The 288358-nt window shown below is 40.5% G+C and overlaps 2 protein-coding genes across 5 annotated transcripts; one reads left to right on the top strand and one right to left on the bottom strand.

The window, feature by feature from the left end:
* Positions 1–41084: 41084 nt before the first annotated feature.
* On the top strand, positions 41085–167106 carry LOC134548458 (cytochrome P450 7B1). 4 transcript variants are annotated; one of them, XM_063393308.1, is made up of 7 exons: positions 41085–41329; positions 83906–83950; positions 144830–144981; positions 151297–151893; positions 152337–152543; positions 158582–158760; positions 162822–167106. In XM_063393308.1, exons 1-7 carry the CDS (start codon positions 41232–41234, stop codon positions 163116–163118), a joined length of 1575 nt encoding a protein of 524 aa, XP_063249378.1. In that variant the 5' UTR covers positions 41085–41231; the 3' UTR covers positions 163119–167106. The 4 variants fall into 4 exon arrangements, with proteins under 4 accessions (XP_063249378.1, XP_063249388.1, XP_063249397.1 ...); XM_063393318.1 differs by having other exon boundaries at positions 144830–144966; XM_063393337.1 differs by lacking the exon at positions 83906–83950 and adding an exon at positions 45064–45133 and having other exon boundaries at positions 41315–41329; positions 144830–144966.
* A 7415-nt stretch (positions 167107–174521) lies between these two features.
* Positions 174522–175673, bottom strand: BHLHE22 (basic helix-loop-helix family member e22). The gene has a single exon (XM_063419574.1). The coding sequence runs from the start codon at positions 175540–175542 to the stop codon at positions 174643–174645; it is 900 nt and encodes a 299-aa protein (XP_063275644.1). The 5' UTR covers positions 175543–175673; the 3' UTR covers positions 174522–174642.
* Between the last annotated feature and the right edge of the window lie 112685 nt (positions 175674–288358).

Consider the following 288358-nt stretch of genomic DNA (forward strand, 5'->3'; position numbering starts at 1 on the left):
CAGTTGCATTCAGTAATTGCCAGCAGGCAATGTTATTGCATGCAGAAAATTGACTAGTATACCCAATATAAATTATTGATGCAGTCATATTGACTTATTCTGACTCTGATGGATAGAAAATGTGACACTATTGTAATGTGCATATTGTATTAATAACATAACTAATCAAAGATAATTTTTAACAAACTATGACATAAGGTACTAAATTATTGATGGAGAACAGTTTAGAGATGGTTAGTGCATTAGTTGAATGTGCTCATTTCACTGACCATTTGGTCTGGTCCCATCTGCCACAAGTTAGCTTCCTCAGCTCTCTAGTACCCATTCAGGTGCATTTGGAGCAGCTGGGATATTAGTTCTCTGTGGAGAAATAAGATCTCACCATGACTCGCCAATGCTCCCTGCAGTTCCATGCTCCCCAGCAGCCTCTTCAACAATAGGACAAGGCCCTTCTCAGTTCCAGGTCTAATAATTTAATCCCATAAAACAACGTAACTTAGTCCCTCAGAGAGTCCAACCTTATTAATAAAAAATGTGGGCATATAATTTACACTGTTATAGTGACATTCCTCAATATTGCTTTTTTTTTTCATTCTGTCAAAAGCTGCTTAATAAAGAAAAGACTTATTCAAGGAACTAATGTGGCCATTTGAGGAAATTGGCCTAGGATTATGGCATGAAAATTAGGAAAAAGTGGAGGCAGTGGTGGGAGGGATGTGAGAATTAGGGGAGTTAGTCTGTGGAACAGTAACAACAACAAACAAAACAAGCCACACCCAGAATATGGATTTCAAAACAATAAATGCTCACTTTTGATCCATTTACAGTTAAATGTGGTAGTATCAAATAGGCCATATACTATTAGCATCATTTAGCAATCCATTGGACAGGTAATCAGGACAATTCCTATTGTGACTCAAAGCACTAAAACAAATGGCTCCCCATGACTTTTAAGTTTGGTGGTACAAACCAGCCATTGTATGTATGTCATGCAATATTTGCAGACTGTGTCCATTACCACAGATGTTTTAAATTAGAAGTTGTTTGGTTTTAACCCTGAAATAGCATCTCATGAGGAATGTCAAGAAGAAGCAAATGGTTGGAAACTTAAAGAAAACATTACCTGATGGCAAGAATCTTTTGAAAGAAAATACTTTTCATACCAGCATTCACCAGGGGTGGTGGGAAATGACTCTTGTTAGCACAGAGCTTTGTAAACCTTCCAGAACTCCCTTCCACCCAGCTGATTTTCTGCTGTATAATGGCTTTGAGAATGTCTATATTTTTGGAGACCAGGTTTTAGTCTAGGCAAGTTCTCTTTGTGCTAGAAGATTTGCCATGCTCCTTTGCATGTGGTCTTCTGAATCAGCTGTCCCACCTAAGCAGCTCTTTGTAATGCTCACAATGCCTCTCTGCCTTAGCTAACACCCTGAGTGCTAAATGGGCTTCAGCAATTGCTAGCAGCTACCAAAGCATGAGTCAGAGGATAAAGTCAGCCTGTGGATGAACAAAAATATATGTAAAAGCACTATTTGATTAATGTTGCCAAAAATGTCCTTATTTCTGATTTTCCATAATCAGAGAGTGCACAGTTTTACTTGTTTTTCCTTTAAGTAGGCTGCAATTTACTGCCCCCACTGAAACAGAACGAGGTAGGTCTGAAAAAGCAGGGGAATTTCAGGAAGTATTCATATAGCAAATCACTGCTTACCATAATAACACGGACCTGGCAGACAGTGATGAAACATATCTAGATTTTTCATGTGGCTGCTGAAAATCAAGGCAGTGTTTCTGTGTCTATCCTCAGCTCACTTGCCTTTTCTGTCTCTGAAAAAAAGGTAGGAAAGACTTCTCCAGAGCTAGATTTTTGGTCCTAGTCATAGGTGACATTATTAAGGGCAACTGAGAAGAATCACTTCCCTGCTTTGCTATGATTTCTCTCAAGTGACTAACATATAAAAAGGGAAGCTGTGATGAAGTTTCCAGCTCTCCAGCTCTGGTGGCACACAATGAGGATTTCTGTGGCTCTCCAGCTCAGTCATTTCCTTGGAGGGAATGCTTGGGAACTTCCAAGAACCCAAGCTAATCTATTTCCCTTTAACCCATGAAAATACCACATTTGCTTCTCCATCCTTACCAGACATGACTAACCCTCAGGACTAACCCTCAGAAAAGCACTTCTAAGCTGTTTTCTCCAAAGGATCTCAGACCTTTATAAAAAGACCTTTATTTCAGACCTATATATAAAAAGAGAAGAGAGGCTTTTTCTTTTTTTTCCTATCTTTTAAAATGATACAAGATAGTGTCCCATGAGACAGCAGTACCATCAAATTTTCTCTCAATAATGTTCTCACAGGTTGAACATGGCTGTGATACCAGTATGTGATTTTTAGGAAACATGGCACCAAGTACAGAAGGGACAAAAATGTGTTTTCCTACTGCGGCTGGCAAAAGGAGTACTTATTTTGGTATTCTAATTGCTAGAGAGCATATGATCTCCAACTGTTTCTTCCAGAAGAATTAAAAATTGTCAAGCGGCATTCTGCCTTCTTTCTGCATTTCATGGAAACAGCTGGCTAAACTTCTGCACTCCTTCATCCTTCTGCTGGAGCCTGGTTTTTAGTCACCAGCTTGCTTTTTTGCCCATCTATTTAAATATTGTTTACACCTTATTAATCTAGGCAGAGTAAGATATTCTGCAAGGTTTTGAAATGAAGCACAAAAATTGTGCGGTAGATTTATCAAAACCCACTTTAATAAAGACTGAGATCTGCCACTCCTGGTGTCTGTATTATCTATATTATCTACATTGAATCCCTGTACAATTTAATCCCTGTAAATTTTCACAAATTCATAACATGAACAGTCTAATTCAGGAAAGGAGCCATCAAATATGTTAATTTTTTTTTGTGATCTGTGTATTTTATAGTAAAATTGGTTGTTCCCATGTCAGAGAAAATTGTGCCGCTGTCTGTCTGCATGCTGCATCCTCAGTGAGAAATGCAGTCAGCTCTGTACTGAGGACAGAAAGCAGAAGTTTAGGTTGTACCATGCAACATCTCAGAGACTGCAGTGTTACAGGCCATAAAACACCAGGAAAAAAATGGTCGTGTAGGCAATGTCTCACCTATACAGAGCCAACAATGCAGAGTTAAAGATGTCCCAGGGAAGGATTTATTTACCCTCAAAGACTTTCCAAATTAAGGCACCAGAACCTAATTAGAGACAATGGCTGAAGTGCTTGCCCTGCCAGTATGGGGAATATGGGCAGTCAAAATTTCTTTGGTGGTGTCAACTGCCCTTCCCACTCACACAGTGGTGGCAAAACCAGCTTGCCCTTCAGCATCCCATTGCTTAAGGATGGTACATTAAAAAGGTATGACTAAAAATCTGATGATGTTTTATGGAGAGATTTCTAAGCCTTTCTGATATGTTTTCTGGAGGGATTTGGGTTTCATTTGCTATAGTTATATTATAATGAGCATATGGACACAAGCCCAGGCTGTGGTGTGGGCATTCATGAGCTTCAGTGGAGAGAAAGCCTGATTCCACCTCCCCCTGTACAGAGAAACCATGTCCCCCCTGCCTGCAGTGTGAAGTGCCTTTGTGCAGTTGTCCCTGTCACCAGCCTGTACACGAAATGCCTTCCAGTTACAGCACCTTGCAGAACTTGGGCAGTGAAGCTGGGCTGGGTTGTTCCAAGAGCCAATACCATAGGTAGTAAGGACTGCAGAGGCAGCCCAGGGGGCTGCAGGGAGGTGGGCAGGGTGATGTGCCCTTGGTGGTGCTCTGGCCCATGCCCTGCTGAGCAGAGCAGCCACTGCCTCTGACTCCAGTGGATGGGACACTTCACACTAAGGTTACTTGCTCCAGACTTGCAAGTTAGTGTTAATAGCAGGGGAAAATACCCTGTTTCCTCCTTTTAAATTGATAAACAGGGTGTTTTCTCCTGCTAAGTAGCATACAATTATTTAATCTTCTACTTCAAAAGCTTTCTAAAACATGGAAGTGATACCTGTTTTATTTGTCAATAGAGGTGCAAACTTAAAAGAAAGTCAAGCATTTGTTTGTGTACTATGCGCAGTTTACTCATCTAGAAAGGTGATGCATAGCTATTGAGCATTTGTCTGAAGAATGGTTTCTTTGGCACTGCGTTGTGAAATATATTGAAACAAGAATATGTACACAGTTAATGCAATCTCAAATGACTGATTTGTTTTAATGAAATTAAACTCCTCACGAGACTGCCTCAGAACTATGTAATGATTTGAAGGGCTAATACTTGCACTGTTTACATTAGCAAACAAATCTGGGAAATAAATGTATCCATTTGTCTGCCTTGCAGGGATGTTCCTGAGAAGGCAGCTGCACACTGTTTGGTTTCATTGTGTTGTTTCGGTTTTAACCAGCTTGGCTTTCTTTTCAGCCATGCTGCGGGACAGGAAGGCTCCATCTCAGTGGTAAAAATGTTTCCTCTTAGCCAAAAAAATAAACATGTCAGCTCCACCAGAGAATTTGTAAGACTACACAGTGCAGCTCTGTTTACAGTAGGACGGACTAGAACAGTTCAGAGTTGGTCTTCCCAGCTTCCCTTCTGAGCTCTGCCCTGAAAGCACCCTGTAACACCAAGGTAAGTTTTGGTGTGGTAGCCTTGCTGAAGCCACTAAAAACCCATTTGCCAAGTTTAAGCTTCCCAAAAATATTGAACATGAGACCATCATGTGGATATAAATTCTTCAGAGACAGTTGAAATTAACTGCTCAAATAAATCCTGCACTAATCTAAATGTAACTGGAAAAATCAACACTCAAAATAAACAAATAAAAACATTGGGAAGTCTTAAGCAGATGATGAGGTACATTCAGCAGATAAACTATGTATCCCGTTTAAGGATCAAGCTTCAGATTTTAGTGGGGAACAAGAAGAAAAATGTCAGAAATAACTTATATTAGGTAGAAATGAAAATTCATTTTTAAATTGAGATTATGTATTTGAAATTCAACACATTTGATGGTTAGCCTCAAGAATCCCTCCTTTAGGAATAGTTTCACTGATCAGTCATAAGCAACAAATGAAGGAAACCAGGGCTATAAGCACCTGAGAATGTTGTATCTGACTTCCTTTTGATACCTAAGGTGACTGAAACAACTTGGTTACCAAAAGAGATGCTAATAATAAATCCTACTTTCAAGTAATTGTTTGACCAACTCCACATTAGGGGAAACCGTGGAAATGAGATTCCACAGCTGCAAAGACATGTATAACTGCTATACATCTCATCTTTTGACTCTGCCAAGTGATGCACCTTTTTCTCCTTTATCAGTCTTCAGAAATGGGTGAAATTAAGTATAAAAAAAGGCAAACAAATTCTTATTTTTCAGTTGGAAATTGGAGTGCCCCCACTCTTTACTTCCATTTCTTTATATGAAGATGCACCTATGTAAAAAATGTTACATTTTTAAAGGATATCTAGGCTAGCCAGTGTTTCATCTAATTTTTATTTCAAATTTTAAGATGTTTTGAGGAGAGAAAGAGAGAGAGAGATCCTAAACCCCTTCTAAAACCACTGTCTCAACTCCCAAGATGATGAAAACAAAGAGGCATTTCTATAGAGCTAGCTTAGACATAGAATCTAACTTAGGTTAAATGCAATAAATCCCATCCCCTGCAAAACTGTGCTGCCAACTGCAGCTAAATAAACACTCTATCTAAAACCTCCACTGTGAAGATAAACTGATGTTTGGAATATATAGGTATCTTTACTGTTTCTTCTTTTTACAAATATAATCATTGTACCTGCCAACCTCAGAGATGTGTGTGTGTGTGTGTGTGTATATATTTCCCACTTTGTGTCTAACTAACATTACTGCTAGTGGGAGATGTACATGGTTACAGAGAGCAGAATATACCCGAGTTTCAAGTACCTGAATTATTTTTACTTCACATATGGAAATATGCACATTTTACATATGGAATATGATTAGTTGTAATGAGAATTCAGGATTCAATGAAGGTGAGGTAGCTTAATGGTAAGAATTTAGTGCAGTTTTACAATCTGATTAACTTAAAATATCAGAACATATGGATTTTTCAAGCAGACATAGTGGACTTTATTGAATAAGTTTGATGAATCAGGCGTTTCTTTCAGAGAAATATTACCATTCTTCTAAAAATAAAAGATTGTGTTTCTCTATGTTACTATTGGGTTTATTCCTATTCTTTCTGCAAAAGAAATTTCTGATACACCCCTGAAATTATTTTATTAATGTTTTATATTTCACTGAAATCAAAACAGCTTATAGAATTTGCTCCCTTGTGTTCAGACTTTCATATATGTATTATTATAGTAGTAACTCAGAGACATTTTAGCTTCCATTGGCATGATTTGGCAAAAATAACATAATTAACAAACAATGGCTTTGTAGGAACCAGGAAAGACATCATCTTGAGGTCTGAGGCACTGAAGAATGGACCTCCTACACCTGCTTTGTCACTAACCCATCACATTTCAAGTAGCTTGTCACTTCTCTGCCTCAGGGGTTCTATCTTTTAAAATCCAGGCAGCCACACCCGTATTGCAAGACAAGCCTTGAGTGTGGCCAGTTGCCTGCTTGAACAGGCTGTGTGAATAAACTGGGTTGGTATTGATGTTCCAGTGCATTGTCCATGCCTTTCCCTGCGTGAAGGGCGCAGCTTTGTGTGCAGAAGTGCACACAACCACTTTTGTGGTAAGTGCTTTGTTTTGTGTGCAGAAGAGAGACGAGGTTTGTGAAATTGGAATGTCTGCACAAGCGCATGTGCCGCGCCCGCTTTGCTCCTCTGGGAATGCTGCACCAAGCACAGCAAGGCACAGGCAGAGTTGGGAACACTCCATTCTGAGATCATAATAATTCAAAGCTTTGCCTAGGTGCAATTTTATGCTCAAAATGGGATTAAGCAGTCTTGAGCAACAAACCATAATCTCAGGAAGACCACTCAATTTTTTGTTGTTTGGGTGGGGTTTTTTTTCATTTTACACTTATGGTGCATATGTATACACACAGACAACTTTGAAACACCTAATAAAGAAATTATCCTTTTTCATTTCCATGTTTAAATGTCAAGACAAACTCAATACTTGCCATGTTACCAATGTAGGAGGGTATGAGGAACCAGGAAAGTGTCTTCCATATGTGATGCCTTGTGGTGGGCTGTGCTCAGCTGCATACTTATCTATCTGGGTGAACTCAAGGTGCTTAAACCCTAATTTTCCAGTCTAAGCCATCTGAACTTGAACACAGAACTTCCTTTCATCTGCAAAACATTGTTTAGGAAGGTGTAGTGTACTGTCTTTTGGAAACATTTATCTTTCCACTAAATATACAGGGGTCTAAATGACCATTTTAGTTTAAAATTAAGGTATAAGTTCCAGTAGCATTGAGAAAATGAAACCAGTTTTAGGTTGCTCAAAAATATTTAAAATGTAAAAATTATGTTTGAACTGTAAATATACAGAGTAGTTCTAAATATATAATTCATTTTCAGCTCCATAAAAAACAAGACTGTTGATGTTACGGAATAGCTATGGTTATTTTTGAGTGCCTGTTGTTTTGATAGAAAACACAGATATTGCAGGTGATGGCATGAAACACAGAGATTTCTGATGGAGGGTATGTCATGTGAGAAACCCACAATCATTGAACATACTGGTATCCTATGCAGAAATACTAGGCCAAACAAATGACTAACATGTTAGGAATGACACAAATCTGTCATCTCACTCTATCAGCATCTCACCACTCTTTTTAGTGCTGCTATTTAGTATCAAACAGAAAGCCTATGGAATTTGGAAGATAAAAACAACAAAAACTGAAAGAATAAAATTATTCAGAAAACATCAGAGCAGGGTAAAATTGTAGTGAAATTTCTACTCATGTTTCAAGCTGTGATAGAGCTACTGTAAAAAACCCCAAAAGCCACATATCTGAAAAAAAATTTGAAACATAACCCTTTTTTCCCTCTGCATTAACTGCACAAAATATCGAATTCTGTAGTCCACACTCCAAGTTTTGTCTGGGTAAGTACAAAAGATCACATCTTGACATCACTTGCCAAGCAGCACTTTTTGCTGATGAATATAGAAGGTTGGTTGTGCCATTTAAGTCTGTCAGTTCTCAGACTATGTATCAGAAAGAAAAACTCATCTGGGACTGAAATGATAAAACCACTGAAATCTAACACAGAATGAAGAAGTTTGAAAAAAGATAAGAAGAAAGTATTGTGGTAAGTGCTTTAACTGCAGCAAGTGCCAAATGGCAATATGACTGAAATAGCTTAGAGATATTCCATGACTCTTGGTGCTTGACCAAGTTTAAGGCTATTTTGGATTGTGACCCAGAAAGTCATGTCTTATTCATATCTATAGAAGTCACCAGAGCTATTCTGCCCTCACTGGTGATGTTGCTGTTACCCCCACCTTTTAATTTCCTTCACTTGATTATGTGTCTCATTGTCACATACATTGAGAATTTTATTGTTGCAAATGGTTGTCATCAAAGATTATGATTTGTGGAGCATTTGGGTGATATTCAAGGTACTGTTACATTAATGTTGTCCATTTTGGTGTCTGCCATAGCCTGTAAAGCTTCATGCACGTTCAGAGAAAGTCACTTTCCTATTTTCCCTGTGCCTTACACACATATAGATGTGTATATGTTTTTGAAAACTAGAGCTTTTAGTGATTGGCTCAGCTAACACCATCCTTAACAAGCTTGTTTTAGTCTATTACTTCAAATTAATTTTTTAAGACTAGAGCATTAGAGAGGATGTCTGCTGGGGCTACTGTTGGAAAGACAAGTCTGAGGACTAGTTTATGAAATAAAAACAGCACATAAGGGAAGAAAACTGCCTAAAGGAAACATACTGCTGTTCGAAGCAGGCAAGAGATGGGAGCCAACCTTGTTAAAAAAAAGCAGAAACAAACAAACAAGAAAAAAAACCCAAACAAAACAAGAAACAGGGAAAATGCCCGGATCCTCTTGAATATCCCAATCTAAAACTGAGATTTTGCCAATTTTAACCTACCCTACACATTTTTCTTATGGTTGGCATCTGAGAATTGTTGGTAAAAAACCCTCAAAATTTGCAAATGTTTTAGGGTTTGTATCCTGCCTGCTGACAGATATACTCTGGGGAGGTGAGGCACAGAGGGTGCTGCTGCCATCTCTTTTGTAGTTGCACCCTTTCATTTGATACAACTGGTATGGCATATGGCAGGGAAATATAATTTTGAGTACAGTTTGGTGCACCCATTAAATTTCACACGTCAAATTCCAAGTTCCTGTAACATTCTTTGAAGTTCTATTTGTAAAATAGAAAAGAATAAGAAAGCAGATAGACACTCTGAGACTGTATGGGCTGGTTCCTTTTTTTCCTTTTCCTCTCCCTCTCCCTCCTTTTCCTTTTCCTTTTCCTTTTCCTTTTCCTTTTCCTTTTCCTTTTCCTTTTCCTTTTCCTTTTCCTTTTCCTTTTCCTTTTCCTTTTCCTTTTCCTTTTCCTTTTCCTTTTCCTTTTCCTTTTCCTTTTCCTTTTCCTTTTCCTTTTCCTTTTCCTTTTCCTTTTCCTTTTCCTTTTCCTTTCCCTTTCCCTTTCCCTTTCCCTTTCCCTTTCCCTTTCCCTTTCCCTTTCCTCTTACTTTCTTATTTTGGGACTTCAAAAGCTCACCTTTTAGGTAATATCTACAAAGTAAATCATTATTTCTTAAAGAAAACAAAGATCTGTGGCTCAGAGTTCTGGAGCTTAATGGACACTGTTCAATATCATGAGGTTGTTGGGGTTTTTTAACTCTGTTGGGCACATTGCTGGTAGTTCGCCAGGATTTGTTTAGACCTGAAATCTCCAACTTTCAAATTTACACCTTCATCCTCATGCTAAATTTGTTTTCTCTCTTTAATAAGTTTCCCACTAATTTAGCTAATATGCATCATGCATGTCATTCTTAGCAGATCAAAACCACTAATTAAGACTGAACAATCATTAATATGCTCCTCCTGGATAACTCTGTTCTGGAGCAAATTACAGGCAGTTTGAACTTATATTGTCAAAAATTAGATATGAAATCAGATGCCATCAAAATGACCAAAACCTGGTAAACTTCCTATTTTACTCTGACAAAGAAACAATCCTAGAAAAACAAAGCCTGTGAAGGATGGCTACAGCCATCCTGCAGTGTGTAATCCTTTGTGGGAGAATCAGACAATCACAGGAATCCCATATCTGCTCGGTAGGTTTGTGCACCCATGTACAGTTACCTTAAATGTGTGCTACTCATTCTCCCAAAGGTAAAATGGGAATAAGTCAAACAGTTTGCTGTCAGTTGAATGATCTTTACATTTAACTCTTTCTCTGAACGTACTGTGTTCAAAAGCAGGATGGAAATATTACATTCCTAACCATATTTAAGAAAAAATTGCTGAAAATTGTCACTGTATCAATTTCTTAATTATGCTTAACAAGGAAATTGCTATCAACCATTCTCTTTCCTGACACCCCCCAAAAAGAAGTACATTTGAGGATACAAAATGTCATTGAAAGGCTGAGAACAAAAATATTTCAAACTGCTCTGTTGCTAGCATAGTATGGCTATAGCAAAACACATACCAGTGAGTTGGAATCATATCATCCTGAGCATCTGCACTACTCCTCCTTGGAGAGTGCATACTAATCATCTCTCTTCATGGTCAGTAACCACATAAGGACAACACCAGACGATGCCAGTGGTTTTGGTCCTGTAGCATTTATATGCTTTCCTGCAAAGATAGTCATGCCAGATAATATTCGTCAACCTTGTCTTTGGTCTTCTCTCTTGATTGAGGCAGATGTTTATTTTCCATCTGCACTATATGTCAGTGCAACTGCAGCCTTCATCTGGCAAAGGGTGCCTGTAATATTATGAGGCCATCGCATAAGCTGCTGGAAAGATTACTCTTGTGAATAAAATCAGTTTATGGCTAAAAACATTTATTCTTCATTTTGATAAGCCCTTAACAAATGAAAATTTGCTTCCTTACACTTTTGCCAAGCATAGGACCATGTTTATTTCTAGCTATATGGGTCACGAAGGATTCCCAGCTGTTAGATAGAGTCAGTTGTGCATTGCTGCACTCAACAACATCTGTTTCACAAAAACAGTATCCAGCTTTTAGCGCTCAAATGGAGGTTATACCATATGCCAGCAGACCACTTAGTTTTTACCTTGGGAACCAACTTTACACTAGTCAAGGTAACAGAGGAAGTACTGAGTATTTAAATGCTACCAGGCTTCAGTCACATCTTCATGTGCTCTTGTCATTTCCAACTATATATAGTAAAATTAGTTCCAAGCATATACTGCAAGCTGTTCTTCTGTTTAATTATTAACTGGAAGAAAGTTTGTTTGCAAAACAGTTGAAATGTTTTTTGTGATAGACTCTGATGTTGAAAGTGGTGCCATAAGATGCTTCTGCAAATACAGAACCTTGTTAAAACGTCAAATAATATCAGCTATCAACAAAAGCAGATCAGGCTGAATACCCTTTAACTACTGAGCAGGATGTTAAAAAGCCATACTACCATGGAACTCTTCAGAGCCTCACAAACCACTCAAAATGTCTGGCGATGTTATACTACCAGGATGTTTTCGATCATGATTTATGTTGTGCTACCAACTGTCTGCTTTCCTCTCATTTGGTTTTAATCACTTAATGACTCTCTAGAAATAAAGTTTTGAAAATATGTATTTTTGACAGCAACAGATAAATTAGGTTAAAGGAAATGTTTCTGATGGGTGAAACACTCTCTCAGGTGAATACCAAATAATTTTGTGCCCTTAATGGTACCAGGAGGACAGTTGTTCCTGGTAAAAATTGCATAACATTGTATTGCATTCAGTGATACAGTAAAGCAGATTTGTTTGCCAATTTGTTTCTATTATAAACGTTTTGTTGCAAAATGCATTCCTTAATGCCCAGTAAGATGTTTTCAACAGCACATGGATTAAATTTGGTATGTACTCCAGACTAGCTACAATACTGCCATTATAACTGATTCTACCAAATCATGACATTGAAAATGTGAATTATGCCTGTGAAATGAATGAGTTAGATTCTGTTAACACAGACCATATTTCCTTGTATGTAATTCAGTTGACTGCAGTGGAATTATTCTTTACTGAAATAATGCAAAGAGCCAGTCGTGGTGCTACAGACCAGTCTGCTCCAAGTCCCATCCTTAGTTTGTAAAACTTAAGGATAAGTGGAGTCAAGATGCACAAAGAAACTGCTTATATCTATCTCTCTGCCATAACAGAAACAAGTAAGTGACAGATTCATATCACCAAATAGATTTTGTTCTGACAGCTTTCATGAGAGTAGTAATAAATTCACTTGGTCCTTTGTAATTCTTTTGATGTACACAGTACGAGTTGTATCTGGCTTAGGCTTGTCTCCTGACCTACCTTCTGAGCTTTGCTATGGACACACCTCAAGCTCCTCTGCTTCTTTTCTATCATTCATGCCTTTATTTTGGATGAAAATGATGTGGTATTCACATGCTGAATATGGAGTTTACACCCTGATATGCAGCAAGGTGTAGACAGAAAAGCAACTACTTCCAATAACAGATGCTTCAACTTCCATAATACAGACAGTGCCAGAGCCTGACAAATCCATACTTTTGGCAAATGGGTCAATAAATCTACAAAAGAAAAAGCAAAATTCTGAAAATACCAAGTGATAAACTATACTAAGAATAATTTGGAGTTTTGTTCCCAAAGGAGACACCAACAAAAAAAGAATTCCAGGGTAGATCATGACCTTGGAGGCTGCAGATTTATGAATAGTATGATGTGACCTCATGGTTTAATTTTCATATCCTTTTGCAAAAAACCACACATTGATGCTTCAGAGAATTAGAGTTGGAAGAAAAATAAGATTGCCTAGTTTTTAAATTCAGGCTAAGTACATGATAGATTGAAAAATTTCCCAGATAGCTACATCCAAAGTGGTTCAGCAAAATTAAAATCAGAGAAGTGACATCCTTTTATACTGCATCAGGACTTGGCCTCTAACCTACATCTTCTTTGTAGTTCCTTTTTTTCTATTTTGCTCACTGTTGTCAGATATGGAACTTTAGCTGCTCCTGCAAAAACATTTGCTTAAATCATAAGTGGAAAAATTACTTTTCAAACCTGTTTTCTCTTTCCAAACCTTTAAGAAATCATCCAACTAAGAATAATTTACTCAAAGGACTGTATGAAACACTTCATGCATTATAAAACCCCAACATATCCTTGAAATTATCTGTTCTATTCATTTATGATGCAAAAAATCCTCTTTCCTTATATTTTGAATTTTCTTTTTCCTATCTTCATCACCATTTACTTCTTTGGGACACTGATGCCCTTCTGTAAGAGCATATCATGCCTGTGTTTGGCTAATTCTGTACTGCAAATAGCACCAGTTTAGTTTGTTCTTCCCCAAAGGGATAAAGTTGCTGAGGCTTTGGGTTTCCCATTTTCATCACCATTAATTGTTTAAATAGTCACATCCTCCACAAATTAAAACAAGGGTTTATTTTAAAATAAATGACCTTTGTAGAAATGAATTGTACAGTTTCATACTTTGGAGATTTCATCCTAGAATACACCTTATTTTCTAAGGAAGATGGGAAGTGCTAGTGTCTCTGGTTTTAAGTGTTCAGAAATTTATAAGTTGCTGGAAATTTTTCCTTTCTATTCATTATCATTTGGCATCCAGCTCAGTTTTGAAGTATTGGCCCTTTCTCTTGGGAAGCAAGAGGATTCCTAGGCATGAAAATGATATGGGAACATTTAGGGTGCTTTGAATATTGCTTTTTGAAATGAAACAAAAGCAAAAATTTTTCACTCCTCAATCCATGACCTTACCACAGATTTCTTTGCAATATTTCTGACCAATCATTTCTTGTATGAAATTTCTTGTAAGTATGCTGAACTTATAACAGTAACTCTGTACAGACAGTATACAGAGGTGCTCCTGCCCCCATTGATTAGACAGAAAAGCTGACTCACTCCAAATATTGAAACTTTGCTTTTCCCTCCTAGTGAATCATTGCCAGGAACAACTTTCTGTTCCTCTTTTCAGATCCCTCATTTCTACAACACATCTGTACAGCTTTGCTCCACATGAGAAGAATTTCATTGGTGCTTTGAAAGCCCATTTTTGGCCTGGAGTGTCTGTAAAGCCACGGTGTCTTCAGAGCTAGCAGCTATGAAGAGACACTTTTCATTTGTCATCAGTGGACACAAAATGTCCACGTTGAATCTGTGAGTCTCATTGAATCCTTAGTCCTAGACTGCCATATTTCAGAGTCCAGCCTACTTCCCATAGCCTCAGCAGGTTAACAGGAGGGCAGCAGGTATGTATCCTTTACAGGGCAGAGGGGTAAGACAAATTCTTGCTCAACCTTTTGGTGGTTCCACTGTCCCATTCAATGCTCTTTATACATTTCATCTACAAAATCAATGATGAGTGGCACCATCTGCTTCTGACTCCCCATTAACTCTTGGCCATCTATTCTTTTTACTGTGGTTCTTTACTTCTTCTTCATGAACCTTTCCACTCTCTACCACTTAAAACTCTACATTGGTTTTATGTAAGTCTAAGCCTACAAGTTTGGTAAGTTATCGGAACAAAACATATTTAAAAAAACAAGCTGGTTTTCCAGGTGGGTTTTCCCAAGCTCTCACAGCTCCCATTCAAGTAAAGTTTTTACAGTTACATCTGTGCAAACAGTGAAAACAAATACAGTGTAATGGCAGGGAGCTGAAGGAAGTTAAGTGCACCTCTCCACCTGCCAAGGCCCAGATGTGGGAAATAACACAGCACAAAGACCCAAATACTGGGACACTGCGAAATTATTGCTACAGAAGGCTTTGGTACTATGTTAGTTTCATTTCTTGAAGCATAATCTTTTCTGCAACCATTGTTTTCCCATTCCTGCTGCAAGCAGTTTTAGCACCAAGCATGAGGTAAGATTTATAACATCTCTAAAAACAGAAATGAGCAAAATGTTTGTGTGCAAAGAAGAATGTCCATCATTAAGAGAGACCATGAGGAGAGATGTTTGCATCTATTACCAGAGATAGGTAGGACATAACTTACAGCAGGACTTACTGCCTTACAGAGTTTGGATGTTTATTAAGAGAGCAAAAGAAAAGTCTGTTTTCCGAAATTTCTCAGATTTTCTAATCTCCCTCCAGTCCCCAAATGAGGCCAGTAACAGTCACTCTTAATATTTTTCTCTTCATAAAAAGCTCTTCTTTATTCTTACTAAGTGATCCCATGTGGCACATAAAGGCAGTGTTGTTTCTTAAAGATGTTTCTCAAATAGGAAAATCCCCAGTTAGTTCTAGACACTTGTATCTAGCAGACAGGCACCAACTGATATTAACTAGAGATGGTGAAGGTCTGGAAAGTTTCTGGGATGTACTGGACTCTGTACATCTCCTCATATAGGTCAAGACACAGTTTATTCTATCCAGTATGTGTTCTTTAATAATATATGACAATGCTAGAGCATGCACATCTCAACATTCCCCTCAAACATGCTCCCATTTTGTGCAGTTTCACAAACTTTTATGGGCTGGACATGTCAGCCACACATCTTTCCACTTAAACAGCCCTATTTTTACACCCATGTACAGAGTCAATGATATCCTTGAAATGAGGTCTACAACTTAATTACCATGTGAAAAAACCCATGTATTTTTGTTTCTCTGCCTGGTTATGCTTTTTTTCCTATAATAGAGCAAGGCAATGACTAGTTGTTCCCAGTTCTTCCTCTCTATGTTTGTAATTTTACAGGCTTGCCTTCAAACTTTCCCAGATTGAGTGGAGTTGAGTCTGTTTAATCTCTGTTCATGAAGGAAGCATTTCTCTGTTCTTCTGATCACCATTTTCCCACTTCTCTTCCACTGTATCCTTCCTGTTATGGAAAGAACCAGCAGCAGGAAGAACTCATGGGACACACAGGGATTCACAATGGCATAATGATCTTTCTGGCTTGTTTTTGATTCCTTTCTCAATATTTTCTAACAATCTATCTGGGATTTTTTTTATTGCCTCTGACTAATAAGCTTAAATCTTCATACTCACAATGAGTGAGGATCTCTTTGCTGAGCAGTAATAGCTAAATTAAAGCATCTCACTGTGTATGCCTAGTTGATGATGGTTTTCCCCTATGTGCATTATTTGATGCTTATGGATATTGAATTTCCTATATTATTCTTAGTCATTCAGTACCATGAGATCATTTTGTAACTCCTTGTAGACATTTACTACCATGAATGATTTTGAATCATCCGCAACTTTGTCACACCTCTTTCCAGATTATTTGTAATTCCAACAGAAGAGGCTCCAACCTCTTCTTCAGCCTCTAGAAGAGGCTCCCTGCAAGACTGTCATGGCATTCTCTCCTGACAGGGATTCTTGGAACTTCTTTCTACAACTTGTTCCTTGTACAGAAAAGTTCCTGTACAAGATCATGTGTGTCCTCTTCTAGAGCCATCAACACAGAGAATTCACCCACATTTTTTCCTATAGCATTTTGATTCTTGACAGCTCTATTCATATTTGAGTAATTTCTCAGCCCTCAAAAGTTGTTTCATACAAATTCTTCTATGTTATGACAAACATTCTTGCTATTGCTTTTATACTTTTATCAAACAGTTTTAAATATTTTCTTTCACTATCTTTATTAGTGTTTACGTTCATGGTGCTAGAATTTATGCTTTAATTTTGTTTTCCCTTTTCTGGACTCTTGGCCAGAAGAATGATTCTTGCAACTTCAAAAAGACCTTCTATTCCTGACTGGCTTTCCTATTATGTTCTTTTTCCCTGATTCTTTTCTGGACATTCAGGACAACTTATGTTTTGGTGCACATAAGTTTGTTTCTAAGTTAAAAATTATAAATATATAAAGAATAATTCAGAAAGGCAGGGAATCTGTAGAGTAATAGGAAACTAATCGATTTATGAAATTACAAAATTGCAGCTGTAAGTAATGCAAGAAAGAGTGTAGATGGTACTGTAATATATAGGTTCCTTTTAGAGGCTACCAACCTCTGGATGAATGGAAAACAGCAAATGAAAATATTAAAATTCCTTGTATTTACATTGTAACAACACAGGCAGTTCACATCTGCCAAATTAGGATTGATAATAAGGTCATGTATCCTTGGATTTCTGTAGGGAAAATTCTGTTTGATTTTTCCCAAATATTTACTATACTTTAAGTATTATCAAGGTGAAATAACTTGTTGGGCTAGAAAAAATTAAATCCTGTGCTTAATAGAAATAACTTAAAATCCTACATTCATTGTTTTCTTAATTTACAGTAGTTGGAAGAATTGGACACAACGGGTGTTTAGATTTCAAGTATAAGGCTTTGTTTCTGTCATGTTACTTTTTAAAAATATATATTTTTCAAGTTGTAATTGTAGGTTTCAATCATCTCTGCCAGTGGAGGATAGTGGAAATTGAGGAAATATGAACAGAAAATGTGTAGGAAAAATATAGCAAACACTTTCACATAGACACTGATGTGTCCAAGTTACTTGACTTTTCAGTTTGCCCCAACAGCTGATTTACTGTAATTTTTTTTCTCTTTGTTCCTAACCACATTTGTGAACCTTTTGTTCTTTTCATGTGACTAAAGTTTCATATATGACTGAATAGTGTTGTAATTTATCAGCAAGAAATTACTGTTCACATGGGACCATATTCCACAAATAACAAACTGATACAAGAAAGGCTAATTAATAGTGTACCATTAAAAGTGCATTAAAATATGGTCTTATGTTAGTGGTTACTGTGGAACCAGGCAAGTGTTCTCCATCTGTATTTAACTTAGAAGTTACCCATCTTTGTTTGAAAAAGCAGGATGCTTTAGAGAAAATAACTGTGTACCTAAAATCTTGTTTTCTCAGTGACTTTCCTCAATGGTGAATTTCTCAGTTACTCTGATGGGAGATATTACTGCTGCCTGCAAACCCTGACTTGTGAAAGTCTTTAAATCTCTGCAGGTAGTGATCAGCAATAATTCTGTCACTTTTCTTCTTGGCAATTTTGGAGGATGTTGGCCTTCCCACTATCAAAAGACTCAAGACTAATGATATTGTATTTGTCTTCAAGCTCTCTGGAAAATTTGAGACTGAGTTTTCCTTTCAGTCCTCATATTGCTGTTGTCATCTAAATTAACCTCTAAAGATCTTATTCAGCTGGTGAAAACTTTCTGTTTGGGTTTTTATTGCTTAGGGTTCTCCTGAATCCAGTTTCCCTGAACATTAGTGTAATAAAATATGTGGTTCTTAGTAAAGGTGTAAAGATTGTACAATCTCTAAAAATTTGGACATCTGCAGTAACTCATGGCTATATCTGGGACTGTTTTTCTTGGCTTCTTCAGTGGTCAAGAGAAAAGGAGAATGCATTTGACCAGTATTTGACATCTGCTTTATTATGGGGTGGATCGTGACTTGAAAGAGGATGTCTCTCTGTCGCTAACAAAGGGGTCAAGGCAAGTAACTCATACCCAAAGCCTCCTCTGTAGATATCTATATGGCTGAATGAATCGCACACAGTGTGGGTGCCACTTTTTCATGGTTGAAAAGTTTCAATTATTGTAAAATTTCAGATTACTGTAAATTATTGTAAAAATAATTTCAATTAAATTTCAATTATTGTAAAAAATTTAAGCAAACTGAATCCTGGGCAGCATCAACAGCAGCATGGTCAGCAGGACAAAGGAAGTGGTTCTCCCCCTCTATTCTGTTCTTGTAAGGTCTCACCTGAAGTTCTGAGCAGAGTTCCAGTGTTCCCAAGATAAGGACATGGAACTGCTGGTGCAAGTGCAGAGGAGAGCCAGAAAGTTGACCAGAGGACTGGAGCACCTCCCTTACAAAGACAGGCTGAGGAAGCTGGGGCTGTTCAGCTGGCAGAAGAGAAGGTTGGGTGGAAACCTCATTGTAACCTTTCAGTTTTTAAAGGGGCCTACTAGGGAGCCAGAGAGGGACTCTTCATCTGGAACTGGAGCAAAGGGACAAGGTGCAACGGGTACAAATTGAAAGAGGGCAAATTTAGGTTTGATATTAGGAAGAAACTTCTCACTGTGAGCATTGTTAGGCACTGGAATAGGTTGGCCTGGGAACTTATGGGTGCCCCAACCCTGGCAGTATTCAAAGCCAGGTTGGATAAGGCCTTGAGCAACCTGGTCTAGTGTGAGGTATCCACACACACGGAAGTGGGGGGACTAGACAGATCCTTAAAGTCCATTCCAATCCCTTAACATTCTATGTTTATATGATTCTACAACTAACAGAAGCAATTGAAGGAGAATATACAGCATTTGAAAATCTGTTCTCTTACCTCCAGCTCACTGATTTGAATGCAGACTGAGTGTGCTCACAGTCTAACAGCTGTTCAGTGACCTATGTGACATGCTTTGAGTCTTCAGATTTCGGTTTTGCAAAGTCCTAAAAATAACCTTCTCTTTGCCATCCACTTGCTACATTGCCACTGCCTGCATGCTTGGGGTGTTTGCTCAGGCATGTTAAACATGGTTTTTTGTACCTCCTTGAAAACAAGCTCTTTAGGTAATTATTATGTCAAATGCAAGAATAAGGGGAAGAATACAGATTTATCTGGTCATGACAGCAAACTCTATTGTCTAGAGCTATTACCAACCGGTAAAGTACCTACCAGGATAGCAGGAGACAGGAACTTCCTAAATACAGAATTGCACTTCAGCTCTCAGCTGTTCTGATAGCATTTTTCAACGCCAACTAAGACCTTTGTCCTAATTTTGAAAATAATTCATGGTTTAACCCCAATTTGCATCAGATTTGTATCTATGAATCCTGCTGACAGCTAAGCTCTTTGGAGACTACACTGACCAGAAAGTTATGAGTGAAGCTGGGGACACAGTGTTCTCTGCTCAGGGCATCTGGCTAAAGAACAACATCTCAGCGAAAAACAGCATTAGGAAATGTCTCAAAAAGCCATAGAAAAGCCTTTCAGCCTCAGAAACTAAAATATACAATTTATCTTTGTTATATTCTTATTGCACAAGAACATCTTCACTTTCTGCATGTCAAATTCTGATCTGAGAAAGCCATACCCCAACAGAGTTTTGGCTGGAGATGTTTTGGAGATTCTCTGAATACCTCTTTGCACTTTGCTACTTCAAGTGCCTTCATATATTCCAGGACTTCTGTGAGTGTTATAAAACTCTGAAACATACAGAAGAGAGAGTGTTTTCCTTCTCAGGGCTACAGCCATTGAGAGGGCAGGTGGTACAATTATACCAGGACCTGCAGGTTGAAGCAGACATGAGTGAAAGTGAAGGCAAGTGCCAGAGAAGTTAGTCAGACTTTTTTTTCCTCATGGCAAGGCACATGCCAGCCCCTTGTGCTTCAGGTTATTTGGGGAAGATAGTCATCTTGTTGTCTCTTGAAGAGGTTTACATTATCCTCTGTTCAATTTCCAGGGGATTTTACTATCTGCCTGGCAGGACTGGAAGCCAGTAAAAGGATTAAAAATGCAACTTTCGTTGAAACATTCATGCAAAATCTGTATCTGCCTAGTTGAATGCCTGAATTACTTAGAGTTTTTGAGGGTTATATAACTATACATTTTACATATACAACACTGTTTCAAGATTTCCTGAAAAAGCTGGCTATCCAGAGCCCACCACACAGAAACATCAATATATTAATAGTATTTCTTTGTCATAGTGAGAAACAAAGCTGTAGGGTGTTATTCAATCAAGTGATATTAGACAAGTCAGAAAACACTTGCAGTACTATTTTAAAATGCTTTAATTGTAAGTGTTCATAATGCAATGGCATTGCCACTAAATCCCTGGTACATACTCATACCACTGTCATACTGACAATATGGGGACCCCATGGGGGTTCAAGGGCCCTTTTCTCCAGGCAGTGAGAATTCACAGGTGCTCACATTGGTTTTGTTGTCTTGAGTCTGCAACTGATTATTAAAGGAAAGAAAAAGATCTCTTAACCCCCCCCCATTATCAGTGTTCTGCCATTCAGCACATGTTCCCAGGTCTTTCATTAGTGCAGAGACACACAAGCAGTGAATGTGGAGTTCCTAACAGCTGCAGGGGTAGATTTCACAGAGCAAAAGTAGGAAGGAGGACTCCAGAAATCTATGTAATAAAAATGTTTCCAACCATAACCTTAAAATAATAACTGTGCTGTTCATCAGGCATTACAGCCAATAGCTCATGCTCTGTCCCATTGCATCATACACTTGCATCCCACTGGTAATGACTTGTTCTTTGAATTGCAATTAACCTATTTAAGACCAATTAAGAAACAGATCTTGAATAGGCCTGCAGTATTACAGCTCAGTACTCACAGAAGATGACAATGATGTTTTAATTAAATATGGGAGCAAAAGGTCTCAAACTGAAGCTTACAGCTAACTAAGCAGCAGTCATTTGGTTACTGAACAGGCAAGGAGCTTTATGGTCTTCTTCCACATGGTTCAGCCTCCATAGCTCTCAAGTTTGCTTAAGGCTAAATAGCTTTCCTAATCTATTATTGCACAGAAGAAGTCCCTCCCGCCCCCATTTTCCAGATCACAGTTTGGTATGTTTTAACAGACTATGATAATCCCTTGGTTTTTGCAGGGCAAGAGTATTGCTGATAAAGTGATTTCATTTAGGCAAATTAACTCTGTTAGTTACATGAAAGATTGAACACTGTTATCTTATGCTGGTATGTGCAAAGTCTCATAAGTGCAAAATACACATTAAGGGCCAATTTTGCATGAAAAACTCCTGATAGTATAAGAGCTGGTTAATATTTCTGAATTATTAAGTCTGACAGCATAATCATGCTTTTTTGTTGTTTAGGCTGTTGATACCAGATGTTTAATGCACAATAAAATGTAATAGTGTAATAGAAGGCATTTTAAGGAAGTGCAATTTTGGAAAACGAAGAAACTGCTTGGGGTAATTTAAAGCATAAAAACAGATGTTGGAATTTGGAGCTGTTTTAATTTTACATAAAGTGGAAGCCTTCCTTTAGAAACCTCTAGGTATTCCCAATCATTTGCTTTTCTCTCTTGGCATTGTTGTGGCCAGCTAAGGCTGGGAAGCCAGGTCCAAGAGTTGAGGTGTTGGTTCTCACTCTTACACAGTGTTCAGCACCGTGCCTTGGCTGTGGTCACTGAGAAGGTGGTGGAGGGATTGCTCCCATGGCCACAGGGCTGATTGTTCTGCACCTGCTGGTTGTTTAGCACACGAAGACCACAGGATGAATTAAAAGCTTGATTCCAATGTTCTTCCTTCCAGTGTAGCACTGGATTATAAGAAAGTCCTGCAGGTGTTTTCAGGGACACAAAATTAAAATTTGGACATGTTACCAAGCCGGTTATAAAAGCTGGCAGAATTTAGACCACACTATGGTTTTGTTAACTACTATAAATGGAGTTTATTAAAAATACTGTGCAATAGGATAGAATACATATATTCATTTAAAATATATACTTCATTATATATATGTATATTCAATGACTTGCACATTAAATACTAACTTAATATGGAAACAACAGACAGTAATGAGTAGTGATCAGTGTTTTGGGATTGTTGAGTCTAATAACATAACCATGCTTCCCTTCTCATTGCTTCTTCTCTTGGCACCAGATGTTTTAAGCACAGTAACACAGAATCTTAATATTCTTCGTAATTAATGGGTGAAAGTGCAGAAATATATACAGGCACATTGTGTTTCTATTAAGATGTTGTCACATAATTTATGAGACAAAACAGATGTTCCTTTAAACAATTCTCACTTGGTGTGCCTGGAATTCCCCTTCAGAAATGAGAAGTTGTGGGAATTTTCCATGACATAAAGGAGTGAGTTTCATACTTAAAAAAATAATTGTTACCATACACAGGCAGAAAATTTGTCCCAGCAAGAGTCATTCCAGTTTGATTATGTATCTCCTTGCACATTTCAAGATGTCCAGATCAACTGAGGGAGTTTACTTACAGGAGATTAGGTCTGTTCTTATCTCTTACTATTTAACATCTTGTTTTGTTTTGTTTTCCCCTTTATATTTTGTTTGTTTGTTTTATTTTGTTTTTGAAAGTCACTGCTTCTTTTTGCCTCCAGTAAGCTCTGTCAGATTCGCTTTGACAACCATCTGAACACAACTGGTATTGCAACTGTCTTCAGTGGCTCTGATTTTCAGAGAACAGCTGCTGAGAGCTTTCTAATGAGTGAGTTTTTTAGGGCTTCACCACACAACCACCCAAAAGAAAGCAAGCAGATAGGCCTTCATTCAAATAGGGTTTGGGTCATTCACTTAATGGAACAGTGCATTACATCTTCAAAGACCTTGCACGTATTTTTTAGCAGAGTATCTTTCACAAGCGAAGAAATTATTTTCAACCCATGTATAAGTGTGGAGAAAATGAAACAAGGCAGTGAGAAGTTACACAAATAGAAGCTAGGCTCAAATCAGAACTCAGGGCTCAGACATTCCGTGAGATTCTTGCAGCTGTTTTATTTACCTCATATGAGCTGAAGAGCAATATTCATCTGTGAGTATATTCTTGATCCATGACAAAGGAAAGGTTTATTACCCCACCTCAGTCCATAGTGAAAGAAAAGGCTTAGATTGTGAACCACAATTTTCCTCTTGTCAATGGTCTTCAAATCCCATGTTTGGGCCTCTCAATCAGGACTTATAAAATACATAAGCAGCTAATCAATTAATTTGCTAAATTAGGATAAAGCTCCCATTGACCTGTCTTTTCATCACTGGTGTCCCCAAGCTTCAAACAACGTGACCAAAGGCTGCTGCCATGTTGTCTAGATCATTAGGCAGGACAGTAGGAGGACACCGGGCGTTACTTGGTCAGCACTGCTCCACAGCAAAGAAAAGATTCAGGGACCTAAGATTGTTGGGATCTAAGATTGCAGCACCATCTCATTTCAAATTAAAACAAGGTTCCCTAATCTTTCATTGCACAATCTGGTAATATGTTTTGTAAACAGATGTGTAGTAGACAGCTGTTTTGTTTAACAACCAACTGAGAAAACCAGACTCTGGCATGTAGTAAATAAACAGATGAAATGTTAGCTTTTGAATTGCTTCTTTCAGGAATACCAGCCCGAAAGTATTGGTGGAGCCATGTGTCTTCTCTCTCTTTTGGAAAACAGGTGAACTGCTCTGTTGCCAGCACACGTAAATGAAAAGCAGAGGTCATCCACTCTCCAGACTGTATACCCCTCGTTTACCTTATACAAATATAACTTTTAAAAGAAAAAAATCAAAACTGTGGCGTTTTGGTGCAACACTGGACAAATTTGTAAATGTGAATTTGTAAACATTAATTGCAGGCGGAAGTACAAAGAATAGTATCCTCATTTGAACCAATAACACCCACCTCTCTAAATCCTACTGACTCACCACAGGATTGCAACAGTTTGTCCTGCTTCCAGTCACTTAGCAGGGTCTGGTCAAATTTTATGAGAATTTCAGTTGATACATTTGGGAAATTTTCTTTTTGACTTTCTCTAGGGGGGGAAATGAATGAAAAATTAATTTCTGTTTGGTTTTGTGGATTTAACATTTGCTTCCTTCATTTTTAGTAATCCTGAATAGGTAGAATGTTGGAAACATCCTTCCACTATGCCTCCATATGGCCAAAATTAAAAATGAACAGCTGTCAAAAGTAACTTACTATTTAATGAGGAATCAGAAAACCAGGACAAAAAAAAATATAGTCTTTGTTCTTTTTTTACAATACAGACTTATTTCTCCTGGCAGACTGGTAAACTAAATATTGTTTACATTAAATTGCATGACTCCCAAGGTGTCAATGAATTAAATGAGATTACCAAAAGGTGGAAAGAAATATTTTTTGAAATTTGTACACATTCATATGTATATACTTATTTGCACAACAAAGTAACTATTTAGTATGTTAAAGATTCCCAGTTCAAAGTTCAGGATTGCTGGAAGTAACTCACACGGGGTTACTGTAATAAGGAAAATTCTTGAAAAGCGAGGAATTTTTTCAAGTATTTCTCTCTCTTTTTAAAAGAAAAAAATAATTAAAAGAAAAAAAATCATGCCAACAGTCATATCTAACAATAAGCTCCATGCAAATCAATGGGTTATGATAGAAACTCCCCTCAGGAGCAAAGAATACTAAAAATACTTAGCCTGAAACTGAAGCCATGATGATTCCTTTGCTTGGAGAATGTCAGTCTAACATAAGTGTTCTCTGCAGCTTCCCTAACCCCAGCTGTACTTTTCAAGGATACAGATGACTCTGATGATAAGCCAGGCTGGCTCTACAGAGCACTTTGTTCATTCCCCAAAAGATCTGCTGCTCGAGGACTTGGTGTCAAGATAACTTACCTTGCTTTGCTTGCTATGCCCCGGGAGACTGAAAGAACTCCTGCTCCCAAGAGCTTTCATAAGAGATGTGTTTTTTAAAAGTCTGTTTAAAGTCAGGTGGTTTTGTCTGTTTCCCTGCAAGAGGACTGTTCCTGACAGTATTTATTTATTTCCAGAAGGTTTAGGTCAACATGCCTACTGTATTGATCATACAAGCATATCCTGATCTCAGTTAGGCTGGAGTAAAGCAGATGAAATCATTCCAAATTTAAACTAGCACAATGATGCTTAGAACACAGCATATAGTTTTGTTCTATGTGAACTAGCCTTCTCATTTTTGCTTGGAGAGCTACGTCTGGGGGAATGTGAGGATTCTTCAGTGCTATTGTTATAATTTGTGCATTGCACATGGATTCTGCACATGGATTTCTGTTGTTGTGCTGCTCATAGAGACACGGTCACAAACCACCATGGAGAAAACCCTTCACAAAAATCAGGAGACACATTAAACTTCCACAGCTCTCTTTGATTGTAAGGGGTTTAAAAATTAGCATGCCTGAAGATCAGACATCTTAACAAGACTGTAGGCAGTGCTGGTTTAGAAACCGATAGCTAAAACACTAATCAGTTATTAAAAATTCACTTTTCTTTAACAGAACCAAAATTTAATGACAAATATTCCTCCCTTGGAAAACAAGCAAGCAAATAAACAAGCATGTTTGTACATTAAATATGAAGCTGAGGTGAGAGGATAAATGATTTGTGTCAAACTTACTGTCAGGAGGAGGAAGGCACTTTATCAGAGCGACAGTTCAACCAGGTACAAACAAAGGTTGTCTTGTTCAAGAGCAGATTTTGAACACATTGTTCCAGAACAAATGATGATATGAGACAACAAAACAAGGAATTAAATAAGACACGTAGGAGCAAGGGGAGCAGGTAAACAAGTGAAATGGAAATGCAAACAGACTGAATGACAATTTTGGGGAGAAAGGAAAAGTACTGCTGGCAATCAACCAGGATGGGATTCAGTTCCATACTTAAACACCTTGAACTTCTTTTGCAGGCATTTACATCTGCTTTTCGGTGTCCACTTGGTGCTTACTGAAGAGCTTTGATGAGTGAAGCCTAGAACTAATGATGCTAATGGCTGTCCATTCAAGGACAGTTGTCACCATTTACCATAGGGAGTTTAACTATCCACCTTATCAGTAGACACCTACTTTGTCCATTAAAACACACTTAAGTGTCCTGATCTTGAACATAATAGGCTGAAACGGCAGGTGATGATCTGGCAGGAGCCACACTGAGATCGGATACTGGAAGCCAGGCAAGCATTACATTAACCAGAGGAAAGGAGTAGGAAGCTTTAACCTTGAGAATGGCTGAAAGCATGTAGGAACTGTGTCTCCTCCTCTTACTCCCCACCCTACACTGAATAAATTGGGAGAAAAATCATATAAGGTAAAGACACTGAAAGGGATATCATAATGTGCATTTAGTGTGGTTTCAATTTATGTATGCAGATATGCTCCAGTCCATACATATAGACAAGTCAACCCTTAGAAGTATTTGTGCTGCTTGGTATTATGAAAACAAACAAAACCTCCAAATCTAATATAATTAATATAGAACAAATTAAAATAATGTGACTTTTAAATCTTAGTGTTATGCCTGCTTCTTATATCTCATCTGCAGCAGTGCCTGTGAGAATAAGGGAATGATACACATTCAGAGGCTGATGGTAAACAGAGAGGAAAGTCCTCAAGGTTCTTCATTAGTGAAGAATACATCACATTTGCAGATAGCACTTTTGCTGAACATGCTAGGCCATCTGCTCATGAGGTTTTTGGTTTCATTTCAGGCACAACTGGCTTCAGCCCATCTCTAGCAGTGAATAAAAAGAAAGTTTCTAAAAAATGAATTACTGTCCCAAAACACAAATCACTTTTTGCAAACATTGTGATAAAGTTTCCAAGCAATGCAAAGTGGGCTACCATATGTGCAAACCTCTGTGGACTGGTGAAGAGGGAGACATTCCCACTGTAGCTCTCTGTGGCCATGTAAATTTTCATTTTAATATACCACTATTAAAATCTATATTTGTTCTTCCTTTTTTTGTTAGTCACTACTGGAAAAATGCTTTTGTTCAGTTTAAATATCCAGGCTTAGCAATTGCTCTTCTTTTTCAAATCAGAATGGTAATTTCAGTAATCCTAAGAATGCAGCAAAAAGGACACACATTACATTATTTATTTAGTTATTTATGGACATTTTTAGTGTGGCTTCTCACTTGAAACAGGACCATCACCAACTCAGGATCAGGTCAGAGAGCTGCTCAAGATCTCCATGGATGGGATAAACTGATTTCTCTCTATAACCTCTACCACTACTGCTTCACTCTCCTGTTTCCTAAAAACCAACCTTAGCACCCCAAGCCACAGCTTGAGTTTATTATCTGCTTTCAATAAAATAATGTTTTGTTTTGTATTATTGAAAGCAAAGCCTGTAAGAACAATTCAAGCATCAGATCACTTGATCAGCAAAAGCAAGGTAGAACCTAAGGGACACAGACAGGTTCTGTCTGCTCATTGGAACTAAAGGCTTCTTCTGTATGCAGCACTTATGGATAATCCTGCACCACAAGCATTTCCATCCTGTGAAGGGTATCAGAAGGATTGTCAGAGAAAATAAACTATCTAGTTTTGACTTGGTGTTAGTTACTGCTTTTCAAAATGCCTTGCATCTAAAAGAGAGGCTGATTGAGGCAGTGGATATATTGGGGATCAATACTATGTCACAGAAAAGACAGCAGGGCACTGCTGGGTCTGTGCTGCTGAGTATTACCAGAAACCTGTCCCAAAAGGCATTTCCAGAGTGTTTTGTCAGACTAAGCACTCATTGCTTTATAAGTTTACACCAAAAAATTGACATAGGTGATTTAAACTTCCCATATAGTAATCTGTACATGATTAAAAACTGCATTTGTGGTTCATCAGTGGCCTCCTGATACTAGAAGAGCAGGTGTTTTGTTGACATTTTAAGATCGGGATGATCTTTGAATATGAAATCCTCTCTCAGTGCTATAGCCTGCTGACTGCCAAACTGCAGCACTGAGGAGTCTTTCAGCAAGGGAGGACAGTGCAGGCTGGGCTTAGGAAAGCTACTTGACTTGTTTGGACTGGTTTGAGTAGTCTGGAATCTAGCTCCATGTTTCCTTGAACCTGTATTACCACTTGGTCAAAACAAGCACTGTGTGTGGTAGGCAGCCTTTTATAGAGGTGTAACATCAAATAAATTAGTGGACTTGGACTGCTCAGTCTAAGCTGAAGAACTGAGGCTCTTGGGTTTTTGGATCAATCTGAACGACCCAGTGGTTAAAGCACTTTGTCAGGGAAGACAGGGCTCCCTCTGTACAGCACTGTTTGCTGAGATGTGTGAAAAGTCTAGCATTGTTATGACCCCTGGTATTGCCTTTTCATGAATGTATGGAAGAACTTCAGCCTTGGGTGACAATGACCTGGCACCTCTCCCGAGCATAATTCTGGCCCAGATCGAAATACTTAAGGTGGAGCTGAGGCACCCAGCCCTCAGGCTGGAGCAGCTCTTTGCCAAGATGTTGGAGCCATAGTACAGGTACACTTTGGACTCACATACTTGAAGCTAAGTGTGACAACAAAACCTTTCAAGGCGAAGGCCAAGGGTCATGTGTTTAGCAGGATCAGATATTTCTAACTCCAGTCACTGTTACACATAAACAGGACCTATAAATGCATATGGGGTGCTACCAATAGGGTAATAATAATAACTAAGTCCACAGTTACAATACTAAAAAATACAGTAAAATCAGGTGTTTGGGAAGGACCACACCTTCTCATTGTTCCAAGCAAAAGCACAATATCCCTTGGAAACACGAGACAGCCTTTACACAAATTATTCTGTAAACAACTTCTGCAAGGATCTAGTAGCTTACACTACTGCTTTTGATAGAAATTGGTTCCTAACAAAAGAGTGGGCCACTTTGACAGCCACTACGATGATATCTACTTTTCAGAGTTCTGGTCATAGCCCATCCTGGCAGAGCTGTACTGGAGACAAGAGAGAGAGACATTCTCATGTATATCAGAAGATGAATTAAGTGATTGTTGCCTCACTCCATTTGCTGTCATCTAGAGATGATACATTAGTCAGAAAATGGAAAAGTTATTTGCAGACAGTTTCAACACAAGTCCTTATCTTAATATCTACAATAACTAACACTGGTTGTTAAGCAATGAATGAGTGAGAAGTACCAGAGTTATTCAAAACTTCTAGGTGTAATTTCAGAGTGTCTTTTTTCCTGTCCACTTCAGGAGACAAACAGCTCACTTGAAACTCAACATGTTGCACTGACAATAAATCACAAGATAAAATGCTTTGATTTAATGCCAGTTAAATTTCTTTTTAAAATAAAAGTGAATTGACACACTAAATTTTATTTAGTAGGGTTTTTTTTTCTATTATCTCCTACATTTTTGCTTACAAAAGCAGTGTAGCAAGACGGATACCATAGTACAGAAAAAATATTTGACTAGTATTTGACTTTCTGTAGACTTTTAAGGGCAAAATTTTATGATTCAGAAAAGAAAAAAATACTTAGCAATTCCTGCACATATTTTACTGCTTTCAAAATTGTTGAGATAGAAAGTTACAAAGGTATAAATTTTAATAGGTGTTAGAATAATATGCCATTTTCTAGCAGATGAATAATTACTCTATTACACTTTTCTGCCTCATGAAGATTTAACTGACTTTGGTAGGAATTCTAGATGTGAAAGACATATAGGCTCAAATCCTTGGTGTTGTTCTCAGTACTGTAACAGTTTCTGTTACAAGAACAAAATTTCCAGCAGATGCTTTTCACTATGTCATTGAACTTCAGCAATCTCCGGAGCTCAATGAGACCATTCAGGCTTTTAGAGATAATGATAGTGATATATGGAATGAAGACCAACTTTTTTCTAAAACATATATATAATGAAAAATACAATGTAATGATTTACACAGAATGATTTTTTAGATTTTGATATATAAACAAGTAACCTGACATAAACAGATCCTTTAAGCAAACATTTTTTGTTCTCCTCCAAAGGCCAAGCACTGGGTTAGAAACCTAAATGCAAATAGAAGTAAACTCTAATTTTGAGAGAAGCTCAAGAGGCACAAAATTTATCAGTTATTCAGTACTCCAAATGAGGTATTTCCTTTACTTTTTAAAGGTAAAGTGTAATTTACTTAGGAAAAAAAAGCATGGAATTCTAAGGATAATTCAAATACAACACCATAGAAATGTAAATAGGTGTCAGCTAAATATCAGAACAGAAGTGAACAATGGATTCAACAGAAAATGATCACGGTATCATTATATTTTCAACCAGTGTCATGTAATATAAAATTTGCGATAGAAAAGAAAAGGCAATAGAAAATTCTGTAAGTTATCAGAAAAACCAGTGGGAAAGACTTGTTTTTCAATTAAATGGGACTTTTTCCAAAATAAGGACAGTTGTACGATAACGTGTATTCTGAACATATACAAGTTTGCAATTTATAAGGGCCTATTAAATAGATCTATATTAATTTAGCACTTGTGAATATAATACAAGGGCATAATGGATGTTGGGATGGCACATCTTTGAAGCTGATGCAACTGGTTACTGACCTCCACAGGTTCTCCTCCGACAAAATGCTGGAGCAGTGATGCTTTTATGTAAACTAATGGGAGAAAAAGGAAGCCACAGCCCAAAACACAGCTCACCCAGAAAGTAAAACTGGGGAAAGTGGGCAGGAAGATACCATTGGGTTCTGGGTGTTTCTGGAAGCAGAAGCCAGCTGTGATCCATCCAAGTGTTCAAGGCCAGGCTGGATGGAGCTCTAAGCAACCTGGTCTAGTGAAAGGTGTCCCTGCTCACAGCAAAGGGGTTGGAACTAGATGATCTCTGAGATTCCAACCCTTTCTATGATTCTATGACCTGCAAATGAGAATCAGGGAGAACATCAAGCAGAGAGCAAAGGCAAGGAACAGTGGACCTGGCAGAAGAAACAAAATAATGGCAAGAGGAAGGTTTGGAAATGCAAATAGTGGAAATATCCAATTTTAGTCTGAGTTGGAAATCAGGCCTTCGTTCTCTGTAGAGAAAAGGCTTGCATCAAGCAAATGTCATACCCCATTCACCACCAATTTTCCTTCCCATAAGGAAAAAAGTCAAAAAATTACAAACGTTTTTCAAGGCAAACAATTATTTTACTTTTTAAAATACTTCTTTTCTGCTTTGGGAATTTTTTGATTTATTCCCACTTGCTTATGTTTATAGAAGCCATTTATTTGACTGGTATTTGTGAACTCCATTTTGGCCTGGTTTTCCACACAATATATGAGATATTGCAATCAGAAGATTGCTGCTTTGGTTAAAACACTGACATCTGCATCTGACAATATATTATTTTGACTCCTCCAGCTTCTGTAGAATATAACTCAAAGTATGAAATCATCATTTGAATTTAAATGTGGGTAAGTCCACAAAGCAGCCATGACTGAATGAAAGTCCAGTGGATGAGACTGAGCTGTGCAGGGTTCCCCTGTTCAGGAACACCTGCACCATCTCCTAGCCTTGCCAGGATTTGGAAGCCCTCAGCAGCCAGCCAGGTGAGGACAGGGGCCAGGAGCACCCACGGGAGATTTAAATGGTTCCAGGGCACAGGAGCAACCTGGAGTGTGGCACATCAATTTGCACAGCAGTGGACACAGGAAAGGCTCCTCTGCAGCCATTTGGGTGGAGCCAATAGAGGCAGAAAATGAACTGAGTACCTGCTAAGGAAGGGCAGAGAGATCCTTTCAGCTCCAGTGTGATTAGCATAGTGGTTTAACCTTCCTTAGTTGTTGACATGCCATCAAGCTCCCTGTAGCTGGAGGGTCACTGGCCCAGCCACATCGGAGGCCTCCAGCCAGCCAGACCCGCTGATGGCAGATGTAGCTCTCCAGGCCACAGGCTGCCAGAAGTGCCTGAAGCTTTGTGAGATTGGGACTGCAAAGTGTTATTTTGCAGAAAGTCCTCTGTGTTTGAGGAGCTGTGTTGCAGGCGGAGCTACAGGAAGAAGTGAACAGGCTACGCAGTATCTGAGTGAATGAGCAAGAGACAGAATTGTTATTTTCCTCAGCGCTACAGTCTCAGATTCCCAGGAGTCTTGAACCTCCACTGTGGTGAAGAGGCAGATGGACTCAGAACCCTGTAGGGTAATTAGTCAAAGGACTGGTAGCCAAGGTCTGTTAAAGATGAAGGCTGGAGGCACGGCCCGTACCAGCAAGAAGGTTCCTCTTTGAATTTGACAAGTAGGACTGGTACCTTTTACAAGAGGTATGGGGCTCTGGGTCCAGAAGGCCAAACAACTGAGGAGGTGGGGGAAGGTCTGTCTGGAATGGTGGGGCCTCCTGAAATGACACCACCTGCACCCTGCATCAGAGCCTCCTCTGCGAACAGCAAACAAGGGAAGCTGTGACAGGAGACTCCCTTCTAAGGGGAATGGAGGGTCTGATATGCAGACCTGACCCAATTCACAGGAGGCCTGCTGTCTCCAGAGGCTCGGATAAGGGATATTACTGGAAAACCATCCAGTCTAGTGAGGCCCTCTGATTACTATCCACTATTGGATGTTCAAACTGGCAGTAATGAAATAAAAAAGTCTGAGGGCAATCAAGGGACTTCAGTAACAAGGTACACATGGCCTCAGTTTCAACTTAGCCTACAACAAACCTGGAAAGTAACTGTGGGCACAGGCTGGCTGTATACCTATTTCCCACTTCCCCTTTTAAAGGATCTGTGCTTGCTTCACTGTTTAGGGAGAAACTGAGATAAAGTGACTCCTGAGGTCCTGTATCAGACCTGCCTGAATTTAGTCTCTATCCACTCAATGGAACATTTAATTTAGCAAAAGTATCTATTTAGGATAGAGTCCAAAGTACAGGCTCTACCCCATACTCCACCCAATTTCTCTAATCACAACATCTCGCATAGGTGTGCCCCACGCACAGGGAGTCACACATTTAGCAACCCCAAGTGTTTTACCGACTTCAGGCTTTGACAGATTTGCAGCACAAGATCACAATCTGAGTAATATAATGACGGGCCATTAGCCTATGCCCCAGGCCTGCTGTGCACAAGAACATACATGCCCAGGAACAAGCTGAGCCTTGCTCATTAAATTATGTAAGGGTTTACTTTGATATGGGCAGTTGAAAATCGGGGGATCAGGTGCTGATTCATGAGCAAATCAAGAGTCTTTACTTCAAGAATGGGAGGGTCAGTCAAAAATGTTCCAGATAGGTTTAAGAAAACAACTCCAGGTGTTAATCTGCTGGTGAACTTTGAGACCAAAAAGTTTCTGTATTGGCTTCGAATGAAGCTCTTCCTGAGAAGAAACAGTAAACGTAATAAACACAGAGAATACTGGAAAAGAAAGAAGAAACATAGAAGTCATCTTGAAGTACATCTGATTTGATTTTTAAAAGTCAATCATAAAAAGTGTTGAGTAATGCCAAGCACCTTTGACTTAACTGATTGCACATTAACTCCGAGCCACCTACTGCTAAGCCAAGTTTTGGACTCTCTAGATACGTTTCAAATTTACAGTGCTACAATGTTTTTCTTTCTTGTTTTTCACAAAATTAAGCTTAATTCAAAATAATAACTACAATAAAATATAATCCCATATTTTTAAAATAGTATCTTAATTATGTGACTGATCAGCAAGATCACTACTACCATGCAATATCAGAGGAACAAGCACTGCAGGAAGTTAACAAAACCCAAAGAACACAAATTTAAAGGCATGGTTTAAAAAGCTGTAGCACCAATATATTGGTAAACTGTGGTTCAGAAATTATAAATAAGAAGAAAAACTGGTTGAACAGGAGTATAGTTAGCACTTCGGGAATCATTGTCAGCTCTAGTCTAATATAGCAGGATTTAGAAATTGTGTGACTGAGTCATGTTATTCAAGTCACATTTTAAGTCTATGTGAACTTTTTCTCCTTCAAACCTTATTTGTTAACTGCATTTCTTTGCAGTGTGAATGTTAAAACACAAACATGCATTTGAAACTGGTGCATATCTCCACTTTTGTACATAACATGTGATTTTAGTTGATAATTACCCTGTGTTTTATTGCTAATTAACTTCTATGTAAGCAGTAATTTAGCATTTGTCTTGAAACCTTTTCTACTGCACTTTGATCTGATCAGCATTGCTCCACCTTGTTTGCTCCTGCCAAGACAGCTCACAAGCTTTTGAGTGTATTACTGGTTTTATTTCTGTTTAGGAGGTCTAGTCTCCTGTTTAAACACTTACTTCTATTTTTTAAAATGTATGTATATGCCATATGTATCTGCCCTGTTTTGCAGTGGCTAGCATTCATGACATGAATGCTTACTCATTTTAGGGCAATACCCCACTCACTGACTTTCTTTGGCTTGTGATCATGTATTATTTCCTGCATTTCCCTGTGTGGGGTTTCAGAAATGTCTGTGGGTGGAATCACAGTTGTATGATCATCCTTGACAAACTTGATCTTGATGACAAACTTGTCTGGATTTTACTGTCTCCTTTTTCATGGCTTCTATGTCTAACCATTTCGCTCATATAATATTCTTACATCACAGTCCATCAATAACACACTTTTTAATAGTTCTGGGATTTTTCATCTACAATCTTCAATCATTCATTCTTTTTACTTGGGTAACTGTGTACTCTTTAGACTTTTTCTTGAACTGCTTCTGTTTGCAACAGGATATTCACCCTACTGCTGACTGATCCTTATAATGGACGGGACTTGAGAGCTGCATCTTTCATGTTTTCTTTACATTCATTCCTTTTTCTCCCCTCTCCTATCTTCCAGTTTGAGCTATAACTATGTTCAGTACTCCAGAGAAATGAAAAATGTCCAGATGTTGTTTATATACATACACCTGCCAGCTAATGAGTTAATACATGACATTTGTTTTTATAATAGTACAAACACTCTTTAGTTGTCCCAAATATTTGCTGATAGCAAAGACTGCAGTATTTCCAAGGCAAATTAACCTGAATTACATCAACGAAAAATAAAAAGTACATTTTGAAGGTTACAAACTTAGCTATTAGAAAGTTTAAAAAATCCCAGAATTATAGGCCTTTAATCAAGGTAAATATCATGTAGTTTTATTGTTTTTTTACTATAACTTTGCCAAATTCTGAATATATAATTTTGTACAGGGAATACAGCATTCTTCAAAATTTTGTTGGGTTACTCAGTGCATACAACTGAGTACCTTACTATATTGCAAATAGAAATCCTATTTATGGTATACCAGCATTAATATTTTCTTGGATGCTCATCAATAGGGAAGTTAAATGCTAGGTTTTTTTAATGCTAAGAGTGCTTTACATGTTCAAAGGGCAAGTCCTTATTACACCACTGTTTTTGCACCTAGATACTATAGATATGTATCTCTTTTGATGGGCTTAGCACTTTGGAAAGTCAGACCTAAGCTCTCATATTGACCCGCAGAAAATGAGGGTCTATCAGAAAATTAGCTGTGGCATGATGGTATAGAAATTATCCACAGAAATGGATGGAATATAATGGTGAAGAAGACTCTTTAGTTAACTCAGCCAGGGCAGCCACTGCTCTAGCAGTTATCCCCTTGCCTCAACCGGTTTCCATCTACAACAAAGAAGAAGCAGGAGTTCTCCAGTCTCTTTGACTACATAATCTAGGTTTATCTGTAAAGCTCACTTCTAAATTATTTCCTTGTAGATATATGTGTATAATAAAGTTTTCTCATTAAAAATTCAGAGTAAAAATGGGGAAATTCTTCCACGTGGCATCTGTAACACAGCTCCCTTTTTATTAAACTCCCAGAATAGGATGCCTCACTTTTCCATAGTCCACATCTTAGATTGCCAGTCTATTTTCTTGCAAAGGTAAAAACTCCGCTTCAGAATGAGTGGAATCAATGGCTTATCTGGTGGCATGCTAACTATTCCTTCTTCTCCTTCAGTGAATGAGTTTTATGCCAGATTAGGAAGTAACCAGATCTCACTGTGACCACATGACAGCTATAACAAAAGGGAAAAGATGGGCTTGCATGACTTGTGGCACAGATGGCAGTGCAGAGAAACAGGACCATGTTTTTTGAGGCTCTGCAGTTGGACAAAGTAAAATTGCAGCCAGGAAGATGCAGCATTTTCTGTTGGGCCCTTCTTATCTTGATTGTCTTGCCCAGAATCATTTTTCGACCCAAATCCCTTTCTTCCTTCCCAGTGAGACTCAATCTACAAACTGTAGGAACCACCTCAGAGCTTTTTTACCAAAGTCATCTTGGCTTCTCCACTCCCACACTGCCATTCCCACCCATTTCCTGTTCCTCCTCTGTTCTTGGATCCACGTTTGTGTCATATCACAATTTCACATCTTAATCTCTACACTGAGACAGCTGCCAGTCTGTCACGTACCTCCTCAAAATCTTTTCTATTCTGTCATCTCCTTTCCCTTAGGCCCCAGATTGTACTAGCCCATTCATCCTCAGTTTCCCCTCATATGTTCCTAATCCTCTTTCTTTCCCTTCCTGGCTCCCATTCATGATCTCTTTGTCTATTCAGTTCCTGTCCTTGTCCCTGTAGACCTCTCAGCTTCTTTTTTTTTTTTTTTTTTTTCTTTTCTGATGGGTCCATATGTTGGTGTATGTAGCAAATATGTGTTTGGCATGGCATTCCACACGATAGTGGGAAATGGGACCAAGGCTTTTGATGTGCAGGGACAGATGAATGGGACTTCTCAGCCATCTCAGCGTGGGATCTTGTTCAGAGCTCAGGCTGATCAGCTGTGATTGACACAGGAGGCCATGGGAGACAGCCTGCAGTGCTGTGTTACAAAAACATTAAATGTAGATTGGTGTGTACTTGAAGGACAGAACAAAAGTGAGAATCAAATTATTAGGCTTGAATCAAGCAAGATTTAAGAGGTCTGTAAGCCTTTTCGTCCTACACTTAAATCACTGCATTTCCCTTTGCCTGTATTCTAGCAGGAAGGGAGACGGAGAGCAGGGAACAAAAAGGCTTTTAGTTTCATTGCCCTGAATTCAGCCTGATCTCTATTAGCTCACAGCTTCACTTCCAGAGAAAACAGCTGCTGAGCTAAGAGCTGGAAGCAGACCCAGTTCCAGTGGCATCTTCACAGAATGAAGCCCCAAAGGTCCAGCAGGTCATTAGAGTGTACAAAACCTCTTTTCTTGTGGGGCTTATAACCTAAATAAATTTGGACAGATTATCTTTGACACAGAGGTTAATTTGTTGACCCCATTTCAAAGTCTAATGCCACTGCCATTTCTCAAAAATCACTAAAAATGTTACCATAAGTATTTTTCTTTAGCATTGTTCACAAAAATATATAATTTTTTTGGTGGAAGTAATTAATTCACACTTGAACTGAAGGCAAGAATGGCCTTGCAGTATTGCAATTGCAACGGTTATAGCAGATCAAAACTATAAGCTGTTGAAAATAACCTTTGAATGAGTAGTGCTGGGTGAGTGGAAAAGTAAGCCTTGTTTCTGCTGTTGCTTATAACACATATGTCACTGGTGTTTCAGTGGTAGAGAATCTGCTCTTGTCTAAGACTGGGAGTTTAAATCCTTGTGCACATGAAAGCTACCCAGTAGAACAGGCATTTGTCCATGTGCTGCATATAGCAAAATCACACTGTGATGTGTAAAATACTGTACAGATTGCAGTATATACTGTTCAAAGTTTATTTTGAGTCTTCTGCATTTTCATAAGACAAAAAAATATGATCTATATCATCTTACAACATTGGCAGTATGAAACATACACACAGTATGCATTTTGAACTGTAGCATATGTACAGAATGTTCACAATTTAAACAGGAGAAATGTAGCTGAGCATCTATCAGTCTATCTATCTATCTATCTATCTATCTATCTATCTATCTATCTATCTATCTATCTATCTATCTATCTATCCATCTCTGTAGGCTTATTACCATAGTATTAGGAACCTGTCTGAAATCTGTCCAACTGAAAAGCCCTCCAAGCTTATCTTTTGAGTTCTCCATCCCCCCCTCCCTCCCAACTCATAAGTACTTGCAAATGGTTTCACCTCTCTCCAGTCTGCAGCTGTTTCTGGGAGTTTTTTAACACATACAAAGGACACTTGAAGACATTTGTCAAGGAGCCACTACTACCGTCATGGAACAGCAATTACACCCCACCAGTAAGGACAACTGGACACAGTTGTATCCAGCTGGAGAGTAAAGTTATCCATTTCCAAACAGAACAGTATTTGCATTCTTTCTCCTCACTTATGACCATGCTGCAGCAAGAGCTCTGTAAAGATCTCATGACAGCTTGAAACTGAAAATCTCTCCAATTCTTAATAAACTACTTTCCTAACAAGAGATCACTTACAGTGGTAAGACTAGGCATGCAACTTCTGAAAATTAATTTCCTCTTTCCTGCCAGAGCTGTTCAGGGAACTGTTCAGCCTCACCCTCTTTCTCCAGTTAGCTGAGATGCCAATATCTATTATAATTTTAACTGGTACGTTATGTGTAAATATCATCCAGTTGGATTTGCATTGACGTAATTCATACTATATATAAGACATCAAACTTAAATATGTTTTAGCTTCCAGCTCTTTGAGATTCCTTCATTAGTTAAGAATTTAATCCATCCCCTTGGACTTTTTAAGACACAGAACAGTACTCAGCATTCTTAGGGACTTAGGATATTTCAGACTTTGTTCCCTGTGTTTTAAAGTGCTCATGGTGTGGTTCAAAATGTTTTTTGGTGTGGGGGTGTTTTTTTCTTTTCATCTGCAACTGACCTGAGACAGTAACTTTCAGCAAACATGAAAAATACAAACTAAAAAAGATTGTTGTAACCCTCTTCACACCCTTTGGCAGAGCTACCATGATCTTGGTGTTCTGATGTTTTGATTATGGGTGAGGGCTTACTCTAGCTGCCACAGCTATTTAATTGTATGTGGACAGTTATTTCTCACCAGACTGAACTCAAACACTAAATTTTCACAGCAGAGGTCACTTGTAAAATGAGTAATATTTTACTGCCCAATGTCTTACAGTGCAATGCTTTCAGTTCTGAATTAGTCCTTTTCCATGAATTTACGGGACTAGTAGATAAGAAACCCCTTGGGATTCCCAAGCTGGGGATTTCAAATACAGTTACTTGCAAGAAGTTCTAAAGAACTATAAGTGAATCATTAGTTTCTTTTATGGTTTCCCTCCATGCATCATCTTGCACAATAAGGGTGTCTGATTTTTTGATCTCAGGAGGGATAGACAGTTCATGGTTTTAAGCAGCATTGCTCAGATTTGGGTCACTTTTAATGTGGAACACACTAATTAGATTTTTCCTGATTAACACAATGGCATTTTTAAATATTTCACTGCAACTAAAAGGAATGTCTGTGGAAGAAGACACGCAGCTCTGATGACTTCAAACCCTCAGATATGCCTCAGGCTCTCAAAAATCATGAAATCTGCTACGAAAGTTTTTTTGTTAACTGGCTTTTTTATTTGCTAAGATACATTTGGGACTCTACAATTCTGAAAAAAAAACTTGCAACAGGACAAGTCAGAGGACTAGTGTTCTACAATTTGTTTCCAAGATGAAAGGAATAGATAAACCACCAAGCATTATGAAACACAACGTACGATACTGCACGGGGCCAAAAATGAGCATGAACTTGTCTGCCAGCATTCAACCAAACCACGATTCCAAAACCTGAAGGATCTTACTCCATCTCTCAGTGCGAATTTGCATTGAAGAGTACCTTACATCACAGCAACATTTGTGTGTATCTTGTACCAAATGGCAGTGGAGCGGTAAGGTACTGCTGCTGCCCGGGTATTTTGTTGCTCCCTGCCCTAACACGAAGTACTGAACTCCCTGGACCTCTTTGCGCTCCACCTCATCCCACTTCCTCGTACTGGGGATCTCCCTGTTGCCTCAGTTTTTTGTCTCTCACCTCCTCCTCTCTTGTACTTCTCCGTAACACACCAGAGGAGCTGGCACAGTGCGAGGACTGGACCCAGTTTCTTCTCATACAGTGTTACGAACCAACCCTCGCTAATTGTATTTCATTTATCATACCTCAGATTAAGTTGTATGAAGCTGTGGGATGTTGCCTTACTTTTTAAGGGGAAACACATCGGGTGTCTGTATCAAACCCAAGCGGAGGTCAAAGGGCTGCCAGCGCTGCTACCGTCCGACCCCAGTTCGCCCTGGGGACAGTTCGCACCGCCACGCCGCCTCCCGAGGCCATGTCTGCGGGGCACCGACACCCTCCCGGGGTGCGTGACGGCTGAGAGGGATTGAAGAGCGGGGAGCACCGAGATTGCCCCCACCATTCCCGGGTCTCCGTCCTGGCACCTTCCCGCCGCATGGGAGCCTTTTCCCGGCACGGCGAAGGCTGGGCTGCCCCTCCGCCGCCGCCGGGAAGCCGCGGGGGCGGGCGGGCGCGACCCTCCCCGCGCCGGGCGCTCCCCGGGGAGGAGCCGGCCGGGTCGCACCGGGCCCGCTAGCCAAGTCCGGCTCCTAGCAGCCAAACCCAGCCCCCTGGGCTCGGGGTGGGCGGGGAGGGACGGCCGGCCGGGCGCCTCTCCTGCCGGGAGCGGGAGGACGGGCGAAACTTTGGTCCCCGGTGGCGGCGGCGAGGCACCAGCAGCCGCCGAGGCGAGCGCCGCCGGCATGGGCCCCGACACGCTGCCGCTCGGCACGTACGGCGGGGCGGCCGCGGCCGCCGCCCTGCTGCTGTGGGCCGTGTGCGTGCTCTGCAGGAGGAGAAGGTACCGGGGCGGGGGGCGGCCGCCGCATTCCTGCACGGCCGGGCCGGGGCAGCGGGGCTGCCGAGCCGCGCATTGGGCGCGCTGCTCTCCGCCCGCCCCTCCTCGGGGCCGCCTATCAGCGCCCGCCGGCCGGGGGCGGCGGCCCCGCGGGATGGCGGCCCGGGATGGCGGCCCCGCCGCGGCCGGGCCGGGGACACCCAGGGAGAGCGGGAGGCGCGGCGGGGGCGGCGGCTCCTCTCCTGACCGCGGCGGGGGCGGCTCTGGCACGTGGGATTGTGGTCTCGCCTCGCGGGGGTGCGTGGAATGCCGTGCTCCGAAAGGAGCCGTGGACGTAGCGCATCCCCGGGCAGTTCGGCGTGTGCGGGCGTACGCGACGCTGGGCTTTGCTGAGGAGCTGAGCGTGAGCTCCGCGCCCCGTGCAGCAGCAGACGCGGAGCGCCCGCCGCAGCTGTCCCGGGCAGCCCGAGGTGCGCTGCCGTACCTGCGGCCGCTGCCCCGCGGGGCTGCGCCATCGGCCCTCAGCGCCCTTCTCTTTGTGCCGAGTAGCTCGGGTCATGGACATTCTAGGGACTTCTTTCAGTGTTTATCATGCGGTTGCCTTTAGTTTCTCTCAAGTGTACAACCTCTAAACTCAAAGAACGTACACACGTGTTCTGGGATATTTCAAGAAGAACTTGCAGGTTTTTTAGAGAGGAAAAGAAGCACTGTCTGGAACTGGGCTTTCTGAATACCTGTTACTTTATGTGCTGACATTTTCCCAGGTATTTTTCTCTTGATGAAGGGAAATGCTTGGCCATGTGAAGCCCATACTTGATGCTTTTCAGTGTCGCTTCTACAGCTGATGAATAAATGTGTGTAAAGGCTGACGGAGGAGGAGTGAAGAAGGGGAGGGATCAGTATTCACTGAATTGTTTGCTTATTTTTAATTCATAAAATGAGGTGTGTAGAAAATAATAGATGTAATTCTGAAAAGTAAACTCTTACTACTCCTAATAATTGTAAGTTATTTTGGAAGATGTGGACAAGCAAATGCAAAAAGAAAAAATTGTAGTACTAGGTTCTAAAACAAGTTAGAAAGGCAGTCTGGCAAGTTTTAGACCAATACCCCTAACTTTGGGACCATGTATAGAATGAATTGAAAAACAGTGAAAATGCTTTTTTTTGGTCCCAGAAGGCATCTGTAAACAGAGATGGGTTATTTCCATGGTGGCTGGTTTGGAACCATTATTATATGTGATTTGACTTAGAGAGCCCAATCCATCCTTAAGTGAGACATCCATCCCATCCATCCCAGTGTTTGAGTGGGGTCATCCCGTAACACAAACTGCTTGACTGAGTAGTATGCGATGCTGCTTCATGCTTCACTTTATGAAATGGACAGCTGCTGCTCCACAGGTCACTCCTCCTCATCATCATCATCCTTGTTGCTTGTCTGACCCTCTGTGAGCTTATTCTGGGAGTTAAACACATAAAAACTGTTTATTTTTTGATAGGTTTAGTTTGCTGCCAGTCTAGCTCCCTAAAGAACATCAGCACAGAAAACAAAAGGGGAGCAGGAAGGCAAATGGGATTTGGTGTATTTTTAAGGCTAGAAGATATTATACTGCCTCATCCATATTATAAAATTGTGCTTGACATTAGTTTAAATTCTAGTAAAATTGTAAAAGACAGAATTTTAGAAAATGGAAATAGGCAAAGCTGTTGCTTGTAAAGTTTTCAGCTAGATATGAATGGCAGGGAAAAAGGATCACAGAACCCATTTTGAATTATTTTCATACCTCTTATGGCTGTAGAGTTTTTCATGTGCACTCTTTAGAGTCTACAGCAAAAAGGTTTGGATGTTTGTGTCACAGCAGAATGATGTTATACAGAAGACCTCACAAGGTGTACTGTCTTGTCCCAAAAACCAAGCTACTGTTTGATTAATTAACTACTTGAAAGCCTGTGCTGTTTCTCAAAGAACTGTACAAAGCACAAGTGAGCAAGCAACTGCAAATAACAAATGGTAAAACCATCAACCTCTGTATGGTACAGTCCTCATCAGAAGGTGCTGGTGTTGAGGTACTCTCCTGCTCCAGGAAAATGTGCAATTAATTCTTTGTAGCATAAAGAAAGGAAAGAAATTATGCATGGTCTGTAGAGGTGCCTAGCAGAAGCCTGATTATGTCATCAACAACCATTTCCGATCTGTGAGAAGAAAAGCCATTCTAAGGGTGCAGTGGATTAAAAAATGGGTAAGAGCTTAGTTCATGATTCTCAGATTTGGTGCAAATCTGTCATCTCTTGCTTACCAGGCCCTTATTAGTTTATCCATCCCCACGCATCCTCCACTTTTCAGGTTTCTTCTTTCCCTTTCTTCTGTTTGAATCTAACAAACCCTGCAGTAGGTGGGCTACTCCCTACCCTCCCTCAGGAATCCACTGTAAACATGTGGGAACCTGTTGACGTAGGGAGGGTTACTCCATAAATAAGTGCCAAAGTCAAGGCTGTATTCCTGGTCATGGGTCATACCCATTCGGACAGAAGAGCAGACAATGTGGAGCTTGCCTGTGCTAGAAGAAATGTTGGTACTTCAGGCATACAAGTTACTATGTTCCCTTAATGTTGTTATGCTTGTAGCAGTGTGCAAACGCCATCTAAGGGGATTGTTGTGTTTAAGGTACCAAGATAAACTTTACCAGAATGATCAAATTTGACATCTTAACTACAGCCCTGCATGGATTCCATCAAGATCACTACAGCAGGCAAGTGTGTGTATATATAAATGAAGAGCTTAATGAAGTAAATAAACACCACTAACTTGCACTTCAGAGTTCCATGTGTTTGTTCTGCTGGGTGATGGCTCTGTCCTGCTTGGCTGAGGTGAAGCACAACCACTTTTGTGGCTCTTGAGTTACACATCTAGGAGCATAATGAGGGTTTGTATATCCTGGAGAAGAGATTCCTAAATCCATCACTGATGCTCCTTAAACAGATGTTACAGGATTTCACCTTTTTTGCTGTAAGGTACTCCCCCTCTGTTTCCTCTCAAGGTTGAGGTGATCATTACTGGAGCAGAAAAGGTGTTGTATTGACTTAAAATTTTGTTAAAAAAGGTGTTGTATGGACTTAAACTGCTGTTGCCTTTTTCTCCAATGTAGTTGATACAACCTGGCATTATAAGATTTGAGGGTGAGTTCAGTACCAGTTTTCTCAGAGATAGGCTAGAAAGGAAAAGGAATTTCCTTTTGTATAAATGCTTATCATTTGAGTGCTTGTGGCAGTAATAGCACAAAGGAGACTAATTGGAGTCTTTGCCAGGTTTTGTAACACAGATGGTGAAGAAACAGAAGTAGAACAAAAGTTTCTGTAATCACAGAAAAAATTAATTTGAGTTAAACTCAATGTCAAATGAGTCTCAGTGCCTTCTGCATGCTAAGAGAGATCTCCCTCTTACTTGTTAGTGAAGGAAAGCCTGTCTAGGCTGTTTGCTGGGGAATGTGTTTTCTCCAGAGAGCACTTTCTTTTTGCTGCTGCACAAAAGTTTCTGCTATGGCAAAACTGATGATTTCCTAGCCTGGAGACTGTATAGATTATTCTCTTTTGTCTTCATAAAATGTCTTACCTCAGCCCCAGCTTTATGTGGTTTTCTTTTGGTGTTTTCAAACTGTTTTTCCACTAGCTATACATAGGCTCATGGAGCAGGAGGTGAGATGTCAGGTGAAGTGAAATGGTGACTCCCATTTGTCTTCCAGCAGTGATGCTGCCCAAGTCAGAGAAGGGCCTTTGAGATCTCCAGGGACTGTCTCCTGCTAACTTCTATAGGTGTGGTACTATTCCACTTTTTCTTGCTCAAATTGATGCATTGTTTTGGCTGCTAGAGTTCATTGCATGTCCATGATTGAAAATGGTCACAAATTGTAACGAACATTTTGTGGAAAAGGCTGGGGTGTTCTCTGACTCCCTTCTTGAAGAGCAGATGCTGCAAATTACTAGGAAGAAGAGGCTCGGGCTGACCACAGATTAAAACCACTGCCTTAAGGGAAGAGCACAGTGGAGAGAAGTGGAACAAGGATTGTTGTGTCCCCATTTATCTATTGAAATTGAATCCTTCTCCTAAGGTTTGCATCCCAAAGTTTTTCAGATAAAATACAGACCAAACTTGGAAAAAGGTTCCTCATCAGAGGTTTATAATGGCTTGGGAAGTTAACACACATCTGATGTGAGCTGCATCAATGACAGAGTTTGTAAAAATTATTCCCTCTGCAATTCTGTTGCTTTAAAATGAAAGAAGGTAAATTTACATTACATAATAGGAAGAAATTCTTTATGGTGAGGGTGATGAGGCACTGGAAGAGGTTTCCCAGAGAAGTTGTGGCTGCCCCATCCCTGGAAGTGTTCCAGGCCAGGTTGGATGGGGCTTTAAACCACCTGGTCTAGTGGAAGGGGGCGCAGCTCATGGCAGGGATTTGGAACTAGGTGATCCTTAAGGTCCCTTTTAGCTCAAACCATTCCATGTCTCTGTAGGTCTGTAGGGTTGGTATTGTAATTATTAGGAACGGTCTTCATTGCTTGTGAGGAATGCTGAGATACGTGGCACATGTTGTGGGTTTTACTTTGCAGCAGGAATTTCCGTGCTACATTAGATGGGACATGCACCTTCTAATATATTGCTTCTGACCAGTTTCTAATGCATCAGAACATGGAATTAAAAAACCTCCAAACTTAAACAGTATAATTGTAGATTGAAGTCAACATAAGAAGAATTGCATGATACATTTCTCAGAAAGGACTTTGCTGGGACCTAAGTTACGAATTTAAAGCCTTGTTGAAGCAAACTGCCTTTCATTTTTCCCTTCTATTCTATATTTAAAAATACCTCTGATCTATACAATTACATTAATCTAAGATACTTTTCCCCCAAAATTTCTCTCTTGAACCCAAACAGATATTGTTGAAAAGAATATAGATTTTGTCTTTGCCTTCAAGAACATCTTATCCTTCTCTGTGACAAGCTGTGAGCTTGCTAACAGCTCTCTTACCAAGCGAATTGTAGTTCACAAGATGTCATCAGCCTGTCTTTTTTACCACTTCTGCTAATTTAGGCAATATGTTAAGGTAGTTTTCAGTTGGAGGGAACATCAGGAAGGACAGATAGAAGGATACCAGAAAAATCTGGCCTCTTCCTTCTTACCTTGGCCTTCACAGAGGCCTTTTTCTCCATTCTTTTGATTGGACCTCTAGGGAGTGCATGTGTTTTCATGACCTCCTTTTATTTGCTTTTGTCATTGTCCTCTCCTACTCCACTCCGAAAAGGACTGAAGACTGAAACTGTTTAAGGCAGAAAAGTAACAGTTCTGTTTCTTAAGTAGCCTTAGGAAACCTTTCTTTCTCACCATCACACTTGGGTTTTCTGTCAACTTTTCCCTGCTGTGCCAAGATGTGGGAGCTTATTTCTTAGCTTGCTTCTACTGGTCAGAACTTACGTGAAGGTAGAATAAAATGAAGTCAGCAAAACCATAACCTTCTCAAGGTGTACAAGTCTCCATTTACTGTTGGTTTTGGTTGTGGCTTTAATAGACCTGGAGAGCCATTACATCATGGGTGTAGCACAGTAGTGTTTCAAGACAGGTTTTTCTGGTTTTTTTCGTGCTGCTTCTCATCCTTCTGATTTGTAGCCTGTGTGTCATGCATATTTTGAGTCCACTTCCTACCAGTACTTTGAAGATGACACTAAAGATGAGACCTCTTTTAGAAGATAATGAACCTTCCCAATAATCTTTGGTTTACAGAATTCTTTGCTTAAGGTACACTGCCACCTAGCAACAGTTTCCCTTCCCTCCCAGTTTTCTTGACCTACTTTGTTGGGGGTTGTTCGGCTTTATAGTTTATACCTGGTGTTGATCAGCATCCAGAGCCCATCAGTAGATGCCATCCTGGTAAATGTATATGTGTGAGAGGTGGAGATATTTTTAGTGGCAATACGAACTGCTAGCTTCTGGTTTCTAACTAAAATACAATAGTTTATACTTTCATGGTGTTTTTTCCTCCCCATGTTTTTGTGGAAAGGGCCTATAATTTTTTTCCCCTTGGAATTATTGATTTTGCTTTCTTCTGCTCTTTATTGTTTTGAGCAAACAAAATTAAAGGGTGCGAATTAAAGGTAATTGCTTTCAGCTCTTTTTACTATTCCAGTGCAACATGGAAGCATGTGTCCATCTACAGCACTGTACACAAATGCACAGAGCTTACAGAAAGTTCTAAACAGTTAACCCTTCTGCACCTCTTCCAAGCTGATAGTCCCAAAGATATGAATGAGGACAACCCAAGTGAATATACAGAGCTTCAAAAATTATATTCATGCTTACCAGTATATTTAGAGGAGGAAAGCAAGCTGGTTGGCAAATCTTAGCTGAAACGTTACAAATAAAGGCTGGTGTGAAGGAAGACAAAAAGGGGCAAATCTTAATCCTAGTGTCCCCTGACATGAGCTATGAACTACTTCTCCTTTAATCATGATGGCAAAATTTGCCCCCTGATGTGTTTAATAATTGGTGATGTAACTAGAGAGCTGCAGCAGCAGGTGACTGCAGGACTTCCTGGAGTCTTGACTCACAAAGCTACCTGGGTCTTAGCTCCCCCAGGAAGGAGTGACTTCACTGGGATGCAGGGACTTTGCTAAGTCCCAAGCTTGCAGTGTTGCTTGTGGACTCCTCCTCAGTCCCCTACTGTAAATTGGAGGTCAGTGTGATCTCTTGATGTACAGACAACACAGACAAATGCTTCACTGGGCACTCAGAGAGTTATCACAGATGCTGAAAAGAATTATTCCATGGTGTAACTGCCCAACATGTGCTGAGGAGCTGTTGTCTGTCCATCCCTTTCTCCTTTAGGTATTGTATTTTTGCAATAGTCAGGTAAGGTTTTGGATTGTGGCAGTGCTTTAGTGTTCTGCTCAGTTATGAGAATTATGGTCCGATATAAAATTGGTTGGGTGGGGTTTGTTTTTTGTTTGTTGTTGGTTTGTTGTTGTTGTTGTTGTTGTTGTTGTTGTTGTTGTTGTTGTTGTTTTGGGTTTTTTTTAATTAATTTTTTTCTTTTTTTTTTCAGTCAAGTGTTTTGATTAAGAGTTGGGCAGGGCTTGTTTTGATAAAGTGATAAAACTGTTCTTAGCATTGCATCTAGTCACTTATTTAACTGAGTACATCATAATGCCAGAGAAGGGGGGAAATACAGAAGCTAAAAGAAACAGCATATGTGCAATGTTAATACACTATCTAAAGTTAAGGAAAATCTCACTGTTAAGTTGGCAGTCTTTTTCTCTTTTATCCAAGTTTTATAGATCTCCTTGGTAGTGGAGCCAGACTTGGAACATGTTTTCCTGACTTCTAGTTTTGTGCTTTAACTTGCTGCCTTTTCTTTCCAAGACATTTACCATATATGTATGACATTATAGCTGTCTGGTAAACTAACTTTTTCAACCATGAGGCAGATTTTGAATTCTGATTTCAAACTTCAGTAGTGTTCTTTTTCTTTCCCCATCATTTACTGGTCCTTTTACAAGAACCATGTAGGATTTTAGGCTAATATCCATTTGCATGCCGTCTGGGAGAATTTTGGCTGACTGAGAGTCCCATAAAACAAAAGTTTCCTCTTTACAAACCACATGGATCTTGGCTGTAGATATTCAGTCCCTTTCTCCACAAACTGTTTTTAATGGTGCCAGATTCTTCTGTTTCTTCTCCTTGTTTGGCACATGTCAGGAAAAAAAAATCTTGGCTCTTGTATAGAACATATCTTGTTTCCTCTTAACTGCTCGTACTTTCTATTCGTAATTCAAATTAGCACAAAAATGCTATGGTTGTGCTTCTCGTGATTTAATCTTGTAGTTTCCTAAGCAATATTCCAATTCTCCTAAAAAAATAATGCTCTCTCATGCTGTAGGCCTAGTGGTAGGAGGTTCTAGCCGAATGCTATGGATGCGTTGCTGTTGATTTTGGAGAATATGCATGGAGTCCTGGCAAAGCAGCCTGCTCAAGCCTGTGGAGGCACGTGAAGAAGGAACAGATGAGCAAAATGAAGCTAATATGGGGTGTTAGAGGAGTAACCTCTCCACCATCCAGCTTCCCCTTTCTGACACTGCAGTGAAAACCTGGACTCCCCTGCACTTTGTAGACTCATGTCCATAGTGGGCGGTGAAGAAGTGTCTCCTTCCTGGCCCATGGCAGCCCAGGGATCTGTCAGAGTGCCTGTGCATGTTTGTCACAAGCTACTCATTTTTCTTGCTGATACCCTTACTCTGCACCCTTTGAGCTCTTACTTGTGTGAGTCAATGTACTTCTGATGGCTGAGGCAGAGTGCAGAACTGCTAAGTGTGGCTGTCTGATTTATTGTGACCCCCCAAAAAATCAGCAAACTACTTAGTGGCCTGCTCTTTCCTTATCATATTGTCTTGCTTCTCATAAGATTGTTCCCCAGATTTCTCCTGAATGGTCATTACAAATTTTCATGTAACTTGCCTTGTCTAAAATGATTTGAAGAAAATAAGAAATTTTTCAATGATATGTTGGAAAAACTAGCATAGAAAATTGCCATATTTCATTACTTTTTGAAGTGATGTAGTATTTAGAAAAAAATTAGTCTCATTTCACTATGGTGTGAGAAAGCATAAGTTTTAAAAGTATTAGCTCTGGCAGCTCTGTTTATTTAAAACAAAAAACAAAAAACAAAAACAAAGCAACCCATATGTTCCTTAACATGAGAAAACCATTGCTGTTGAAACACAGTGGACAGAACTGTTGAAGAAGTCAGTTTTTGAGTTGTCTTGTACTCTTTCTTTCCCTTTGTATGCATGCCAGCAAAAGGGAGGGTCTGCCCCTTTGTGAGACAGTGTAGTCTCTGTAATGTAACTGTAGTCTCTGAAGGCTTCAGAGACATGGTCTCCAGCTTTCTTATAGGGCCACAAGGAAAACCGAAAAATAGTTTTAGAAACTCTCATTTAATCAGGTTAACAAAAGCAGAATGCTTAGGAAAGAAGGACAATTGCTAGTATCTCCTCAGAGAGAATTTGAGTGACTTTCATTGCTGGTCCACTCACCTGATGCTGCAGTAGTGTTTGGTCATTGCATCCCTTAGCTGGAAAGTTGCTCTGTGTTTTCTTCTTCAGTGCTGGCATGGTTTTTCAGGTTACAATAGCTTGTCTTCACAGCTTCTGGTGTGAGATAGATCATAGCCATGCTAATTCCCTCCAGCTGGCTTTTCAGCCTGAGAAGCTTTGGTAGTCACATTTGGTAGTCTCTGAAAATAGCTCAAAGGGTGGATTGATAACAAGGCATAATTTTTTTCTTCAGTTGTTCAGGATCCGATCTGCGATATTTGCTCAGTTAGACTTATACTTCATTAAGACAGAAAAATGTCCATGGAAGATTTACTTTTGTTTTGGTAGGTACCAGCATTTGTAAATTGTTTCCAGTGCATTATGTGTTTCCTCCATATAGCTCGCAAAAACTTCAATTATTCTGTTGGAGCAGATTTTTTTAATGTTTTTAAAAGATTTTAAGATGACTAGGTTAGTTTCAGCATAACTGTTTTGCTTAAATAGCAAATTTCTTAGACCTACAGCTGAGGGTGAGGCGTGTTGCCAGAGCCCGCGCTGCAATGTACATCTGTGATTTCTGTTTAAAAAGTAGCAGCTGTGTAGCTGTACGAGAAGTGAAAATGTCTCTCAGTTCAGGAGTCATCCAAGAACCAATTGGAAAACATGATGAACCCACTGAACTGATATTTGGGAGGAAAAATGAAAGTACTATGAGAGCTGGGTTGTATGAGGTGCTCTTTTTAACCTTAAGTACATGCCTGAAAGATTCTGATTGAAGCAGTAGGACTTAGATGTGTGTATCTGATGATGAAATAATGAAACCTGATGATGAAACTACACAAAAGATATTTAGGCCTCTCAGTTGCCATCACAGTATCTGTGACTGATGGTGATTCATTTCTAGGCCCTGGAACAAGAGCAACAAGCCGGGGTCAGAGCCTGGGCTCCTTCTGAGGACCAGATGAAGGAAGCCTGAAGTTTGTGTCCTAGCAGCTTGCACGTAATATCCTTTAAAGCCAGGTTAAATTATCTGTCACCATTAAGGCGCGACACAGAATTGTTCACAGCAGGACTAGAGAGGTTCCCCCTGTATGTCAGTGTTCAGTGGCTTGGGAAGCAGCTGCTTGCGCAGTGTCTGGTTTTGTGGTTGAACAGACAGCTCAACTTCTGGCATTGCTGTTTTAAGATACAAAAATGATAATCAAGTTGCAAAGAAATCTTGCATACGTGAATGAGTCAGAATTATTTTTTCTTCTATAAGCTGTTTAGTTTCTTGTATCTTGTATAGTGAAAACACTGTTAGATCCTGCTTGGTACTACCACGTTATGAGTGAAGGGACTTTTTTCAGAACCTTTGAACTTCCTCACATAGAACCACATCAGCTGTAATAAATTTAGAGCCTTAAAAACCTGTTGTTATGAAGACTTTAAAATAAAACTGTGCAGGCTGTCTCTGTTCAGTGGTAAGAAGCTAAAATAAGACAATGCTGAGATCTGTTGGGCTCAAAAGAAAGTTCAGGTTTCCTGCTTTCGTGATCTCCTTTCCAGAAGGGAGGCTTTGTGTTTTTCCCTCGGAAACCCAAGTCTATTTAGGCACAGTTATTGTGACCCATCCAATCTAACTTCCCACATAGTCTAGCCCTTTACAATGTCTCCTGCATTAGCTATATTAAATTGTGTTTGAACACAACTGTGCATGGAAGGATGTCCTGCCTTTGGTTTATTTTTTACTTTGAGGGATCTTCTTACCATTCTGTTTTTCACTTTTAGAAAAGGAGGCGAGTTCACTCTCATTAGTGGATGTATATATCCTTTTAAACATTGAAAAGATTTAAGCAAAAGTTATGAAAAATATTCTGAGGTGTCATCCAGTACAAACAAGTTCATCTCCTATTCAAAGTATTAAATACTGTTGTTGCAAATAAATACCTGCTTAAAGGTGTGGGCAAGCTCATCTGACACGTCTTTACTTGTGGCTCAATGGCAATTTAGTCTGGACTGAAGCAACTTGCTCTTTATATTTTCTTCTCCACTGCCAAGAATCTTTGGATGGACCAGTTTATGTGTGCTGCCTGCTGCTGCTCTGTAGTCTCTGCATTGCACGCTTGCTTCATTGTTTTGGAAAAAAGATCAGCCAATTCTTTTAGCAAAGACTGTGAAAGCCAGAGATAATTCAAATGGGACCAGATGAACCACTGCTTCATTTTTTTTTTTTTTTTGCTTAGACATAAAGAAAACCTTGTTTGTTCTGTTTTGCACACTATTTTAGCATATTTTGTTATTAATAATATCTCTGAGACTATTGTTTAAGAGGCATATGTGTTACCTCATGCCTCCAAATTGTGTTGCAGCAGTTCCAGATGTACTGTTCTCAAATGCACTGTACCCAGTAGAAATGTGAGGTATAAAGCTGTTTAAACTGTAGCGACATAGTTGGTTTCATCAAAATGAAAGCTCAGGAAGATTTTTCTTGCAATTGTTTTTAGCAGAAGTACTATGTGCTGATTTGGAACATCAGATGGTTTCTGTTATTAGACCATGTGAAAAAACCCCACCATATGTGCATATAGTTGCAACTTTGTAGGTAATTGGTGGTGTTGGAAATGTCCTGCAGAGATACGGTTTTGATCCCTTGGTCATTGTATTGGAGAGTGCACCCCCAGCTCAGTTCTCAGTGAGTGACTGCAGCGTTGGAGGTGACTGGAGGATGGAAATCCCTGTGTGTGCTGTGATGGTGGTGGATTCCAAAGTGAAGGCTGCCCTAGGACTCCCACATGCGCAGGGCATTTTCACCCCTGCAGCTTTTGTTCAGCAGTCAGGATCCAAGGCTCTGGGTGACAAAATCCCTGCTGTTACCACATGTGACCATTTGTACCTCTGGTATCCTATTTAGTTCCAGATGCAGTGATCATTTACAGCTGCATCTTCAGCCCTGCTGAGTCCTATCCTTCTTTTTACTTTTTGTGGCAAATAGCAAATCATCTCCTTAAAGGCAGCTGGGTGCTGGTTAGTCTCTCCTGCTCATGGCAGTCAGTAGATTTTTTAAGATTGTGGAAGGGGTAGATTGTTTAATTGCCTGCTGAAGTATGAATTTTACTGCAAGTCAGCATGGAATAACATAGAATCCTAGATTGGTTTGGGTTGGAATGGGCCTTAAAGATCACCTATTCCAACTCCCCCGTCATGGACAGAGAAACCTTTCTCTAGATCAGGTGCTCAAAGCCCCATCCAACCTGGCTTTGAACGCTTCCAGGGATGGGCATGTTGCCCATCCTTGAGCGGTCTGTTTCAGTGGACATCTCTTTCATTTTCCAGGGCTGGGTTGGTCAAAGCAGCCTCAATAGATAACAGTTTGCATGCTAAATTTCTCAGCCCTGCTCTCTGTTAAGGGGAAGCAACCAGCACAGTTGAATTGCATCTTACAGGTAAGGTTCTTAGGCTCTTTTGCAATCTTTTCATAATCATTACAACCTGACTGCAGAGTTTGGCTTGTATGTAGCACTGGATTTATGTCACTAAAGGATAAAGTCTGTATTTATCACTCCTCACTTCTTCAGCAGGCTTTATGTTTTGTATCATCCATTTTGTTCTGCTAGATATTAGAGTACTTTTTTTTGGTCTGATTTCTCGGTTCACTTTTTTTACTGTTGACAAAATTCATTGCACTCTTTAGTAATTGTCTTCATGAATTCTCATTGCTATGCTCGGTGGGTAAGCTAGGTTAATGAGACCCTTTTTTTTTTTCATTTGAGTGAGTTTTGCTAATTGCTTTTATCACACTGGATACCTGTAAGGGGATTTTCTGTGGACAAAATGACAAGCAAAAAAAAAAAAGTGCTTTTGTTGGTAAGTCACCTGGCAATTCCTTATGGATCCTCAACATAGCTGTCAGCAAATATGAGTGACTCCTTAACGCCCAGTGCCTCTAATTACCCTTTATTTCCCCTCTGTTTTCCTTGTGTGGGATTTCTCAGTTGATGGAATGCAACTTGAAAGCAGGTAGTGATGGAGTGCATCTCCAGTCAGCAGTAGAAAGAATAAAAGAATGAAATTAGGATGGTCAACATGCATCAGGAAGAGAAATTTCATTCAGCCTCCTAACTTGTCCTGTGGTTGTGGCTGATCCCGTAACATTTCAGTTCATAACTTGTGTTGTTACTCCCCTAACAGCTCAGCTCATGCCAGGGCCCTGTCACATCTGCACACCTAAGGGGTGAGGACATCAACACTTAACTTTAAAAAGGCTCTGTGCTTTCCCAATTATCAAGTTTTCTCCTTCTTCCTCAAGTCTTGGTTACTGTACTGAACATCAACCTAAGCATTCATCTACCTCAGAATCATATAATTATTTTCAGCACAAGGCTAGCATAAAGTTTTGTGAAATTCCTAAGAAAGTGTAATTGAATGAGTTTCAAGCCTCAGAAATGAGATGGCAACTATTAGTTGAATGTATCTAAAAGGAGACAGCCTCCACGAGTCTTGGGTTGACCTGTGCTCTAGCTTTTGAAGAAAATTTACATTGAACCTAATAGAATTTATTAACCAATAATTTTAATTATTGATTTTTACCAATTTCACTAGGTTTATGTTAAATCGAGATATATTGGGATTTTTTTTTTGTCTTGCATGAAACTTTCCCCTGTAGCTACTGTAGTCCCTTATTATCTTAGACTTTGTCAAGAGTAGCTCAAAAGCTGCTTGCCTTTTCTGCTATACCTGCCTCCTGCAGGACTCCTTGCTTCACCCAGGGAAGGCATTAGAGCCATTGCTATTCTCTTCATTTATATAATTCTGTCATTGCCTTGACACCAGCGTAATCTTCTTGACTGGCTGATCAAAGTGATTTTCAACAGTTTTAGACAGAGTAAAAAATTAGTGCATTTAGGTCTTCCTTGATTTTTCTGGCAGTTTTCTCTGTCATTCAGTCTAGCAGTTTTTTCTTTATCTCAAGTCCCTTTTGGGGTTTTTTTGTGCTTATCTTCTTTCTTATAAAATATTTACTACAGCTGGAATTTTTTTTTTAGACCTTTAATTCTTCTAATCTTATGTCAGAGCAGTTAACAAGTGATAACAGACCCTTATCAGACTTTGTATTATTGCAGCATTCAACATGAATTTTTTGCCTTGCTTTAGACATTTGAGACTTTCCATAAATTTCAATAAACCCAGGATTTTATTTTAGATATTTGCTCACAGCACAGAGCTTCGATGGTAGCTGCATCTTAATCATAAGCCAAATGAAATCTCTTCTGTTAGTGTTGTATGTAGATTTAGCCTTTTTGTGGTTCATAGCAAACCAGTAACAACTGGAATACTATTGTAGCAAGAAAATCTGTTCAAAATCTCAGCAAATCCTGCTGCTGTAGGCTTCTGAAAAAGGAGAAATGCTGTGTTTGCGGTCCTATCTCTACCCTGAAATGGCTTTGGATTTTGTTACAGGGTAAAGGTTTGCACTTTCACTTTGCAGGATGAAAATACACAGTAGTTAAGAGTGCCTGTGGGATAACTGCAGACTGGTGACATGTTAAAGACCAGCAAAATGTTGCCAACCCTGCTGCATTATATGGGCTTGTGGTTTGTCCTCCCACCATGGCTGTGCCTGCAGAACCCTCTGGCAGTGGCAGGGGCTTGCTGTGGTAGCTCTTTCTGGTTGAGGGGCCACTTTGCGTGTCTGTTTGAGACATGTTTGCTCACATGGAATTTACTGATGATTAGAGCAGACCAGACCATACAGGAAGGACTGGAAATCTTAAAGTGCTAAAGACATGCAGCTTGACCATGCAGGAGTTCTTTGCTTTTGCTGGACTTCACCGTCTCACCATACTTACAAGCTTACAAGCTACTACATACTTACGTACTTACTTACTTGTGACTTACCCTTACCATGTAAAGGATAATACCTGGCAAGTTTAGTTGGAGTTCATAGAAGTCCCCTTGACTTCTATGAATTCTGATTCATTGAATTACTGAAGTGATGGCTCTTTTAAAGTCTTTGAATACTTTTAATTTTAGTGGGACTTGGGTTTCTAAGTAGAGCAGAAGCTCAAGTTTTTTGACATATCAGCATTTTCATGCTGAAGCAAATGTGAATTTCTGGTTTGATGGTACAATACAGAATGTACAGCAGTATTTTGTCTCCTTAGTGCTACTAATTTGTGGGGATCAAATGTGGTTCTAATGTTATGCTTTGAACAGAATTTCAAAGCTCATACAGAATGAGACCACTTCTTGTTGGTAACTGAGGTTATTTAAAAGTAACACTTTCACTTCCATCTACATACCCATGATAGCTTTCAAGGCTGAGGCTGGTTCTAGGTTTCCTTTTATCTGCAATACCACATATGTTTGAATTTATTGATTGCATGGAATTGTAATGGCCACATGGCCCTGATCATCTGTCAACCTGTTTTCTCATTCCTAAAAATGTGAAACAGTGACGTGTTTCTCAAACTTCATTCTGGGTCTGTAATGCTGTCAGCTGCCTGTAGCTAGGGAGAGTTGGCACATGCACTTCTGCAAACCCACCCCTTATTTTTCTTTCCATGAGCTGGAACGCTTGTGCTTAACCACACTGGCTAATGACTCCGATCTGGTGTTTCCCAGTGGGATACTAACTTTTTAAAGGCAATCTGAAGGCTGCTCCCCGTTCATGAAAAATATGAGGAGGCGTAATTCTATTGAGTTACACAGAACAAAAGTACTCTGTCTGAGTTGTTGAGAAGGCTGAAGCCTTTAGAGCCTTTTTGCAATTGTGAACGAGATGCGCAGTCAAGGGCTTCTGTCTTCCAGATGTGAACCAATCGGATGTGAATTTTCTCTAATCATAATGATGAAACTAATAACATAGTTGATAAATGTCACAAAGTGGCTTTTGAGCCACAAAGTTTTTCTGCTGTTATAGCTTTTTTTTTTGTTTATTTTGGGCATGTAGAAACTAAGATAGAACTTCTTCAACAAAATCTGTCCTGAATTTGTGAGAGCTTCCCAGGAGAAGTTCTTCATGTAGCTTTCAGCTGAACAGATTGTTACTATCAAATTTTTAAGAATTTCTTGTGGTCACTTTAGCACAATATAGTTCCTTCTAGCATGAACAAAAATTTGTGGGTAGTAAAAATTATGGGCTTTTCCTATTGTGAAATGTGCCTGTGTTTCTGTGCACATCTTCCCACAGAAACCAGCTGTGAGGGAGAAGGAAGGTAGGCTGGTGGGAATCCCAGTGTACTCACAGGATGAGTCACAGCACCCAGTCAGTGTCTGGGAAGCAGTCTTTGTCCTACTCTGCAGACAGATCCACATGGAGGTTAATTTTTAATTTTTAATTTTCGAAAGAAAGGACATTTGCCTCATCAGTGATCATATTTGTACCATTGCAGTCATGAGGAATGTGAGTCCTCTGCTCTGTTTTTCCTTACTATGAGGAATATCACTTCTCCTAAACCTGCTGTTGAATCCTTAACTAGCAATTTCTACTTCAAATTAAAATCATTCCTTTTTAGATATTTTTTCCTAAAATAATGAGGACTGAAGTAAATGGGAAGATAACTCTAGGTGTACAACGAGAAAGTGGTAGGTATTTTTATTGGGATAGAATAGGTGGTAAAGCTTTTGGAAACAAAGAGAGCTCATAAGAAGAGAATGGTGGACTGAAAACCCCTACTACCCTTTGATTACTGTCAGACTCAAACATTGCTGCAGTCTTAGCATGCTAATTTACCACAACTGATACACTATGGATGCTTGTAAATAAGCAGGTTTCCTTTAACTCTGGTTTAACTCCTGAAGATACTATATTACGTGCTTATTTTTATCTAAGCTTTGCATTCATTTACCTGTACTGCTTGGTGTCAAAAAAATTGTGGTAGATGTTTAATGAGATATATCTTTTATAAAATATCAAAACATAGATCTTGTCAGCCTACAGGTTTATGACAATAACTTTTAAAAGGAAAATATCTCTTTTTCTTTTTATGTAAAACTGATTTCCATTGCTTGCTATTTTCTTTAGTGACAGTTATAATTTGTTATCAATTCAGGCACTTGGAGATCTTTGTGTGAAACTGGAAGCACAGTACAACTTCTCTAAAGTGAGTTTGTTTCGTATAAATGTATGTGTTTTCAGAGTTCACTTACGATATTCTGAGCTTGCATTTTTCCTTTTTTTTTTTTTTTTTTTCTTAAACCACAGGACATGTTAGAGGAACCAAACTGTAACCAGTCTTTGGCTTTTTTCAGATTTGTAATTTGACTCTGCAGCATGACTGTGGGGCTGCAGCTTTGGCAGTGCTAGAATGGTGCTGTTTGTGTGCTGTATTGATGATCTCTGAATTATGTCATCTGTGGTAGACTGTGCTGATTCTTGGTACCCAAAGGTCATCTTGACTTTGTTTACTGCGGTGATGCCACACTAGGACTCAAATCACTTTTACTTCAACACTGAAATAAAAATGCTGAGTGTTCAGCACTAAATTTCATGGCAAAATTCAGTTCATTATTGCACAGTCATATAGTGCTGTCAGAAACTTTAACCTCTTTTTACAGGCTGATTAGTCAGGAATTCAGTGAGTAGTTAGTCCATCCACACTTGGGATTCCACACTTTGTGTCATCTGCCGTGTTTCTCAGCTTTGTACATACACATCTCTAGTTCCTCACCCTCATGCTAAGGCCAGGGGTGCTGTGAGGATCCAGTCTGGTTTTCACATCCTTTCCACTCTTTTTGGACCAAAGGACTTGGTAGACTTCACTGAAGTTGCCCGTTTACAGCAGGGATGTGGTGTATGCTGCGTGCAGCTGGCTCCTGCAGAGCAAGGAGTGCCTCCATTGCTCAGCAAGGAGCATCCTGTTGTAGAAGGAGGTTTTTTTTCAAAGTAATTAGAAACTTACCAGGGTGAAACTTGTGTATGAGATAGGATGGCTTGGATTTTCTCATGGATGAAAAGTAATGGCTCTCTCATAAGCAGGAGTAACAGAAGACAATTGATACAGTATTAAGAATACAGTCATTTCATCGTCTTATTAAAAGTGATGACTGCAACCATAATTTATACATTTTTTAATCAGGAAAGAATATGGAATAAAGACCTTCAGGCAACTTGTTTGTAGTTCCCCTAACTGTATTCTGCCTCACATAAAATTACTGCAAGAAGTTGATAAGTCTTTTTTGCTCTGCAAAATCAAATTGAAAATTGCTTTCCATTTTTTCAACCTGGTTCTTCTGCCAGATTTGTTATGTTGGGAACATGATGTGGTGAAAAAGGCATCTGTAACCTCAGGCTCTCAAGAAAAGGCCCATGTTTTATACATTACTCTCTTCTCTTCGATGGATACCTTCTAGGAAATGTCTTTGTTAGTTGTTCTTTTTTCCAGTACAGAAATACTGCTTCAACATGTTCTGTGCTGAAATGTCAGCGTTGTGCTGTTGTGTAGGTGGTAGTATGTATTATACACAGTTTTCAAAACCTGAATAATCAGTGATGTGCATGACTTTGCCAGGGAAAACAAATGGCTGTGTCATTTTGATTTCGGTATATCAAGAAAATGTAACCTATAAAAGTTAATTAGCATTCTTCCAGAAGGGGGTTGTTAAACTAACATCTTTATTTCCATGTTTTCAGTTTTGTCAGAAGTTGGAGGGGAGTGTTTTATTCTGTTGCTAATATATACCCATAGATTTGCAGAGTATTTCACAGAGCTTTATCTACCATACATCTGTCCTTCATTTCAGAAAATGGATAGATTTTTCACTCACTTGAACAACCACTTAAATCTGCTGAAAAAATTTATTCAGTCTTTCATGTGATTTTTTACATAGTTTCTATAAATGAAATTCCTTGAGGCTGGTGATGTTCTTGTTATCTATCAAAATGAAGTTTTGCCAGTGATTTTAACAGGAGAAATCCTACAATTTGTCATTGAAATCCTGACCATGTTCACCACTGGTCACTGCAATGAGTTGATGTATCTCCACCTCTCATGAATTTGGTTGTCTGGTAGGCTCAATTCTTCCCTTTTTCCTGGCTATTACGGTCATTGAATGCACAGAAGTTTTTGGTCTGAAACAAAACTGAAGTTTGGGCACCCGTGATACTGAATGAAGTAATCTCACTGTATTTTTCTCTGCAATTCATTAGCCATCCTCCACCACTTTATAACCTAACTGAAAGAAGGTGTAGCTATGTAATGCACACCAGCATTACATAGGTGTTATAAGATAAGCTGTTATATAAGTTATAAACATTTGAGAACAGGTTTCTCACACAATGGTTTGATAAAATCTGTGTACACCTAAGGTCTTCCCAACATTAAAAACTCATAAATATATTAGTAGCTTTACAAATATTGTAGAAGCTGAGGTTTTATTCTGGGTATTACTTCTGGGTGTTAATAGTTGCAAAAAGTGTTTTAAGAAAAAGCAGAAAATAGACAGTTCTAATTTTTATTTCAGTGAGGCCCTTGTAGAAAACATAAGCCTTAGAGGCCAGATTCTCAAGCCTGCTGAGGTACACTCGCTGTGTATCAGATTCTGCCTTAAATGCTGAAGTAAAGGTAGTCTTATGGATAACTTGGCTTCTTTTCCACTGTTCTGTAAATGCACACTTGAGACTTTAATTTCGGAGTCAACTGTGATCTTGTGTCACAAAACTATGTATTGAAATATTTGGTGTCCTTTAATGCAAAGCATGAATGGTGGCTGGAGCCTGTGCAGAGACCTCAGCATTGTAACTCCCTGTGAGACCCCCCCTCCTCCTTGCTTAACCGAGTCACAGGGAATTGGAGATCCCTGGGGTTGGCTGAAAAAGTGGTCAGGAGCAAATCTTGGAAAGATAGTGGGATTTATTAGTAGAAGGGAGGGAGAACTGAAAAAATGGTGGAAGTGGGAGGGACTGGGGTCAAAGGAATTTGACAATTAACAGTGGATAGAAGACTGAATGGTAAATAAAGTGCTGTTGTTTCTGCCTTACTATTTTTCAGAAGACATGATTGCCTGGTTATAATTGGGCCTTTTTGGAGCATAAGGTGTTTGATTTTGTCATCTTTTTAATTATAAATCCAAGAGTCCGAGAGAGCCTCTACTCTGACCCTTTTCTAGAAATGGGCCTTAGCATTTCACTTGGTGGTCCAATACCATCATGTCTTTGGAGAGTATACATCTCCCAGACCATCCCTGTGCTTTCCTGGAAGCCAGCTCCTTTTGTTCCTCATTCTCTTGTTTAAAATACCATGTTTATAACAAGGGTTTGTGTTTCCCTGTTACTGGTGGTTGCTATGTGTTTTTCTAAGATGAAAGCCTGATCACTTTTTCACTTGTCTGAATTTTTTCAAGCTTCTTCATTTACCTCTCTGGTGGTTGATTCTCTTCCCTCTTTAGAGATAATGTCTTTGTAAGAGGTTTTTTTGGGCTAAAGTCCTGTTTATGTAGGACTGAATTCAAGCCCCCTTGGCTGATAACTAATACCCTTGCCCATATTTCCAAACTAGTATGCTTTCATAGAAAGTTTAGCTTTCCTTTTATATTTTTCACTGTTCCTATTATGCTTCCTCTAATTTTCAGTCTTACCAACCATTACCATGTTTTGAATATTTTCCCGTGAGGGCTCCAAATGCCCATTTGCAATAAACTAACTGACTATGGGGCTGAGAGACGTAGTTACAGAGGATTATTAAGTGCAAAAGAGAAAACCCCTTAGAAGTAAACTGTGGATAGTATAATCTTTAAAGTAAGACTGCGTATTTTATGTATTATGTGTGTAGAATGTCCCTTTCTGACTTTAGTTTTCATCAGTAAACACTGTTTTCAGTTCTTTACTGACCCAAACTATATAGTTTTTCAGCCTTTGGCACTTTGGCTAATAAATTCCAAGCTCTTGAAGAATTCTAAATTTCATTTGCATTTTCTCTTTGTATTCTGCCCTCCTGAATTACAAGTACTAGGCTTTCCTGTAACGTTTGGAAACTGTTCTTTAAAGCTGTTGACTTTGGAACTGTCCATGTTGGACATAATCCAGGACATGGTTACTGATTACTGCAACACCAGCTTCCAGCCCAGTGATTTATTACCTCTCTGTATGTCTGTGCAGTTACTCTGTCTTGAACAGGGTATCTCTACTCATGGTAAGAGGTGAAAACTCTAATGGTGTTTTCTGACTGTCTGTCTGGCACCCAAAGAAAAGCCCCTTCACAGCAGAAAAATTGTATTTCACCTACTGGGTGTGCATGAGGATGAGTGCATCCCTACAGTGTGAGAACAGCTTTACCAATGAGGCACAGTTTCTTTATCACCCCTTCATCCCCAAACCGCTCAGGTGCAGAGCTGCAGCTGTGAAACCACAGCAAAGGTGGGCACTACTGTGGCTTTGTTGGGCTACAGGATCTGCAAACTGTGCACAGCCATAATCCTCCACCCCTCTGTGCTTCTGATGCAGAGTCCAGCATGAAGAACCAGCTTGGGAACCCAGCTGGGTGTCGAGGGCACAGAGCAAGCAGAGACAGCCTTCAGGAGCTCCCAGACATGTCAGCATCCGCCCTGCTGATAGCCAGAGCCTGTTCTGAGCTGTGCAGTTCCAGTGCTTCATTGGTCTCCAATAGTGGGAGTCAGGGAAACTGTAGTTCTTGCAAATGAGACTTTGCTTTTCTACTGATACTGTTAATGCACATAGTTTAACAATATATTTCAATCTCCTTTGAGCGTTTAACTCTTAAGGAATAGGTGACATTGGAAAGGTACTCAGAGCTCTGTATTTTTGTCTGCTTTGCACTGTAGCATGCTAATGCCAGATATAATAGGAACAATTATAAGGCAAACTCAGTCATTTCATTTAAGATCTTAAATGATGTGGAGATCTGGTGAGGAAGAGGGTGAAAGACTGTTTCCAAGGTCTGGAACTGAGAATGGGTGTAAGGATGGGAAGCATTCCAGTGCCAGGAAAGGCAGGCAGGAGGAGAGTGTAGCACACCTTTTGAGGTGGATCAATTCTTTGTGGGCATGGACAGGTTTAGTAAAGATTTGAACAGTAGCAAAGCTGAAAAATAGTGTCTCATATGCACAAGTATCTCTGAAGGTGGGATAGACTTTTGTGCATGGGTTTGAGAGAAGGTGGAGGACCTGGAGATGGGACAAAGATAAACATCAGCTCAGGCTTCCTACAGGCTTGGGTAGTGTAAAAGTACTCTGGAAAAGCCCAAACAGACAAATATTTGTGTGATGAAGACATGGGATGGACAGGAGGATGTTTCCAAAGACCTGAGAAAATTTATGTTCAGTTTAGTATCCTCTTCTTAAAATGGTGAATTATGAAGAAAAAATTTGCAGCAGAATATTACTATGGGGAGGCCATGGACATTTGGTTGCTTTTGCATTAGCACAGAATATGTTTAAACTTTTTGTCTCTCTAGACACATTTTCACATTCTGGGGTATTGTTGTGTTGGAGGAGAAAATGAGATCTTGCTGTATTTGAGTTTGAATGAAGAATTATGAAGAAGATACCAGAGAGGAAAATAAAAGAGGCATTTCAGTAATATGGTGAGCACTTTTCTGGGCTAAATGTTCTATAGTATGGTGTTAGTGACCTCACAAAAAAAAAAAACACCCCAAAGTTCACATTTCATTTGCCAAATAGATAAAAAATATGATTTCTACCTAAATAAATATTCATTACAGTGTTTTGTGCAATTCAAAATGTCATTTTACCTCAAATAATGATGAACAATGGAGAGATGATATATATGTATATTCATGGCAAATGACATGAGCTTCTATTTTAAAAGTTTTCTTGGAAAAAACATCAGACTTCATCCCCTCCAGTACTGAAAGAACTGGAGCTATTGCTCTATATAAAAATTATAAGTGACGATAAAACCTGTCTATCTGAATTAACTGCATGAAATAAATTCCACGAGAAAGGGTTAATATGTCATTATTACAATAATTACAAGTCTTGGAAAAAGAAGCATTGCTAAGTGAGAAAAAAAGTGTTGCATTCAGTTCAAGCTCTTTTTGAGAGGTTGCATTTATTTTTTTAACTATTCTACATTTTACTTCTGTAGTTATTCTGTATTTCAGTGTGAGGATGAAAAACATACCTTCCACAATGAACCCCTACCGTAATAAGAATTACAGAAATGGGCAATAGTGCTTTTATACTTCTATAGAACTGTAACATTTATTTTTATCTACCTATATATATATATAATATTTAAAACTAGTCCTTTCTCTCTTGTCAGTGTGCTGTGCCATATGGTGCCGAGCAACATGCCAGATGATAAAAATATTCCTAGAACATATGATATCATCAGTCAATTCAAGAGGGGTGAAACTTCTTGACCAAAGCATTTGTGGCTTTGATACATTTTCCTAGGTGTAAAGTGTATATTTTGAAATGATGAAGTGTGTCCAAGAAGTCTCCTTTGAATTTGCATAGGCAAATTCTAAAATACCATCTTAGAACATTTTGCTTGTTAAGAAACATGGAAACTAAATAAATTTTGTTTTAACAAAGGAAGTCATGGCAAAGCACTTCTTTTCATAGCAAAAAATGATTCACTACCTTCCTTTCAATATATATTGGTGATTGCTCTGGTACTGGAACCATGCCATGAAGAATGGCATCTCTCTATCTCCCTTCTCCACTTGCAGAGAAGTCAGAACACAGTGCTTGGTCAGAAGATGTTTGTGTTTGGTACAGACAGCTATCTGTACAAAATTGGGAAAAGACCACGTGTCCCCAGGAAAAAAAACCCAAAACATGACAATATTAACTATCATGGTTTTCTATGAGAATAACTGAAGTAACTGAAGTTACTCTGATGTTAATTCTAGGGTTTACTTATTTTATGTTGAGCCTCTTTCTTGCTTTTATCTGTTTCTACAAAACACTGAAAAAATAGAAAATTAGGTGTTTTCCCCGGGCGATGGGAGTTGTGGTCAAGTGGCCTGCTCCAGGGAAATGGTGGGTCCTTCTTCAGAAAATACTCCTAGGATGCTACAAAGCAAATATGAGACCTTAGGAGCTTTAGGGACAATGCTGCAGGAAAAGTGGCCTTTGTAATGGGCTGAGCGATACAGGCTGCAAATAACAAACTCACAGGCCAGAAGTGCCTACACAGGCTGTGTCTTTAGCTGCCAGCCAGTCTTCTCTTCATTTTGTCTTTGGCATGAGATGAATATCAAGGAGAAAAGTCTCAGCTTTGAGTTAGGACCTAAAAACAGTGCTAGTTGATTCATAGGTATCATGTCTGTGTAACTGGACTCTTTCTTCCTGCTTTTCTTCCTTCATTTATATCCTTATAGTGTTTGCATTATATCTGAGAATCTCCTCAGCTGTCAGGTCTGGGGTTCCTGGGTCAGTATTTATTTTTGAACTCACCTTAAAATTTAAGTGTGTATTGCATTTTCATTCTGTGTTCCCTGTTTTTAGATTTCCAGTCCTTAAGTCATCCTCACTTCCCCTTCTATCAAATATGTGTTAGGGACTTGACTGACCTTTTTGTGGAAAAAAAAAATAATCCTTACAAGAATTCTTGAATATCCCAGAATAAAAAGCTCAGTTATATAAGGCATGGTTTAAGAGGAAGTGTCTGGTCTGATTGTAAGAATCTAGTTTTTGGAATGAATTAATTAATTTGGCGTGAATGAAAAGTATCACTCAGAAGTGTACTCAAAAATGTTTCGCACATTGGTGAGGCTCAAACCTCTGATGTTATAGTCTCACCAATTTTCCAGTCATCCATTCAGTTCTCAGAGAGAAAAAATGCGTATTTATACCTAAAACCATGAGAAAAATATGTATGTGATAAAAAGGAAGGTGGAGGATTTTTTGCACAATTTGAAGAGGGGAAAAAAAGGGTTAAAAATTTATACAACAAGGAACAAAATGTAAATGTTACCATAAATTGTTGTCTTCTGTACCAGCAAGTGTGCTGTTGATGTAATGGAAAAAAAATGCAGCCTATACTTCCCGTCTATACTTTTCAGCCTTTCCTTGTTGTGAGTACTCTTTTACATATTTAATGGTTCTCCATAACAAGGTCTTAAAACCCATTATCTCATCAGCAATTTGCTTCTACAGGTTAATATACGTACAAATTATTTTGTAATAGAATATCCTCATTAAAGGACAGATTTATTAACAACTCTCTCTCCACAGCTCCTGATTTTTCTGGTTGAAACCAAACGTACCTACTTCAGTGCTTTTACATTGACCAATTAGTTTGGCAAAAGGAGTGCTTTGCCTTGTGCTTGATCTTGTAACCTTTTGAGTGTCTCCAGAGGTACATCACACCACAGACATTTTAACAACTCCGACACTTTATGGTTGTTCAGATTTTGTATATTTAATGCAGAACTAAATGGGGTGCAGATTCAGAACCAGCTATATTATATAATCTTTTAGGATTTGTGGTTCTCTTCTGGAGAGCTGTATTTACCATGTTGACATTATTCGCTCAGAGCTGCTGCTTACAACTGTTCTTTTCCTAGAGTCAGACTTGTTGTGCTCTCATTTGTGAAAGAGAACTCATGGCTTTTCCGTGTCTGCATTTGACAATATAACTGCAGAATCTCAGAATCGGCCAGGTTGGAAGGGACCAGAGTGGGTCATCTGGTCCAACCTCTGTGCTCAAGTGCGGTCACCCTAGAGCACATGGCACAGGACTGTGTCCAGGTGTTTCTTGAGTATCTCCAGTGATGGAGACCCCACAGCCTTTCTGGGCAATCTGTTCCATTGTTCATCTGCGCAGTAAAGAAGTTCTTCATATTCCGGTGGAGCTTCTGTGCATCAGTTTCTGCCCATTGCCTCTTGTCCTTTTGCTTGTCACCTACTCTTTAGATACTTATGCACATTAGGGAGGTCCCCTCTCAGGCACTGGGCCTGCTCCAGGAGCTCCATGTCTCTCTTGTACTGTGGATCCCAGAACTGCACACAGTACTCCAACTGTGGCCTCACCAGGGCTGAAGAGCAAGCTCCTAATTCAAATTTTGAAAATGAAGCCAAGCCTCTTGTATTATTTCTTCTCCAAACCAAGGTCAGAGGTCCAGATTCTTTCTTAGCCTGTGGTTCAGCTGTGGGTATGAACTTGTCCTTTGCCTGTGGTGTCTGAATACCATCGCTGAGGTCTTCTAAGCCAAGGTGATCAGGGGCAAACCATGTTGCAAATGTGACCCACTCCTCTCAGGAAAACCAGAAGTAGCTGTCTGTATTTAAAAGCAAAAGACCTTAAATGATTTCTTAGTGGGGTTCAGATACCTAAAAATATTCTTTATCACTAACTTTAGGCTGAACTAGGCCAGTATATCAGAGCAAAAGACATGTATGTATGTGATTAAAGTGCTAACATGATCTATGCTCCATCTACTTGAAAAAAGAATAAAGCAGTACTTAGTAATGTTATACAATCATCCTTCACCTCCTTTCCGATGATCTTGTCATCACAGTTATTTGGGGCTAGACAGCATTATTATCCATAACCCACTGATGATGGGAATGAGGCATGGATTGAGACTTTAAAGATCTCAATCTTTATCCTTTAAAGGATAAAGTCTGATAAAGGAAGTGAATGGGTTCTGGGCTAGCATGGGGCTCGGCCGTGCAGTCACAGTTAGATACCCCAGGAGACATGTCTGATCCATTGCCAATCCATGGCAATCCCATACATTGGGTCAGATAATGGGCACTGCGCTCTGCATCCTAACATTTATTAGTTTGCTGCCTTATTATTGTAACCTGCAGACCATCTCAATTAATTCTCAAGAATGACCAACACAATGGGAGGAGAACCACTGTCTAGACAAGTGGGAGCTAACGAGGCCGTGCGATGCTCCGTGCAGCTCTAGGGCAGCAACCTGCCAGTAGACTGTCTTGGCAGGTGCCCCTCTTGTGCAAGCTCAGCTAGGCTGCCTCTGGGCTGCAGCTGGATTGTTTGCTACATAAGGCACCTAAAGAGAGCAAATCAGGCACAGTTTGCTGTGGCATTATTATTTCTTAATGTTTGTGAAACAGTGAATAAACCTTCCCAACCTTAGCTAACCACACAAAATATGTTCAGTGGGTCTCTACAGTCTCATAAGTGGTGAAGAGTCATTGGAGACAGAAAAGCTCAGAAGTAATAGGCAGTGGTGAAAGGGATTTGTAGGCCCTTATAACCTTGAATACTCATTCTTATCAGAGATCACATTTTTAGAAGGTAGAGAAACACAGTTATGAGCACAAAAATAAAGAGGTTTGTATGGGTTAGTGCACTTGGTTCACTACACAAGCAGATGCATATTTCAGTACCTGATTGCCTCTCCTGAAGTGTAGTTATGCAATGCATCCACCCACTTGCTATAAACCTGAATGAAGATATAAGCTGCATATAGGTTGTTTACATTGCAAATCTCGGCCTCTTTTAGAAAACCCAACTTTTACTCGCTTCATATGAGCAGCTCAGAGGATTTTAAGAATTCATCTTAACAGAAAGCAGATGGTTTCAGAAAGCTGAAATGAAGAAGGAAAAAGAAGAAGTTGAACATCAAAACTAAAATGTATAAGATTAAGTGAAAGCTACCATGATAGATTTTTTTTTGATTTTGAAGACAGGGCATTGCACCAATTAGTTTTGTGTCCTGTTAAGCAAGTAAAAAGGAAGTGCTAAAGATGTTTTTAAAGAGATGACTTTTTTTTTCCCCTGGGAAATGTTTAACAATAAATTGCAGAGGTTAGCATTCCTTTTTTGATTGTCTGTCTCATTAGGAGATGTTGTCTTGTTGCTGTACCTAAGTTTTCCCTAACACCTCCACTTGCAAAACCCCATGTTTCCTGACTGTGCCAGACCCCAGGGGCTCCTGTCTTCATGATAAGATGAAAGAGGTCTTTATCTCCCAGACAAGGGACTGCAAAATTCTCCAGTGTCAGCAAGACAGCTGTCTTTCTGCTCAGTTCAGTCTCCATCTCCAAAGATACGTCCTGCCTCTGCAAGGCTCTGTGGATTAAGGAACTTCAAAAGGACACTTAACAGTCCTACTGCGAAAATCAACAGACTGTTTTAAATTATCAGGAAGAGTAATTTTCTCTCTCAGTATCAATATTTCCTTATTAAAAGGAGAGGACAAGATTTAAATATAGCATAAAACTTCCAATACTGTGTAGTATTTCTTGGAGGACTGTGTTTGCTATGTTTATTTGCCTCAGGGGTAACACTTTTTTATGTACATTGTGAGGCTCAATAGTCTGGCAGCGGCAGCGCTCAGAGTGCTTTTCTTGATACTGTGCATCTGTCTCTGTTATGGTATCTATAGCAAAGTTGGTAGGGAAGAAATAGATATTGAAGATGTCTCTGGACTCGGTTTTTCAGTGTTGCTGTAGTTAGGTCTTTTAAAGGGTTGTGATTAATTTTTGTGAAAGGGAAAATACCAACCTTTTTTGCTTGTGGCTATTAAAGAAAGAGTGACAAAAAATTCCCAGAGGAGATCTTGCTGTAAATACTGGGAGGATTAATTACTGCCTATTGCTTCTACATGCATAAATAATCTTTTGGGGCTTGTGTGGGAAGGTTCATATATGCTTTATCTGTGATCACTATTTGTTCAACGTGACTTTTTTTTATTCTTTGAAGCATATTCTATCAGGAACTGTTGGTCTCATCTTAAAAACCAGAGCTAATTAATATAAGTATAATCCATGTTGTTCGTATTTGACAATGTCCCTACTGTCATGATTTTTATACTGAAAGTTCATCTTTAAGTAGATGATAGAAGTATTGTGAGTGTATCTTCTTTCCACCTCCATTTCTACAGAGACTGACTTCCAGTGGCTGTATGATGCTGCTATTGCCACCTATGCTGTGTGGACTTCCAGAGCACAGCCTCAGCTTCCCAGCAAAGATTTCAAAACAGGGCACTATAAACTGCTGTGATGAAAGAATATTCAAATGGCCAGATAGGTGGAGAGTTGATTGTGAAAGAAAGCTTTTGTTCTTTAAACTTCGCTCATGAGCAGGTGATTCCATTTTTAAAATACTGCACTCCATGGATACTTTTTTTGTTCATCCTCAAGAAGTTGATGTTTGGAAACCAAAAGCATTAGGCAGCTGTCTAGCAGCAGCAGCAGAAGCACCATTAGTGTGCATCTCCATAAAAATGTAGCTCTTCATTATTATTATTGGAGAAATACATATATCTGTGCATATTCTCTATATCTTTGTGTGCTATATAGAGAAAGAGACATTCGGAAAAGGGCTAGCTATCCTCATGTCTTATTAAGACCTATGCCATCTGTTGCTTTTCTTCTTCACAGGTTAGCTAGGGATATAAATAGGAAAAGAAAACTATTTACTCAATGGATTTTTTTTTTCAGATTCTCCACTAATCTATTTATATACTGGTTCAGAGTTTTGTGCCTGTAGCTATTCTACAGTTTCTGAAGATGGCAACTTGCTTCAAAGGCTGATGAAAACTTGGACTGGAATGTTTCCAAGATGGAAAGTCACTTTCTGGTGACTACAGGAAGTCAGCATTATTGAAGAAAGTAAAGCATAGTAAGCCTTGCATTAGTGTAGGGCTGTACCTAGTGAATGTAGGTTTTCAATGGCAAGAGCAATGGCTTAATTATTCGTATTAAGTCTTTGGCTCTTAGTAGCACTGATGAACTGGTCTGGGTGAGTTTTCACTGAAATCACTGCTAAAATCGGTGTCAAGACTGGACAGCCTGACGCTGAGGTGCTGTTTGTGAGGTCAGGTGGGTAGCTTGTGCTCTGGATGCTTTCCTATCCTTGAGTGCCCACATGGAGAACTAAACAGGAATAACTGGTCTGTTTAGAGTTCATAGCCTAGTTTGTTCATGTTGACTGTACACAGACAAGTTCTGAAAGCTTCTGAAAACAGCAGCAGATAGCACTGGCTTATGCCAGGGTCAGTAGTGGTCTCACCTAGCCAGAAAGAAATGATGGTAACTTCATTGTCTGGAGTGCCATTCATCCCCAGAGTCCAAGGGTAAAATCTGCTCTGGACTGAACTCCTCCTTCTTGCACTTTGAAGCAGTTTGTGTCCTTGGACTTGCCAGCAGAGGAGCATTTGCTTTGCTCCTTTTATTCCTCCTTGTGGGCTATTCCTCCTTGTTTGCTGGTGCTTATTGTAAATAATACAGAGAACCTTCCTCAAGGTTCATCTGACCGCGTTAGGGGAGGGGAGCACTTCTAAAGCATGGTTCATCTCGTTTTAAGTCTAAAACAAATTAGACAAATTGCAACTCAAAAGGAGATGGCTAATCCAGATGTGTCCTGGTGTGTCTCTGCCAGGACTGCCCACATGTATTTAGCCAGGAATTTGTTTTTCTTGCTCCTCTTAAAAACTGTTCATTCTGATAGCACATGTGCACAGCATTTCAAACTGAACTAAAATTATCCTGGAAATTTGGTATCCACTGAATTTTGCAAACACTTTTGTGTTTTTCTAAGCTCCCTTGAGGATAAAACTCATTTTGTGTAAATGTCCCAAGTACAATTGCTTCTTGATTTGTAACAGCTGCTGCTGCAAAAAAGAAGTCTTTTACATTAGCAATTCTGGGAAGACACTCAGATTTTAAACTCTGGTTTACTCCGTTCTTTCTTGTTCACTTTCTCAAGGGACCAGTGAATTAAAACAAATAAATACTTGGATACATGTAACATGTATCATAAACCAACAGGCTTTAAGCTTTCTGGAGGGATGCAACAAGTACATGGAGATTGGAAATCTAATTTTGAGACAGGATGTCAGGTGACAGTAAATGAGGAAAGAAATTTAAAATTTCATTTAAAATTTTACTGGTGCAAATATTGTTAAAAAAAAAAAGAGTTTCTTAGATGGTCAGTAGAGGGCAGGCATATTTTATTTCTGAAGAACCTTTGCCCGCTACTATGTGCAAATAATATTTGTTCTATCTTCAGATTTGAGGAGTGTAAGTCTACTTTGTCAGATCATTGTGATATAAATCAGCAGTAGTAATTTAAAAAGACATTGTCAACCCCTTTGAGGAGCTAAATGTCCATTTTAAAGCAATTGGAGGATATGAGTTATGACTACAGGCATTTAATTTCTGTGTTTAGATTGTAAAAACCATGGCATAAAAAACCTGAAATATTGCCTCTACCAAGTACTAGATAAGAATCATTTCTCTGCTGAATTCTGTAAAATGCAGTAGTTCTTTCTGATGTGAACTACTATATCACTAATGGTGTGGAAACACACTCTTGAAAGTCACGATTGTTTAAATCTTCATCTCAGTAACAGAGATTCTTCTTGAAGATCTGACTAGCCAAGTGACTTTAAACCTAAAGGAGCAATGCCTCTTTTAATTTCTACCTGCCTTCCTCTGTAATTGAAACAGTGTTTGTATTTCAGCTGGACAGAATACCTAACAGGTTCTGAGTACAGGGTAAAATCAGTGTCATATCTGATTAGCTCAGCAGAAAAAATTAAAGTGGATTTAAAGAAGCATTTATTCTGAATGAGCTCATTTTCCCCCAGGTACATTTTAGCCCTGAAACAAAATGTAGACAGGATATTTTCTGGAAACACATTAATATAAACACATCTCTAATATTGTTATGATATACCAGTTATAAAACCTTGTAATGAGATTTAGTCTTAAAGAGAATGAATGATAAAAAAATACATGTTAATTTTGTAAAAGACTAGCATTTTTTTTTTTTGCCTGTGTGTAGGTGTGCATACTCATATATGAACTCTTATTTATATTTATAATCAAACTTGCTACAGTGAAGCTACACATTAAGAAGCAGTAACATGAGACAAGGGTCATGTCATCTACCATTTCTTTCTGTGACTTGACAGTTCTTTTTTTTTCTGGCAAGGTTGATGTTCACATAGACACCTTTAATTAGGATCAAAAATAGTTTGAAGATTTGTCCCAAAATATGTGGTTTGCATTCACTTTGTCCTCTCTGTATCCATCAATAGAAAGTCTTTGTTAGATTTCAGAACTATTCCAGCTAGAAGAAGTGAATACTCTGAAAGATGTTGGCTACCAGCTGCAGCTTCATAGGCCTTGGAATTCTGAGTTTGGGTGCCGCGTTGCCTTCCTTACGAGCAAGACATGAGTGACTGGGATGCTGAGGTCCTTGAATCACACCTGCAACTGAAAAGGAAACCAAGTTTGTGGGATTACTTTTTGTTCTTTTTGTAGAAAAGCTGTGGCCTTACAGGCAAGGAGCTGAATTTTTATGCTACTCATGCCTTCCAGATGGTCTCTGGGATTAGTTTCAATTTTTCGTTCTAGAAATTAATGGAGGTCCATATTTTTGTGCAATCCAGCTAGATACTGAGATGATGAATCTCTGTAAGAAATGAAAGCTGATTGAAGAGATGCAAATGTTAGAACCCTCAAATGATTTCAATCAAAATTGGACTTGCTATCATGTGGGTACATGTTACTAAATTAACTTCAATTTTATCTACTTGTGTTTTCGCTCAAGTCATCTAGGCAGATGGGAGAAGTGTCCATATGCGGCCTATACCATATACAAAATGTACAGGATATACTTTATTCTAATCGTATGCTTACCTCCTAAATGATCTAGTGCTATGTTTCCTATGAAATACTAAGTAAAAAATCTGAACCTTCTGCTTTATGCTTTTAGGTGACTGGATTTCACATCACTCAGACTGAATAGAAAATCTAATATTTCATTGTGTATTGTTCTGTAACAGTGATGACACTGCAGCAAAATATTTGAAACCATATGGGTCTTAATTTAAAAATGTTTTTTCTGTCTATAATGAAATAACCTTCATCGAGCCAGCAAATAAGTTTCAAAATTTTAATGCATAAGCTTTCAAAAATGACCTTTTCCTTTGTTTGTTTTGTCTTTGACTTGAGATAGTGAAACTACTCTAGTGTAAATTTCAAGATTACTTGCACTGACAATGTCAACTTGAAACCTAGTAATTTCAAAAAAAATAGAGCTAGTAGTTTCAGGAAATGTTTCTATTTCTATGTTACCTTGCCAGTTTCTGTAGTTCTGTATATTATATAGTTTCTGTAGTTCTTATATTTCTCCTCTTTAATGACTTTTATATCCTGTGTTGGACTGCAAGGCTGTCATAAAGCAGTGGAAAATCCATTTATGCAGTTTAACACCAGGACAGACTTTAACAAAATTATACTTTTATACACAAATTCTTAAGTGAATTTTTTACATTAATTCTTTGTTCACAAAGTAAACAGACATTAGAGAATCTAACTTTTTTTTATTAGTGTTGCCTGTAAATGCAAACCTATTTATTATTACATTAGTGCTGAGCATATTAAAAGTCCAAAATACTTTCTCCTGCAAGAAACTGCATCATGAAAACAAGACAAACAGATGACCCTAGAGGAAACAGAGAAGAACAGGAATGGACTGCTCTACAGAAGGTCAAAGATTTTCATCAAGGAGTAATGGAACAAGGTCTTACTGAATGTTTTTTGTTTAAAAAACCCAGAAGTGCTGTTTTAGCTTATCTGGGTTTTTTTTATGACTGGGGGCCCTGGTACATGTAGCCTGCCATGTAGCATATGTGAGCTGTCTACCATATCCTCCTTTGAAACGGTGTTTGGACCACCTGTAGTCTCCAGCAGCTGCAAAATCACTTGTGTCAATAAGGCTGAGGAACAGCCATGACCAGAGTCAAGCGTGAGCTGTCCTTCGGGCTGTGGGGGCTTCTGGTGAAGCTGTGGAGGCTTCTGGTGTGTTCTCGTGCATGGTCTTCTCCGTCTGCACCTGCGTGTCTTCAGAGGCGCTGGCACCGTGTGGTGGCTCTGCCAGCAAGTGATTTTTCCAAGGAAGTTACAGTAAAACCCAATCAGTGACTAGGGTTGAATATTGATATCTGGTTAAACCAGTAGAAAAGGAGTAAATAATTCTAAGAGACATTCAAACCACTACACCTAATTTGGGAAACAGAAACTGGCGAACGTGAGACGACTACACATGGCTATTTCCACAGCCCTGCCTGCCTTACTCCTCTTTGGTGCCCTGCAAGCTCTGCCCTGCCAAGGGTGAGACCTGCTGTAGCAGGCAGGAATGGAAACAGCAGTGTGAGAAGCTGAACTGAGGTAACCCAGACATGGCTGCAAAATGATGTGCAATGCTTAGTTTAATACCTGTACAAAAACCTGTATGGTTAAAAAGACTTAGGGAAGGGAACTGAGAAATAGTTCCTATACAGTAAGACAGAAAAAAAAAAAAAAAAAGGTGTGATGGGATGAGAGGAGAGTTGGGGGAGGATGGATGTGTTGGAAATTGAGAGGAGTAAATAGGAAAAAAAAGTAAGAGGAAGGCTGAAAAGAAGTAATGAAAGGAGGGAGAAAAGAATTTCTTGTTTATCTGTTGCACAAAAATCTGTACATGAGAAAGAGCTCACTTGAATATTAGGAAAATACAAAAAATTGGGAAAAATGACCAAGTAAACATTAAACTGGAAGTAAAACAGAGAGGGAAAGGGCTTTCTTGTTTGGGTTTTGTTTTGTGATTTTTTCTTTGGTTTGTTTGTTTGTTTGTTTGTTGGGTTTTTTTTGGCAACAGAATACTCCCAGATTGTGGCTCCCCCCAATCCCTTTTTTTTTTTTTCTTTTTCTGGCTAGATATCTCCTGATTTCAGAACATACTCTCATTCTTTAAACTGAGGTGGGATTTAAGACTTTCTCATAATATTTATTACTGTTATTGCAGTACACTCAAAATCTCAAACAAGGTCAAGACCTTTCTGGGAAAGAGGCTATGAAAACAAAGAAAGATGATAAATTTTGTGTTCTGAAGGCTTGTTCAGAGGCTGTTTGAAGCCTGGTTCAAAGGCTTTTACAAGCAATATGAAGACTTCCTTTAATGTGACTGAGTGGGTAACATTTTAAATGTGCTAGAAAACTAAGTATTTGTCTACATATTGCATTAATGTGTCACTAAGAGATGTAAAGCCAGCCCTGAAAGTCTGAGCAGCAGAAGTCTGAGGTAATTCATCCCAAGATGCAAAACCAAGTCCTGGCATATTGGAGAAAGTGGGAATAGGATTTCAGCCCTACAGCTTCTCAGACAGGAATTAGATTCAATTATTCTTCTAGATCTAAATGGTTCTTGCACTGTAGCAATGCAGTGTAATTAGTGTTTAACTGCAAGAGGGTCCTACTGTAGAAGCTTAGGTTAGATCTTAAGCCGTAAGCCATGTTTAATGTAAACAGAAGCAGCATGGCAGGGCTGAAGAAAGTCAGGCTTGTCATTAATTCCCTGGATACTCCTTCTTCCAGTTGCCAAGTCCAGTTTAGCCCTGGTTTGTTCACCCAGAGAAATGTTAGGATGATTCATAAGCACCTAGACAATAATCAGGTGATAAAAAACAGCCAGCCTGAATTTGTCAAGAACAAATTGTGTCAAACTAATCTCATTTCCTTCTTTGACAGAGTAACTGGCCTAGTGGATAGCAGAGAACTAGGAGATGTGATGTATCTTGACTTAAGTGAGGCTTTTGACACTGTCCAACATGACATTCTTATAAGCAAGCTTGAAAAATATGGCCTAGATGAAATCACTATAAGTGGCTACAAAGCAGTTGAAAAGTGTTCTTGAAGAGAAGTTATTGGTGGTGCCCTTCCCAGCTGGGTGCCCCTCACCTGGCTTTGCTGAACAGGCTCTTCCAGAGAAAGTTCTGCTCTCTGGTCCATCTAATCCATCATTCAGAATCCTAATGAGAAAATACACTTTCTTCTTTTCACAGAGTCGGGCGGGGGCAGGTGGGGAGGTTTGCAGCGCTTTGGAGAAATAAATTATCTCAGAAGCATCTATCTAAAAATTGATCAGGTGAATTTTTGGTAATGGAGAGCAAAATACTGCCCACAATACAGTAAATGCATAATGACAAAAGGTAGAAGTGATTGGAAAGCAGAAATTTTCTGAGGCTTTAGGAGATCACGAGTGAAGTACAACTCACAAAGGACATGCTATTGCAAATAAAGCACCTCTTTTTTCGGGATTCTTTAACAGGAGTGTCATGTGTAAGACATGGGAAGTAATTATTTTGCACCATATGGTGCTGGTGAGGCCTCAGCTGGAGTATTGAATCCAGTTTTGGGGACTGCATATAAAGATAGATGTAGATAAATTGGAGAGTTTCCAAAAGAAATCATGAGGAAATCAAGAATTTTAGAAGTATGATTTAAAATGAAAGGTTCAAGGAGTTAATTTTGTGTAGAATATTTTTGCCCCTTTCCCCTTTTTATGCAGCAGAAGACTTAAACTATCTCCTGAGGTGTCTGAGAGTTCTGTTTTTGTAGTTCTAACTGTAATAGCATCAATCTGAATAACATGCTCACCTTGGTAACACTTAGCTGATGTTATAGCAGAGGTATGGGAGAAGTTCTGGAAGAGGAAGCAGACACTAGAAGTGTCTTCAGAGGGTCTCTTTGTGCAAGTTCAGCAGTAAGGAAGAGTTTATTGGGAAAATACAAGCCCATGTTCAAAACTGACATCATTACTAGTGTAGGGAAAAGCGACCTCATACATGATGACTATATTTGTGTATGGCTACATGGACTAAAATATCTTCATTTTAGCAAGTTGGTACCATCTCTCACCATTCAGGGATTTCCTTCAGTAAAGTTTTCATCGCTGGAGATTTCTCATGGGATTCAGAATATCATTTCCCTGAACTGAAAGCAATAGATTAAGCACAATGTTTTTAGAAGACAAAATTTTAAGAAGAAAATAAATCCACATTCACAGTATATCGTCAGATTTCTCTTTCTTTCTGTTATTACTATTTTTCAACTCTAAAAGCACATCAGCTGAGTTGTATCCTTTAGACATTGAGGTATTGGCAAAGATGATTGCTGACCCTTTCTTTTTGTTTCTTTGCTTTTCTTTAGAACTGTGTGACACATACTTGCATACAGCTGCCAGAAAGTTCCCAGCATTTGCAAGATTCAGTCCCACATGCCCTGCTGAAAAGCAGAGTTGGTGTGAGCATGACTGTGCAGCTTGGCTCCTTGGACTAATGCAGTGCCAAGTATGGCATTTATCTTTGCTGTGGAAAGATCATGGGGTCCAACAAAATATTAATAGATTAATAATAATTTTTAAAATGTTAAGTGAGGAGTAATAAATATAACATGATCTTTTTCACAGGAGTCAAATCCTCCTATCTACCCTCAAGAAGATTTAGACTTTTCAGTGTGACCTAAAGGAGTTTAAGTTTCCCCAAAGTTGTGGGGATTTGTGGAGCAAATTGGAGTAATGCATCCTGTGAAAGATAACTGCCCAGACATCCCAGAACGGTAATACTTCCCATTTCTCATCTCTAGGTCAGGCTTGGTGGCTGGTGGAGCTGATGAGCCATTGTCCTTCATGTCCCTCCAGACAAGTGTGGCACAGCCATGTTCAAGGGAGCACAGACCCTCAGCTTTTTAATAGCACTGCTTAATACCAGTGATGTGGTTGGAAATGATGTGATTGTCCATAGGTATAAGCAGAATTTATATCATAGTGCATCCTGTGCCTTTCTCAATACAATGCCTCAAAAGCATTTGTGGTTTAGCCTGAAAAAAACCAAGCAAAAAAAATCTCTGTTTCTTAGATACACACAAGCAGAAAAAAAAAAAAAACAAAACAAAAAAACTAAAAAGGCAGGACCTGGTTTAATACACAGCAAACCTCAGGCAGCTCAAAGTTAAACTTCCCATTCAATTACTAATTCACTGCTTTTGTTTGTGGGTATTGCAGTATATGTGGTTGGTGAGATTACCCGCTGATTGCCATTTTTCATAGTGGTGCCGCTATTCCACAGAAGGAATTAAGAATGAAGCTTCCTTTGGTGCTTGCACTTTGCAGTGTTGCAGGGCACAGGGAAGCTGTTTTGTCTGTGTGCAAGGGGGGCTGCACGTGGGTGCGAATTAATAGAGTTTTTAAATGTATTTTTAATTTTTATCTCCAAGCAATGCTCTATTATCAGCTAGATGATAAAATGTCTTGAATAGTTGACTCTAGGGCTTTCACTAAACTGCCCATGAATGCTGAAACCATCTGTTTTTCTGGACGTTTGTCAGGGTGAGTGTGGCAGAGGCAGCTGTTTGAAAAGGGACGCTTTGGATGATGAACCAGCCCATTGTCTCTGAGCGATGCGCTTGCATTCAGCAGCTCTACCCAAGCGTACTATAGAGCAATCAAAATCAAACTATTGTTTGTCCCAATCATATTGATCTGAAAAGAAGGTGGTGGGATGACCGCATTGTAGATGCAAATAGTTGTTTAGAGCAGCTGTATGCTGGCCAATATGTACCACAGTAGGAATCCCACATGGAAGCTAGAGGGCTCCCTGCACCCTACTGGGGACAGAGAAAAGATGATGCCAGATTGAACTTCAGTCTACAGCAAAAAGGAAGGATCTGGACTGTTGGTATTGCTAGTAATTTGCTTTTTACAGTAATGGTTGACATTAACCCTGTAGTGCCTTAGTAACTAAAGCCAATTGTTTGTTTGTTTATTTGTTTTCTGAAAGCACATTGCAAAGAGAGATTATCGAGGAGATAATTACCTAAAGCTACTGTGAAGAAATATAGAAGCAATTGGATTGCTTGGATGTCAGCTATCACTTTTCTCTTCTATAAAAATTAATTGCATTTTTGTTGTTGTTTTCTATGCGGAATCATTCATGCACTGTTTCAAGTTTTCATAATTTATTTATGATGATGAAAATTTAGCAGCTGAATCGAAACATATTGTGGTGTTCGTTTCCCTGTTAAATATAGCTGTCTTATCTCTGCAGAAAGCAGAGGAAAATATGATCTTTAGTGCATGTAATGAAGATTATAGCTTTTAGTTTGGAGTAACTGGGAAAGCTGCACTTCATCCATTAACATTTTAAGCTTTTTAGTTGTCCTTGTCACTTCATTGCATGCATGCTAATATCTCCTCATATAAAATTTAATCTGTCGAACTAAATGAAGGAATTAGTATCTGAAAGACATCTTTCATTAAGCAATTAACGAATCTTTCTAACAAATCTACAAAAGCATATGTGTTTATATTTAATAAGTATTTGTATGATCAGCCAATTACAATACATAGATACATCTTTTTTGTTTATTTGTGTTATTACAAAATCTAAACTTACAATTAAGTTGTGATTATGCTTTAGAAAATGTAATTGTCAACAATCACAGGTTAGGGGATTTCTGTCTTTAAGAATCATATCACAGTCACATAAAGCTTAATATTAATTTCTTTGTCTAAGAATCTTTTTTTCCTTTCTCTTTGTGATTCATGGATGGAAATTATGAGGTAGTAAAGAATCTGCAGAGGGAATACATTCAGGGATATGTCTTTTTAAAATTACCAGTGATGTATATGTGCATGTAGGAGGGAAGCAAACAAGAAGAGGATGGCAGCCTGGATGAAAAGATGATCACCTGCACCAGCTGCAACATGTTTCTTTTCACAGCTCAGAGTAGCTTTTCAAATGTACTCTCTATTCAGGCCGTTTGCATAATTTAATGAAGGGACACCCCAGCCTAACTTAAACTATTACTAAACCACTGTCAGCCTCCGTGTAAAAAGTGAAAAACATGAGTAAAAAAACATTGTCCTTTTGCCCTTGCACCATCATTAACTTATTTGGAAGTAATTTTCTTAGCAGTATCTGTGAGTGCTTCCTTCCTGGGCTTCCTTCTTGTTTGAATTCATAGTTTTTGAACACTCCATGTGATATATAAATGTCCGGCTGCTGCAGCACTTTGAATTATCAATTGACTAGTAACTCTAATATAAAGAAAAAAAAAATACTTGATTTTCTTGAATAAGATGGTTATTGCTGTTATTGCACTAGATTTGGCCCACTTTTATAGTTTGGGGGTTGGGGTTTTTTTTGTTTGGTTTGGTTTGTTTTTCTTTTTTCTTTTTTTTTTTTCGGAAATTAAGGCTTCAATCATGTGGTTGTTTGGAGAAAAAAACTATGGTAAAGTAGATGAGCTTTATCCTGTGTGAGGACAAAATTCTGCATTACTGGTTCTTTTCTTGGCACAACAATTCTAAGCATTTCCTTCTACTAAGTATTGAAGATTAATATTTTTCAGAAACTTTTACCCTTCTAAGTGCATGTAGGTCCATGGCTGTTGGAAAATTCCACAGAGAGAAATTGGAGGTGAGTAGAAGAAATAAAAGCTCGAGTACTTAAAAAATACTGCACCTGCAATTACCTCCAGGGGAGAGACCTGTGCGTGAGGTGAGTTAGTGAATGATAGGAAGGCACTTGGGTGTTATAAAAATGAATTTGGCCAGTAGAAAGACTTGTTTTTCTTTCCAGACGTCCAAGCAGCATTAAGACAGACAGTGCAGCATACTTGATTTGACTCACTTGCTTATCTTTTTCATTAGCATTTTGCTACCTGACTGTTTCAGAGCCAGTTCTCCAAGTGTTAAAATAACTCACCAGCTTGACAGCTATCATATATGTCTGGCAGTATTAACGAAGTGCAATCCTTGCCATGAAGTTTAAAAAAATGTATCAGACACCTACTTGCTGGTTGCCAGAGGACCAAACCTCTGAGCAAGAGAGAGACAGAGGGAATGCTGCACCACCAGCGAAGTTCAGGGATGGTGAGGAGCCAAGACACCTGCTATTTGCACCTCCTGGAAAGGGTGGAGTGGAGGAATCCTGGAAATCTTTGTTTACTCTCAGGGACTTCTTTGTCACATCTCTCAAAGTCTGCTCAAAGTTTCACTTTGTGTCAGACTCAGGGCTGTGTTTGCCTCATCCTGTGTTGTAGAGTCTGAAGTCATCTGCTCAAGGATGCCTTTTAGCTGTGTGCAGTGTGCTGCACAAAGTACTGATAAGGCCCATTCCTTTGCTGAAAGAGCTGAAAGAGCACCAGCTTCCCTCAAGCAGTAGCAGTTTCCTTCTGCTTTTAATCTTTTGTTTGCTCTCACACAATTTTCTGGACATGGGTTCTATTTGCAATCCTTTTGTTACATGCTTTGAGTGATTAATTCCAGTGCCTACTTCCAATGGTATTTGGTTTTGCCAAATATTGTTGTAATGAAATTACAGTTCATTTAAATACAGAGATTTTACCAAGTGCAATTCTGTGATCTGCTTTACTTCAGATGGATTTACGCAAATAGGTGCTGCAGAATATCAGTTTTGGTTATAGTCCTTCTGATCAAGAGCAGTATAAATACATAGATAGACAGAAATCAGAGCCTTGGAAAAATACTATGTCACTAGTGTATTGCACTTTAGCTTTTTATTACCAGTTTTCAACAGAAAAACTGTGGAGATGCACTTGGGTAAAGTTGTAGGGTTGTGATTTTGTGCTGCAGTTACTGAAGGGAATCATTCACCCATGGTCTCAGGTTGGATTGGATTCTACTTTGGTCAACCCAATGCCCACATGTCTACCATGCATTACAGTCAAGTGTGAACATGGGTTGTAAAAGAGATGCAAACAACAATAACACAGAACTATTCGTACTGTGTGGCTGTGTATTATTTGGCTGGGGTTTATTAGGGAAAAAAAAAAGATAATTTCTTCTTTAGATCAAGTGAAGACTCAGATTCTCTGCATGCTATAAGAGACAGGGAAAGAATCTGATATAAATAATATTTTTTTGGGATGGGCACAAAGCTTCTTTGACTTTGTTTCTTTTCAGATCATATTTTGCATTAGTATAAAATCTGAATCCACATTTTTTCTTTCCTTTTTGTTTGTTTGTTTGGTTGGTTTAGGACCTGTTTTATATCCCTTAAAATGATTTTTAAGCAGTCTCCTTTTCCTGGTGGAAATTTTTCTTCCCAGAGAAACATTTTGACAATGATACTGATTAACATCCTTTCACAAGGTGAATAATATGTTAGGCAAAAATGTAGTAGAGTTAGAGAATTTGGCACAAAATTGGAATAAGGACAAAATGTTGTCAGAATTGGGTGCTGGAAGCCATATGCTTCTTTTTTGAAGGTGGGTCACGTTTTTAGCTGTCAGATGGCTAAGAATTCTCACATTGCCCGTGGACTTCAGGCAGAGACAGGTTTTCACCACGGTGGGAAGGCAGACCTGCCTGCTACCCCCAATTTGGCACATGAATTCAAAACTTGTATGACAAGGCATCTGATTTATCAAACCTAATTTGTGACGTGGAAGGACTTCTCTTACAGAGACTTGTTTTCCACTCTTCCTGGGGCAAGCTGTCATTTTGCTACAAATTTTGGAAAATGGAGAAGATTGGGTTTGTTGGTTTATATCTTTCTCCAGATGATTCAACTTGCAAAGTGAACTGTTTGGATAGGAATTTCATCTTAATAAGGACACAAACTGTTTTCTTGACTTGTGTTTCTAAGCATCATTCTTGTGGTTGGGAGAACAGAAAGACAAAAGATGGAATAAGCTAATGAAACCCATAAAATTGGACTTCCCGTCTCAACCCCAAATAGGCTAATCAGTAACACCCAATATTTTTTTGCCTACACTTTTATACTAGCTTAAATATATCTGCTGTTTTTACTTTCCAGTTCTTCCCAGTGTCTTTTAAGGAAACTGCAGTTTTATTATGACAAGTAAGTATAAGTTCCAGTCCAAATAAACTGGTCTCACTCCTATAGCATATAAATTTATTTATTTATTTATCTTACTGTCCACTAAATTTTCTTTGAAATTCTAGGTGAGGCCTCATCAGAGATTTTTTGGGAGGTGATACAATATTTCTGTTGTCAGTGTGTGGATTGATGGTACTATTGTCTCATTACTAGAAAAAATTGATAGCTTTTAGTCTTGGCCTCCTCTGTGTTTTCAGTTGTGGAAGCACAGCACCCACAGTTCTTGTTCCTATGCTGAACTGCATGACCTCTCAGCTAAGGGTAACAGATCTTCCATTACTGATGTCCCACATTTCATCTTTGTGATTTCTGGTCCTTCTTTTTGTTGCCAGTGAGTTGACTTCATGTTCACATTTATATTTAGTATTTTGTTGGTGGGAATTTTAAACCTAACTAACCTTGAAGCCGGTCCCTAAAGTACTTCACTAATATCCTCCTTCCCATAGGAATAATTTTTTTTATTGTGTAAACTGCTGGCATTGGCAGCTGATTCCAGAACTGCTTGTGACTATTGGAATACATTGCTTAGTTCCAGATAGATTAAGAATTTCTGGTTTAGCTGGTTTAGTTTTTTAATGTAAAATATTGGTTCACAGAATCATAGAAGGTTTGGGTTGAAAGGAACTTTAAAGATAATCTGGTTCCAGCCCCCACCATAGGCAGGGACACCTTCCACTAGACCAGGTTGCTCAGAGCCCCATCCAACCTGGCCTTGAATATTTCCAGGGATGGGGCAGCCACGGCTTTTCTGGGCAACCTGTTCCCATGCCTCACTGCCCTCCCAGTAAGAGAATTTCTTCCTAATGGCTAAATTAGGAGGAAATAGACATATTATTCAACTCTTGATTTGTATGAAGAGTGTATTTATTTCAGCAAAAATTAGTACAATGATTTTTTTTTTAAAGCAGACTATTCTTGAGTTTTAATCCTTTTTTTAAATGTTTGGAAATGAGGTTCCATTGGACTTTATGGATGTCGTGTCAAGTTTTATGCAGCAATTTGTCATACAAAATTTCCATTTCTGAATGGTTTTTAATCAGAAACTTGTTTGTCTTGAAAAGTGTCTTTCTAACTTTCCAGGTAGAAGCCAACAAGTATGAACCCATTCATACTGAGAGAAAAACTACCTTACTTTATTGCAAATGAGATTTAAAAAAGGGAATCTACTTCTGGTTATTAGGACATTCTATAGAAAGCTTTGTCCTGGCATGTTCATCCAATTCTTTAGTTTCTTCCAAGTCCTGTATCCCAGTCATCTCAGAAAATACCTTTCCCTCAGTATTATTTGTTTAAGTTTCATTTTATATTTTCATTTTATTTCATTTTATATTTCATTTATTTTATATCCTCAGCTGTCCTTTGTTTAATTCCAAACTGGTGAAAGTGGTTTCTGAGTGGCTGCTGTGGCTCTCGTGTAACTGAGTGGCATCAGTCCTTAGAACAGAGCTGGCCACCAGCAAATGGAAGCTGTTTCTGTTTTCCCCATTTAGGGTGGCTCTCTGGTAGCTTTCTCTTGCTTAATTAGGACAAATCTATGCCCTTTCAGTTCCTATGTATTTGGGAAAGTGGGTGATATTTCTAAAGGCATGGAAACTTTTGTGTATAAATTTATGGAACAAATTTGATATTTAGTACTCACTGCTGACAATTACTGCATGTTCAGTCCTCAATATGTATAGGGATAATCAGTACCAAAAGAGGAATGTGTTACCTGCCTTCACCTTGAAGCAAAGGCTTTCTTCTTAAACATGTCAACTTTCTAATTCCAGCACCGAGTGAATTAAAAAAAAAAGTTTAATTATAGTAACACAGCTAAATTAACAGAGTTCATGCATGAAATAAATACGAAAGATAAATATCAAAACACCTCCAGAATATGAAAGATTTCAGGTCAAAAGCTTTCTGTTACCACCAGACTTTGTTTTTAACTGGTGAATATCTACCTCTGCCACTATTTTATAGCTATTTTCTCTCCTGCATTGAATACACAAACATAAAATACTGATGAAAAATGCTGCGTAATAACAGTAGTTACCAATAGTGACAGTAGTACAATAAATACTTGGCATAATTTCAAAGAAAAAAGTACAGGGTTTTTTAGCCTCTTTTAAATAGATTTAGCAGTAAAATTTATTGTTTCTTTAATTCCATGAGAAATTTCACTGAAGTTGATTGGTTTGATTTATGATGCCACTATAGAAAAAGTGAGTTTAACTTCAAGACTTCCCATGCCCAGCTGAACTGAGATGCACTTTCTGATCAGACTGGATAATTTGCCTTTCAGAGAATCACCATGTTATGGCATGTACTAAAGGAGAGTTAAAAATGGTTACCACAGTTGCAGTAACTTTTCCAAAAATGGGCATTGACATTGTTTACTGCCAAAAAACAGGGCAGAGTGTTTGATTTATTAAAGGATAAAATCAATGCTGCCACATAAGTGGGAGTGAGTGCTCTGCTGCTCCATGCAGTCTATATGTGATATCCACTTTTCAGCATAATCCCTGCCCGGGGCTTGGTGGGATACATGCACAGACTCTGTATTTGAGTGTGGTGATGTTTTTACCTCAGAGTGTTGAACCCTTTGAGCTTCCAGCACGTCCAAATGGGCAATGAGACCAGTCCTAGTTTATTTGTCCTGTTTTTGTTCTCCCCTCATCACCTCTCCTGAGATACTGTTAATGGTTTTGTGGAACATACTTGTAACGAAGACATAAAGGGCACCATTCATTCTCCTAAACAGAGATATCTGTCTTGTGAGGCCCCCAGCTGTGGGCCCAGAAGGATGTAACTCTCCATCCACGGCAGTGTCAGACCTACCAGCTATGTGTGAATGTGGAACAAACACCATGGAGCATCTCACAGTACTAGATAGACCCCTATCTTGAGGCAGCTGAATTGAGCCCTGCTTGTTTATTTCAGGTAAAATAAATCAGTTTGAGCTCCACTGGCCGTATTGATTTGGGTATGGGGAGATCAAGCAATTCAGATACCTGCATTCTGGTACCTAAAATTTAATCTGAAACCAACATACAGCCAGAAGCAGAGCACTTACTGTCTTCATTGGTACATGGGATGGAGGCTGGAAACTTGTTGTCATGCCATTCTCTAGCAACCTAAAGCCATTGTGGTACAAACTCATCTTTAAATGAAACGTAAAGTTCTGATAAGTGAAGTCTAAGATACATTCTAAGTATCATAGCTAACTATCATATCATATTCATACTATTCTACATTTCTACCAATACTAAGTTCAGGCACATGACCACACAGAAGTGAAGACTGCAGTTGTCTCTCTGCTGTGGAGGTAAGACAGATATCTCTACAGAGGCATTCAGAGCTTCTGAATTAGCACTCACACTAGGAACTATACTTCCCTTGCACTGTATAGGATATGCATGGGGATTAGGATCCTTACTGATTGCTTTAATTTAAGACAGATAAATCAGGGTCCGAGGTTTTTTCATGTTACAACCTCAGAGAGAACCCCTGAAATGTAAAACAAGTATAATAAAGAGTCTGCAAGCAGGGTGGAGTTATACCTCAGTGGTGTCAGGGAGCCAGGCAAACAGCAAACAGATTTGGTGTTTGGCTGGCTCAGATGTTGGGCTGAGTGTTCAGTTCGAGTTAGGAATTATTTTCTTCATCTTCTTCAAAAGCATGGCCTGATGTTTTTTGTCACTGGGATTAACAGTGGCTTATTCCAGCTCTCACCATGCCCTGCAGCCTGGGTCTTACCCTTGCAGAATTCCGAAAAAAATGGTGGCAGACAGTTGTAATTATTCCAGTGGAGACAAAACCACTGATCAATTCCCAGGAAAACCAAAATGTTCCTAGATTAAAATAATGTTCTTTAGGAGTAATTCCTGATAACTCTTTTCATCATCTAACAGTGATTTCTGTTCACGGGACAAAGCTTTCCTCTTCATTTAATTATGTACTAAGGCACATAAAAGACAAGGAGATGATCCCAGGCAGCCACCACAGTTTTACCAATGGCAGATTGTGCCTGGCCAATATGGTGACCTTTTATAATGGAGTTATGGCAATGGTTGATGAAGAAAGTCTGACAGATGTCATTTATTTAGATTTCCATAAGGCCTTTGATACGGTCCCATACAACAGCCTTATCTCCAAACTGGAGAGACACGGATTTAGTGGATGGACTGCTCAGTGGATAAGGAATTGGATGGATCGTTGCAGCCAGAGTTGAGGTCAATGGCTCTGTGTCCAGGTGGAGGCTGGTGGTGAGTGGTGTCCTTCAGGGATATGTCTTGGGACTGGTGTTCTTCAGTATCTTCATTGACGACGCTGACGGATTGAGTGCACCCTCAGCAGGTTTGCAGCTGAGGCATGACAGCTGATGACATGAAGCTGAGTGGTGCAGGTGACACAAGAGAAAGATGGGATGCCATCCAGAGGGACCTGGACAAACTTGAGATGTGGGAGATGGGAACATTTTGAAGTTAAATAAGTTCAAGTGCAAGGTGTGGCACCTGGGTCAGGGTAAGTCCTAGGCATGAGTACAGACTGGGAGAAGCCATTGAGAGCAGCCCATCAGAGCAGGACTTGGGTGTTCTTGTGGATGAAGAGCTGAGCGTGAGCACTTACAAACCCAGAAATGCAAACTCATCCTGGGCTGCATCCAAAGCAGCATGGCCAGCACATCGAGGATTCTCCTCCCCTGCTCTGCACTCGTGGGGCTCACCTGGAGTGCTGGGTCCAAGTCTGGGGTCCTCAACACAAAAAAGATGTGAATCTGTTAGAGTGAGTCCAGAGGAGGGCTACAAACATGATACAGGGATAGAGCATCTCTCCCTCAAATACAGGCTGAGATGGGGTTGTTCAGCCTGGAGAAAAGAAGGAAACCTCATTGGAAGTCTCATTCCAGTGCCTTAGGGGGACATAAAAAATGGAGGGAAAGGGACTTTTTATACAGGCAGATAGTGACAGGACAGGGGGAAATACCTTTAAAGAGAAAGAGGGCAGGTTTAGATTATCTGTTAGGAAGAAATTCTTTACTCAGAGGGTGATGAAGCACTGGAATGAGTTGCCCAGGGAGGATATGGAGTATGCTCCAACCCTGGATGTATTCATGACCAGGTTGCATGGGGCCATGAGCAACCTGGTCTAGTGGAAGGTGCTCCTGACTGTGGCAGGGAGCTTGGAACTAGATGATCTTTAAGGTCCCTTCCAACCAAGGCCATTCTATGATTCTATGATCTTGAGGGAAAGTCTGTGTAAAAATACTAGTTTAACTTCTACCCATGTTTCAAGGCAGAATCATCCTTGTTTATGTTTCTGAACAGGATGGTCTCGGGTGAATTCCTGCAGGATACTCAGCTTCATGACTTACAGTGTTTCTTCCATCCCCATATTCTCTCGTTGCTGTTTGAGTTACTGTAACCTTAATTAAGGTTGCCTTCTTACAGTATTTTTTTTTAAATGTTCTTGGAAGTGTTGAACTGCTTGTGAGTTTAAAGCAAATTAACAATACTTTTTTTCCCTCTTGAAAAGCTGTTTTACAATATGTCTCTTGTAAACTTGCAGCTTTCTAAGTTTCTGTATCAGAATTTGAATTGATTATGGGATTTGACGGATTGTATCCCATTAGCTCTTTGGCTTGTAGGAAGCAGCCCTTGACCTATTTTTTTAAGCTTTATTTCATAACTGTTTTCAAAACTGTCTGAAGATCAAAAAAGCAGGGTCATTCATTTAAAGTTACTTTAAAGACCAGTGGTTCATGGCTAATGAATGTATGGTTTATTAATCAAATGTATGTAGCTGAAAGAAGCCAACTACAATTCACTTACAATTGCGATTTTACCCTATTTTAACGTTATTTTAATGAGCTACAGATTTGAATGTGGGCTTTGTTCATCTGTTGCTTCCACTCAATTGCAGTTTCACCCTAAGAAGACACAAGACAGATTGATCAAGCTTCCAGTCATTGTGAGACTTAAATGAAGTGAACAGGGCCTTATGTTTCAAAACCAAATGAGAGGATTAAAGCAACAAGAAAAAAAAATTCTCCTATGTTATCTGTCTGCTGTTCTTAAATTTGATTAAGCTACTTGCCACTAAGCACTTTTGGTTTTACTGTAAATACAGCCTAGAAATAAATTTTCATGGCCGCAGGCACCAATCAGCAAGTGATACTATGAATAATTAGCACTTAGAAACACTTGTTCATGTTAGAATATTTCTTTGATTGCCATTTCCAAAAACACACTCAGATAATAGGACAGTACATTTCCTTAAGGTCTAATTGGGATATAGCTCTGTGCCAGCAGTTACAATAGTAGTATAAGCAAACTTTCCAGAATATTTGGATTTGGTGTCTGTGTGTGTAGTGCAAGTTTGTATTTTATGAGAACAGAAAAAAAGAGAATAGTTTCAAGTTAAACTATAACAATTTGGTGCATTCATATTTTATTTTTTAAACTACAGCATTCAGTTTTGGGCTATAAAAGGCACTTTTGAACCTGAATATGACCATATCTAATACTACCTTTGCAAAATATATGTAGATTGCAATGACCTGTAAAATAATTAAATGGCCTGTGAAAACAATGTAAGCAAGAATTCTGTATCCTGCTTTATTCTTTTCTGCTTTATTCTTATAAGCTCTCCGATTCGCTTGAGACTATCTGATAGGGAGTAGCAATCCTTGTGAGTTATACTGAACATAAACTCCAGGAACAGCAATGTAGAAGCATAGCTCAGTTTTATAGACTTTTGCTTTGGTTTGTATATTTAACTTTTGACATAAGTGTGTTTGAACTGTGAAGTCCATCAAGAAATCCTTTGAAAATATTCATCATTCCAGTAATAGTGTTCTGTTTTCCAAATATGTTTAATTTGCCTCTTCTGCATTTAATTTTGGTGCAGATTACATGTCTGTGTTTGCCGTATGCATTTTTTGTTCTAAATTGCCCTTTGAGTTTCTCATTAAAAGCAGTTAAGTAGCATAGCAATCTAACCTATCTGCAGTTGATCCCACATCTCTTGTGTACCAAACTCTCACTCTACTCCAGTGTGACTTTCTGTGCAGAAAATCCATGGCTGCAGATTCTGGTGGCCTGACTAATGTGAGGTTGTTCTCTCAAATGACTTTATAGATTGAGATTTTAAATAAGAAATATATATTGTTAATGCTGAGACATTTTGCAGATATTAAAAATGCTTTTAGAGTGGAAAACAGCTATTTAATCCCTTAAAAGAGATGGTTTTGAAAACAGTTCTTTATATAATGTTTTGCCTACATTAAGTACAAGCACTGGCCAGTTAGTGCGGGATTTCCGCAGAGCAGGTTAAATTTACAGCTGGTGAAACTGAGGCAGAGGTGGAAAATCTGGAATTTCTGGTGTGCTTAAGCATATATCTCCAGTGATTGGCATCTCTGTGGGACAATTGAAGCACAAGCTGCCGTAACTGCAGCTATGAGAGCAGTGAAGGGTGAAGAAGCTGCGGCAGTGCAGTGGTCAGCACATGGACTTTGGGGCAGCCTACGTGTATCTTCACTGATGTTGTCTGTAGCATCAAGTTGAAAGCTGACTGGGGTTTGCCTCACTAGACTGTGAGCTGAACCTTCATTCAGTATCCAAAGGACAAATGCAATCTAGAAATGGTAAGATTGTGATCAGATTTGGGAGTCCCACACTCCCAGATTTGCATGGCTTTCTCTTGAGTATTCAGACTCTCCTTGTCTTGTTTAAGTGTTAGACTAATGTCTATCAGCTTCAGGAATTAAATGTGCGAGAACGAACACATTGATAAGAAAAACTAATTTATAATCAACACTGAGTCTTTATGCAAAAATTTAGAATAATGCAGGTCTTAAATCTGTCTGATTCCCACACATTGTTTGTTTTTAAATAATGTGCTGCATGAAGTACATTTTTTGTGTTCCAGGGAGATGATCGTTAATAGACCTTTGTGTTTTCTCAGCCTTTGTGTGGCCATATGTAAACTTGAGGAACCGAGTTCTGTTGTGTGCATCTGTGTCTGGCTGAAATCAAAGGTGATTTGACATTTTTCACCCCAAATGGTAATTGAGGTGAAAAAAATGTTGGTGGTAAATTTGAAGCACAAATGTATTTGCCTTCTGTATGTTAATCTTTATGCAAACCATGTGATATTATTTAAGAAGAAGGCTCTAAGAAATATCTGCATGTATTTTTAATAGAGTCAGATTACTTTATATTTCATAAAAGTATGTATGAAGGCAAAAGCACATAGTGTGATGAAATTTTGTAAAGCATTTGTGGGCTCATTTTCTGCAATGCAGGGTGTTTGGTGGCACAGTCAGTGAATATTTCTGTATAGCTTTGCAGTGTAAAACAAATTTCTCTTGACATTCAGTATATGTACGTAACCGAGAATATAGTTCATTTCATTTAGTGTTCAGTCATCTAAAATCAAAGCATTTGGAATATTAATACTTAGCTTTGATATAAATGAGTAATCTACCATGTATTAAGCTTCCTCTGTTTAAACTGAAGTTTCCAGATAGCACAGGATACCATCTGTATTTTTTCATATTATTATTGCCCTCATAATAAGTTCAAGGTGAGATTTTCAGGCAGTAAGCTGCAAGTCAGTTTTCATATAAACACTTTAGAAAAGCCATCTTGACATCAGCGGCTTATGCAGTCTTCCATCTATAATGTAAATGACTACACCTGTGTTATTTTTATTTCTTCATTATTTTTGTCCACTCATTTAAAAATGCTTAAAGCATTAAAAACGTTTCTGCAAATATGTGTGAAAGGAGACAATTGTTCTTGCAGGAAAGGCCAGGAAAACACACAAAAGAGGCCACAGAGAGACGATAAACATAAAGGTCCGGGAGGTATTATGATGAGGTTCACAGATACTGTGTTCCAATCAAGCTCAATAAGCTCTGAATTCCTATTATGTTTCTCAAGCCTCCAAAAAGACATGGGAAGAAACCAAAAGTTTAAGTCAAATAAAAAGCACTTAAGCCATGAGCACATGAATGTATAGCTGGGTAATGGAGCTTTCATCTCTGAAATAAAAACAGTTCAATTCAATTGGAACTGAAGTTTCTTCCCCCTTTGAAAAAGTTTATTTTAATGAGTTTCCATTTTATGCGTGGGCTGTTCTTTAATCGATGCTGCTCCATTGAAGTTTTACCCAATGAAGACACAAGACAGATTGTCCAAGCTTGCGGCTATTGTTGGGAGTTGATGAAGTGTATGGGCCCTTATGGTTGATAACAGAAGTAGATGGTCAGAGCCAATAAATAAAACTTTAACTCTGATTGTTGGGTGTTTTATGCTGAAAAGCTTTCTATTACCATGAATCTTCGGTTTTGAAGGACTTGTGAACCCAAAGGCAGCTTGTAGCTCTGTCACACAGACTAAGTTGGTCAGACAAGCAGCAATCTGTCCTATCCAATAAACACAGTTTTGTCTTTTAAATTCTAGACTTCTCTTCAGGAATCAACATTGTTAATATCTTGACAGACCATTAAGTTCATAATACATGTATCTGCTGCCCTGTTGATTTATCATAAGAAATTGATGTTTGCAGAAGTTAAATTGTGCTGTCCTTGATAGTGTTTTTGCAAACACACATCAGAAAGACAAATTTTAACAACTGAAAGCCTGTGCTAATGTTTGAGGAAATTAATAAAATATTTTTGTGACATCACTGAGTCACAAATGCTAAAGGAGCCCCAAGATTATTCTTTTTCTGTATATTAAGGAAAGAGGATATTAATGTTGAGGTTTGAGTTTTTTCAATGATAAATGAGGTTTGTTTAACAGATCTTAAAGCCAGATATATTTGTTGCTTGGTCCAAAGAGGACTCAGTGAACAGAAGAGCAAATAAAAATTCAATTAAATAAACTCTGCATATTTACTGAAGAAATGTCATTCATTTCAATTTTAAGAAGAAAATCTGTTCAACATTTGTGTTACAATTGGTTTTGTCTGATTAGCAATACTTGGAGTGTGGCAGCTAGTGGCTGGAGGTGTCATGCTGATACAGTGGATGATATTTGGCCTTAGACATGCGTTGTGTATTCTGGAGTTTCCTGATTCTTGGGGTGAGAAGGAAAGAGAGGGGGTGAGAAACCCTGAGTGGCTGGGAAAATGCACGGAGTTCAGGTGTGAGTACAATTGCAATGGATTGCAGTAGGATGGGGTGGTGGGAAACAGGAGGAGGGTTTCTCTGGGTATGTCAGTTGTCTACGTGCATGAAGATTAGATCAGCCCCTCCTAACCTTCCAAGATTCTTACTCTTCTTCAGCATCTTGCTATCAGAACATCTCTCATGAGGTAGCATGGCTAATATTTGTCACGTGTGGTCTGTTCAGTTACTCCTTACATCTGAACACATGGAAACACCTTCTTACTGTGAGGGTGGTCAGACATTGGAACAGGTTGCTCAGGCAGGTTAGGGAGTCCCTCATCTATCAGTACATAGTCCTGCACAACCAGCTATAAATGACCCTGCTTGAGCAGTCCAACCCACTATACAATCTCAAAAGGTCCCTCCCAGCCTAAACAATGGCAAGTTTTTGTGTACTGTACAGTATTTTTTTCTGGGAGGCATGCCCCTTGGATGCTAGTACTCCTCGTTGGTGGCATGTGTTTCAGGACAGGAAGGAGAAAGATGTAGTTTGCATATGGAATAGGAGGTCAGATTGGCTGCCAAAATCTCCTCTTCTGTAATGATGATCTTTTAAAATGCAATGGTAATTAAAGTAACATCCTCTCATGTACACAACATGGAGAAGGTGGGCAAATCTTTTTGGTGCATACTTATTATACCTTAAAAATCTCTATTTGTTTTAATATTAATAATGTTAATACAATTACGATAATATTTATACAGTTTCTTTGCTAGGTGGCACTGTACTGAACACTGTTGATCATTCTTCACTTGTACATTTGATGGGGATGAAAGTTCCATGTTCATCATTATTTTCTTTCATTGGATAACCTGAATTTTGTCCATCTCCTGGAGAAAGTTGGCCTTGTTAGAAGAAGTGGCACAGGAAAGTAATGTACTAGGTGTGGGAGGTCAAAAGGATGTATTTAGTTTACATTAAGGAGTCCTTGACTGTAGCTATGGTGCTCCTAAACTTTGCACCAGTGTGTGTTTAAGGACAAGCTTTTGATGAGTTATAAAAGCCCTTTATTGTACATGCAGTACAGTAGCTACAACTGCTATGCAATATGCTGACCCTGGTCTTCATACCCATAAAGATCTTATATCTTTTGTGTGCTAAATAATACATGGTGTGCTAAATGGTATTACTGTGCTCTTGCAAACTGTGTGTTAGCTCAAATGTGTTAGTTGTTGTAGTGGAATAGAATGTTTTGTGTATAATTGTTGGGTAGCTGAAAAGGCTGAATTTAGAGTAAGAAGCTCTGAAATACTTGGAGGAAAGCCAGCTACTAGAATGTCTGTGAAGAGTGGACACAGATGAAGCCTATTCCATGGCAAATTAAAGATCAGGATAATTTAGTATTAACTGAATTTTAGCACCCAAGATAAGTTGCTCAGGCCCTTGTGACAGTGAGTGTGCTAATTGCACAAATCACAAAGAACTCAACCATCATTTGTATTGTGCAAGATGTGTTTTGCCTCTCTCAAAGCCACTAACTGAGAGGATGCAAAGGCTTACTACCATCCTACTCAGCTGATGACACTTCTATGCCTATTGCATTTACCTGTCCATTGCTGTGGAACAATACTGTTCTCTAAGCACTGGTGGTAGCATGACCTGTTAATAAAACAGAGATCATCCATTTCGTGAACCAGATCCTCTTACTGCTTTCTATGTCCTGTCTGCAATATGCTTAGAGATTTAAACAGGAATAGTGATACAAAACTCTGGATATTATTGTATTATGTCATGTTGAGTGGCTTTGTGCAGGCATATCTCCTTGCTGGGGAATACACAATGTGGACTCCTGCAGATGAGATTCATTCCCTTGCCACTGCCCATCCTTACACAGAAGCTTCATTGCCAGCTCTTTCCCTGAGAGGGACTGTGACTGTACAGATATCCTAAACAAAAGCAGCCTGGACAGCCCAAAGAACCTACTGAGCATGAGAGAGTCACAACCAGCAAAGTAATTGAGAAGCTCACTTTATCATTCCTGGTTAGGACAAAAAGAATTCTCCAGCAAGTTTCAGATTCCAGAGCTCGCTCTGAGCAGGGAGAATGGTTTTCATTCCTAAGGCATGTAATTATGAGTCGGTTCCTGGGTATTGCCTGGTACAGGGAGGTGTACTTGCATTTTCCTCATGAGATAAAATTATTCCTCACCCTCTAATTACACATGATAGGAATTTATTATTTTTACATTTAAATCAGTTTTATATGAATATTATATTTATATAATATCGATATTTCTTTTGTCCTCTAATACACCTCAGGTTATAGAGTTCCTTTAGTTCATCTACCAATGGAATTGGAAGGTCTGAAGGTTGTTTTCACCAAGATGCTCTGAAGGACTGGCATCTGTATCCGTGCTTTGCCTTGCATAGACTAATTCATGTGGGGATTTTACCAGTTTCAGCAGTTACACATTAGGGAAAAGGGTCCTCGGCAGTCAAAGTCTGCTGGTACCCTAACTTAATATCCTTCCTAAAAAAAATGCTCTTTTCTCTGATACATCATCATAAGAGCTGGGTGACAAGTATCAGCAAGGAGAAGTGGAGCATGAGTTGGGTTTTGTATGTTCTGTTTTAACAAAAGGGAAGGTTGTTGAAAGAGTGCTATTCACCATATAAGATAATTCAAAATGTGCAGTTAGTATACTGGCTATAAATTTTCAGCCGTACTTGCTTTTGCGTGCTTCATCTGCAGCTGTGACACTTGGGAACCATGGAACATACTAGGAGCAAGCTGCAGGAAAGGACAGCAATGTATGTAAAGCCCTGTTGAGGCTGCATCTCAGGTTCCTAATCCTGCTCCAAGCTCCAGCTTCATCCAGGAGCTGCACAGCCATTTAATAACAGGCTTTGGCTTTTCTGGTCAAGCTGGAGCAGTTATTGATGGGAAGTCTGAATCCCCATGTTGCATTAAGCAAGATGATGGGTTTTGTCAGGTCATTGAAGCACTGACGGTCTGACTTCTAAGTCTTTGGAACATAAAGCAACATCCAGTAGGAAAACTGTACCTGCTAAGGTAAACTTCTTTTGCCAGAAGATAAAGAGGATTAGAATTTGATTTATATGATAAAAGTACTGGCCAGAGGCTGTAAGCGCTGGCTGTCCTTTATTGTAATCCCCCAATTGCCAGATACGGGTCAAAAAGGTAAGATGCACTCTTTTGTACCAAAGCAGTGGAGTAATGAGGACATCTGTTTTCATATGGTACTTGACACACACTACCAGAAATTTGATGTCATGCTGTCCAAACTTGTACATCATTGCAGAATTGCATTAGCTTTTCTGATTGATTCTGACAAGTCACTGACAGTTTTTGAGGTGAAACACAGACATGACAAAGGGCAAGCAGAGGCTGCATATGTCAGCTGGAACACTCCCTTGTTGACTCAAAAGGGTGAAAATCTTTCAGTCTTGTCTCTATGTGCCCCTTGCTGCTGTTTAAGCTCCCCAGCCTTGTAGCTTTAGATATTGTGTGATTACAGGAGTGGGTTCTTCTGAGATTTCGCTTCAAAGAATTATAGCACTAAGGAATATTTTTTTTCATGGGTTAATGTGTGTACCCATAAGTTTAAAAGTGTAGTTTAGTAAATTTATTCATCATGAATCATGAAAGGTTGATTTCTTTTATTGTATCACACCATAAACATAGTAATTTTTGGTTGGTATTTACACATCCATAAACTTCATTTACCCTCATGGTGTCAAGCAAATCCATTTCCTTTCCAGAAAGTGTCAACATATATGTATGAATACATAGTGTTTTAAAATAACAATGCTATGAAAAAGAAAATGTTAGCTTGCTTGTAATGTAGGGGCTTGAGGTAGTTGTTTCTTAAGAAAAATAAGGACAAATTGTACAATGATGATATATACAGGTTTACCTGTTCTGAAACAACACAGGATTCCCTCCGGTGCTACTGTCAGTAAGGTCAAATGCACCATTTGTTCTCAATATCTATTTCTAGGTATGCTAGCAAAAGAGCAAATGATGTGCTGTAGCAGAGCAAGTCAGGATCCCAATCTATATCACCATTTCCTATTCTGTGTTCTGCTGCAAACCTTCTCTTTGAGATGGTTGGTGATTTTTTGGCCATGGCTTGTTTTGGCCATTTCTTGATAATAAGCTGATCATCAAACGGAGACTAGTTATATTGTAATTCTGGGGAGCTGAGACACTCAGTGTTCAATAAAAGTAGTGAAAGGAGGATGTAACATAAATGGGAGAATAGTGTATTGCATCTGGTTCATCTTGCTAGATTGGACACTGGTCTCAGAAAGAATCAGCTCACATATGCCTTTGTTTTGCAGATAGGTGTGTCTTACACTTGTTTGGCTGATTTACACTTTTTCATAAGAGAGTTTCTGGTTCACATTTTGGTTTGGCTTGGGTTTTTTTAATTAAATAAACCAGGTCATACTGGAGTGAGTCCAGAGGAGCGCCACAAAGATGATCAGAGGGCTGGAGCACCTCTCCTAAGACTTGAGTTTGTTCAGCCTTGAGAAGTCCTAAACAACAAATTATGTGGATGTTGTTTGGATCAGTCTTTTTAATGAGTTCAAACATTTCATTTTGAAAGGGTTTTGATCTCTCAGGTAGGTTAGTGGAAGGTACTTGTAGATGAGCCATAGACAGCATTAACAATTCTTCCTACAGAGGAATATGTCAAGGAAATAATATGTGAAGCAAAACAAAAGCAAAACAACGAACTTCCTCACATTATTGTTATGTAAATTTCAAGAGCCCATTCTATCTTAGTGCCCTTTTCCCTACTTGGCTCTGTGAAACTGAGCCAGTTAGACCCTTTCAAAATGTTTCATGTGTGGTCACCTATCTTCTTTTTCATTTGGGGACGCAGGCATCTCCTGGTTTCAAGAGACTTGCTTTCCTCAGTTAACCATTGTGGATGCCTGAGATGCAAATCTTTGACTGGCAAAGATTCAGGGATTATACTTGAAAGCTCCTGACATTCGGCATCCAGTGTCATCTTATTTTGCATGCTGTTTGAGCTGCTCCTGCTTTCTTGATTGTGCAGTGGTCATGGTGGTGCTTACAGGTGTGGTTGATATTTCTGTGGCTGTAGAGAACTATGGTGGAATAGGCAGGCACACCAGATTCTGCCTTGCTGCTTAAATCCTGTCATGGGACTGTCAGACTTCATATGGACAAAGCTGGCTCAAGTAACAGAGTCAACACAACTTCCTCCATCTCCCACTTGGAAGGAGAAGCACATCATGATCATCTTTGATTGTTTTCAGATTCTAGGCTGAATCATTCATATTCAAGAATGATTTTGTTCTGTTTTGGACACCTCAGAGACTTGTACAAGTTGTGCTCTCGTTTGGGAAGGCTTACCATGACCAGGTTGAGCTGGGTACCCCTAGAGGAGAGCGATAACAAAGCAAACAGCAATACAACAGCTGAGATACAAAAAATTGTTGACTTGTTGCTGCATTTCACATCCTTAGTGCATCCTTTTGAATTCATTTTGTATTTACAGTGCAGGTTTGCATATAAAACCACACATCACTATCAAACTTGCAGTATTTGGGACAGATACACCGAGAAGGGTAATCAGCATATTCCTTAAAGCATCATTTGTTTTGCTTAAATGCTGTTGACTTGAATATCCATTGTATTTTTTGTGATGAAACTTGGAGATACATAAAAAAAGTATTCTCTGTTGGTTGTGCATACATAATTTGAGCTCACCAGCTGGAATCACATGTATATGTAAATGATGGCAGATTTGGGCTCATAATTGTTCAAATTGGCTATGGCATTTGTTATGTCAACCCTGTGTTCTCAGTGCTGACACTTTAGATTTCAATCAAAATTTTGTTAGGCAGAAGTCATAGAAAACTCCATTCTTTTAAGTGGGTGACTTTCTCATGATACAGTCTGGAGCTAGCATACACTTAAAGAATTATTTTAGCAAATGGCAGTCTTTTAATAGTTTAGCCTTAACAGGTTATATTCTTCAGAGACTTCCAAGCTGCCCATCAAGATAGTGTCCAGTACTAATTATGTATGTTTTTCTTTATTCTGTGAATGTGAAATAGAATGCCTCTCTTCTTTTTCAAGTCTCTGTTGCTATTTTAGCCTCCTCATTTGCACGGGCATGCGGTATATATGGATTATTAGGGACAATTGCTAGTTGCAATGCCATTTATGAAATAAAGAGCTATATTACATTACTTTTAGAATCACAGAATCATTAATGTTGGAAAAGACCTCCAAGATCATCGAGTCCAACCTTTGACCACATCTAAACACCAGCATGTTTAAACCACTAAGTGCCACGTGCACTCGTTCCTTGAACACTTCCAAAGATGGTGATTCCACCACCTCCCTGGGCAGCCCCTTCCAATGTTTAACCACACTTTCAGTGAAAAAAATTCTCCCAGATGTCCAACCTGAACTTCCTCTGGTGCAGCTTGAATGCATTTTCTCCTGTCTTGTTGCTTCTTGTCTGAGAGAAGAGCCTGACCCCCACATGGTTACACCCTCCTTTAAGCAGTTGCAGAGAGAAATAAGGTCCCTTCAGCTGCTCCTCATAGGACTTGCTCTCAGACCTTGGGTTTGTTGTGACCCAATTGCAGGACCTCTCAGCTGGCCTTACTGAACCTCATACTGTTGGCCTCAGTCCATCAATCCAGCCTGTGCAGATCCCTCTGCAACAGCCCACAACATACTTCTACCTTCTGGTGTTCCGCTTTTCCAAATTGTTGGCTGTTTCATTAACATATCCTGTGATTTTTCTGGCATGCCTAGAAAAATCCCTCTCCCTTCTCAGACCTCTGAAGATGTCAAGTTTCTGTCCATCTCAGGCTTGATCTCTGGAAGACTGCAGCTTGAAGAAAACCAACTGTGGTTATTTTTCCCTCCTCAGAAGTTCTGTAGCTGTAGCTGTCATTACTTTTTTAAGCTTTCCTTTATGTATTTGCGCTTGCAGTTCCTTTGATTCTGAGCACAATCACACAGATAACAGGCATCAGAGCAAACCTGGGCAGGCAAATGGCTGCTCTCATAATATTTATAAAAGATAATGCCAACAGTTTTTCAGTTTACCACAGTCCTGACTCTTCATTAAAAAGAATTGAAAATGCAGAGCTGTCAGCCTTAAAATCAAGGAGTGACTAGCACAGAAACATTAACTGATCTAGATTGTCACAAAGTACATTTTGGTGTCTTAGTTAGGTAGGGCTCAAGCAGAGTAGAAGTGCCTTAAGGCACAGACCAATTCTGAGCTTTATGTTCAGAAGCATTTTACAGCCATGATAATGTATCTCTGAAATTAAGCATCCTAAGCATGGCTGATTGTCTTTTAGTTAATTTATCACGGTGGAGTATCTGTGTAGTCACTTGCAATGACAGGCTGTAGTATGGGCAGTAAACCCTTCCTGTGGCAGACTGCATCTGCAGGCTTTGTCTGGACCTGTGATATAAATGTTCCTGATAGGCCTTGTTTTCCTACCAGACAAGGTTGGTGATTGTCCCTGTTCGTGCATATGTAGGTGAGAGAAACAAGGACCCACTGTTGTGTGTTATGTAACCAAAAAATGTTTATTCTGTTTTTCCATCTATTGAAACCAGTTGGGGAGATGTTTTCTTTATCTCTTGTATAACCCATTCGTCATAACTCCAGGGAGGAGAGGGCGGGTGCCTTCTATTAGTGGGGCAACTGTTAAAAACGAGGTGGGGCAGTGTTCCTTATCTCTTCCACAACCCATCTTCCCTTTGGGGGATATCTTCTGTTAATGGGCCATTAAGGCTCACCACTTGACTGAAAACATTACATCATCCCATTGTGAAATGCACCACCCAGTAGGGAGGAGCCAACCGTTCCTACCTGGATAAAAACTGTGACTCAGGAACACCAGATAGCTGGTTTTCCACCGGATTCCCAGAGGAAGACCGGACCCATCTCATCACCACTGGACCCTTTTTTCTACAGGATAATCTCTACTCCAACAGTACCACATCTGTTTCTCCAGGAGGATTTATTTGGACTGCTCCTAACACCCTGACAACAGGGTGTCAGGTTGTATTCCTGACTCCATCAGGGTTTCTAGGATTTTGGTTTGTTTTTGTACTACTACATTTGTATTTTTAATATTCCCTAGTAAAGAACTATTATTCCTATTCCCAAATCTTTGCCTGAAAGACTTTAATTGCAAAATTATAATAATTTGGAGGGAGGGGGTTTTACATTCTCCATTCCAAGGGAAGCTCCAGGTTTCCCTGGCAGACACCTGTCTTCCCAAACCAAGACAACTATGCTGATTAAAGCTGAAACTTCTCCAGTTCCTCCTTACCCACCCCGATGTCCTCCTATCCCCCAGCTTGTCTCAGCAGAGAACATCTAACATGTGTCCTTACCTCACAGCACATCAGCTCCTGCGCTAGACACTCCTCTGTTAGAGACACACAGATTTCTATCACTGACTTTCTCAGGAAAAGTGCATTTTGGACATCTTCAGTGTAAATGCATAGTTGCACTTCTAACTAGATAGGTGCTTGGTTTTGCCATCAGCAAATTTCGTGCAGTGGTTGTAGGTCTGATGCATTGGTCACAATACCTTGTTTTCTGGGTAATGTGTTCCTGTGGAATTGCAAGTCTGGGGTGTATATTTTAAATGCTTTTTATGGTGGTAAGTAGTCATTGGTAAGATCATGTTTGAATTTGTGTCATCCGGTGTCTGAAACCTGTGTATGTTCACATCCTGAACTCCACATTTGTGTATTCCATTCAAACTGTTGATTATGGCCTGATGGATAACCTGTTAATAGGGATCTTAGCTCCAGTCCCTCTATGCCACTGGTTTTAGTATGCTGCTGGAAGAGAAGCAGTACATTCTGCTTTCTCCCCTCCCACTCAGCTCTAATGTGTGCTTTTTAGAAATAACAATATCTACCATGGTCTGGATTTCATTGCAAGCTATTGCAGAAACAAATACTGATACATTCTAACATTTCAAAAACATTACTGTGCATTTGCCATGCTGGTTGAGTGTGGTAGCACCATTTCAGCATTAAGTTAATTGTAAGGAAATTGTTCGTGGGCATGGCAGCTTGTGTTCTGTACCAAAATCTGGATTTCTAAACACTTGCTGATTTATACCCCATTAGATCCAAGTGGTTTTATATTATTAAAAGATTTACGAGTACACCTTTTATTTAGAATGCCTGTTAAGGTGTAAATTATAGTTAGTGCCGAGGAAAAATAGAAAAATAGTTCCCTGGAAAGATTATTGTTGTGACTTTTCGCCTCAAAAAGCATTTCTTTGTCAGCTTGAGAGGTCTAAGGAAGTGAAAGGTAGGATATGATCTAGGGAGACGAAACACAGAAACGGAGTATGGGATTAAGATAGGCAGACACATGCAGTGATCCAGTGGTGAAAAGGAGTTATTCCTCAAAGTTCAGGGCAAATACATTTCCTGTATTTTCTTTCCTTAAAAAGAAGGGCTTCGTTCCTCTATGAAAATACTATTTATGGGCAGAATAACCTGCTCATCAAATTTTCTGTCTGGAAATGAAAAATGCGTTGATGAGGAATAACAAAGCCACAATGGAAGGAGTTACATTGTGTTTGTCTTCCAGAAACAAGCATCCTCTTAAGCCTTAATTTTGTTCTGGCAGTGTCTCATGTCAGAGCCTGACAGATAAAATGATTGGTGTCAGGAAGGCAGTTTTCTCTTGGCTCCTGGCACCACTCCAGCGCTGTGATTCAGGCCCCAACACCGTGCAGCACCCTTTTATTGTTCTGCAGTGGTTTTCTGCTTACAGCAGAATCGAAGATGCACATACAGAGGTCTCAGCAGTGGAGCTTTGAGAAGAGGTGTAAGTGGATTTGTATGTTGGGGAGTAACCATTCCTTATCAGTTTGGATGCAACATTTCCATAGCTGATATGCCAAGAGCACAAGCCCAAAGGCACAGAGAACTTTGAAGCTTATCAAACTACAAGGAGATGTTCAAAGTGCTAGGGTGGCAGTATTGTTTAACATATATATAGATACAGATACATAGATACATAGGTACATAGAGACAGAGATAGAGATAATAGAGATAGAGATAGATAATATCAACTTTTATTTTGGATCTTCTGCTTTCAATGTACTACATACAACTTTCTTTTTAAAAGGGGTATAGTTTCCAAAATGTAGTGTACAAGATTTGGCTCTATGGAAATTGACACAAGGGATTTTGGTTTCTTTGATTCAATAGCAGCAAAACCACACATGTTAAAATGGGTGAGGGGGCATTGGTGGGACTTCAGACATTTTTGGGCAGACAGGTGTTTCCTGAGATGTTAAAATAAATCCATTTGGTTGTTGGTAAGGTAATACTTAAAATGCAGGCCCTCAATGTAATGTAACTGAACATCCGTGGAGGCATTCTTTCATCTGTTACAGCTCCTTCAATCATGGAAGGTGACAGGAGTACTTCTGAGAGCTCTAGGAGCTTTTTCTTCAGGCTTTGGTACCCCTGCTGTTTCACAACAGTGACTTATCCACATTTCTCTGTGCATGTTTGAGAGCACACAAGTGGCCTCATGTACCAAATAGCTTCTCAGTTACTGGCACTTGGTACGATACCAAACTCAGTGACAAGATTTCTCTCCAGCAGACCTTATATCATGAACTTTCAGTATGTACTGAAAGGAAGATACCAAATCAAAGCAAGTTTTCCTTCAAAGAAGCCAAGATATCTTCCCACTGAGAGAAATTTTCTTGCCAAATGCTGGCTCTCCAACTGTGGCCATCTTGACTAGGGAGCTATTTAAAGCAAGGATGCAATGATTTTTTTTTTTTTTTTTTTCATTATGGCAAGACTTTCTTTCACTTCTCATGGATGGCTGAGATGTTGATGCTTAAACTTTCCTTAAAAAGTGTATTCAGACAGAAATCAAGATCAGGAAATTTCAGAAGGAAAGTGATAATTGGGATAAACTGAAAGTTTCTGTGTTTTTTCTGCTGCTATAATCATATTAATTTCTCTTTATCTGATATATTTGAGCCTTGTTTCAGTCAGAGCACACCCCACATGGTTGTTGCATCCACTTGAATTTATACTGTCTCTTACACTTTCTGACATGGTTTATAGCTGGTAAAGAAGGGGCATTGTAGGGGTGGTTCAGAAACTGGGCCCAGATATGCCAGTATCGTTTAGGATAAATGACAGTGCATTGGATGAGAAACTGTCCCTTGTCTGATCCCTTGGACACGAAACATGGATGTGGCATTATGTACATTAAGAGGTATCTTGTGTGAATTTGGTTTTCCAAGTTTGCTGCAAGGTTACTTGCCATGGAGTAAGTACTTGGTGCTTCACTGTTGGTTATTGTTGCCCTTATGATGAACAACCATTGTATTTTTGACAGAAAAGAGTTACCTTTTCGAAAAACTTGCATCACTTAGTTATCTAGGTTATGTAGGCAAATACAGCTCCTCACTGCCTAAACACCAACCATAGAACTGAGCTTGTTTATTTAAAGGCATGAACATGCACATGCCTGGTTTTAATTGGGATACCTCATTTTCTCATTTCTGCCCTTGTTATACAAAAAAGATCTACATTCATCTAACCTTCCTTCCAACCACGCTGTTCATTTTGCTGTTTTCTCCATTGCTGTACTCCCTGCCACCAGTCTCTGGTGAATCAGGTGTATGATGCAGATATGATTATCATCTGCTCATGTCTCTAGCCAGACTATGCCAAATCTCACAGATTATTTTGCATAACGTCTTTGAGACACCACCTTTCTTCTCCGTCTGTGTAGCTCACATGCTTGTTGGGTTCCCTGCTCTGTTATGCTTTAGTTATTGCACCTCAGCATATGACCACTGGGGATGAATCCATCAAATGCAACATGCTAAATTGAATTTTTGCAGTCTCTCATGGTCTGGTTTCTCACTGATTCAACTAATCTTTCGTACAGTATCCAAGTATTTACACACTCTTTCTTATCAGTCCAGAATGCCAGTTCATCTTTGAGGATATTGAGGATATTGCCCTTGAGAAATGACTTTTAGAGCTTGCATTTCCTTGTGACTACACAGAAAATAGTTTATCTGCGTATGTGCCAAGATGATTGCTAATTGATGTTAACTAAATGCTTTTCCTATGCTAATTCTGTCTGTCTTTAAACAGCTGTTGTCTATTGTCTAAACTGAGATCTTTGAGGAAGTAAATGCCCTTTTCATTTGCTTTGGTTTTGTGCAGTACCTAATGCATTGGGTTTCTGATCCATGATTTAGGTTATAGAGACAGTTCCAAAAATAATAAAGTACAACTAGTTTGTTCTAGTGATTACCTCTAATAGCATTGTTTATGTCTTGTCTTTTTTATAGTTTTTACTTACAAGCACTACCTTTTAAAGTCCTGTAAATTTCAGAGTCAGAACAAATCATTCTGAGATTATAAAGTAGCAGCATCCCTAGCTAAAACCTTCCATAAATATTCAGAACTACTGAACACAAAAATAAAGAACACCAGCAATTTAGACTGCATTTCTGTTATTATTCCAAGGCAGTTTACTGTCTTGGAAAAAAGGAAAATATTTTTTCTCCATGTGCTTATGTTTTATAGTACGTTGTTTATAAACTGTTAGACTGTTTCCCTGAAGGAAGTGGTGAGAATGAATTCAAAGCCTGTTGAAGCTACTGAAGCATTAGTCAGATTTAACATTTGTTTATTTGTGCCTTTTATACAGAAAGAAGGTTGGGTGTATTTTTTTCAAGAAAAATACACAAATCTGATTGCAGTGCTACAAAATTGGTAAATTGTCTTGAGGGCAGGTCTGCCCTCTGAAACGGATTTTAAATCATGTTCTTAATTGACTGAATGTAAAGATGACTCCTCTTTGAACAATCTCATATGGATAACAAAGAGAAATCCCAAATTCACTTATTGTTGGTTTGGACTTTTTCTGATTGATACTCCAGACTTTGTTTGACAAGACAGGCATCACCAGAATAGTTACCTAGAAAATGTATGCTTAGTTTTTTATACACAGATTTTAGTTTTGACTCAGAAAATAGTGGCCTCTTTGCCAGAGGCAAATTGTAATCTGGCAGGCACACAAGGCCCTAAAGACTTCAGAGGAGCTGAGCAGAATAGCCCATATATCTCATTTTAAAGCTTCCTGCAATAGCTTTGAGTCCAATGAGGATCTGTGTGTTGGAAAGATCTGCCCCTTGACACAGCAACAGAGGAAGAAAGATTAGGCAGGCACTGTATTCCCTATGTGGAGGCCCAATTTCTTTCTTTATCAGAATGACTTTAGCAATGGGCTGCTGGATATGGTAGATGTGGTTTTTACCTAAATCAAGATGATGCTTCTGGTGGTCCTCACTGTGTCATCATAATTTTGTGCTGCAAATGATCAAATACAGGGTGGGGGGATTTTCAAGATCTAGTAAGAGGAAAGAGAAGATATGTATTACCTGCAAAGCTTTTAGATTTCCTGAATTTGATGAGTGGGCTGTGTTTTTTGAAACCACTGATTACTTTTTGGGGAGACTTAATAAGATGGTAAGAGCTTTAGAATATCTGTCACTTCTCTGCTGATGTGTGTGTTTATGTAAGGCATGCATATTGAATAAATGTACGTGTAAAGAGATTGCCTGAGACCCATTCACACTTTCACATGGATGTGCAGTTGAGATAAGTGTGCACAAAATTGAGACACAGTAAGCTTTCAGATAAATGGGACAGGACCTCTGTTGCTGAAAATTAGCAGAGCTTCTTTGACATCAAGGAGTGTAAATCCACCGATCATCCCTGCTGACCCAGCCCATCCTGCCTTAATTTATGTATACCACTCTTTTCATTTCTACCAATGAACTGGATGGCTCTTCCTTTCTCCCCATGCAGAAGGGAGCTAGTCCCAAGTCTGGGAATTAGTCTGGGAGTCCAAACTTCTGCCCAGCTCCAGCTGTTTAGCAAAAACCCTCTGCACTGAAAGTGCCTTTCTCCACCATTGCAGGGGCTTGCCTGTTCAGAGGAGTGACTGTGCTGGAATAAACTGAAGGTCCAGAAAACCAGGAAAGAGTCATCTTAGGTGACTCTTATCTTTGTGCAGTAACATCTCATACACTGTTTCCAGTGCCATTTGTCCTCGACATGGCCTGGAAACCAAGAGCTTGCATGCTTTCTGAAGGTGTTTGTTTTGACTTCAATATGGCCCAGATATCCCCCCAAAAATGCAGTCATCTTCCCAGACAATAACAAAATAAAATCTGGTATCAAAACAAACCACAGGGGATGGTTTAGGGAAGAATGTGTACTGAAGATGGCCAGGTGAAATGTTTGTTGCAAATCCATGGCATGCTGCAGGATGTTTCTACTGCTCTCCTTCTTTTTACAAGGTTAGGAACTTCTTGAACTGATACAATGATTTATTGGAACTGAGCACAAGACAACTTGTCATCAGAAATCATCATAAAGCTTGGGGAGAAACACAAGCATTCCTCCACATTTCCATACTGTGGTATTAAAACTCACTGTGTTTATATATATTATATATTGATATTGATATACATATTATATACATATATATTTATAAAGCTCTATAGGTACTCTTTTAAGTAAAAGAAAAAAAAAAAAGATGGTTTGCATCTTAAGGAAAAATTACACTGCTAGTTCTCTCTAAACAAGTAGGTTCCACTTTATTTTTTTCCCTTTAATGGGAATGCTCACAGGTTATATACTAGGCTTGTTTTGGAGGAAGCTGGTTACTGAAGGAGCCTGCTTCTGAGAGCATAGGATTCATCCTTCAGGATTCAGAAGTCCTGAGGGGCAGAGCTGTCAGGAGTAGTTGACATTTAAAGGAGAGGAGGCTGTCTTCTGTGAACACTATGCAATTCTCTCAAAGGTTTTGAAAACAGGGAGTAAATACAAACTATATATAAAGACTTGAAGGCAACGTGTTCCTGGTAACCTGCATGACTGTGTGAGCTGCTTGACCACACTAGATTTGGATACAGAGGATGGAAATCACTGTTATCCCAGGAACACAGCTGATGTTGATGTCCATTCAGGTTCATTTTGTTTACAGAGAAAGAACAGAGATCTCCACTGTTAGTAAAAGCTGTTGTTGAATATGTTGGGATAAGAGAAAAAAAAAATACAAAGACAGATTCAAATTAATTTGGAGTCACAGAAGGGAGACTAGGAGGCATTTCAGTGATGTAGTAAATTAGTACAGAGATCTTTCACCTCCAGCCACTGGGTTCAAACTCATGCCAAGCCGCAGGCTGATAACAAACAAGTGATTTAAACTGTGTCCTTACTAGGGCATGGCCATGGTTTCTTGTGTGTGCCTCTCCTCAGCTGGAAAGTGTTTCTGTTATATTAAATGTCAAAGTGTGGGATTATTGCTTTGTAAAATTTACAAAACTGATATATTTTCGACATTAATTATGGTGTTTAAAAGAGTAGCTTTGTCCTGATTAACTTAAACTATATCAAAACACAGCTATTGAAATTAATGCAAGTGTTTTATATGAGCATTCTCACAGGAGCTCTTTATTCTCTTATTTATATAGGAAGAGTTAATGTGTGTATGCATATATTCATAGTAATTTTTTAAAAATAATAAAAATACTAGGGAAGGGAATTGTCTGTTTTTAAAAACCTTAAACCCTTAATCTTTCCTTTTTACATAGTAGCTAGACTTGGATGTAGCTAATGTCATTTGGATGTTCAGTACAACATATGTTCAAAAGCACAGCCAGCTATATTGATAAGATAACCCTACTTCTCCACATACTATGGGTACAGATTTGAATTTAACACTGTTAAGCTGTGGAGGTGAAATGAGAGATCATGTGAGGCCTTTTTCAAAGATCCAACCGTAAAGCATACATTCAAATGATACCAAGTGATAAATTCATAAAAGTGGAACAGCTCCATGTTTATGTTTCTCTCATGCTCCATAACTCAGACATTTTGCAGATATGTTTGGTTGTGCCATACGGTCTTCTTCTATCAGAAATTTACAAAGATCTGAATAACGTTATATAAAAATTGGGAGAAAAGCTCCGGTATTTTTCATTGTCGCGATTATGATCTGGTGCATGGTATAGGTGACAGAACACCTATATCCTAGACAAGATGAGATACAACTTTCAGTAGGTATCTCAAACTGTGTGAAATAAATATTATTTTATGTATTTATTTTATTTTGGAAATGTATTATAATCTCTCATTGCTGAGGCAGTTTTTTATTAATCGTTCTCTCCTGGAAGAAAAATAATATCACACTAGTCAGCTGGGAATTCCTGCAGTTCTAGAAGCTGCATAACACAGCCTTTGTCAAGAAAATTACCTTTTAGAGAATTAGAGAAGCATAGATGTTTGTTAATAAAAGCCCAAATGTATAGCCTAAACGTGCCATTCTTGCTCACTGGAGTAATTCTGTTTACTTCAGGAGAAGGAACTATTCCTGTGACACTATAAAGCACCTGGTGAAATTTTTAATTTCCTAAATAATTCATCTCTGGGGATGGATAATGCATATTCGAACATTTTAATTGTAGTGTATTATATTCTATTTTCAGACTAAGAGCTAGCATATACAGCAATTTTCAGTGGTATTGTATAATGAATTATGTCTCTGATTAAAGATTATTTATGTGCTAGGGTTTTTTTATGATTATTATTTTTATTTACTTCATAGACATACTTCACAAAATATCATGGGCTGGCATCTCTACAGTAGCTCGGAGCTGCTCTTTAAAATGTCCTTGACTTTAAATAAGTATATAGCCAGAATAGGCATATTCTTGGCTTCAATGTAATTTGCCTTAGTCCACTCTCTGACAAGGCTGTTTAGGAGGGAGGATGCCAGTGGTTTCCAAGAGGAAAATTTATACTGGGGGAAATTCAGTGTTTGACAGTAACACAAAAGGACATGAGAGGCAGGTATGAAGGCACCTACTACGAGCGACTCCAAATTTTAATTGGACTTTTCTTTGCTTCTGCAATATTAACAGTTGGAGAATGTATTAATAATTAAATAAGAACAGTGGAATCCTTCTGACATCATTCAGCTTAGGGGGAGATATTAATGCACTGCATTATTTTAACAACAAGTTATATGTTCTGCTTGGGCTGTATACTGGGAAGAGTGTGACTTTGCAAAGAGGAAAATAAAAGGATAGCAGTATCCTTCTTCTCCATTGCATTTTCTTGTTTTTTCATGTGCTAGGTTTAGGGAATGGGACAACTAAGAATATTTCTTTTTATCTCGATAAAAAAATTCAGTTTGTATATTCTGTTTTAAATATAAAGAACCAGCCTAAATCTTGGTATCCATTTCCAGCAAGGATGCAGGACAGAGTACCTTTACAGCTTTACCTGTCTGGGCTTTCAAGTTACCATCTCTAAAATACACTATCAGCTCATGGGTGCTGCCTCCCCTTTCCCATCACGTTAAAGGCAGGGCTAACAGGTCGAAGGGCTTTGTGAGCCTCCCAGGGCCCTCCTGACTCTCTCAAATCAAGACAGGTTAGATGCAAAGCAATAATGAGCTTTTTATTGCCACGTGATAGCCGTCTGAGTTCTTATTTTCAGGTAATTGGTTGGTTTGTATTAGAGGAGGTGAGAATGATTTAAGGACTTCTTGGAAACATGCCTCACTGCATTAGCAACTGAAACCAACCCAGACTTAGTGGAGGATTTTTCATACTTTTCAGTAGAGTATTTTAGAGATCATTAAATGTGAAATTAATTAATCCTTATGATTCCTTTGGGAGATGGAGGATTTTTATTAGTCTGTTTTACAGACAGGGAAACTGAGATAGTTTCAGGCAACTCACTTCTATGTGGTGAACCACTGGTGGAGCAAGGATGACAGCAAAACACCTCCTAACTGGTTCCTAGGCTTCTTCCTCAGCTGCAAACCATGATTTAGTGCTGGACTACTGCCGCTCCAAGCTCTTTTATGCCTGTGCCTGTTATACCTATGCCTTAAGCCTCCTTAAGTTCAAGCTCCAGGTGGCACAAATTCTGCATCCAATGAATGAGACCTATTGTTAAGATGTCTGCCAAAATTTCAGTTTAATAGCCTTGCCATACGTGACATGAGAATTCTGGGAGAGTGTGAAGTGCAGGACTGTTTTTGATGTACCTTTCATTTCCTTTGACCACACCAGTGCTTCTCTTCAGTTCCCTAACATAATTTCTTTTATCTCTCTCTTGCTGGAAAATCTCTGACCCTGAGAGCCATTTAGAGGCAGAAGCCTTGCTGAAAACAGTCTCATTTAGTGCATAGTTTTAATTTGCTCCCTGAAAAATATCTACTACTATGATACACTGAGGCTGTGGAAGAAGAAAACATACACAATCCTGCAGCTGATGGCTGGATCCTAACATAGAAAGTGAAAGGGATACACTAACACTGGACATCTTTAATTCTGATACTTCCTAATTTTATGCTAGATAAAACAAGGTGCTTTTAATTTGAGATTTAATTGGGTTTGTTTGTTTCCCTTGTATTCTCAGAGGGCCCAAAGGAACCACGCTGCTTGCCTTTGTAGCAACAGCTTCCCGTGTAGGTGATGATCGCCGGTCCAACCCCAGCCTCCAGGACCGTGGCACACGCTCTTTCAGCTTGTTAGGGGATTAACAACTTCAGCTGAAGGCGTAATAAGCCTTTTATCCTTTAGGCACCAGCTATTACAGGGGTATGCACATCACGTTTGAGCAGTGCCCTATCTAGCAGTGTTGAAAAAGAAACAAAGATTGAGTGCAGGACAGTCGAGGAGAGACCCCAGCGGCCTGGGACAGGGTGTGTTGAGCCCCTGATGGTTTTGCTTTCTGGCTGATTTGGCTGCTCACGGGGTTGATGCACAATCTGCAAAGAAGAGGGCCCTGCTGGGGTGGTGGCTCCTGGGGACCCTGCCTCTGTCTGCCTTCAACCATGCCGTATTTCCTTTTTATTGCACCTGCAAGCAGTACTTGGGAGCAGGCACTAAATTTTGTATGCCGTCTGGATGTCAGCAAGCACTGCAAAGAGGGGGGTTGTATTCCAGTTAGGATGCTGTTTTGGCTTTGCAGATATTGCAAATGGGACAGAGTAGCTCCAGGTTTGTTTTGCTCACTCCAGCATGCTGAGCTAGGTTAAAAAACATTTTCATTTTCACCTAATTTCTCAGAGAAAAAAACCTTCTCCATTATTGTTTTCTCTCCCTCTCCAAGAAACTGTTTCATTTTGTTGAAAACAGACAGAAAAAAATCCTTTGTTTCTAAATTCTCATTTCTCTAAACCTCATCCTGATTGTAAATCTAGGAGTAGCAGTGTTTTGGGCCATGCTTTTAATACCGTAAGGTCGACACAGAGATCTGCCTCAGTCTTTTTTTTTTTTAGTTTTGGACTTCACAAGAAACGTGTAATATTTCTGTATTGGTAGCTTGTTGTTAAATTTATAAGGCAGATCACCAGCATTATGTTTATGGGCTGAGTTCATGATATATTTCTGCTGTGTCCATCCTTGGATCCAACACTGACTTCAGTAGAGAATTTCATCCTCCTGACTTTTTGCCCTCAGCATATGGTAAAAATACAACTTTCAGCAGCCCAAATGCTGCCCCATGTCTGCCGATCTCCTGGGTCCTGGATATTGAAATATGATGGTCTAAAGACTCATGTTAGAACACAGAGAGTGAGAGGGTGACGGGACAAGGTGAGGGGTGGCTGCAGCCATACGGATGTCAGCAAAGTGCAAAGCAATACCACACGCCAGAAAATACTGCAACTACCTCTTGCATTTTGTATAAGCAATTTTCCAGTCTGTTGTCTTCTGTCAAATGCAATGTTCTGAGACATTTAAATAAAATAAATACTGCTGTTGAGTTATATTTAGAACCATGTTAAATTTCTCTAGTGAAACTCCCAGCCAGGCAAAACATGCCGGCTTTCAGGTTTCTGTACCACTTGAAGCTTCATCTGGGTTTGTCAAAGAGGTTGCTCATGAAATCTGATGGTGAGGGAGGCTGCTTTCCAAAGGAGGCTGGAGGAGGCTCTGCCTGCTGCTACGGACACTGCTGGATGGCTTGGCCAAACCAGGGCTGGGTCCAGGTGAGCCTCGGCAGAGAGTTGAGTTTCTCGCGGGTAGGAGGTCAAAAAAGCAAATGATGAGACAGGCTGCTAATGGAAATTGAAATGAAGGTTTGCATAAACCTCCCATCCCTGCTCGTTTTAATCATTGAGCTCTCACATTTGCCTATCTTCCCAGACATGCCTCGCTTATCTAATGAGGATGGGTGTTGGTGTAATGAGTACCAGCACGTGTTGGGGCTGGCCAAGCAAGAGTAGGTGTGTGGAAATCCCTCCAGAGGTGGGGTGAGAGCCCACTGGGATGGAGGCTGTGATGAGGCTCTGGGTGGGGTGGTCTGCCCCTGACTTGAGCACCCATTGCCCTCCCTCTCCCCTAGCCTGCACAGGGTTGCTCCCAGCACACCACCTCTGCCCTGGAGAGTCACCCTCACCCTAAGGTGCTCCCCAGGAGCACCACTTTCCCCCTGGGATGTGTCTGGGTGGAGCACACTACGCAGCTTTAGCCCTGTTTTGAGGCTTCTTGAGCATGGAGTGTTAGGTGTGTGCATCCCTCTGGCTTTAGGGAGGAAGGGAAGGAGGCTGGCAGCTCAACAGTTTGTAAGGGTAGAGCCACTGGTGCCACACAGGCTAGAGTTGGTGCCACAGGGGCTCCAGTGCATGTTTCACTGCACTTTTCCCCCAGTACTAACTTGCAGTGAAATGGATTTTGATCAAGCAGTGAGTGATGTTCTCTCTCCCTTTTCCTCGTGAGATGGCAAGGGGAGGGGAGGCTGAGCATACATTTAAATCACTGTTTTCTTCATAAGGATCCCCCAAATAAATTCAAAAATACACAAAGGCTTTATTGTAAAATAGATATTCGTGAGGAAGCAGGAATCACAGTTGTGGTTTAGCTGTGATGGTTATGGAATAAAATGAATTTTAACTGAATTTAAAATAATTGCATAAATCGTTTAACAGCTTGTTTTATTGTTATTTTTTACCTCAGTAGGACCCTTTTTCATTCATTTAAGAGTTAACCTTGTTTGATAACGTGCTAGGAAGTGGTACGGAAACCTTTATTCTTCCAGAGGTTGAATTCTTTTGTGAGATACGATAGACAAAGCTGGCATTCCTTGTGGAGGATATGTAAAGCCTGTCTCCAGACATTGTGACATTGCTACAGACAGAGTTTGTCATCCATAAATTTACAGCTTATTTCAGTCTATTCATAAATTGACAAAATTTTTTTTTGAAAGAAAAAAAATATATATAGGTGTATAAAATACCCAGTTACAGGTTGTGTTCTATTTAGCCCTTGATTGAAACGTATTGCTCCTCAGTATCTTTTAGCTATGAAAATTATAATATGGAACAGAGATTAGAATGAAATTATCATGGCTAGAAGGCATTTACTCAGTGGTGGCAGCCACATAAACCTGAGCCCTGAGAATGATGGTAATGCATTAGGTTCTGCATGCCCGATATTATTGCTGTACATTATGTATGTTTCATTTATACTATTTCGCACACACCAGCAACGCTGACAGATAGGTAATTACTCTCTGCGCCAATGAACACTTATCAGCCCCGCCGCTGTTTATTGCGGGGATGAAGTGCGCTTGTCAGTCAAGGTCACTTGTTTGTGTGTCCTTTTTAATAGTTCTTTCACAGTTGTTGAACTTTGCGGGCGCTTCTTATGGCAAACTTTCGGCGGGTTGCTTTACTATGTCTCCTGCCTTATTAGAGTAATTTGTATTTATGGCTTTAATTGATCAACAGCCAAGTTGCGGGAAGCAGGACTGGAAAGAAGAAGGGGCATATTTTGCTGGTCAGCTGATCCGTGGGTATGTTGGGTCAGGCATGACCTCAAAAGCAGCGTGTTTGCAGAGAACCTCAGACTCTGCTGTGCCACCAGCATAAGCTGGTGAAATCTCTTGTGATAAAGATAAACATGAATTTAATGGTAATGGATACCAACACAATCTGCAGACTGCTGTAGGGCTGCTGCTTGTGCTTTTTGGTAGAACATTTGCCAGCTCTGAACAGAGCTCTTATTGTTTGCACCCTCAGGACATGCATGTGAAAGACCAAGCCACTTTGTTTGTCTTCAAATCAGTATTTTCTTTTCTGCAAGAAGCATCACAGAAACTCTGTATTATTGCATAAAATATGCTTTCCAGGCTATGTGTGTGCCTCTCATATTTTTTCTATTCTTAAAACTAATAGTGTCAAAGGTATTATGGCAAGCCCACAATTTCTTGGGTTGCAAAGAAAAAGTTGAGAACCAACCTTCCTTCCCTCCTTCCCTCCCTCCCTCCCTCCCTCCCTCCCTCCCTCCCTTCCTTCCTTCCTTCCTTCCTTCCTTCCTTCCTTCCTTCCTTCCTTCCTTCCTTCCTTCCTTCCTTCCTTCCTTCCTTCCTTCCTTCCTTCCTTCCTTCCTTCCTTCCTTCCTTCCTTCCTTCCTTCCTTCCTTCCTTCCTTCCTTCCTTCCTTCCTTCCTTCCTTCCTTCCTTCCTTCCTTCCTTCCTTCCTTCCTTCCTTCCTTCCTTCCTTCCTTCCTTCCTTCCTTCCTTCCTTCCTTCCTTCCTTCCTTCCTTCCTTCCTTCCTTCCTTCCTTCCTTCCTTCCTTCCTTCCTTCCCTTTATTAGAAAATACAGAATAACCTCTCAGATATAATAATTTATCCAGTCAAGATAACTGGAGCTATATCCTTAAGCCTGTAATCACCCTGAGTTTGTGTGTTGTGAGATTTATACTGCAGTTCCTTATTACCAAAGAAACAGTTAAAAAGGATTTATGTAGTGTTGCAGTGTGTGTGTCTGGAATTTCTCTATGTTCCAACTTCTGCACTCTGGTGCCTCCTTGGTCCTTTTTGTAGAGGACACTATTTTGAAGTGGAGACTGAACATTCAATTAAATGCAAATTTTATTCAGGCATTAAAGCAGAATCACATTCATTCATTAAACTCAAATGATGCTTTTATTTAGGAAAATATATCAGCACATGGTAGCACCACATGCTGCTTATAAATAACTATGGTGATCTGGTTGTGCAAAAGTATATAATTTCATTATTAAAGGATTTAAACTCCTTACAAGGTGCATGGTGTCCATGAATGTTTCACTTAATTTGATTACATCCATAGAAAAAGCATTTCACTTACATGGTAGCAGTGGGTCTCCTGTCTTACAGCACCGTTCTAATGCATTATGATCCCAGTATCACACTTGTAGGTTCTGACTTGGCTGGATGCGTTTAATATTTTGGGTAAATGCAGATTTGAGCAATTCGATTTGTTTCTGAATCTAGCCTACCAAGCTTCCACATTTTCAAACCACTTCTTTTTCTTAGTTCTTAGTTACCAGAGTGTTACAAAGAAAGGGGTTTGATCTCATGTAGATAGCATAGCATTAATTACCCTGACACTAATTAAACTGCATCAAACAAATACCACCGTGTTCCTCAGGGGGACAACAGAAGGCAGTTTAAAATAATTACTGGAGCTTCATGCATGTGTGAAGTTTTCATTACTCTTAGGACACAAGCAAAAGAGATTTGATATCATTAAAATTCCCCCCTTTAGTGTTTGCAAAAAAATGACTAAAATTTCCTCGGAGCATATTGATGTCTAAATAGTAGTGATTTCAGTTCTTGAGAATAGTAACTTTTCTTTAAGAATTGTAAGCCTGTGAAGCAGGAACAGGTGTTCCAGTCCACATTCTGGTATGATTATGTATTAGCTTATGTTTGTCAGACCATTTCATTAACCACCCACTGCTATCACATATACATATACTTTGTTCTTTCTGAACCATGAAATGAAATGCATATATCTTCACTAATGCTTGCTATCAATGTAAATGAGAAAAGGAGGCTTATTACCAATCACTGCTGCTGTGAAGCACACACCTCTGTACAGTTACAGGTAATAAACATCTTTTTATAAGTAGGAAGCAAGATATATTGAGTTAGGCATACAGTAAGCAGCAGACATGCCTTCCACTGTACTCCAGTGTTAATGGATCGCAATTCCCAGCCATGTACACATTCAACAGGATGTCCTATAGTACCTTTCTGAACCAGATGGTGCTGTTCCTCTTCATGCTCATTTATATCTTGCAAATGTTTTGAAGGTAGCGAAACTTTGCTGGCCGGTGGTTAATGGGCATCCTCTCCAGGGAAAATTGGAGCATGTTTGAGCCGGTGAGCAAGTGCCAGTTTCTGGATCAGCTGTTGCTCATGTCAGAGCCAGCAGCAGCTTTATAGGCCCTTTGAAAAAGTGGATGGAAGAATGATGTCCCTGCCTGGGATGGGGGCTTGGACCAGACAGCCTTTGAAAGGTCCCTTCCAACCCATCCCATTCCAGAGACGGGCGAGCTAAGGTGGATGATGAGACAGCAAAAGTGGATGATGCAGAGTTCCAAACCTGCTGCAAGTTCTGTTTGTTGCTGATGCTCCTGTGATCGTGCACGAAGCGCCGCTTTCCATTTTCCGAGCTGATGAGTGTGTGTGCTTCGTATTTCCCAATGCTCCAAAAGCCGCCGAGCCCATTGTACAGGGTCATTTAGCCTCTTGATTTCTAGAGGTCAATCCAGTATTAGTAAACGTCATTGAATTTACTACTAATGGCAGGGGCCTGTGGTGAAAGGTATGTGAGACAGAAAGTGTCTCTAGCTCTGCACTACTCGTAATATTCTGTGTGTGATTTCTTTCTCAAAATTTGATTATGTATAATTTGAATGTATATAGTCATGTATCATAACCTACTTATTTTCTGGAACCTGTGAGGAACTATTTAAAATGTTTCTCTGTAATGAAAGGTCTGATTACGAAGATGGTGCTCCTTTTTAAAATTAGAATATTGTCTTGATATTACTAAATCTGCTGCCTGCGATATAACAGTGAATTAGGGTTGTGCAATCGACAGACTAAGTAGAGATGATCAAAACTGATTGGAGAGGAAATACAAAATTAATCCAGTTGTAGGATTCTGTGAACCCAACAAACACGCACAGCAGAATACTTTTATTTCTTTGGAGCCAGATGGTTTGTCCTATTTTAAGCTGATAGATTCTTCATGCATTTCTTTTGGATGTCATTGGTTTTAACTGCCAGACAGTATCTACTGTTAGAAGTTTCCTTATTCCTGGATTATTTAAAGAGTATTTTTGGCACATTCAAATGATCATACTGTACACCAAGTTAATTTTTCCTTACACTTAGCTCATACGTGAAAAAAGTGTTTATATAATGAAAAAAACCCTCTAAAATGAACAGTTCTTTTTTTCCTTCTTTTGACATGATGTTGACAGAAGTCGCTTTGATGTAGTTTAGAGTCATGAATTTTCTATCTGTTCTGTTTTTCCTGGGGCTCCATCTATTCAGACATCCTGATCTGTCATTTTGCAACACTTTGTGAAGTGCTTGACAGATAGCGGTTTTGACAAGTGCTGGACATCAGCAGCAATTCAGAATAAGCAGTGTATATTTCTCCAGGTAAAGTGACAAAACGTCTAAAAGCGTAAGAAGAACTGTACAGTCTTCAATCACATTTAATGTTACAAAGCAAGACTTTTTCTGCTTTCTCCATTTGTTCTAGTAATGTGCAGTGGCTCAGACTTGAGTATCTGCTGGAATTTCGGATTGATGACTTTCTCTTTTCCTTTTGCATTTCCTAGTACGTGACTAATTTCTTCAGTCGGATTAAAAAATGGAAGCTCTTGCTGAGATAGATCCAGAAAATTGCAGCACAGCTAAAGTTACATATAATAATAATTTCCAGGGTCTTCTAGTATTTGCCAAAAACAACATGTGTGTAATCAATTACCTCTGCATTTGTTGTTGTTGCTTTCTTGGGTTTTGTGAGGGTTTTTTTGTAATGTCATTTTAATTCTACAAATATAGCATATATGAAGAACATAATTTAGGATAATCACCATTATGGATTAATTATTCTGTCTGCTATTCCACATCCCAAACCCTTTCTTGATGGTGGTTTATATTAAATCACCCACAGGTAATCATAGATTACAAATTTACATGATGTAGTATATTGAAAATGTAAAACATTTCATATAATTATTCTGCATCTGTATTCACTCAAGAAACAGCTGTTGAAAGTTGAGGGGGATGCAAAATGGCACAGCCTGAAGATGTTCTTGTTCATTCAGCTAACTCCTTTTTGATGTGATACCTACTGGCAGGGTTGTGTGGTGAATTCAACTTCTTTGACAGCCATCAGCCCCACTGACCAGTAGTTTCAGTTTTTATAGTTAGGGGAAAGATGAGAAAAAATATTTCCATAATTTGGATTTTTTTTTCAGCTGCTGGATCGAAAGCCCCTGCCAACAGCTATCTAAATCAACACCATGCCAACATGTTCTGTAGTCCGAAGGTCACTCAAACATCTGGCCCCACAGTCTTGTTCTTTAAGGTTTGTCACTGGGCAGCATCTGTTTATAGATTCTTTCTCAACCTCTCTTTGATCACTTTGACAGCAAAAAGAAGCTTCTATCACCCTTGATGTGTTAAGATAAAAATATCGGGAACATCAGACCATTGTAAAATTTGGTGCAATTTCATATAATACTGTATCTGCATTTTTAGTTTGTTAAGTTTTATTTTTTTTTCTTAGCTGAGTTAGAGGGAATTATGTATTACTTTCTGCTGTGGAGATTAAAAAAAAAATATTGTCAGAGCTGATATGTTCAGTGGGAATGTGAAAATGACTGCACTAAGCAGGTCTTGCCCAGCTGAGCTTGGTCAGCATTTAAAAAAAAAGTTTGGAAAGTGAGCAGAGCCGGCATATTTAGCTCTGGTCTATTTTGAGTAACATGTTATCTAACTCCCTTTACTATGTCCTGTCTACTCCTACAAAGAGCTACCTATTTCATAAAGGTTTATATATGTTCTTACGTGTTTCGATATTTCTCCTAAAAATAACCATTGGGGATATGGAAATATCATAGCTTCCATGTTTCCTTTTACTAACTTCCAGTGAATTTTCAGGTCTACTGTTTCCAAACAATTTGGAATTTCTTGCTTTTTTCTAGACAAGGATAAGTAAATTCGCTTTACCCTGGTCTTTTGCTTAAAAAAAAAGCATTTGGTAGTCTTTGACAATGTTAGAATGATCATATTTATGAACACCACAGAAGTCTGGTTTGTACCATAATGGAAAAGATCTTAGGTTTCATGTCTTATGGAATTGTATGGGCCTATCCTCAGCAAAGACACTTTGTTTGATGTATAACCCAGGGACAGACGCAGCTGTTAATGCGAACGGATAAAATTACGGGTATGTGAAATGAATTTTTGTTTATGCACCTCCCAAGTTTGTGGCAAATGATGCAGACAGCCCAGAGTCCTTTGTTACTCCACAGAACTGCTCTAGCTTGGTGTCAGTTATTCACACCCATTCGTTCAGCAGAGGGAGGTCTCTTCATGAGAACCTTATTAAATGTGCACAAAAAGGACATAGTCCTGTACATCTCCCATGAACAGTCACCTTTGTTCTGTGGCAGTGGGTTTATGGGTGTATATCCATCTGTTAAATAGAAATGAGCTGCAAATTCATTTCATCTTGGCTAATGACAGCCAATAGGTCACTAAAAATTTTTACCATTATCAGCCAAGAATATAACCATATGTAGAAATCAGCAGCAAACTGATCTTAGTTGGGCTCTGTCTAGCTTTATAAAATGAAATATACTGTGTGGCCCAAGTGAGGGGGCTACATCCCCACTGTTCTCTGAGGTGTTTCCTGGGCCTTGGCAGCATGGAGCAGTCTCTTGTCAACTGCTGGTAGTGTAACAAGAAAGAGACACCTGAACAGTGAGGGGTGGTACTGCTGGCAGATTGGAGCTTTAGTTGAAAGCTCTGTTTTCCCCAAGAATACAGGAAAGTCATAAAGAATCTTAGTGGAGAAGCTAAGTTTGCACCAAACAAAGAGGAGAGAAAAAATCCAAAAAGCAGGTATGGCCTCCTTCCCCCCAGAGCATCCCACCTCAGGGGTGCTCAGAATGAAGAAGCACCCCCTAGTAAACCATGCCCAGTAGCTGTGAGGGGCATGATGACATGGCCACTTGATGAGACTTCTTGCTGTATGAATGAAGGGAAAGGTCAGTCTTGAGAGATATTTTTGGGAAGAAGTGACAACATTTTGTTATAATCTAATATGCAAAGAAGGCCAAGTCTAAGACTGCAGATCTGAAATATACAGAGGGTAGGCGCTTCCATAGTAACTGTGAAAGAGATGTAGGCTTTGAATTTAAATTCCAGCTAGCACATTTAATAGTGTACGAACTGTTTTGGATAGATAGTTCAGAGTAATTCTGACCAGGATCTTGCTTTTTATTAGAGCAGGATCCATTGTACAATCCTACTGTTCTCCTATCTCATACTTCATGTCAAGATGCTTTCTTTGCAGTTTCTGTGTAGTCTTTCAAGTTCATTTGAAAGTATGAGCTATACTCCTTTTCATGTGCCTTACTGCTTTTAACTGTATGTTTCTTCATCCCCATCATCCTTCCTCCTTTGGCTCTCCCTTCCTTTGTAGTAATATTTTATCTATCCTTATTGTCTGCTTGAAGAAAAGCTCATTGTTGAAGATCTGAATGAGTGAAAATAACCCTTAAATAGAGGATTTGACTCAGGAGATACCTTAGCTGAAGAAGTTGACATAAGAAAGCAAAGACTGTTCAGTGGGAATTCTGCCTCATAAACTTTTTTAGAACAGCTGCAGATAGTGTCACCTGCAAGAATCAGAAGGTTCATCCTATGCTGAGAGAGACATAGGCATTTTCTGAGAAAAATAATGCAGGTTTGCACAAGAAAAACCTTGCTGTACTTTCTGAGGTGAGTTATGGAGTCGTTCTTGGAGGTGGTGCAGGTATTAGCTTGTGCTTTTTTATCTACTGTTTTTTGTTCACAAGTAGATTTTGAACAATGTATTAATACAGAATAAGCAATCTTTTGGTCTGGTAGTACATATGAATGTACTACTGTATTCTCTTGTGTCTGCTTCTGGCTTCCTTCCTCCACTCCCCAAATCAGAAATGTGTTTTTTTTAATATTTCACATTTCTCATTTTATATTTAAAGAAGAGAATAGTCAAGGTGACACTGACAGCTCCTGTAGCTGAATGTCCTGTTGACTCTAGGGCCAGGTGTGTGCCAGGGAGTGCCTGGCAGAAGTATGCACAGACACTTGCCTTTTGCCTCTTGCAGGTTCTGTGAATCAGAGACTCCAGTTTTCTGGCCTATGAGCAGTATTTTGGTAATGTTAAACTTTCCATTGATGGATTTTGCTGCGTGGTTAACACTTCAAACTTAACTTCTAACATTAGTTTCCATGGGCACCCTGCCAGGCTCTAGTTAAAGGCCAGCTCTTTAAAATCTACAGGGTCTGGACCAACTTGGTTAAGATACTGCTGCCTTGTTCACTGGAGTTCAGCATTTTTCTTACTCTTGTTTTCTGTCTTCCAAGGTCTTTGGGTGACTTCTAAATTTATTCCTTTCTTTTTCAGCTCAGTGCTCCTCTTTGTTTTGTTCTTGATCCTGTTCTCCTTTCTCCCTCTCCTTTTTCCTTCCTGCCTCTCCAGGAACTTATCTGAGGCAGCTGAGCCCAGCTGGCTGGCTGGGAATGGCTGCTGTGCTCTCACACAGGGGAAACTCACACAGGGGAAACCCACTAGAGAGAGCAAGTGTGTCTCTGGTGGACCAAGGATGTTCTGGTGGTTAGAAAACAGGCATTTTAGTGGGATTATCAGCTCCATTTTTGAGTCAAGAAGCGCTTCTAATTAAGGATCCTGGGCTTCTAGTGTCTCAGTTACGTCTTGAAAATGAGATGCTGGCGTTGTTCTGTGTTGTCTGGGAGCACAACTGGTTTAAAGCCCCTAGGAAGACACCCCTGACTCCCTGGCTGCAAGGCAGATTTGAACTGATGGCTGATGTTTGTTTTCCATGGTGAAACTTCCCACAGATAATATTGAAGGCTGAAGAGCCTTTCCAAGGCAGACTGGAATATTTTATGTAAATAAGAAAGCAGACTGATTTTGGTGCAAAAAAGCATATTACAGAAGCTATAGATATTTTGCCACATTTCTTGCACAAACTGTTTATGCCACCTGTAATTAAAAATGAGATAATCCCAGCAATTTGAGAAAGTCTTATATGATTAATATCCATTTCCTTGTTGCTTGCTGCAGTGAAAGATAATTAATTGTAAAGACAGTTTTAGAAGCAGTGCAATAATCTTCTATAACCAAAAGCAAATGTTTAAAAAGTAAGAAAATTGATAATGCAATTAATTACGTGGATATTACAATAATCTAACCTCCTTGGTAGAAATTTGGTGCCTAGGGACAGTATTATCCACACATTAAATTGAAATGAACAATAACGTCCTCTTTATCATTACAGTCTAGGACACGGCAGATGTAACATAACTGCAGCCCCTGAGAGTTGCCTAGGTTGAGATTTCAGAGCAGTTCTTGAAAATACAGATCTGTTCACAGAATATCTTTCTCTTAATATCCTAAAAGATTGTTTCAGATAGAAATTTTAAGACTTAACCTAAATGGATTCAAAGGCTTTGCATATAAAGTGCTTCCAAAGGCTTCCTAATTTCACAGGTGGATTTGTACCTAGATGATGGGTTAATGATGCTGTGCCCACCTGCTTTTGAGCTTTAACCTGTGTTTTGAATACATTAGCTCCACAGGATTCACTGAACATGGAGTTTTGTTAATTGTAAATGTTGTGTTTCAAACTTAGCCATATTATTTCCAAAACAAATCTTAATGAAGGAAACAACAAACATAAACACTTATTTTAAAATGCTAATGTACAGGAAAATAAATAAAAGACATTGTTGGTAGGATATAGGGAAAATCATACAGAGTTACTGCAAGCTGTTGTGCTGAATGTTTTCTTGAAGGACTGTAAACTCTTAACCAATTGGGTATATGGTTATGATTTACATACAATATTTTCCTAATATTACAGATGGTAGTAGAAGCTCAAGGTTAAATTACTTATCTGGTATTCAATTAGACATCAACAGGTTGCTTATAATGTAACAAGAAAATGAGCATTTAAAGTCATGTGAGTTGCCACAGTAAAAGGATAATATACAAGTAGGTAAAATACAGCACTGATAATAAGGAAAATGGCAGGAATTGAATTAGCTCCGTATAGGTGTGTGTAATAATGATTTATTTGCAATATGAATGTATGCTTTGTTTATTCATTATAAAGGAGAGAGGTTAAATGAGCTTTATTAGGAAAAATAAAGAAACAATGTATCTGTTGCAAGTAGTGGAAAAAACTTAAAACCGTGAAATATCAAGGGATAAAAGGAAGTTTTAATGTTTGATGTGTTGGTTGTTGTTTTATTTGTATTTATATATACATAGACATATATTTCTCTGATCTTTAGAAGTCTCTACAGCAAACCATGAAGTGTCTGATGTGGATTCTCCTTTCTATGGAGAATCAATATGCTGTTCAGAGGAGCAGCACAGTGTGCCAGGTGGTGCCCCGTTACTGGGATGCAGAGCAGCAGGGGCTCAGGAGCTGAAGACAGCACAAAGGAGTGGAGATTTATGGAATAGTTGCTCTGTGAAAACTTTGCTGTACAAGTTTGAACTTGATACCTGATTTCTGCTGCCTTCCAGCCAACTTCCCCTTGGGGTGTGCACAGTGCCTCCTGGGCTCAGACCACCTAGGAGACATATGAACTTGCAGGAGGTACTGTGGTTTTCAGCAGGTATTGCCCAAGGGCATCTGTATATTCTTGGTATAAATGGGGCCCAAACTAAAAAAGGAGTAATTTTTTACCCAAATTTATTTATTTGGAAATTATTGGGTTAGATAAATGACATCGAGCTTGTTCTTAGTTTGTATTTCTGGTCTGTATGTGGCCTGGCCCTGGGCTTGAGTCAAGATGACTTGAGCTAACAGAGCTGTAGCAAGACTTGGCAGTGAGCAGAGTTCATGTTTCAGACAGTGCTGTCCATCAGTTCCATCAGGAGGCCATCACCTGCAGCAGGCAATTCAGAGTGGGCTACATTTCATTTCATTTTCCTTATAAATACACTTGGAGAAAGAGCTCTTGAAGCTACACGAGCATCAAATTCCATGAAAATAAAACTAAAACAAACAACAACTCCCCTCCCTAAACAAAACAAAACCCCACATACAATCAAACAACCACCCATCCAAATAACAAAAATTCATCTTTGGACATGCAGATCCATAATGTGTGTATAGCTACACACTTAATTCTGCAGTGTGGTTTGAATTAAGCATTTGCTTGTGATCTGCAGGGTTTGAAGCCCTGTATTGCATACTGCTTAAATTTGTTGCTGGCATGGTAAGACCATGGTATTCTGATATACGTGTCCTGAATTATATAATACTACTGAGCACCCTTTCTAATTTTCTTAATGCTGTGAGTCATTCAGCTTCTGGGCATTAGTTAAGTTGTTACATAGATGATTTCCCTCATAATTATAGAGAGTTTTGCTGCCTTGTTTTTCCCTTTTTCTTTGGCAAACAGGATTGTTTCAGTAGTGGTAATAGAGTTGCCTGTTGCTATTGTGAGTTTAGTCAGCTGTGAAGCTGCACTTATGTTTGTTATTACCCTGCAATTCATTATGAAATGCAGCCTATTAATTATTTCACTAAAATGCAGCCGCTGGACCTGTGGGACATTCCACTTTCTCCTGTTGCTTTACATTTCCATTCATTTTAATGGCATTTCAGGCAGTTTCTTTACATTTATATATAATTTCCCTTGGCTGTCACTGCCTGCTCCTTCTAGATACTTCCGTCAATATTTTCCACTGTTGGTTAAATTCATGTTTCTGCTTAGGAGCTGCCACTGTAACTCCCAATTCCTTATTTCCTCCTCGATGCTGTAGTGGAACATTGAGACATACAGACATGGAGGTCAGGGGTACAACACTTCTGATTCACTGTAGAGCAGCTTTCCAGAATAATACCTGTTTTAAGCACTAAAACATTTGACCTGTAACTCTCCTTGGTTGCTGCATTTGCCTTAATAGCTCAGTGTTTTTTTTTTTTCTTTGACTCTGTTTGGAATTGCAGTGGACTTATTGGGAAGTTAATAGCTATCCCGACAGTTTTTATTTTCTAAATGAAACAATGCCCCCTGGTGCTCTAGGATTCAAGAGGTCTGATTTTACAGTCTAAATAAAAATAAAACCAAATAAAATCTTTTCAGACAGATACTTACTGTTCCTAAATCTGCCAGCTACCACTCAAATGCTGTCACTGTCATTCACAGGGGATGGGGAAGAACACTTGTCAGCACTGAGCAACAAAGAGAAGTCACAAGGAGAGTAACAGGGAATAAAAAAAAAGTTACGAAAGAGACAAGTCCATTAGGCAGGGTAAAAGCAAATTACAGAAGAGAAAAATAAAATGAAAGAGTTAAGAAATAGTCTAATGAAAGAACAGTTGGAGAAACGTAAAATTAAAACTGTCTGCTCAATGAAATGTTAAATGTAGATAGTGATGGAGAAGAAGCAATAATATTAAAAAATGGAAGTACTTTTTTATAAAAAGATTTAATTTAATAAAGGTATTATAAGAGAAAAGGACAAAGAGGGTAAGTGTGAAAAATTTGCAATGAAGAGCATTAAATTAAAATGGCAAATATAAAAAGTAAGAGAATATGGAAGATATATAAGTGCATGAGTGCTACAGGACTTAGTAGAATAAATATAGTTTGATATTCTGTACCTAACAAAACAGGTTATCGATGCAGAAATTTAATCCAAAGTTCCATCAGAGTTAAAATGTAAGCAAAGCTGATAAGCAATGAAATGAAACAGTTGATCTCTCTTCAGCTGAGCTTGTCACTAGCATTTGATTCCGTAAAAATTAAGATGCTACATTACAAAATTATTCTTGATGGGCATGGCATGCATGGGAACCACAAGAATGTTGCTTGTCCTGGTTGCAGACAGCAAACTCCAGCACAGCATGCCTTCCCACAGCCTTGCAGCTGACGGAGCCGCAGCTTTGGAAGACCAATCAATAGAGCAGAGACTGCCATAAATCACCACCTCAGATGGAGTGCAGGGCTAAGAACACTACCAGACCTATCTGTGGAGCCAAAACAGACACAAAAAAAAAACCCCAACAAATAAAGGCACAAGAAAGGCAAAGGAAACCGCCCCTTGCTGCAGCTGCAAGATGTGTAAACAACCCGCACGCTCAGGTTTTTTCCACTCACAGGCAAGGATAAAATAGCACAGCTCAGAAGCAGGGATGGCTGAAATGGCTTTAAGGTAGCTTTATGTTCCCACAGTCCTGGAGCAGCAATGAGTCAGTCAAGTCCCTCACTGTAAGTTAGAATAGCCTGAAGGCTGCTCTAAATCATTCTGGCTGCCAGTGACCCTGCAACAGCAGAGGGAGGTTGCTGGGGCATAGCAAAGTCTTGGCTGCACTTCCCTTCCTTTGGCCATGTCCTCTGGCCCATCCAGAGGAGCTGTTGGGAGGGGGTGAGGGGGAGTCGGGACACGAGAAAGGGAAAAGCGCGGAAGTGGCTGCGCTGCCTGATCTGCTGGAAGACCCGGGCTTCTGCTGTGGCTGGCAGAGTTCCAGCGGCTGGCTGTGGTCGGAACTGATCCCAGCACAGGCAAGAAGAATTCTGTGGCTGGGCCATGGCCAGGTGCAGTGGTAGGGTTTGATTTTATTAATCTGGTTTTCAAAGGCATTTTTTGAGAGTTCTGCAGATTATGTAGAGTCCTCTTTCCCTGGTAATCTCATCTGTTAATGACTGGTTGTAAGTCCTACGTGTGTGCAGGTGTTCATATTCTGTGAGCACCATGGTCAGTTTTGTTAGTGTATCGGTGTTAATGAGATATTATCTCTACCAAGCACTATGTGGCCTAGCAATAGCCGTATTTAAGTTAATACTGCTATGTGGATTTATGCCTTTGAGTCTAGCTCATGATTTTAATTTGGTTTTTATTTACCTGCTCTTATAAACTAAAAACATCCCCCAATTTGTGAGAAAAACATGAGGCTCACATGATTCAATATGCTTACTTCCTATTTTTTTTCTTTTAAGAGTAAAATTCTAAACAATATTAAGAACAAATAACAGCTATCAATAGTCCTAACTCCAGATATTTGCATTTGGTACTGGGCTGATTTCATGCTCTTGTCAGTCACCTCTGAATGATCCTATATGTGATGGAAGCTGCAATTAAGAGTGTAATTCCAAACTCTTCTGTAAATATCTCAATCTTGCTACTTCATTGTGAGCAAATGTTTGTGACTTAAAAGAAGACCATGACATTCTTAAAAGAAGACAAGCCAAAGGGCTGAAACCTTCCCTTTCTCTCACTAAACAGTGAACAGCCCAGCCTTACTAGTGGGTAGTCAAAATGGAAATTTACCCAACTGATTAGTCACAGCAGGTTATTGAGTGGCCTGTTAGAGGAGATCCTGCAGCAGAGGAAAAATTATTATCCCTTTTAATAATTCCTTAAAAGCATTCCCAAAATTTTGTTTTCTGTCAAGTGTTTCGTGATGTGCAACACAAGTAGAGTGATCTTTGAAGTACTGAGCAAGACAATTGGTCTTCTAAGTAGTGGACATCTCCACAAGTTATCCAGAGACATATTCTTAACCTGCACAAATACAGTGTAAAGTTATAATTTATATTTGCAGATCTATTTTAGCAAAAGTGTGAGGCACTACCTTCCCCTGTGGACTAAACCTCCATGAAGATCAAAGTAGAAGGTCACGGACATTTCATTTGCTGTCTGTGGTTATCTAAGACAAAAGTATATGATCCCTTGATGATGGGATGGTAGAAGAATGGTAGTTTGCAACCACAGGTGTGGTGAGCTTGTGAGGGAGCACAGAAGCTATAACTAAATTTAATGCCGTTGATGCAATAGCTTATAATGTCTTGGCTTTTTCTGACAATTTAGAACAGAAATTTTTGAAGAAAAAGAGGAAGGATGGATGTGTTGGTTGGATGTATGTCAACACTGGTTGACACAGTCAGCAGCTGAAGACTAAATCTTCAGGATGTAAATTCTGTTAGCTCAGTTGATGCTGGGAGAGATGTGTCAGACTGCGGTACTTGAAGCTCTGTCCTGAGGACACCCAGTACCATCAGCAGAAACTGCAAGCGTGGAACCAGTTGAGTTCCTTGGAAAGGATTCAGTGCTTTCCTGCCAGGAGCTCAGCACCAGTAGTGGTCTTGAAGATCTAGTGCTGCCAGAAGAGACACATAACCTCTGTCTGCTGCCTTTGATCAAAACTGAAGGGAAAATGTTTTGCGTTTTCTTTGAGTCTGAAAACTGCTAACATCCCGAAATATTGAAGATCTCTGGGATTTCTCTTGTTGCTGTCTTCTCCCTGGCATTTGTAGGCAGGACAGATTGCAGCAATTCATGCAGGTGTGTGGGGGATTGTTCCAGAGTCTTACCTGGGACAATCCAAACACAAAGAAACACAGTTGTAAGCATTTGACCCCATCCACATTATTGTCTTAGAAGAGCCTACTGAGCAGATATCTCTGATTTAGCAGCGGGATGGAGCTGAAATAATGTCTTGACATGCAAGTATTTTGGATTATTTAATAACTTAATTTTTTTCTTGAGGATTGATAGCTTAGACTGTCATTTATTTGTTTGATATTTTATGATCTGATGATTTGTCCTCACATATTTTAGTCAGGCATATTATGTATCACTGTTGCTTTATGTTTTCTATTACTGGGAATTAATTTTTCACACAGTATCTTCATTTAATTGTATAATACAACCACATGTGCATGTGCATGAATAGGAAGAATCTGTTCTAATTTAGCCATTATATATTATGCTATCTTGGGTTTTCCAGTAAAAATTCCCAAGTTTTTTGTTTTAGCATAACAATAGTCATATTCATTGCTTCTTGCATTGTAACAAAAGCACTCAGATGCCAGTTCATAGATTGACATAATCATCTTTGTCTCTTAATTAGAAAAGAGAATAAAGCTGTTTAGGGGTGTCAATAAAATGACAGATGCATCATTAACAGAAGGCTACATTGGATCAGAATGGTGCAAATAGTTGGAATTGAAATGTCAAAAAAATTTTACTGGTAACCTTTTGTTTCTAATTTTCATTTTCTTGTGATTTTTTCATAATTGAAAAATAGCAAAGGTACATAATACAGCATATATATGGAACAGTTATTGGTGATGGAGAGCTCAAGTTTATAACCAGAGTGGAGTTATAGCTAGGAAAACTTTCTGCTTAGGATTTCTGCCTACCCTCAATACAAAATTCAGCATGGCCAGTGCACCCTTTGGCCATGCCTTTGATGCACTCCTCATCATCCCTGTGATGTCACCTGTTGTTTACGAGCAATGAGATAGCATGTAGATTGTGAAATTCAGGACTCACCCTATGCCCAATTTCTTGGTGCAGCACAGGCTTGAAATCTTTCCACAATCAGTCTGAATATTCAGTTTAGTATTTACTTCAGTGAGTCCATATTTCTCCAGCAGTTTGTGATGCTGTTGATACCCACTTATCCTTTGAAATAAAGGAAGTTTTTACATTGTACTTGTAAGACACAATACCTTTCAGTCAGAACAAACAAAAATTGCAGAATCTGACAAAATTGCAAATATTTAAACACTGGGACAATGGGAATGCATGTTTTGGGATTCAGGCATGCAGATGGAAATAAGATTATCTATGATCTGTCAGAGGTGGCTCATCCCAGCAGGGTCTGGTGTCCAGGGCATCCAGAAGACCTAGCATCTCATATCAGCTTTACTGAGCTGGAGGATTTTCAGATCTCTTACAGACCCAACTGTCTTCTGGCAAGCAATACTGAGGTCCTTCCTAGGAAGAAATCTGCACTGTTTTTTATATTTGGCACCAGTCATATGACACAATTTGGGGTGCTGATGGTCTGGCTCCTAGGTCATATAGCAAGACACATGAGAGTCCATCCTTGAATGTACTCAAAACACCCACACCTACAGCCTTCTGTGCTCGATGAGTGCTGTGCAGCCAGGATTGAAACCTTTTCAGCAAGGGGCATGATGACTGGGTGAGTCACCAGTCTGTAGTCCTGAGCTTGCACTCATGGATTAACATGGATGAGGTGTTCTAAATCTTAGTCTCTTTCTTTGTCTGTATCAACATTCTTTTTGTTAGAACCTGTAAAGCTCATTATCTCTTCAACAGAAATGTTTTAAACTTTTAAGATTCCATGAAGCTTTGACACTTGGGTGAATTTTGTGTCCTATGTATAGACAGCTGCCTCATCTGCTTTTTGGGAATCAGCATTTAATTATGTGGGGCTCTGAAACAGTTGTAATGGTACCAAGTTAAAGTAGCTGGTTGAAAAATATTGAACGCTTCATTAATAAAATTTCTAATTTTCAAATTAGAATGAGACAAGAGTGAGCAGGTCAAGGAGCATCAGGGAGTATGATAGACAGACAGACTACTGGAATCTCACCCTGTCTTCCGTGAGACAGACCCAACCGACAGTAGCCCATGTGATATGGAGGATTCCCTGTCCTCTCTGAACACAGTGATTAATTCCTGCCCAGTGCAACAGGAGCATCCCCTGTGTGACTGCCCCACCTCCCCAGGTGCCCGGCGTAACAGGGGTGAAGCTCTGAGTGTAACTGCACAGCAGTGAGGGCCAGGGTTCATCTGGCATGGAGGGGTCCACAGGGTTAAGTCAGGCCACACCCTCTGTCAAAACCACTTCCAGAAGGCAGGAGGACTGGTCATTGTCACAGGAAGCTCTCTTCTGATGGGAACAGAAGGCCCAGCATGCAGACTAGACACACCTGTTTGGGAAGTCTGCTGCCTCCTGGGGTCCAGCTTAAAGATGTGAAGTCTTCTGACCCTGTTATGGCCTTCAGATTATCATCCATTATTGATTTTTCAGGTGGCAGTCTGAAAGTCCCAACAAGAAGTCTGAGGGCAGTCAAGAGAGCTCAGGGCTTGGGACGATTGGCTAAAGGATCAATTGCACAAATAGTGTTCTCCTCTATTTGCAGGGAGTGATGGGGGGAAAGTAGGAAGACCCAGCAGATCAATACCTGTTTCCAGCCCTGGTGTTCACCTTTTTTTTTTTCATCATGGGTTGGCTGAGTTTTAGGCTCTTATATTTAGTTTACAGGAAAGACATGGAGGCACTGGAGCATGTCCAGAGAAGGGCAAGGAAGCTGGTGAAGGTTCTGCAGCACAAGTCCTATGAGGAGTGGCTGAAGAAGCTGAGGTGGCTTAACCTGTAGAAAAGGAGGCTCAGGAGTGATCAAATCACACTACAACTCCCTAAAACTTGAATCAGTCTATTCTCCTGAGTAACAATAGATAGGACAAGAGGAAATGGCTTCAAGTTGCACATGGGGAGGTATAGATTGGATACCAGGAAAATTTCTTCATCAAAAGAGTGGTCAAGCATTGGAACAGGCTGCTCAGGAAAGTGGTTGAGTCCCAGTTCCTGGAAATACTTGTGTAGAAGTGACACTTGGGGACATGGTTTAGTGGTGGACTTACCAGTGCTAGGGCAATGGTTGGACTTGATCTTAAATATCTTTTCCAATAAATGACTCCATTATTCTGTGAAATTGCTCAGTAGGACAGTATCTGGTTGTCAAAAAAGAAACTAAAAGGATAATATACTTTCATATATTGCCATCTTGGGTTCTTCAGAAAGGTGATCCTTTATAACTGAAATATTATATGGAAATAAATGAGGAAAAAAATGTAACAAGTATTTATTTGAAATTCTAATGTCTGATTACAGTCCCCAAGTTGATGTTTGCTCACTTTAATTTAAAAAATTAAGAATTTTATTTATGTTTTCTACTCCATTTTTCATAGCAGAGGGATTTAAAACATGTTCAGACCTACGGTGTCACAGTTACTGTTCCATCTTATGATCTGCAGTTGGTATTATCTTACTCTCTGTGACTGCAGAAAGCAAATGTATTCTTTACCTAAAAGTCGAATTAGTTAGTTTGCCTAAAACCAACAAGGATTACATTTGAGAGAACTCACACAATTACAAGGCCAGAAGCTTCATTTAGGTTTAACCCGTATGCCCTTGAACACAATAGAGTTTACATAAATATTTAAGAAGGGCAGCCACAGACCAATTAAAGGAATATATTTTGCAAGCATCAAACCATTGTTTTCAGGCAATGTGCTGATGCTCCTAAATTAATACATATTAAAGCTGTTATGGGCTTAGCAGTGTTTAGGCTCAAGAGAGGGAAAAGCAGATGAGAGCACCCCAGGGGGAGGTCGGGCAGAGATTGCCTGTGAGACACACAGCCCACACTCACAGGGTCTGTGTGGCTGAGGGTGGCTGCAGGCTGCTCTGCAAATCTGCTCCAGGAGGGCAGGGTACCACCATCCCTCTTGTTAAGTCCTTTCAGCATCCTAAGAAAAGCTGTGGGCAAGCTGAGAAGGCTGTGACTGGCTTCATTTTGATATTTGCTAAATAAAATTGAGGAGCAGCTGTTTTGTGGGAAATATATTTAAGGGCTTTTTTTTTTTTTAATTTAAAAATAAAATTGTTTTAAGATACTTCAGAATTCCCCTCATAATGGGAGATATAGTTTCAGTCTAGTCCTACCCAAGATTGCCTAGTAAAAGATTGCACTTTTCATATCCACTCACTTCAGACCCAAGAGTCCCTCTGATTGCTGTTTCTTAGTGCATAGTTCATAGTAGTTCATAGTTCATAGTATGAATTATAGAAAGGTGCTGCTCATATGTACATTTATGTGAAAAGTATCACTACAGTGACCTAGGAAAATACATTTGCAAGTAATTGGATTTGTGGCTCTCTAATTGTGGCAGCTTGTTAAGGCAGGGATAGGACTTACCCAATGTGAACTATGAGAAAGTCTGATTTGAAAAAGACCCATACGCTCTTGAATGCAGGGGCAGAGCCAAAGCAGAGCTCAGGGTGAGGGAAGGAGGGTACGGTACGATTGAAATGGAAAAGAAGTTTTGGAAGAAGAGTAAGGAATGCAGAAGCACATCTAGGAAGGGGAAAAAGAGGAGAGACTTGTTGCAGCTAGTGAAAAGCCAAAGATAAAGAGTGCAGATTGCAGCATGCTTTCTGCTGAAACAGATCACCTGCAGTTTCTGCTGAGAGAAGTAAAATCAGTTCAGATGGAGAAACTGAGATGTTAATCTAGGCTGGTGGCAGAAGGAGATGAAGCAGGAGAGAATGAATGTTTGTGGGGAATCCCATTACAAGACTGTTTCTCTTGACATGAGCAATAGGCTTGTAGCACTGGAAGGAAAAGAGGGAAAAGAAGTCTTTGGAAATAAAATACGAATAATTGAATAATCTTTGAAAGACAAGAAGACTTACTAATACTGTATTAATCTTACAGACTTTAAAGCTTTTGAAACATTCACTCAAGTACAGCATTCAAATGCTGTTTTCCTGTAATATATGCCTTACTGACAGGATTAGTTACCTTCTCTCATTATTTCAACTTCAAGTTTATTTGCAAATAAGTGAACTGAATAAGGTACCTGGGGTATTTTTGTGTGTATCCAACTGTTGAGACTATACTTCAGAATTTTTCAGAACATTTTTGAGCAAAATATGTCCTGACTGTTAATTCTGTTATACAATTTGTGAAATGTCTGACATCTGAAGCTCATGGGGGAGAGGAGGGAAATTGCTTGCAGTTCGCCATGTGCTTCTGTGCTTCCACTTGGGGAATGCATGACCATAACTGTGGGAGTCATGAAATTGTTAATTTAAAATCTTCTTAGCTGTATTGCATCTTTTTTTGTAAAAAGATAAAATGCAAAATCTTTTCTTCTTCTAAAGCTATGCGGATGGAGATTTTTAGGCAGAGTAAGTGGCCCTGTTTTCTAGTTAATTACCTCAATAAGTCAGGAGTGGGTTGCTGGTATTTGAAAATTCTCTGCATGGTAGACAGAGTGAGGGATGGAGCAGTTTTCTGCAGTGGTCTGTTGCTTGTCTATAATGGTATATAATGCACTCAGGTCCACAGTGTGGTACAGATAATCACAATGCCACCATGGCTATAACATCAGAAGCTTACCGCTAAAACCCAAAATATTACAACAAAACTGTTTGTTTTACAATATAGAAAGTGTTTGTGTTACTGCTACAAAAAGAATGAAATTGCGGCACCACTCAGTTTTTCCTGTGATGTGATCTTTGTTTTCATAAAGGCATGTGTGTGTGCATATAGAAATAAGTATGCCTATGTACACATGATCTGTATTGATACAGATTGATAATTGATTGATAATCTGATTGATATATACACGTAATTGATAAATACACATGTGCACAGACACGTGCAGACTGAGTGAATGGTATTTACTTCTCAAAAATGGCTAATACTCCCTGAAAGGGAAGCTGGAAAGAGGGAGTGACTTTGCAGGTACTCATTGATCTCACAAATGAGGACAAATTTTGCAGTGAACAGTGCAGACATGCCCTGTAGAAAGGCTGCTCCTGGCTCTGCCTAAGACAGGAGACAACAGATGGGTGTGGAAAGACAGGAGAGCACAGTGGGGAAACTGGACAAGGCTCACCAGCAGCCTCACTCCTCCGTGCCAGTGCGGTGTGTGTGCGGTTCACAGTGGTGACAGTGGTGGTCAGGATTCAAGAAGAGTACCTGGACTAAGAACATACTGCAAGAGATGAGAGCAGAGGCTCCCCAGATCTGAACAGAGCTTGGTTTGAGAAGAAAGTTAACAGTGGGCAGGAAAGGGGCTGAATGGAGCTGGCAGGTCCATGGAGGCATCCCAAGAGGGATGGGCAGCCAGGGTGGAAGTATACAGAGGAATCAGGGGCAGGAGAAAAACATTTTCATATGAGTGGGTCAGGAAAACTGACGTCAAAAAACAAATATGAGAAAAGACTATACAGAATCAGGGAAATCTATGGCAGCCATCATCTTGGCTACCTAGCTGAGCAATTCTAATCTATCTGTATCATTAATAAAGACCAATACTTCTAAAAAGCTCCTTTTCTCTCTGGTGATTATAGAGATATCTGGTTAACTAAGATTCCAAACTTCTGGATGGCTCAGTTACATTAAATGAAGGGTATATTTTCATCACCCTTTTTGTTCTAATGATCATCCTGCATTATTTAGCATGCAGTTTTATAGAAAACAATACTTGATTTTTACAGTAATTATTTTTTACTTCTGAAATTATATACATTTTCAAAGAAAACACTGTTACTGCATACAGAAGCAGCAATATTTTTCCATCTAGTATTCTCCTCTCTTTCCTTGTTACCAGGGTTTTTTAAATGTGATAATGTCCCACCACTGTTTCTGAGATTTCCTGAATTTATTTGTTTGCTCCTTCTTACGTAAGGAATCGTTTCTGCCTGTTTGAATATATTTCTGTGAGGAGTGCTGACATTCTTATCCACACTTCACTTGTCACTTCCAGGCCAGACGGTTAATATGATTTCCTACTATGAGCCACTTACTGTGTATAGTTTTAGCATGTGTTGCAGCAAAGCAGTATACTGAAGTGCAGGAATGAATTAAGAAAGAGAGGGATATCAGACAAAAGTCATTGGGTTCTCTCTGGTAAAGTCAGTTAATGTGCAGCATAAATATGTTCCTAACAGGAGTAAAAGGAAATAGAGGTGGGCTTCATATTCTGATCCCATCCTTCTCGCATGACTATGAGAAAAAGAGGTGTTTATGCTTGTGAATAATACCTAAAGAGGAGAGCCTGCAAAGGAGGGATTAGCATGCCAAATGGCAAACTGGAAAACACAGAGGACTAATCAACAGCATCTGGATGGGAGCACAGTCTTTTCTCTGGGAAAAGGCTGAGGGCTGTAGTGGTTCCCAAGTTGGATTTTTATCAACATGGTGGTGATTTTGCACAGAAAACTGAGGTTGTGCTGGGAGGCAAAGGGTGTCCCCCTTGAAATGTGATAGGTAATTGCTCTGCTGTGCTCTGTGCAGGACACTGCCACAGAGATAGGTGTGGGCTAATCTTGGAAAATCAAGAAAGCAGTGATGCAAGTATGTAAAGGTCCAGATAATAGTTATGAGGGAATACTGGAAGACATTGAGGGGTTTTAACCTGAAGAAGACTAAATGAGAACCATAATAAGTACCTTTAAATACATTAAGCGTTTCTGCAAAAGTGAAAGGAATCATTTATTCTCTTATCCTTTGCAGACAGAGTGAGAAGTAGTGGGTGTGAGGTACAACGTGAACATAAAGGTCAGGTGTGAGGAGAAACAGATTGCTTGGGGAGACTCTGTTACTGAGTATCTTCAAGAAGGGCATAGAAAAATATAAGGAAGATAGGAGTGCACAGCATCCTACCTGGGGTACCAAGTAGGAAATAAGTAACCTCGCATCATCTCTGCCTAGCCTATTTTTCTTTGATTAAGGCTGAATTAAGAAAGGAAAAGTCCTTTTCCTTTCTTAGGAAAGGGCTGGACAAATAACCTCAAATGTAAAATGTAATAGAATAACTTGGGCTTGGTCAGGGAAATTGTTGAGTATTTGTGGCTGCTCTCACAGCCTTCCCCCAGAGCAGAAGCAAAGTGGGATTGCACAATGAAGGCTATAAGCCCTAAAGTTGTATTAATTTTTAATATTGATGCATTATTGTTGCATTGGCCAAGTCTTGTCTTCACCATGACTCCTATCCTGGTTGTTATGAGCCTTTACATTATATTTGGTAACATAAAATTTCTCAGAATTTTCAGCCTCTGATAAAGCTTGAGCCACAAGCCCTTTTTAGTGGGTTTCCATTTTAAAACTGTTTGGATTCTTTTCCCACAATGGCATTTCCTTGCCTTTTGGCTTTTTAGGCAATGTCCCAACTGGTAACTACAAATAGAGGTAGAATTTATAGATGTGTCCTTCAACACAGTGTGCAGTGTGGAGAATTGCTATGGGCATTGTCAGTGTACAAATCTTGATATAATTTAGCCTAATTTGCAAAGGAATAAGATGTCTTAGAGAGTGATATTTCAGAGTTACTGAATGAGTTATTGAGTCTTGGTAATTTTTTTTTATAAATGGGGATCACCTAAATGAAATTACTAGAAGAGAGAGAAAAGATGCTCCTGCAGTGAATGGATTACAGTTAGAGATCTTAGCAAAAACCGTGTATGGTTTTAAGAAGAAAAAGGTATTTTTATAAAAATCCCAGAAATTTTTACATGAAAAACTTTCAACCAAATGATTGCATTTTACTGGCGAAAAAAAATCACTACAAAAATTCACTGGTTGGTTGATTTGCTTTTGTCAGCATTTCCAGTTTGTCTCACATTACCACTAGAGTCTGTTTTGCTGTACTGCTCTTTTTGGGAGCACAGATAAACTCTTCTCTTCTTGGTGTGCTCAAAAGTGTATTTGCTACTTTTTTTCCGAGACTTTGTCCTTTTCTTTTATGAGTGATTTTTATCCTAGTGAAAAAGTGATGGCTATCAGTACTGCAGTATGAAACCACTTTACCTAGGTATGAGTATAGGCAATGGCAGTGTGATGTTTTTTCTGTCCAGGACTCACTTCTTCATCGAATTAATCCATGTCTCTCTCAAGATGATGCACCCATTTACTCCCTACAAACCTGAGAACAGTGATCAGATAGGAGCAACGTCTTTACCTACACAAGAAGTATGTAAGCTGAGAATTCAAGGATAAAAGACTGTATATTGCTAAAACTCTTATCTAGTTTGTTCTGCAGGAAATGCATTTTTGTACTGCATGTATTCAACCTGGAAGATTTAGAGTTCCAGGAGATCACCGAATCAGATAATTTGAGTGAAGATTTAAGACATGCATAATTTTATTAATGTCAGAAATTGCATTGTGGCCAAATATTTGAAAGAAAATTTTATTTTCTGTCCTCATAGATGTAGAACACCTATAAGTAGGTCTAGGGCAAATCTGTAACTGCTAAACTAAAAAAAAAAATAAAAAAAATTAGAAAGATAGACTCACTGGCTTCCTCCTGTCCTAAGTTTCCTGTGTTCTCTCGCTCATAATACAGGAAGACATTCCAGACACCACATTTCTGGGGATTACCTTTCTAGGGGTTGAAGCCTTTGGCCTCATTCTTTTCCTCACAGTTAGAGTGTTCATAAGCCCCTGGAAAGACACTGTCTGTCATGTCTTGTTGCTTAAATATTGTGATCGAGCCTGTGAATAATCTCTAACTGCTTTGACATGTTCATAATAGCTTTTGTTCTACTCTGTACCAATCCATTTCCATTCCTTAAAGTCCCCTGACATGGTGCGTTCCAGCTTGGACATGGTATTGTGATGGTTTGTCCAAAGATAGTATGGAAAAATCAGAGCACTACCTTTTGCTTTTGCGGATGGTAACGATGGTTTGGAAAGTGAAAATGACCCCTCTGACAAAGCCAAAAGATATTGTTAGACCTTTTCCTCCTCGGCCTGTGGGGTTTTTTTCCGCCTTTGGTGAAAGTTGTTGGGAAAAGCGGTCAGCTGAACCGGCGTTACCCTGCAGAGTGCCGCGTTCGTGTCGGGCTTCTTCGGCTGTGCTGCGTGCAGGGAGGGCTGCGCTAACACCAGATGCCAATCATACACCACCAGTGGATTTGCAAGATTATAGGACAGGAAAAAAGATGAAGGTTAAGCATGGGGCACAATAGAGATTACTTATGGTAATGAATTGTATAATTTTTCTAGACAGATCTGGATTAATGTTTATCCCAGGCAAGAGATTACTGTATGTCTGATTCTAGTTGTAAACAGACATTATTAAACAGAAGGTTTATGTTCATGAAATGCGACTATGGGTGTTAAAGCACTTATGATTTATTATGTGCAAAAAGAAAAATTAACCTGTTCATCTGCTATAGTACAAGATGCGCTGTGGGTTTTTGCATAATTTGAAAGGCATCTGCTCCTTTGGAATACAAATAACCAGTGAGATGAGAAAGATTCTCCTCTCATTTACATGGATCCAATGCCTCACACTGCAGTGTTGTTGAAATGGTGTAACCAAGAAAAGAGTAGTCTTGTGTGCTTTTATAAAAGTCTCTCATATTTCTATGAGAGACTATGTTGGCAAAGTCTGTTTGCTTGTGAATCTTTAGGGTATTTTCTTTGTAACTAAAAATAAATAAATAAATAAAAAAGTAGTGTTCAGAGAGCTTTACAATTGACCTTACCAGGGTTTCCAAAATAATTTCCTTTCACTATGTGAAAGCATAATATTTAGAGACATTGAATTTAATAAATTTTTAATTGATTATTTTCTAAAATAATTATATTGAAGACCATTTTTCTCCTGCTTTATTTCATCACTGCTTCTTAGCATAAGTGAGACGTAGATACAGCATCCGCATTTTTTAGTATTGCTTTACCTCAGTAGCTAAATAATCACACCTAAGTCATTGCTTTCTGTGTTTTAGGTGAGCTGAAAAATATTCCCTTAAGGAAACTTTAGACAAACTCCAGAACTTTGCTTTTTTGGTGAAGTAGATGTTGCAACTCTATTACTTGCTAACAAGAAAGTATCTTTTCTCTGTGAAAGCAAAGAAAAATTACAGTTATCAAAATCTGTTCGTTCTATTTATGGGCTGTATTTGTAGCCAGCTGATTTTTGCATAATGCCATTTGAAATTATCCATTTAACAATGATGGATGATACAACTGTGTTGCTCTCCCTCCACTTCGTAACTGATCCGTCTACTTATAGATTGCATTGGACATGTTGCTGATGCTTTATTTGTAAAATTCACTCACATATGTGAGAAATTTGTTCGTTAAGTCTTACTGACTTCACAGAGGCTTCTCAGACAAGTAAAGATATTCCTCTATATAAGCAAAACCAGCCCAATATGCAGAGTGAGAAGACCTGGGAATATCTTGAGGTTAGTTAAGTGAATGAGAATTTAAGCAGTTAGGCTAGACCTGAATAAAATGTAATCTGCAAGACATTCTGAATGCTTAAATTAAAAAAGTTCCAGTCTTAAATTTCCATCAAAACACTTTATAGTGCTCTTTTATATTTCTTAGCTATATTTTGCATTTGGTACAACAATATATTTGTCATGAGTAAAATATAACTTTAATGCTTTCCCTATAATATTTTACCTAATTATCAAATTTTACAACTTCTGTGAAGCATGAGTCCAGAGTTAAAGTTCATGAGCAATTTAATTAAGCAGTAAAAGTTTCTGTGGACTTTGTTAAGGGTTCCATTTTGCATCCAAAGTTGATGAAGACTTCTGGAGATACCCGGAATGCAGGTAAGAGTCCCTCAGGAAATGGGGTTGGCTGCACTGCTCTGGTTGAAAGTTTATGCAGAGAAGCACTGGATTTGGGGAGGCACTAAAATACAAGCGGCCACTCTTTGCTTTGCCGCGTGTTAGCAGACATCTGTAAGCCCTGGAGATGACCTCCATCTTCCAAAGAGACAGAAAGCTGGAAATGAAGACACATTTCTGTTATCAGTCTGCTGTGGGTCGTAAGTTGAACTGGTGTTATATTTTCCTCTGAAAGCCACATAGCCTTGACACAGTGTTTAACAGTGTTAAGCTTATTGCTGCTGAGCTAAACATGTCTGAAGTGAACGATGACCCTCACGTCTTTGCAATAGCAAAATGTCTCCCTGATGTGATCCCAAAGACTCGGAGCATTAAGTTAATTTTCCCCTGGATTTCTGAGCTGCCTTCTTTTTACCCGGCGGAGAGCTTGTGAAGAATACAGCTTCTGACCGAATGACAGAACATGGAGGGTGAAATTAGATGCATTCAATTAGAAGATGACAAAAAGCCTATCTAAATATTTGTCAGGATGCTACTTACAGGACGTAGTGTCCAGCCAGGGAAGTGAAAGGCAGACACTCTTGGGACTTAATAGTCTGGGGGGGCAAAGAATGGGTAAATCATCCAGAATCTTTACAGGCTTGGAAGGGATAATTGAGGGTATCAAGTTGGCTGCTATGCTTCTAGGGCTAGTGATCCCTCTCATGTAATCTCAGATTAGTTCTTTGCTTTTATTCACTTAATACAGAATTCAACATTGCTAAGTTTTCTGGACCATTTGAGTAAATAATGTTGTTATTTGACCACTAGAGGATGATCAGTGCAGTGGTTTCTAGAAGGTATTGAGGAAAGAGGGGCTTCCCCTTCTCCTCAGTATAAAATATACACTACAAAAAACAACCAAACAAAACACCAAAGCCACAAAACTTAAGGAAATGAAAAAGGCACAACAAACTGTTGACTGTGAGACTGTCAGACAAGAAGATGTACTGGTTTTCCAGAGGATGAAAGGATGTTCTTGGAAACTTAAATCTGAAGTTAGTAGTCAGTTAAACAGAGAGATCAAAATATGCAGCTTGGTTTAGCCATATCTGTTTATCTGTAAATTAAATTTATAATAACTTTTTTAAAGTAAGTGAACAAATGTCTGGCTTGTATTTTCCTGCTCAAAAAGTTTTAATTATGGAAGTAAAATTAAAAAGTAAATATAGTATATGATGGTTATTTTTTTTTCATTTGTGTTACAGCAGTTCAAGGGAGAATGTGACTATGATAGGGTTAATCCAGCTACATAAAAATCCATGCTGTGTATGATAGTAGTAAAGCTTGTGATCCCTTGATCTTTGATTAGATCCAAGCTAGTAAATATCTTGTGTTTAATCAGAATGAGTTGTTCTGCATGTAGTATAAGTCACCTTCACAGATGGGATGCAGCAGCAGAGTTGTTCGTGAATATTTGTTTTAATCCCTTCCAGAACAAGCACGCTTTATGTTTCTTTGTTGTAAATCAGATTCAAGCCACTAAAGACCAGCATAAAGGAAAGATATTTACTTGCAGTCAAGAGTAGGACAGTGTGGGAGCCTTTTTTCTTTTAAAGAAAAATGTAACTTAGTAGATTCTTAAAAAGTATTTTATAATATTCCGTAAAGATAACAAATGCACCGTGGCTTGCTTTTTTAAACTGGGATGCAACCGTCAATACCTGGAATTTCTTCTTAAACTGTCCAGACGCATTTCTGTCTTAGACTATAAATACAAAGAGACCAAGATTTATTACAGTTAGTGTTCAGCCTGTATTGTTATCCTATATTTTAAAGATGTTTGGTTAGAATGGCTGGTTCTCTTTGCTGGTAAGCTGAATTACTAAAATGTTGTCTTTAAAGATACTTGTTTTGTGCGGTGTATCGGCGTCCTATTTACCTAAATCTGTCATAATTGCCTTCCAATACATCTTCCTCTGACACACCAAATACTGAAAATGAGATGACTCTTTGCTGGGAGCTTTTCTACCTAATGTCATTTTTCTATGTTCATAACTTGATGGTAATAACTGGATGACCTGTAGTTAAATGCGTCTCAATTTCTCTCACTTATTTTTCCTAATCACCACATGGAGCCTTCAGTGCTCAGAGGTGTGATTAGATTTAACCTGCCATCATATCTGAAGAACTTTCCGTACAACATATAATACACTGCAGGAATTATAGATGTAAATGGTGGGTCTAAGTGTAATATATAAATACATATAAAGATGAGTTGCTCTCATGCCAAAGTTAACTCCTGTTTTTGTTTTTTTTTTCTTCTGTTTTTAACAGAAAGACTGGAGAGCCCCCACTAATAAATGGCTGGATTCCTTACCTTGGGAAAGCTTTGATTTTTAGAAAAGATGCTTACAAATTCTTACTGGATCAGCAAAAGAAATTTGGAGATATTTTCACTGTACATATTGCTGGTGAGAAATATTTTAGTATGTATCTTGATTTTTTTTAGCATGTTGATTTTTAATCAGTGAAGTTAAATGCTAATCCAAATGTTTAGTTTAGAATCTTCCTTAACCCAAAACATTTTTCTCTATCATAGACCCATAAAAATCCCTCAAATTTCCATATATTGTAAGCATAATAATTACCTATAAAATACCACTATCAGTATCAGTGTGTGGATTTATTTACATCTCTAAGTATATATGTATTTTGACAGATTTGTAGGTATGTACTGTATGAACATAGATTTTGCCAGCACATTTAGTTGTGTATTGGTGGGGTTTTTTCCTAAAGAAGAGAGAGCTAACATCATCTTGACACCGCACAGAAAAATATAAGATTAAATTTAGAAAACACTTAAGAAAAAAAGTGCAGAATTTTTTCTCACACATTTTACAACTGGTTGACAGGAACACAAGGGAATGAATGACACGTTGACTCAGTGATACAATCGGGACTGGAACACAGAAGCTTGCCGTTGCCAGCCTCTTACTCTGATCATGCTTGCTGAAAATAACAATATAATAAAGTATGATATAACCTTGCTGCTTCCTGTATTTATAACTGTATTACTAAGCTAGATTGAGTACAAACATTTGAGTGATTTCACATAGACATTTAGCTGAGGAAGAAAAACATAGAACAAACCCCAAATCCTGAATGAAAGTTAAATATATAAATTTACATCTATCTATAGAGATTTACTTTTTTACCATAGTCGATATAAAATCCAGTATTTTCTTGTGTTCAGAAAAGCAAGCTCTTATTAATATAGATGGTTATAATTGTCTTCTGCCCCTTTACATGCTGATATCCTTGTTCAAATGATCAACTTTATTCTACATAATTTTTAGTTATTCCTGTAGTTTTAGGGAGTTTGAAACAAAAATGTTAAATGTAAAATATAAAGTTTGCTTTTTGATTCTAGGGCAGTAGCATTAGCTTTATATTTCCATATAAGCAATATTTTGGAATTAAAATTATTTTTTTTAAAAAGTCAGTTAATTTAATTGCAAGCCACGTGTTTAATTAATAAAATTTTTCTTCCTTGTAAAAAATCTGTCTTTTTGTTCCTTTGGAAGAGAATTTTTACTGTATTAAGTATGTGCTTTTTTAAAATTTCATTAAGTTTTTTTTATTTTGAAACTGGTATGATCAGATTTTTTGCAACTTGAAAGTGAGTTTGGAACATTACAACACCAACTCTTGTTGAAATACAGGCCTTTTTATTGTTAATTTGAATTCACACTGTAATAGTTTTTGCTTCTTACAAATACCGATTAATCCCTATAATTCAGATATTGTCTTAGTACATTCATAAAACCGGTTAAAGTCATACTTCAGAATCTCAAAAGTGTTTAATTAAATATTTATTTCTTTTGCTTTTTTATTATTTTACGCAAGACAGTGTTTAGAAGTTTGTGTTTAAGCAATCGATCAGTGTAATTTAGTTTCAGAAATTTCTATTTCTATGACAAACCAAATCCCATCTCGGATAATCCCCCTATGTTCAAGTGTTTTGAGCCAAGCCTCCCCTGATAAAGACTGAGGTAAATGGAGTTAGTTCTGGATATCATTTCAGTCTTGTGAAGGGAAACGTTTGATTCTGTGAATTTGTTGTAACAAAGACACCACTTTAAGGTCTTTTTTTCGGTAAAAAAATTGCTGACCATCAGGACTTCAGTAAAGAGAAGTAGTTTGTCATCCTCTAGTCAGGGAAGAAACCAAAGCTAGTTAGTGTCTCCTATCGTGTCCTGATCCGAAGGCATGCAGGATTTCTGTATGTCGTACTGATTTGACATAGATGATGTTTCTGTGCTCGGCAAACATAGCGTAGCCAGCTGTATGTGGACTATCATTACTTTACCCCCCTGGTGGATGTCTAAAGGTCCTGTCAAAAAATTCTATCAATATATATTGTTCTAATTATTGGTTCTCAAACTAGTTCATTTGGAAAATACGGAACGATGCTTGGAGTTTCTGGCGTTGCCCCGTACTGGTAATGCGATTTTGCTGATTGTACTTTCCCATGTGATGAGCAAATGATTGTCATCCCTAAAAGTCGCAAGGGACATGGATGTCATCTTAATAAAGAAATTAAAAAGCACATCTTTCTATGAGAAACAATGTAAATTCCTGACCTGTCGCAGAAAATAGTTCTCTAATTGGTTTTGTGTGGTGGTGCAGCAGAATCGTTTTCCCCAAACGTCATGCCAGCGCAGCACCACTGTACATCATTGTCAGCAGTTCAGCAGAATCTCCCTAATAAGAGGACGATTACGTAAATGCAATAGTCTTGGGGGAAAAAAAGATCAGAAAAGAAAAGAATAAGGAGGAGAAAGAGAGAGAGAGAGTCTGTGGCATTGAGATGATCATACTTGCCAAGCCTCTCTGCTCGTTAAGGGTCAGCAGCATAGGCGGAGTGCTAGGTAAGAACTTAAAGAGCTTGAAACAGTTTTGTCATTGTTTCTCAGGATTAAACTTTTTATCCTTTTCCTCTCAAGTTGATAGGAGTGATAACGAACCCTGCAATATTCTCTCTAACTTGCCTTTTAATAAAACCATCTTAGTGGTTTTTACTAAGCACATTTGCCTTTTCGAATACTGCTGCTAAGCCATTCTTCTCTTTAAGGCATGATACACCTACAGTAATATATCACATTTTCCTCTCATAGGCAAAAGGTAATTTACATTAACTCCTTACCAGGCTGAAGCCTGCTGCAAGCATTACTGGAAAAGCATCCATCATTAGATGCCATCTGAAATGCTTGTCTTTCATCATTAGCATTAAAAAGCTCCAGAATGCATTATTAGAGTAATTTCTTAACTATCATACAAATACTGGCTTCTGTGCTCAGATTTACCAAAGTTGACAATTTTCATATTTTCCACATCAATCTTCTATTTCTAGGAGACTGTAGAAACTAAATGGAGATAACCAGGCTATTTGCAGCATGGATGTAATGCAGACCAAAGAATTGGATAATAAAGTATCAATTCTCTGTAGCCATTAAAAAAAATCAGAGGGCTTTTTGCAGAAACAGGGATATATCTCTTGTTTGGATTTGCTTTTACTGTATTAAATAAAAAGCTCAGTGACTCAAAGTACTGGGAATTGGAGTGTGACATTTCTATATGTACATGTCTACTTAGTTTTTGGTGTTGAAGGGGTTTTTTGCAAACTAACAGGGATAAGCTTAATCTCTAGTGGTTGCTATATAAATACTTTCAATATTTAAGGCTACCTGGTTTGTGGCAATTGTAGTATGCCTCCATTTTTTCCAGATTTGGCATTACCTTTTCTAGTACTCTGATGGAAACTCATGAGTATCAAGATTTTGGATTGATTTCAGAAAAGGTTACTTTCCAAAGATTGTCTTGGAACAATCTATTCTATACAATCTTATTAGCTGCCGTGGAAAGACATGGGAGTAGAGGGGGAAGCTGCATTTTAAAATACCAAATAATAACTTAAAACTTTATGAAAGGTTTTAATTTATTGGTCTCTGACACCACCAGGGACAATCAGTGGAAAGAAACCTCACTGGGGCCAAGGACAGGATTTTAAAAGCAAAACTAAGGACCATATTGGCACTTAAAAAATTTAAAAACTTAACTTGAGGCGAGAAAGTTTGTTCCACTTTGGATGTTTGCTGTTCAGGGTGTAGAGGAGGTGTTGGGGCACGGTTTTGTAATTAGCAATCTGTTCCTGTATAGGAGCCCGGGGTAAGCAGTGTAGCCATGTAGTGCCTCTGTGTGCAAGGATGACTGTAATTGTTAAAGGTTCCCATACCCACTCTCACAACTTTCTAACTGCCATTAATTAGCCCTAGGTTTTAGTACTTTTCTAATTAAGAGATCTAAAATTAGATCTCGGTGGCATACATAAACAAGCTGCCTTTGTTATAGGAGGGTTCCACTTTTCTGATTATCTAGACTCTTGCTAAATGCAGCAACAAGAAATATTTTGGTTTATGTGTTTATATATGTTGTTGACTTGCAGTGATGTGGTCTGGAGCCTGAATTGATTCTACAAAATGAATTATGTTTTGGTACATACTTACTTTTTGCTACCAGGAACCTGATGAGAATAATAAAAACAAGATCTGTAATATCCTTTTTCTCAGGGACTTTTTTTTTTTTCAAAGTATGTGCTAGTGGTGAGTGAGTTCTGATTTAAAATTATTATTAAAATAGTTTGTTTGTCTGAAAACTCATTTGCTGAAAATAATTTTCTTAAAAATGATAAGAATTGATGTGCGTTTGCTAAGTGTCTGATTAAAGATCACAAAGAAACTCATATTTTGCATCAGAAATAAGCAGATGGTGGACAGATGGTTTAAATTAATATTAATTAAAAATCTTAACTTAAATTGTTTACCCTGTAAATGCAAAGTTAAGAAGCCAGCTTTCATCTTTAGGGTTAATAACACTCCAAATCTATTTATTAAAAATTTCTCCAGTGGGCATTCTTTCCAAGCTTTGATCACAAAGATGGTAGCCTCAATAAAGAGCATGAAAGTAGGTGAAAGCTGGAAGGAGAGAGTCATTCTAGGACTCTTAACAAAGATCCTGTGGAGGTCAAGACTAAAAATTCTTGTTAGCCTCTGTAGTCAGAGGAGGTCAAAAAAGGGAACAGAGAATCCAGAATCTCTCTTTCATGCTGGTTTCTCAATATACTTATTCTTTAAAATTAAATTTACAGCAATGGTTGGTTATATTACAATTAAACAAAATCCATGAGCATCTTAAAAACCTTCACACACTGTTGACAAAAAAAAGGGGGGTTCAAAATCTGTCTTGATATATTCTTTACATTTCCGTACAAGTTCATTGAGATTGCAGCTGATGTAATTGAGAGGGGGATTATGGCACCTGGTCTTTGTAGAGGAAGTCCAGAGTGTACCTAGATACCACAGAACACTGTGTATGTATATAAATCAGAATATGAAATAACTATGATAATTCAGATATCACTATATGGTAACCATGGATACTTGACATTTTTAGTGATAGTGACTACTTTATCTCTGGACATCTGTCACAGAGCCAAATTTGGTCCGCAGTTAAGCATGTAGTGTTTCCATTAAAATCAAAGGAGATTTGTCCCTTTAGTGAGACAGAATTAGACTGTAAGTGCTGGAAGCTTTGCTCTTTCCCTGAGCCTGTGACTGGGATATTTCACAGAGAAAGTGTACATTTTAATAGGTACCCTTTTTCCCTAATGCACCTCTTCATTCAAGGTAAGAATCAGGAACTCTAAATTTAGTTCCATCTATAAAGAGCCAAGATTTAATTGAGCTTTGGGAGTGTTAGCATTTTGATTCATGCTAGTTCCTCTAAATGCTTTTCTTCAGCAATTGACTTGAAGTTTAGGGAGAAATCGCAGGACTTCTCTGGCAGGGACAATTTGAAAAAGCATTTAACTTGATGCAATCCTATACCTTTGTACCAGGAGCTGAAGGTATCACTGTGTCACCTCATTGAGGACCCTGGGGAGGGTAGGAGGTTGGTGGTGCATTCTGAAACAATGGATTCTAGCACTGGGACAGTGTGTATCCCACAGTGGAGCCCTTGCTAAAAACGATGCCTGCTAAATTGTAGGCTGTGACTTCACATTTATAAACTGAGTTAGTCATGTTATGGATACTAAGCACATTCTTAACAAAGAGTTAGCAAACCTTCAAGGGAAAAGAGCCAGATGTGAGGGAAGCTTTAAATGTTGGGGGTTTGCAGTGTGCAGTTAAAGCTGTAAGTGACAGATTATGAGTTCCTGTCATCTGCTTGGAAAAAAGCTGCCTAGGTGGCATGTTTTCCACTCCAGCCCCTGTCGTTCACTTTCCTCTGTGCAGGTGAAATGTGTGTGTTTCTCGCTTTCTGCTGGTGAAAACCTACAGTTTCCAAATGTTGCTGTGACTCCACACTGTATTTTCATGGATTAGACCTGAGTAGTAAATGATTTATTTCAGAGCACCACAATTGAAGAGATCACAAACAACTGTTGGCACAAACAGCGAATCCATCGACATGGAAATGGCTTCACACGGATTTTAGAAGAGCCTGCAAAGTGTACACTGGTGGAATCTGCATCCTGACAAAGAAAATCTAAAAAATATTGGTTTCATTATTTTTTAAAATTATTTTTCTTTGCAGATTTATTCACGTATCTTTGCTTTGGGATCTTTTTTCTGCATGCTTTTTTCACAGACTTTAGCTTATTTTCAATTATTGCTCCTGGAAGTGTCACCAGATTATAAAAAGTCCACATGTCTCTAATTATTTTCTGTTCTTCTGTTCAGGTAGATATATTACCTTTATCATGGACCCATTTCAATACGTCTATGTCATCCGAAATAGCAAGCAACTTGAATTTCATGAATTCGCTAATAAAATGGCATCCAAAACTTTTGACTATCCAGCCTTGTCAAAAGGAAAATTCCCTGAACTCAAGGAAAACCTGCACAGAATCTACCAGTATCTACAAGGCAAGCCTTTGGATATCATTTCTGACCACATGATGAAAAATCTCCAGGATATATTTGAATGGAAATGCTCACAAGCAACAGATTGGGAAACAGAAAAAATGTACAAATTCTGCTGCTCTGTAATGTTTGAAGCCAGTTTTGTAACACTATATGGAAGAGTTCCTGCTGCAGATGGCCGCAAAGTTATTAGTGAAATCAGAGACAAATTTATCAAGTTTGATGCCAGCTTTCCCTATTTAGCTGCAAACATACCAATTGAGTTGCTAGGAGCTACCAAGAAGGTTCGGAAGGAGCTTATACATCATTTTTTACTTCAGAACATGACAAAATGGCTGGGAGGGTCAAAAGTGGTCCAAGCCAGACAAGATATATTTGAGAAATATGAGCTGCTTGGAGATTATGACAAAGCAGGTAGGAAACTTATGAATGATTGCTTGTCTAAAATAAAATAATTTACTATAGACCTTTGAAATAAAAAGGCAAAATGGCGACCTTGAAATTTTTTTATGTTCTTTCTAATTGGCTAATGATAAAATGTTTTACTCTGAAACAACCCTCTATGATAATTGATTTTTTTTTTGTGCTGAGGTGGTAAAACAAGATACTTAATGGTGATAATGAGAAAGATTATAACTGAGCTGCATTTCCTCCCCTTATTCCCCCCACCCCCCCGACATTACATTTCAAACTATTCTCATTAAGCAGAAAATTAGACTTCAGAAGCCTATTGGTCCTCATTAGCATTCACTGATCCTTGGCTGGGTCTGTGTCCTAACATCTTTTAATTAGCACACTGCAAATCTAATCAGTGTAATAAACGCTATTAATCTTCCTTTTCACTTATTTTCTCCCAGCACATCATTTTGCCTTCCTGTGGGCCTCTGTGGGAAACACGATTCCAGCTACATTCTGGGCCATGTATTATCTTCTGCGGCACCCAGAAGCTCTTGCAGCGGTGCGTGACGAGATTGACCATTTGCTGCAGTCAACAGGTCAAAAGAGAGGGCCCACATATAACATCCTCCTCACCAGAGAACAATTGGACAACCTGGTCTACCTAGGTAATTTATTTTTATCTGCTAGGAAGAGAAGAGGGGCTCTCCCGGCAAACTCGGTTTATCACTCATTTCTGTTTACTGAGAAGGTGGAGGACACAGCTGCCTAATTGACATAATAACACCCATTTACATCAATTATAAATTATGTAGTTTATAGCTGTAGATACTCTCATTGCATGTAAACATTAAAGCCTAGGTAATTAACTATGCAAGGTATGCAAAAGGCTAAATCGAAGCTTTGCAATTATTTGAAAAAAAGTTGATGCCTATTAAGTTGTTTGATTCTGAGCATCTGCCGAAGTGTTAATGCATTTCAAATACTTCTGTATGGTACTGCCAAGAAAGACCCTTTTCTGAAATTAAAGTGGAATTATGTATTTAAACTGCAAATGTATTTTATCCAAAAGCAATTTCTTTCTTTCTCTCTTTAACAAAACAAAAAGGGCTTCTAAAGCAGGCTTCTGTTGGGCAGTGCCTCCAAATAAGACATCAGAACATAAAAATTTGCAGAGGAGAAATGGCGTTTCGGTACTTTATTCAAACGAAGGAGCTTTAAGGGAGCTACACATCTTCCAGTTCTGGATCCAGGGTTCAAAGGGAGACCCTTGCCAATGGTCACTGGAAGTTGTTTCAATCAGGAGCTGTATAAGCCTTCAGAGCATCACTTGGTTTCACTTCATTTGGTGGTGCACAGACACTGACAAAAGAAATGGTGAAAACAGCCCAAGACAGGAACGAGAGTGTAGCCCCTAACCTTTACGCATCTGTAAGTCTCCACAAGTAGTCTTACAAGGGCAGACAACATCTGAATAAAAGATTAAAGGTCCAATAATCCTCTGTTTTTAAATTTCAAAACCAATCCTATGTTCAAAACAAGCTCATGTCCATAGGTCTTGGTAGCTCATGACCTGAACTGATGCTCCACTCTTAAACAAAGCTGTGTCAGAGGATGGTGGTGGAGTAGTGCATTCTGTGGCTGGTTTGGATCCTTGTGGTAGCTACCATTCTCCAAGACCATTCAACATGGCATCTATGTGCAAACTTGATTTGATTAGTGCAAATATAAAATTGAGTCTGATCCATTTCCTTTGTGTTAGAGCATTAATATTAATGTTACATATCATGAATCTACTAAGTTGGTTACATCCAGAGTCGTGACTATTTTGATGCAGATCTATCTCTAACCAATGGAGAATGTTTTTGAAATAGAGAAGGTATTGGATGACAATTCTGGTGAGTAACATGACTTTCTAAGCATTTAATGGACTTCTAAGGAACACAAAACTACTTCGCATCACAGCTAGCATACACCAATAAATAACTTACCAAGCATTAAGAAGATCAAAAGAGAATTTAGTTTATTTTTGTAGACTAAGATGGGAATGGCCATGAAAAAAGGGGAAAAAAAGATTCCCCAAAAGTGTAGGAATAAAGAAAATAAAACCATGTAGTTCACTAAAACCATCTGGTGCAAAACAGTATGAACAGTTTAAAAACGTTAACTGTGTCATTCCTCTGCTTCTTGAAATCTTGAAGTACCTTGGTAGCATTTGATTCATGTGTTGAGAGGGAAGTGCCACATCCTACTTTGTAGTATTCTTGTAACACTTTTGTTAAATTTTATAATCATGTTAAACATAATGTGATATGAACAGAAGCTAGATTTCAATTCTTCTGGCACTTAAGTCATAAAGGGCTGGGTTCTGTCCCATAAAATAATAATACAGAAAAAAAAAATCTGTACCATAAGAGAATTAGAGTCATGCTTCAGTGAAAAGGGGAAAGGGATGTTTTGCTAATAAATGTGTAGGAGGGACAAAGGTCCCAAATTACATTGCTTGCACGGCAAGAGCTCCCCTGCTGCGGGAAGGCATGACCCCAAACCTCCAAGACTGAGCTTTTCCTCTTTCCGTTCCCTCTGTGCCAGCCCGGAGTGTAGGAAACTGGGATTGTGTCCCTGCTCTCAAGTGAGGCAGACCAGGTGGGATGCTTACATGTTCATCAGCTTGTCATCTCATTCTCCTGTTTTAAGTGCTCTGATTCTCTGTCCTCTTTTTGGCCTACTAGAACAAGAGACTTTTTTTGATTCTTCATGCTATGGAGAAGCAGTACAAAATGCTAGAAGTCTTTCTCAGGAAGTAGCATTGTTACTATGGTCAGATTGTTTGGATCTAGGGAACAACATGGCCTGATTTACTCCTAAATTCTAAGCTCAGGTACATGATTATTTTATAAAACAAAACAAAACAAAACAAAAACAAAAACAAATAAAAACCAAAACACAAAACAAACCAAAATGCAAAATACATTCAACCCAAAATCAAATTAGCAAATTTTGGCCCTGATTATCTTTTTCTGATGGAATTTCTGGGTCAGCACCCTTTCTATTGTCTACATAACACAATGCAATCCCAAAATCCAAACGTGTGTATTTGTGTGCACAGAGTAACACACATTATTAGACATTGTGGCTCACAACAGAGCTCTCATATGGTAAAGGACGCATAAAAATGGTCTGTCAGTTAAACTGGTTATAATGGAAATGCCAAGGGTAAAGCAGAGATGTACTTAGAACGTGTTTAATGCTCGGCATGTTTAGTCAGTTCGTTGGTTTAATATTAGTCCATTCATTTATATGGTGAAGTATTCTTGCCCCAGGTCATTGCTGAATCCCAGATATTCCTGCAAAAAGAGCACAGCTTGAAAAATTGTTTTGTACACAAGAAAGGGTAGGAACCCAAAAGGAGCTAATACAGAGTGTGTAGTCATAACACAAATGCTAAGCATTAAAATCATTGGTTGAATTGAAAGGAATAAATATATTCTTCTGTAATGGGCTGGGCAGTACCATTTAGTCCTGAGTAAGATGCAAATGTACTTGTTTCAGATTATCGTTTGTGTTGGCACACCGTGATGCCCGTGGGTAAATGACCCCCCCAAATATTTGCATATTCAATAGCTATTTTCCTACAATACACTCTAATAATTATTGCACCCTATTACCTGCTCTGTGTTAGTGTAAAATTAACAATCCATTACTGCACAATAAGTTTTATAAAACATTTACAGATAGAGATCATGTTTAATTAAAATTAACTTGCCTACGAAAGCCAAATGCACTTATGATTCGCAATGACCTTTTATTACCTGCAGTCCCTTGTTTTGGCTGGATGATTGACAGCTTGCTGTTTGGCTACCATGTTGTATTTCAGCTGACAAGACTTTTCATTTTAACTCAATTTGCCTGCCTATCACAAGCTGGTGGCAGGCCAGGCTCAAGTCACCCAGCTTTGCCTCAGCAGCTTGCTCTATTTCTCATTAGTACGCATTTATTCAGTGGAAATTGGAAGACAAATGCTTGAAGGCATGTGAACTAAGTATAGCAAATTAGGGTTTAAAGACTGAATATTTATAAGTATATTGAAACAGTTTTTTAAAAAAAAAGTCTAGAATGAATTGGAAGCTGAGTGCTAGCTTTAGTATAAGAGAAATGAAGAGAGAAGTGGGAGGATTCTAAGAATAACAATACTATGAGAGATATCTCTCTCTTCCCCCCTCCTCTCTCTCTAGAAAATATGTAAAATCTCTCTGACAACACCTTATCAAACAACAGCCTGGCTTCTTTATGTAGCGCTTGCACAGTGAAGTTTAGCATCTCGTGTGTGTAAGAAGGGGGGAAAAAAATGAGGGTCATGTTCATTTGCTGCTTGGTTATCCCTTGGTATGCTTTAAATTGCCTTGTTTGTTCGGCACAAGCACAGAAACAGATGTTGCTCTACCGTGCTGGATAATTTACTGTACCTCATGGTGCAGAATGGAAGGCCTCCCAAGCTACCCAGCTGGTCTGTCAGCAGCGATGGCTGGTGTCTGCTGAACTATGACAACTGCAAGTAAAGGCTGCAGTTTTATTGTGCAGTTGTCATTCCTCTCAATGTATAGCTCTGGCATTTGTGGAAAGCTGACTGTCTATTTTTTTAATGTGAGCCTGCAAAGCCATATAAGCTCCATTCTCCTTTGTTGATCATAATGTGACTCATTACTTTTGTCATCTAATGATTATCGGCATGATCGCTCAGAGCGAGAGCCAAGCTCGCCTTCCACACATAACTGGTACTGGAAGGTAAAACAGATTTGTCATTTACGATCTGACCGCTAAGCCACACTTTGTGTGCCATTATTGTGATTAACTTCTGCATAAGATATGCTGCCCAATTGTCATTTGAGATCCGGCAGCGGGCAGGGACTGCCGCGCTTGCTGGGAGGATGTCCACCGATAGGATGTGACCGCATTGCTTGGGTGGTTAAATGTAAACCCGCTGTGTTGCTGCGGCACTTTCTAATTATTTCTCTTTTTTTCCCTCCTTCCCTCTTCCTCATTTGATTTCTGCTGTCTCTACGTATGTCACCACGATTTCCAAATGGTGGACTGGTACAACGCTACCAGCTTCATTTTCTGCGGGTTGAAGGCGGTCTGGAGCCGAGGCTGGACCCTTCCTTTGTACCGCGTAAAGTTTTGTTGCCAGAGCGCTGCCAGTTGAAATCTATCGTGTCAGGTGCCTTGTGGCTATCCGCAGTAGAGGCCATCTTCTGGAACCAGGGTTCTTTTCTGGCTTCGTCACCAACAAGCCGATTTGACTCTGCCTGATTATAGTAACAAAGGCAGTCCAAAAGAATATGCACAGACTCACTGTACGTCACATTGAATCACAGCGCTGGCCACACAAAGCTGACCGCAGCCTCATTTCTTTAGACAAATGCATGCTTAAGGAAAAACCTCCTGCAAGAAAGCATCCAGGGCCACTTTATTTGCTATGCATGCTGCACCAGATTTAATTTTTAGTGAAAGAACGTTTGTTATTATTTTTTTCAGAGGCATCTACACTGGGTAGCTACTGTCTCTAATAAACCAACCTTTTGGGTGCAGCAATTGCAGTGCTTTGGTGAACACTTAGAGAAGGCTTATTCGATATCACAAAACGTAAATGCAGACATAAATGGATTATTACATGCAAATGAAACCCTATTTTAGGCTATTTTTCACACTAATGATTAGAAAGAATCAAGTCACAATATAACAGTGCCCATACACGCTGGTGGAAAAATAGTCAGTTTTGATTACAAAGTGAGAGATGCAGCCCTAGACAGGAGCTACATGCTGATATACATGCTATCAGAATGATTTATGCAAATTATGCATATTATTCCCAAAGGAATTCCTCCTCAAACTGCCAGGATAAATTGCCGGAAATTAGCCATAAAATCTGTCGTGCTAGGAGCAAAAGGTGAAGGCCACTGGGAAAGCAAGGACGTTCAGCTTCTGGAGCCTTCCAGGATGTGATGGTGGAGACAGAAATCTTGCTTTCCCCAAACCTGAAAGGACTATGTTTTGTTTCCTCTAGGCCAATTAGAAGTGTCTCTCTCTCTTAAAATTACTAGGCAAATAATGAATTGCTTTCATTCACCCTGACCACAACAGACACTATAATTTGGCAGCATAGTGCATTGAAAAGAAAATACATTTAAAAACTCTCAGAATGACTACAGAATTAACAAGCAGAATGATTTCTAATGTATAGTCCTACCATTAAATCCAACATCTTTCAAAAGGCAAGCTAAACAGCTCCGTGGATGCTTTCGCTGGTATTTGTTTGCAACCGCCAAAATACATGTAAATGCATAAAGCGTTCATATCTTCTGATTGCGTTGTTTTCAACATGATGTCTGAATAATGACTTTCCACCCAAAACTTGGTGCTGCTTACAGCCGACAAGATTTCTCATCATCAGTGAGAATCATTTCGGGAAGTTCAGCATCCTGACTGCCCCACCCCAACCCTGCAAGGTTGTGTGTTGCCTCCTCTTGGTCTCTGCATTATGTTTGGTTTTGCTTGTGTGGTTTTTTCCCTTTTATTTATTTTTTTTCTTTTCCTTTAGCCTGCCCTACTAAACTGCTGGAGAATCAGCAGCTGTAGCCATGTATAACTTCCAGTCATCTCCCATATTTCTGATGCTTCCCTCCTCCCCCCTTGTGTTTAATCGCAGAGAGTGCCTTAAACGAGAGTTTAAGAATGTGCTCGTCCTCCATGAACATCCGCATCAGCCAAGAGGATTTTGTTCTCAAGCTTGAAGGGAATCAAGAAGTCGTTTTGAGGAAAGGAGACTGGATAGCCCTTTACCCGCAGATTTTGCACATGGACCCTGAGGTCTATGAAGATCCTAAGGTAAACATTCAGCTGGTGCTACTCTTCCTACTCCAGGCGCATCGAAGCAGCCAAGCCTTTTGTGATCTGTGGGTTGCTTTTTTTTTTAATTTTTTTTTTTACTGCTGTTCCTTCTTGTGGAACAAATCTTCCTAGTTTCAGATGTATTTTCTAGGGCCCTGCAGGTCAAAGGATTCATGGCCTGAAGAGAGAAATATGGTGATGAGACGGACTGCGGGCTCCTTTCAAAGGAATTGACAATTGCACATTGACTACCATAAACTTTAGGCTAAATGTGGGCTTTGTTTGGCAGTGGATCATTTGATACCCAAGGAGGGCTGAATAATAGAAGGTGGTTTAAATAGCAAATAATGTGGGCCATTTAGCTAAGTGCCCGCAAAGCATCATTGACTCTCTGAAGCCCTATAATAGCAGTGTCTTACTTGAGCCTTATGCTTTTTCACCTCCCTTCGTAGGGATTCACCCCTTCTTGATCAATTAGAGTGTTGTGAACTTGAGACTGTAAAGCTGTTGCTCTGCAGTGAAGCTCGCAGGGTAATTGTGTCATCTCCTTGTATTTTTCTCTGACGCTCCAGTTAATGAATATCAAAGACTCGAAATTAATCCACCCTGCCTCATCTGTAATACAGCTTCAGAAGTTCACCACCTGCATGCAAATTGAATAGTCCTCCTCTTGGCTAGGTTGCTCCCCAGATCACTGTCCCCAGCCCAGGGTGCCACAGAGGAAGAGCAAGAAAGAGCAAGGGTGCACGCTGAGGCTGTTAAATGGCTTGTCTGCCTGAGAGGCAAGAGCTCATACCTCATCCATTCCTCACCTCGATTTTCTTAATCAAATGTTGTCTCCCAGCCATGCTGATTTCCATCCTTGGCATTTGAGCCAAAGAAGAAAGGAACTGGATTTTTTTACATGTTTGTAGAAAGCCCATGTTAGAGACATTGCTCCACAAAGCTCTCCCTTTCAGGAATTTAAAGATGAGAGGTTGCAAAGAAAAGATGAGATTCAAGTGCCTGGTTGGTGCAGGACAGCATTTCGTTGTGTAGGAGCTCTGCCAGCCTCAGTGAGAGGAGGTGTGGAGCATGTTGGAGTCAGCAGGAGTAAGGTATAGTCACTGGGATGAACACTGGAGCCACAAAAATGAAAATTACATTCAGGGGAGCTCTGCTGGTTGTCCCCACCCAAAAATGAAGATAAAGTCAGCAGAGAAAATCAGGGTTTTAAAAATAATCCTTCTATTGGCAAATAGTTGATTAATATTTTTATCCTTAAAAGGGATAGATAACAGCTAACAAATAAGCTTTTTTTTTTTTTCTTTTTATCCTTAACACTTTATTTTGGAGAACGTTATTGATTTGTCAAAAGTCCATCTGTTTGTTTAGGTCCTAGACCAAAAGCATCAGTGTGGAAACTGATCTCCTCCCTTATCCAATAATTGCCGGAATATATTACCATATTTCCATTGCTTGAATATATCTGCTTAGTATCAGCTCTGCTCAGCTTTCACAGTACAGCTTTAGTTCATATATTTTATCTTTTTGATAGTGAATGAGCAATCCACACATTGCAGTACATTGATTTCAGCACATGGGCCCCTCTCGAAAAGTGGGGAAATCACTGTTCTGTTTGGTTCTTAAAATATGCAGTGTGCTTTCAACAATAACTACTGAGGATCAGATAGAGATGGAGAATGAATTTTTTGAAAGGTGCAGTCTTGAGCTTGTCATGTATTTAGGGAAAACTTTTCCTGGGAAAACAGGCAGCTTGACGAGATAATTTTGTAGCAATGCTTTTTCTCCTGGATACATAAATTTAAGTTCAAGCTATCTTGTGCTTTGGCACCATATTGTGTAAGTGTAAGCATATATTTCTGACCTCTTTCTCCACCCATTAAAGCCTAAATAAATTAGTCAGCTTTCTATAAAGTGTATAAATGAATCCCTAAATCCTAACTCAGCTAGTTATAGAGCTCCATAAATTAACTCTGTAAAACCCATAGAGTAAATATCAGGAAACCCTGCAGGAAACCCTCTATGGTGACTTCCCAAACAAAGCTAAATACAGTATGTGACAGAAAGAGACTTAGATCCATCACAGGAGATTGCTCAGTTTTCAGAATACTTGTAGCAGCTTGTCCACACAGAACTTCATTGCCTGTTTTCGCTCAGCATCCTGAACTTTTCCTTGCTGTCAGCCACCATGTCTCTTTCAGGAGACCTTGTGCATGGCTGAAAGTTCCTTCATTTTTAAAAATTAGTCTTTATTTAGCCAGTGAACTAGCTTTTAAGGAAGCACTACTCAACCCAAGGGGCTTCAGCAGCACTGAGTTTGATGTCGCTGTGATTGGCTACATTCCTGTCTCACACTTGTTTTCTGTTTTCCCTATTCCTTAGACAGCAAATTATTTTTTGTTAAAAGCAATTACAAGTCTCAGAAAGCTCTTATATTGGAAGCATAGACAAAGAAATATATAGACAAAGAAAGCATCAGGTTTTGACCCAGTGTGTCTGTGTGTTCAATAACACAGTTCTTAATTGCTCCAGACACCAGAAGTGCACCTTGTGAAAATGTTTGAGCAAAGTGAAGAGCTCTGGGTTGGATTTTTAAGCTATTGCAGCTCATATTTAGTGGTGCTTTTTTAGACCAGCAGGATTTAGAATTCAGGAAGTAAATCTTATGGTATTCTGGGCTTTCACTTGTTACTGTGCTGCTTCAAATGAAGCAATAACTTCCTGGCAGAAAAAAATAAAGGCATGCTTCCTTTTGGCTGGGGTGTTCAAAGAAACTGAAAAGAATTACTTGTCAGTGGAAGCAGACGTAGAATCACCTTTATATTTGTGGAAAATCTAGGCCTCTGCCATTTAGTGAAACAAGCTCCTTCTCTTCACTCAAAGTTACAGCCCCTCCAGTGCACCTAGTACTTGTTCCCTTTCTCACTGACCACCTCCCCTGACATTTGTTTCTCAATAGCAAGACCTGGAGAGCATGATTTTCAGGGCCTTTAATCTAACGGGTAGATCAGTATCAGTGTATTTTTAATGGTGGTGTGGTGTTTTTTAATCAGTTGAGGTCGGTTTCTGTCTGACTGACTCGTTCCCAGCCAGCTCCAAATGGCTGCTGCTATAGCAGATGTATGCAAAGCAGGACAAATGCTAATGAGTGACCATAAGCAAGAAGTGCCTGTCATTTTTATTCAAAGCATGCAGGAGGGTTTTGTAAGTGGTTAATTTGCCATTGACTGAGTGAGGATGCCAGATCTCCTTCATTCAAAACCACAAATTATCTCTAAACAGGGATCCTGCTACTCAAAAATAATCAGAAATATGTTCAGTTTATGGAATGTAGGTTACAAGTGCGACCTCAAGACTTACTTGAAAACACCTTCTTTATAATGGTCACTGGCATTGTCCTGCTTTGCTCACGGCTTCTGCAACAAAATATTTGAAGGTAAGATGTGGCAAATTAAGCAGCAACCATCTCCAACTGAAAGGAAAACTGACTGCAAAGCTTTAGAGTTTTCAAGTAATCTGACTGCAAAGCGTTAGAGTTTTCAAGTAATCTGCACCATTCCGTGCAAAAGAGGGATGGATTTTGCTCTAGCTCGCCAGAGCAGAATCGGTGCAATGCATTAATTTATTCATAGGCATTTGCAGAATTTGGCAGATTATCCTTATTCATGATGTATGTACCACACTGAGTGCGTATGATGCTTTACAAGCAAATTGTCCTTCCACTAAGGTTCATTGTCCCTGCTGCAAAGCAGTCAAAATCTAATTACAATCAATATAGGCCAGACACTCAGTGGATGAGATGGGGAAGTTGAAGGAGCTTGATCTAAAAGGACTAAGCTAAATAAGTGGATTTAAAGAGTGTTCTTTGCAAGGAAGATAATGTGAGTTAATGAAACTTGAGGGAACCAACTAAAAAGAAGAAGCTGTCGGCTCCTTGTCTTCCTCTTTATCTTATTTTCTGGGTTTCAGACACGTTACCATTGTGCAAAGAAAGCAGCTCATGTAACTGCCTTGTTAGATATCACGCTGTCTCTCTCTTTCCCTTTCATTTTCAGGAGTATAAGTTCGATCGATACATAGAGAATGGCAAGAAGAAAACCACATTCTACAAGGCAGGAAGAAAACTGAAGTATTTCCTAATGCCCTTTGGCTCTGGGATCAGCATGTGTCCAGGGAGGTTCCTCGCAATGAATGAGATGAAGATGTTTCTTTTCATACTATTGTCTCATTTTGATGTAGAACTAGCAGAAAACAAAGCTGTCAGACTTGATAACAGTCGCATGGGCCTTGGTATCCTCCTGCCAGACGCTGATATTGCCTTTCGTTACAAGCTAAGGTCCTTAAGAAATTGAGCAGCTGCCTATATGCTTTCCACTAATCTCCATGTTTGCTCTGTTTCATCACTCAGCTTTATATTTTTGGAAACATTTGCTTTTCCCTCTCTGCTTTTACCTCCTTCCTCTTTGTTTCTAAGGAGAAAAGCAGTTGGGCTGGAGGTAGATACCAGATGCAGGGACATGCAACCTCAATTTCTCCTGCTTGGGTTGTGAGAAGTGAGGTGACATGACAAGAGTCTGGCCAAGTAAATAGCCCAGCAGCTCTCCAAGGTGCATCCCTATATTCTTGGCCATGAGATGAGCAGGATTTACAGGGAAGATCAATCCAGGCCACTTACATGGAAAATGGGCTCAGCAGCCCTCTGTCACAGGGTTAGATTGGGAGGTCCCATACACCCATCATCTAGAGGAATATCAGCATCTGCTCATAGAAGCATAATTTCAAGAAAGGGAGAGCTTATTTCTAGAGGATGAGATAATTTCTTGTGATTATTATCCTAACTTTATATTTACTTTATTTCTTTCATGGTCTTGAGAGTCTTAACCCTTTATTTGGGAGATGTGATGGAAGTTATGTGGAGTGGTGGAGGATGATTTGCAAGAATGTCTTGCTGACTACACATTTCTAACTTCAAGTTTATGCATTGAGGATGAACGCTTGGCTTTCTTGCACTTTTTTTTTTTTCTTTTTTTTTTAATGCAGTGGAGTGCAGTGCAAAAAAAAGGAATTTCTTTCCTGCAATCGTTTAAAGTCAGAAGGGAAGTTCTGTTGATTTTAGTAGTCTCTTGATCAAGCCTGAATTATCTATTTTGGCTTTTGAGCACCCCAAACCAGCATATTCTTCAGGAATGTTTGAAATTATTCTATCACCTCAAAATTTAGCTTCTCTTTCTCTCACTGTTTTTTAGTAACATGTTCATGTAGTTATTTTGACTACTTCTTATGTTTGTTCATTTCTCCAAAAAGGCAAAAAAGGAAGAGGATTACAAGGGCAAGTGTGGTATCTAAAAATGCTTTTTAACATTGTTTTACTTAGCCTAAGTTATGCATAGGCAGAGCAGTGTGACCTGTGTTTGGAAACAGACATGTCCATCTGCAAATTGGAAAATAGGCTCTTCCCTGGGGCCAAAATTTGAGCAAGTGAAAACCTTGGGCAGCCACAGAAGTTTATACTGGCTGTCCAACCTGCTTCACTGGGTGCCCAGCTCTTGTTTGGAAAATTAATTTCCTAGTGCACAAAATCTGAGATTGCAGACCCTGTCTCTCTTCCCAGCCATCACTTCAGAGATTGATGAGGATTCCCGTGGCTGTCCAGTCTCAATGTGCCAAGATGATAATTGTGATGGCAGAATAGCCACATGTGTGGGCCTTGCCTTGTGTTCCTAAAAAATACCTCTCTTTGGGATGTGCCAGAGTAAGTCTAGGACACTTGGTGGCCTATGGATGAAAACTACTACCTGCATATTAAGAATTATTTTTTATTATCTGTGTAGAAGCCTGTTCAGTTATTTGTGTAAAGCACATACCCTAAATAAGCATCAGCATCAGTAGAAAGACTTTCAGAGATTGGTACAGCCACATTCCAAATCCTCCAAGAAGAAAATTTTGGTTTTGTGCCATATACTGGATAAACATTTTCTTTTCATATATAGTATCAATAATGTCTACAAATTTGGAGTATGCTTTTGTTAAATGGGCTTTGCAGTTGATTAAATGCTTTAACTTTACTTCAACACTTACTCAGCAGCAAAAGCTGATTATTGCTTTGCCACAGAACAAAATTGGTTTTTATGGAGACATTCTTGTACTCAGGTTACTTACTACTATGGTTACTCTGTAGAAGCTATTCTGTACTCAGCTGCAGCTCACATTCCAGTTTGGACATTAGAGCCTGGTTTATTGAGAGAGGGAATGTTGATATCATTACACTGTTGACTGTATTCCATTATTGCTTATATGTAAGCTGTAAAATGTCTCATGCTACAATTATGATGAATCCTTCTTTGGCATCCAACTTTAAAACAAACCTGAAGCAACTGTGAAAATAACAGTGGGTATTTGTTTTAAACAGAAGCCTCTTTTTTATAATTGTATTCTATTTTTGGGATTTTGAATTAGAGTATCACTGGCTGCTGCATAATTTGATAGGGCATAATAGGACTGTTCCAAAACTACATGCAAATCATTAGTAGTCTCAGATTAATTGCTGATCAATTTGTATAGTATCTAGTCTGAAATTAAAGGAAGAACTAGATTGTCTCCAAAGTAGCAAATTAAATCTTTATGTATACTCCATTTAAAAAAAAAAAAAAAAAAAAAGAGAAAAGGGTCAGAACCTTTCCCAGGAGTTGCAGGAAACCTCTGTGAAGCCGCTTGGAGCCCTTGCATTGGCAAGCCCCACGCAAGAGGCCAGCATTCTGCTGGGATAAAAGTCACTTGCTCTTTTTGCTCAGGAACCAAAACAATCAAATGCAAAGCAGGGTCTGCCCCACCTGGCCTGGAATTCTGTCCCTGGTAAGCCCGGCTCCTGGTAGATCAGTTTGGCTGGTAAGCAGTGCATCACTACCTTGGCATACCTAGGCTGCTGAGGAAGTAAGCCTCGCCCCCAAGCGAGTCATGAGAGCTGGAGCTGGACAGAGAGGTGAAGCCCTTCTGGTCCGTGTGTTCAGCAGCTGAGGAGGGGACGTGCTGAGAGTCAGCAGCTGGTCTGACCAGGAGTGACTCGGTCTCCATGGAGCACAACTGAAAAGCCCGTGGTGTTGGTATTCCTGGTCAATAAGCTGAGACAGCACAACGGGGTGTAACAGCCCCAAAAGTCCCAGCTGCAGCCAAGCTAGCTGCAGGGTGCTGTGCCAAGAGGAATGTATTTCTTTACCTAGGGCACAACACTCTTTTTGATGACCTCCTCTGCTGCAGGACCCGGGAGTGTGCAGCTCTGAGTGTCCGTCACTAGAGCACAAAGAGGGAAAATCAAGTGAGCAGAAACAGCAGAGCTCTTTGCCAGCGTTCAGGTGCTGCTGGGGCTGCAGGGCAGGCTGGGGGGAGGCAGGCCTGTGCTTCCCATCTCTCCACTTCAGCAGGGGGCTCTGCCCTGCCAGCCCAGCAGTACCTGCTGGGGGCATCCACAGGCCTGGCAGGTGCAGGGTCAGGCAGGAGGAGCACATGGGTACCCCCTGAGTGTCTCTGCTGTTCCTCGATGAATTGGTGCACTCACCCATCAGTCTGAGATGTGACTCAGCTGGTCACTACCAGCTTCTGACTGTAAGTTGTTGATGTCTATGGCTGTATCAATAGTATCTTCTGCCATTAAAATATAGGCACCTTTTTTCTCATTAAAAAATAGGTTTAGTTGGTCAGTATGGCCATTTATAGCACCCAAGAAGAAAGTCAATTTATCATGAACTAATGTGAATGCTAAAATGTAATTTCTTAATTATTCTTCTTATATTAATTTATAGATTAATGTTCTCAGTTTTCCTGCTGGCACTTAGTACTGCTAGATGCTGTTGTAAACTTTTTTAAATGTTCCACTATTTAGGAAAACATCTAGTATATGTGTACCTGTTTGCAAATTAGATTTTCATATCTCTGTCAGTATGTCCTAATGTAATAACATAAAACCATGTAAGAGTTGTTCTTTAGTTTATGCTTTTAAGCCAGCTGCATGTCACTATTCTTGGCACTTTTATTTTTATGAATAATTACTGGTCTGTGAACTTCTCTTGTAGAATTATTCACGGTCTTTTATTTTGTCATTATTTAACTTTCTGTCATTTAAGAGATTGTGAAGTGCTCTTAATTTTTCAAACTCAATTTGTATATAGATGAACAATGGCTAAGTTCTACTTTAACAGTTAATATCCATTGTTCAGGCTTCTAGATCAACTAAGGTACTTCTGAGCAAGAAAATCAAAATCTCATTATTTTAGTAATCTAACATCTTAAGGGAATTTTGTATTTCAAGGGCACAATAAAAATGAATATATCTATTTTAATATTGAATGATTGTCCGTGGTATTTTTTCCAGCTTTCGTTTGTACTTTTCTCACAGATTCACAACTATTACTTTAATTTTTTAATTATTATTTCAACATGCTACATTTTTCTGTTACTTGATCTTGACAGATATTTCTATAATGAGAAAAAAAAAAATCCTTTCATTCAGCAGTAGAATACAGAAGCTCCTCTGAATATTGGAAATTATCATGTCTTTTTTATCACACCCCCCACCACCACCACCATGAAACATCATCCAGTTCTCATCAGATGAGATTAAAAAGGACATTATTCAAAATTAGTATAAAGATCTGCAGTCCACTGGTGATTCCTAAATACAACTCTTAGGCTTTTGCTTTGGCAAACCTCCATGTAGTACAAGATGTACTACCTAGTGTAAAATATTCTGTCTTCACAGATCATTCATTTTAAAAGGGGATATGAATGAAATTATTACGATACACAGCACTGCACAAGCAAAGCACAACTTGGCTTTTCTAGGTATCACTGTAACTGCTGAGTTCTACAAGTAGGTATTTAATAGGAAGGTTGTACCCTACAGACATCGATGTTTTCCATTCCTTCATGCAGAAGTGCTTGTCAGTATCTCTGCGAGGGTTATTGAAGATACTTCCTAGAGAAGAGAGACCTGCAGCATTTTCTGGGTTTGATAAATGTGTGTGTAGCTGTGCAGTTGTTTTAACTCCAGGCTATATTAGAAGTTACTGAAATTTATGAGTTAAAAAGTGGCATTGTTTGAGATTTCTTGAAGGGCACATTTCTGGCTGAGCTTTCTGTAATGGTCTAAAAGATAGCTTGAAAGGAAAGAGTTAGTGAGACCCCCTAACACTGTTTTATCCAGTATTTGATTTGATACTAGGTACTATCTTGATGTTGCTTGTATAGCACTGTATTTTAAAACTGTTCAAGGTATTGATTTATGCATATGCTTTACTCATGTGAATAGAGCTATTCTAACAGCCAGACCATAGAAAGTGAAGTATTTTCCTGTCTACTACCTAAACTTGCACCCTGGCTAGTCATGTCCCCATATTCACTACATATCAGAAAAATTATCTCATTACAAAAACACTCCTGAAAACTATGCTTTTGAAACTATTGTGATCCTTAAGTTATTGTCTATGTTTATAATTAGTAATAAATATGAAGAAATATATAAAAGCATATTACAAAAAGGTAGACAATGTTCCATTTTAAAGTGAAAGGAAGGAAGCTGTAGTGGGATACTGATCCTCATATAAACCAGTTTTGTGTTTATTCTACGCATCAGGCTTTCCTGGAATCTCGTGTACTGAGGTTGCATGAGTACATAATTCATAATAGTAGAAATGTGCTTGACTTCAAAACTATTAACACCAAAATAAATAATCAAAAGAAGCCTAAGCTTCAGCTGTTCTTGCTGGAAGCCTTGCAGGATTCTTTCTATCTTTAAAGATTTGTTAAACCGATTTTGACACTGTGTTGGTTTATTTTTCTTTTCCCCAAAACTAGCAGCTATGAGTACAGAAAAGTTGAATAAAAATCTAAGTTCTGGCTACAGGGAGAGTAAAAGTCAGTAAGCAAACACCCTGTGATGACTCTTGACAGCGACTTCTTCCCCACCAGCTCTTTCCAACTAGCTCTTTCTTCCAAACAGTTTAGTCGCTCGCTAACCTCCTACAGGCAGCAAGTCTTTCCCTGTCTAATTTCCGTCTTGTGAGCCAGTGAATCGCCTCCCTTCACAACGTATCTTTCAGCTGCCTTTTAAAAATGAATTCTTTACAGCAGCCTCTTGCAAAACCGGCATCGCAGGTGGCTGCAGCTGGGAGAAGTGCCGCCTCGCTAAAGCTTTGATCCTGAAAAGCGGACGGGCATTAGTTGAGCTCGTGCTTGACGCACCGGGACATGCTCCCGCTCCGGGATGCCCCGGCCCGCGGCGGCGGCAGGGACCCGCACCCTCGCCCGCCCGTATCCCCCCGTCCCCGCCCGCTGCCCGCTGTCCGCTGCCCGCCGGGCTGCCGCCGCCGGCGTGCGCTCCCTGCGCTCCTGCGCTCCTACCTCCCCCGGCCCGCGACAAAAATCAGGGGAGAGGAGAGCGAGGAATGACTCCTGCACGCCCCTTCCCAGAAGCAGCACGAGCTTCTAGGGATGCTGCAGTGGGACAAAGGGGACGGGACCCCCGAGGAGGTTCCTAGGGAAGCGGTCTTGGGTGTTCAGTGAGTTTGGAGAGCTTCGGTTGGTGGAAAGGAGGTTTACTCTGGAAAGGCGATTGTTTCTCCCTAATCCTCAATTATGAAGATTTAAAAATAGCATTAAAGGGGCAATCTGTTCTGCAACTTCTCGGAAGAAATAATTGTTGATTTAGATAAGCACTGATCCCTTCAGTGTTTGATGAAGACGTTAATTTATGGCTGTCTAGCAGTTTATGGCTGTCATTAGATTTTCAGCTTTGTCTCTCTTCGAAATGTATCTTTATTTTTTATTTTAATCCGAGACAATTATGTAAGAAAACGGTTATGTTTGATCTAAAACACATCATTTTCCTATAGCATTTCAAATTATTCACAGATCATAGTTCTTATATGTGCATATATGAATTTAAAAATACAGCAGTAAAGTGCTTGAAACAGACCATAAATTTGCTTCCTATTTTATTACACGTTTCTGAATCAGGTTGAGAGGACAAGGGCAACTAGGGGCTTGGGGAAGGATTTAACCCTTCCCGAGGCTGGAGAACGAGCCGAACCAGAGCAAATTCCCCTCCGGAGCGCTTCGGGGGCGGGTGTGGGCGGGTTGGGTGACACCGAGCTGATGAGTGACCAGGGGGAAATGGGGCTGGCTGCAGCTCTGTGCTCATTTAGCAGATATCCCCTTTGCGACGTGGTGGGCTGCTCGGAGCCCCCGGCTGGGGCTGGGGGCCGGGGCAGCATTGCCGGCTCCCGCTCCCGCCTTCGCCCCTGGCCCGGCGGGATGGCAGCGCAGGAGCGGGCACAATCGGCTGAACCCTGCGGTTGCTGGCCAAGCCGTGCAACCCTTCAGGGCGAACCTGCCCCACGACCTCCACGGGCTCCGCTAGTGCCGGAGCTTTCCCAGGGGGGCCGGGCCCCGACGGGCAGCGGGGCGGAGCGGGCGGGCGGCGGGGAACCCAGAGCGACTTCCCCAAACTTTTGTCCCGCTCCGACCAGGAGCTCTTCCGCCGTCTGCTCTGAGCCTCAGGATCCCTCCGGCCTGTGGGCAGGGGCGGTGCGATCACAGTTACAAATGACCCTGGAGATTGTCGCCGAGTCCCGGCTCGTCTGTTTTACCCCCCAACAGCCTCCCACCACCACCACCACCACCAAAAAAAAAAAGAAAAAAAAAAGAAAAAAAAAAAGGTGTTAATTGCGGTAAAGTTTCCGAGCACGTGGATAATTTACTTTGACTGCTGAGTTTTAATTAAAAGCAAACTTATTTATGTTTCTGGTGTTTATATTACGCCATTTAATTACGTTTAGAGGCAACGTCTCACTTTTTTTCCCCCTTCCACCCTAAATCACATTTTCATTAAAGGTTTTAATAAGAAAACTCACTTGACCACTATTCATTATCTAGTCCCCTCCATGCACACAAGTTCACTTACCCATTCATTTATTCACTTACTCATTCCAGCAGATCCGCTGCAACTGCTGCTAGCAGGGATGTGAACACTCATAATTATTTGTCAAAGTCTGGAAAGTGTATTATCCCTTCTTCTAGTGGTAATTAGTTACCATAGCATCTAATACGTAAATGTGCCCAGAGCACACCATTAACAGTTAAGCGGAGGATTCAATTTAACACATGATTATATCTTTCATAAGTCATTACATTAGGAAAGCCAATGTCACTCATGCTGGGACAATCTAGGCTCCGAGCCGGGGTAAGGGGCCGGGGAAGGGAGCCAGGCTGGGCGGCGGGGGCAGAGGGAGCTCCGGAGGAGGCTGAGGGAGATCCCGGGTCGGTGGGGCGGTAGGAAACGAGGAAGCTCTTTCGAAAGGGTACATGTTCATTTCTGGCTAAGTGATCTGTCAGGCTTTACGGGGGAGGGGGAGCCTCTCTCCTCCCCCCAGCCCGGCACACATTACACGTGCGTTGGCAAGACCCGCTCAGGGGCTGGCCCGGTGGCTTCGCGCCGCTTCCCGGGGAGGGTGCCCGGTGCAGAGGGACAGGAGAGTGAGGCCAGGAGTGGTGGCACCTCCACCCGGCACGGATCCCTCGCCCCCCTCCGGAGCAATCGAAGAGGAAGCAAGAGAGCCCAAAGTCGGGCGGCAGCGGTAGCCAGAGATGACAAAGATTTTCATTCCGCTGTCCCTTCGCTCCGAAGCAGAGGCAGGCGAGAGAGCGGTGAACGGACCAGCCAAGCCGCTCCATGTGCCGTAGATCTCGCTCCCGGAGCGGCGGGGAGCACTCCAGGCCCGGCCCGCGCACTTGGGACCCTGCCCGCTGCCCATGGGAGCCGGGAAGCAGGGCGTGGGCCTCCCCCAGCCCCTTGACATCTCCCCACCCTAGGTCCCGGCCGCTCCCGGAGTTTGCTGGGACCTGGCTTGTCTTCCCCCACCCCACGGCAGGGCAAAGCCGAGCAGCGCCCGCACCTTCCAAGGGAACCTCTCCGGGAAGGAAGCCCGCTCGGTAGCCAGAGACATTAAGCGGTGAATATTGCAGCAAATGCGTCCTGCGATGTTATATGCACGAACACACACTCACACAGACACGCACACACACACACAGGCACGCACCACGCCAAGCTGGTGGCGGTGGTTAATTCCTAATCAGAATGATGGACAGCAGAGACAGAACAATACAAACTAATGGCTGTGTTGCTGATCACTTTACCCCTTGATTAAAGACACCCAATTATGGCGCAGAACAGTGTCGTAATTATGTTCCTTAATCACATCCAGGAGGTTTAATTGCCTTAACGATGTGTTTCATTAAATGAATTTAGGTATTATAGTCGACAGTTTTCATACACAGTTGTTTTCAAATTAACATAATATTAGACATCGTCATGGAAATTGTTTTAATAATCATAATTAGACGCACCCAGCCTTTGTCTAGTAAATGCTGAGAGACGCTTCTCCTTGCGCCTGGGGGCTGATCTGCCCACCCTCTCTGGGCTGCCTTCCCACAGCTCCGTGGCACTTTACAGTTATGTTTCCTGAAAAGTTACAGGTTCTGATTAATCTTTTTTGATGGGAAGTGGAGCAGAAAATATTTATACCCTTCCCCCGCCTGCGGTGCTGCCGTTGGGAGAGGCGGCTCCGCGGACACCCGGCGCCGGCCCGGGCCGCCCGAGGGGCGGGGGGAGCCGCAGCACCGGGACCCCCGGCCCGGGCTTAGCGCCGAGCAGACAGCCCGGGGGGGCTCCCTGCTTCCCCTGCCCCCGGCTTTGGGGCAGGGCGGAGGGGCCGCGAGGGGAGGGGCGGCTGCAAACCTCGGCGGACCGGGAGGAGGCACGGGGGCGGTCCTGCAGCGTGCCCCGCGGCGCATCCAGCCCCACGGCTAGGGCGGGCAGGGCCCGGCGCTGCCCCACGGACAGCGCCTGCCACGGGAGCCGCAGAAACGCAGCGAGGGAGCAACTTCTGGCCTCCCTGCGTGGGACACCCGGAGCCCGGAGTGGGGTGACCGGGAGGGTACTGGGGCGCACTCAGAGCAAGGCAAAGGAGAGGAAGCTACCCACCCCCACCGCCCACCTCCTTAAATCTGGACAGATATGCTTAACAAAGCACAGCGTAATACAAGCGTTTGTTCAAAATATTTTAATAAAGATTCTTTCCGACATAGATACACATACAAACGATCGTACATTGCTGTCATAATCTGATTGACCTATTTAATATATATCACTCTTTACACATCCGTGACCTGCCAACAGATCCATCATGGCTCCTATTTTGCCATCCAACCTGACAGTCCGAATTTGTATTATCTGCAAGTAGTGGAAAATAGCAGGACTCGTTCTTCAAAAGAAAAAAAAAAAGAAAAAAAAAATAATAAAAAAAGAAATCTTGATTTACAAATGGCAGAGAGACAGCCATCCAGCCATGCAAACTCAAACTGAAGGCTCACTTTGGGTAAATAGCTACTTCTTGCTTTTCATCTCTCATTTTTCTTTAAAGAAAAAGCAAACCCAAATAACAAAAACAAAAAAACCAAAATAAAACCAAAACAACCCCAAACAAAATCACAAACCAAAAACCCGCCCCCCGCGTCCCCTGAAAAAGGAAGAGAAGAATTCCACGCGTTCTGTAAATTAGCCTAAAGTATTTTAAAGTATTTCAAATTAAATAGCCATCCACAGTCAGAATAATTTACATACACATTAAAAGCGGTTTAAATTATACCTTCGAAAACACAGCGCCTGGGAAAACATTGGCTTGGCAAGTGTTCTTGTAGCAGCTATTGCTCTGATGCCTTGTAAAAGTAAATAGTTATTACTTGTTATAATGCAATGAATACCCTTTCAAAAATCAGTTGGTTGAGCAATTAAGAATACACTTTTCCTGTAATTTTTGGACTGAAGCAATTTATTAAAGCTCAATTTAAATACAGGGATGATGCATCTTAAAATCCAGATGACCTTTCATAAACCTAAGCAGCTCGGATACATCAACATTTCTGGTTATATGTTGTTGGCAAATAAATGTTTTAAACACTTGGCACATAGTTTAAGTTAATCCATAAACAGAATTTTAGAAGCATTTAAAGTAACTGCACATAAGACCCGTGACCTTAACACATGATAAATATTGTTGGCGTGGAAGGGTCATTTTAAAGAATAATAAATAGCATGTCTTGTTTATACATCATTGCAAAGTGGAAAGAAACAAGGTGCACATAAATATTTCTTTTTAAAAATGCGATACTTTCAGCCACACGGAGTAAGGGTTTGATCGGTTATTTTTTGTCTTTTTTTTTAACTCTCGATTTTTTTTAAATCACTCTCACCAAACTTTGCGCATTTTCACAGGATCAAAGTTTAGAGACGATAAAAAATACAAAGTCTTCCATAGCAATGGTCCAGTCTCTTTGTTTCTGCGAGTCACTTAAATAATAAGTTTACATTTCAAGTTTGTTTGTTTCCTGGCTCAGAATAATAATAATACTGCTAATAATAATTAATTAAAAAAAGAAAAATTCTATGTTCAAGTGCCCTCTCTGATTTGTCCCCGGCAATAGCCCCGGCTCCCAGCCCGGCCTGCTGTTTCCCGGCCTCTCCTTTGTCCGGACGCGCAGCGAGCCCCCCCGGCGCCCCCGGGCCGGGCCCTGCTGCCCCCCGCGGCACCCCCGGCCCCGCGCCCCCTCCCCGCCGCACGCACGCTGCTCCCGTCGCGGTCCCGGCCCGGCGGCACCCGAGGAGAAGAGCGAGGCGAGGCGAGTCCGGGCAGAGGGCGGCGGGGCCCGGGCAGCGGTCAGTCCCTCCGCCGCCTCCGCGCCCCCCGGCCCGGGACCGGGACCGGGACCGGACCGCCGGCTGTCGCCGCTCCCCGGGGCCGCGGCGGCGGCGGGGGGCGGTGGCGGCGCTTAAGGCTTCTCCGTGCACTGTTTGCAGAGGCTGGAGGAGACGCTGTTGAAGATGGCACATTTCTCCGGGCAGGAGGTGGCGGGGGGCAGCCCGGCGCTGAAGGGGTAACCGGCCGCCTGCTCGTAGGCGCCGAGGGCGGGGTGCAGCGCCGCCGCCGCTGCCGCCGCCGCCGCGGCGGAGCTGGGCAGGGAGGCGGCCGAGATGGCCTGGCCCTGGTTGAGATAAGCCACCAAGCGCCGCATCTCCTCCAGGGCCTGCGCCTGCATCAGGATGTAGTTCTTGGCCAGGAGGAGCGTGGCGATCTTGGAGAGCTTCCGCACCGAGGGACTGTGCGCGTAGGGGATGACTGCCCGCAGCTCGTCCAGCGCGTCGTTCAGGTCGTGCATCCGCCGCCGCTCCCGCGCGTTGATGTTGAGCCGCAGCGCCTTCTGCTCCTTGGACTTCTTGCTGCCGCCGTGCCCGTGGCTGTTGGAGCAGCTGCCCTCGGCCGCCTTCAGCCCCCCGCCCCCCCCTCCGCCGCCGCCCGCCGCCGGCGAGGCGACGCGCGGGTCTCCCCCGGCGCCGCGCAGCACCAGCTCGCAGCGGCCGTCGCTGTCGTCGTCGGGGCTCTGCTCGCCGCCGCTGCTCTCGGCCACCGAGCTGCGGCTGGCGCTCTCGCCGTACTTGACGCAGACGGAGCCCGGCGGCAGCGCCAGCGGGTCGCCGCCGACTCCGGGCTGCAGCAGCGCCTCGGGCTCCGACGCCTCGTAGCAGGCGAGCGGCGAGGGCTGGCGGTCGCGGGGGTGGGAGAGGTCGAGCCCCGGGGGCGAGCGGAAGGCGGACTCCATGCGCTTGGCCGAGGCGGCGAGGCTCTTGTGGAAGAGGTCCTCTTCTGCGGGCAGCCCCAGCGCCCGCTCCATCGGCGCCCCGCTCGCCTCCGCCTCCTCCGCCCCCCTCAGTTCCCGGCCCGCTCCTCCAAGGCTCCGCGCCGCGGCGGGCGGCTCCCCGGCGTCCCGCTGGCAGAAATCGCTTCCCGGCTCCCGCCGGGGCTGCGCCGTGCCCGGCGCCGCTGCTACTCCTTCTCTGGCTCCGGCGGCGGCTCGGACTGCGGCTCCGGCTGTGGCTCCGGCTGCGGCTCCGGCTCGGGCGGCGGCTCCTGCTCGGGCTGCGGCTCCGGCAGCGGCTGTGGCTCGGGCTGTGGCTGTGGCTGCGGCTCCGGCTGCGGCTCCGGCTCGCCCTCAGCAGGCGCCGCGCTGGGGCATTGTGCGCTGCCAGTGGAGCCGCTTCCACCGTTTATCTTGCTTGGATTCACCTTCAAGAGATTTCCGGACCCATCAACCAGCAGCCGCCGCAGACGGGGGAGTCTTTTACATCATTATCTCTGAGAGTAGGTTATTATGAAGAAGACTCGCCTGTTGGGACAGAGCTTTCTACCCAATCAGGTTAACGTTTTAATTAATAGGATTAAAACGGTAACAAACAATCCCAGGCGCTATCTGGCCCTGAGTCTGAATAGTTTCTTTTCCCAGGTCTGAAGACAGGCAGCAGCTAGAGCTTTATAAGAGGCGCCTGCTCCATTATTCTCCCTGCCATCTGTATACACAGCTTAACGCATATGTTTGCAAGACGTTGTGTCCTGTTAGTAACCCAACAACTGCCTTTAGCTTGACATGTGTGGCGACTTTCACTCATCAATGAGCACACTAAAAGCCCTACTTAGATCGAAGGATGTTCTTTGCCTCCTTCAGCAAATTACAACCCTGCACTGCAGAAAAGCCCACTTCAACACTTCTCCTTCCGAGTGCTGCCAGCAGACTTCTGCTAACTTAGCCGTGGAGTCAGGAGTGGCACCCTCTCCCCCCAGCCTACCCACCCCCTGCATTTACATTAACTTATAGCTCCCTCCCACCCCCACCCGTCTTCCCAAAAAGCATCGCCTGGGAAAGAAAAACATAAAATTAAAAACCCTCGGAGCAACCCCAGCCGTCGTGCCCACTCCTGCCCACCGCCAAAGTCCACCTTTCTTCCTTGGGAGGCGGGTGGTCCCCAGTCCTCCCTCTCCCCACTCCTCCTCCAACACACGGAGACCAAACTACGGGGAGGTTCCCCTCCTCCTTCCCTTATCCCTTTTCAAGTAGCAGATTGCTGCTTGCGAGTGATTATCCCCCGTGTCCCTATAAAAAACATAAAGCCCCATCAGTTACCTTGAAAACGAAGGGATCCGGGGAAGAGAGAGGGCGGGAAGAGAAAGGGCAAAACCCACCAAACTTTCTAAAATTTTTTTTTTACTGTGACTGACCAACTCTTTGCCGGTCCGTGCCCTCTCCAGCGAGCCTGGCTCGGCGGGAGCACCCCCGCTCCTCTCCCCATCGCCGGGATGCTACCGCCGGTGTCAGGGCGAGGCGGCCTCGGTCACCCGGTTACCCCGACCCCCCGCTCCCCTGCCGGGGCTTCTCCTCGGAGCCGGCAACACTCTCCTCTGCACTCTTCCAAAAGCTGAAGTGGAAACCCGAGGGTCCGTCTGAATTTTGTCCCACTACTCCTCTGATGCTTGAGGCGAGCAGCTCGCTCTCGCCTTTCTGTTAGCACTCAGAGTATTTAGTGGCAGGTTTTCATTCTTATGACATCAGTAAAAAACAATATTTCCCAACATTTCCAAATCATTCTTATGTGGCAGGATTACTGAGGGCTATGAAATTTTTTGGTTTCTCTGGTTTCATTAAAAACCTTTTAATTGTGTCTTTCGGAGTTGGCCCCAGGTGTTGGACTCTTTTCATTACATTTTGCTCTAATGTGATGAAATTCTAATTCTCTCCTTACCATATGGTTAAATTTCCCCACTGAGAATTAGTTGAAAAAGGAGAAATAATCTATTAATCTCTGTAATAGATTCACAAATGAGGTTTGCCACAGAACCCGTTTTTGAATGGTAATATCAGAACAGTTGGGTGCCTTGTTTCAGGAAAGAAAGGACCAGGCGACAACAGAAAACGTTTGAATTTTCACCTGGAAAGAATGAAAAGAAGCCAAGCTGCAGATTTCAGAGTAATTGACTGAGATTTCATCTAGCGAGGACATGACTACAATACAGACCTTCCTCACCTCTTGTCTCCGGATCAGAGGCGAACATACAAGCCGAGCCCTCCGAAGAGGGAGGGTCTCACCCCCCGCCCCCCAGCTCCATTTGGCTGCTGCGCTTGTCCCTGGTCGCCGTCCAAGCGCACAGTCACCGTGCGCCTCGCTCCCCTCCCCCTTTCCAAGGGATGGATGTCACCGTTAACCTCTATCATTATTAATCCGAAGGCATTTTAGGTTTATTGTTTTTCAATTAGCAACTTCATTTTCCCCGGGATCATAAACAAAGGGCTTTATGTTTGCAACAAGGATTTGGGGTTTTATTATTATTATTATTTAATCTGTTTAATATCCAACTTGTAAAACTCGTGTGGTCACTTAAGGATGACGGATACTGTTATTATAATTTGATGGCTAGTGGGAACATTTCATTCTCCTCATCTTATTTCTTCGAAGACAGAGGGCTCCGGCTTGATCTCTCCCGCTGATCTGTAGGTTCACTAGCACTGTGTTCTTTGTTTTTTCTGCAACTTTGGGGACTCCGTACACTGCCTCTCCGCAGGCGGCGGGGCCCGTTGTCCCGGGGTGCGGCCTCCGCGGGTGCCCCGAGAGGCGAGGGGCGCTACCGGGCCGCGCCGTCGGGGCTGGGAACGGGGGCACCGCGGAGACCTCCTCGGCAGCCTCCTTTCCCCCTCGACTGCGTTCGCTCAGATTTGCCCTCTGTGTCTGAAATCTCTCTCTCCGCCTAGGCTTTTCTTGCTCTTCCCTGTCCTGCGGTCAGTCTGCATGATCTGCCCCTAGATCTGCTCCTGTTCTTTTACCTGCTTCATCCCGTCTTTTCAACCACCTCTCTTTTCCTTTCATTTCTCTTCATTCTTTCCTTTCCCTCTCTACCGGCTCTGTCCCCTGTTCTTGAGGCATGAATGTATCGCTTCGTCTTGCCGATGTGCTCATCTGTGACTTGTCGTGCTCTGAAGATGCCAACTTTCTTACAAACTTTACCTTGTGGGAGGTGTGGGAGGGAGTTGGGAGAGCAAAGTGGAGGAGACAAAAAGAGAGCCCCTCTCGCCTTCCCTGGACCCGCCTGTTGTGATCTGCCTCTCCCCACCTCACGAAGAAGTGGCTGTTTAATAGTCTAAGAGAACTTTAGTTTGGAAGCAAGCAGAAGAATTTATAGAAGCTTTAAATGCGGCGCTTATAAAAATACCGAGGAATGGTCTTTGAGGTTTATGCACTCGTAAACTTTTGCTGATTGCTTCTGGGAAGTTGTCAGGCATTTAACACTGCGTTTATCTTACAGCGCAATGAAAACACATCTGCCCAGCGTCTCGTTACCTGGTTTAATTGTACCGCAGCCCTCTGCTACCGGCTCCTCCACACTTGGGTCATTATTTCGGGAAATGAGCAGCCCGGAGCCGAGCTGCAGAAGGGCTGCGCCGGCCGCCCCGGAGCATCCCCCGGGCTCCGCTGCAGGCGGCCGGGCAGGGGCTGTCCCGGGCGGGGCGGGGGGCAGGGCCAGGGGGTCAAGGACCCGGGAAGGTCCCAGGATACAGATGAGAGCGGACAGCACGGCCATTGCTGATTTTCTGTGGCATATTTAGCAAGATCTGCTCGAGAGTTACTTTGTTCGGCTCCCCACCTGTCAGAGAAGTAAAATCCTCTTTTCCCTCTTCCCAGGGCTGCGTTTGCAGAAAAGTTTCCGTGATGAAAGACACTTTCCAAAATGTTGCCGTCAGACTCCCAAGAGCTGAATGCGGACAGATTTTAGTCAGGTGAAGTTAGCGTCTCCCTGCCTGCTCTGAGCAGAGGTACGGCGTGTGCCTGCTGCAGCCGGACGGCCCCATAGCAAGAGGAGGGCTTCGGATATTTGCAGCTTCCCGGTCCTTCTTCCAGTGGCCCAGCCCGACGTCTCTTCTGCCTCTGACACGCCGAGCCTGGGGGAGATCAGAGCCGAGCGCCGAGCGCAGCAGGGGAAGCCCCCCATGCAGGATCTGCCTGGCTTTTCCAGCACTAAGTCAGGCTTTGGAGAGCGCTTTCGTTCGCCGCAGCTGCAGCTGTGTTGTCTCCTCTGTGAAGAAAACTTTATTTAAGTTCAAGGTGTAGAAAAAAGACATGAAAAAGAAATAAAATTACGCTTCCAACTGCATCCTCTCCTGGGGCAAACATCCCCAGAGGTGCGTGTCTGCTCAGAGGCAGCCCCGGGAGGCCGGGACTGGCCCGGGAGCTGCTCCCCGCTGCAGGCCGGGGGCTCCGGGGGGCGGGCAGGGGCAGGGGGCCCGCAGGGACGAGGAGGGGGCGATGGTCTCAGCCCCCGGAGCAGCTCCCCGGTGCCGGGGGAGCGGGCAGGGCGGGGGGACGTGGTGGGGGCACAGCCGGGCTTGGGGGACTTTAGTGTGACGAGGGGCTGCGAAACGGAGGTAAGCGCTGCCTCCGTTCCTGTCCTTAGCGGGGGGACAGAAACGGCGTCGGTGAGCTTGACCCACAGCGCAGCGGAGTTGAAGCTTCTCGGGGTGAGGAACGACACCCTGAACCCCGGCCCTGCGCCTCTGGGTGACCGCCAGAGGTGTAAAGGGAGCTCCAGGGCTCTGCAGACAGACCGAGGGCACCTGAGGATTCCCGCGGAGACCCGCCAGGTGTCGCGGGGTCCCCGTCGGGCTCCGCGGGTCCCCACCGGCCCCGGCCCCAGCCCCGGCCGCTGAGCTCCCGATCCAAAATCCACAGCACCATCTCCTGGGCCTCGGCAGAAGTGCACGGCCCTCCTCGGAGGCGGCAGAGCTGGTGGCACTGCTGGAGGGAAGGGATGAAGACATAGAGAACTGCATGAAAATGTAAAAAGAAATTGCACTGAAACGTAAAAGACCCCTTCGGTGTTTTTTTGGCATGGGGAGATAACTAATTATTCCTTTGGTGTCCCTTCTGAAGATGAAACCTGTGGGCTGTCTGTGCTTGGACAGGAGTCAGGAGGCTCTCAGGAGGTGTTTTCTCTTCAATTATATAGACAAACTAGGAAATCTGTGTACTTGAAACCGATTAGAATGGAAGAGACTGATGCTATCCTCGTTTAACAACACAGGATATATAGGCAGTGACAAACTCACTGAGTCATTACACTGAGGTTTGTGGAGAAGGACTGGAAGGTCTTACTATAGAGCAGTATGCTTTATGGGAGGACCTTTGGTTTGGTTTGGAGAAGTTGGAGATCCTTCCTTCCTTCCTTCCTTCCTTCCTTCCTTCCTTCCTGCCTTCCTGCCTCCCTGCCTCCCTGCCTCCCTGCCTTCCATTTTCTCTCCTGTCCCCAGAGAAGCTCCTTTATGCCCTCCAAGCAATTTCTCTCCTCATGAACACCGTTCCCCATTCATGTGCACTTCTGCAGCCCAATAAATGCCTGGCTGAGTCTCAGCAGGAGCAGGGGCCAGAGCTCTGGCCATGTACAGTTAATATTTACTCCCTGTCTGGCTTTCTCTTTCAGTTCTGACCCTATTTTCTTTGTACTGAAAACCTTCCTCTGAAAGGAACGTGGCACTGAGCTTATTCTTCCCACCCTTGTCTGACTAGGCTATAGATGTCTATTTTCAGTTAATATTTCATCACCAAACATTTTCTGTAGGCTTTTGCTTTCCTTCCATGCTTCTTGAACTCCATCCAGTTCACTTTTATTGTTACTGAAAGTACTTAAATCTGAAAGCAGTAGTCGAGATGCTATCTCATCAGTATTGTATACTGAGAGAGACATCTATCACTTCCCAGGTACATGACACAATATCTCTATGTTAGAAGCCCAAAAATTACATTGGATTTTTTTTTGGTCACACTGCTAGGTCCTATTTAATTTACTGAAGCCCATACATACAAATCTATATGTTAGTAGGCACGTATATTACAGCTACTGTATTCCCTTCAGTCACCACTTTGCAATTATAGGAAGAAAAAAAATCCTTATAAATTCCTTATAAATCCATGCTGTTTGCTGGTTGTGGATCCGTTCTCCCCTAAGTGCTTAAGATTTTTACCTTTTAATATTTTTTCCACTATATTACTGCAGACTGAAGTTAGGCTTACCAGATGGTAGATGACAGGTTCACTCTTTCTCTTCCCTTGCCATTTTAAAAGATCAGTAACCTTCTCCTCTTTCTTTTCAGACATCTCAGAGCTCACTAATTCTCCAGGAACACTAAAATAGTGTCAGTATTTTGGATACATTCATTAGTTAATTCCCTTTCTTCCCCATGCTGCACATCAGAAGGATATGCTCAGTTCCACATCCTTAGTTTTCTCTCCCTCAACCTTTCCTATGACATTCTCTCAACAATCCTAACTACAAGGTTGTTTTTCCTAACTGAGCTTTCTTTTTCATAAAAATTGCAATTAGTTCTTTTTAAAATTTAGAATCAATGCTCATTTTTTTCTTCTTTGTAGAATAACAAATCTCTTTTATTCCTAGCAATTCCCTTCTTCCCCTTGTAATTAAAAAATCATTTAAAATCTATACACATCTAAGTACTTTCTACATTGAAAAATAGAGGCACTATGACTTGCAGTGCTCTTATACTCTATAAATAAGGCAATTTTATATGTTTAATAAGTTATCATGGGCATAAAATAAAAATTGTGTTGAAATACAATTCAGTAAGAGTCAAAATCCATATATTTAACAGTGAAAAATAATTTTGTTTTCAAACTCTTCCTATATTTCAACTATTTCTGAACTAAAGTGTAAGCTCATTTCCCATTATATCCCTTTAGTTGCCATGATAAGTAGTAAGAAAGAACAAAGAATTTCCTTCCTAGATTACTTTGCTAAATTCATACCTTAATCTTTTGGTAGATGATGTTTTTCAAACACACTCAGATGTCTGATTGTCAGCTTTATGTCTCAGCAAGTATTCCCAGCAATTCAGGTACAGTAAAGTATCTACCTCTAGCAAGCCTCTGTGTACTATATAACTTTTATAGTCATTAAGTCATTATAAAAAGTAATTTATTGAAAAAACTTAAACCTTTTCCAACTCAACTGACTTTTGATTTAAAGCTGTGTGATCCTGGTTATGGTAATCAGGCATGGTAGGTGCTTTTTTCAGAATTAGGTTTGCTGTTTATGTCACAAAGTTTAGAAGCTCTGAGAGTAGCATCCTCTAAAACATAGCATGTTCAGAGGAACAGAGATATCAGCTCATGTTTCACTGTTACAGTGCCTGGAATTGCACATAATACAAGGTAGGAGAACTTTTCCCATTTTTAGATCACATTTTTTTTCTTCTGCATATTATTTCTCTTTGCCTTCACTGAAGTACAATACAATTCTGACTACAGACTGGCTCTGGGGAAACAGCTTGTAATAAAAAGGGGGAAATAACATTGCTTCTCTTTCTTTCTTTCTTTCTTTCTTTCTTTCTTTCTTTCTTTCTTTCTTTCTTTCTTTCTTTCTTTCTTTCTTTCTTTCTTTCTTTCTTTCTTTCTTTCTTTCTTTCTTTCTTTCTTTCTTTCTTTCTTTCTTTCTTTCTTTCTTTCTTTCTTTCTTTCTTTCTTTCTTTCTTTCTTTCTTTCTTTCTTTCTTTCTTTCTTTCTTTCTTTCTTTCTTTCTTTCTTTCTTTCTTTCTTTCTTTCTTTCTTTCTTTCTTTCTTTCTTTCTTTCTTTCTTTCTTTCTTTCTTTCTTTCTTTCTTTCTTTCTTTCTTTCTCTCTCTCTCTTTCTCTCTGTCTTTCCCTCTCTCTCTTTCTCTCTTTCTGTTTCTCTCTCTCTTTATCTCTTTCTCTTTCTCTCTTGCTGTCTTTCTTTCTGTTCCTCTCTTCCTCTCTTTTTCCTCTCTTTCTCTCTCTCCTTCATCTTTTTCTTTTCCCTCTCTTTTTCATTGGCTACCTGGCTCACCAGCTTTCTTTCTGTCTCTCTCTTTCTGTCTTTTTCTATATTATTTTTTTTCTTTCTCTTGCTTTCTTACTTTTGGTTGGTTGGTTGTTTGTTTGCTTCATATACCATATGGCCTTGCTTCATTTTAAAAGTGACAGGATCCTTTAATGACATGACCAACAGGAAAGCTCCTAGTAACAGTGCCTAGCTCTGATTAGCACTGTGACACTCACAATATATTTGAGCCAAGCCATTGCCATGGGATTTGAACTTGTTTTTCCATCCAGAGAGAAGAATGCTGCCAGCTACGGTCCCAGCACTTCACTCGCTGTGTGGGCAGAGGCCTGCTGGTGCAAGCTGAAGGAGTCTACTTCACTGCATCCTCAAGGACCAGGGAAGAAAAATCAGAGAAGCACCAGAAAGTGAGATAGGGACCCTGCTGAGCTCCCAAGAGGTCCAGCTGCTGAGCTCTGATGTCTGGGGCAGCCTTGGTGTTGCTCAGTTAGTCCTTTATTCAAACCCAGGCATAGCACACCCACTGAAGAGCTGAGCCAGATGCCAGGGTGGGGTAAAGACAGAAGCCATATGCTATCCATGGAGGAAAAAAACATATCCATGGAGGAGTTCAATTTTGTGAGGAACTTTGTCTTTCAGAGTATTCTGCAACATAGCCTCAGTTGCTAAGAACAGTCCAGGTACCACTAAGCTTACACACCACTTCCTTTCTGAAGGTAAGGTCGAGTGACCAGAGAATGCTTGAGGGCTGACAAAAGCTTTTAGCATCCTTAGTCCTGTCTTAGGCTGTCACAGAGACTTAGTGGTCTTTCCTTTGCAGAGTAATTTGATTATTCCAGGAGAGGGCTGCTGAAGGCAAGGAATTCCACGCACCTGCAGGCTGAATCCACCAAGGTGACAGTCAGTTGTGCAAAGGCCTGTTTGCATGAACGTATTTCAAACTGACTTACTTCATACTTGTCCCATTTCTCTCACTGGTGAACCACTTGGACAACAGTTAGATTTATTTGAGTTTAAATGGGCATGAAAACAAGTGGTGAGGCTGGAGGCAAGACTAGGTGAATCTGATCTACAAAACATGTAAGGTTGCTTCTGGGAACCTGTGAGCTGACAGGGAAAGGTCAGGGAGCCTTTTCATATCCCTGACCCTGTACACACCTACACATAACATCAGACCTTGCTAGCACAGCAAAGAAGCCCACCATTACTGCAGTGGTTGGTTCCCTACTTCTTGTCTATAACCCTGAATTAAAGACCTTAGTAAAGAATGGCATGCAGTTTTTCTGAGAGGTCAGTTCACTGAGGTCAACCTTATACCAGTCTGATTGGCCATCAGACTTGGAGAGGTGTGTGCTTGAACAGCCAGAGGTTTCCTGAGGCATATTTTTTAGATTACCAAATAGGTCATGGATATTCCTTGCCTCCCTCTTTTTACTGTGGCCATAGGAAATTCTGCAGGAATTATCCAGTGTAATAGCAGAAGCTGCAGCATGGGATGAATCTGGACCCAAGTGCTCACGCATCATGGGACTTGGGCACCATTTTTGGTGATAAACTCAGAATTATGCCACCAGCATGAGACCCGGCACAGTGAGAAGCATGGACCCTACAACACATTGTTATCATATCCACGCTGTTGATTCTGATTCTCTGATAAAGTTAATTGACTGAGTCAGGGCAAATTTGCTCCACACCTGCTCTGGACAGAGCAAGCTCAACCAGCTCTAATCAATCACTCCCACCAGGAAACTGGCACAAACAGTGCTTGTTCAGCTGGTGCCAGCGGCTGAACTTGATGGCGCTGGTACAATCCCAGGGTGTAAAACTGTGGGGTGTGCAAATGACCCTGGGGGAACTGCATCAGAATCTTGCACTAAGACACTTTATTTTTTACCCTTAAAGTACATTTCCTGGGCCTTTGTAATAAACTTTGTTGGTCTCAGTGTCATTCAGTTAAAGCTCTGGCAGCATTTCCTTCACATGAAGTGTAATTTATTGCATTTGTGATCTGTCCATTATCAGATTGGTTCTAGGGTGGACCAAAGGGTGTCCATGTTCAATATCCTTATGTGGGAGCCTTCAGCAGGAGACGTGGCTGCCCTTTGCTGTGTGGGTAGGGCATGCAATCCAGGAGTCCAAGGAACTGTGCCTAGCATTTGCTGGCTTCATTCATCAAGAGGTTCACCCCAAAAGGGGTTGTTTGGAAAGGGCTATTAGACACACCACACCTGCCTCATCCCTTGTTTTATGAATATTTCTGAGCCTTTTGACCTTTTTTGCCCTGCCCTCCTGTCTGTACACAAAGTACTCCATCCAAAACCCACGCCTCTTTGCAAAGAGAATATGTCTCCAAAGGCTCTAGCACAAGCCTGGGGCAGCCTGTGGCTGTCCTGCACAGTGGTTCCCAGTGCATGGAATGAGAAGCAGTTGGACATAAGCTCCGAGGAGACCGGAGTTCTGCCAGCCCCCTGCAACATGGTCATGCCATGGATTATGGCAGCCTTGGCAAACCCAGGGTCTTGGGTAGGGCAGAAAAGTGGTTAAGAGCTGAAACTCCTCCCAAGGCAGCTGCAGAAGGTTAAACTCTGTATTTGCAGACAGTAGGTGGCAGGAGAAAGGGAGGCAGACAGCACCAAACCTTATAAATCGTCTGCTTTTGAAGCCCTTAAGTGTGTTACTAGCTTTTTGTCAGCAGAGAGAGGAGCCTGACTAGGATCCCTCCTTTGAGACAATTCAGACCACACAAAAACTGAGCAGAGGAGGCATGGGCATTGAGCTCAGAGATAATTTGACAAGAGGAAGAGCAGCAGCAGCAGCAGCAGCAATAATAGCTGCAAAAAAGTCCTAAAGCCCTAAATGGGCAACTACTTAGCAGGAGGCAAATAGACTGTAAAGTAAAATATATTGTATGGAAAAAACATTTAAACATTTGAATCCTTTCAGTTCTGTTTACAGGCTGTAGCTACAGACCCTCGTCCTACACCAATTACGGATTTGCTAAATAACTCTCTATGCAGTTTGGGATCAGTAGCTTCAAACAGGACTAGGTGGCATTCAAGGGGTTATTGTGATTTGCACTCTGTCTCATGATGACTTGCTTGTTTGCCCAGAAGTCCAATCAGAAATCAAGGAGCACATTTCAGATTTTAGACTGGAGGCTGATAAAAAAACCTGAGCATGGGAAGAAATAATGCTATCAGCCCTCCTGTCCTCACCCCAGCTTTCATGGCACAGTGGTGTTGTGCTTCTCTCTGAACTGGGCTCTGAAGACTCTCATGCTGCAGTTCAGCTGTCCCAGTAATTTTAATTCCTCGAACATCTGGTCTCCTTCTGCTACAGGAAAGATGGTGGGCCAGATGGGAAATCCTAGTGGCTGCAGACAGCCTGGGGGGCACCTATTACATTGCTCTCAAAGATGATTTGAAAATTATAGATCACAGCACCTAAAAAGCTTTCACATAAAAGGCCTAATATTACTATAAATAAAGTGCTTTTTTTTTTTTTTTCAATTGTTTTCTAAGGGAAAGATAGCAATACATGTAAGATGCAAGAGATATGTTCACTAGACATTCAGCAGGCCAACCATGCTTCTAGGAAAAGGAAAATAAAAGGCAGATAGTGAGGCTGGGCTGTTCACACAGTGTAGTTTTTAGTACATCCTTCTTCTGTTTGTCAACCATTCCAATTTGGCCACTTCCATACCAGTTTGGGAAGAGACAGGCTTGAGGTGTGAGCTCATGTGAACTTCATGAAGTTCATCAAGGCCTACTGCAAGTGTTTGCAGCTGGGTCAGGACACTCTGGAATATCAGTGCAGACTGGGGAATGAAGAGATTGAGAACCACCCTGTGGAGAAGGACTAAGGAATCCTGATGGACAGGACTTGAAAAAAGCACCTGCAGCCCAGGAAGTCAGCTATAGACTGGGCTGCATCACAAAAAGTGTGTCCAGCAGGTTGAAAGTTAGAAGAGGTAGATTTAGATTGGACATAAGGAAAAACTTTTGTGAGGAGTGTGATGAGACATTGGGACAGAGCTTTTGTGGATGCCTCTGGAAATGTTTAAGGCCAGATTCAATAAGCTTTTGAGCAAGCTGATCTAGTGAAAAGTGTCCCTGTCCGAGGCATAGATGGCTGAATTAATTGATCTTTAGAGGTTCTTCTGACCCAAACTAATCTGTGGTTCTAAGAGTCCAAAAGTAGTTCCTGCCACTTCATGCCCAAAGGGTAATATGGCCTGCAAACAGTTTTGGCTCCCTTCATGCTGGATAGTCATCTCAGACCATCCTGGAAGGTTTTGTGTTTCCAGATGCCAAACCTGTCAGCATGCTCTGGATTTTTGTTAGTGTAATGGTGCACATGCTGTGTGTGATGCCTACACTGCACATCTCATACTATTTTAGGTATTGTAAACCAGCAAAAGAAACACAAACCAGCAACTACATCTCAGGCCTACCAGGGGCTGGAGGAGACAGAGGCCAGGGGCTCAGGGCTCTGGGGGAAGCCATTCTGTTGAAGGTGTGTTTGGCCTTAGCAGTGTGGGTATCCATCAGTCTGTGCCACTTTGTCTTGGGGATTAGGGACTCCTGCTCCCTTTATTTACGCAGGAGTGCAGATATAGCCTAAAAGCTTGAGCCTTCATCACTGGAATAATCTCAGCTGAGGAGTGAAGGTTGTACAACTTCCTCAAGATGTGAAATGATGAAGGAAACTTTGTTCTACTGGACTGGACAAACCAGACAGTACAGAGGGTCATCAAATTTAGGGACAAACAGAGACTCAGTGTAATTGGTTTCAGTCCTTGGATATTTTTAATCTTTCCAATCAATGATAATCGGAGACTGACCATGCATCACTTACTGCCATCACTAAGAAGGATCTGGCAGCTTCTACTCTGGGATTATAGAAATTGTTCTTTCAACTCCAAATCAGTGATGCTGCAGTTTGAGTACAAACCTGACTGAGGTTCAGTAGTTAATAGAAATGCAGTGTAACAAAGTCTAGTGCTAGATCATGTTTATGTTATGCTGTCAGAAAACCAGAAATCATTTCAATTTCAAATGGAAGGTGGACAACAGCTGCCAGAACTGCTGCTGGAATGAAACCCTGGAAGAAAAAAAGATAGGGTATTAGCATAGGGTAGTCAGAACAGCTTATTTACAAAAATTATTGTCAGTTGAAGGAAGGAACCAGAACAGGAAGGATTTTATTTCACAATATTCACAACATTTAATTCACAATTTCACAGGATTTTATTTCAGCCTGTATTGTGATTCTTAAGCAGTTACAAAAAAAGTTTATCAAAAATAGAACAAAAAACCCCAGAAGAAATAATCTTGGAACTGAGAAATCCAGGAGAAAGATGAGAGGGATGTTTTAATGGCTGCCAAGAAATGGTGAGTGTTCAAACAGTTAAGGAATTTCTACAATACATACATAATTAAAGCAAAAGGACATAAAGACTATCCCCATAGGTGACACAGCTGGTGCTGAGATTTATCCCTTTATATCAAACTTGACATAGACTATTCGCTGAAGTGTTTGAGAAACCTTCCTGTTCTCGCATCTCTGAGACAGCCTTGCTATGACTAAGCAGGAGATTTTGGTATTTCAGGTGATTTTTGCTGGTTTGTCTGGAGCAGCAGCCACATTCTAGACTCTCAGCCTCAGCTATGTGGACATGGCCTTATCAGTTTGCAATAAAGTGCAGGTTTAGGTGAGCACTCCTCTTCTTCAGTCCATTTGTTATAAACTATCACTCAAGTAATAAATACCCATTGATAAAACAGGGCTACAGAGTAATTTTATTACTGTGTTTCCTATTTCTATTACAGAATAGTGGCAATGAAACAGGGTTAATGCAACTGTAGATTTTGCTTGCAAGAACACAAAAAAATCTGCTATAAACCAAGAGAGATTGATACTTAAAAAAATAAAAGAGGGAGGTAAAGCAAAACCAGAATGCCCTAGGAGCTGCCACCACTTGATAAAAACAGCCTGTGTATATGTGAGGATATTGGTTGTGTCATGAGAGGTAGCCTGGTGGTCATAGGAGGTTGTAAATCCAGATGGACACATGCTCTGCCAAGAGGAGAGCAGACAAGAGGCATTAAGTCAATTGTTTTGCACAAGACATTTTCAGGCAACGACCAGCAGGTAGAGTTGACCGAGTCCCAAAATACAGCACAGTCAGGAAAAGGCTGTGTCAGGGTAGACTCAGAGCTTGAAATGACAAATATGCAACTCTAATTCAGCATCGATTCTGTTAATTAACTTAATAGTTCATTTGCAAGTATTTGAAGGTCTTTGCTACGTTAACCATAGGAAAATGATGAAGATGGTGATGTTGTGTGCTGCCTAGGGGAAGGTGTGGGTAAGTGTGTTGTAGATGGTGCTGGCACATGCCTTTTGGAAACAACTGCTGGGTTGTGCTCCCGTAGCGCCGTACCGATCCGCTCGCGCACAGGCAGTGCGTGGAGCAGACCTCTGTTGGGCTCCTTGGCTCTTAATGAGTCTAAACAACAGCTGTTCTCTCTTTCTTTGGGCCAAAGTCAAATGCTGAAGCATAAAACATGTGGGTTACAGTGCCATGGAGGGAGCGTGCAATTCATCCTCCTGTAGCTGTGGCAGGCATGTGCACTTGTGTGAGCAGCATTTACATGCATACGACAGTCTTGGGGAGGGCAGGAGAGTCACAAACTACAGATTACAGTTAAAAAGCCCAAAGGAACCACTGCAAGTATTTAATTTGACCTCCTGTGCAATGCATAAGACTACAGTGAATTAATTTGTTTAAACTAGAGAATGTCTGTGGAAAAGAAAATCCTAATGTTTTAATTTCTCTGTTAATGCAAGCTAACCTTAGAGAAATTGCTCCAGTGATATCTGTTCTCACTTTTCAAAACATATCACTTTCCCCTAGTTTGAATTTGGTTAGTTTCAGCTCCTTGGCATTGCACTATTGCACCTCTCTTAGCCAGACTGAAGACCATTCTTAGTAATGGTAACTGAGTTGTCAACTTCCCACTTGTTAAAGTCAAACCCTTCAGTTTATCATAGTCAAACACACCTCAGGGAGACCTCTGGTTAGCTGCTGAACTCTTTCTGTGTTGTTAGCTGCCTTCTTGAGGAGGAGCAGCAGAACTGGACACTGTGCTCCAACTGCACTCCTCCAGGGGATCAGTAGCTGACTGGCTGTTTGAATGCTGAGCCTGAATACCACGCTGTTCTCCCCTGCTTGATATTCCTTCTTTGTGTATCCAAAGATTACAGTAGACCCCAAACTGCACTTGGAACAGTGTTTACCTCTCTGGCCATTTTTCCCTTAATAAAACCATCCCTCTTTCTTTGTCAAGCTGACTGAGTTACAATCAACCCAGTAGTTTTATTTAAGATGATGTGGGCAGGATATTACTGTGGTTTTAGTAATCTTGAACTTTTCCAATACTTTACAGATTGTAGAATAGAGTAAGCTTCTTTGTCAACTCTTCTGCAATTCTTGCACACAAAATGTCTTGCAATGTAACCCTCATCCACATTGTGTCAGGGAATTCATATTACTTTAAATGCACCTGCTGTATCTACAAGGATTTGCATGTGCACTTCAAATATGGTATAAGTTACATTTAAATATGCATTGCAGACCAGAGAACTGGTGTTCAGCTGCTCACAGAGTTTAAAAACAGGAAACACTATTATCATAATTTAATCTATGTTGGTCTATGAAGATTCTAGAACAGGTTCAGTTCAAGAAGCAAAGAGAAGCAGCCTGACATTTATTTCTGAAGCTGTACACTTTGGTCTGACTTTTGTATGACTTAGACTGCAGGTTTCCTTTTCTGTACTTGTTAGAAATAACATATAATTCCCATGTGATCTGAAAAAGTTTTCTCAAGCTTACCTTTTCACCTAGTTCAGAGGTTTCAGCTGCTGAGAAGGTAGCAGAGTAACTGAAAAAATGCAATAAAGTCTAATTATCCTTACCATTAACATTTTACATAAGTTCTAAATGAACTGTGTACAGTTGCTAGCTATTGAAACTTGCAAATCAGACAATGGTTAAGGTTGGGAGAAACCTCTGGAAGTCATCAGGTTCAAATCCCTTGCCCAAGCAGGGTCTGTTATAGGTGGAGGTTTGCAAGGATCATTTCCAGTTGCCTTTTGAGTAGCCTCACAGATGGAGACTCCACAACCCTTTTGGGAAAATTATTTCAACCTTTGACCAGCCTCACAGTAAAAAAATATGTGAGCTTTCTTTATGTTTAGATGGAATTTCATGTTTTCAGTTTATAACCATTGTCTCTTGCCGTGTCTGTGGCTATTGCTGAAATGAGTCAGGTTCCCTCTTCTTTGTTTTTTTTTTATTTTCCATCAGATATTTACAAATGTTGATAAGATGCCTCTTGAGCCTTCTCTTCTCCAGACTGATAGTCCTAGCTCTTCCAGCCTCACACAAGAGGTGCTCTAGACCCTTGATCATTTTTGTTTGCCCTGCACTGGATTCACTACAATAAGTTCATCTCTCTCTTACATTGGGCAGCTTAGATCTGGACAGATTGCTTAACATGTCTCACCAGTGTTCAGTGGAAGAGAAAGATCAAGTTACTCAACCTACTGCCAGTATTTTTCCTAATGTACTCCAGGATAGTGTTGGGGTTTTTTTTGTTGTTGTTGTTTTTTTTTTGGTTTTTTTGGTTTTTTTGGTTTTTTTTTTTTGTTTTTTTTTTTTTTTTTTGCTTCACTGGTGATTCATACTCAGTTTGCTGTCCAAGGACCCCAAGATCCTTCTTCAGAGAGTTGCTTTCCTACAGTTGTCCCCAGCATGTGCTGGTCCCTGGGGTTATACCTATATCTAGGTACAAGAATTTGGTTTTCCAGCCTGTCAAGGTCACTCTGAATGGTAAAACTCTGATGTATGAGACACACCTCAGTTTTTTGTCGTCTGTGAACCTGACGAGTGCACTCTCTTGCAGTGTTCAGGTCAGTAGTGGGGCTAAACAGTATTGGCACCAGTGTGGTGAACCCTGTGGTACACCACTAATAATTTGACCACAAATGAAATTTATGCTGCTGACCATAACTCTCTGGCACCAGTTATTTACTCAATTTCCAATTCATCTCACTTTCCACCTTCCTAACTTTTAGTTTATCAGTTGTTCTATGACGATGACAATGAGACAGTGTCAAAAGCTTTACTAAAATCAAGATAAACAACAGCAACTTATCTTCCCTCATCCATCAACCAGTTGTCTCATTATGGACTTCCCCTTCATAACTCTATGCTTATGACTTCTAATTACTCTTCTCTTTGAAAAGAGTTTCCAGGCAGAATTTCATCCTCTTCTCTGTGATTGAGGTGAGGTTGACCAGCCTGTAGTTCTCCAGCTCTTCGTTCTTGCCCTTCTTGATGATAAGAGTGACTGTTTCTTCCATTCTTCAGGAACTTCACCTACATGACAAGAGCTTGCAAAGATAAGCAAGAGTGACCTTGAGTCATGAAAGAGTGATGAAATCAGCTAGTTCTTGCAGGACTCATTGAGCATGTCTAATTTGTTTAAATGTTCTCTAACCTGTTTCTCCTCCACCAAGAGTAAGTCTTCCTTTTTCTGTTTTTTCTTTGTTGTTGAGCAGGCCTGGAGTTCCTGAAGACTTTGTTCCTTTGGGGAAGCTGAAACGGCCCCTTTTGTGTACCCACTGACATGAGATCACAGGCTTCATTCAGCATTCAGATATAGACTCACATTTTCCTTGTTCAACCTTTTTTACTCTAACACAGTGGCAGGCCATCTTCTGGTTGCCTTGACAGCCCTCAGGAAGGCCAAATTTAGGGGAGCTTTTACTTTCCTAACATCATCTCTACAAGTCCAGGCAACATTTATACATTTCTCCTTTGTAGTCTCTATCCTAAATTCCACCTCTCATATACTCCCTTTATGATTTGGAGCCCTGTCAAATGTTCCCTGTTTAGCTAAACCTGTATCCTAATACATCTACCTTATTTTTTTCCCCCGGAGTATTGGTGTAAAGCATTGTTCTCAGAGGATGCTGTCCTTAAAGACCTGCTACCTTTCTGAAGTACTTTAGTCTTCAGAGCTGCCTCCCATGGGATCCTACCTGTAAGATACCTGAATAAATTGAAGTCTGCTCTTCTGAAAAGAAGACTTTATTCTGCTAGTCATCTTCCCCAATGAGTGTGAATTCCTATGGAGATTTACCAAATTTATGTTCGCTTAGAATGGTTTACGGAAGTGAAAGACCAAGACTCAGTAGTTGCTTAAGGAAGTAATTTTGGTTTTGGGTTTCAAACATATATTTGTGTTTATGCCAAAGTAGAAATTCTTTAAAGTCAACTTAAGACAGATAATAATATGCCCTTTGCAAAGGATGTACATAAAAAGATCCATTTTATCATCTATGGTGTTTTAGACAAAAAAAGGGATTCTTCATCCTTCTCACTGAGGTCATTGTGTGGAACGTGGTTTCTTGCAGTGAATGTTGAGCACCTCTTGGCCGGTGGCAATGATTTCGATAAGCAGTGTGGATGGGTCACCTTATTATGGACAGAGAAAAGTTTGGGCATATCGATACAAACTGTACTATTACATTTGCTTTCAGGGTCATCAAATGACCATGATTTATTTACTGTCACAGATACCTCACATCTGACACTAGTAACATTTATTTTTGCAAAGGTCTTTGTTATTACTATTACTATTACTATTACTATTACTATTACTATTACTATTACTATTACTATTACTATTACTATTACTATTACTATTACTATTATTTTCTGTATAAGTCTTTAAATGAGGTTTTCCAATGTCTTTTAGGTTGAATAGAGGCCTTACCACATATTTTCTTGTGTCCTACAGTGGTGATCATGGTATGGACTCCTCATAGGGCTAAATTCCATTCATAATTGTAGAGAATGGAACTGGAAAAGGAGAAGGTTTGCAGGTGGGGGTTTTTGTTTTGGGGTTTTTGTTTGTTTTGTTTGTTTTGTTTGTTTTGTTTGTTTTGTTTGTTTTGTTTGTTTTGTTTGTTTTGTTTTGTTTTGTTGTTGCTGTTGGGTGGGGGTTTTTTTGTTTGTTGGTTGGTTTGGTTTTTGTTTTGTTTTTTTAATTTAAGTGAATTGCAAAAGCTCTTCTTAGGTCATTCTAAGCCAGCTTGTAAAATAGTGGGGTGCAGTTTAAAGTGGTGTTACTTTGCATCAAATAAACATGAAGTAAAATTTGCAGTAAGCGGAGATATTGTGTTTGGCTTATTTATTAGAGCAGTGCCAGGACATTTGTGCTGCAAAGGCCTGTGCTATATATGTGGTATGAATAAACAACATTTCTCTCTTAAAAATCTAGCAATCTCTCTCTTTTTAAAAGCACTAAAATTATTTAAGATATAAATTATTTGTATTAAAATATTAGAAGCTGAAAAAAATCCAAGAAATATATATTGACTAAATAGGGGCCCTTCCTCTGTCTCAGAGAGCCATGAATTTTATAAGCATACATAAACAATTACAAAGTGCACTGTGCTTTAGAGAAATGCACCAAAAGAGTAAAAGGTTCTATTAAATGGGCAAAAAATCAGTGAAATGAAAGATGAATTAAATCTTACCCTGACCTTATTGTTTTGAAAACTCCAGGTTTCTGGAATTTGCAGGTTTAATTTTTGTATCTTTTATTTCCTTTTTTGGAAATGAACAGTTGACAGTCTGCTTTATATGCAGCATGCATAGCACATAAATAGCATTCAAATTAAATTCTACACCAGCTGTACATACCCCATACATGTGGTTCGCGAATGTTGCTGACTGCAAATGGTGCATATTTTGATTTTCAGTTGATATCTAAAACTGTGAATTATCTTCTGAATATGTAGTGTTTTGCTTTCAATCCCTAGATTACATTTATATCAAGCAAAATAAATACAACTGTCTGATAATCACAACCTGGTTTTCTTCAACTAAGGTAAAGATTAGTTCCTGGCAGAGTGACCCCAAGTCTTGTCTTCTTCAAGGTAAGAGTCCCATTTCAGGTGTGAAAGGGAAGTTTGAAATGAAAAGTAGCCACAGAGGAGAAAACCCAGCATGCTCCTACGTGCTGCAGCCTGTTAACCTGAAGCCTCTTGAATAAGGGACTGCTTTTACTGCAGTCAAGTCCCAGTGTGCCTTTAATGTAGTGAGGTTTGGTACTCAGCTATTAGCTCTTTCAGGCATGTTCACACTGCTTGACATTTATATAACACTGACTCCCAGAAACCTGTTCCAGCATCCACTGGGCCCAGTATAAAACCTGTGAGGATTTTTTTGGATGTGGCCTGTGTCTGGTTCTTCCAATATCCTGGTCAGGAATATGGCAGGGAGCCATCAGAGGGAGGAGAAGTAGCCAGATGGCACCAGTACACTGTTGCTTTGGCATTTTTTTCTGGCCAGCTGACTGGCGCGATCTCTAAGGAGGATTTTTGTTTGTTTGTTCATTTGTTTTGTATCTTTTCTTTCAGGTAGCCTGTGGACCTGAGTTAAACTCACCGGCAGCTTGATCACCTTACAGATTTTCCCCCTCTTCTCTTTTTATTTGTTGTATGCAGTGTTGGGGGAAATTTACTTTGGTATACTAAAATCTTGCCCTGATTTCATATTCATCTTTCATACAAAAGCCTTGTTGGCTCTAAGGAGTGCCATATGCTTGAAAGACATGCAACACTGATATTTTTTTTCTATCAGCATGTCTATGAACATTGTAAAAATTCAAGACAAACCTCAAAGGGGGATAAGACATATATAGATATTTATGTCCACACACCTCAGAGGGAGATAAGACTTATATGGATATTTATCCCCACAGCAAAGCCTTTATTTTAAATTCTGAGTCTGAAAATAATCTCTTTCACTGGCTGTATCTCAGATGTTGGCATCTTCCTTAACAAGCTGAGGGGGTTGAGGGGAATCTGTGGGTGCTACCTCCTGAGAGTGGATGTATAAGTAAGATTTGTCTCCTCATCTTCTGCTCTGGCCAGACATGGTCTGTATAACTGTGTTAACATTGCTCTGTGCTCCAGTCAGTAAGGCCTGGTGACAGGCTGTGCATATTACCGGTTTGTGTCTAAACAGCTTCGAGACTGGAGCTGGCTTGGATCCAGCCTTTTGAGAGCACCGACCACGCCGCCTGCGTGTCTCTGCACCTGTCCACGTGGATGCATTATAAATGGTATACCACGCAATACAGCTCGCTGTTTGTAAATGACATATTGTGACACCTCCTCCTTGAAACACATTTTTCCTCCACCTAAGCCTTTCAGCAATAATCCAACACAGAAACAACATGGCTAAGAGAATAAGTGCGTCTCTGGGAGTTACCACTTCTCCTTTGTGTTTGAACCCTGTGATCTGCCTAATTGAGAGATTGATCTTGATTAGTTGTGAGCACCCACGGTTCCTTCTGATGGGAGCATATGGTATTGTACTGTATGTGCTTTGAGCCAGGAAACAGATCTCTCACTACCCCCTTTACACATGGGGCTGACATTACTATGAAGATAGGCAGCAGTAGTATAATGCCTTCCAGCAACTGTGAAAAGTGTCTGTGTGATTGAGATGCTTTTCTGCTTACTGATAATTTAGTTCTAATAGTACCTTAAAAAGTGGTTTGTCAGCCTCCTCAAAACAAACACTCTTGGGTCATCTGTCTGCTTGCACCCTTACAGGTGATGATGTTCCTTCTGGTTTAGTATATCAATGGTGAATGAGTGACTTCAATATAAAATGTAACTGTCAAAACATTCAATTAAAGCTGCTTTAGGCAAATATGTTTTCAACACTTTAGCTACTGGTTCTTAAATACTCTGTTCAGACTTAGGTGGTTGATACTACACCCATTTCAGTGACTGATTTTGGTAGGAGACAGCAGCAGCAGCTTGGTTGTTCTATGGGATGGAGAAGATAGGAAGCAGCTGCATTCGTGGTCTGCAGATGTTCAAGACAACACCAGTCAGGAAACTGCTAACTACCTTTAATTGATCAGCTCACCAAAGTGGGGAAGTGAGCGTTCACATCTGTGGCCCATTCTTATAACATGTTTCCTCCTCACTAATCCTTGCTACTGTCTGGAAGCTTTCCAGACTGCTGCTAGTGAACAGAAGACAATTATTTCATAAAAAAGCAGGCATTTCCAGCTCTTGAATGGCTTTAAACAAATAAGCAGAGATGTCTTCTGTTATAATAACTAGTTAAAACAAATCAACTGTACTTAGAAAGGATTTTAATTGGATTTTAGGGTTTGCTACTTCTGCCACTTAAGCCTTGGTGCTTCTCTTGCTGTGCTGAAAGTCAAGTGGGGTTAAAAGTCTTGGAAAAACTGTAATGAAGTTATGTAACAGACCACTATAGGTCACATGCAAGAAAAAGCAAAACAATTCATGTTTAGTCTGCAGGACCAAATGTAAGCGATCTTTCTCTGTCTCTTTATTGAACAATGAAGCTGTGACTGTTTTCCTAAAACCATGCAGTTCTATGCCCACCAATGCCCACAGGTAGCAGAGAGAAGAGCACTGACTTGGGAAAGTAAGCTTGGTTTCAGATGCTACTCCCTCCGTGGGGCTTCTGTGGGTCCCATTCAGATTCAAATCTTCTGTGTCTCTCTTTAGCCGCAGGGCTTCCTAATCCTTAGCTCTACCAGGGCTGCCCTTGCCTTGGAATTGCTAACGTCCCCCGGGCATGGCTGGCGGGGATTAGGACCATCCCAGCGCTCAGCTGGAAATTGGCTAATCCCCAAACATGTTAGCCCATGGCTCAGGCTGAGTAGGGTTCAAATCCCAGACTAATCCCATATTCGGCACCTCTAAGCATTCTTTAAGCCCTCTCATAGTTTGGGAGAGATGCTATAAAACCTGTCTAACTTTGGAGTGATAATGTGGTTGCTCCTAACCTTGATACTGACGGTTTCCATGATAGAAGTGGTGGCAGTCATTTTAGAAAGATAAAGTAAGAAAGAAAGTAAATAAGAAAGATAAAGTAAAGAAAGATTTAGAAATCAGAGTCTATTTTGTGAATCTGGGAGGTGAAATGTTCAATAGTAATAATAGGTAACAGATTGTAGAATTTCTTGTAATTGGATGTTGCTGAAACTAGGATGGATATCTATAGAAGTAATAATATCTTGACATATAAATAGTAAAACCTACAAAATTTCTTGTGAAGGGGATTCTTTTTCTTGGAGACTTTGTCACTTGGTGAAATTAAACTTTGTTTCCTCATATTGCATTGACATCTGGAAACAAAGTTTTATCGATATCTGAAATTTGGCAGCTTTGCAAGACCTCTGACCAATGTAACTGTGTAAAAGCACACTGACTGGAATTGGCATGGAAAAAGTTTACTGTTGTGTTATTCCAATATGTTAATTTCCTTCATCTGGACATCAATATAATGAATCAAGATAGTGTGAAAAAAGGTTACCTAAGTAGAAAAACAAAATGGTGTAATCTATGATGCAAAGTAAAAACGTTATCTCAAGTATGAATGTTTTTCAGTTTGAAGCAGAAGTTTCTATATAACTTGGGATTACCAGAAGAAGAAAAAATACTGTATTCCTTGTTTTCTATCAGAAGCATAGAAGGTATGAAACTAGAACTTGAACAAGAAAAGGGAGAAAAACCACCTTTTTTTCTTCAAAAACATGTAACTGCTAAACATGAAATACTGGTCCAAAGTGTAACCCATCTGAGAGGGGCTAATGAGAAGATGCTGGAACTATCTGTCGCAGCCTGAGGATAAGGATTCTGCTGGGGCTCCAGATTAGGTATGGAGAGGTCTCTGAGGGGTAGAGCTGACTTGCCACTGCACATGCAGCTGATGCAGACTGTGGGAGCTCATGCCGATTTGACATGTAAAGGCAAACAGAAGGATGTGGAAAAAAACCCACATCTTTTGGCAAGAGCTTGACTAAGCCATGCCTTTGCTACTGCTGAAAAATAGTTCAGGACAGGCTTCTGGCAGTGAGGCCACACTACATGATACATTCACTTCCACATGCCTGAATTCTTGTCCCCCTTGAAACAGGGGGTGTCTATATCCAGCCCACCACCTGGGCACGCATCCTGGCAAGTGCTGTGCTCTGAGCCATACCCAGCAGCACAGACTGCTGCTGCTGGGCACAGACCAAAACTGCACCAAGGAACAGGCTGACACAGTGACTGATATGGGCTCAAGCCTTTGCTTTATTTGTGCAGCACAGTGCCTGCCTGAAAGAGCATGAGGGAGCTCTTAAGCATGTGTCCCTTAAGCAGGTTCTCCTCAAGTGTTAATGTTTTGCCTATCGACCTCATCCTTTGTGTTTTCTTTATGTGTCTCCTCAACTTTTGGTTGGTCTTTAAACCAAATTAAATTATCCTGGGCATATTTTGAGGGACAATTGTAATCCACAGTGTGGAAGTGGGGCATTGGACAATGCATACCACAGCTACTGCTCCATGCATTGGTTCAGTCTCCAAGGATTCATTGAGCTTTCTGCCTGGGAGCCTCCACTTTTTCAGTTCAAGGTCTAAGGCTGCTTCTTTCTCTCTATATAAACAGGTTTTATATGTGATTGATTGACTGGCTGGCTGTTTGACTGACCAACTGTGCCTGTTCACAGCAAGAGGAGATTTTGGTATCCAGGGTGCTGCTTGATCCTGTCACTTATGCCACTTTGCTGAAAGTATGGGATAAATGTTGTAGAATTTGCCCAGCTGATCAACTAGCAATGTTGTGTTCTGAGAAACATCTTAGATATTCTGAATGTTCTGCATATTTCTGTATTCTGAATGATCCTGGGTTAGGGTAATTATCCATTCTTTTGTTAATACTGATGAGTACTGTAAGTATTTCTCATGCATATGCTAAGTGATGTTCATGACAAAATGTCTTTAAATGTCTTTTTCTTGAATTCAGTGTGTATAAAATGTGCCTAAATGTACTTCCATGGTAAATTGCACACATTGAGGACTACATTTTTGCAGCATTTGACATCCTTGTGGTGTGGAGTTTTTTTCTCCATCTGAAAGCAGAGGGCTTCACATGTGTGATCTCTTTTCTGAACAGTTGCTTCTTATGATTTCTTGGTTTTACTTTGGACATATCTAGTTTGATTGCCCACTGTCTGCAACTGCATAATTCAACGGGATATTCTGGTCTTAGAGCTCTGAGTTGGAGGATTGATCTATAAATCTGGTCAAGAAATCTCCAGAAGGTCAGTGTGGAATAAATAGCAACAGTGAAATGTTCTCCCTTTGTTTCATTATTAGTAGATGGCCTGATTCTGCACTTTCAGTGAGACAAATTCAGCATTGACATAATTCAGAAGCAGTTCAGTTTTTATGGACTGATGATAAAGTTGGACTGGTACCAATGTCATGCTGGCATAACGGGTTTAAAGATGGACACGAGAGGCATAAGCCAAGAGTTACATACTAGTTTTTGATTTCCCCGTAATGTGATCCCACTCTGACCTTGTTCTGAGTCAACTATAATGCACCTAACAAAATTAGTCAGAGACTATATATTATCTCACGTCTCTGGCTTGGTAGATGGGGCTCAGTGTTGTGTCACCGATAGTCACAAGGTTTGGCACCACCTTGGAGAGTAGAGGGCAAAAAATGTCCTTCTTTTTTGTGTCTTCATGGCACCACCCCGTGGCATTGGGCTACTTTGGCAGAGTGGTTCTGTGCTGTCACTAAAACTAGTCAGGAAGGTTAAAAAGAAGGAAGAGTGGGCAAAAGCATTTAATATGTGATAAAGTAAGTGATTTTATAACTGATTTTACTACTTAAAGTTCAAACATTATTTTCACTAGCCTTTGTCGGGTGTAAATGAAGATGAAAGAAGTTGGACAGGAGGAGACTCAAGTACTGCAGGATGCTTCAGGAATCACATCTTTAAGGGTTATTAAACACAATTTGTTTTTGTCAGATTTCAATTTGTCTGTGTTTTAGCAAATCCTAGAAACTTGAGGTCTGACATTTTGTATATCCCTATTAATTATTCATTCCTGAGAATCTGTATTTTTTTGACCTTAAGAGTTACTGCCTGTTTACATTGAAGAAGACCCAGTAAGACTTGTCATATATTATCCTTCACAAAAAAAAAAAAAAAAATCAGAGTCTTTCTCCCAGGGTAAATGAGGAAATAAAACAACCTGGGCTGGGTCAATGGTTTTAGTACTTGTGGGAAACTCTTAACATGCTGCAGAAGCAGCATCTAAGGAATCTGCTGAGATAGCTGGATCTGCAGTTCTAGGTTAAACTTAGGGATACAGGACCACACTTCATCAATGCTATGTGAGATGAGCTGACCCTTGTGCAGGGTGCCACCAGAGGACTCATGCATCACTTATGTCTGACAAAGTGTCCTAAGTGGACCTTGGGTGTTTTGTCAGGGTAATATGGATATTCTTCACAGGAGTTAGGTTTTAACCACTATGGGTAAGGTTTATACAATCTTTGTCTCAATAAAAATGAAGTGTAGACAGAGAAACTGACACTGAAATCAAAAGGATATTGAGCGTGTTGCACAAACCCCACTGACTTCAGCAGTTTGAGAGTGTATCTGGCTGCAGATTTCCAGTGCAAACAAACTTTTGCTTTAAGATCTCACCTTCATGAAGGATTTAATGGGGAAAATTTGCTTTCAGTGATGTCAGTAGTTTTTGCACAGGCTGTGTGGAAGTCTGGACTTCCCAGGAACTGAATATTTGTAGCAGCCTTACAGATCAGATCACCGTGGAACTGACAAGCACAGGGTGTTCAGGTTTTGCAGCATTAGTGCAGCCCAATCAGCTCACCTTTCTAAAGCTGGTGAGGGAGCAAGAATAACATTTAAAGGCCCTGGGATAAATATGTTTGGACAGGATCCATGTCTTGTCTCTGCACCAGGATTCTGGGACACGATTTTCACATAAGACAGAGATTCTGGTGTTTCTCTCACTGGACTGAGGACAAATCATGGTCTCCACAGCTCCAGCCTTCCTGCGATGCAATGGTGAAGAAGACCTGCAAGTATATTAGTTCCTAATATTCTGTGGTTTGGGGTGACTTTGATTTGGACACTGAAGGACTCACTGGAATGTTAGGCTTTCCTAGAAATAGCTAAAAGTTGGGCTGATGAAAGAGTGCTACCCCTTTATCTCAATGAAAAACACCTCATTGAAATACGCATTTTTTTCTGATATTAATTATTTTTATAGTTTTCCCTAATAGTGTTTACAGTTTTCATTTCAGATTAAGCAAAACCCCCTCAATTCAAACATAAAGATTTTTCTGATAGAAAACCTTGTGATGGTATTTGGGACTAGCTCTGGGGTTCACCAGCACTTGTCTCTCTCTCCTTGAATGGCCAATGAGCCATTAAAACTCAGCACTGTACTGCAACTATGAATGATTCTAACTTCACAAAGGAGAATTGAAGACAAGGGCTGATCAGGGAGCTCAGGAGGTGTCAAATCCCTTCCATGAGGCCTAATCACAAATTTCCTCTTCTGTAACTGTGACTCCTTTATGACAACAATTTTAGTGTTAACTAATACAAAACTCATAAAGATGAAAAACATATATTTTTTTCTTAGGAACAAAGACCTCAGTTGCTGATATTCCATGCTTGCTGACGAATGAATATCTGTCATAGCTAGCTTCTTGGGTTGCTACTGTTGTCAGATTGTGCTATTTCTTTGGATTTGTTTCTATTTTTTAATTTGTATGTGTTTGGAGAGACACTATGAACTTCCCAAAGTGAGTGGAGAACAGTACTGCTGCAGAGATCGTAATACAGGAAAAGTTTTGAAACAGGACCTGGACTAAAAGAAATGAGAGGTAGAAAATAGATTTTATTATCTTGTTAACTATTAGCAGAGATTCTTGCACACCTCTAAATTAAATGTGAATGTCCTGACTTCTCCTAGGCCTTTGACACAGTCCCATACAAGATATTCATCACTGAATTCCTTGCTTTTTTCCCCCGTGACTTCTCTTCAGCCAAACTGCAGATATTAAAATGTTCATCCTTGGCTGTCACCCCAAGTTTTTCTCTGTTAGTTCCTGACAAATTTCTCTTCCTAATATAAGTCACTCTTTGCCCTTCTAATACATTCTGATTAACTCCTAGTTCCTTCTGTCAGCCTTTGGGTTTCCTCAAGGGTCACCATCCCACAAAGTCTCAGGAAAACACTGGATATATTTGTCCCTCTTGTGGCTGCCATATGTCAGAAAGGTGTATATTTTTGTAAAGTTTAAAAGAAGAAAATAACCTTCATGCTGAGACTTGGCTGCTGCCTAGACTGATGGTAAATATGTGATAATATACTGCCTAAGGCATTGCCAAGCAGCAACTGGCTGACTTTGTTTAGCCAGTGGCAAAAAAACCCAAAACAAACCCAAAAAACTTGTGCCCAGGGCACCAGTTTTCCAAGGCAGAAGAGGATAGGTGATAATCTGCTGTGAGCAAGGCTAAAACTCGTTCCTGATTGAATAAAGGATTCAGAATTCCTTCTGAGTTGAAAGATGCGGGGAAGAGGATAGTTTGAGACTAGCTAGTCTCCAAAGGAAGTGGAGCACAGAAGGAAGCAATATCCTCAGGACCCATAGGAAAGAGCAGAGTGGAAAGTGGATCGTCTGCCAGGAGATTGTTATGCCTGGTTTTCTATACCATGGACGTGATTTTGGAGCTAAGATGATAAATGTAGAGATATATGTGGGTTTTTTTCATTGCTTGTTTATCAGCTTCTGTGTACTGCATAATGTGAGAGGCTGAGCAAATGCCTGGGATTCTGTGATAAATACTCTGCCTCTTTGGCCAGTTTTAACCAACCAGGCTTCTGCACTCAATCGATTAACATTCAGTTGCATTGAATATAATCCAGTCCTGGTGAAATGAAAGACAGTTTTACCCTCTCACAATTCGTTTGCCAAACATTCCTGCATAAGAATTTTCATCTTTTTAGTATTAAGTATTTATGATAATAGTATATTCTCTTCTCTCTGACTAAATTCAAACCTCCCTATTTGATATTAAAAGTTGCATGAAAAGGTACAAGGCAAAAAAAAAAATCCTCAAATATGTCAGTGGCTCTGTGAATATGTAATGGGCACTTACGTATTTCCAGTCCAAGACAAGAGACAGTGTTCTTTGTCATATGCACCCTGTTCTTTGTGGCACCAGTGCATCCAGTAAAAAAGCATAAAAAGCATTAAAGGCTGGACCAGATTCTGGGGATGTCAGGATACATACTGCTCACAGACAGACCATGTTCCAGTGCACACCTCCTTACATCTGGTAAAAAAGTTGTTCTCAAAAATATGGCTGGGGCTTAAGGTGCTAAGGCTGATTCTGACTCTCTAAAGACAATTGGCAGAGATTTCCAAACAAAGGCTAGAGAGATATGACAAAAACTAAAGCCTGTATATTGAGAACTAAGAGACTCAGCTCCTATTGGTACCTCCAATTTGGTAAATAAAGCAGAGCCTCATTTAGAGAGCTTTAGTGTGTCTAAAGGTCACAAGGAATGGAACCTGGATTTCTGTGAGTTGGGAGGGTGTTTCCAGCTGCCTTTAAATGGGCTTTTGGATTGAGTGGAAAGAGGTCATGATTTCTATTCTGGGAGAGATCCTTGTTACTGAGGACATGTACAAGGTCAGGATGGATTTTTCTGTGACTGCAGGTGGTAAGCAGGGAAGAGGGTGGTAGGAAATGCTGGTAGGAAATGCTCTGGGCCTGAAGGCAGGGCTGTGACCTGTGGAGACAGTTAGAAGCAAACCAAGGACTTCCTGATAGAAAAAAATGTGTCTGTGGGTTTGCACTTCAGTGTGGGGCTGTGGCTGTTAGAGTTAAAAATAACACAAGCTAGACTGATTAGATTATGAAACTAGGAGGCAGCAGATCTAATTTTTATTTCTAACTTGCTGTACTATTAGTGCCAACTCATCTAATTTCTCAGGACCTCAGTTTTTCCATCTGTGAAATGTGGATGATGTGACCATCATCAATAAATTGCACAATGCAAGTACAACTTGATACCTACCCCCAGTGCCTTACGGACAGATTTTTATTTAGATACTTCACCACCTTTGAAATTACATTGAACAGGTGATTTGAAAGCTTTGTCGTAAATCTAAATAGCGCTGACACATTAAGAAGAATGAGGTGATCAGACAATGAACTGCATTAACAAAAGAAGCATGTTTAAATCTGGAATAAATGAGTTTGAGCTGCAGTGGAATGAAGGGAATTTTTTTTCGGGGTTCTGCCAAAATGTGAGGCATTCACATTTTTATACTCTTCATGGATTTTCTTGGAACATAAACAACATCTATATTATTGTTACAACTTTGCAGAAGTCAGTGACTCAAATACAATTTGACTATTATTGATGAACTGTGTAAGTAAGATTTGTTGTAGAGGAAGTAATTTTGTGAATGTAAACTGGAATTAAAAGGGAGAGCTGTACGAGGCATCTATCACAGGATGTATTTTTTTGCTTTCTCACAATAAACAGATCAAAGGAGATGCATTTATTTTGTAGAAGACTATGCACTGATTTAAGGATAGTATTTGCACCAGTAATGACTGTCACCATCCAGACTTTTCCAAAGTCTACCAACCTCATAATTTCAGGAGTTGAGTATGTCTGTCTAAGAGGAGGTAAAAGAAGATTCAGAGAAGAGGTGTAGCTTAACCTTTTCTATATAAACCATTTGTGAGTTTTGTGGGAAAAAAAGCTGTGAGATTAGTCCTAAATGGCACTGAATTGCAACTTCAGTTTCAGTGCTGTAATATAAACCATGCATTTTAATGTGTACATGGTGCTTGCAGCGGTACGATAATACAGAAGCAGAGCAATTACATCAGGAGAATGAACACATTTCTAATGGTATTTGTGTTATATGGATATATGGCTGTTGGCCTGTATGCTGATACTTTCATTGCTGCCATATACATGCAATCTACTTATGGTTAAGGTTGCCAGGCAAGTAATTACCACAATGGAGTGCTAAGCAAGCAGTCCTGGTGTCAAAGAATCTGACCTTGTGAAGATAATGAGACAAGGAGAATTCAGAACAGATGAAAGCCAAGAGCACCTACTTTATCTACTGACAGCCAGAGAACACCTTCATGCTCAATCAGTTCCTGCTAATGAGACAAGATGGGGCAAGATGGTAAAACAGCAGTAACGGGCAAACTTTTTTTCAGCTTAATGATCTATAACTTAGTCAGATAAAATTGTCTTTTAAACCAGACAGTAACATAAGTCTGAACAGAGAAATATGAAGAATGCATTGAATACATTTTGGTTTTGTTTACATTATAATGGGGAATGATTAATGGGCGGGGAAATATGCCCTGTAGTGTGGCTGGGGGAAGCTTAATCCATTTAACTTATCAAAAGGAAGGCAAAAGGGCAATGCAATCACTCTGAGAGTCCACATCAGGAGAGGAGCACGGTAATGGAGGGCTTTTCAGCCTGGCTGGCAAACAGATACAGCATATACTGCCCGGAAGATGAAACCAGAGGAATTGACGGGAGAAAAAGAGAGCATTTATCCATGGGGACAATTTCTTGAAAAGCATTGCAAGAGACTCCTTCTTCCTCAACTTAAAATTTTTATTTAATTTTTTAAAAATTAAGATTGGATGCTTTTTGAAAGGTATATATGTTTGATTTGGGTTTTTAAAATGTGTTTGTAAATGCTTGATGGTCCAGGGGTGACTCTGAAGGGATCTTAGAGAGGTAATTCAGATGTGAATATTGCTTGTCAGTCTGCACACAGCATCTTCAAATCTATTGGAAAGTTTACAGGTACACAAATTGTAAAAGGTTGAAAACTAATGGACTAGCTAAATTGACTCTTGGATTTGTATCAAGAATAAATGTAGGGGAATGTTCAAGTCTCTCTTAAACAGAGAAAAAAAAATCACTCTGATCCATTCTAACTTTGCAACCTATAAATAGGACTACTATTGTGGAGCCAGACCAAAATTAGGAAATTCTGGCATATGCTGTAGATTACCTTCCATGTTAGCTAGGCAGACTTATGAGATGTTTGCAGGGTAGCTAGCTGATTTTTTAATGTCATATTCCTTCATTTTCCTTTCCTTGCCATTTTAAAGCTGCACAGGTATTACAAATTGTTCCTTATACTTTCACAAAGTTGCAGCCTTATTCTTTCCATTCTCTATTTTAAACCACTGCATTTATTCAGAGGTTCATTAGAGTTCAACAAGACCTCTAAGATCATCTAATTCAGCCATATCCATGAGCAAACCATGTACCTAAGCACCACACCTACATGTTTTTTTAACAATTCCAGAGGTAGTGATTACACCACTTTCCTAGGCAGCCTGTTCCAAAAGACAAAATTCTCTAAAACCTCTTTTCTAAAGACTACAGCTTGGTGAGAAACTGAGGAGATGTTGGACCCTGAAAAATAGTTCACTGTAGTCTCAGTCTTTTTGAAACTCCAGACAAAATTATAATTAAGAAGGGTCTGAGGTAGGTTGATGGCAGAGGAAATATAAGCCCAGTACCTGAGTTGCTGTTTGAAATCCTCTTCCTCTATTATTTGTAGCAAAGGATTTAATCCACCCAGCATGAACAAAACCATCTGTAAAGCACAGACCAGAGTTTCTGAGGGGCATTTTCCTCTGGGAGCAAAGAGAAGGACACTGTCCTCTTCTGTGGCTCAAGGGGCAGGAGGCTGAGAGGCTGTAGAACCTCAGTTTTCCCAACCCCTTTTCACTTAAGGGTTGCCATAATTCCAAATACAAAGACCTTTCAGTGACTGGAGCTCAAGTTCAGACCCATCTCTTCAGCTGGAGGAAAAGACAAGTCCTCCTCTCTGAAAGCTGCTGGACAGAAGTTCTCTTTCTGTACTGGAAAATAACTAAAACATAAATCCAGAATCCAAGATCAGGAAGGAAAGGAGCAGAGGCACTAGAGAATCTCCAGAATCAGTTTTTCTGGCCAGCTCAGAAATTTACCTGGTAGTTTCTTTCCTGATCAATGCTTGCACTTTCTTTAAATAAACTCACTACCTACTCTTGATCTAGTGTTTCAGAGCAACAATATCACTCTTGGGGACTTGAGTGGCTCTTATTTGAGGTAAAAATCTAACAGCAATGCCCAAAGTCATTCCTGAAGTTCGAATGAGCTGCAACTCCTGCTGCAATGCTTCCCTCCTTTTCTTATCCCCTCTAATAAGCAAGGCAATAATGCAATACCTTGCAAAGTGAAGACCCCACACAGATGATGAGTAATGCTCATTAATTTACAGTCCTGTCAGATCATGCTCCTAGATCCTGTCTTATTTTCCTTGGTCCTGCCCTACCCCTTGGTGGTTCATGATGGTGCCTGCCCAGTTCTGGCTGTGACTTGGGGTGCCTGCTGCCCTGGCTTCCTGAGACGGGAGAGTTAATGGCCCCACAGGGATGATGTTCAGAGTCACTGTGTGGGATGGCAATTGCAGAGCCCCAGGGAAGTGCTGCTGTTGCAGGTTTGCTCTCAGAAGACCTTCACTGGAAGTCACATCTTTCAGCCACAGCTTCTGCCTCTGAACCCTTTCACCTCTGTTTTGCACAGTGTCCCACATGTCAAGAGAGGAGATACCAAAAAGGTCTGGAAGCAGTGGAAGAGTGAAGTCTCTTCCTAACTTGCCAAAACTGAGGACTGCAACTCTTTATGCTTAGAGATATCAAATAAAAAGTAAGATTTTTATTTGTTTGTTTGTTTTAATTGGCCAGCTTAAAAGTAAAGTCATGCAAGCTGCCGAGGGCTTTTTTTTTCCAGAAAAATAGATAATTTGCTCTATTTAGTTTTTTCTGTCCTCTTTTTCTGTTCTCTCTGGTGCTGTTCCAGATCCATCTCACATAGCAACCCTGGGCACCACTGCCTCAGAGCTTCAGAGTTTCTTTTATTATTTAAATCTGATACGAGTGATAACTGAGCTGTAAGGGCCCATACAAGCACAGCTAGAAAAACTAGACAAGTTTTTTGGTCTCACCAATCTGTCTGCACATGAGCAAACCAGACTCACAGCTGCACAGTGAGCATGAGGAAGACGCATTCCTGACCTGTGCTCCTGCTGACCCTCTCCTTGCTTTCCCCATCTCCAAAAATGAGATAATAACACCTGTGCAGAGCATTGTGAAAGACGGGTATTGAGGTGGGCAAGACCTAGGAAAGAGGTGTGGACTGAAAATCATTTACATCCCTGTCAGCTGTAGCTCAGCTGACCCGAAAAGCACCAGTTCACAGCAAGACTGTTATATTCACTAAAGCTCTATTACAAGCTGGTTGTGTGTTAGGTGGTTTGGATTTATATTCCAAAACTCCAGATGCATTCCTGAAGGGCTCTGACCATTTTCCATTGCACCCATTTTCTTGGGAAAGGTGAAAATAACTAAACAGCCCCTCAGTCATAGATAAGAATGCTTTCAGTGTAGATCAATGAATTTCTCAGCAGCCTCAGGTTCTTTTGCTATTCTTTTGCTGAGAATTCCCTGTTAATTCAGGGAATTGCTGAGGCTTTTCTGCTTTTCACTCTCTTGTACCCGAGTCAGAGTACTGCAGCTGACAAGTCTGGGCCTTTTTTCTAACTCTGATCCTGCATGGTTGTGCTGTCCCCAGGGTGGCAAACTCATTGTTTTACACGATTGGATCATACCTGCCTAGCCCTGACTTGTCCCATTTTTGTCCCAGGTGTGAACTGTCTCCACCCCTGCTGCCCTATAGAATTTGTGAGATGAAGTCATATGTGAATCTTGTTTAACTGTGAAAAAAAACCCGTAAGCTGATGTCTCCCTGTCCATCAGTTGTTTTAAGGTTTTCCCCATCACATTTAAAAGAGGGAGGAAGATGTGATTTAAAGAAGAGTGAGAAGTAATTTGTACACCCACTCATACACACCGGAAAAAAATGTTTCCCCAACTTTAGCCTTATTTTTCTCAGTTGAAAGAGATTTTAAAAAAAAGATCAAACAATGAAAGCATTTGGCACCAGTATGATTTTTATTGCAGCTGTCATTCTTTTGTTAGAAAAATATTGAGCAAATATAACTAAATGCTGAAGATGGCCCCTCTCCTGTTGTTTCAAACAACTTCTGAAATAATTACATCAAAACTATATCTGAAGGTACAGAATTATTGTTTTTCTTATAACAACTACTTTTGGGAAACAATAATTCCAATGTTAGTGTGGAATAATGTGGAAAATTCACCTGTGCTGTGGAAGACAAATTGTCTTACTATATTTTTAAGTAGTTTATGACCAATTTGCAGAAATAATCTGATCTTTTACAGTCTTAAAAGAAACTGGAATGTGTGCATGTGTGCATATGTTCACTGATGTATATAAAAAGAAAATAAAAGACAACCTTTTTGCATTTTGACTTTAGATTGTAGTAAGTACAAACTAAGGAGGACAAGCTTGCAGCATTGTCATGTTATTTTGTGTGGCCTTTTTTTTTTTTTCTGTTAATATCTCACTTTGTGGCTGGTTAGCAGCCACATGAAACCTACTCATTAAAAATAGAGAGCACCACACATTTCTTGAGTCAGTCAGGAGTCACTTCAGTTACACAGGTAACGTGGCTCAGCAGGATAATTTTGTGTCATTGGCACAAGAAGCCAATAATTTGTTGGAGTTTTTATGCATGTAGCTAGACTTGACACTGAAGATTTTTAGTGCAAACAAGTGCTTAGAACTCACACCTATTTTCCGCAAGTTGCAAAAGAATATTGCTTCATCTCAAAGACAAAAGTAGTGTTTTTCAAAGAATTGGGCTATCCTGCAAATAGGTATTTATTCTCTTCATTGTGATATCATCACACATTTAATTCTGTATCTTTTTAAAAGCTGTCTTGAGCTCTAAAAATATATTATGTTGTGTCACTATGACATACAGCTCTAAGAAAATGGGTGCTTAGTCCTGGCAGTGTTTGGAGGGACAAAGACAAGATCTCTGCACCTGATTCACAGAGCCGAGGTAACAAGGAGTCCCATGGGGAGAGAAGGGAAGCCGATACCCAGGGATCTAGGAGTGGAATATGATCCTCTGTCGGCAGCTTGTGCTGTTCCATCCCTCCCTGCACTGCTGGCCCTCACTGCAACCTGCATTTTTCCATCACCAGGCAGCCTAGAGCCCCCCGGGTGTGAGCCTGATCTGGGGGAGAAGCAGGTTGGCAGCACACTGGGGCAGTCAGATGCACACACTGCAGGACGCCTGTCAGTCAGGGCCGGGGGGATGAGACACAGACGGAGGGAAATTCAGCCTCCTGACAGCTGATGCGGAGCTGACAGCTCTGCAACAGACACCAAAAGTAATTGTTAGGTGCAGCTTTGTGGAAGAAAACGATCTAAGGCTGAGTGAGGCACAAACTGTCACATGAGGGCCAACGACGGCAGCATCAGCTGTCCTGCTGCACAGATTCCTTCTGAAAACTTTACCTCAAATCCTGTATTTTATTTTTAAACCCACAGCTGATAGTATAAATTGGGAGGTAGGCTCCAGGCAAACCTGAGTTCATCTGCTGGAGGTTGAATTGTAGCTGAAGGACTGTCAGCTGAAGAAGTGGGTGGAAGAAGCTTTGACAGCCCAAATTTTGTACCTGCTTAGAGAGACAGAAAAAACCTGTTCATGCTGAGGGTGGCCCTGGGCAGTAGAAGGAAGGGAAAAGCAACCCCCAGGCTTGAGAGGTATGGGGGAAATGTGAAAAACAGCAGGAGCTTCTATCTGCTGCTATTTTACTGGCAAAATGGGATGTGTGAATGTTCAGTAACAGCAACCGTGATATCATTGCACACAGGTGAGGTTTAAATATAGTTTTCATTGAAGAACTTAGTATGTTGTTCAGATCAATTTCTCTTTCTTCTTATCCACTGGCATCCCTTTGTACCAGTTAGTGACACATTTCACCTTGGTCAGATGTTTTCAGACATGTTGAATAAAATATTTCAATTTACATTAGCTGAGCAAATAATACAAGTCCACAATGCTTCCATGACATCTAAAGGAGTTGGCTTTAGGAACTCACTTAAGGATCAACATTTTAGGCTGAAGATCCTACACAGCCAATATCTTCAAATTCTTTCAAGTCCATATTTTCTAGAGGCAAATTTCTGAAGTTAAACAAAGAAGAACTGAATTGTGGTATTGGATGTAAATTCCATAATTTGCCTACTAAAAGTTTAGGCTTGGAATAACTGTTTTACTACCTCAGAACAGGAGGAGTGAGAAGATGACAAAATCTGTGTAGTGTAGTATAGTGTGATGATCTAACTTTAGATAATATTCAGGTCTGCAGTTCTGGTCCAGGAAACTTGGCTGATGTGTATCTTTTTCGGATGTACTCAGATTGGGAATTTTGGATAAAAGCACAGAAAGTGTAACTTCTTGTTAGGAATCTGTTAAACCTTATGGCTATTGATCCATTGCAATTTTGTTTAAAATAGAACCACGCATAAAGGCAACACTTATGTGCAAACAAAAAAAAAAAATTAGGGTTTTCAAAGCAATGAATCTGAATTGAATTTATAAATATCCATGAACAAAATTACCTAATTTTCATAAAAGTCTCCCAAGTTTTCTGAATGTTTATCCTTTCTGTAATCTGGAAGAGTGGAAGAGTGGCTGCAGACTGTATTTATTTTATTTCCAAAATGTGATGAGACTAAGAAGTTTAGAAGCAGAATACCTATTTTGAATATCTTTCAAATTCAGCACATTTGCTGAATTTGTATGCTTCATACAAAACAAAGAGTCCTCAGATCAGTAGGAGGGAAATAAAATGGGAGAAAGGGATGGCTTTTGTTTCTGGTGAAGAACTAAAGCTGGATTGTGCTGTTCATTCTGTAATTCTTGAGCTTACAACATCTTCCTGTGTGTTGTCTGTCTTGATAGATAGATGGATGAATGACGGATGACATATGCCTGCATCTGAACACTATATTAAAACACACAGAGGCACTCAGGAAGGCTCCAATATCCCAGTGAGGTGCCAGCCCTAGAAAACCTAAAAGGAAACCCAACAAAATCTCCAACCAAACAAACCAACACAAACTCTGGGGATAAAGCGAAGTGTTTGAGGGTGTTTTTTGTTTGTTTGTGGGTTTTTTTTATGGTGTTTTTTTTTTTTTCCCTGTCTTTGTGTGTGTATGTGGATTGTTTTTGTGGGTTTTTGTTTGTTTCTTTGTTTTTAGTTTCCATGTTTGGTATTTTTAATTGAAATATCTAAATATCTTAAATTATAGAAATCATGTATCTGTATAAAACAATTTATGAAATTTTTGCCTGATGATCAGGCATTCTGGAATGACAGGATGTATTGCCAAAGATTTAATATAGTCTTTTTTATATCTATTGTTTTAAGTGTTTCACATCACTTTTATCTGTGGCTCATTGTCATTGCTTGATTTCCCTTACCACTTTTCTCCCCATAAAAAATTGCAGCTGTTTTTTTCTTTATGTCTTGCACTTCAGCCTTACATGTTCTTTTTCTCTTGCTTCATTATTTTTCATTACATTTACTTTCTGTCTTCTGCTTTGACTATGTTCTCAAAGCAAAAACAAAACAAAACAAAACAACAACAAAAAACCAAAACCCGACCAACCAAAATTACTCAAACCCAACACTGTTGGAGTCCATGTTTCCATGGATCCTCCGCAGAGAGTGAGAAGTACAGAGATAGAATTAAAACCTTTAGAAAAATTAGAATATATAAAGCTTTAATGTCCTAAGTCCTAGTTGTTAGTGTGGAAGGACACAGCTTCAGGCCTAGTGATAGAGTATAGACATAACAAAAATAGGGTAAAGTGCTGCTTGTAATTTTGTATGAACTCTGTGTAGGAAAGACAGAGCTTTTCATATATGCTAAGACAAGTTTTCTACATAACAAGATAGAACTTTATGCTAGTAAGATAGAGTTTTACGTTAATAGATATGCTTTGTGCGTAGGTTTTGAGGCTGTTTTTCGTAGTTTTACGAACTTTAGAATTGTACCTAGATTGGTTAGTGTGTAGATAAAATATATGAATATGCATTTTGTAATTTGGCATAAAAAAGCCTCTGGGTTGGAAGTGTCGGGGTCTTCGGTCGATTGATTGATCAATCTGATCAATCGATCCAACCTCCGCTTTCTGCAGCCTGAGGAAGGAGCCCTGCCAGGGAGCTAAATGGGGTTCTAAAGGTACCATCTATTGTAGCCTGGGATTTGGGCCCTGGGGTCCCGTCCCTTCCCCCTGCGAGGGTTCGGGACCCCAGGGATCCCTCCTTGCCCCTGCGATCCCGTCCCTTCCCTTTTCCCCTGCGGTGTTTGTCCCAGAACTCTGTTCGGGGCTGCTGGGGAGTCTGCGAGGGTTCGGGACCCTGTGACCTCCTTCCTGTCTCTGCAACCGGGAACTGTGTGGGTTTGGGACCCCGGGACCCCTCCTTGTCCCTGCGACCCCCCGGATGGGAACTCTGTGCGGTTCGGGATTCCCCATCACCACTGCGATTCTGTGAACGAGGGCTCTGCATGGGTTTGGAATCTCGGGGCTCCTTTCTGTTGTTGTGATCCCCACGGCCGGGACCCCTGTCTGGGATCTGTGATCTTGTGTTCCCTTTCTGTTATTGTGACCCCCCCGGTTGGAAAATCCTGCTTGGGGTCAGGAGATGGGAGGCTGATTTACCTAGAGGCTGTAATGTCAGATTTATGCTTGCTTATAGTCTTACTAGAGTTTTGCTTGTTAGGAAGTCTATGCTTTGCTTGCTGTTTCATTAGAACTTTGTGTGTTAAGATTTCTATGCTTTGGCTATTGTTTTATTTAGACTTTGCTTGTTTATGTTTGTAATTGATTGTATTGTAAGACTGCTCTTAGGACTCTCGCACCTTCAGATACATGCTTTTATATAATAAACCACTTTGCTTAGATACTAAAATGCTGTAAGACCTTATAGAGACTCTATACCCGTACCACGACCTCGGCACAACACCTTTTCACAGAATTGCAGAATTGTTGGGGTGGGAAGGCACCTCTCATCCAAGCTCTCTGCCAAGGCAGGGCCACCCAGAGCAGGTGACACAGGAACATGTCCAGGTGGGTTTGGAGTGACCTCCCTGGACAGCTGTTCCAGTGCTCTGCCACCCTCAGTGTAAGGAAGTTCTTCCTCATGCTGAGGTGGAACTGCCTGTGGTTCTGTTTGTGGCCATTGCTGCCTGTCCTGTCACTGGGTACCACTGAAGAGATTCTGGCATCCCCCATTTTCAGTCATCAGAAATCTCCACGCACTCAGTGGAGGCAGCTGTGGCATTGTTGTTCTGGAATGGTGATAGGATGGCTGCTAGGGAATAATCTTATTGAATGACTTAATCTTGTATCATCCCAAGGTTTTCAGAACCAAGATCTATGCTGCCAAATATCTGAAATTGAATGGATGTATTTTCTACATGGAATCAATGGTCTCTTTAATTGCCTATTTGGAGTCCTATGACATTAACTGAACTTGTGTTATTAAATTATTGTAGATGCCAGACTCATAATTAAATGATTATCATGGACTAGATGAAAGGAAACAACTACATGCACCCTCTTCTTTTAGCCCTATTTTCTATGATTATGCAACCTGTGCAAATCAGGTAGAACATTATTAAGTCTAGAGAAGAAAACATAAGATTTCTATGCTAAATGTGAGTTGTGGATGCAAGATATCTCTGAAAATATAGTCAAGTACTAACTATCAAGAAGGTAGAAAAGAACACTTGAAGGTCATTTGGTCCGACCTGCTAATCAAGACATTTTTCAAGAAGCAAACAAAACTGTTTGTTCCTGTTTCCCTGGGGGCCCAGGCAAATATATATTAAAAAAATATGAAATAATTACTTCATTATTTAGACCAATATTTTCTAGCTATGAGGCAAACCTTAATTATAGCATAACTCCATTACTACTGGGCAGAGATCAAGCCTATTAAGATAATTTCTTCAGATTTTGGAGGCATTCAAAGGTTCAAAAATGAATGCTAAAGTTAAAAGTGGATAAATATGCCTCATTTGCAAAAAATATTAGCCCCTTTCTTCCCTCATGATAGGATCATGATCTGATTTTCACCTGCACAACCCTATTTGATATTCAGGAATGTTCATCAAATTGTTCTTCAGTTATCTGTTGCTCCGTGGTTGATTTGCATCACCTGGTGTTGCAAACACTCATTTTCGTATGACTGAAAACCAAAGCCAGGAAAGCACAGTATTGCAAAAAAAACCCCATAATGCCACATGGTACAGTCAATTAATGTAGTTAGGGATTCTGAGATAGGACTGCAACCTACAATATTCAGTCAACTACCTAAGACATCCAAGGACCTCTTGAGCTCCTGAGAACATCTTTGCCATGCCTGAAGACAGAAATATTTGACAGTTACCTAACCCAAATCTCAAGTTTGCTGCTCTCTAGATTGCATGTGATGGAGCATTTAAAGATGCCTTAAAATTCTCTTATAGGGCTAATTTTTAAATTGAAAACCGATAGAAAAAACATACTTCTAATTTTTAGATAGATGTCCCAAAGAATTTTACAGTAAACTCCTAAAGTCTTTGGCTCAGTACCAAAGAGTGAAGACTCATATGGATGTTGACAGAGTTGCTCAACTTTCTACAAAATAATCCAGTGACTTAAACCTCACATATGCTCAGTGAAAGCAGAACAACCCCAGTAATGGGCCTAAATTGACCTGAAGCAATTCTAAAAGTTTCCAGTTACCCAACAATTCTCTTTTGTTTTGATAATGAAAAAAAATCCACTTACTGTGGTTGCTTGAATAAGAAAGACTCCTGATTGAGCTATTAGAAGTCAGTAATAATTCATAGTGAACTTGAAAAAAATCTGTAGAGGTTTTGATTTACAAGTTCTTCAGAACATTCATATCACATCCTGTTCTTTAAAATGTGTTCGCTTTTGTGGCAATAATTATTGAGGATGTGAGTGAATCAGAGTCTGAATCATTTAAGACCTCTACATCCATGAATAATGTTCACCAGTGACTATTTCTCAGCTCCATATTTATGCAGTAATTCCAACAATGAAGTCTTGTTGCGTTACAAGAAAATAAACATTAAAATAAACAGCTTGTTCTGTATTGAGATGATTAGAGGAGGAATTCAACAAAGACTAGACTTCTGTCAGTCCAGTTAGGAGTTTATTATCCAAAGCTGTTGTGATAACAGTGCTATTTCAGTGGACACAGGCTGTTCAAGTTTCCTGGGATTTTAAGGTGAATTCAGGTCATTCATTACTTTTCTTGGCACTATAAGTCTATAGCATTAGAAAGGAGTGGAAAGAGATAAGTATTCTACAAATAGTACAAATAAATATGGAGGAGATCACTTTAACCCCCTAATTCTTCCTGTATGAAAATCTGTTCCCTTCTTCATAGGAGCACAAAAATAAGATGGAAGAAAAACTCACTAAATTTCCTTTCCCAGCTATACTGTCTTATGCATGCAGGACATCCTCTGAAGCTCTCAAGCTTTTGCACTCTGTAGCTGCTCTTGGTTCTTTGAATGGTGGAGTTCACCACCACCAGTGCAGACAGCAAAAACTGGGGACTTGCCTAATAAACTGTTTCTTGTAGAATGTAATATATACATAGTATATACTGTGAACACCCCCCAGTTTATATGTGACTTGTGGTAGAAGCTGTGGTGAAATTTGTGTTTCAGTTGCAATTGTAGTAGATCTTCTCAGCACCTTTGCATTGATTCTAGCTGGACATTTTTCTTCATCTTGAGTGCATGCCTCTTGGTTTTGTTCCCAAAGGAGTTGAAGAAACAAAAGCAAAAGCAAAAGCAAAAGCAAAAGCAAAAACAAAAACAAAAACAAAAACAAAAACAAAAACAAAAATGGGCAGCTGTGTCCTCAAGTTTTCCAAACTGATAGTAGATAATTCTTTGCCATGAAAAATGTAGACAATTAATTTCCTGTTACATAGTGTCTAAACAGACTAATCTTGCTTATTCATTGCATTAATTGCTCTGTTTGATAATATCTTTATAGTTAGTCTACTTTTAATTATAGAATGAAACCCGTTTATTCCTTTTCCTCTGGCAGAGGAAAAGCCATGGTAGAGGCCTGTCTTGGGTTATGTAACCAAAAAAATTGTATTCTATTTCATCTGTAAAAAGCAGTTAGGAGATGGTTTCTTTTTTCTTTATCTCTTGTAACTCCGGGGAGGGGACGGTGGATGCCTTCTGATAATAGACCAGCTGTTAAAACCAGGTGGGGCAGTGTTTCTTCTCTCTTTCATCAACTTTGTCCACCCTGCAGGGGATATCTTCTGTTAATGGGCCATTAAGGCTCACCAATGACATGACACATTACACCATCCCATTGTGACATGCACCACCCAGTGGGGAGGAGCCAACCATTCCCTACCCAGATAAAAATGGGGACACAGGGACCCCAGTCACCCTCTTTTCCACTGGATTCCCAGAGGAAGACCAGAGTCATCTCACCACCACTGAACCTGCCTACAGGATCATCTCTACTCCAACAGAACCACATCTGTCACTCCAGGAGGATTTATTTGGACTGTTTCCAACACCCTGGCCAACAGGGTGTCAAGTCGTACTCCTGACTCCATCAGGGTTTTCTAGGACTTTTGTTTATTTGTTTGCTTGGGATTTTTTGTACTACTACATTTGTATTTTTTAATATTTCCAGTAAAGAACTGTTATTGCCATATTTTTGCCTGAAAGCTCCTAATTGCAAAACTATAATAATTTGAAGGGAGGGGGTGTTGCATTCTCCATTCCAAGGGAAATTCCTGTCTTTCCAAACCAAGACAAGGCCTTACATGCTCTAGTCTCTGTATCAGGAAAAGTTCTGATGGTTATTTTATTGCCTTGGGTGTTTGGCGAGTGAAGAGCTGCAGGATTTAACTCACTGGAAATTTCATTAATGGAGAGGAAAGCTAAGCTGGTGTCTGGAGCAGTGTTAGAAGAACATCTCTGGTTTGACATCTCATCAAGCATCCTCAGATGTACAAATGGTCAAATGTGAGTTCTTACAAGGGATGGAATTTTTATAACAAAATTTTGAGTTGCAGTTAGTTCTTGCCTTTCATAACTGAAGATCAACTTGAACCTTCTAAGTAGTTTTTCAGAGTTTTGAGGTTTACTGCCATCAGTACTAAAGTTTCACTTAGAAATCTTGGAATGATCCTAGTTATTCCTGCTTAAATGTGCAAGGTCAAAACATCTTGCCCTTCTGGGACGTATATAGAGTTTTCATTATCAGATTGTGATGTCCAATGATATGTTTAGAAAAGATACTAATCAAAACATGAATAATCTGTTCAAGTAGAGAGGAAATAGATGGATACTTACAAAAACATTGGAACACAATCCTGCAATGTCCTTTCTGTCACAAGCTGTTTTAAATGAATATCCCTTCTAGAGCAGAATACTCTTCTATTTGTAGGACCTAATTTGCAAACTGTTTGAGACCTTGATTTTACCATTATATCTCCTGTCTTCAGAATCTATCTTCCAAAGGCCCAAATTCAAAACAAGGTGATGAGATGAGATGAGATGAGATATGAGGTGATGCAGCCAGTCACCCTCAGGTAATTATCAGGGGAAACATTTTGAATGCTCAGATTCCTTCTCTTCTACGCCGTGTGTACAGAGCCTGGCAGATGACACATCCACTCAACCCTGCACCTACTATTAAACACTTTTCAACAAACACAAGCAAAACCACTCTACCATAGTAACACTAACTCCTACTTCCAGTGGGAGGCTCTTGCAGTTACGAGGAGGCATCAGCTGTGTGGGGAGCAGCACGTCCTCCTCTGAGCACTGCTGCTGTCAGGACAGCTCCGTGTCTCACAGGAGTGTTGGTGCAGGCTGCATTTCAGCCCAGCTGGGAGTCCTGCTGCCCACTGAGCCCATCTAACTGCACACAGCATAGGCTGACTGACACCCTTAAAGGCAAATGTAGAAAGTTTGCTGTAAAACCTGATATAGTTTCTGACGTTGATGGATATGTATAGTGAGAAATGTCAGTTCAAGATGAAAAGCTACTGGTGAAACAGCATCCTCTGAACATATTCCCGTGATACCACGGCAGACTTCAGCAGCCTTGATTTCCTTGACACAGAAGCTGGTAACCAGTGGTCTAGATGTAACTTCAGTTACATTATTTTCAAACAGTTGAAAAGGCCTGATTTGTAGAGTGCATTTTCACTCCTAATGTGGAAGAAGGTTGTTTATGTGCTGTTGGATACATGTACGTGTTCAGACATGTATGTGAGTCTGATTTTAACAATTATGTATATGAGAACAGGACATACTCCAAAGCAGCATTCTCTGTCATCATCTCACTTTTACCCAGCTAATAATCCAAATGCCTTGGTAAGAATGCAGAAAGACACCTATTTAAACAGGTACAGATTTTAATTATTTCCTCAAAATTTAAGATTTTTCTCTACAGACTTGTACTTCCTGATCCTGAGAGTTAAAAAACTGTGTTAGTCCCTAGGTTTTGTTTTTGCTAATAAATAGTTATTTTTTTGCATAGAAGTTGATTGCATTTATATTTTTCAAAAATACATTGGCTCCTGACCTTTTACAAACATCTCTGATTTATGAAAAAAGTTTACAAAGAGAAAAAATTTAATCAATCCTACCTAAGGACATTTTAAATTAAGGACACTTGTCCTTAGTGTTGTTTTTAAGGAAGAGATTTTAAGCTGCTATTTAAAATAAATTATTATTTTACATGGATAGATTTCTAAAGGTAAGAACATGACTTCACATACCAAAAAATATGACAAATAGTCCTCAGAAGACATTTGGAAATTTTCACAAAGCTTTCCCTGTAAATGTTGTTGCTATATCTGTTCCTTACATATAGAAGTTTGTACAACAGAACAAGTTTTAACAAATGTTGAAGATATGCAGCACTTACCACATTTGCAGGTCATTCATCAAATGAAAAGCTTTTACGTTAAAACTGCCCTCTTTCATGCTGTAGGTCTAGTGAAAAGCTAAGGCCAACAGAGATATTTTATTTGAATATTAATGAGAAATATTTCTTTGCTGCTCAGGGTCTCATGTAATGCCTAATAAGGGGTAAGAATAAACATTACTGGGAGTAATGAAATTTCCTCTCTCACCCTTTCTATGGTATTGAAATATTATTTATAATTGAATTATTGAGACAAAAATATTAGATTTATAATTATTTGTAAATTTCCTGGTTCATCTTGGGTGAATGACTTTGGGACTGTTGTCTAAGTCTGCTACACTGACTCTTTCTAACATACAATGAAGATAAAGAAACTTCTATAGGATATTTCACGGAAAGCTTAACTTTGGTGCACTGAATATTCTCCTCAGGATGCTGAAAACTAGAACATCTCCAGAAATTTGTTTTTTTTTTTGTTTTGTTGGTTATATTAGCATATTTAGTTCCTGGGCTAAGAAGAAAAATTCTTTTTCCATTGCCTCTTGTAACTTCTGTTTGTTCTGGGCTTGATTAAGTGCCTTTCAAGCATGATAGAAGCAACAGGATTTTGTGCAAGTCCATTGCCAGAGTGAAGCCAAAGCCAGATATTTCATGCAGCCATGGAGTGGCTGAGGTTGAAATGGGTCTCTGGAGGTCATCTAGCCCAAGCTCCTACTCAATCAAGTCACCCAGAACAGACACTGCTCAAGAAGTGTCCAGTTGAATTTTGAGTACCTCCAAGGATTAAGACCCCATAGCTTCTCTGGGAGACCTGTGGAAAAAAGGTAAAAAGTAGAAGTTATATTGAAGAAAAAATTTCCTGCATTTCTGTTTGTGCCATTGCTTCTTGTCCTGTCAGTGGACACCACTGGAAAGAGTTTGGGTCCAACTATTTCATTCCCTTCCACCAGGTATTTATACTCATTGATAAAATACTCCCAAGGCTTCTTGTCTCCAGGCTGAACAGGCACAGCTTTCTCTCCACATATCAGATGTTCTGGTCCTTGAATCATCTCTATGGCCCTTCCTCAGACGCTTGTGCAGGGAGCCCAAATCTAGTCCCAGCACTTAAGATGTGTCTAACCAGGGCTGACATAAGGGAAAGGATCACCTCCCTCTACCTGTTGGCAATGTTTTTTCCTAATGGAGAGCCTTTTCTCCTAGTTATGTATAGTCTGAAAATGTGTCCTCTGTCTTGTTGTCCAGGCTAGTAATGAAGATGTCACCTTCATAGGACTGAGGTGGGGCTGACTGGCTTGCAGTTCCCCAGATTCTCCTTTTTGCCCTTTTAAAAGTTAGGAGCAACTTCCTGTCCTCAGGAATTTCCCTGAACACCTTGACCTTTCAAAGACAATTGATAGTGGCCTTGCAATGACATAATCCAGCTCCCTCAGAACTTGTGGGTGCAACCTGCCAGATCCCGTGTAAATTCCACTTTGTTTAAATATTCCCTAACCTGACCCTTCTCTACCTGCAGTAAGTCTGCCTTGCTCTCAACCTTACCTCAGGAGTCTGGGGTTCCTAAAGGCTGATGTTACTGGTGAAAGGGTGAGACAAAGAGACATTCAGCACCTTGGCCTTTTCCTTTTCCTTTGTCACCAGGTCTCCTGCCCCATTCAGCAGCAAGCCCACATTTTCCCCAGTCCTTCTTTTGCTGTTTCTGTACTCGTAGAAACATTTCCTGTTGCCATTCACATACCTCAGCAGATTTAACTCCAATGGACTTTTGGCTCTCCTAACCCCATCACATGCTCAGACAGTGTCCATATACTTCTGCATAACTTGACCCTACTTCAACCTTGTATGTTTCCTTTTTGAGCTTAAGTTTAATCAGGAACTCTTTGTTCAACCATGCAGGTCTTTTTCCACCTTTGTTAGTCCTCCTAACCATGGGAATAATAATTGGGATGATTTCCAATAGGTTGATTTCTATAGGTTGTGGTCTCCCAAAATCAACAAGCACTCCTGCACCTCTCTTCTCTCCAGAGCTTTATCCCATGGGATTATCCAAGCAGTTCCCTGAAGACGTTCTAGGTGCTCTGCTGAGCACCAGGGCTGGGAATTCTTCTATTTGTGTTGCTTCCTTCCCTCAGATCCTGAACTCCAGCGTCCTGTGATCACTGCAACCAAAGCTGCTCCCAAGCTTCACATGCTGAACAAGCTCTTTCTTGTTTGTAAGCATGAGGTTCAACAGGGCAAGTCGCCTTGTTTGCTCTGTGATCACCTGTTTCAGGAAGTTATTATCAATACTTTTCAGAAGCCTCCTGGATTGCTTGTGCACTGCTGTGTTGGCCTTTCAACAAAAAATAGGACATCTGAGAAGACCAGGGCCTGTCAATGTGAGGATTCCTCTTTGAAGGAATGACCATCCTATGCTCTCTAACAGTTAGGTTGTACAGTTTCCCTTTTTTAGGTCAAGATACATCTGCAAAATACTCTGGGTTCAAGATAGCATATTTGTTTTTGCCAAAAATACCATGCATATCCACCTTCATATCTGGGGCAATAAAGTCCTTGATGTGGAAAGAAAGGTAACTTTTGGAAAGATACACAGAAATACTCCAGCAGACGTGGCTGGCTTTCATAACCAAGCCATCAGTGCTCTGAATGTAATCTAGAATATTCTGGTCCATAAATGCAAGGAGTGAAGGACAAAGCTCATCTCTGATTTTGAGTTCCCATTTGACATCTCTTATGTCTTTATTGGAATGTCTCTCCTGGACAGCATCATACACCTCTGCTAAAACCTTGTGTTTTGTTAAGCAAAAGGTTTTTATCAGAATTTACCTCAATCTTCTAAATTAAGTACCAAACTTTTTTTTTCTTGGATAGCTTCTATCCCCTAAGTGAGATGGGATGCGAGAAGGTATGAACTCTTGTTTCATGTTGCCATTTTTGTGGAGTAGTTCATGAGTCCTTTAATCTGCAGGATTAAACCTGCATTTCTGGTGCCCCCCACCCCAGCCAAGGCTACTTTCTGGGTCAGAGTTTGAGTCACACCACTTTTTCTGACTAGTGTGGCAGTGCAGCCAATACTCTCAGGACTGATGTGCTCAACCTGCCACCCCTGGCTGGGGTTCAGCACCAGTCTGGCTTGGATTTCAGTAAATGCAAAGCAAAGCCTATATGCCTCTGATAACATGCAGTGAGAGGCTTTTTGAGGACATCTCTTTTTTTTAAAATTCTATTTTAGAATAATTTTTTTCATTGTGTTATGCTATAAGGGATTTCACTGCCTATCTTACAGCACTACAAGGCCTTACAATTTCTCTTGGAGCAAGTTAAATATCTTTGTGAAATTTATTACTAATTCTTAGTTGTATCTATTTATTTTGATTTAATGTTTTATTTTGAAATAAGATTAATTCAGAAATTACACGTAAATAATTTTTTCAGGGGATCAAATTTGCATTTTTTGGGTTTTTTTCTAAAATTTTCCAAATTGATAGGCTTAAACTGCCATTAAATTTCATTAAAATATGCCAGTAGTGTGACTGGTATTTTTAAACACACAGAGATACAGAAAGCAAAATCTATCTGTCCTCAGTAGTTAATGATGAAATAGAAATAATCTCATTGATTCTGAAATAACTAAATTAGAGTCCTTGGATTTTGTGCCTTCTATTAAGGTTCAATTATCTGTAATTCAAACACTGTTTTTAATTCTCACTGCGTTGATTCCATGGCTTAAAAGCACATGCTAACAAAATATGGGAGATGATGTGTTCTTTAATATTTCTATTGATACTTTGAATGGGGTCACTTCTGAGCTGGGTCACTTTCGATGCAATTCTGATTTCTGTAGCTGCAGTACTGGATTTTGACCACTGAGTGTCAGACACTGAATAATCTTTTGACATTTTTTACCTTTTTGTTTCAACCCCTTTCCCTCTGCAGCACAGTGTTAGAAAGAAAAACTTGTGGCAGATCTTCCCAGCTCGGCTTTAAACAGAAAAAAATGTCCCGATTTTCCCAACAGATTAAATTACATCTCTCAGACAGAATGAGAACAAATCTGGGCTTGCTAAAACGAAAGCTTTACAGCACACTCTACAAGTGCCTTGCTATGCTTGTTACAGGTGGAACAGCATTGTAGAAAGTTTTCTTTTACTGATAAGAATTTGTGTGGGCACCTAAACCCCTGTTCATGATGTCTCTGTTACATAATGTTTGTTCTTCCTCAAAACCAGAGGATAGACATCACCCTAAACCAATCCTCAGGATTATTCTGGGGTTTGTTATCTGGGACTGTGAGATGAGGAGACCCCCATGTCTGTCTCTGTTATGTTCTAAGGGTGTGTGTATCTGTGCTTTGAGTACTTTCTTGGTGGAGACACATTTCACAAAGCAGCAACTTGTTTGTTAGCACATTCAGTTTCCTTTTCCTCTCAACTTTTAACTATTGCAGATGAAACATGCTAGGTCCAACCTTACGGTGCTATTGCTGCTACCCTGGGGAATCTATTGGCAGAGACATAACTGAGGCAAGAGCTCCGTGTCGGTGAGACAATGGTCATTGTTGTGTTAAAATGGAAGGACACAGTTGAGGCACCACGGCAGCCAGAGCTCCTACTGAAAGCAGCTGTCTACTTCAGCTTCTCTGATGCTTCTCATTGTAAGTCTCTGGCTTCCAGCTGATCGTATCTGCTGAACTTAGGTGTGTAAGCTCAGCAGATATCATCAGCTTGCTCTCTTGGTGCTTCCCCCTGATGTGTCTGCATGATAAAAAGAAGAATCGCTCACTCTGGACTGCAGAAGAAATAGAAAGGCAGAAAAAAACATGGAAGAATTGGTAAGGACTGAAAATCTGAGCTAACCTGCAGCAAAGAGATGCCAATGACTGTGGCTGGGAGCAGAGGGAGAATCTCAGGTGACACAGGACAGAAATAGGGGGTGTAGGGGTAGGGGACACAATTGTTGGGTGTCTCTACAGTGGATGTAAAATCCTCAGCTTTTTTTCACCCTGTGCAGAAGAAAAAAAATACAGTTCTGTGCAATGAAACTTAACTACAGGGAAATACCTAAATCAACATTGCCTTTGCAACCTAATGGATATTTAGAAGTCTTGGTAACGGTCACTTAATGGTGTTTTGTTTTTTTGTTTTTGTCAGATCACCTCCGGAATTTGGAGAACTGGGCAGAATCTCTATTTTTGCTACAGAATTAAGATGCTATGCTACCAGAGTTATGCATATGGGGTTTTTTTCTAGTTTTCTCTGTTACGTGATGGTGTAAAATGTTAAACACTTTTTGGAAAACCACTTGAAGGACAATCAACTAAACTGGATCCAAATGTCTCTGTGCCTCAGCTTCCAACCCTTCTGCAAAGTGTCCTTGCTCTCATCTCTCAGGCATACTAAAGAGATAAATTCATAGTGACTGTGGATCAGTTGCTGTGAAATGAGATCACAGAAAATTCCAGGAGGTAATGAATAACTTCATACTTGACATAACATTGATCTGTGACACTGCAAATAAAGTCTCAGCCATCCCTTGAAAGGAGGTACATAGCAAGGTTGACTAAAAAGTTTACACATCAGTTGTTTTACACAACAAATGAGCCTGGGATATGATTCTATGGCCATATCACATTGTGTACTTTGTCACAAAATAGAGTGTTTCACCTCACATTGTTTATAGACAAAAGGGTTGGACAAAATTTGGACAGACAGGTTTGGATTTTTTCTCTCATTTTCTAACTTACCTTAAACTTTTCTTTTAACATGATTTTTAATCTCACAGCCCAAATGTGAAAAGGCAGCTCCTGCTTTCCTAAGAACAGGGTGTTGGTCAATTCACTGTCCACTGGGAACAAATGTTGCTGACAATGCTTTCCTCAGTAATGATCTCTCTTCTTTTTTCCTTTTCTTCATCTATCAAACACTAGCTAAGTTGCTTTTAGAAATGCAACTTTCAGTTTTAAACTGGTTTATCCAGCACTTTCATCACAATTCAGTCCTTTGTAATCGGATCATTTATTGAATCTCCCAAGGAGGAACATTATTTCCAAGAAGTATGAGTAAGATGCCATTATGAGGATCTAATAACAAAACCAAGAGTTTTCACTTAAGGAGGAATAGTCTGATCTGGCTAAAATCAATCTACTGAGTTTAGGGCTTCAAGGAACTATGAGAGGACAGAGAGAAATGCCGGACTGCAGGTTTGTCTCCCATTGTGAGAAGAGTTTCAGATATTGCTGCCCACACAGAGGCTCAATGTTCTTACTTCATTCACGTGATTTTGTGGCTGTCTGCTCTATGAGACAGTTTACATTTTTCCTTGGTACTCTTTGTAAAAGATTCCTTCACAGTGCAAGGTAGACTTCAAAATACCATGTGCATTCCCCACAAGACTGTCATAAGCACTATCTAGCTTTTTTCTCTTTCTCTCTCAAGAAGAAGAGGGGAGCTGAGGTAAAATGTAAGCCTTACAATGAACAAAATCATTAACTGAAAATTTAGTAAGACAGGAACAGGGCCTTAGTGGTGAAAGCCTTGCCTGCTAGCTATCTTCTGACTTGAGTGGTGCTGCAGTTCATATCTCTTGTTGTAACAGGTACAAATAAGAAGTCCAAAGGTGGAAGCAGATTACATAGGCTTCTAATATCTGAAAATGAATTGAAATGCTTGATGTCACAGGATCCAGTAAGTTTTCAGAATGGGCTATAGAGATAATAATAGGAAACTTGCATTTTGCTCCTAGTTGTACTAAGCAGGACTCAGAATTACAGATGCAGGTGGCTTTTGGTTTGAGCCTGCAACCTGCTGGATCCCACTGAGCTTTATTTATCTCAAGATTTTGGTGGTCTGAAAAAGGAAACTCAGACCACTGTCCAGAGGGTGGCACACTTAAACAGGTGGTAGAAGAATCTCCTTCCCTTGCTCTTCCATCCCTTAAAGATCACGTCTGGCTAGAAGTTCTGCTGCTCTCTGCAGGTTTGTCTGGGTCTGCAAGCAGAGGTAGCTCTTGGGAGACAGGAGGGCAAACAGTTGAAACAGTGAACACAACAAGCTCTAATCAATTTAGACAGGACACTGTCGGTCCCTGTGGACTATTTTGAAGAGATCTCAAAGGAGAGCTTAAAAAGGCAGCTTTATTGCCTGGAGGCTTGACAGAAGTTAGCACTTCTCCTTGAAAAGCGCAAGTCAAAATGGATGGAAATTGCTGCATCTCAAGCACGGGTGAGTTTGGTGGATGAATCACTAGGAAAAAACTTGACAAACTGTTTTGCCAGAGGACAAGCTTAGAGAGCTCCCTACTGGTCTATAAGTACCTACTAAGATTTTTTTTTCAGTATTGCAGTAATTGTGAAAAACATGACAATGGTGCTGAGCCAGATATTCCTTTTTGCTTTGTAATAAAAGCCATGTAAATCTCTGATACTGATGTACTATAGAATATCAAAATCTCCTCCAGAAAAACAAACAAAAGTAGTTAGCACCAGGTCAATTAAAATGTGCTTGGATGTTGTTTTTTTAACTTTAAAAATCTTTGTGATGCAAGTAAAATCAAGAAATTCTCTTTAACTTGGGAATAAAATTATTTTATTTTAAACTCCATATAAATAAGATTTTAGAGCAGTTTCAAGACTGGAATTCTTACTGAGATAAGGAAATTTATAAAATTATCTCAGGTCCGGTTTTGACAATTCAATATTTTAAAAACAACAACAAAAAATGTCTTAAGAACCTTTAAACTGTCTCTGCTCACCCTTAGCAGCCAATATTATTTTATTTTATTTCTCCAACTAAGTCTTGCAGCTGAAGATGAGATGCTATTAAACTGCAGGCAGATGTGCATTGTGGCTCACAAGAGTTTTTATTAATATGAGGTTCCTACATAGCAAGAGCACAAAATGCCTCCTTCCAGCTTCCATAACAGAACCCCCTTCTGGGCAAAGCTAACATGCAGAGATATCACTGTTTGTTATGGGGCACAATCAGCCAGACAGACCAGGACAAAAAGGGCTTATCTTGCAGTAAGTTAATTTGAACAGAAAACTACTTTGGGTTGAAATCTAATCAAGTGCTTGAGACAGTTCTGTTTGGAAAGGGCAGATGATTTTCACTTTGAATTGCTTCATTGCAAAATCTCTGCCAAATTATCTCGCTGGCAAGATGGAGCCACCTGGCATTTTTGAATGGCTGCTGGGAGTGGCTGCATGCCAAAAATTTGCCAGACTGCAGCGATTAGTTTTAAAGAACTTGGCCTATGCTGTTCTTTCTCTGTGCAATGTCCCCGGGTCCCTCAATCCATGCAGATTCCAGTACACTTATCAGGAAGGATGTGGAGCTTTTGGAGTTAGGGAGGATGCTCTTGCATCTGAAATTTTGGTCCCCTTGAGGTAACATGGCAAATTTCTGGTGTTCCCAGGAATCTCCTTGCTTTTTGCTTTCAATCTTCTGCCATGAAGTATTTGTTGAAAGGCAAAGGTTGTACATAGCTGCCTCTCATTTTTGTGGAGTAATTGTACTTCTGGAAACGAGAAGGTTGCTGTGCTGAGACGTCACAATGGGAGGCACAGGCATTCTTGTCTCTAGGTCCATTGTGAACATCCACAATGAAGAGGCTCCTGCACCGCTGATTGCCCTTTGTTACAGGACATTTTTTCCTTAGCAAATATGTAGGTTTGACAAAGCTGCCACATGCTGAATAATGACCCAAGGCCAAGCACCAATTAATAGTCTAGCTTATAATGGAGAAGGAAACAGAATCTGCCTTTTAGCCTTTGAATAGCAAGGCTGCTTTAAACAGCTTGACTGTCATCTCTTTAAATTCACCTAGAAGATCTGTCGGCTTTAGCTCATTGCCTCTGTGGATCTCTGCAATCCTGGGCAAATTTTCCAGGACCTTGGTGTAAAAGAAGCTTAGGCCTTCTATTTGTGTATTACTGAAACTTCTTTCAAAACTGCTGTGACAAGTAGAACAGAACCATTATAAAGCAAGAATTTTGGGAAATGTGCCTTTGGAACTTTTTAGGAAGGAGGAGGAGAGACCATCTGTTTTGCTTGTCACAATTCTTGTTTGTTTAAGATGTGAATTGCCAGAAATGTGGAAAGATTGGGTACAACGACAAGTGATAGAGTAATTTTCACACTGGACTTATGGGAAGCATGTGTTGTCCATCTGTGTGATTCTCATTTTATGCAAATTTAGGAAATATAGTCTTATGTCTAATTGTCCAAAGGTAGTTCTGAACATTCAGATAGAGGAAAGATACCACGCCATATCGTCAGTGGGCCTTCCCTTGGCTCCGTAACACGCTACTGCAGAACGCTGAGTGTTTGAAACTAGAAGTCATAATAAACACTTATATTTAGAAGCCCATAAAATAATGTTTCAGGGTCTGCAAAACACTCCAGACCTATGCTTGGGTTTTCCTGGAAATGGAACAGGATGCCACAATTTTCCTGACCTTCCTAAGCAGGTGTTACCAACCTGCCCTGAGTCATGTGCTGCTGCCCACTGGATCCTGATGCTGAGGGAATACTAGAAGAGGCTGGTGAGAGTCTGGGGGCTAAAAAATACATAGCTGTATATGGTTAAAGCTTAAACAAGGCACATCTGAGCTTCTGGGAAGAAGCTTTAGTTTAAAGTCTGTTTTGGGGGAGGAAAGTGTTTATTTGCCTTCTTAAAAAAGAAATCACACTCCACAGAGGGTGATGGAAGTTTTACCTGGAGCATATTGCATTTTTCAGAGCTCGTGAAAATGATACTTCCCCTTATCTACCCTAAGCAGTTGCATTGAATAGGTCCCAAAAGATACACCTTTCCCCCTCCTCTTTTTTCCTTTTTATCAGTTCGTGGATTGTCTACAAGCTGCAAATGATTTGGTATTTTCTTCACTCAGTGTGACATCTGGAAATGTGACTAGAAATAATTTTTAATTCTGCTGTCATCGAAGTGCAAGCATTCCCAACTTAAAATACACTTTTTTGAGAGAGTTCAGTCAAGGATTGCTTCAGTGCTTGATCTTGTAGAAAGACAAAGAGATCCACATGCAGTGAATATGAGATTCAGCTTGGAATTTCCATTGGAAGTCCCCATGGAATATTTTCCTTGGTTGGTGATTCTATAAATGGTACAATGCCAGTGGTACCAAAGATTTAGGTCTGTGCATTGCTTCCTATTGAACCCTCTTTAGACAGACACATGAAGTTTGGTTTTACATACAGGCTTTTAGGATTTTTTAACTGTCTGTTCTTGTTGTTTGGATTATTTCAAGGTGATTCTCATTTGTGATTTTAAAAATATTCTATTTATAATATGGTGTATCATTATATCAGAAAAAAAAAACCAACAATGCAAGAAGAAAAAAAAATTAATAAATAGCAATATAGTGGTGGAAATCTGTGTAATTACCAAGGTGGTAATCTGTTGTATTTGTGAGCAGAATGGAAATCTTGTTTATAATGCTTGTTGGTCAGTTCTGTGATATCTGATGTCAGAAATGCTGTCGCTGAATATAGGAAAGAGAGTGTAGCAGGACCCCAGGTTTTGGCTGGGTGAAGAATATTGCTATATAAAATAAATTTCAGATACCTTTAGGTATATGAAGCAAGATATATGGTGTAGGAGAAATGGACCAAATAAAGGGAAGATAGGGACTATCACAATCAAAGAAAATGAGAGATTAAGCAGAGCCTTATCTTGCTGTGGGTCTCACATGGTGAAGGGACAGAAACTAGAGAAGTTAGATTGTGTGTATCCAGAAGGACAAGAAAGAGAAGCAGGGAAAAGATTGAAATCCATGTTACATTTACTGAAGTAGAAATCCATATTCCATAGAGCAGCTCATTATTCAAAGAGGACTCTGAGAGAAGGGAAATGGAATATTCCCTGAGACCAGTTCTCTTTTATCCTACTCTTTTAATAAGTATTTGCTGTTTTTCAGGTGGGAGAGGCTGGGGAAATGTTTCAAGTCTCTTTTGGTGGCCATATCAACCTGCTGGTGTTGGTGGAGGTGGGAATCAAAGATGGAAGAGGACAAAAAGAAAGGGAAAAGTTAAGGTGACAGAAGAGGGATGCTCCTGTGCAACTGAAGAAGAATGGGCTCAAAAGTGAGGAACTGCAGCCTTGTGAAACACAACATTTTTTCCTCTGTGTCTGTTTATCTCAAGATCTGAGCTCTGTGTCAGTCTTCCACTGAAATGTGCCTTACCTTGAGGAAAGACTGGTCCATATTTAATTGTCTTAGGAAACTGGAAGCTCTTTTTTTTTTCTGTCCTAGAGTACTTGTTACATGCACCTCTATGGTGGATGAGTACAATAAAGCTTATAAAATTCTTAGGTATGTGCACTTTGAGCTACAAACAGTAAGTTATCTGACTATGGTACAACTGTCTGTTTAAAAATTTTAAATGGAATAATCAAGTATATTTTATATGTGCCCAGTAGAAGGTGCTCCATAATTAAGGTTTTTCTCTTGTCAGTGTATGCAAAATACTTTTAAAAAACACTTAAATGTAATTTTGTGGATTCTAGGTTTGAAGAGGTTTATATCTTTAAGCCAATCACAGCAGCCAATTTACAACAAGCAATAACTTATTCATCTTTTGCTACTGCAAACTTGGTGTCTGAAGGAGTGAACTGCAGTACCAGTTCTGCTTCCTTTTTTTTTGGATTATGTAAGGATGTGTTTCAGCTCTAGCTGATTTGCTGAAACATCCATGTTTTCTTTTGATGTGTTCATCAAGCATTACCTTATTCATTCAAAACAAGGAATCCGGGAGATTTGAATAAACAACTTGTAGCTGTCCATGTTTTTCTGCTAGTATGTTTTAATCAAACAATGTTGAGCTATATGTTACTGTGTTACTGTTTTGTCTTTGTCTTTTCTTGCCTTCAGCAGAAATAATTTTTTCCCAAAGCAGCACCATGCTCCTGCCACACTGCAATGTGTTTTATAGATGTGTCCTATAGACAAGTTAGCTGAAGTATCTCTGTATTGTAAGCTGATTTAAAGGAGCAGGAAAGAAGAGATACACCTCCTCTCTTCCACACCCAAAATATTGTGGAATCTGCAACAACTTCAGAAATTCTTGCATGTTGCTGGAGGTGGTTTTAGTTTTCACACCAGAAGTAATTTAATTTCAGCACTTAAAGCCCAAAAAGCTCCAACATATTGCTAGCGTGCAAAAATTCCATGTGTGCTAAAAAACAACAGCATATGGTTGGGTGGGGTGTGACCAAAATGAACATAGTTATCACATTGTGAACTTTCTTTTTACAGACTTGATTAAATAAGGAAGAGGGGGGCAAAAGGGGGGGCATCTAGGACGAGAACCTGGAATCCTCTAAGAGTCTGTCCTTTCAAGTGCTGTGTAGTGAATGGGAAGGTTCATCTTGCATAAACCGTGGTTTAAAATGGGAGACTGACATTTCATCTGAACATGAACAAAGGAAAGGTGGAAAAAAGGCAATATATCTTTGGGGTGAATTGATAGAGGAGAATGGTAGGACATGCAGGCCAGAGGGGAGTTTCAGCCCTCCCTGTTTGCTCTAAGAAATTAGGTAGATTGGGATTATTTGGGTTAAATAAATTTTAAGAGCATTCATTTGCTGGTACTGTGTGTTTCAGGATGTTTAAACCTTACCATTAATTCTTCTCAGCAAAATTGTATGCCAAGGTAATTGTAGAAACTTAAGTAATCTCTGATTGTGACTGTATATACATCTACAGGTTTGTTTGTTTGTGTGTTTTTTGGGTTTTTTTTGTCCCCCCCCCAGGTCTCTTTTTTGTTGAGACCTTATCAGATCCCCATATAGGAATATCTAAAAATTGCGCAAATCAAAATCAGAAGTATTTCTGGAAATTTGGGTCCAGATACTTGACTTACCCTTCTGAATCCATGGTGGCAAGGTTGAAACCCTTTAAGACAGTAATATCAAAAAGCTCAGGTGACTAATATTATTATGGAGTTGTTTTGTGTGATTACATGGCTGCACCTGAAACCCCTCAACTGAGTGTATCTCTCGAGTTGTTGTTAGTGTAGTTTACTTTGCTCTTGTCTACCTTTTCTGTGCTCTTCTGAGTGAAAATATATCAACAGAAGCAGAATCCTTATTGTCTGGCACATCACATACTGTTCTATCTGGTTTCCAGGTGTGAATAAGATGGCAGCCTACCTTTGCCAGGTGGTGGCCCTTTGAAGATTATTTTGCTGCCCAGTGCTTGGCTCTCTGCATAACCAGCACTGTTGTCCTCTGGGTGGCCAGGGAAGGCCAGGAAGATGCCTTCAATTCATGGTCCTTGTCAAACCATGGCATTTCTGCTGCAGAGGCTGAACACCACCACTAAATGAACTACACAATGCAAAATGTGTCTCTATTTTCTGCATGCAAGTCTGCCAGATAGTTAAAATTTAAAAGCAGATCTAGTTTTTCTCTGTTGTTGAATAATTAGTGATTTCTGTGAACTTTGTAATCTACTCTGGTTTCTAATGATGAATTTTTTCATGCTTTTTGTTGTTCCCTTTGTCTTCTCAAGTGAATGGTCATCTTTGAGCAGCCTTAGAGCTCAGCTCAGTTTTCTTTATATTCTTGCAAACGACAAAATAACAATTCACATAAAAGTCTATTCTTCCAATTTCAAAGCTAAGAACAGGAAATTACTTTGGATGACTTTGCAACTTTGGAAAACCTTTGATTTTTGCCCAGAAAGGCCATTGCTCATGTTAATTATGTTGGCAAAACATCTTTTTCAGAAAAAAACCCGGGTTATTCTCTGGAACAATAGGGTCTGTCAACATGTGACAAGGCTTCCATATCTGGAGGGGAGGATCCAGTTGATGCAACAAAGTGTCAATCAGGATGCAGAGCTGCAGGAAGTTAACTCATGCGTACTCCAGGGTTGTCCAGATCAGCGGAAGAAAGTGCCAAAAGAGCTTACCCATCATAACCAGCTGAGAGATGAGCTATGTATGAAAGACAGGACAGCTTGAAGGGCCCTGAATGATGATCTCAGGAGATGTGTCCCTCAAGGGACAGAGACATGCTTCATGTCCTCGTACAGTCACTTGAAGCAACTTGACGTGAAAATGCTAAATAAAACATACAGAACCCCCAAGAGGGCATTTCACCAAAGAGCCCGAATGGGAATTATCCAGCCTTTTAGCAGGTGTAGGGCCTTGCCTGAAAGTGGCATCATAGATGTCTCCTGAGTCTTCCCAGTAAGCCAGTAATGGATCTGCAGCTTGCCAGATAGTCTGTCATAGGCTGTCAGCCACGGCTGGGAGGAGGGACGGCAGCCGCTTTTGTTCCCATGTCAAGCATGCAGAGAAGGGACTCCTAAATAGATAATTCAAGGGGAAACAGCTGCTGAGTTCTCAATTCTCCACGATTCTCTAATTTTGCCTTCTCTTAATGTATTTGCCTGCTGCTGGATGAACATCGTGTGCCGACAGTCCAACAAATAAAGAAATGCTATAAACTTCCTTGAAAAACTACTGTGAAGTGTAGCTATTTTGAGGTTTATGGGAGAACAAGTTGAAAGGCTTTCTTGAATTTGTGGGGCCAAGGATGGATAATTTTAAACTCCTGTAAAAGGGCACACTCACTTTGTTTCACTAGTCTTGTTTTTTTAAGCCAAACAGAGTATTAAAAACTCTTCTAGTTTTGTGATTGTGAAGGAATTTTTTCCTCTTTTAAAAAGCCTCAGCACTTGACGTCATTTGAATATATGAATATGTAATATTTCACTTAAATGAATGTTTGAATTATGGCCTGAGAACACAAATCCTGTAGACATAAAAAGGCCAACTGTTGGTAAATAGCCCCTTCTACCTGATTAATGTCACATAACCTTTAGGCTCATATCAGGCTTCTCACTTGTAGATTTCAGATATTTTGTTTGAGAGTACTTAGGTGTTTGTATCCCTTAACAAACTGCAAAAGCATCCGTGAACTCCAGTAAGAAAAGCTTGTCTCGGACATTTTGTCTCTGTGCGAAACTGACTGGCTTAGCAAGAGCTGTATCAACCTAAACCCCTCTTACCTTCTCTTGCACCATTGCTTCAATCCTGGCTCTGACTGTGTAAAATTTGCGATTTGAGATTTGTAATTGCTCTGCGCCTGTCTGGTCTTGGCGCTGGGATGTTTCCAGGGCTCTCTTCAAGGGTTTTGTTGGGTTTTTTAGGTGTCTTTCCTTGCATGCAGCGTTCCCTGGCAGTTTTTGGGCTGCCACGGCTCGGGGTCCGTCCGGCAGCCGGGCACATTGGGCGCTGCGGCCGGCAGATGGCGCCATTGCACCGGGCAGTGCGGGCCGGGCCGGGCTCCCGGGATACGGGAATGTCCAACAGCAGGGAATGTCCTACAGCAGGGATACGGGAATGTTCTACAGCAGGGAATGTCCTACAGCAGGGATACGGGAATGTTCTACAGCTGGGAATGTCCTACAGCAGGGATACGGGAATGTCCGACAGCAGGGAATGTCCTACAGCAGGGATACGGGAATGTCTGACAGCAGGGAATGTCCTACAGCAGGGATACAGGAATGTCCGACAGCAGGGAATGTCCTACAGCAGGGATACGGGAATGTCCGACAGCGGGGATACGGGAATGTTCTACAGCGGGGATACAGGAATGTCCTACAGCAGGGATACGGGAATGTTCTACAGCGGGGATACAGGAATGTCCGACAGCGGGAATACGGGAATGTCCTACAGCAGGGATACGGAAATGTCCGACAGCGGGGAATGTCCTACAGCAGGGATACGGGAATGTCCTACAGCAGGGATACGGGAATGTCCTACAACGGGGAATCTCCTACAGCAGGGACTGTCCTACAGTGGGGATACAGGAATGTCCTACAGCGGGGAATGTCCTACAGTGGGGATACAGGAATGTCCTACAGCAGGGATACAGGAATGTCTTACAGCGGGAATGTGGGAATGTTCTACAGCGAGGATACGGGAATATCCTCTAGCGGGGATGTGGGAATGTCCTACAGTGGGGAATGTCCTCCAGCAGGGATGTGGGAATGTCCTACAGCAGGCATGTGGGAATATCCTACAGCCAGGATACGGGAATATCTTACAGCGGGGATATGGGAATATCCTACAGCGGGGATGCGGGAATATCCTCCAGCGGGGATATGGGAATGTACTACAGCGGGCATCTGGAATGTCCATACTGGGGATGTGGGAATATCCTACAGCGGAGATGTGGGAATATCTTACGGTGGGGATGTGGGAATGTCCGACACTGAGGGTGTGGGAATGTCCAACACTGAGGGTGTGGGAATGTCCTACAGCAGGGGTGTGGGAATATCCAACACTGAGCATGTGGGAATATCCTACACCGGGGATGTGGGAATATCCTGCAGCGGGGATGTGGGAATATCCTGCAGCAGGGATGTGGGAATGTCCTACAGCGGGGATGTGGGAATACCCTACACCGAGGCCACTCAGTGGAACGTGTGCTGTGCCTTAGCCCAGTGTGTCTGGCTGTGGGATAGCCTGTCAAAAGCTTCCCATGACAAAACGTGCTTCTTTCACTCCCGTACACATCTGTCACAAAGGTGAGGACAGGCACAGCATTAGCTGGCTTATTTATGTATGGATGCTTCAGAGGAATGAAGGCTGACAGCCAGAGAGTATGTTGTCAAAAAGCTTTCTTGTTTGCCCCTTCTGACAGGCTGTAGGACAGGAGCCTCTGTTCCAGTGTTTTGGTTTAAATCAAGAATGATGTTATGACCTAAGTACCACAGGGTGGTCTCAGAGCACACAGAATTGTTTTCTTTAGGATGAAATCAAGAAATCCTTATGCAAGAAGTCCAGAAGACAGTCACACTCCAAATACATTTGCAACAACTGTTAAGGCTCTCCAACCTCAAGTGAAGATTTGAGACTTGACTGAAGAAACGTCCCCCAAAACTTTCCCACTCCTGGCTCCAACTGTTTCACTGTATGGATCTGCTCCTTTCAGGCTGTGATAAATGTTAGTTTTCACACAGCCTAAACTCGCTGTAGTGTCAGCTGACAGAGACCGTGGCCCATAGGGGAAAATGAATGCCGCCAGTTTCCATACCTGTCTTTGCATCAAGTAGGTGATGTGGATAAACCCCGTGGTGATGAAAGGCTTCTGGTTTCTGTACACACGGAGGCAGTGTGAGCATCTTGTTGACTGTGCCACTTGTAATTTGCACTACTGGCTGTTCAGAGAAGAGATTCGGGAAATAAATTATTTTTTTTCTTTGTTGTTTCACTTTTATGACAAGGTCTCAGGCTTCCCACAGATTCAGGCAGGTGTTCCTGTGTGAGTTATGCTGAGTTATGCCAGTTCTGAAGGCTTTTTTCACCTCCGCCTTAAGCTTGTTACCATTTCTCTTTTAAATCCAAAGCAAAAGCTGTGGAGACACATTGAGAAATTTGTTCTCATCTGCGCTCCTTCAAAAAAAGCCCTCAGAGATCTAGAAAATGGTGGTGCTTTCATTCTGCAAGCTGGCATCGTTAACTAATGTTGATATTTTTGTTATAGTCAACCCTCAAGTATGATACTTTTAGAAATGAAAGTTTTAGTTGCTGGGTAGAAGAGAGTTAATAATGCTGAATTTATTTAAAGGTTATATTTTCTATATTCATGTAAAGTTATACTCAGTGGTGCATAGAGATGAGTGGTAAAATCTGTGAAGCCTCCAACAACTTGGTGAGTGGGCATCCAACACCTCCTTGCTAGAACATATTCCAGGATCATTGCAAAATACATTTAAGGTAATTTGCAAAGTCTAAAATCCTGGAAGCAGGAACTACCAAATTTGGGCTTCCTGTATTACTTTCACTCTTGCTGAGCTGTCTGCTGCAGTCATGGCTGGAGAAAAGATTTCATGTGATATTTCTGTGACTGTGCTGCCAATGCTGCAAGGAAGATGCAGTGAGGCTTCCCAGACAACTGTGATTCCAGCCTACCCCAGCTTCTTCGGGTGTCTGACTTTTTTACTGTACATTGAGGGTCTTTGGTGAGATGTCATTGTGCTTTTATGGAAAAATTGAAATAAGCAGTAAAACAAAAATTTCCATTAGAATTCACCAGGATTGCTCACGTGCTGAAAAGTAATAATGTACATAAAACATTGTTGAATTTACCTTTGTTTTTATTCTGTGAACAAGATTTTTATTTGAAATAATATTGAATGAAATTTTATCAAATGACTGTTTCATTTAACTAACATTACTCTGCTTTCCTATCTAGGTATTTTGAAGGACTGCTGCAAACTTGGAAAGGAGTCCTGTGTTTAAAATTGTACTCAGTTAAGATCAGTTCTATTATTTAACTGGGTATCTTATCAAGGTGGCTTTGAATTGCTGGAAAAACAAGTTAAAAATACTGTCACTTTTCAAAATGCTTTGTTTTTAGTGAATATAAGTTGCCAGTGAAATGTTACCCTCTGAGCCTAATTTGTAATAGTCAAGGATATGTGACAAATAGCTTGTTTAAAAAAAGTATTTTTATGTTTTATTCTTAAAGATGGATTGAAGGAAATATGTTGAAGCCAAGTTGTGCCAGCACTGCTTAACCTGCTAGTATCTTGGAGATTATTTCTGCTGGCTTTGTGGGCCTTTTCAGTGTGATCCTTGAAAATGCTAATTAATTTCAGGATTGCTGTGTGTGTGATATGCTTTGACATACACAGCAAATTAATAATAATATAATAATCTTTCTAAAAGAATTTTGAGAGCAATTTATAATTCATGCCAGATGTCAGTTGACTGAGTAATTTAACACACTTGTGTAACTGAAAAGTAATAGCTTTTGCAAGCCTGCCATGCTGCTTATGGATATGAATGACAAAATTTATGGGTTTTTAGCTATGTGCATAATCCAAAAACATTCACTCCCTCTTGCAGGGAATAAGCAGTACCAGAAGTGAATGTGTTTTAATCATCTGAAACATATAGCCCAAATGCTATTTTATTTGTTTAAACCAGGAAAAGACATAATTCCTTTAAAGGAAGTGCTGTGAATGCAAGAACCAAGAAAATTGTTCTTGTCCTATCAGTAGCTGCAGAGACCACATCTCCATAAAAGTCATTAAAGCAGCAAAGGCAGTACTGTCAGCTTAGAAATTGTGCTAGAAGATATACTAAGCCTCTGGCCCTGGAATCTAAAGTGCTTCTTTCTATGTTTGTGCCCAGTGTAATGTCCCTGAGTCTTGCAGGTTTTAGACCTAGATGTGACCCAGGGGTTTAGAGAAACCACCAGGGTCCACATTTCCAGACTTGAGCTACCTGGAAACCTGAGATGGAGTTCCTCTAAAACACCTAGAGATAGACACCTCTGGCAGAAGGTTCTTCCCCAAAAGGTAGGAGGATGGATTGCTTCTTGTGGGGAACCAAATCTAAGCAAGATTAATATCTCTGTCCTTCCATGCAAATGATGAAAAACTACAGAACTGAATGGAGGGTGTTCCCTTTGCCGCTCAGGAAAAAGACAATTTCACATTCATCCTGCAAGTAATGACACTGAGCATTTCTAATTTTTTCCAAAGTGCCACACATATTTGTTTTTCTTTTGACACCTAAAGATTTTTAGGTTTTTCATATATGTGTAGCTTTGTGGATTTTATTACACAGTTGTATAATTTCTAGCACTTCCTAGTGGTTTCTCACTCTTCATAACAGCAGCTAACCCTTTATGTCACATTCTTGAAATTCTGTTTAGCTTTATTTTCAAGAAAAGAATTTTTAACAAGAACTCCCTGTTTTGCACCAGGACTTGAAATATGTAACAAGAAATAGGGCAAAGAAGCCCCTGCAGAGTCTCCAAGGGGCAGACCCAAGGGTGGGTTACTAGGGCAACTGTTCTCCAATTGGATGTACCTGCTAGATATACTAATTAATTAGACTTAAAAACGTTGTGAAGATCTCATGCCACGTGTGCACATAGCTATACTTGTGCACCTGCAAGCTTTCATTAAAGAGGTGCTCTTTATATTACCACTTCTAAGATTGTTTGGAAAGTCTTTCTTTCAATTGTAGGCAACAGTTCCACCATTTAAAGCAAAACACCTCCCTCAGATATGGGCTCTTCATAAAATGTCTTTGAAACTCATGTCCACAGTGCTGCATTGAGATAGTTTATCCTAGGGTAATGGAGTGTCAAAACATTCCTGGCTCTCTACTCTGCTGCCAGCTCCATCTACATTACCCCTATTTTTCTCTTGGAGAAAGGATAAGCCATGCAGGGACCCATTCAGGTTAACAAATGTGGGACTTGTTAAGTTAAATCAAATGGGATAACCACTTCAGAGTGTAAGGAGTGTGGGAGCTACAAGCCTGTTTCCTGCCTGCCTGCCATTGGTTCCCTCCAGCTGAGACTCTGTGATCTCAGCTCCAATAGAAGCTGAGTGTGCTGGGTTAAATATTGGGGTTTATTTTCTTTTAAAGTTTGTGTTTGTTTGTTTGTTTGTTTTAAAGGGTGTTTATGCTTCTCCTGTAGTCTTACAAGTAGCAACTAGCTCACTTAGAATATTATACCCAGGAATTTCCCATGCACCAGAGATGCCCAAAACATCTCTGAATTAGCTGTCAACAGGCTGAAGCCAAGTGAGGTGAGAGGAGAAGGACTGGAAAAGAACTGGTTTAATCAAAAAGTGATAGGAAGCTGGTGAACTTCCCAGTTCAAGAACCAGTAAAAGACCATATTATCTGTTTCACTCAGTTTCCTGCACTGAAACCCCACCAATCTAGATGATCTGTTACTCATATGCAGAAGAAAGAGGGTGCACACATTCAACGGCATCTCCAAAAACAGTTACAAGGATTATGAATGAGCTGGGTTGTGATTGCTACATACCATAATTTTTTCAGCTCCTCACAACTTTGATATCAATTTTTTTTTTTATCTAAAGATAGCAGTCAAGAAGCTCTTGAGAGTAACCCACACATGCAGTGCCTAGCAGGAACAGACCTTGGCTTTGAAGGACCTTTCACAGTTTAAACTAAAAAAAAGAGTTACAGCATACGCTAAAGTTGTTTTATGAGTCATTTTCCACTTTTTCATGGGGAACATTTGACAGGGTGATCCTATTGACACATGTTATGGGAAACTGCAGAACTCTCAGGGGGTGAGTTAGAAAACTTTTTTTTGTCATCAGTAACCAGGTGGGAGCTGATGCTTTTTAAGGAGTCCCAGTCCATACATGCTCCATAAACTGATCACAAACAAAACCTGGACGTACGTTCCCATGCACAAAAGGGCGGGGTCGATACGGGTAAAGTGAGGGTAACATTGTAATTGCTGCTCAGACTTTACTGGCTTGTACACCAGCTGATGTCAGCACCTTAACAGGACACAGACTGCCTTGCTTTCACTTCTCAAAAAACTGCTCCAGAGAATGCAAGTAGGCCCTGTGCACGAGCACTATTGATCTGAAGTGCCTATAAACCTATTTGTTTTCACCACGTCTCATAGGCAGATTTGAGTGGTTTTGTGTGAGATTAGCTAGATGGTTTAGGCTAGAGGGCTAGCTAGTGCTCTGCCTCTGATACCTTCATCTGAAGAGGTTTCCCAGTTGAGTTTGCCAGTAAATCTGAATAACCTCTCTGAGAAAAATATTCTCTGTAGTTTTGATTGAAAGTTTTAAATCCAGTTCATAGGATTTCATCCAGGCTCCTCTCATGAAAATAAGAGAGGCATATTGCTTTTCTGTCTTTTTGAGGCCAAAATGAGGCATGGAGTAGACAGGCAAAGCTTTGGATAGCTCATGTTCCTCCAGAAAACCTTTATCTTGTTTCCATCTTCCTGCAGATTTGATTGAAGTCAGAAGAGATGCATAAAATACATCAATGCAAACTTTCTTCTGCATAACAACAACAATTTAAAAACAATCTGCATTCCTTGTAACAGTAACTATGTTCACTTAAATTATAATGTTGCAGGATTCTTGTTAGACAAGACATGATTAATAGTTTTGATAACAGGCTTAAAAATCTGCTCAATATAAGTCATGCCTTCTACATTATTCTGACTGGAACCGTGTGCTGTGGCTCTAAGAAGTAATTTGCTTATTTATTTTAACAGCCTATTTAATGAAACTTTAATGAAGAGCAGTCCTTATGGCAATCTTGGGCTTCGTGTGTGTGGGAGGAATATTGTATCAACGTCATCTGTAACATTTTTAGCTTGGGATTTTTACTGGTGTGTTAGTAGAAGGTCTGTGTTTGCCATTGCCGTCTTTTTGTGGCAGTATCACAAACTAAATGCAGTTTCTCAAGAGTCAAGGACTTGCCAAATGCTGTCCTCGTCACAAGAGAGTCTACATGAGCAGCTACAACATCAGACTAACCATAGCTGCAATGGCTTGGGATTTCTTTTCCCTTCTGAGAGGAGAGAGGCTGTGTTGGGTTTGAGAAGACTGCAGCACCAAGACTGCAGGAGTAAGATGCTCTCTTGGGTGTGTGTAAGTCTGTATGGTGGCTCACTGCCCCTGCTACGCCCTCCCCAGAAATGTATGAGAAGAGAATTTTTTCTCCTCTGATCTGAAACAAGGATGAATTTGGAATTCTAAACACTTTTTTTTTAAGACTTTCCTTCTGACCAGCCCTACTTTATTAAGTTAGCAAATTTATACCAAATGTGGAGTCATGAAGTTGTCTAGGGATGTCCCTAAGATCACCACTCCCATTATAAAGTAAAAATCTAAAAAGAAGAAGATAAATCCCTTTTGTATGGCTCTGTAAGCAGCTCTGTTTGCTGGTTAGATTTACATATCAATGCATTTTGATCTTTTTTTCTTCTGAGCACTTCTGAATTAAGCCTGTACTTAAGGGTATTTGTTAAACCATGCTACTTAGGAGTTTGCAGATATTTTCTCGGCCATTTTAAAGTGTGACCAGTTATCAAGCTTTGTACTAAAGACCTACCTGTGTTTTCTGAGTAGATGTTGCTTTTCCCCGTCCTCTTACAGTGCCCTGTTGTTTATTCTTTTCTTGTGTTTTTGTCCTTGTGTGAGTTGTGTCCTTGTTGTGGTAGTGTTTGCAGAAAAATAGGAGGAAAATCTCTGGGTTTCACTTGAGCACATGATGAGTTGGTTCCCAAAAAAGGAGATTCTTATTGCAGTTCCTGCACTGACAGAGCAGTGGGAGAGAGGGAGTGCATGGCTAGGGGAATTCATGGAGAAAGTGGAAATGCTCTCATCCTCTCTCAGGAAGAGAATAATACCGAGTTTTGTGCTGGAGCACACCAGGGATCACCAGGTTGGGCATCAGACTGTGAGGCTTGGTGGACAGTCCTCCTCCTTCCTGCCCTGTTCTTGGACTGGGCTGTCTCCACAGTCCTTCTGAACCTGTACCACTGCTGAAACACTTGGACACAGAATTTACCCCATTCTTGAATTTAAAACACGTGGTTTTTGCAGAAAAGAAAGGTAAGTGATGGGGGGTGTTTTAGGAAAATCTGTTTACTTATGGAAACTTGTCTGACAGCCTTGAGGAATGGGAGACACCTCACATGTGCAAGCACTGTTTTCTACCTTGTACACACACAGTCTCACACACAAACATGTGCATGCTCATATGCACAGAGCAGTTGTTACCAGCTCCGATAGCTACTCACAACACAATCAATGGTTACGAGACCACAGTGTCAAACTGGAAGGCACTGTAAGTTGCTGTGAGTATAATGGTCTGCCTAGAAGAGCAAGTCAAATTTTCCCAAAAAATCACTGATGTAGGGTCTAGAACTTGATTTTCTGAAGTTGTGGGCTTCAAAAATGAGGGTCGTCAAAACCATATTAAGCCTCGACTATGAAAAACATGATGCCAACTTTTTGCATTTTATTGTTACTATTACTATTAGTATAAAAACAGAGAAATGTGAAACAATATAAGAGCGTTACTGCATTTTGAACAGATAGTAAATGTAATTGTTTATTAAATGTTTATAACTGTTACTTTAAATTATTAAACTGATTCAAAGTCACCATTAAGAATGTTCTTGAGTGTTTTTTCAAATCCTTTTGTGAACTGATTCAGTAACAAAGGAAATGGATTAGAACTTAAAGTAAACACCATGGATGTCTTCAGGCTTTATTAAGTTAAATACAGTGGAAGCACTTTTACTTAGGTGAAAGGAGATATAGAAGAAAACTTAAAATTTAGTATTTTGAAAGGGTTTTTTTTTCCTTGTATTAATTCTGTATTTTGAAACTTCTCATTTCTCTAGGTCCTTTTGTTTTAGTAGACGTGGTATAAAAGTATACATGTACTTAAATATATATGCACAAACACCTCTATTTATCTATCTATCTATCTATCTATCTATCTATCTATCTATCTATCTATCTATCTATCTATCTATCTATCTATCTATCCATCCATCTATCCATCTATCTATCCATCTATCCATCTATCTATCCATCTATCCATCTATACATCTATACATCCATCCATCTATCCATCTATCTATACTATATGCACATGATGTCCAAATGTAACTCTTGGGAACAGATAAGCTTGTATCCTGCAGGCATGCTGCTGTAGCTAGAAGAGTTGGGCCCTGACAGGAAAATTTGACTATATAATAGTACTTCCCAATAGCATGCTTGACCAGGTTTTCAAAGTCTCCCCTTTCTGAATCCCTTTCAGACAGATTAACAACAAAAAAGGGAAAAAGTCATAGACTAAGGAGTTCATGCCAATGTTTAAGTGAACTGGCAGAGTTCTTCACATGAATTTCCAGATTTTCTCATTATGCCCATCTAATACCCAAGGCCATCCTTAGAAGTTCATTAGCAGCTCTGATTCCTATAGAGCTCTTAAGGTATCTGCCCATACAAAATTTAGAAAATATGTCACTTTGGACTGTTGCCCACACATTAGACTGTGCCAATTAAGGAGTCTCTACTGCCCCTACTTTGCTATAAACACAATTCTATTATATAAGTAATAGAGTGCAGCAGAGAGAATCACATGAATTAGGTCCTGAAAATGCAGTGTTTGTAACATTTCTCCTCTGCCCTGCCAGGGTTTGACCTGCAAAAATACTTTTTCACTTCAAATAAGAGAGCTTCCCTCATAACCAGTTCTGTGGTGGTCACAGCTTTTCTGCACTGGGAGCTGAGGAACTGTGCTGGTGCTTCCCAAACCCTGACACTGGGGACACAACCTGCCCAAGGGCCGTGTGATGGGTACATAGACATGAGCATATCAGCTCCTGCCAGGGTAGGCAGATGTCACCCCAGTTTTGAAGACTTTTCTAAGCCTTCTGTAATGTTCTTCATATTGGAGTCAGAATTTTTACTTTATCACACTTTCTACTATAAACAATAGCCATGTTTTGCTAACTGTTTTTCATTGTTTACATATTTTTAGGTGGGAAGAGAAGGTTGATTGACAGTTGGCTTGACCAATGTGTTTTGAGAGGTCATTCCATCCTCCAATCCACAGGCCCCATAAGAAATTTATAAAATTGATTTTTGTAAATAAACTTGCCCCTTTTTCTTGCTTTGCTCACCAGCATGTCCTCATGTAGTTCTTTTTGTGTCGTCTGTAACAGGCAGATCTCAAGAACTTTGGATAGGGAGTCACTGAAGCTTAGACATAGTACCAGTGCCGAAGTGTGGGCTTACCAGCTAAATGACTATCCTTGGAGCTCTCCGTGGTGAGAACCAGCCGTTAGATGGAGGATTGTAAATATTGTTGAATTTAGATACCAGTTGTCTGGGAATTGCTGTGTCTGAGGCTGCTGGTGGTTCTGCAGACCTTGCTGTGCCATGTTGTCTTCACAAGCTCTCCCAGGAGATGTCTGGAGGAGGGGTAGTCAAGCCTATCGCATGGCATTTGGATGAAAAAAATAAAAGAAAACTGGATAAATAAACTTCTTAAAATTACTTTTTCTTGTTTCAGTAGCTGGGCACCCTTGAGATAGTATATTGAAATAATAAATTAGGATCCTGTTCACAAATCTGTGATCTCTTTAGAGATGCAGATTTTGTTTTCCATAAGCGATGATGTTTTCTAAACCACTTCTAAATAATTCATAACCAGGAGCCAGAATGTGGAAGACTTTTAACTACAGAGTGTCAAGTAACTTTTCTTGTTCATCTTGATCATATTCTTAAGTTTTTTCTGGGAATTTTCCAGGGTTTTGTTTTTCTAAGCTGCTTGTTTGGGAGAGTTCAGAAATTTTTTGACCCCGTTAACATTCCTATTTCACTATATATTCTCTCACTGTTAGGCAAACTGAAAAAGTTGGAAATTCAGTTCTGCTAAATTGGGTCCCCAGAACCTCCCCATCTCTCCTTAGCTTTTTCCTACATAACCATGTCAGAAAACATCATCTGTTACTGTGATGTCAGCTAATCCTTCTCTCCCAATATAATCACTTTCTAAGCATGTCAGCTCTGAGTAGGGACAGGAGGGCATGGCAATCTGTGTGCAGCTTGGGCATTCTAGCTCCAATCCATCTCACCTAGGGGTGGGGTTCATCTGTCCCAGCTTTACTCCTAACATTGAGCAGTGCTGATGGTTAAAACCCCACCTCGTCCTTCTCAGCCACAAGAGCAGTTGTTGCTAGTACGGCTAGGTTGCTAGGTTTTTAAAATGAAGGAAAACATAGGAATCACTTGCTATAGGATGTAAAGCCTGAAACATGACAGGGAAATGTAGAGTTTTGGATGAGGAATATATGTGTGCCTTATATTGATTTGTGTTGTATTATTTAAGAAGTCTGTAAGTAACACAATAATTTAGTGTTGCCTTGTAGTTCTAGCAGATTCAAAGCCAGCTTTCTAGTACTTATTTGATAGGTATTTTTCAAGGGCATTTTAAAAGATCAATCATCTTTATCTTTCACTGATAAGGCTGTTCTGATTCAGCTCTGATATTTGAAATTGCTTCACAGGAGTTGTTACTGCCTTTTCCTGCCTAGGCTCAGCCACTGCTTCCCTTTGATGGTCTTTCTAAATTGCAGATCTGGGCATACATAAGCAGAATGAAGGATTTGCCCTCCTGCTCGTTAGCAGGCTTCCTCCTTCAGACACCTCCTCCTTCAGGGCAAGCTTTGGGCTGGAGTTTCTGTCCCAGGGCTCAAGGTTTATCTCAAATCACTGTCTTCTCTGCCCTTCATCCTACTTCATGTGGCACAAGGAAGAAATACACTGCAGTCAGGAATCCAACACAGATTCTGCTGACAAGTTTTCATCAGAAAGCGACTCTTCAAAGGCATCCGATAATTGCTTGGGACCTGTCGGTGGTTCTTGCTTGCTGGACAGAATTTTTCTTATTTTCTGAGAGGGTGAGAGCTTGAAAAAAATTGAACAAAACCATGTATGCCTGGAGACATGAAAATCTACTGATTTTTGTGTTTCCCACAGAACATTAATGTCTGCTGGAAAGAAGCCTGTTTGCACAAATGTCTTAAGCTGAACACAAAACAATGAGCATACACGACTGAAGAAAATGCGTTGTAAGTTTAAAAAAAAAAGTAATTTTCACAGTTGTATTGTTCCTAATAAATGCTCAGCTTCTATGTTCCCCAAATTTTCCAAGCAGTTTCACAGTTTCCATACAGATGAGCTTGGGTAGTCTTTCATCTTTGCTCTTTCACATCCTTGCGAGCCGCAGAATAGCCTTCATCTTGCAGGCTCCTCTGTTGTCTCTGGAAAGGCAGCAGTGTTTGTAGTTTGAGATGGTAAAAACAGTCACATGTTTTCAGTTCTAATCTCTCATTTTTCTGTATTTAGGATTTCCTCAAACTTTTGCATCCCTAGGTGGCTTTTTTATCACACGTTCTTTGTCTCCAAAAAGAGAGAAAATAATAATAAAAAAAAAATTGTATGACATTTATATATTGCTGAAATTTTTTAACATGGTGTAACATGACTTTATGGACTGCTAATGGTTTGAAAATGGAATAATGTTAATGTAGTTGATATCTGGGTTCCGTTTATTTATCCATTTTTTTTAATCTATATATACCTGTGCATGAACCACCACACAGACAAAAACACTGTATCTGAGCTTCCATGTCTTTTCAATCATAAGTATCCAGGACCTGCCATTCTTTGATTGCTTGCAGTTACTATAGCATAAATCTCATTAAATGTTCTTCTGTCAAACCACAAAATCTATAAACAACTCATCTTTCCATTTTCCTTATCACTTTGCTTAAAATAGAAAAAAAATAAAGAGAAAACTTTTGAATCCCTTGATTTAGAGAATTTATTTCCAGCAATGTTAACAATGCTATAACATATTGTGATTTTCTTTTCCTGTAAGTTTATAATATTATTGACATATTGAAGTCTATCTTTTTGTGCACATTTTGCACAACAACAGAAGGAACGCTTTAAAGAAGAGCAGAGTTATCTGCATAGCACTGCATTTAGGATTTCTACATACTATTTGTAAGAAAAAAAGCTGATTCATTGAAACCAAGAGGTGAAATTGTACATTTTGTTAAACTACCTAATTCAAAAATACCTTGAATAAATGAATTTAAAACCCCTTGATTTGTACATTTTCTTTTATTTGCAAATATTTCTCTTTCTTTCTCTTATCACTTTCTTCTTATTTCTTTTTGATTTGCCTTTGTTTTTCTGTCTCTTCCTCTTTGTCTTTTCCTCTCATTCTTTCTCTTACTCTCTTTTTCTCATTCCCTTTCAAAATAACTCTTTGGGTTTTTTTACAATTATACTACATTTTGGGCTCTTAAATATACAGTAAACTTTTTTTTCCTGATCGAGGCCAAGATCTCTTTTATTTTTTCTTTTCATTTTCTTTTTAGATGTTTTTTGAGATTTCAGCATGTTAGAGAAAGCAATGAGAATACTCTTCCTAGTAAATTAATTCAGATGCTGTGTCTTAAAATATTTCTTTTTCTGTCCTCCACTAGCTTATGAGGTTATTTATCAATTTAAGTTCCTTTATGCCTACATTAGGGTTGAGATATTTTTTCAAGATAACATTTAGTGCTAACATCCTAGTCACACAACTCTTTGCCTATCCTAGTGTTATCTCTTCTCTGGTATTTGCCACAGTTGTCATACCTCCCCTCTGACTGCATTTTGCTGAGCTGACAGATCAGGTTCTTGTGATCAGCTCATGACTGGAGATTACTCACCCTCTTTGCTGTCTTGGCAGCCCTTTGCCTGATCATACTGTACATACAGCTGATCATACTGTACGTAATCCCAGCGTAGGCTTGCCTACACCTAGGGTTATAACAGAAAGTAATTGCTCCAATAGCATCCCAATGGCTTTTTCCTTTTTTCCAGGGTCATACCACACAACTGGCATACAGACACTCTGTAAGAAAACAATATTCTAAGTCTTATTCCTCCTACTTCCTCCAGCCACTGGTAGTGGCTCCAGTTGACAACATGGAACATTTCATTAATTCCAGAGTGTGATCTCCCACATTCTCAAGTGACATTAAATCCTATTTCTATTATTCCTGATCTTTATATTTAAGTCATTATATTTTTTTCTCACATAATATTCCAGAAGTCTTGCATTTTTCATAGACAAAGAAAAGGGTTTCTGGGACACTTCTGTTATTATAATGCGCTTCTTCTTTTAAACCAGGATTAATGCTCTATTTTGTGTTGTATATAATATTAGGAAGACTCAGGATGCATGTAATTGACTGTCTTAATTGTGTAGTGTGAACACCGGCCTTGGTCATGTGTGAGTAGTTTGAACCTCCACTTCAAGGGGGTTCAACAGTCCCAAGGTGTCTGTCCTGTCCTAACGGGGTGCTGAGCACATGGGGGTTCTTTTTCACGTGTGGAGCTGCGGGGCTGCAGCACGGCTGGGACTGCAGCCTGTGCTGCAGCACATCTTAAATCCAGGGAATCCCTCATGCAGGGAAGGATGGGATTCCTTTCCAAAGATGTATTGCATCCTATCTTCTACAATGCTTCATTGTTTGTGTTTAAACCTGGCTCTTGGTCTAGGAGTACATCTAACTAAAAACTCAAGGTTACTAAAATTAAGCTTGCGAACATACAAGTGCAGATCTATCTGAGCAGGCACATATGTTGGTTTGATTTTATATTGACAGTGATAAAATTAATGCTTCTTTTGTCTTTCCTTACAGATTTCTAAGTATTTCTTAAATATTTGTGACCTATAGCTGGTGTCACTGGTTTGACTAAGGTGGGGAGTCTGACATTTTGATTGTTTGAAATTGAGCAAAAGAATCGCAAAAAGGAAAAACCTGCTGGTTTTTCTATTTTCTTTTGGGGTTTTGGCATTCTTTTCTGTAAGGAAATGATTTTTTCTGATTGGCCTTTAGAATCCTCTACAGAGGAGAGATGAGGAACTATAAAATTTTAAAATAGGTCAACAGCTTACTAATTATTGCTTTAATTAGTAACAGCCACATATTTTTTAAATTCTTTTGTTCAATTTAATAGCAGTCAGATATATCCAAAATTTTCTAGTTTGAAAGAAGTTGTGCCCTTGATTTTTAATGGACTTTACCTTGTCTGTAGATTACCTGGAAGTGTCCATAGCAAAAAATGTAAATGTTGTACCTTTAGATTTGCTGTCACAGCTGCTTTTTTAATTTTATCTACAAATATTAGTAGACTAAACATAAATTTTCTAAAAAAGAACAAATTGCAAAAAGTTCTTAATTGGGTTTGAAAAACAACAGTGTGAAGGTAAAAGCTTTAACATGGAGATGTACATTCATTAAAAAATGTTTTCTCAGTTAAATGTCTCACATCCTGGACATAGAACAGTAAATCAAATAAATCTCTAAATGGTCCAAAACTACTTTCAATAACTCTAATAGGTCTAGTCTATGATATATGACATAAGTTTTAGGTTCAAAAAAGACTTTGAATAATTACACGATTATTTTATACAGATTGTGCAAAGTGATATATTGTTGAGCTGTAACCCTCTGAAGTCAGGTAGACCTACACGTGTTAGTTATTTCTATGTTCCAAGTACTGTAAAGATACTTCAGATAATTCTATAATTCTTGGTTAAAATTGTTAAGAAAATTGTTGCCTTGCTTACTAACTTCTTTATCAGCTGCATTAATTAAGATCAGTTCAAATACACGCTAGTAAGCTCCCATGCACAGAGTATTTTATTTTTCATCTCCTTGTACAGAAAACTTACAAAACCTCTTAGTGATGGAGTTATAAAACTTAGATTACATTTAAATATTACATTACATTTTTGTACAAGTATTATGTATTTTAGTTAATATTATTTACTGTGCAACCTGTACTTAATCGCTTAATAAACAGAATTACTCTAATATGGCAAATTATAAACCAACCTTAGCATGAGCAGTACATCTGTTAATTTAATAGTTTTCTGGTGCTAATTAAATTGTCCTTAATTTACAAATTCAAATATTTCATACTAGCAGTGTATTTAAGATTTGGCATTTCTTCCCTGTTTTCTGATTGTGGGATTTCCCTAGTAAGATTTTCCTAGGACTATTTCAGACATACAAACATTTAGTATTGAGTAGCGTGGCGCTTTTAATGCCCACCATGCTGTTAAAGCTGTTTCAGATTAAGCAAAAATTAATTCACGCTAGACTGCAAATTACTGTCTCTATTATCTCACTCCTGAGTTATTGTGGTAATTGATCAGTATCAGAGGAGCTAAGTAATACAAAAGAAATGTGATGAATTTTGTGCAGAGTGTGAAAATGAGTTGTATGTCATACCTTTGCTGGCTGGCTCCTTGACTCTCTCACCCCTTGGCGGTCACTGCCGTGCACCAGGCCTTGAAGCACCAGGCAGGTCACTTGTCCTCTGCTTCTCTCTGAGACTGGAGAAGATCCTGCTGCTGGCACAGCTCTGCAGGGTGGAGGCAGTGGGACAGTTCTTGCTCTGCTGGAGGGCTTGCTTTGCTTATTGCCTGACTTACCTGTGCTCTACACCTTTCTTAGCCACCACCTTGAGTACAGGAGGACAAGTGAAACAAAATGAAATGTTGGTATCTAATCTTCTTAATTCAAAAGCTAAATTAAAGGCTTTAAACTTTTTGAGAAGCACTGTGTGTGTAAACTGAACAGTACCTGGACTTTGCCTCTAGCTCTAATTTGTCCCTGAGTGAAACTGATGCCCCAGACTGCCTCAACAGCTGCAGTAAGCACATAATAGCTCAGTTCCCCTCATATTTTCATGCCACAGATGATACTCTATAGCTCAGAATTTAAATGAGACAGATAGCCTTGATTCCCACAGGGAAGGTATGAAAACATCGCTTCTCACACTCTCCATCGTGAAACACTTAGAACGATGTGCGCTTGACGTTTTGAAATTATTTTTTATTCGGGACATTGCTTCGAGATGGTTCATACTCGAAGTTTGCCAGATTCCATGGCAGAGGCGTAGAAGCAGCACCGCACTGCTCTGCAACGGGATTGTGCTGGATTTGCGCTGCGCTGGATTTGCGCTGCGCTGGATTTGCACTGCACTGGATTTGCCCTGAGTTGGATTTATGCTGCGCTGAATTTGCACTGAGTTGGATTTGCGCTGAGTTGGATTTGCGCTGAGTTGGATTTGCGCTGAGTTGGATTTATGCTGCGCTGGATTTGCGCTGAGCTGGATTTGCACTGCGCTGGATTTGCACTGCACTGGATTTGCACTGAGTTGGATTTATGCTGAGTTGGATTTATGCTGTGCTGGATTTGCGCTGCGCTGGATTTGCACTGCACTGGATTTATGCTGCGCTGGATTTGCGCTGAGCTGGGCCTGGCGCCGTGCGGGGCCGCCAGGGGGCGCGGCAATGCCGGGGGCCGGGCGGGGGCGGAGGAGGAGGAAGAGGAGAAGGAAGAGGAGGAAGGAGGAGGAAGAGAAGGAAGAGGAGGAAGAGGAGGAAGTGGAAGAGGAGGAGGTGGAAGAGGAGGAGGTGGAGGAGGTGGAGGAGGTGGTGAAGGAGGTGGAGGAGGTGGAGGAGGTGGAGGATCACCCCGCTGTCCTCCCGGCCCCTCCCAGGGCAGCCCTGGCAGCCCTGGGGACAGGCTTTTCTCCCGGGGTTCCGGCCAGGAGTCGCTTAAGGAGGGAAAACGGAAAAATAGCTTTAAAAAAAAAAAAAAAAAAAGAGAGAGTGGAGGAGGGGAGACATAAGTGTCTTCTATCTCAAGGGAAGGCTGGCATGCAGCGCTCACCACTCTTCTCTGTGGGGAGCTGTGAGTGAGATAGCCTCAGAAATGAGACTGCCCCCAAGAAAAATTGCTGACAGCAGGGTTTTAATTCCGTTTTCATAGCAGGAAGGAAAGTGGTGAATATTAAATGTTGGTTACTTTCAGATGCTGCCTACGACAGCAGTATGACATCGGAACGGGAAATGCACAACCCTAGACGGCACAGTTCATCACCTGGGTCTTCAGACCTTCATTGCATCCATTTTTTATGTGTTCCATCATCTTCATCACCACTGCTATTACTGCAGTTGTAGTTTAGATGGCAGAAATGCTCCCTGTCTCTAGAAGCTTTCCAAAAGAAAGCTCCATCCATTCCAGAGAAAGTTCCATTTCTTTTCAGGTATTAAGAAATATCTTAAAAGCTACATTGTGGGATCGGTGGTGGAAAGGTCACTTACATATTTATGTTTCTTTTGTTATAGAACTATAGAAAGTTTATAACAAATCTTTAGCACTGGTAAGTAAGAAAATTAATAAAAGTAAAATGTGGGGAAATAATGCCCCAGTGCAGGGGTGGTCAGCTCATGTTTGTAATCCTGCAAACAGTTTAACTGACTGTTTCAGGTTGCTCAGGACACAAGGCATTTAAGATACTTCCCTGCTGTCTACCTGTATGGGGGTCAATCTCTGCTGTGCATCATCCTGGCTTCCACACGGGAAGGCAAAGATGGACTTTCCTCTGTTCTCTGCTTGGCTCCTCTGAGATCCTGCGAAGCACGGGGTCTTACAAATTATATACAACCAAGAAGCAGTGATGAACAGAAATTGTGACAATCTGATGCTACACAGAAAACATGAAATGTGCATATACGTTTAAAGGTAAATGTGTATATGTGAACAGTTGTCTCAAAAGAAGAAATTAAAACATCTATGTGGCATGGCAGGAGCAGGCAAAAGACTCGACCCCAACTCAGCAATCTGAAGGGAAAGGACGGAGTAGCCCATGTGCTTCATCTGTCTGTTGGACAGTGCGAGGATGACTACACGGGGATGAAGAAGTGACAGGCTGCTGAAAGGACAGGAATTCTCCCCTTTTATCCCTTTGCAGAGATGAGTGATCAGTCCAATCTGCAATCCGGTTTCTGGTGAAAAAACCACTGCTGTCAGTCTGTCTGCTGAGACCAATAAGAAAGAGGACAAAGCTCTATGACCTTCAGGCAGAGGGTGTTGTTATCATTATAGTTCTTGTGGTTACTGCTGTTACTTAGTTGTTTTGCCTTATTTAGCGTTTGAGAGCATCCTCTGCCCGGGCTGGCTGTGGCCGCTGTTTGATGGATGAAGAGCAAAATTAGGCCGCGGCAGATGGCTGTGGACGGAGTCAGGATAGGAGCCGGACAGAGCCCCCGCAGGACTTGTTTCCAGCCCGACTGTTTCAGAGGGGGGTGGGAGGGACTCGGCGGGAAGGATGCACGGGAGAAACCCGCTCGGGGGCTGCGCCGGGCCAGCGGCTGTGCACTGCGCATCGGCGGAGGCTCAGGCCGAGCCGCTCTCCTGCCGCACCGGCACCCCTGCCTTGCTCTCCTCTCACTCCCGTCGGGATGCTGGGTTTTCTTCAGCCGGGGACAGTTCCATCGCGAGGGCCGCGCGGTGCCACCTGGGCGAGTCTGCCCGACCGGGGACTAGCGCTCTGGCTGCCCGCGGCGGGAGCGCAGAGCCGCCGCCAGCACCAGGGACAGCGCCGGCAGCCGCACTGCCGCTCCTTTGTTCCACCGCCGGCGAGGCCCCGCGGAACAAAGACTTCCGCCGCCGGCGGCGCGGGGACCCCGGCCTCTCCCCTCCCCGCCCCCGCACCCTCCCCGCACCCGCCGGCCCGGCCCTGCCGCGGCCGCCGCCTCCAATGGAGCCGCGTCTGCAGTGTGCCGGCTCGCACGCACCTGCCCCGGCGCACGTCGCACTGCCACCGCCGCCCCGCCACCCTCCCCCTCGTGTGGGCTGCCCCGCACACCCTACGCCGCCGCCGCCCCGCTCTCCGCGCTCGCCAGCCGCTGCCTTGCGCCTCGTCCCGCCGCCCAGCCCCGCGCACAAAGCCCGCACGCCGCTCCGCTGCCCGCCGGCACCGCTCTGCGCCGCTCTCCCACACCGTGCCCACCCGCTGCTCTCCCTCCCCGCCTCTCCCTCGCAGCCTCCGCACACTCTTGTTCGCGCATCCAAGCTGCCTCTCCGCGCATGGCCCGGCCGCAGTGCCCCGCCGCACGCCGGGCACCCCGGCCGGGCACCAGCTCTGCACATGGCTCTGCCTCCGCCGCCCCGGGCGCAGAGGCTGCTCCGCTGCCCCCGCGCACCGCGCCGCTGCCCCGGGCCCGCGTTCCTCGGCTTCCAGAGGAGCCCCGCAAGAGGAGGAGCCATTACCGAGCGGGCACTCCTGGCTACCGGCTGAGCGATGCGCAAAGAACAACCCTCGCGATGGTAATATTAGAAAATGTATTTATTTCCCATTAATCGACTTTACATGGTTCAGCCCAAGAAAGCGAGAGGTCGAGTCACCACTGCCTTGAAAACCCACCACGGCTCCCGCACCGCTCCAGCAGCCCCCCACGGCCCCGTTACCTGCTGCTGACAGCTGCCCCCGCGGGCGCCCGTCCCGTGGCAGCGACATCTCCTTTCCACAGGGCTGAGCCAATCAGTCCACCAGTCCTAGTTAATCTCGGTTTCCGTAGGTGAGTACAGGTTGTCGAGCTCTTTATTGCTTTGTATCTCCTTTTCTTTTTTTTTTCCCTGCTTTTCTCCTTTTCTTTTCTTTTCTTTTCTTTCTTTCGTTCTTTGATTTTTAAGCTAATTGCATTTTTTTAAATTAACATTATTGTTATGGCATGCTCTAGCGAGATCTTTCATGCTGCTTTGAGGATCCACTCTTGGCATTCACCGCGTGCCTTAATTGTATGACATTAAATCAAGGTCCGCTGTGAACACGGAGAGTCAGAGCCTTAGAGCGCGCTCTCTCTCTCTCTCTCTGAGCAGAATAGCAACCGATCCCAGAAAAAAAACCCGTAATTTCCCTCCTCCCTAGTCCCATTCTGGCCCGGGCTGTGTATAACTCAAGCTCGAGGTTTTTTTACTAGCTAGTCTTCTGTTTGCAATGCTCAGGAAATTTTAAAATATGTATTTAATCGATTAAAAAAATAAAATAAACGTGTGCCTATTGCACACTTCCGGACGGCTGCTTTAATTTCATCAGCGTCTTCGCATGATTTTAAACACAGAAGTTGCCTCTCCCCGACTGGACGTCTGTCGTTTGGCATCCCTGGCTAGGAGGAATGACCGTGTCTTTCCGGCTGTCTCGGTCCGCCTGGTTCTGCGGCTCCCTTGGAGCACAGGCGGGGGGAGCCCTCACCCCCAGAGTATCCCGGCTCCCCTCGGCCGGGGGAGGGCGAGGGGGGAAGAGGGGATCTTTCGGCGATGAAAAATGAGAGGGCAGGACTTGTCATCTTTCTTTGTAAAGCAGAAAAAAAAAAATTTAACTCACTCGCACCTGCCCCTTTCCCGGGAGGGTCTGGGCAGCCCATCTGGCTTGCCTACACTGAGCTGGCGAGTGAGGAAATGAGGGGTGAAGTCATTAAAATAATCTCTAAAAAATAAAATCACCCTAAGTTTTTATTATTATTATTATTACGCTTTTTGGCCATCTTTCACGGCTCAGCATCGGGACCATTCCTTTTCGGTGCCGACGGCGCGCCGGGGAGGAGCGGAGCGGCCGGGCACCTTGCATCGCCCTGCGGGCTCGACCACGGACCCCAGGAACCGGGCAGCTGACCTCGACTGCTTCCTCGGCGCCAGGGCCCGGGAGAGAGAGAGGAGGCGAAGCGGGATGTGCTGCGGCTGCAGGCGGCGGCGGCCGGGGTCCTGAGGAGAGCCGGGCTTCTCAGAGACTTTTCCCGTAGCTTGCAAGGGCATCCGGGGGCAAACTGGGAAGGCGGCTCCGGCCCCCCTCGGCACGGCAGCTCCTGCGTGCGGCCGCCTGGAAAACAGACAAAGCAAGAGCGTTAGAAATGCAGGCGGGGAGGAAAGGAAAGGCAGGCAGGAGGGAAGGGCGCCGGGAGCCCGCACGCCGCGCGGTTGCCAATGACAAAAGGGAGAGAGGGGGGAGTCAGAGCAGGAGAAGGGCGGGGAGGGAAAGGGGAAGGGGAGGAAGAGAAGGGAAGGGGGGCCACACGGACTGACGTGAAGCTGGGGTCGGCCAGACCCGAGCCTGTGGGGCTGCTTGGTCGGCGGCCGAGGAGGGACAAGGCGGAACGCCCATCACCGCAGCGCTAGGGCGAGCGGGCATCTGGGTCCCTGCAGCACGGTGGGAACGGGCCAGCAGCGGGCAGCCGCAGAGAGCAACCTCCCTGCCCACCGCTGCAAAAATCCCAGGAGAATCAGCACGGGGGAAAGCATTAAAAAAAATTAAAAAAAAAAAATATTAAGGGACTGCGAATGGGGTGGGGAACAACAGTTCCCCCTTCTTTTTAGTCTTGAGGACCGTACTAGAGCAAAGAATCATAGGGGGAAATCCAAGCATCCAAACAAAAATAAGAAATAAGAACCCACTCCAAATACCAAAAAAGAGAGTCATAGTCAAAAAGGAAATGGTCAAACCTGCCGAGGGCTGGCGGCTCCTCCACCCGGTCGGAGCCGCGGAGCGCAGGAGAGGAGAGCCCCTTTAGCTGCTTTCGGGGGATAGGAAGCGGTCCGGTCTCTCCCCCTCGCTCGCTGCTCCAGAATTAGGGATTAATGCCTCTCCAGCCAAACAAATAAGGCATCTGCCTTCAGTACAAGAGGATTACACGGGGTTGCTGACGTCACCAGCCAGGCAGATGTTGGCTCCCAAAGTCCTGATCATCTCCCGTGTCCTTGAAACCCGGCACAATCCCAGACCCGCGCCGCCCGGCCGGGTCCCTGCAAGGTCGAGGGGGACCTGGTCGGAGGGGACCCCGCCGAGGCGCTCTCTCCCAAAACGTCCTCACGCATCATCGGGAGAGAAAGGTGTGAAAAGCCGAGCCCGGCAGAAAGTTCAACCCTCCCCCTTCCCTCCGGGTCCTCTCCCCCCACCCCCCACCCCCCGCCCTCCCCCACCTCCCCAACCTCAATGTCACATGAATCTGTACAGTCATAGCGAGGAAGAGGAGCCCGATCCCCGGCTCACCCAGAGGCCACCCTCCCCGCACGACACCCGCGCCCCCGTCCCTGCGGCACCGCCGCGCCCCCCGGCCCCACGCCGCCCCAGCCTGCAGCCCGCAGCCGCCCGGAGCCCGGCGCAGGGCCGGGGGCTCGGCGGAGCCGGGCCAGGCCGCGCCGTGCCCCGCGGCTTTGTTCCCGCTGTGCCCGTCCCGGCGGGGCAGCGGCCGGCGGGCGGGGGGGCTCGCCGGCCGTGCGGGGACAGCGCTCCCCCCTGTCCCCGTCCCGGCGCTGCGCGGGGTCTCCGCGGCGGGCAGGCCCCGGCCGGCGGCGGCCGAGCCGAGCCCGGCCGAGCCGGCCCGGGCAGGGCACGCAGGGAGCGCTGAGGTGGCTCAAGGCCTCCTCTCGCCCTGCGGGGCCGGCGGCAGGCGCTGAAGTAGGGTTTTCCTGGCTAAAGGACTTGGAGGTTGCGCTTCTGCAATTCCTAGGTGGAGGCAGAGCGGCTCGTCGTTCCCGTAGCTCAGCCCCGAGTTTGCTGGAGCTGTAGGGTGGGTTGGAAGTGCCGCAAAGTACCTCTGAAAGGGGAATCCAATTAGAAGCGCGATCAAAATAAAAAAAGAAATTTGCCTGAGAACCACGTCTGTTGCTTTTGCTGTGGCATAAAGTCCATGACTCATCATCACTACTCCCTTTGCATCAAACAATGGTTTCAGTCATTTCGGTACTGCAGAAAGGCAAACTAGACGATGTGACATAACGGAGCAGGATGGAGAAGAAGAGATCGCCAGGCTTCTGTTGGGTTGATGTTGTTGTTGTTCAAAGGAGCTATTTTATAGATCTGTTCCATATTATCCTTGTCTGTCAAAGTGGCATTTAATTTTTCCAATTGTGGAACTTGGTCACTGATAAAATCAATTTAATTTACACCACTGTCATTCAGCCGATCCGAGCAGCAGATTTATTTTTGGCTCGGAGTTGAAGGGAAAAAAGCAACCGTATGCAGAATGGAGAGATCCTTTTACTTCTTTTGCGGGCAGTAAGAAGAGAAATCATTGGCATGGCATTTTAACAGAGCTTGCTCTCCTGCAGGAGAATTACGAATGTAATTTCTCAAGTCTTTTGCCTAGAATCTTGAGCAGCCACACGAGAGGGATAAGGAGAAAGGCAGAGCAGCTCGGGGCCCCGGCGTTCCCCCGGCGCTCCCCGGCCCCGCTCACTCACTCCCCTTTCCCGAGGTGACACCGGCCGGCTCCGTCCTCGCCCGGTCCCTGTCCATGGTCCTGACCCGCCGGCGGCAGTGGGCGCTGCTCCGGGGCCGTGCCCATGGTCCTGCGGGCCCCTCCGCGCCAGCGTAGCCCGCCGCCGCCGCGGGGCCGGGGAGCCTGCCACCCTCCGAGGCAGCTCCATCAACACCTCTGCTTTGTTGTTGTTGTTGTTGTTATTAATAACACCTTTTTTTTTTTTTTTTTTTTTTTTTCTTTGTAAATTCAGCACCTTGGAAGGAGGTGGGTGGCGGCAGTAGTGAGGATTTATCTTTCCCGGGCTTTATTTGTTAGCTCTCCTTTTTCAAAGAGCTTTTAATCGCTGACGCCCGGGCAAACCCACATTCTAATGTAAAGTGGTTAATATCGGACAACAGTCTTTAAACCCCGGATTCTCATTTCTTTCCTTAAATGGATTAAAGTGCAAATTCAGACGCGGTTCTTAGTAACCGGTACCTGCCTACGGGATGACCTGAAAAGAACTGACAACATTGCAAACTATTTCTTTTTTTATCATTAGAAGCTGCAGCAGGAATAACTTGCACACAGCGGTTAAATATCCTCTAAAATCTCACTTTACATGTATATACGGCCTCTTTCTGGTCCTAAAGAAAGATCTTGCTACGTGGCTACATGCATGCGCAGAGATACACTCTCTCTCATGTACACTTACACGTATATATACATAAACTTTAAATAATTTAGTGGAGAAGTCAGGCTTCGCCGTTGACAAGTCTTTTCTCAGATCACACACACACACACAATTGGCTAACGCTGTTCCTTAGCATTTAAAAACAAGGACAGCTCTCGAAATACTATTTCTTCAGTCCCCCCCCCTTTCTCTCACAACCTGCTCCCCCGAGCTGAATAACATGGGCAAAGAGCAGCTGAAATGGCCCCTATGCTGCAAGAGGCTCTGAATGCAGCAGCTTTAGAAATTGTGCACTAGCCCTGCAAAGAGAGATGTGTGGGCTCTCTAGAATGTGATGTGCTACCGGCTGGGGAAAAGGCATTCACACTTCGTAGGCTGGGAGATTTCTTTCAAAAGGGCCCTGAAGTATTTAGGATTTGGGGGAAAACCCTTGTACCGGAAGAAAATGGCCTAAACACAATAGGACTCGCCATTTTCTCCTTCCAAAGCACAAAGCAGCTCCGCGGCTTCAGCACCACACAAAGAAAGCCCGGACCCTCTGAATTCTCTTACATTTTCCCCCACGATTTCAAAAGCCTTCCCCTCTATCCGATCCGCTTTCCCAGGAGCGCTCTCACAGAAATAAAGAAAGGAGGGAAGGGAGGGGGAGAAAAGCGACTAGGCTAGGCGAGAGAGAGACAGTTTTGGTCTTAGTTTATTTTAAGCAAATCCTTCCACGGCAAAGTAGCACCATCACATGTACACTTGAGGAGTGTGTTGGAAGGGGGTGGGGGGGGGGCGGGCGGGGGAGGTTGGAATCCCCAAAAACCAAACATCTGGAAAACTGTTTTGACCACTGCATTCCTTCGAGCTGGGTGGACTCAAGTTGCACTACAGAGACCCAAGCACAGACCACGCTGCCTGGCGATGCGTATGTACACACACAGGCGTGCACATTCCAGGAAAAAAAAAAAAAAAAAAAAAAAAAAAAAAAAAAAAAAAAAGGGAAAAAAAAAAATACAATTCATCCAAGCCCACAAAGTGATGTTGAAAACAGCCCTCTGTCCCTGTCACTGCTGGCACCGCGCGCTCCTCCGCGCCCGCGGAGCCCCGCACCCCCGGCTGCTGCCCTGCTGCCGCGCCACGCTCCGCTCGGCGGTCTGCCGCTCTCCCTCTCCCGCTTTTATTTTCTTATTTTAGTAAGTCGGCAGAAGACTGAAAAAGAGAATGACATATTTAAGGGAAAAAAAAAAAAAAAAAAAAAAAGAGGGAAAAAACAAAGAATCAAAACAAACCCGAGCAACCCCAACCTAAACAACAGCCTGTCACTATTGCCCTGAAATGCAGCAAGAGACTTTGTACTTACAGGCAGCGCTAAAGTGAGTAATCCTCATCCCAGCGTGGTTGGGTTTGTTAGGGTTTTCTTTCCCCTGGTTTTTTTTGGGTTTGTTTTTTTTTTTTTTTGGTCTAGTTGTTTTTAAGTACTTTTTTTGTTCCCATCGTCCATGGCTCGGAGCGAATTCAAGCAAAACCGGCCGGTTAGCAGGAATAAAAATAGAAGTGATTTCATTGTGAAAATGGAGCAAAGACACAAGCAGCCGTGTTTCTCCTAATACTTTCTGCTCGGGAACCAGCAGCTCTCAGCTCAGGAAAGCAGGACTCTGTGTGAGTCTCCCCCTCCTCTCTCTCTCTCTCTCTCTTCCTCTCTCTCTGTCACACACACACATACACGAACACGAATACGCACACACACATACACACTTACTTTTCTTCTTCTTCTTCTTGCCTTTTTTTTTTTTTTGCCTTTTTTTTTTTTTTTTTCAAAAGAGGGCAGGCCGTTCCCTGAATCCCAATGAGTTAAGTCAGTCACTTTCCTTCACATGCATCACAGCCTCCTTAGAGCTGCAGGCACAAAAGAGCATTTAGCTGCCTCCAATTTGTGTAGAAGGCCTGGCCTTACTATTTTTTATTTATTCATTTAAAAAATATATTTAAATAGTGTATTTCACTTAGTATAAAAATACCACATCCCCAACTTTGAGACTGAGCCACTAATTGTAACCTTTTAAATAAATTCTTGAACTTGTATGCATACTTAGCTGGTTTGCAGGGGCCTCACAAGAAATTGATGCACAGTATTTTTCAGCTCAGCTCAGTACAGACCCACACCCTGCTTTCTGCAAAGGTCAGAGCTATAAAATCCACAATTACTTTCCAATGAAGTCTTATATAAACAAAACCTCCTTGAAAAGATTATAGGCCTCTAAAAAAAAAGCTTTAATCTTAGATATACATGGTGGCATATTCCATTTCAATCACATATGAGGGATTGTTTCAAAAACTGACCTCACACACAAAAGTGTGTTTTCGTGCTGAGTTACTTTTTCCAGGTGGACAGAGAAAAGCATAAACAAGGTTGTACTTGCTCCATATTTTATTGTCTACTTTTTGTTTATTCTTTCTTCTAGTGAATGCAGGGACATCCATTCATGCATATATATGTATATACACGCACATATTTGTGTATGGCAGAGAGTGACTCGCCTGGCCGTGTCAGAAAGCCTCAGGGCTGGCAGAAGCCTGTCACGAGGCAGATGAAGCACCAAAGCGACCCAGCGGTGGCCCTTGCCACTGCGGAGCCACAGCGAGAAGAAAGGCCCGTCTGTGCCGGGGGCTGGTGGGCACTGCCCGGCCCAGGGCTGCCCCCATCACCCCATGCCACCACCCAGGGTGCCCTGGAGGACACCAGGGTGCTGCGGGGTGGCCAGAGCCACCCCAACATCTCTGTCACCTCAGGAGTTCTTGGCACTTTCTTTGCATGCTTGTCATCCCCTAATTCCAGCTGCACTTGCTCAGATGGGTGGTAATCCGACTCTAGAGGAGATTAGGGAACCAGAGATAGCTGCATTTAGGATTACCAAAAGGAAATGAAGGAATCTAATCCACTCCCACCCCTTACATTGCTGGGTTTCAATAAGACCTTATACCACCTTTTAGGATTTTAAACAAATGAATTTGCTTGGAGAAGAGGACAGAAAGAGACCGAGTGATGGAGAGTGTGTTTGCCCATTACATGAACTGAATAGGAGAGGATAAGGTGAATTGCAAAAGCAGCCACGGCTGAACTGCTTTTTTGTGCATCCCAATATGGGCCCGAGTTGTAACTTCATCAGTGCTCTCCTCAGGACCAGGGCAGGTTTAGGAAGCCACTCGAAATCCATGTATAAACTGCAAAATCAACCTAGTACTGATTTGAATTGCGATATGACACTCCCCCACCACATCACACACCTCAAAAGCCAAAAGCCGACAGCATAATGTGAAGCTGTAAGTGTGTTGTTTCTAGTCAATAAGAATTCCAGTCAATCAGTAAACCATAGAACGTGCCCATCTTCAGAGGATGGTTTCTGCTCTATTTTGATTGCATAAAGCCAAGCAGAAAACAACTAGTACTTGCTACAGCCATAAAAGTAAAGTCCTCTTGGTTTTCCTAGTTTCACTTTCAACAAAGAAACAGCATATACTTTTGTTTCCAAAGATACAGGAAGCCTGCAATGAGAGAACTGAGCTAACCTAGTACTGAGACCTGGTTCTCCTTCTGTGGAAAAACTATAAGAAGAGCAATACAGAACTAAAAACCAACCAACCAAACAAACAAACAAAAAAATCTAAAACTCCAACAAACACCACCACAATAAACAGAAAACCTGTGAAATTTATAGAGGTTTTATTTTTGTAATTTCAAATACACTTTTCCATTTTCCTAGACGATTTTTATATTCAAAATGCTAGACTGACTACCAGCGTCTCAAAATAATATTTAATATGAATATACTTAATTGTACTGAGCTTCTTCATATACTGATTATCCTCGATGCGTTATCAGGGTAGTCTAAAATGCTCTTTAGTTGTAAGAAAGGAGCCTTAATACGAGGGGAAAAATGGCTAGTCATCTCTGAGTAAGATTTTGTTTTGTAGAGTGCTTGTCATGGTCCTGTGCAATCCTGGAAGCAACGTGAATCAAAAGCCTCGGAAGAAGACTTACGTCGACAGAGGCTCCGTATATAGCAGGCTCTAATTATTAAAGCTCATTCCCTTATTTAGGACTCTATTTTCCTTAGCAAGCCCATCATCCTGACACAACGCAGCTCAGGATGTTTGTTCAAAGCTTATGAAAATGTAACCCAACTCATTGCTAGAAGTTGTTGCTAATTAGTTGATAATAAACTTCTCCGTCCAGGACACAAAAGTCTTTCAGAAGTGCAAGGTGTTCTTTGTGATGCCCTCACAAGGGGAATTAGCATATCAATTCGGCAGGGGAACAATGCAGCGGGGCGCTCGCCTTGCCTCCCTCCCCTCCTCCCCCACCCTTCCCTTCCGCAGGCTGCTGCGGTGGGCATGAGAGCGCCGGGCCGGTGCCCTGCCCGGCAGCGCCGCGGGCTCCGAGCCGCGTCCCGCTCGGGCGGCAGCGCGGGGCCGGGGACCACCGGGCAGCCCACCCCTCCGCACCGCTGCCTCGCCACCCCTCCGCACCGCTGCCTCGCCACCCCTCCTCTGTGGCGCTGACAAATGGAGTTGGCTGGGGGCTTGCGAGCCCCCGCCCTGCCTCCCCCTCCCCTCGCCACCGATGAAAGGTTTTCAGCCTGAGAGCCTTTTGCAAATGGATGTTTTACAACGCCTCCCGCCCCCGCCAAGGTAATTCTGCTACCCAATATCCTTAATAAAGACTGTTGTTCCCCCTTCAGTTGTTAAAGGTTTCTCTGACAGACTGGTCTTTTCTTCCGCACCTCCAAAGGGTGGATTTCTAGACCTCCCTATTCAGGTGTAAACGCCGAGAGAAAGCAATGGTCCTGATTAAAATGTTCAGGCAGTTATAGATTCAAATAACTGAGGGAGAAGAATCTCATTCTTAGCAGTTTAGTGGAAATTTGTCCTATTGATTGTAACATTCCTCTGCTCTTGGTGTTTTTGTTCGTTTGTTTGTTTTTAATGCCTAATAAATTTACAAGACACAAAACCTGCAAATGCAGGGCACAGCCAAACACCCCAACCTAGCCACTTGGTGACGTGTGTAAGTGGATACCTCAGAAGGATGGAAAGCCATGTATAACAGGCCAGAGAAAGCAAATAAACAAAACTCTGCGATCCTGAGGCCTCTGATCCCTCTAACTGTGCTCCTACCCAGAGGCTCAACAGATGCAAGAATTATTTATCCACAGTTAGAGAGCAAGTAAATTGCCTAGGTTGGAATGACAAATGTGGTTTGGACCCTACAGGTGAATCAGAGCAAGTCTATGGAATGGCATGTGCCCTCCTTGGTGGCTGTAGGTGAACTCTTTGTTTGGAGTGTGGGGAAAAGGCCAGCCTTCGAGGAGATAAAAGCTGTGCTTGCCTAATCAGGGCAGAAATAAACCAAGATATTTCAATCTTCTGCTTTTTTTTTTTTTTTTTTTTTTTTTGAAAGAAGCAGCACTCTCCAGTTGGCTTCCACTCAAACAGAGACTGCTTCAATACAGTTATTTTTAGGAATAATACGATATGTAATGTGCATTAAAGCATAGTAAGATGCTAAGAAATAAAAGAAACTTCAGTTTTCCTCTTAAATCACTGGGGAAGCAGTAACCCATGAAAAAAGTGTTGTGTAATTAAAAAAAATATTAAAAGAAAATGTTTGTTTTCTCAGGTTTGTATAGAAAGTCTTGAGCAATGAGAATAAAAGTCTAAATCCTAGGAATTTTCATGAAATTCAGTTTAGGAAAAAAAAACCTGTTAAGGATGGTTGTTTCCCCAAATGCAAAACATCAGGGAGGAATCTGAAGAGAGCTTTACTTTCTGTGCAAAATCTCCATTGTTGCTTGGCAAACAATGGGAGCTCTGGGCGACTGGAAGGCTGTGAGAATGAATAGGGAATCCGCAGGATGTGTGCGGGTCAGTGCTTGGGGTCTCTGTCCTAAAGCCCCTTTCTCAGCTTGCCACAATAAAGTAGCACAAGGTTTAGTCTTTCCTGGGTCACTGGCCATCTTCTATTATTCAACACTTCACAACAAAAAACACTTATTAATCAGCGCTGACCAGAGGCCCCTTTTGAAACAAGAGAAGGGGAGAAAGAGAGGGGAGCGAGAGAGAGAAAAAAGAAGATTGAGAAACCCTGAACAGACCCTCCCAATACAAGAGCAACCATAGGCAGTTTCTCAACTGGCCAAAGAGATTTGTTTTTTTCTTTTTGCCACAACAAAGTTTCCAATCAGGTCAGAGAGGACTGGACTTTCCTCCCCTACCCCCACCACTGTTTTCCCTCTCACTCTCTTTCCTTCTTGCTCTGAAGATGATGGAGACATTGTTTTGCAAGTAAGGATGGTTTTAGGTCAAATTGCCAAGGTCTGATCTTAGAGGTGTATCCTTGCTATACTGGAAGATAAGGCGGTTTCTCATCTGGGCCTCAGCTCTGGAGATGGCGTAGGAGAGAAGAGGTTTGCTTGTGGGGTGCTGCTCTTGTGCTTTAAGAGCTGATGGATGAGGTGTCAGGGCAGAAGTTGTGTGAGGACTTGGTTCAAAATGGTATGAGAGAGAGTCAAATGTGTCATTTATTGACTCTGCTGAGGGCAGTCACGGGCTTGTTGTTGTTGGACCTGATTTTCTAGCAGTATACATTGCACAGGGCTAAATGGTGAACTTTGGAGGGAAAAGGAACTACTAGATTTAAGATTAAAAAATTTGCATTCCTCTGTGCGAAAAAGGGTTCAAATGCAGCTGTGAAAAGAAATCTTAAGGACCTGATACGTGATAATTTAATTTGCAGGGGGAGGTGTTTGTTTGTTTGTTTCTTCTTCTTTGTAACCTTCCGATAATTTTTAAAGGATATTTAATTATTCTTAAATAAGTTTCTATGTAACGGAATATGGATAGATCGTCACACAGCACACATTATGATGTTCATGCCCCTTACCCCCCAAAAAATGATCCAAAACGACTTTTTACAGAGAAGTTTTGTTTGCTGGCTAGAACTATTTGTTAAATAGGAGAACACAAATGAAAAAAATGAAGTAGTTCAGACTTTGTTAACGGTACAGGTACAGATGTACCTAAGAGAACGAAGCCATTTGTACTATTTTCTTTTAATTTAGCAAATGCATAGAGACAGCAAATATTGAATCCCCTGTGGATTACCTGAGAAAATGAAATTGTTCTCTCAAGAAAAAAAATAGTCCACAAGAAAGGTAAAAACTTACTTTTTTTTTTTTTCTTTCTGACTAAGTCTTGTGTGCGTTATGTCGCGGTGGGGGGGTTTGTTCGTCTGAAGTCGATGTGGACATTTTAGCTGGAGTATATCATGAAATATTATAAATCTAAGGAGAAGCTGTTCCTTAAGCCTTCTGATATTCATACTTCATAGCGTGTAAGCTGCGACTAGTGCACCACAGAACTCCTCACTAAAGGGTTTTGTTAGTGGAGATTGGAATAAAATGTTATTTGGAGGGCAGCCTCAGTGATGCTTTACCAGAGTTTGCATTGCAAACATCAGGCTGAGGTTCACAATTTGTTTGCAGGAAATGTGTTTTACTTAAGTAGAGTATTCTCTCTTTTCCCCTCAAATATTTTGTTACTCAGATTTTGCAGAGCTTGATGTTCCAGCAATGGAGTAATCAAGTGTTACCTAAATTATTTAAAGCCTGGGATTAAAGGCCTTAGCTCTGAGTGCTGACAAGCTTTCAAATGTAGCCTGGGAAAAGTTTTGTATCCTTTCCTATGTGTGTACACTTTGAAAATAATTTGGAAAAGTACAGTGAGTTATTCTCAAAATGTATGCACAGAGAGAATGAATAATTCTTTTACAAGTTGCCCTCCAAAGGAATGAGTGACTATTAAAAATACAGCAGTAATATATACACAATAATATTGTGGCACCTGCAGTGTTATTTTTAACAGATCAGTTTCTTTCATGGAGCTTGTTTAAAGGAGCTCTTCTATTTTAGAACTTTGGTTTGGACTGAAACACAGACAATGCATTAATTCAATGTATATGACTATTAAAAATGTTAAATTTCTGTATGTTTCAAGGCCTTACCTTCCATTTCTTATTCTTTAGGATTCTCAATGGCTTGAACCTTCTGTGTGCTGAAAATTAATCATTTTTAAGTATGGTTACCTTAAAATGTTATATAAAATACGTAGAAATGCATTTTTAAACAGAAAAAAATTATTTCCACTTGTATGTGGATTTGGTGAGCTATGTCTATATTTGTTTGTGCTCTTCTTCGTCATAGCTTTGTTTTGTGAATGGAAGAATTGTTGTTGTTAAACAGTTGCAGACAATTTATTTCTTTTAGATAGTGCACAATTTCTGCTATACAGTAATGTAAAAACAGATGCATAGGTCTGCTGTATTCTGAGCTTTCACTGCACCACTGTGATATACTCTGGATGATTCTTTAAAACTAATATGATTCACAGAAATGAGATTTTTCTAGTTTGTCAAAAATATAGCAGTGAGGGCTACATTTTTGCAAAGGTTTCATCATTAGTAGGTTGTTCTGTGCCATCAGAAGACATATATTAGAAATGTTACTATATAATGTCAGCTTCTCTTTCCATTCTTGCTAATGGCTGATTGTGTGAGTAAGTCCCATTTAAATCAGTGAGACTATTCAAAGGCTGAGATCCTACTCTACATGACAAAGGGAGTGACAAAATTTGGCCCACAGAACTGAATGGGGCTGTTGGAAGAATGAGATAGAGCCGGGAGTGAGGAAGGATCCTCCAGCCTGTCTGTAATATAGAGCGCCGTTTTCACACAGTGCTTTAAAAACACTGACATTTCTGCACGCATTACTCTGTACCTCCAGCCAAGAGAGGCAAACATAAGCCGCTGGGAATAAGTAAGGCATGTGAGGCTGGCAAGGATGGAAAGTGGAGAGTCTGGATTGCAGGCAGAAGTGCGGGGTAAGGTGGTGGAGGTCAGAAGGGAGGGGACACCAGCACTTTGTCCCTGGGACACATGTGCCAGGCTGATGGGCCAGTACAGAACTTGAGAAGGGGTTAAGAGGCAAAATAAGCTCGAGGTAGCTATGGTAAAGTGTGCAGAAAACAGAAAGTGTGTTTACCCAAGTTTCGTGATTTAAAAAATTTCGCATTTCCTTACATTGATATTTTAAGGTAGAAAGATTTTTAAAATGTTGCCTCATCTCTACAGTACATCCTGGGTTAAAAACAACTGATCTTACAGTAACTTCCAGAAATCTACATGAATTTGGATGCTCTTGTAGTAAATTGAGCCAAATTTTAACCTGGTAAGAATCTGTCTGACATATCCTTGAAAAGCTACACCTTTTACATTTGATTTCACCTGTGTCACTATAGGTTGATCAAGACAAGATCTTGCATACACATCTGCTGGGGTTTGGGTCTGCAGCTTGGATGTGTAAATATCTGTGCATTTATTTCAGTAAGTCTTTGCCTTGATATTGGATACCAATATTATATTTATTCATTAGAAACTAGAGATCAGTAGATATTTAAATATAGGGAAAAACATCATGTGATTTACCTCCTCAGATACTTATTCATTTGTCCACTCCAGAAATTGAAGTGTTACTATGAAGGTGCTTCTGGCAAAGACAAGGGGTGAATAATCAGTTAGAACAGTGGCAGAAGCATATAATGCTTTGTTGGGTGTAAACATAATTTTAATTTATGAGAGCACAGAACATGCAGAGCTGTGTGAGATACCACAAAACCTGATGCACAGAGCCTAAATGCACCTTCACTCTTACCCACACCACAGATTTTCCTCCTGTTCTGCACAGCAACGTTAGACAATTGTGGAGATTTTATCCTACGTTTTAATAAAGGTATTTATTTCAAAGGCCTGTGGCATGTGGTTCAATTTAAGAGCAGGCTGATGACAGCCTACCTGCTGGAAGGTCTCAGCTCACTGTAGCCCAGGAGTTTGGGACCTGCAATCCCAGCAGCTGATGAGCTGAAGGCCAGCTTGCAGGGGCAGCAGGGAATAAAGAGTTGAAGGTATTGGTCAGTTTGAAAGTTGTCTTTATAACTTTTTTTTTCTCTGAAGTGGAATCTGAGCAGTGAAGTGCTCACCAAAAATAAGTATTACTTATCTGAAGAATTCAAAAGTAATGAGTCATTCTTTCCAAGCCTTTGATTATTTTTTTAATAATACATTTAGGGCTTGTTTGCCTGTTTTTGAGCCTGAGGCCCTAGTGCTTTCATACTTTTTATCTGCAAAGGCTGGAAATTTACTTTAAAAACAAGATTTGAGCTTCCCTTGCAGATATCTTGATTAGAGCAGCTGGGGCTTTATGAAACAGTGGTTCATGGAAGTGGGAGAGCTAGCAGCATTAAGAAGCTAAGGAAAGGGCCTGAAATTATTGTGAAGTCTTACAGCTCAGAGAGATCAAATAACTATTCAAAAGGCTTTAAAAAGCCTCTGTCGTTCTATGTGTGTGGGGGTTGTTTGTGTAGGGGGGTGAGTTTCTTCACAGAGCCTCAGTAAAGGGCTGGAAATGTGGGGAGAGGATGCCAGTGAGGATGCTGACGTGTTGAGAGTGAGGCTGTGTATGGATGAGCATCACAGAGGAGTGCAGGGGTAGTGGTGATAACTCTTGCAGAGACAGGAGCAGGGGTTTGGGAGGGAAGCTGCTGCTGGTTCACTCGATGGCTGGTTGCATTAGCACAGAAAAATCAGTAATTTATGCAGCAAAATTCAGCTTGCTGCAGGTAAGGACTGCCTCAGCTTGGCTGCAAACACTTGAACTCCATGCAAGGTTGGAATTGCTCAAGTATGTCTTTCATGGCATTTTTTTTTAATGATAGATGTCATAGTTTTGGTAAATTGTACCAGTAGATGGCGTGCAGAAATATTCAGCACTGTTCATAGGTTTTATTGGACAAATGCAAGTTATTATTGCAACTGGCTTTGGATACAAAGACATGTAAGAAGTGAATTTAATGAGGTGGTTCCCAGTAAGTAGGGACAATGTCCACATAAGGGGAAAAAGCAACAAAAAAATCAGTGAGATTAATTTAATCTATTCTTCATATGTTTTCAGAAATAGCTTTTCAACTGCTGCTGCTTCTTTTTTAACACACTTAAAGCATGCACTCTTCACCAATGGTCATTTCCTTCCTGGGCTTCACACTACAATCTCCTCTTTTCCAGTGCTGACCGAATTACATGATCAGGCTTTATCTTTGAGAGGATAACATAGAAAGAGAAGAGCTAATTTCTTTGCATCATCTTCAAATTTAAAAATAAAGGCAATTGCAGGAAAGATCAAAATTTGAATATCTCACGTAAAAATAGCAATGCTGGAGAAAGTTATGGGTTCATGAAATAGGGGCTGATTGGTTTTCTAAATTTTAGTTGGTGATATAATTATTGTTTGTTTATTTGTTTAATCTTGTTTATACTTCCTTCAGAACTGGAAGTGATCACTTGAAATAGGACTAAGCTCTTTTTTGTGGTTTTTTTCTGTAATATAAAAACCCCAAAAGAGCTAATATAATTTACGACAGTAAGTTTTGGTAGCTGCCAGTGATACTGCCCATTTAACAGAGGTAAATGTGTGAATTTACTGCCAGTACCTCTTCTTTCAATATGAAAAGGTTCTGAAACTGTTTCTAAATATAGTTGGTCATGGTTGTGGTTGTGCATACATGAAAACTGTGTTTGATAAGTATATTTGATTGTATCAGTTATGCTCTACCTCCTGCACTGTAGTTCTCTAAGAATGGTTTTGAGGTTGGAGGTATTCCCCATGTGCTCCACAGAAAGAAATTATATGATGTTGTCAAGGGAAGTGTGATACGAGTGTCAGATGACTATAAGAAAGACCGAAGTTTGTTAGTAATCTGATATCTGTTTTAAAACTGGGAGTCACTGATTAAATCCCTTACTAATTAGCTTTGTTCAAGCATTTATACCAGCCAAATACCTTCGAAGATGGAGACTTAAAAAACTTCAGAGAAACATTCTTCCTTTCTGCTCTTATCTGTTCACCACAGTTCTCTGAAATATCATGAAGTCATAAGAGAATTTGCTGAGATGAGATTTCTGTTGCAATGCCATGATATAATGTGTCCATGGAAAGGACTGAGAGAGAAAGGTCCATTGGACAACAGTCAGGAATATGCTGTGGTGCTCTTAGGCTTTCTAGCTCTAACACAAACTGCTGTTCATGGAGCTTCAGAACAGAAAATATGAAAATCTAGATCACTGCTAGGTTCTAATCTGGTGTTTTACAGAAGTGGAAGCAGGAATCTGCATACACTGGAGTTTTTTGCTTCCAGGAGATTGAGATGGGCAGAATTTTCTCCTTCTATAAGATCTTATCAGTTATAATAGACTTGTCAATTAGCAAATGCCTTTTTGAAAGTTTTGCTAATATTTATAGCTCATTGCTTCTCTGTGTCAGTTCTGCTTGTTATTTGCACAGCTATCTTTGTAAGTGGAAAGAGATAAAAACAGCCCACTAAATATAAAATATCCTGTGATTTTTTTTTTTGGTTTATGTATTTTATGTCTTTCTTGTGTTTCTACAGTGTTCTGTGCTAATTAGAGCTCATTTGCAGCAATCTGCATGTTTCCTGTTTCTCATGACAATACTGCTATTTAACCCAAAATCAATAAAACCTTTTCATCATGCCATTCCCTCTTGATTCCTTGCTTTTATGTGTATGATGGTGATGGTGATTCTTAGATGTAATCTCTTAGATGAGATTACAGTTTGAAGATGTAGCATACATATAATTCACTTAATTTGTACTGTGTTTCAGTACATTTAGATGGTCACATCTATTTTATTTTCTTGTCAACTGAGTGTTCTATATCTACTGGCAAAATACAGTATCATCAAGTACACTATGATGAAATGGAAATGGAAGATGCTGAATTCTGTTCTGTTGTATACTTCCCCTCGCCCTGCTTTAAAGCAAAGCATGTAAGTATCCATTCTAGATGAAAGGTTAAATGACAAGATTTTAATATTTTATTACTCACTTGCCCTTTTGGCAGTAGAATTTAGTAGGAGTTAATGATCTGAGGTTTTCAGTGTAAAGCATCATTCTGGTTCTTTTCTCTTAATCTGTACTTTTTTTTTAATAGTTTAAGTATTTCTGAAAACAAAATGCTTTTTCTGTCAGGAACTTTATATGGGACACAAAAGCTGATTTTAATGACTTCAGATTACTGGAATCAAGATTTAGTGGTTCAGGGTTTTTTCTGGAACACAGTTCTGTGGAATTCCACAGTTCTGAAGTATTCCACAGGAACAAATAAACTATTTATTAGTAATTAATGCTTTGCTGCATTTATTAATGCAACAAATATTGTATTGATTTTATGCTTTTCAAGAGCCAGTATTTAGAGTATGAAGTAAGAATAATTTTCTGTGTTTCCACTGAGAGAGACAATGTGATCTATTGTACATCCATTAATGGCTTTACTGGGTGTCTTGAGATACTTATTTGGGAAATTCCAGCTAAGAGTGATCATGGTATGTGTGAAGTAAGATAAGCAGTGCCCTTAAAAACATGTAATTTCATGCATCTACTTAAATGGAATGGGAAATTACCTGCTTTTTAATAATACTCAGCCTAACCAAATTTTAAGGAGCGTTTCTCCTCTTTCCCTTCCTTTCTAAGGGCAGCCAGTCAGCTGCTTGTGCCACATAACAGCTACCTAGAAGTTCCTTGGACTCTGAGTAATCAACCCAGAGTTGTGTATACTTTGTGTATACTTTACAGCAGAGCAGGTTTCTGAAAGCAGACCTGGGACCACTGTTAAAAGCAGTAGACTTAATTCCCAGAGACCAGTTCAGAGAAGCAGCCAAGCCAAGAACAGCAGAAGTTGCGAGGTTAGAAAATTGATACTCTACTGTGATTTAGAATAGTTTGCAAGTATAATGATATCAGTTCCTGTGCCTTTGCAAGGACGTTCAGCTATAGTTTATCAACCCCAGAGACCAACTCACCTCTAAAAGTACTGGTTTCAGAGTTCACAGCTCTGTTTTTCTTCTTCAGTCCCTTGGGTTGATGACTTGACTTTGGACAAGAGGATTGAAATGAGTGAGTGGATTGGCATTTTAAAAAAAATTCCATGAATGGTTGGGATGAGTTTTAAATTTTGCCTCCAGATTAGTCAGGCTCAAACCTGACTTTTATTAGGTCAAAGGTCCAAACTACCACTGTAACATTATGAAATTCTCTACAACTTTAGGAAAGATGTGAACTTTTACCTGCATTTATTGCTATAAATTCCTGACTGCTACTCAAAAGTACGGTGTTCACTCTTTAATACCCTTCTCTGAGTTAACAAACATCTTTGACTTTTTCCTGTGTCCAATTGATTTTTTTCTCTGTTCATGCCTCACTGTATGTAATATCACTCTCTTGTCACATTTATTTTACCTACATAATTTTTTTCTTTCAAATTATCCTCCGTCCTCTCACAAAAGCAATTCTATGATTTTCTAGAATATTATGAATACAAAGATTAATTAACTAATAATCAGAAGCTGGTTTGCAATGGAGAAAGGAGTTTTGTCTCCACTTTCGTTTAATGGAGAGTGAGGAAGAAAGGATAGAAAACCTGGCTGGCAGGAGAAGAATTTTGTCCAGAGGTTTGCTTCTGAGATTTCTTTTCCCTCCCCTTGACCCATGTACCTAGTCTGACAAGGGGAGATCATGGCAGAAGATTGAGTTGCATGGTCTGCCCTCTCTACAATTTGAAGAAATAGGGTGCATTACAGCCATAATTTCCACAAACTTCAGCATCCAGTGTCCTGTGGGATGCCAGGGAGGGTCAGGTCACCAGGCAGGAGAAAGACATGCTGTGTGAGCTATCACAGAGGAGTGTTGCTATCTGGAGGGTTTAATCTTTGACCTCATCTGTGATGTGAGCCGTAGCTTCTCCTTAATTCTGAGACCTTACAGACACCATCAGGAGGGCTCAAAGGAGTTCAGTAAAGGGAAGCCCAAGTGCAGCTACAGACATGCAGGAGCCTGTTGCTGCTGCAGTGTGTGCGAGGTCTGTGTGAGCATCCTGCCCGCAGTGCTGGGCAGGGCAAGACTCTCTCCCACTGGGTTCTTTCTAAGATGACTCACACAGCAATTGTGTGCTCCATTTGCCCTCCTAGGGTGCATTTAGCTGTAATTAACGTAGGCCAGCCTGCTGTTTGCCCCTACGATGCAAGGCAAGGGGCTGCAATTATTGTGCATAAAAGCTACATGCATTGGTGGCGTCAGACCTGGCTTAAGCTGCAGGTTTGCCAGAGTAAGGCTTTGCTTCTCTTTCAGGATGATGTGTGCTTAGCAGTAACATTAGAACATTAGAAACAAGCTTGAAAACTTTACTTCAAGTGATAATATTTACTTAGGCACTTATTCAAAGATACATTATGGAATGTGTAAATGGACTGTGCTAAAAATACAGTCCTTTTCCCCAAAACCTTCAATTATCTTGAAATTTTTTGTGGTTTTTTTTGGTTAACAACTTGTTAAAGTTAAACTAAATAAGTTGAAAATATTGCATCTCTTCTGCATTAAAGAAGTGGAAATTTACATGTCAGTGAAGAAAGAACTTTCCTCAGTTTTGCTTGTGCAGTGGTGCTGTTGGGAGTAATCATAAGTACTGATCTATAGATAGACCATTGTATCAATGACATGGACAAGGGGATCGAGTGCACTTTCAGTAAAAGCTGCAGATGATACCGAGCTGAGTGGTGCTGCTGACACACCTGAAGGACAAGATGCCACGCAGAGGGACCTGGACAAGTTCTAGAAATGGCCGTGTGGGAATCTCATGAGGCTTAACAAGACCAAGTACAAGGTGCTGCATCTGGGTTTGCGCAACCTTGGTGTCAGTCCAGGCTGGGGGATGAGCTGCTCGAGAGCAGCCCTACAGGGAAGCACTTGGGGGTGCTGGTGGTTGAGAGGCTGGACATGACCCCGCAATGGGCACTCACAGCCCAGAAAGCCAAACATGTGCTGGGCTGGATCAAAAGCAGTGTGGGCAGGAGGGGGAGAGAGAGGAGATCCTGCTTCACTCCTCTGCTCTGCTTTGGTGAGACCCCATGTGGAACATTGCATCCAGCTCTGGGGTCCCCAGCACAGGAAGGACATTGACAAGGAGTGAATTCAGAGGAGGCTACCAAGCTGATTAAAAGGGTGGAACGCCTCTCCTATGTGGAAAGGCTCAGGAAACTGGGATTGTTTGGACTGGAAAAGAGAAGACTTTGGGGTGACCTTCCAGTACCCAAAGGGAGCCTACAAGAAATATAGAAACTGTTTACACGGCTATGTAGTGACAAGAACAAGGGGGAATGGATTCAAACTAAAAATTTGTGGGGTCAGATCAGATATTAGGAAGAAATTCTTTATTGTGAGGATGCTGGGGTACTGGAAGAAGTTGCCCAGAAAAGTTGTGGATGCACCATACCTGGAAGTATTCAAGGCCAGACTGGGGCTCTGAGTAGCCTGGTGTAGTGGAAGCTGTTCCTGCCCATGGCACAGGGATTGGAAAGAGATAATCTTTAAGGTCTCTTCCAATCTGGGTCATTCCATGATTCTGTGATATAGATAGCTGTTCAAATATGAAGAAACAAAAAGGGAGAATTTTTACTCATGCAAACTCTGTCTTTCCTGAAGATGAACTTCTTAGTTAAAGGGATGGATTTGGCCTACCTATGGTGGGAGATGTCTAGGTCTGATTCTGTCCTAATTAAACCCCCTTTGCTATTGTACTGGCAGGTCCATTCAACATCTCTCCAAAGCAGTGTGAATGTGTGCCAGATGTTAATATTTTTATGAGAGGAAGCCACTGTAGACCACAAACCCCACGAGAGAGATTTCTTCTCCTTTCCCTGAGGTACCTTTCCCAACTAAACTTCATTATAACATTAATAATAATTTTATTCATTTTATTGGGAAATGGTTTCTCAAAAGGAGAAAGTGAAAGAGACAGAATCAGAAGAGGAAATGAACGTTCAACCTTGATACAAACAAGACTGATTTTTGAATGTCCTGCAATTCTGTATCCCCACATGATATCTTTGGTAAATGTGCTTAATTTATTTTGTACAAGAAATTATACTGACTTCAGCTAATATTGTGAATAATCTCTATAAGGTTTTTAAACACCTAGTCTAGTTTAAGACAAGCTTTAGTTATAAATTATATTACAATATTAGGATCTATACAGGAAACAATGTTTTTTGTGTGGTGACTGCTAATTCCTGCATTCTGCAGTAACAATATTTTTGATTTCATTGTGGTCATACTAAATCATAAAGGGAACATTGATAACCAGCTATGGCAACTTAGTATGACTGAAGATAATTCATATGACAATATCAAAAGGATCAAGGCTCCATCATGTCTAGTGGTAGGTGACAAAATGAAACCAAGCAGGGACAGCTTGCACACCTAAAGGGCTGCCTGGTGTTAGCTGTGGGCAAAAGTTGAGGTTTAAAGTGACACACACTGAATTGATGAATAAAGTGTTACTGACTAATTGAGATTAGTCCCAGGTTCTGATCAACAGGACTCTGTTGTGGTCAGCTTATGTGGTCTGTGGAGACTGTGGTCCCCAGCAAGCATCGTGTGTGGGACAGCAGTGCTGCATGGTTATGGTAATGGCCTGCCATCCAGCTGGGTGTTGCTGTACCAGGTTATTATTGACTAAGGAAATGGTGCTGGCTGGAAGCTGTGGCCACCTGGGATTTTCTAGGAATGGTCAAGCACAGGGTCTAAGGTTGAATAAAGGAATTTGCCATCTTCTCCCTGAGTGTGGGGAATACAATGTAACGTGAGCCATGCTTGAACATGGAGAGAAATGAGGTGAAGGACATTTGTGGAAATAGCTACAGTATGAGAATACAGGTTTTAAACATATGCCCAGAACACTCATAGTAGCCCAAAACCATGGGATAGCATGAGAGCCACCTATATTCCTGAATTTCTGTTTGAGTGCTTCATGCTGTCAACTTGCATTAAAAATGGTACATTTTCATACAAAGGATGTTAGTATGACTTTGTGTTGAAACCTCACAGGAAACAGTGCAGAAATCTCACCCTAAATCCCTGTATCCATCTTATACACAAGCATGTATAAATCCACATATGAACTCTGTAAGTTAAAATATCTCTGTCATATCACTAGATAATCCCAGTATAGTGAGCTTCTCTCAGTGCAGCACCCTGCTCTGAAGGAGGCTCCCATTCAAACCTGGATACCACAGCTCAAGATGAGTTCCACTCATGGTTTTGTTAGCAGTGTACACCAGAAGCCTTGTATTAATGTTCTGTCTACTTCTACTGCTGTAACCCCTCCTTACAGACCCAGGGATCTTTTAAGTCATGGTGTCACACAGGGAGCTCAAATTGAGCTGCACCAAGAAGTGGCTGTTGTGAGATTTTCAATGTTTGGCACGTGAGTAAGTGGTGCATCATTGTTGCCTCTTCTAGGGATCCTGTAAAGCAATACTTCTGAGAGATATAATTTTTTTCCCCTTTTAAGTGGAATTTAACATAGACCTAAAGATGAGAATTCATCTGCCAATGTAGTTTTTCTATTTCTTACTTTCTTTTTAATTTTTAAGCCGTTATCCAGCTATTGCACTTCTCCTACACTCATTTTAGGCTCTTGAAAGTCCATGACTTTCTGAGTGCACAAGTTCTCCATGTGCTTATTCATTCAAAGGTATTGCAGAACTTCCAAAAAGTGCAGTGAATTCAGGGGATGACATGAAAAATTTGTGACCAGCCTCAGCACAAAAGTGTAATAACTTGTTTATGCAACTGCTGAAAACACAAGGGACAGGATGACACCCACTTTCTGGTAAGCTGGGGCAGAGCTTTGAGCCAAAGGGTGCTGTGCTGGTAGGTAGGAGAGGAAAGTGTGTATAAGAGTTTCCTATTTCTCAACAGGATGCCTGTACCACTGGAATTGGCACCTGAATTGAAAAGAGATCATTACTCCTGTAGGTCTCTTCCTGGAATTTCTCTGTTGCTCAAATTTGTCCCCTAACCAAAATAATTTTGTGAGATCTACTGAATCCACCATGGATGAAAAAACAGTTTTGGCATATGGATTGTGTGCTGAAGAAAATTCCCCTGCTTGTGCACCTGAATAACTGGCATATCCTGCTCCAAGGAGAACCAATCAATGGAGCAGAGTAACATTACAGCATAAGCTGCTTTTGCTGGAAGGAGTGGGGAAGGAGTGGTATGGTAAAGAGATTGCTCAAAGGCTGAAGCTCTTGGACTTTAGCTACTAGACAGATCTTGTTTCACAGGGGAAATATGGTAAATATATTGATTTCTGAGAGATCGACTGTCTACTTAAGAGACAGGACATGATATATCTTTAAGATCTAGATATTCTGGATGCTATATTCATGGCTATAAAATGGATGTAAATGAGCATTTTTCTTTCTTCTATTTCCTAAAAAGCAAATTGATGGAAAACCTGTAGAAATAAATTGGTGTTATTATCTAGGTACATCCCTCCTTGAAAAACAAGCTGTCTTGAAGAGAGAAAGAGTCTTGAAAGTGATCCATCCCTAGCTCTTTTCATCTCATCTGGTTTTATATCATTTCAGTTGTCCAAAACTAAACTACAGTTCCTTAATATAATTTCCAAACAATACTAATATTTTGGTATATTTAGAGGATAAGACTATGAGTTCTTTCACATCTGACATTTGTACTGGGCCTGTGAAAATTTTCACCCTGATGAGAGATATTTATGTTTATACTATTAAAATAGCTTATGATACAACAATAATATCAAGTGATTGCCCTTTTTGATCTGAAGATGGTAATAAACCCCATTTATTTTCTAGATGCTTCTTTTCTGACACTCAAAAATTAAAAAAAAGTCTAAAAATCTAGCATTAGAATAAAATGGTTGCTTTATTCCCGACGTTTTCTCTTCCAGAATTGAACCTTCCCTTGGAAAGGTGCTTAAGTGATTTTAAGGGCGTGGAATAGACTATTTCAATTGGAAAGCACCTACAATGATCATATAATTCAACTGCCTGACCAATTCAGGGCTGGCCAAAAGTCAGAGCATGCTGTTAAGGGCACTGACAGACTGGGGGCATCAACCACCTCTCTAGGGTGCCTTTTCCAGTGTTTGATCATTCTCTCAGTAGAGAAATGCTTCCTAATGCTGATTCTAAACTTCCCCTCGTGCAGCTTTGAACCATTCCCATGTGTCCTGTCCCAGGATAACAAGAAGGAGTGATCAACACCTCCTTCCCCAAACTAGACAAGCCCAAAGTCCTTAGCTGCTCCTCACAAAACATTCTTCCAAGCCTCTCCCCTCCGTTGTTGCCCTCCTCAGGACACGTTCAAAGCCCTTCAAATTCTTCTTAAATTGTGGGGCCCAGGACAGCACCCAGTAGCAGTAACTTTTTTTCACATAGAAGTTTGTTTTAAAAGTTGGATGATACTTAAACAAAAGCATAGGTACAACTGCACAAAGAAATGGACATCAGTTTTTAAATCACGGATTTAAAAATATTGTCCTTCTGCATTCCATCACAATTATATTTTAGTTGTTGGAGATAAGTTGGGAGAGGAGGGAATTGTAGCCACACAAAGAATTGGGGTGAGAGGCAGGAAAGCTGGAGAGGGAACCACAGAACCCAGCCACCAAAAGAAAAGGGTGTGCCCCACTATGGGATAAGTGGACAAAGGACTTGGGCTGTAAAGAAAGCAAGATTAAAAAAACTAAGAAAGTAGATGAAATGGGATAGATATTTTAAGACATACAAATGAAAAATATTTTAAGGATTAAGAAAATCCTGCTAGCATTTAAAGAACAGTAAACTAAGTAAGTTGTTGTGCCCACTCTGGTGTTAAGGTTGTTACAAGCATAGGCAGGATTTTAGGAGTTTTGCAGAGAGGATCACTTTTCTTTTTTTTTTCTTATTGCTTTGTTTTCTGTAGATGCTCCTTTTTGCATCCCCAATGAAATGTAAAATAACCCAAACCAACAACACAACCAAATTTTGTGCCTGCATTTCAGGCACAAATTCTTATATAGTAGAAAGTGAATAACAGTCTGTTAATCATGAGAATGTTTTCATTAAGATATCTGATTTCCCTTGAATCTAGTAAGTTTTAGGTGCCCGAATTCCTTTGAGATACCCATCCTAATTAACTTGCTCAAGGTCATATGAGAAGTATGGAGGGGAGATGAAATTTAAGTTCAGTGCCTCTGTCTCCAAGACCTTTTCCTCTCTAGGACATAGTAAAATGTAGAGGCTATTAAGCTAAGAACTGCCTAGTTCAGGAACCAAGGAGGAGCTGGGAAACTTCATACCCAGTTGACCTAGAAGGGTTATATAAATAATTATCAGACTTAAGCTGAGGAGTGTTGGTGTCTTCCTCTATTTTTCTGTTTCTCACTCCGTTCTTTTAGGTTTTGCTTGAAAGAAGGCATCCCAAGGGTAATATTCTACTGTTTGGTTGGGGCAGGTTGAGAAAACCTTGGTATGCCTCGGTGCTGAACCAGAGCTGCACTTCAGCTGGAGGATTATGTTCAATGAAGGGGCATAGTGCATCTTTCTACTTCTTTTGTCCTCCTTTTCCTTTGTAATTGAGGCTAAGACTCTGGAGCACATGGTATCATAGAAAGCTATTCTGAGGGAAACTCGAGATATTGAAAGATGCATTAAATTACTGCAATGGCAGAAAAGATGATGTTAAGAGGCTGCCACCCTGGGGAAAAAACCAAAATGTTTGTCTTATGAAACTTTATACCATGCAGTGTTTCAGTACAACATCTGGCAAGGAATCTCCCAGTAAAATGCCAACCAGAAACTGTCCTTGTCTCACAGAGATGCATGCCAAGAGAGCCTGAGGGTCCTTGCACCAAGGCAGGGGTGATCAGGGAAGATCATCTGAAAGCTCAGAAGACAAGTGAGTAATGCTGAGTTATGCCCATCACTGGGGACCCTTGGTACTAAACCAAACCAACCCAAAAATCTTATTTACTTTTCTAAAAAGCTGACAGTTATGTTAGTGAGTCTTTGTTTTGAGAGGAGATTCCTCAGGGCTTCTTTAACTACAGAGGGTGTCCTGCCTCTTGTTATGATTTCTTTTGTGGGTTTTGAAAGCACTGAATTATGTGTCTTTTAAAAACAAACAAATGAGCAAAACTGGCTATTCCTTGGTTTTTTTCCTTAAATGTATAAAATTTTTTGTTTTGCTTTGTTTCTTAATAGCTGCCTAAAGCAATGCACTAGATGAAGTTGAATTCTTTTTCACAGCAAATAGTATACAACCATTGTAAATTTGGGTGGTGGTTACGGTTGGTAGTGATGACTAGACTCTTGTGTTGAATTCACTTTGTTCTGGCTGCATGAGGGATTGTGTCTCCATGTGAAAGATATTCAGAGTGAGAAAGGATTTATTTTTCTTTTGAAAGAACGTGAGAAGGTGGACTAAAACTTAGTTTTTCTTCCTCATGCTGAAACCAATTTTCAGTTTGCCTTTTGCAGGTTTACACAAGTCAGAGGCTTCATAAAGGAATTAGCAAGTCTTTCTTGTAATTTATATATTATGTCTGGTTAAAATTAAAATAGGATTCAGCTGAAGATGTGACTTAAGCCATACTGCCCAAGCTGAACTAACTGGAGTGAGCAGAGTTCAAGTGACTCCTGGGAACCCCTCTGCACTGAATATAGAGAGATTGAAACCTTACCTCAGTATTGTGGCTTAATCTAAATGTAGACTGACTGGTGGCTTCATGCTTTGGGGTGACCTGTGCCTGGTTCCCTGGTCATACACGTTCTGCCCAGGTTTTGGTCTGGTTCCTCTCTGGCGTCACCCTGGTTTTGAAGACTTTTCTAAGTATTTTGTAATGCTCTTCATACTGGAGTCAGAATTTTTACTTTCTCGCCGTTTGTACTATAAACAATGGCCATGTTTTGCTACCTGTCCTTCAATTTTTACATATTTTTAGGTGGGAGGAGAAAGCTGACTGACAGTTGGCTTGACCAATGTGATTTGAGAGGTGGAATTCCATCTTCCAATCCATAGGCCCCATAGGAAATGTATAAAATTGAGTTTTGTAAATAAACTCGCCCCTTTTTCTCCTGCTCTGCACACCTGCATGTCCTCATGCGGTTCTTTTTGTGTCATCTGTGACATTTTGGGTTTGGCTCTCTGTGACCACCCACAGCATCCATGTGTGACACACAGCACTCACACAGGGCTTCTCCAGGACGGGCTCCATCTCTGCTTACCCCAGTGTAAGAGAAGAGAGGATCTTCACTGGGACCAAAGAAAGTGCTTACACCTCACACAAACCTGCTGCCACATCCACCCCCTGCAGAGGGTGAAGGGTGGAGGATGCAGCACCACTTGTGAGAGCAGGCAGGGGAAGAGAGCAGCAGAGTTACTTGCATCCTGCTAACCATTGTTTTTTTTATATATTAGAGGAAGAGTTTCATTTTGTAAAATGCAGGTCTCTGTTCAATGTGACCATGAGCAAATTTATCTTGTTAGCAACTGACAATTCTCAATTAGCATTTGAGCCTAGATTCTCATTTCTATAAATCCCTAATGAGAGTATAAATTACTAACAAAAGAGCTAAATCTCAGGGCCAAAGTCTTACTTCATTAACACACTAATGTAAATCTGAAGTGTTTCTGTTCTTCTGAGCAGAGTTACTTCAAAATAACACTGGTGTAAGTGAAATGTGAAAGAATTCTCGAGGCTTTTATAGTGGTCAGCATGAAGTGGTATAAATCTGTTTCATTTTCAAATTCTGTCTCTTAGGGAAAATGTCTCCAATATTTCTGTGGTGTTGTGCTCAAACTCGTTTGTCTGATTTGTCTGATTTCAGACTGTTTGATTCCTTTAAATGTAGTATTTCTTTTTACACTTGCTGCTCAGTGAATAAAGAGTTCCACTGTGTGGAACTCTAAAACATTTGCCATCTTTTGGTGCAATCAGTAAGAATTTTATATTTATTTTGAGTAGTATTCAATTTAAAATGACATAAGACTGATAGAAAAGAGCTAAAAATTTAAATTTCATAAATAAAAAAAAATTATGTAATTTTTGATAAATGTTTAAATTTCTCATGGAATGAATCATGCTAATCTGTGATAATATCAATTGGCTGCTGTAGCAAAGATTTAACAGTATAGTCACTGTACTGAGTATATTGTTGATTTGAACACCTAATGAGAGGCATAATATTTGGTAAGGTATGGGAGTTTTTTTACCCCCTGTAACCAGTAGAAACAGAGATATGTTCAAAGGGTCTTTTAGGAAAGATTTTTAGAAAAAGTCTTTTAGGAAATCACCTGGGAAGTAATGTGTGTCCTATCAGTGTCAATGATGTTGACATAAATATATCAAAAAATTCAGTGTAACATGAGCTAAAAACTCCATGATGCAGCTTCCTGTGCAATTCATCATGTTTGATGTTCAAATTTTAAAAGATTGTAAGTTACAGCAAGAGTTGTATTTGAAGGCCAAATGGCAATAAAATGTGGATTACAATTTTTTCTGTTATGTTTGTAAGCTTTTCTTCTTAATGATCTCCTCATCTCCAGCCTCCTTAATGAGCCTGTTCAAAGGGTTTCTTGAAAAGTATTAGGTCATTGATCAGAAATCCTAACCAATATTACATGATGACAAATTATAAAGCAAAATTTATTACATTTATGAAGAAATAAATTTAGCATCATTGTTTTAAGCCAATAACAATTTTACTATTTCAAGTTAGAAAAGTTCATACATGTGTTTAATAAAGGAGAAAAGCCCACTAAGCATCAAAATACTGGCACAATTACAGTAAAAATGATTCTACAGTTTTTTCATCATGATTTATATTAGGACTCTATACTATGAGTTTCAACAATTCTTAAGAGTGTTAGCATTCTACTTTGTGTAATATTGTACATTACAAATGATTGTATTGGATTGCAGGCAACAGGAAAGTAGGAAAATGCAAATAGATGCTTTTACTATGCTGAAATGAGAGGAAAGGCACACTCTTTTAGATTTTAGCATCTCTTGTCATCCTAGGAAGAAAAAAGAAGGAAAAACTTTCACATGTCAGCAGAAGTTGCATGTATTTAACATATAACACAAAGCTTTAGTACACCAATCATAAACTGTTTTTCTTGTCCTCAGGAAGTAGTGAAACAAGTAAAGTTAGTAAGGAAATTAGGCTTAGCAGAAAGCTGTCTTTCTCATAGAAGGTCAGATCTGAGATACTTAAGATGAGATTGGTCACATAAGTTATAGACTTTGTAGCCATACTGGGGCTTTAGGTAAGTTTGGGCTGTTTGTGTAAGGGCTCTCTGTGAGGTTATGAAGCGATGCACCAGCTTTTCTTCTGAACAGCACAAAATATTCATTTCAGCCCCTTCTCTGCCTGAAGATAAAACATGAATTTTGTGTCACATAGTTGGCAAAGGCAGTTTTAGGATTAGGCATTCTGAATCCTACGTGGCATGCTTTATAAATGGCTGGTTTTAGTCTAAAACCAGAGTTGTCGTCTTGCTAATACACCAATACACAAACAACAAAATGATGATGTGCAAAAATAAAAGAACAAATATAAAACATTTTGTAACAGCTTACTGTATTTGTTGTAAATACTTCTTTTTTGGTGACATACTAAAATAAACAATCGTAAGTAGAAGTGTAGCAATTTTTGTGAGCACAGTGATATCTGAATAGAAATGAGGACTGGAATTGATTCTCAAGTCTAATGTTTGCCAAGAATTTGTGTTTTAGGGTGTGTGTGTGTGGTGTTTTTGTTGTTGTTGTTGTTTTTGTTTGGGTTTTTTTTTGGGTTTTGTTTGTTTGTTTGTTGTTTGTTGTTGGGTTTTTTTGTTTGTTTTTTAAATTTATGTTTGGTTTTGAGGTTTTTTTCTGGAAATACACTCTTTGCAACACATTATTGTTTTTGTGATTATCAAAGTTCAGACAGATATGAAAAGTAAATAAAGTTATGGTGCCTGATATCTCTTTTATTTTATTAATATAACAATGTTTCAAAAGAAAATATAATAAATTCAGTTCTGGTCTATTCTAGTTAAGTGACAAAACCAAACTGTAAACAACAGAACAAATTAAAAGGAATTTTAAAAAAATATCCAGAAAAAAAATCCAGTCGGTAAAACCATATTTAATTGGATATACTCTATTTAGACTTTACAGGAGGCCTTTTTAGAGTTTACAGTTTTGTATGTAGCTTAAATAAATAGATGAGGAAAGATTTTTGTCAGATGCCATTGTGACAGGCTTTAGTTTAAATCCTTAAGACAGATAGATAGAAGTAGATTAACTGGCCTTAGCAATTTCATGTTCCCTGTCTGAATGGAAATGCAGTTCCATGTTGAGCTAGCATGTCCTAGCAGCCCGAAGTTGTAATGTATTTACTGCCTTTTCATGCATCTTGTTTAACATTTGCTTAACATATTTATTCAAATGAGGCTGGGCATTTGTTTATCCCTTATCAAATGAAGTGGGACAGCTCTAGGACAAGAGGAAAGAGATGGTATCAGCAGAAGCACCTTAAGGCTTCATTTTTTGTTTTGATGATAAGATAGCACTTAGAAAAGAAAATATCAGCATCAGAAGATATGCTTATGAAGTAATTTTTTAGCCAAACTTTGGGTAACTTTTGTTCTATTTCTTAA

Source organism: Prinia subflava, chromosome 1, assembly GCF_021018805.1.
Source record: "Prinia subflava isolate CZ2003 ecotype Zambia chromosome 1, Cam_Psub_1.2, whole genome shotgun sequence".
NCBI lineage: Eukaryota > Metazoa > Chordata > Aves > Passeriformes > Cisticolidae > Prinia > Prinia subflava.

Excerpts from the sequence above, each read along its gene's own strand:
- LOC134548458 (XM_063393308.1), top strand. The coding sequence starts at position 41,232 with ATGGGCCCCGACACGCTGCCGCTCGGCACGTACGGCGGGGCGGCCGCG. Across the intron at positions 144,982-151,296 it reads TGCTGGTGAGAAATATTTTA|GTAGATATATTACCTTTATC; the intron begins GTATGTATCTTG and ends TCTTCTGTTCAG. Across the intron at positions 151,894-152,336 it reads TGGAGATTATGACAAAGCAG|CACATCATTTTGCCTTCCTG; the intron begins GTAGGAAACTTA and ends ATTTTCTCCCAG.
- BHLHE22 (XM_063419574.1), bottom strand. The coding sequence starts at position 175,542 with ATGGAGCGGGCGCTGGGGCTGCCCGCAGAAGAGGACCTCTTCCACAAG.